We start from the raw sequence: 246,805 nt of genomic DNA, 5'->3' as shown, positions 1-246,805 counted from the left end.
ATGGCAAGCGAGGCAAATAAATGGTTGGAGTGACTTTTGCAGAGAGAATTGCCTCACGACATCTGTTTCTGAGGTTTCTACTAAGACTGTACCATCTTTTCTCTCTGAATTTTCAGATGTCTTCTCTGAGAGTGGAGTTCAGGATTTGCCCCCGCACAGGGAGTACGATTGCCCTATTAATCTCATCCCAGGCGCCAAGCTGCCTAAATCTCGTTTATACAATATTTCCCAACCTGAGAGGATCGCTATGCGTGCTTATATCTCTGAGAGTCTGAGAAAAGGACACATATGACCCTCGAAGTCACCTATTGCCGCTGTTTTTTTCTTTGTTAAGAAAAAAAGATGGTTCTTTAAGACCTTGTCTGGATTTCAGGGAGCTGAACAGTATCACTATTCGTGACCCTTAGCCGCTTCCTCTGATCCCGGACCTGTTTAACCAGATTGTTGGGGCTAAAGTTTTTTCCAAATTAGATCTAAGAAGGGCATACAACCTGGTCAGGGTCAGAGAAGGAGACGAATGGAAGACGGCCTTCAATACCCCTGAGGGCCATTTTGAGAATTTGGTTATGCCTTTTGGTTTGATGAATGCCCCAGCCGTTTTTCAGCATTTCGTGAACAGCATTTTTTATCATTTGATGGGAAAATTTGTATTGGTGTATTTGGATGACATTTAGATTTTTTCTCCTGATTTCAAAACTCATAAGAAACACTTACGTCAGGTCTTGCTCACCCTGCGGGAGAATAAATTATACGCAAAACTGGAAAAATGTGTGTTTGCGGTTCCAGAAATTCAATTTCTGGGGTTTCTTTTCTCCGCTTCTGGTTTTTGCATGGACCCCGAGAAGGTCCGCGCTGTGCTTGAGTGGGAGCTTCCTGAGAATCAGAAGGCGCTAAAGCGTTTTTTGGGCTTTGCCAATTATTACAGGAAGTTTATTTTGAATTATTCCTCTGTTGTTAAACCACTCACTGATATGACCAGAAAGGGGGTAGATTTTTCTTCCTGGTCGGTAGGGGCGCGTAAGGCCTTTTGTAATATCAAGGAGAGTTTTGCTTCCGCTCCCATCTTGGTACAACCTGATATTTCTCTACCCTTCATAGTTGAGGTTGATGCTTCTGAGGTGGGTGTGGGTGCGGTCTTGTCTCAGGGTTCCTCTCCTGCCAAATGGCGACCGTGTGCCTTTTTCTCGAAGAAACTCTCCTCTGCAGAGAGAAATTACGATGTGGGAGATAGGGAGTTGTTGGCCATAAAGTTGGCTTTTGAGGAATGGTGCCATTGGCTAGAGGGAGCCAGACACCCTATTACCGTGTTTACTGACCATAAAAATCTGGCCTACTTGGAGTCAGCCAAGCGTCTGAACCCGAGACAGGCCAGATGGTCTTTGTTCTTTTCAAGGTTTAAATTTGTGGTCACGTTCCGCCCTGGGGTTAAGAATGTGAAGGCAGATGCCCTGTCACTTTGTTTTCCGGGAGGTGGGAATTTTGAAGACCCGGGTCCCATTTTGGCTGAAGGTGTGGTGGGCTCTTTATCCTGAATTGGAGGCAGAGGTGCAGGCAGCCCAGTCAGAGGCTCCTGATCTTTGTCCTCCTGGGAGGTTGTTTGTGCCTCTCGCTTTAAGACACAAGATTTTTAAGGAACACCACGATACGGTCCTTGCTGGGCACCCGGGGGCAAGAGCCACAGTGGATCTCATCGCTCGGAGATTATGGTGGCCGGCGCTTCATAAGTCGGTTGAGGGTTTTGTGGCAGCCAGCTAAACTTGCGCTAGTGCCAAAGTCCCTCATTCACGGCCATCAGGTCCTCTCCTTCCCTTACCCATTCCTTCCCGTCCTTGGACACATCTGTCCATGGACTTCGTAACGGACCTGCCTCGTTCCTCGGGGAAGACTCTGGTGGTGGTTGACCGTTTAAGCAAAATGGTGCATTTCATCCATTTTCCTGGCTTGCCCAATGCTAAGACACTGGCGCAGGCATTTATTGATCACATTGTCAACATGCATGGTATTCCGTAGAGGGAGGGGTACTGTCACCACCAGACATCTGAGAAGCTCTGACAGATGCCTTTCAGAACCTCCTCCTTGAGCTTCCTTTGTTTTGCTTTCAGTTCCTTATCTTGTTGGCCTCTCTCAGCTGTCATGTAGTTGGACTTATTGCATCCCTTTAAATTCCTCCCTATAGTGCATTAGTGTGCGGTTTATACAACTTCCTGGAGTGTGTGTGCATGCTGATCCTATTTCCCAGTCTTCTACAAGATAAGTATTGTGCATTCTTTTGTGTTTTTCTGTTTGCTGGATCCCAGGTGACCCTGACTCCCTCCGTGTCTAGTGTAGGGAGCCGGTGGTCGTGTCCCCTCACTATTATAGGGTGTTCAGGTGTTATACAGTCGAGGTACGAGGATATGCGATCATCTACCATTGGGATTTTCGCATAGGCTGAGCAGTCAGGGAAAGTGCCAGTTCTGATGCAGGGGTCTCCCTTTTTGTTCCTTAGTTTTGGATCCAGTGAGTCATATATTCATTTTGCGTTGTCTTGTTTCCTGTACACCTTCCGTGACATACAGGTTCCCAATAAAAAACCAATGGTCTTTATTAAGCAAGCGATAAAAACTCCCATAGAAAAAAACACTTTTATCCTTAAATAAATAGATAAAAGTGTTTTTTCGATGCAACTTTTTATTGTTTAATAAAGACCATATTTTTATTGGGAAGTAGTGTTGAGCGTGAATATTCGTATTACAAATTTTTATCGCAAATATCGGCACTTCGAAAATTTGCGAATATTTAGAATATAGTGCTATATATTTGTAATGACGAATGTTTTTTTTTTTTAACACCGTACACATCAGGTGATCATCCCTCCCTTCTTCTATCTTGTGGGCCAATGAGAAGGCTTTGTCACAGCTTAGCAACATTCCTAGTAGTGTTGAGAACGAATATTCGAAAAGCAAATTTTTTGCTCGAATATCGCCACTTTGAGAATTTGCGAATATTTAGAATATAGTGCTATATATTCGTTATATCGAATATTCAGCATTTTTTTCCATCTGAACACATGATTACTCTCTGCTTCTTGCTTGTGGACCAATGAGAAGGAAGCAATGTCAAGTTCACAACAATACTCAGTGCACCAATCAGTAATCTGTAGTCAGACCTGCTAAAATGTGAAGTTGCGCGTAGTGCGAAAAAATATTCTAATCACTGCCGATTAGCGCAATCGCGAAAATATTGGAGCACTCTATGTGCATATAAAGCTATTGTAATGTTCTGCCATGCCAACCATTTTCTCCAGTCTCAGGAAAAACTCATGAAACTTTTAGCAGCTTGAAAAACTGTAACCAAAGTGATGCGATTGTTACATTGCCGATTTTTCGCATTCAATAAAATAATTTCGAATTTGCAAATACATGACGAATATTCTACAAAATATTAGTGAAATATCGCAAATTCGAATATAGCCCATGCCGCTCATCACTAATCCCTAGCAACTAGGGATGAGCGAACTCGAACTGTATAGTTCGGGTTCGTACCGAATTTTGGGGTGTCCGTGACACGGACCCGAACCCGGACATTTTCGTAAAAGTCCGGGTTCGGGTTCGGTGTTCGTCGCTTTCTTGGCGCTTTTGTGACGCTTTCTTGGCGCTTTTTGAAAGGCTGCAAAGCAGCCAATCAACAAGCGTCATACTACTTGCCCCAAGAGGCCATCACAGCCATGCCTACTATTGGCATGGCTGTGATTGGCCAGAGCACCATGTGACCCAGCCTCTATTTAAGCTGGAGTCACATAGCGCCGCCCGTCACTCTGCTCTGATTAGCGTAGGGAGAGGTTGCGGCTGCGACAGTAGGGCGAGATTAGGCAGATTAACTCCTCCAAAGGACTTGATTAACTGATCGATCTGCAGCTGTGGATCATTGAGCTGCTGATCCTCAATTGCTCACTGTTTTTAGGCTGCACAGACCGTTTGTCAGTCTCATTTTTCTGGGGTGATCGGCGGCCATTTTGTGTCTTGTGGTGCGCCAGCACAAGCTGCGACCAAGTGCATTTAACCCTCAATGGTGTGGTTGTTTTTTGGCTAAAGCCTACATCAGGGTGAAGCTGTCACACCAAGTGCATTTAACCAGCAATAGTCTGTTCATTTTTTGGCCATATACAAAATCAGGGGCAAGCTGCGCCTGTCACCAAGTGCATTTAACCCTCAATGGTGTGGTTGTTTTTTGGCTAAAGCCTACATCAGGGTGAAGCTGTCACACCAAGTGCATTTAACCAGCAATAGTCTGTTCATTTTTTGGCCATATACAAAATCAGGGGCAAGCTGCGCCTGTCACCAAGTGCATTTAACCCTCAATGGTGTGGTTGTTTTTTGGCTAAAGCCTACATCAGGGTGAAGCTGTCACACCAAGTGCATTTAACCAGCAATAGTCTGTTCATTTTTTGGCCATATCCCAGTCTAATTCTGTCACTAAATCCATACCGGTCACCCAGCGCCTAAATACTAGGCCTCAAATTTATATCCAGCTAAATCTGTCCCTAGTGCTGTAGCTGGGCGAGTTATTTAGTGTCCGTTCAAGCACATTTCTTGTTCTGGGTTGAAATACAATTCCCAATTTAGCAATTTCATAATTTAGTGGTTCCTGCTATATCAGAGCTCTTTGAAATCTATCCCAAAAAGGGTATATAATATTGAAGGTGCACATAGGGTCATTCAGAGTAACTTCACACACACCCGCTACTGTGTATTTCCAAGTCTAATTCTGTCACTAAATCCATACCGGTGACCCAGCGCCTAAATACTAGGCCTCAAATTTAATTCCCTCTAAATCTCTCGTTACCCACCGCTGTACTGTTGTTGCTGGGCAAGATATTTAGTGTCCGTCAAAGCACATTTTTTGTTCTGGGTTGAAGTACAATTCCCAATTTAGCAATTTCATAATTTAGTGGTTTCTGCTATATCAGAGCTATTTGAAATCTATCCCAAAAAGGGTATATAATATTGAAGGTGCACATAGGGTCATTCAGAATAACTTCACACACACCCGCTACTGTGTATTTCCAAGTCTAATTCTGTCACTAAACCCATACCTGTCACCCAGCGCCTAAATACTAGGCCTCAAATTTAAATCCCTCTAAATCTCTCGTTACCGTTGTCCTGTTGTAGCTGGGAAAGTTATTTAGTGCCCGTCAAAGCACATTTTTTGTTCTGGGTTGAAGTACAATTCCCAATTTAGCAATTTCATAATTTAGTGGTTCCTGCTATATCAGAGCTATTTGAAATCTATCCCAAAAAGGGTATATAATATTGAAGGTGCACATAGGGTCATTCAGAATAACTTCACACACACCCGCTACTGTGTATTTCCAAGTCTAATTCTGTCACTAAATCCATACCGGTGACCCAGCGCCTAAATACTAGGCCTCAAATTTAATTCCCTCTAAATCTCTCGTTACCCACCGCTGTACTGTTGTTGCTGGGCAAGATATTTAGTGTCCGTCAAAGCACATTTTTTGTTCTGGGTTGAAGTACAATTCCCAATTTAGCAATTTCATAATTTAGTGGTTTCTGCTATATCAGAGCTATTTGAAATCTATCCCTAAAAGGGTATATAATATTGAAGGTGCACATAGGGTCATTCAGAATAACTTCACACACACCCGCTACTGTGTATTTCCAAGTCTAATTCTGTCACTAAATCCATACCGGTGACCCAGCGCCTAAATACTAGGCCTCAAATTTAAATCCCTCTAAATCTCTCGTTACCCACCGCTGTACTGTTGTTGCTGGGCAAGATATTTAGTGTCCGTCAAAGCACATTTTTTGTTCTGGGTTGAAGTACAATTCGCAATTTAGCAATTTCATAATTTAGTGGTTTCTGCTATATCAGAGCTATTTGAAATCTATCCCTAAAAGGGTATATAATATTGAAGGTGCACATAGGGTCATTCAGAATAACTTCACACACACGCTTCTGTGCATTTCCAAGTCTAATTCTGTCACTAAATCCATACCGGTGACCCAGCGCCTAAATACTAGGCCTCAAATTTAATTCCCTCTAAATCTCTCGTTACCCACCGGTGTACTGTTGTTGCTGGGCAAGATATTTAGTGTCCGTCAAAGCACATTTTTTGTTCTGGGTTGAAGTACAATTCGCAATTTAGCAATTTCATAATTTAGTGGTTTCTGCTATATCAGAGCTATTTGAAATCTATCCCTAAAAGGGTATATAATATTGAAGGTGCACATAGGGTCATTCAGAATAACTTCACACACACGCTTCTGTGCATTTCCAAGTCTAATTCTGTCACTAAATCCATACCGGTGACCCAGCGCCTAAATACTAGGCCTCAAATTTAATTCCCTCTAAATCTCTCGTTACCCACCGGTGTACTGTTGTTGCTGGGCAAGATATTTAGTGTCCGTCAAAGCACATTTTTTGTTCTGGGTTGAAGTACAATTCCCAATTTAGCAATTTCATAATTTAGTGGTTTCTGCTATATCAGAGCTATTTGAAATCTATCCCTAAAAGGGTATATAATATTGAAGGTGCACATAGGGTCATTCAGAATAACTTCACACACACGCTTCTGTGCATTTCCAAGTCTAATTCTGTCACTAAATCCATACCGGTGACCCAGCGCCTAAATACTAGGCCTCAAATTTAAATCCCTCTAAATCTCTCGTTACCCACCACTGTACTGTTGTTGCTGGGCAAGATATTTAGTGTCCGTCAAAGCACATTTTTTGTTCTGGGTTGAAGTACAATTCCCAATTTAGCAATTTCATAATTTAGTGGTTTCTGCTATATCAGAGCTATTTGAAATCTATCCCTAAAAGGGTATATAATATTGAAGGTGCACATAGGGTCATTCAGAATAACTTCACACACACGCTTCTGTGCATTTCCAAGTCTAATTCTGTCACTAAATCCATACCGGTGACCCAGCGCCTAAATACTAGGCCTCAAATTTAAATACCTCTAAATCTCTCGTTACCCACCGCTGTACTGTTGTTGCTGGGCAAGATATTTAGTGTCCGTCAAAGCACATTTTTTGTTCCGGGTTGAAGTACAATTCCCAATTTAGCAATTTCATAATTTAGTGGTTTCTGCTATATCAGAGCTATTTGAAATCTATCCCTAAAAGGGTATATAATATTGAAGGTGCACATAGGGTCATTCAGAATAACTTCACACACACGCTTCTGTGCATTTCCAAGTCTAATTCTGTCACTAAATCCATACCGGTGACCCAGCGCCTAAATACTAGGCCTCAAATTTAATTCCCTCTAAATCTCTCGTTACCCACCGGTGTACTGTTGTTGCTGGGCAAGATATTTAGTGTCCGTCAAAGCACATTTTTTGTTCTGGGTTGAAGTACAATTCCCAATTTAGCAATTTCATAATTTAGTGGTTTCTGCTATATCAGAGCTATTTGAAATCTATCCCTAAAAGGGTATATAATATTGAAGGTGCACATAGGGTCATTCAGAATAACTTCACACACACGCTTCTGTGCATTTCCAAGTCTAATTCTGTCACTAAATCCATACCGGTCACCCAGCGCCTAAATACTAGGCCTCAAATTTATATCCCGCTGAATTTGAATACAATACATTGGGCCAAATAATATATTTGTTGTTGTGGTGAACCATAACAATGAGAAAAACATCTAGTAAGGGACGCGGACGTGGACATGGTCGTGGTGGTGTTAGTGGACCCTCTGGTGCTGGGAGAGGACGTGGCCGTTCTGCCACATCCACACGTCCTAGTGTACCAACTACCTCAGGTCCCAGTAGCCGCCAGAATTTACAGCGATATATGGTGGGGCCCAATGCCGTTCTAAGGATGGTAAGGCCTGAGCAGGTACAGGCATTAGTCAATTGGGTGGCCGACAGTGGATCCAGCACGTTCACATTATCTCCCACCCAGTCTTCTGCAGAAAGCGCACAGATGGCGCCTGAAAACCAACCCCATCAGTCTGTCACATCACCCCCATGCATACCAGGGAAACTGTCTCAGCCTCAAGTTATGCAGCAGTCTCTTATGCTGTTTGAAGACTCCGCTGGCAGGGTTTCCCAAGGGCATCCACCTAGCCCTTCCCCAGCGGTGAAAGACATAGAATGCACTGACGCACAACCACTTATGTTTCCTGATGATGAGGACATGGGAATACCACCTCAGCATGTCTCTGATGATGACGAAACACAGGTGCCAACTGCTGCGTCTTTCTGCAGTGTGCAGACTGAACAGGAGGTCAGGGATCAAGACTGGGTGGAAGACGATGCAGGGGACGATGAGGTCCTAGACCCCACATGGAATGAAGGTCGTGCCACTGACTTTCACAGTTCGGAGGAAGAGGCAGTGGTGAGACCGAGCCAACAGCGTAGCAAAAGAGGGAGCAGTGGGCAAAAGCAGAACACCCGCCGCCAAGAGACTCCGCCTGCTACTGACCGCCGCCATCTGGGACCGAGCACCCCAAAGGCAGCTTCAAGGAGTTCCCTGGCATGGCACTTCTTCAAACAATGTGCTGACGACAAGACCCGAGTGGTTTGCACGCTGTGCCATCAGAGCCTGAAGCGAGGCATTAACGTTCTGAACCTGAGCACAACCTGCATGACCAGGCACCTGCATGCAAAGCATGAACTGCAGTGGAGTAAACACCTTAAAACCAAGGAAGTCACTCAGGCTCCCCCTGCTACCTCTTCTGCTGCTGCCGCCTCGGCCTATTCTGCTGCTGCCGCCTCGGCCTCTTCCTCCGCCTCTGGAGGAACGTTGGCACCTGCCGCCCAGCAAACAGGGGATGTACCACCAACACCACCACCACCACCTCCGTCACCAAGCGTCTCAACCATGTCACACGCCAGCGTTCAGCTCTCCATCTCACAAACATTTGATAGAAAGCGTAAATTCCCACCTAGCCACCCTCGATCCCTGGCCCTGAATGCCAGCATTTCTAAACTACTGGCCTATGAAATGCTGTCATTTAGGCTGGTGGACACAGACAGCTTCAAACAGCTCATGTCGCTTGCTGTCCCACAGTATGTTGTTCCCAGCCGGCACTACTTCTCCAAGAGAGCCGTGCCTTCCCTGCACAACCAAGTATCCGATAAAATCAAGTGTGCACTGCGCAACGCCATCTGTAGCAAGGTCCACCTAACCACAGATACGTGGACCAGTAAGCACGGCCAGGGACGCTATATCTCCCTAACTGCACACTGGGTAAATGTAGTGGCAGCTGGGCCCCAGGCGGAGAGCTGTTTGGCGCACGTCCTGCCGCCGCCAAGGATCGCAGGGCAACATTCTTTGCCTCCTGTTGCCACCTCCTCCTTCTCGGCTTCCTCCTCCTCTTCTTCCACCTGCTCATCCAGTCAGCCACACACCTTCACCACCAACTTCAGCACAGCCCGGGGTAAACGTCAGCAGGCCATTCTGAAACTCATATGTTTGGGGGACAGGCCCCACACCGCACAGGAGTTGTGGCGGGGTATTGAACAACAGACCGACGAGTGGTTGCTGCCGGTGAGCCTCAAGCCCGGCCTGGTGGTGTGTGATAATGGGCGAAATCTCGTTGCAGCTCTGGGACTAGCCAATTTGACGCACATCCCTTGCTTGGCGCATGTGCTGAATTTGGTGGTGCAGAAGTTCATTCACAACTACCCCGACATGTCAGAGCTGCTGCATAAAGTGCGGGCCGTCTGTTCGCGCTTCCGGCGTTCACATCCTGCCGCTGCTCGCCTGTCTGCGCTACAGCGTAACTTCGGCCTTCCCGCTCACCGCCTCATATGCGACGTGCCCACCAGGTGGAACTCCACCTTGCACATGCTGGACAGACTGTGCGAGCAGCAGCAGGCCATAGTGGAGTTTCAGCTGCAGCACGCACGGGTCAGTCGCACTACAGAACAGCACCACTTCACCACCAATGACTGGGCCTCCATGCGAGACCTGTGTGCCCTGTTGCGCTGTTTCGAGTACTCCACCAACATGGCCAGTGGCGATGACACCGTTATCAGCGTTACAATACCACTTCTATGTCTCCTTGAGAAAACACTTAGGGCGATGATGGAACAGGAGGTGGCCCAGGAGGAGGAGGAGGAGGATGAGGAAGAGGGGTCATTTTTAGCACTTTCAGGCCAGTCTCTTCGAAGTGACTCAGAGGGAGGTTTTTTGCAACAGCAGAGGCCAGGTACAAATGTGGCCAGCCAGGGCCCACTACTGGAGGACGAGGAGGACGAGGATGAGGAGGAGGTGGAGGAGGATGAGGATGAAGCATGGTCACAGCGGGGTGGCACCCAACGCAGCTCGGGTCCATCACTGGTGCGTGGCTGGGGGGAAAGGCAGGACGATGACGATACGCCTCCCACAGAGGACAGCTTGTCCTTACCCCTGGGCAGCCTGGCACACATGAGCGACTACATGCTGCAGTGCCTGCGCAACGACAGCAGAGTTGCCCACATTTTAACCTGTGCAGACTACTGGGTTGCCACCCTGCTGGATCCACGCTACAAAGACAATGTGCCCACCTTACTTCCTGCACTGGAGCGTGATAGGAAGATGCGCGAGTACAAGCGCACGTTGGTAGACGCGCTACTGAGAGCATTCCCAAATGTCACAGGGGAACAAGTGGAAGCCCAAGGCCAAGGCAGAGGAGGAGCAAGAGGTCGCCAAGGCAGCTGTGTCACGGCCAGCTCCTCTGAGGGCAGGGTTAGCATGGCAGAGATGTGGAAAACTTTTGTCAACACGCCACAGCTAACTGCACCACCACCTGATACGCAACGTGTTAGCAGGAGGCAACATTTCACTAACATGGTGGAACAGTACGTGTGCACACCCCTCCACGTACTGACTGATGGTTCGGCCCCATTCAACTTCTGGGTCTCTAAATTGTCCACGTGGCCAGAGCTAGCCTTTTATGCCTTGGAGGTGCTGGCCTGCCCGGCAGCCAGCGTTTTGTCTGAACGTGTATTCAGCACGGCAGGGGGCGTCATTACAGACAAACGCAGCCGCCTGTCTACAGCCAATGTGGACAAGCTGACGTTCATAAAAATGAACCAGGCATGGATCCCACAGGACCTGTCCGTCCCTTGTCCAGATTAGACATTAACTACCTCCCCATAACCATATATTATTGGACTCCAGGGCACTTCCTCATTCAATCCTATTTTTATTTTCATTTTACCATTATATTGCGAGGCTACCCAAAGTTGAATGAACCTCTCCTCTGCCTGTGTGCTAGGCCTAAATATATGCCAATGGACTGTTGCAGTGGTGGGTGACGTGAAGCCTCATTCTCTGCTATGACATGCAGACTGATTCTCTGCTGACATGAAGCCAGATCCTCTGTTACGGGAGCTCTCTCCTCTGCCTGGGTGCTGGGCCTAAATTTATGACAATTGACTGTTGCAGTGGTGGGTGACGTGAAGCCTGATTCTCTGCTATGACATGCAGACTGATTCTCTGCTGACATGAAGCCAGATCCTCTGTTACGGGACCTCTCTCCTCTGCCTGGGTGCTGGGCCTAAATTTATGAAAATTGACTGTTGCAGTGGTGGGTGACGTGAAGCCTGATTCTCTGCTATGATATGAAGACTGATTCTCTGCTGACATGAAGCCAGATTGTCTGTTACGGGACCTTTCTCCTCTGCCTGGGTTCTGGGCCTAAATTTATGAAAATTGACTGTTGCAGTGGTGGGTGACGTGAAGCCTGATTCTCTGCTATGATATGAAGACTGATTCTCTGCTGACATGAAGCCAGATTGTCTGTTACGGGACCTTTCTCCTCTGCCTGGGTTCTGGGCCTAAATTTATGAAAATTGACTGTTGCAGTGGTGGGTGACGTGAAGCCTGATTCTCTGCTATGATATGAAGACTGATTCTCTGCTGACATGAAGCCAGATTGTCTGTTACGGGACCTTTCTCCTCTGCCTGGGTTCTGGGCCTAAATTTATGAAAATTGACTCTTACAGTGGTGGGTGACGTGAAGCCTGATTCTCTGCTATGATATGAAGACTGATTCTCTGCTGACATGAAGCCAGATTCTCTGTTACGGGACCTCTCTCCTCTGCCTGGGTGCTGGGCCTAAATTTATGACAATGGACTGTTGCAGTGGTGGCTGACGTGAAGCCTGATTCTCTGCTATGACATGCAGACTGATTCTCTGCTGTCATGAAGCCAGATTGTCTGTTACGGGACCTCTCTGCTCTGCCTGTGTGCTAGGCCTAAATATATGCCAATGGACTGTTGCAGTGGTGGCTGACGTGAAGCCTCATTCTCTGCTATGACATGCAGACTAATTCTCTGCTGACATGAAGCCAGATTGTCTGTTACGGGACCTCTCTCCTCTGCCTGGGTGCTGGGCCTAAATTTATGACAATGGACTGTTGCAGTGGTGGCTGACGTGAAGCCTGATTCTCTGCTATGACATGCAGACTGATTCTCTGCTGTCATGAAGCCAGATTGTCTGTTACGGGACCTCTCTGCTCTGCCTGTGTGCTAGGCCTAAATATATGCCAATGGACTGTTGCAGTGGTGGCTGACGTGAAGCCTCATTCTCTGCTATGACATGCAGACTAATTCTCTGCTGACATGAAGCCAGATTGTCTGTTACGGGACCTCTCTCCTCTGCCTGGGTGCTGGGCCTAAATTTATGACAATGGACTGTTGCAGTGGTGGCTGACGTGAAGCCTGATTCTCTGCTATGACATGCAGACTAATTCTCTGCTGACATGAAGCCAGATTGTCTGTTACGGGACCTCTCTCCTCTGCCTGGGTGCTGGGCCTAAATATATGCCAATGGACTGTTGCAGTGGTGGCTGACGTGAAGCCTCATTCTCTGCTATGACATGCAGACTAATTCTCTGCTGTCATGAAGCCAGATTGTCTGTTACGGGACCTCTCTGCTCTGCCTGTGTGCTAGGCCTAAATATATGCCAATGGACTGTTGCAGTGGTGGGTGACGTGAAGCCTCATTCTCTGCTATGACATGCAGACTGATTCTCTGCTGACATGAAGCCAGATTGTCTGTTACGGGACCTCTCTGCTCTGCCTGTGTGCTAGGCCTAAATATATGCCAATGGACTGTTGCAGTGGTGGGTGACGTGAAGCCTCATTCTCTGCTATGACATGCAGACTGATTCTCTGCTGACATGAAGCCAGATTGTCTGTTACGGGACCTCTCTGCTCTGCCTGTGTGCTAGGCCTAAATATATGCCAATGGACTGTTGCAGTGGTGGGTGACGTGAAGCCTCATTCTCTGCTATGACATGCAGACTAATTCTCTGCTGACATGAAGCCAGATTGTCTGTTACGGGACCTCTCTGCTCTGCCTGTGTGCTAGGCCTAAATATATGCCAATGGACTGTTGCAGTGGTGGGTGACGTGAAGCCTCATTCTCTGCTATGACATGCAGACTGATTCTCTGCTGACATGAAGCCAGATCCTCTGTTACGGGAGCTCTCTCCTCTGCCTGGGTGCTGGGCCTAAATTTATGACAATTGACTGTTGCAGTGGTGGGTGACGTGAAGCCTCATTCTCTGCTATGACATGCAGACTGATTCTCTGCTGACATGAAGCCAGATCCTCTGTTACGGGAGCTCTCTCCTCTGCCTGGGTGCTGGGCCTAAATTTATGACAATTGACTGTTGCAGTGGTGGGTGACGTGAAGCCTGATTCTCTGCTATGATATGAAGACTGATTCTCTGCTGACATGAAGCCAGATTGTCTGTTACGGGACCTTTCTCCTCTGCCTGGGTTCTGGGCCTAAATTTATGAAAATTGACTCTTACAGTGGTGGGTGACGTGAAGCCTGATTCTCTGCTATGATATGAAGACTGATTCTCTGCTGACATGAAGCCAGATTCTCTGTTACGGGACCTCTCTCCTCTGCCTGGGTGCTGGGTAGTGTTGAGCGCGAATATTCGAAAAGCAAATTTTTTTCGCGAATATCGCAACTTCGCGATTTCGCGAATATTTCGAATATAGTGCTATATATTCGTAAAAACGAATATTCGTTTTTTGTTTCCCCCCCCCCCCCCCACAAAATTACAGTACACATATAATTGATTGTTTCCCAAAGGTCCAACAGCTCAGATCTTACTCACATTGCCTAGAAAGTGATTGAGGCGCGAATCTTCGTAAGGCGATTTTATTAGCGCACATGCGAATATCGGCACGTCCCAGAACAGAGGCAAAGGGCTTTGCATTCATACATTAGTGAATTGAGTTGCGAATCTTCGTAAGGCGATTTTATTAGCGCACATGCGAATATCTACACTTGTCCCAGAACAGAGGCAAAGGGCATTGCATTCATACATTAGTGATTGAATTGAGTTGCGAATCTTCGTAAGGCGATTTCATTAGCGCACATGTGAATTTTGCATAGCATATGTATTATGCGATAATTCGAATTATCGCATATGCGAAATAATAACGAATTTGAATAATCGCGAATATTTTACGAATATTCTTTCGAATATTCACAAAATTTCGCGAATTCGAATATGGGACATGCCGCTCAACACTAGTGCTGGGCCTAAATTTATGACAATGGACTGTTGCAGTGGTGGGTGACGTGAAGCCTGATTCTCTGCTATGACATGCAGACTGATTCTCTGCTGACATGAAGCCAGATTGTCTGTTACGGGACCTCTCTCCTCTGCCTGGGTGCCGGGGCCTAAATATCTGAGAATGGACTGTTCCAGTGGTGGGTGACGGGAAGCCAGATTCTCTGCTATGGAACCTCTCTCCAATTGATTTTGGTTAATTTTTATTTATTTAATTTTTATTTTAATTCATTTCCCTATCCACATTTGTTTGCAGGGGATTTACCTACATGTTGCTGCCTTTTGCAGCCCTCTAGCTCTTTCCTGGGCTGTTTTACAGCCTTTTTAGTGCCGAAAAGTTCGGGTCCCCATTGACTTCAATGGGGTTCGGGTTCGGGACGAAGTTCGGATCGGGTTCGGATCCCGAACCCGAACATTTCCGGGATGTTCGGCCGAACTTCTCGAACCCGAACATCCAGGTGTTCGCTCAACTCTACTAGCAACCAGTCAAAAAGTTACCTACCCCTTCACTATATAAATTGCGACACTCCCCAGCAGGCATTTTGTGGAGTTTCATGGAGAGAGAGAGGAGCTGGAATACTGTGCTGTGCTTTTTCAAATTAAATTCCAAATTGCATATAAATAATCCAGATAGTTAGTGTTAGATAGTAATAGGGAATTGTGTAGCTGAATAGCTGACAGGGTCCAGTGCAGGGTGTAGTGTAGGTTATAGAGATAGTTAGCCGAAATATATAATCCATATAGTTAGTGTTAGATAGTGTAGGTTATAGTGTGTGGCAGGAAAATAAATGTGCCATGTGCATGTGGGAGAGATTTCTCTGCTGTCCATATATTCATGCTACAGACATAGTGCTGTGATGTCACAACAATACTAAGTGCACCAATCAGTAATATGTTGTCAGACCTGATTAAAGGTGAAGATGTATGTATTGCGCTAAAATATTCAAATCAATAGTGGCAACTTGCGCAATCTCGAATACTTTGAAAAACTCTATCTGCTTATAAAGCTATTGTTATGACATGCATGGAATTTTGATCTATAACAGTGCTGTAATGTACACAATTACTCACCGTGATCAGAAGTTCTTCCTCACTACCTCGAAAGTTGCTGCCAACCATTTTCATCACTTATGTAGCTGATAGTGCATGTGTGCGTATGTGCGAGTGCACGCATAATAGTGCAATTGAAAAAAATATCACGAATATAACAAAATCACGAATATTTGGTGAATATTTGCCTAAATATTCATGATATATCGCAAATTTGAATAGTGCCCCTGTCGCTCATCACTATTGGGAAGCTGGAATTTATTCCTCTTTTTTGTTTGTATCAAATACTTATTTCATGCAATACAATGTTCATTTATTATTTAAAAATCATACAATGCGATTTTCTGGATTTTATTTAGATTCTGTCTCTCACAGTTGAAGTGTACCTACGATAACAAGTGGGCAGAGTCTGATGTAAGGCAGGATCCTGTATGCTACATGTGTTATGCAGAGGTCAGAGTCTGATATAAGGCAGGATCCTGTATGCTACCTCTGTTATGCAGAGGTCAGAGTCTGATGTAAGGCAGGATCCTGTATGCTACCTGTGTTAAGCAGTGGGCAGAGTCTGATATAAGGCAGGATCCTGTATGCTACCTGTGTTAAGCAGTGGGCAGAGTCTGATATAAGGCAGGATCCTGTATGCTACCTGTGTTATGCAGAGGTCAGAGTCTGATGTAAGGCAGGATCCTGTATGCTACCTGTGTTAAGCAGTGGGAGGAGTCTGATGTAAGGCAGGATCCTGTATGCTACCTGTGTTAAGCAGTGGGCAGAGTCTGATGTAAGGCAGGATCCTGTATGCTACCTGTGTTAAGCAGTGGGCAGAGTCTGATGTAAGGCAGGATCCTGTATGCTACATGTGTTAAGCAGTGGGCAGAGTCTGATGTAAGGCAGGATCCTGTATGCTACCTGTGTTAAGCAGTGGGCAGAGTCTGATGTAAGGCAGGATCCTGTATGCTACATGTGTTAAGCAGTGGGCAGAGTCTGATGTAAGGCAGGATCCTGTATGCTACCTGTGTTAAGCAGTGGGCAGAGTCTGATGTAAGGCAGGATCCTGTATGCTACCTGTGTTAAGCAGTGGGCAGAGTCTGATGTAAGGCAGGATCCTGTATGCTACCTGTGTTAAGCAGTGGGCAGAGTCTGATGTAAGGCAGGATCCTGTATGCTACCTGTGTTATTCAGTGGGCAGAGTAGAGTGTGGTATAGGGCACAAGCCAAATTGTGAGAAATAGTGTAAATGGTGCAGGACCGGTAAAAAGAGTTGCAGCTAGTATTAGACGAATCGGGTACGGACTGCTATATCCACCCCGATTGGTTTGAAAACTTCATTAACAATACAGCTTCCGTACTAGCGTAAAATGAATAGGAGCCATCTTGCTGCAAATATTGCGAGACTGCTACGTGACACTTCAGTTATGTGCATAAATTACAGTGTCAAAATCCAAAGCTGAACTCGACTTCATTAATGAGGCACACAGCCAAGTTCAGTTTTGGATTTTGTTGCTGCAGAGGAGTTCAGCAATAAGCAGGAGGCACCTGGTGCACAGAGATATTTTCTTCCAGCCAATTAAAGCACTTCAGATTCAGGTAGAATTGATTCATACCCAAATCAATTTTCATGGCCGATTCAGACGAATTCGACCCAAAACAAATGATAGAAAATGTAATGTTAACTCTTTGAGGGAGCTTGCCAGCTAGTGTGGAGCCTGGTCAACCGTTCAACCCACGGTACCAAAAAAATGCAAATAATTCACTAATGAGACGGGCTCTCAACACATCCCCTGTATTTTATTAATCTATATTACGTATAAACATACAATAAAATATTAAAAGTACGTTATTTAATGATCCAGGGCTATAATATGTGGAGCTCACGCATAAAACAAAATTAAAAATCAAAAAATGGCCGAACTGGTATATTAAGACTGTGCTTTTTGGACTGTAATTCAGCAGATATTAATGCCCATATGTTGTTGTTCACATTGATTGGGCTGCAGCTAGTCCCATATGAAGATTACACGTATAAGTTGATATTCAGATGTTGCATATATTCGTGCGTTAGTATGTTCATTCACATGGATAATAGCAACGTGGGATTTAATAACTGGCAATTTTGCGGCACTAGTTTAGAGAGGGTGCTGATTGAAGAAAGCATAGTCTATGGTATACAGTCATGTGAAAAAATTAGGACACCCTTTGAAAGCATGTGGTTTTTTTGTAACCTTTTTTAATAAAAGGTTATTTCATCTCCGTTTCAACAATACAGAGAGATTAAAGTAATCCAACTAAACAAAGAAAACTGAAGAAAAGTCTTTTCAAGATCTTCTGTAAATGTCATTCTACAAAAATGCCTATTCTAACTGAGGAAAAAGATAGGACACCCTCACATGTATTCCCTCTTAAATTGGCTCAGATCTCACACAGGTATATCACACCAGGTGCACATAATTAGTAGATCGTTACTCTGCATGTTGAATGAGGCTTGCCCTATTTAAACCTCAGACATTTAGTTTGGTGTGCTCCTGACTGTTGAAGTGAGAGTGAGCACCATGGTGAGAGCAAAAGAGCTGTCAGAGGACTTCAGAAAAAAGATTGTAGCAGCCTATGAGTCTGGGAAGGGATTTAAAAAGATCTCAAAAGATTTTGAAATCAGCTATTCCACTGTCCGGAAGATAGTCTACAAGTGGAGGGCTTTCAAAACAACTGCCAACATGCCCAGGACTGGTCGCCCCAGCAAGTTCACCCCAAGAGCAGACCGCAAGATGCTAAAAGAGGTCTCCAAAAACCCTAAAGTGTCATCTCGAGAACTACAGCAGGCTCTGGCTACTGTTGATGTAGAAGTACATGCCTCTACAATCAGAAAGAGACTGTACAAGTTTAACTTGCATGGGAGGTGTGCAAGGAGGAAACCTTTGCTTTCCAAGAGAAACATCGAGGCCAGACTGACATTTGCCAGAGATAAAGTTGACAAAGACCAGGACTTCTGGAATAATGTTCTTTGGACAGATGAGTCCAAAATTGAATTATTTGGACACAACAGCAGAGGACATGTTTGGCGTAAACCAAACACAGCATTCCAAGAAAAGAACCTCATACCAACTGTGAAGCATGGAGGTGGAAGTGTCATGGTTTGGGGCTGCTTTGCTGCAGCAGGACCTGGTCAGCTCACCATCATAGAATCCACGATGAATTCTACTGTGTATCAGAAGGTGCTTGAAGAACATGTGAGACCATCAGTTAGAAAATTAAAGCTGAAGCGGAACTGGACCATGCAACATGACAATGACCCAAAACATACTAGTAAATCAACCAAAGATTGGCTGAAAAAGAAGAAATGGAGAGTCCTGGAATGGCCAAGTCAAAGTCCAGATTTGAATCCCATTGAGATGCTGTGGGGTGACTTGAAAAGGGCTGTACGTGCAAGAAACCCCTCAAACATCTCACAGCTGAAAAAGTTCTGCATTGAGGAGTGGGGTAAAATTTCCTCAGACCGATGTCGAAGACTGGTAGATGGCTACAAGAACCGTCTCACTGCAGTTATTTCAGCCAAAGGAGGTAACACTCGCTATTAGGGGCAAGGGTGTCCTATCTTTTTCCTCAGTTAGAATAGGCATTTTTGTAGAATGACATTTACAGAAGATCTTGAAAAGACTTTTCTTCAGTTTTCTTTGTTTAGTCGGATTACTTTAATCTCTCTGTATTGTTGAAACGGAGATGAAATAACCTTTTATTAAAAATGTTACAAAAAACCACATGCTTTCAAAGGGTGTCCTAATTTTTTCACATGACTGTATGTGCGCTGTGTTACCTAATAGTTTGTAATCTGTTCATACTTAAGCCAGGTGATTTTTGCAGGTCATCTATATTCAAACTAGTGCCGCAAAACTGCCAGCTATTAAATCCCACGTTGCTATTATCCATGTGAATGAACATCTGAATATCAACTTAAGGCCTCATGCACACGGCCGTTGGGGCGTCCGTGGCCGTATTGCGGCTCGCAAATGGCGGGTCAGCAATCCACAGCCGCCGGCCGTGTGCACCGCGCATCACGGATGCGGTCTCATTCACTTAAATGGGTCCACAATCCCGGAGATGCGGAACGGAGTCCCAGAAAGGAAAACCGGAAGCGCTATAGAGTGTTTCCTTGGTGTTTCTTTCCGTTGTTCCGCACCGCAAAAAAAATGACATGTCATATTTTTTGTGGTGTGGACTGACCATGAACCCATTCAAGTTGAATGGGTCCCGCCTGCTGCATGGATGTTGCCCGTGCATTGGGGACCTTAATTGCGGTCCCCAATGCATGGAACGGCCGCACTACGGCCGTGTGCATGAGGTCTAAACGTGTAATCTTCATATGGGACTAGCCGCAGCCCAATCAATGTGAACAACAACATACGGTATGGGCATTAATATCTGCTGGATCACTAATTAATGTGAACAACAACATATGGGTATTAACCTCTGATGAATTACCGTCCAAAAAGCACAGTCTTAATATACCAGTTCGGCCATTTCTTTATTTTGCTTTATGCGTGAGCTCCGCATATTATATGTACTTTTAATATTTGAATGTATGTTTATATGTAATATGGATAAATAAAATACAGGGGATGTGTTTAGAGCCCGTCTCATTAGTGGATTAAATGATAGAAAATGTAATGTCCACTCCCAACCAAGGCATGCACCCCCCCCCCTCCCTCCCTCCCTCCTCATGTGTACTCACAGAAGAAAGGGGAACAAGAGAACACTGATGATGACTTATTACTTTAGCAAACGAAATGGTCGGGCTTTCCGTGACATCGAGGGAGAGTCCATAACCCCCCTACACATAAGATGGTGACCCAGTCCTGTTGGCAGGATCAGCTGGTACTTGTGGTAACTAATTTGCATGGCTGCCTTTAGTTATCATGATACCAAGGGATGGTTTCCAAGGAATGGAAATAGTGCATTGCTCATATAGCAGAAAAATCGGAACTATAACTTAAATATTTGTATATATGCTGTACGTAGAGTACCTGATAAGTAGACTCTGTTCCTTGTTCTCTCTGTTCACCACCATTGGGTTTATTCCCTAGAAAACATGGTAGATTCAGATGTTTTTTTTTTAAAGATTTGTATCTATATTTGAACTCAGGCTTTTAATTCACTTAAGGTTTACATATAGAGAAAATGTTGTTTCAATTTGTAAATACAGTAACTTTTTCGATCTTCTACTCATCCAGACTTCTAGGCTTTGTTATACTCCAGAGAGGCACTCACTATTCTGCTGGGGTAGTCAATGTGCACATACATTACTTATCCTGTACTGATCCTGAGTTACATCCTGTATTATACTCCAGAGAGGCACTCACTATTCTGCTGGTGCAGTCACTGTGTACATACATTACTTATCCTGTACTGATCCTGAGTTACATCCTATATTATACTCCAGAGCTGCACTCACTATCCTGCTGGTGCAGTCACTGTGTACATACATTACTTATCCTGTACTGATCCTGAGTTACATCCTATATTATACTCCAGAGCTGCACTCACTATCCTGCTGGTGCAGTCACTGTGTACATACATTACTTATCCTGTACTGATCCTGAGTAACATCATGTATTATACTCCAGAGCTGCACTCACTATTCTGCTGGTGCAGTCACTTTGTACATACATTACTTATCCTGTACTGATCCTGAGTTACATCCTGTATTATACTCCAGAGCTGCACTCACTATTCTGCTGGTGCAGTCACTGTGTACATATATTACATTACTTATCCTGTACTGACCCTGAGTTACATCCTGTATTATACTCCAGAGCTGCACTCACTATTCTGCTGCTGCAGTCACTGTGTACATACATTACTTATCCTGCACTGATCCTGAGTTACATCCTGTATTATACTCCAGAGCTGCATTCACTATTCTGCTGGTGCAGTCACTGTGTACATACATTACTTATCCTGTACTGATCCTGAGTTACATCCTGTATTCTACACCAGAGCTGCACTCACTATTCTGGTGGTTCAGTCACTGTGCACATACATTACTTATCCTGTACTGATCCTGAGTTACATCCTGTATTATACTCCAGAGCTGCACTCACTATTCTGGTGGTTCAGTCACTGTGCACATACATTACTTATCCTGTACTGATCCTGGGTTACATCCTGTATTATACTCCAGAGCTGCTCTCACTATTCTGCTGGTGCAGTCACTGTGTACATACATTACTTATCCTGTACTGATCCTGAGTTACACCCTGTATTATACTCCAGAGCTGCACTCACTATTCTGCTGGTGCAGTCACTGTGTACATACATTACTTATCCTGTACTGATCCTGAGTTACATCCTGTATTATACTCCAGAGCTGCACTCACTATTCTGCTGGTGCAGTCACTGTGCACATACATTACATTACTTATCCTGTACTGATCCTGAGTTACATCCTGTATTATACTCCAGAGCTGCACTCACTATTCTTCTGGTGCAGTCACTGTGTACATACATTACTTATCCTGTACTGACCCTGAGTTACATCCTGTATTATACTCCAGAGCTGCACTCACTATTTTGCTGGTGCAGTCACTGTGCACATACATTACTTATCCTGTACTGATCCTGAGTTACATCCAGTATTATACTCCAGAGCTGCACTCACTATTCTGCTGGTGCAGTCACTGTGTACATACATTACATTACTCTCTCTGTACTGTTTCTGAGTTACATCCTGTATTATACTCCAGAGCTGCACTCACTATTCTGCTGGTGGAGTCACTGTGTACATACATTACATTACTTATCCTGTACTGATCCTGAGTTACATCCTGTATTATACTCCAGAGCTGCACTCACTATTCTTCTGGTGCAGTCACTGTGTACATACATTACTTATCCTGTACTGACCCTGAGTTACATCCTGTATTATACTCCAGAGCTGCACTCACTATTTTGCTGGTGCAGTCACTGTGCACATACATTACTTATCCTGTACTGATCCTGAGTTACATCCAGTATTATACTCCAGAGCTGCACTCACTATTCTGCTGTTGGTTCACTGTGTACATGAATTTGTTGAGCTGGCATCCTGTGCTCACCATTGCGCCACTCCTTCCTATAGGCATGGGCACCATGGCCATGGTGTCCTGGCCTGCCCCCTTCTCCCTGGTCTCCAGAGTCATCTGTAGTCTGCATGTCTGCGTCGTTAAACTCCTGGCCTGCATTTTTAGGGAGTACATGCTCACTCTCGGCCTCATAAAGGGTCAGCGCACATGTTCAAATCCTTCCCCAGCCAAAGGCTGATAGTTTCTGGTTATTTAAGGCATCCTCCCCAGTAGGAGTGTGTCTGAGCTTTAGTCTAGTTTAGTCTACTCCTGTTTGACTACTGACTTTTACTTTTACTTTTAGCCACTTGCCCTGACCTTAGTCTGTTTCTCGGATTGGCCTAATGCTGCTTGCCCTGACTTTGGACCTGTCTCTCGGATACAATAGTACACTCCCTGCCCTTTCTTGGCCTATCTCCAGGCTATGCATATTGCTTGATGTCTCAGTGCTTTATACAGGTGTCTCTAATGCCATGGGCCAACCACCAACCACACCAGGACTGTATCAAGAGATAGTGGTCTGCTGACTCCTCTGAAAGCAGGTCAATATGTTATCCAGTTTCAAAACCTTGCCTCAGAGCTGGCTTAGAATAATAAAGCACTAGTTCAAGAATTCTAGGAGGGACTTTTGGCATGAATCAAGGATGGATAAGTTGGTTGCTACATTCCCTCTACTCTGGATGTTCTGATCTCCTTTAGCATTCCAAAAAGGCAGCCTGTGAAAGAAGACCCTTTTGATTGGCACTCAAGTTACAGAGACCACTTTCTCCACAGCTACTAGACTAGAGCCTATGCATGTGGACACTGAGGGGCAGCATAACCAAGGAGAAGCACATGCCCAGAATTACTAATAATCTCTGTATGTATTGTGAAGACAAGTGGCACTATGACTACACCTGCTCACTCAAGTCGGGAAACTCCAGAACCTAAGGTCAGTGGCAGAGTCTACTCTAGGTGAAGACAAGTCTTCACCAAGATTGAATTTCCAGTGACCCCCGTCTTTCCTGTTCATTATTTATGCCCTCCTATATTTTATAGATTGGCAGGAAACGTCCTGCATCAAACCGTGGTGAGTCAGTATCAGATAACCATGCAGTGACTTGAGAAACCTTTGGTGGTGACATCTGTTAATAGGAGGGCTCTCTCTCTAAATCCATTCAGTTTGTCACCATGCCTATAAATCTGCAATTGGGTGCACTCCTTTCTAAAATATCTCTCTGCTGCTTCTTCCAATGTCCTTTAGTACCCTGCTGGGACTACTCTAGCTCTATCTGCATCATCCTGTCCAAGCCTGGCAAGATTCTACATTGAGGATCTACCTGCCATTCCAAATGCTTGACCTCTGTACAACCTATCTGACATCCACCTGTACATCACAATCTGCAAGGCTTACAGTAGCTTACCACAGTTTTCAGCAAAAAGGAGGCTAAGTCTTTGCCAACCTATCATCCTTATGAATTAATATCAACTACCATTAATCCCTGTGATTCTTGACAGATTGTGTGGCCCCAAGGTTTTCACTAAACTAGATCTGAGTAGAGACTACAACCTAATTTGTATCTGTACCGGCGATGAATGGAAAACTGTTTCAATACCCAGGATGGCCACTACAAGTATTTACTTATGTCTTTTGAACTTAGTAATGCTCCAGCAGTCTTTGAATAGTTTGTAAATCTTTGTGATTTTTCTATATTTTGGATGTGTGGTATATCTTGAGGATATCTTGATCTTCTCACCTCACTTAAAGGGGTTGTTCGGGTTCAGAGCTAAACCCGTAAATATCACCATTTTCACCCAGGCAGCCCCCCTGACTTCAGCATCAGAGCAGTTCATGCTTGATGCTCTCCTTTGCTCTGTGCTGAATCACGCAGAGCAAAGGCATTTTCTAGAGTTCCGGTGATGAACCGGGCTCTCCATGGGGATGCTAGGCGGAGGCTTCCGCCCAGCAGTGAGCCCAGTGAAGTCACTGGGACTGATGGGCAGGTTTTAGTGCTTCCCTAGCCTATAATATGGCTAGGGCAGCGCTAAAGCCCACCCATCTGAGCCAGTGAAGCCACCGAACACACTGCTGGGCAGAAGCCTCCGCATGGCAGTGTGTTATTGTAAAAAAAAAAAGAGCCCTTGCCCTGTGCTATCCAGCGCAGGGCAAAGGAGAGCATCGGAGCATGAAATGCTCCGATGCTAACATCAGGGGGGCTGCGCGGGTGAAATTATGGGTTTTTCCCATAGGCTTTTTCCTCTGTACCTGTACTACATTGTCCAGATATTATTAAACAAACAGTTCTTTCTAGATGTGGACACATTGTTCACAGGAGAGTAGATGTTCATACTTAGAAATCTTCTTCTGGCAGAATGATGACAGTTTTTTTTCTAAGGTTTTCTCAGCTTCTGAATGTTATTTCAGGATACATGGATCTATTAAACATCAAGCTGGCCTTGGAGGAGATGTGCTATGTTCTAGAGGGAAAGAGTCACTTTGTCTAATTTGCTCAGTGACTCAATCCTTGCCAGGCCCGATGGTCTTTAGTCTTTGACCTGGTCTACTTCTTGCTACTTTTCCTCTCCACAGACAAAACGCTTAATGCAATCTCTGCTCCCAGTCATTTCACCCACTACTTACAAAGAAATTCTCTTTGTGACAAAGTAATTTGTCACAAAGCGAATGTTTTTGTTAAATTTGTCGAAGCAGCCGAATCAAATTTTTGAATACTTCACTTATCTCTATCTATTACCTAATTTATTTTTCTCGGTATGTTTCTTGAGAAAGAAATATGATCCCGCAGTGATAAGGGTCAGGATTATGATGTTACCAGCGACCATCCCAGCGATGAAGATAGAATCCATACATCTGCAGACTATGAAAAATATTTGTAAATTACACTATTTTTTCTTTTTTTTTCTTTAATTAGTATATCAAAACATTACAAAATAGAAAAACAGAATACAGTTCCCCCCCCCACCCCCCCCCCCCTCCCCCCCTGCCTGTGGTGCGTCAAAATAGAACCCCTATAAATAAAACAGTTTGACCTCAACTAATCAATCCTCCAACCACCCCATATCTTAATCCACTGATCCTCAGCTTCCCTCTGTTTGTACAAAATTTTCTCATAATTTTTTACCTTAACAATTAAGTTTATCCATGTATTTATATCTGGAGTGAATCGAGCAAACCAGGTCCGACTGACCAAGACTCTAGTCAACATCAATATTCTGCTCAGGAAGATCTTTTGATACTTGTGGTTATTTAATTTGGAAAGATCATTAAGCACAAATATTTGTGGTTCAAAAGGGATTCGAACATTTAGTTTATACATAATACGATTATTAATATTATTCCAGTAGTTTATAAGTTCTGGACAAGTCCATATCATATGAAGAAAGTCCGCTCCTACAGTGTCGCATTTAGGGCAGTTAGACGTGTCTCTTAATCCACATTTATTCATCCATAAAGGAGTGATATATAATCTATGGCAAATATAAAATTGTATTAGAACATGGTTGAAGTTCTGGGATAGTGAAACTAAGTTCCCAAAAATATTCTCCCACCCTTCTATTTGTAAGTTCGGACAATCCACCTCCCACGCTTTTTGTCCTGGTGACTGTGTATCACTAAACCGTGCCTTAAGTAGTAACTTATATATATTTGATATTTTTATTCTAGACAGTGTACCCCCTACCCAATCATTCAAAAAAGATGAATTATCTATATCCAACACCCGTTTATCATCCAAACTGGATAATACTGAGCGCAATTGAAAATACCTAAACCATGAAAGGTTTCTTATATTATGTGTCATCTCTATAAATGGTTTAATTTCTCTATCCTTAACTACCTGTGAGATATACAGAATTTTATTCTTCTGCCAAAATGTGTTGGCTGCAATATCACCTAGGCTTTGTAAATACAAATGTAAATTACACTATAATGAGCTACAAAGAGAGGAGATAAGTTAAGAAGTTGTAACAATATAATGATTTATCATATATACATTATATCAATGACATAATCATCTACATATATATATGTGTCCCCTCGCCTGCTGATGATAATCATTAGTGTTGAGCAAATCGAAGCATCCGAAGTGGAATTCAATCCAAAGTTTAGTAAAAATTAGATTCCCCACAAATCCGAATTTCGTGGTAATGAATCTTTTTATTTGTATATATTCTTTATTAAATGGCTGCTGCACGTGGTGCAAAGTGAAAGTAAGAAGCCCGGGAACACAATATATGACCCATAATGCTGCGCAGCTAACCAATACGCAGGTAGCCAGCCCCATTGATGTCACAGCCCTATAGAACCCTCATCCTGTACGGTCTCCACCAGTTCACTGTGAGCTGAGCTTAGGAAGAGACATGACAAGAGCTCATGCACTGGGGCAGTGTTGCTGAAAACTATTAATAGAAGAATATTGGAGAAGTACAGTGCAGGGAGATTGTAGGGAGAGTGTTTAGAGACTGTAGGGAGAGCATAGGCACACAGCAAGAACAGTGCAGGTTGAGCAGGTTTTTTTTTCACTGGTATTGACTGTTAGATTTTAGGGATAGTTTAGGCCCCTTGGTTAGGTAGTTAGCGATCGTTTAGCACCCAGTCCACCGCACCGCAGTCACTTATTCGCTGATTAGGCGTATCGCTAATCAGCTTTTGTACTTTTATAGTATCTGTAAGTGATCAAAACTGATTACAGTCAGATCTATAATAGTATTAGTGTCACCTTAGTTCGCCCTCCACCCAAAACGCAGTGTTTGCCCGATCAGGCCTGATCGGTCGCCCACACGTGCGTTCACCCACGCCCGCCCCGCCGCAGTGACAAAAATATATATTTTTTGATCACTGCACAATCACTTTACAAGCGCTGCGGCGATAAAAAAAATCAGTTTTTATATTTTTTATCAACAGTAGCGGCCTCCGGTATATCGCTAGCCTCCCATTTGTAAGACAGGCTTGCTTTTTTTCTTGGGTAGTCTCAGGGAATACCCCTAAATTTAGTAGCCCAAATGTCAAACAGGGGGTATTCTTCTGAAGAGGCCTACAGGCTTCTGACCCAGTCGAATGAGGAATGGGAACCCTCATCTGATGAATCTAGTGGGTCAGAATATGAACCTGTAGAAAGCAGTGGCAGTCTGACTCAAAGTTCGGACGAGGAGGTTGAGGTCCCTGATACCACCAGGCGTACCCGGCCCCGTGTCGCTAGACCACAGGTTGCGCAGGATCCGCTTCAAGGGCAGCAGAGTGGGGCTGGCGCTGTCGGATTACGTGGTGAGGCATACACCAGCAGCGCAGCCCATTCTGGACCTAGTACCAGCACTGCCGTACAACATGGTGAAGTGGCGAGCACCAGAAGGGCAGTTAAAGCTGGTACGGTGGCAAGTGCAGTAGTTACCCCATCGCAGCCACCGCACAGACAGCCCCGTAGAGCGCCTAGAATCCCTGAGGTGCTGGCAAACCCTGATTGGCAGTCCCCAACTTCAGCCGCACCTGTAGTTCCCCCCTTCACCGCCCAGACTGGAGTTCGGGTTGAGACAGCTCAGATCGGTTCGGCCCTGGGATTTTTTGAGCTGTTCTTGACTGCGGAGCTCTTGGACTTAGTTGTGGCAGAAACAAATCGGTATGCCACTCAATTTATATCCGCCAACCTGGAAGCTTTTATGCCCAGCCTTTCCGGTGGAAACCAGTCCAAGTTTCCGAAATTAAAAATTTTCTGGGCCTTCTCCTCAACATGGGTCTAACCAAAAAGCATGAATTGCGGTCATATTGGTCCACAAACCCAATTCATCACATGCCCATGTTCTCTGCTGTCATGTCCAGGACACAATTTGAGACCATCCTGCGTTTCCTGCACTTTAGCGACAACACCACCTCCCGTCCCAGAGGCCACCCAGCTTTTGACCGGCTCCACAAAATTCGGCCCCTCATAGACCACTTCAACCAGAAATTTGCAGATTTGTATACCCCTGAGCAAAACATCTGCGTAGATGAGTCCCTAATACATTTTACCGGGCGCCTTGGCTTCAAACAATACATCCCAAGCAAGCGCGCCTGGTATTGGGTCAAATTGTATAAGCTCTGTGAAAGGGCCACAGGCTATACCCACAAATTTCAGATCTACAGTACAGACCAAAAGTTTGGACACACCTTCTCATTCAATGAGTTTTCTCTATTTTCATGACTATGAAAATTGTAGATTCACACTGAAGGCATCAAAACTATGAATTAACACATGTGGAATTATATACATAACAAAAACGTGTAAAACAACTGAAAATATGTAATATTCTAGGTTCTTCAAAGTAGCCACCTTTTGCTTTGATTACTGCTTTGTATACTCTTGGCATTCTCTTGATGAGCTTCAAGAGGTAGTCACCTGAAATGGTCTTCCAACAGTCTTGAAGGAGTTCCCAGAGATGCTTAGCACTTGTTGGCCCTTTTGCCTTCACTCTGAGGTTCAGCTCACCCCAAACCATCTCGATTGGGTTCAGGTCCAGTGACTGTAGAGGCCAGGTCATCTGGCGCAGCACCCCATCAGTCTCCTTCATGGTCAAATAGCCCTTACACAGCCCGGAGGTGTTTTTGGGGTCATTGTCCTGTTGAAAAATAAATGATGGTCCAACTAAACGCAAACCGGATGGAATAGCATGCCGCTGCAAGATGCTGTGGTAGCCATGCTGGTTCAGTATGCCTTCAATTTTGAATAAATCCCCAACAGTGTCACCAGCAAAGCACCCCCACACCATCACACCTCCTCCATGCTTCACGGTGGGAACCAGGCATGTAGAGTCCATCCGTTCACCTTTTCTGGGTTGCACAAAGACACGGTGGTTGGAACCAAAGATCTCAAATTTGGACTCATCAGACGAAAGCACAGATTTCCACTGGTCTAATGTTCATTCCTTGTGTTCTTTAGCCCAAACAAGTCTCTTCTGCTTGTTGCCTGTCCTTAGCAGTGGTTTCCTAGCAGATATTCTACCATGAAGGCCTGATTCACACAGTCTCCTCTTAACAGTTGTTCTAGAGATGTGTCTGCTGCTAGAACTCTGTGTGGCCTTAACCTGGCCTCTAATCTGAGCTGCTGTTAACCTTCGACTTCTGAGGCTGGTGACTCGGATGAACTTATCCTTCGCAGCAGAGGTGACTCTTGGTCTTCCTTTCTTGGGGCGGTCCGCATGTGAGCCAGTTTCTTTGTAGCGCTTGATGGTTTTTGTGACTGCGCTTGGGGACACTTTCAAAGTTTTCCCAATTTTTCGGACTGACTGACCTTCATTTCTTAAAGTAATGATTGCCACTCGTTTTTCTTTACTTAGCTGCTTTTTTCTTGCCATAATACAAATTCTAACAGTCTATTCAGTAGGACTATCAGCTGTGTATCCACCTGACTTCTCCACAACGCAACTGATGGTCCCAACCCCATTTATAAGGCAAGAAATCCCACTTATTAAACCTGACAGGGCACACCTGTGAAGTGAAAACCATTTCAGGTGACTACCTCTTGAAGCTCATCAAGAAAATGCCAAGAGTGTGCAAAGCAGTAATCAAAGCAAAAGGTGGCTACTTTAAAGAACCTAGAATATGACATATTTTCAGTTGTTTCACACTTTTTTGTTATGTATATAATTCCACATGTGTTTATTCATAGTTTAGATGCCTTCAGTGTGAATCTACAATTTTCATAGTCAATAAAACAAAGAAAACTCATTGATTGAGAAGGTGTGTCCAAACTTTTGGTCTGTACTGTATGAGGGTAAAGATCAGACCCTGGAGCCGGTCGGTTGCCCTGACTACCTGGGGAGCAGTGGAAAGACAGTCTGGGACTTGGTGTCACCCTTATTTGGCAAGGGGTACCATCTTTATGTGGACAATTTCTACACAAGTGTGGCCCTCTTCAGGCATTTGTTCCTAGAACAGATTGGTTGCTGTGGCACCGCGCGAACTAGTCACGCGGGCTTCCCCCAACGGCTCGTTACCACCCGTCTTGCAAGGGGGGAGAGGGCTGCCTTGTGTAACCAAGAACTGCTCGCGGTGAAACGGAGAGACAAGCGCATCTAGGCTGCAAAAAAGTGTCACACATGTGGTATCGCCGTACTCAGGAGAAGTTGGGGAATGTGTTTTGGGTGTCATTTTACATATACCCATGCTGGGTGAGATAAATATCTTGGTCAAATGCCAACTTTGTATAAAAAAAATGGGAAAAGTTGTCTTTTGCCAAGATATTTCTCTCACCCAGCATGGGTATATGTAAAATAACACCCCAAAACATATTCCCCAACTTCTCCTGAGTATGGCGATACTGCATATATGACACTTTTTTGCAGCCTAGGTGGGCAAATGGGCCCACATGCCAAAGAGCACCTTTCGGATTTCACAGGGCATTTTTTACAGATTTTGATTTCAAACTACTTCTCACACATCTGGGCCCCTAAAATGCCAGGGCAGTATAACTACCCCACAAGTGACCCCATTTTGGAAATAAGACACCCCAAGGTATTCCGTGAGGGGTATGGCGAGTTCCTAGAATTTTATATTTTTTGTCACAAGTTAGCGGAAAATGATGATTCTTTTTTTTTTTCATACAAAGTCTCATATTCCACTAACTTGTGACAAAAAATTTAAACTTCCATGAACTCACTATGCCCATCATGAAATACCTTGGGGTGTCTTCTTTCCAAAATGGGGTCACTTGTGGGGTAGTTATACTGCCCTGGCATTTTAGGGGCCCAAATGCGTGCGAAGTAGTTTGAAATCAAAATCTGTAAAAAATGACCTGTGAAATCCGAAAGGTGCTCTTTGGAATGTGGGCCCCTTTGCCCACCTAGGCTGCAAAAAAGTGTCACACATGTGGTATCGCCGTACTCAGGAGAAGTTGGGGAATGTGTTTTGGGGTGTCATTTTACATATACCCATGCTGGGTGAGAGAAATATCTTGGTCAAATGCCAACTTTGTATAAAAAAAAATTGAAAAGTTGTCTTTTGATTTCAAACTACTTCTCACGCATTTGGGCCCCTAAAATGCCAGGGCAGTATAACTTCCCCACAAGTGACCCCATTTTGGAAAGAAGACACTCCAAGGTTTTTCATGATGGGCATAGTGAGTTCATGGAAGTTTTTATTTTTTGTCACAAGTTAGTGGAATATGAGACTTTGTAAGAAATAAATAAATAAATAAATAAAAATCATCATTTTCCGCTAACTTGTGACAAAAAATAAAAAGTTCTATTAACTCACTATGCCCTTCAGTGAATACCTTAGGGTGTCTACTTTCCGAAATGGGGTCATTTGTGGGGTTTTTATAATGTCTGGGCATTGTAGAACCTCAGGAAACATGACAGGTGCTCAGAAAGTCAGAGCTGCTTCAAAAAGCGGAAATTCACATTTCTGTACCATAGTTTGTAAATGCTATAACTTTTACCCAAACCATTTTTTTTTTTACCCAAACATTTTTTTTTTTATCAAAGACATGTAGAACAATAAATTTAGAGAAAAATGTATATATGGATGTCGTTTTAAAAAAAAAAAAATTACAACTGAAAGTGAAAAATGTCATTTTTTTGCAAACATTTCGTTTAATTTCGATTAATAACAAAAAAAGGAAAAAATGTCAGCAGCAATAAAATACCACCAAATTAAAGCTCTATTAGTGAGAAGAAAAGGAGGTAAAATTCATTTGGGTGGTAAGTTGCATGACCGAGCAATAAACGGTGAAAGTAGTGTAGTGCAGAAGTGTAAAAAGTGGCCTGGTCTTTAAGGGTGTTTAACCACCTCCCGACCGCCGTACGCGTATATGCGTCCGGGAGGTGGTTGCTTTATTCCTCCTGGACGCATATACGCGTCTTCTCGCGAGACGCGAGATTTCCTGTGAACGCGCGCGCACAGGCGCGCGCGCTCACAGGAACAGAAGGTAAGCGAGTGGATCTCCAGCCTGCCAGCGGCGATCGCTCGCTGGCAGGCTGGAGATCCGAATTTTTTAACCCCTAACAGGTATATTAGACGCTGTTTTCATAACAGCGTCTAATATACCTCCTACCTGGTCCTCTGGTGGTCCCTTTTGTTAGGATCGACCACCAGAGGACTCAGGTAGGTCAGTACAGTCCCACCAAACACCACACTACACTACACTACACCCCCCCCGTCACTTATTAACCCCTTATAAACCCCTGATCACCCCATATAAACTCCCTGATCACCCCATATAAACTCCCTGATCACCCCCCTGTCATTGATCACCGCCCTGTCATTGATCACCCCCCTGTCAGGCTCCGTTCAGACGTCCGCATGATTTTTACGGATCCGATCCATGTATCCATGGATCCGTAAAAATCATGCGGACGTCTGAATGGAGCCTTACAGGGGGGTGATCAATGACAGGCGGGTGATCACCCATATACACTCCCTGATCACCCCCTGTCATTGATCACCGCCCTGTCAGGCTCCATTCAGACGTCCGCATGATTTTTACGGATCCGATCCATGTATCCATGGATCCGTAAAAATCATGCGGACGTCTGAATGGAGCCTTACAGGAGGGTGATCAATGACAGGCGGGTGATCACCCATATACACTCCCTGATCACCCCCTGTCATTGATCACCCCCCTGTCATTGATCACCCCCCTGTCAGGCTCCATTCAGACGTCCGCATGATTTTTACGGATCCGATCCATGTATCCGTAAAAATCATGCGGACGTCTGAATGGAGCCTTACAGGGGGGTGATCAATGACAGGCGGGTGATCACCCATATACACTCCCTGATCACCCCCTGTCATTGATCACCCCCCTGTCATTGATCACCCCCCTGTAAGGCTCCATTCAGACGTCCACATGATTTTTACGGATCCGATCCATGTATCCATGTATCCGTAAAAATCATGCGGACGTCTGAATGGAGCCTTACAGGGGGGTGATCAATGACAGGTGGGTGATCACCCATATACACTCCCTGATCACCCCCTGTCATTGATCACCCCCCTGTCATTGATCACCCCCCTGTCAGGCTCCATTCAGACGTCCGCATGATTTTTACGGATCCGATCCATGTATCCATGGATCCGTAAAAATCATGCGGACGTCTGAATGGAGCCTTACAGGGGGGGGTGATCAGTGACAGGGGGGTGATCACCCTGATTACCCTGATAAGGCTCCATTCAGACGTCCGCATGCGTTCTGTGGATCCGATCCATGTATCCATGGATCCGTAAAAAATCATGCGGATGTCTGAATGGAGCCTTACAGGGGGGATGATCAGTGACAGGGGGGTGATCACCCTGATTACCCTGATCACCCCCTGTCATTGATAACCCCCCTGTAAGGCTCCATTCAGACGTCCGCATGCGTTCTGTGGATCCGATCCATGTATCCATGGATCCGTAAAAAATCATGCGGATGTCTGAATGGAGCCTTACAGGGGGGGTGATCAGTGACAGGGGGGTGATCACCCTGATTACCCTGATCACCCCCTGTCATTGATAACCCCCCTGTAAGGCTCCATTCAGACGTCCACATGCGTTTTGTGGATCCGATCCATGTATCCATGGATCCGTAAAAAATCATGCGGATGTCTGAATGGAGCCTTACAGGGGGGGTGATCAGTGACAGGGGGGTGATCACCCTGATTACCCTGATCACCCCCTGTCATTGATAACCCCCCTGTAAGGCTCCATTCAGACGTCCGCATGCGTTCTGTGGATCCGATCCATGTATCCATGGATCCGTAAAAATCATGCGGATGTCTGAATGGAGCCTTACAGGGGGGGTGATCAATGACAGGGGGGTGATCAGGGAGTCTATATGGGTGATCACCCCCCTGTCATTGATCACCCCCCTGTCATTGATCACCCCCCTGTCATTGATCACCCCCCCCTGTAAGGCTCCATTCAGCCATTTTTTTTGGCACAAGTTAGTGGACATTTTTTGTTTGTTTTTGTTTTTTCTTACAAAGTCTCATATTCCACTAACTTGTGTCAAAAAATAAAATCTCACATGGACGCACCATACCCCTCACGGAATCCAAATGCGTAAACATTTTTAGACATTTATATTCCAGACTTCTCACGCTTTAGGGCCCCTAAAAAGCCAGGGCAGTATAAATACCCCATATGTGACCCCATTTCGGAAAGAAGACACCCCAAGGTATTCCGTGAGGGGCATATTGAGTCCATGAAAGATTGAAATTTTTGTCCTAAGTTAGCGGAAAGTGAGACTTTGTGAGAAAAAAAACAAAAAAAATCAATATCCGCTAACTTATGCAAAAAAAAAATAATTCTAGGAACTCGCCATGCCCCTCATTGAATACCTCGGGGTGTCTTCTTTCCAAAGTGGGGTCACATGTGTGGTATTTATACTGCCCTGGCTTTTTAGGGGCCCGAAAGTGTGAGAAGAAGTCTGGGATCCAAATGTCTAAAAATGCCCTCCTAAAAGGAATTTGGGCCCCTTTGCGCATCTAGGCTGCAAAAAAGTGTCACACATGTGGTATCGCCGTACTCAGGAGAAGTTGGGGAATGTGTTTTGGGGTGTCATTTTACATATACCCATGCTGGGTGAGAAAAATATCTTGGTCAAATGCCAACTTTGTATAAAAAAATGGGAAAAGTTGTCTTTTGCCAAGATATTTCTCTCACCCAGCATGGGTATATGTAAAATGACCCCCCAAAACACATTGCCCAACTTCTCCTGAGTACGGCGATACCACATGTGTGACACTTTTTTGCAGCCAAGGTGGGCAAAGGGGCACCTTTCGGATTTCGCAGGCCATTTTTTACACATTTTGATTTCAAGGTACTTCTTACACATTTGGGCCCCTAAATTGCCAGGGCAGTATAACTACGCCACAAGTGACCCCATTTTGGAAAGAAGACACCCCAAGGTATTCCGTGGGGGGCACGGCGAGTTCCTAGAATTTTTTATTTTTTGTCACAATTTAGCGGAAAATGATGATTTTTCTTTTTTTTTCTTTTTTCCTTACAAAGTCTCATATTCCACTAACTTGCGACAAAAAATAAAAAATTCTAGGAACTCGCCATGCCCCTCACGGAATACCTTGGGGTGTCTTCTTTCCAAAATGGGGTCACTTGTGGCGTAGTTATACTGCCCTGGCAATTTAGGGGCCCAAATGTGTGAGAAGAACTTTGCAATCAAAATGTGTAAAAAATGCCCTGCAAAATCCGAAAGGTGCACTTTGGAATATGTGCCCCTTTGCCCACCTTGGCAGCAAAAAAGTGTGACACATCTGGTATCGCCGTACTCAGGAGAAGTTGGGCAATGTGTTTTGGGGTGTCATTTTACATATACCCATGATGGGTGAGAAAAATATCTTGGTCAAATGCCAACTTTGTATAAAAAAATTGGAAAAGTTGTCTTTTGCCAAGATATTTCTCTCACCCAGCATGGGTATATGTAAAATGACACCCCAAAACACATTCCCCAACTTCTCCTGAGTACGGCGATACCAGATGTGTGACACTTTTTTGATGCCAAGGTGGGCAAAGGGGCACATATTCCAAAGTGCACCTTTCGGATTTCACCGGTCATTTTTTACAGATTTTGATTGCAAAGTACTTCTCACACATTTGGGCCCCTAAATTGCCAGGGCAGTATAACTACGCCACAAGTGACCCCATTTTGGAAAGAAGACACCCCAAGGTATTCCGTGAGGGGCATGGCGAGTTCCTAGAATTTTTTATTTTTTGTCGCAAGTTAGTGGAATATGAGACTTTGTAAGGAAAAAAGAGAAAAAAAAAAAATCATCATTTTCCGCTAACTTGTGACAAAAAAAAAAAAATTCTAGGAACTCGCAGTGCCCCTCACGGAATACCTTAGGGTGTCTTCTTTCCAAAATGGGGTCACTTGTGGCGTAGTTATACTGCCCTGGCAATTTAGGGGCCCAAATGTGTGAGAAGAACTTTGCAATCAAAATGTGTAAAAAATGCCCTGCAAAATCCGAAAGGTGCACTTTGGAATATGTGCCCCTTTGCCCACCTTGGCAGCAAAAAAGTGTGACACATCTGGTATCGCCGTACTCAGGAGAAGTTGGGGAATGTGTTTTGGGGTGTCATTTTACATATACCCATGCTGGGTGAGAAAAATATCTTGGTCAAATGCCAACTTTGTATAAAAAAATGGGAAAAGTTGTCTTTTGCCAAGATATTTCTCTCACCCTGCATGGGTATATGTAAAATGACACCCCAAAACACATTCCCCAACTTCTCCTGAGTACGGCGATACCACATGTGTGACACTTTTTTGCTGCCAAGGTGGGCAAAGGGGCACATATTCCAAAGTGCACCTTTCGGATTTCACCGGTCATTTCTTACACATTTTGATTGCAAAGTTCTTCTCACACATTTGGGCCCCTAAATTGCCAGGGCAGTATAACTACGCCACAAGTGACCCCATTTTGGAAAGAAGACACCCCAAGGTATTCTGTGAGGGGCATGGCGAGTTCCTAGAATTTTTTATTTTTTGTCGCAAGTTAGTGGAATATGAGACTTTGTAAGAAAAAAAATTAAAATAAAAATCATCATCATTTTCCGCTAACTTGTGACAAAAAATAAAAAGTTCTATGAACTCACTATGCCCATCAGCGAATACCTTAGGGTGTCTACTTTCCGAAATGGGGTCATTTGTGGGGTTTTTCTACTGTTTGGGCATTGTAGAACCTCAGGAAACATGACAGGTGCTCAGAATATCAGAGCCATTTCAAAAAGCGGAAATTCACATTTTTGTACCATAGTTTGTAAATGCTATAACTTTTACCCAAACCATTTTTTTTTTTTGCCCAAACATTTTTTTTTAATCAAAGACATGTAGAACTATAAATTTAGCGAAAAGTTTATATATGGATGTCTTTTTTTTTGCAAAATTTCACAGCTGAAAGTGAAAAATGTCATTTTTTTGCAAAAAAATCGTTACATTTTGATTAATAACAAAAAAAGTAAAAATGTCAGCAGCAATAAAATACCACCAAATGAAAGCTCCATTAGTGAGAAGAAAAGGAGGTAAAATTCATTTGGGTGGTAAGTTGCATGACCGAGCGATAAACGGTGAAAGTAGTGTAGTGCCGAAGTGTAAAAAGTGGCCTGGTCATGAAGGGGGTTTCACCTAGCGGGGCTGAAGTGGTTAAGCTAGGGGGGCTGAATTGGTTAATATAACTGCCTATTCTTGTCCGCATAGCGCGGACAAGAATAGGGCAGGTTATATATTATTTTGGCGGGGCCACGGAACGGAGTAACAGATGCGGACAGCACGCGTAGTGCTGTCCGCATCTTTTGCGGCCCCATTGAAGTGAATGGGTCCGCATTCGAGCCACCAAAACTGCAGCTCGGATGCGGACCAAAACAACGGCCATGTGCATAAGGCCTAATTATAGAAATACCACACTTGTATAATTGTTTTTGCATTTTAATACTAAAAAAAAATACTTTTTTTTTCTTGTCATCGCCATATTCTGACCCCCATAGATGTGTGAACGCTCATTATGTTGCCTGAAGATAGTTTTTTTATAATATAATTTTGGGGTGTGAACTACTTTTTCAATTTTTACATTTTTGGGGGGAAGTGATAAAAAACAGTGAGACATTTTTATTTTTTTCTGTTATGTCATTGTATAAAATAAAATAAAAACATATTCTTAACATAACAAGGCTATAGCTTTTTATTATGGGTTAAATGATAGAAAAAAAAAACTGAAGAAAAAATCTAGAAGACTCTTCTAGGATTTGAACGTGAGACATGTACATGCAAGGCTGACCACTTGCCTCCAGAGTACAGCCTTATCATATTGAGAAGAGTGGTTTTCTTTAAAATTTTATGTTGTGCCCGTGAATAAACCAGTAATATGCATTAGCTTTCTGAGCATAGAAAACGTCTATTCTCAGCATGGTAAGGTTGTAGTATAGTATATGATGTGCATATGCTAGGACACAGCTTTGCCCTCATCATGCTGATGTCTAGCACTGTCAATCAAGGGGAGCAAGAGTGTGCAGACCACAGAGGTGTTGCAAAAGTAGTGCTCCAAGGATTCAGCCCAGCCCCCCCGGTCCTCCAATGTTCTAATTTGCATTTGCAACTGTTTAACATACAAAAAAAAAATGGTTTGCTTTAATCAGCATTATCAACCCTAGCGTTTAATAAAGTTAATCATGCTGACAGAGACTCTTCGGGACATAACATTTATTGTTTGTGTCTTTGAAAGGGTTATCCAGGAATTTGATAGTGATGACCTATCCTCAGGATAGATTATTAATATCAGATTGTGGGTGGCCCGGCTCCTGGAATTTTTGACAATTAGTTGTTTGAAGAGGTTGTTTCTCTCACTGAGCCTCCAATGAGAGCTGTGATCCTTTCATAACTTACACAGAATTGTATCATTTTATAACTGAACTGCGTCTAGGCCACATGACCGATGTACGGTGACGTCACTGGCCTAGGAAGAGGTCTGAGTGCTCAAAGAGCGCTGCAACCGCCTCCAACAGCTGGTGGACGTGAGTCCTGGGAGACAAACCCCTACTGGTCTGATAATGATGACCTATCCTGAGGATAGATTACCAATGTTCTACTCCCGGAAAACCTCTTTAGCAAAAAATACATACTTTTTGTGTTACAATTATGGAATAGCTTTTAAAAAACAGTTGAATGAGCACTTGGCAACTTAAGGCATCTGTGTTGGTCAAATGTGTCCTCATTCCTGAGAAAAATGATGTTTGAATATATGCAAATGAGCCTATAGGAGCAACGGGGACATTGCCATTGCACCTAGAGGCTCTGCTGTCTCTGCAACTGCTGTGCCTTCACACTTCGATTTACATAGCCAGACATGATCATGCTTACACTGCCTGGGCATATCAATGAAAGTGGAGAGGGCATGGCAGTTGCAGAAAGAGCAGAGCCTCTAGGTGTAGTGGCAACACCCCCGTGGTACCATATTGTGGCACATTATATCACCCAACAGAGCCAAACACCACAGTCCCTCACAAAATACTGCCCCCATCAGCACAAAATACATCCCCAAAAAAGTCCACTGGCCGGACATGAGGAGAGCTCAGGTGGCCCCCTGGGCATCGGCCCACCGGGAAATTTTCCTGTAAGGTGTATGGCCAATCTGCCACCCTGTAGAAGTCTTCTACACAGCTTAAAGGCCTCCATACACACTAGAGAATGGCAGGTTCAGCCAACAAGTGTGTGAAGAGCTACCAACTCTCTCTTGGGGGAGAGAAGGATCGAGCAAAGGGAATATTTTCATCAAATCCTTTTGCTCTCCAAGGAGATAAACTGGACACCAGAAGTGTCTGGCAGCTACTTTCTCCTCTCTCCCCATTGAATATGCTTCCACATTTAAACAAACTGAATGTGTATGGGGTAGTCTGCAGACAACTATTGAATGTGCATGTGTAGGGTTTTTCCTAGAGGTTTTAACTGATGACCTACTGTATCCTCTGGATAGGTCATCAGTAGAGTTGAGCGAACACCTGGATGTTCGGGTTCGAGAAGTTCGGCCGAACATCCCGGAAATGTTCGGGTTCGGGATCCGAACCCGATCCGAACTTCGTCCCGAACCCGAACCCCATTGAAGTCAATGGGGACCCGAACTTTTCGGCACTAAAAAGGCTGTAAAACAGCCCAGGAAAGAGCTAGAGGGCTGCAAAAGGCAGCAACATGTAGGTAAATCCCCTGCACACAAATGTGGATAGGGAAATGAATTAAAATAAAAATTAAATAAATAAAAATTAACCAAAATCAATTGGAGAGAGGTTCCATAGCAGAGAATCTGGCTTCCCGTCACCCACCACTGGAACAGTCCATTCTCAGATATTTAGGCCCCGGCACCCAGGCAGAGGAGAGAGGTCCTGTAACAGAGAATCTGTCTTCATGTCAGCAGAGAATTAGTCTGCATGTCATAGCAGAGAATCAGGCTTCACGTCAGCCACCACTGCAACAGTCCATTGGCATATATTTAGGCCCAGCACCCAGGCAGAGGAGGGAGGTCCCGTAACAGAGAATCTGTCTTCATGTCAGCAGAGAATTAGTCTGCATGTCATAGCAGAGAATGAGGCTTCACGTCAGCCACCACTGCAACAGTCCATTGGCATATATTTAGGCCCAGCACACACACAGGCAGAGGAGAGAGGTCCCGTAACAGAGAATCTGGCTTCATGTCAGCAGAGAATCAGTCTGCATGTCATAGCAGAGAATGAGGCTTCACGTCAGCCACCACTGCAACAGTCCATTGGCATATATTTAGGCCCAGCACACACACAGGCAGAGGAGAGAGGTCCCGTAACAGAGAATCTGGCTTCATGTCAGCAGAGAATCAGTCTGCATGTCATAGCAGAGAATGAGGCTTCACGTCAGCCACCACTGCAACAGTCCATTGGCATATATTTAGGCCCAGCACACACACAGGCAGAGGAGAGAGGTCCCGTAACAGACAATCTGGCTTCATGTCAGCAGAGAATTAGTCTGCATGTCATAGCAGAGAATGAGGCTTCACGTCACCCACCACTGCAACAGTCCATTGGCATATATTCAGGCCTAGCACCCAGTCAGAGGAGAGAGGTCCCGTAACAGAGGATCTGGCTTCAAGTCAGCAGAGAATCAGTCTGCATGTCATAGCAGAGAATCAGGCTTCACGTCAGCCACCACTGCAACAGTCCATTGTCATAAATTTAGGCCCAGCACCCAGGCAGAGGAGAGAGGTCCCGTAACAGAGGATCTGGCTTCATGTCAGCAGAGAATCAGTCTGCATGTCATAGCAGAGAATCAGGCTTCACGTCAGCCACCACTGCAACAGTCCATTGTCATAAATTTAGGCCCAGCACCCAGGCAGAGGAGAGAGGTCCCGTAACAGACAATCTGGCTTCATGTCAGCAGAGAATTAGTCTGCATGTCATAGCAGAGAATCAGGCTTCATGTCAGCCACCACTGCAACAGTCCATTGGCATATATTTAGGCCTAGCACACAGGCAGAGGAGAGGTTCATTCAACTTTGGGTAGCATCGCAATATAATGGTAAAATGAAAATAAAAATAGGATTGAATGAGGAAGTGCCCTGGAGTCCAATAATATATGGTTATGGGGAGGTAGTTAATGTCTAATCTGGACAAGGGACGGACAGGTCCTGTGGGATCCATGCCTGGTTCATTTTTATGAACGTCAGCTTGTCCACATTGGCTGTAGACAGGCGGCTGCGTTTGTCTGTAATGACGCCCCCTGCCGTGCTGAATACACGTTCAGACAAAACGCTGGCTGCCGGGCAGGCCAGCACCTCCAAGGCATAAAAGGCTAGCTCTGGCCACGTGGACAATTTAGAGACCCAGAAGTTGAATGGGGCCGAACCATCAGTCAGTACGTGGAGGGGTGTGCACACGTACTGTTCCACCATGTTAGTGAAATGTTGCCTCCTGCTAACACGTTGCGTATCAGGTGGTGGTGCAGTTAGCTGTGGCGTGTTGACAAAAGTTTTCCACATCTCTGCCATGCTAACCCTGCCCTCAGAGGAGCTGGCCGTGACACAGCTGCCTTGGCGACCTCTTGCTCCTCCTCTGCCTTGGCCTTGGGCTTCCACTTGTTCCCCTGTGACATTTGGGAATGCTCTCAGTAGCGCGTCTACCAACGTGCGCTTGTACTCGCGCATCTTCCTATCACGCTCCAGTGCAGGAAGTAAGGTGGGCACATTGTCTTTGTAGCGTGGATCCAGCAGGGTGGCAACCCAGTAGTCCGCACAGGTTAAAATGTGGGCAACTCTGCTGTCGTTGCGCAGGCACTGCAGCATGTAGTCGCTCATGTGTGCCAGGCTGCCCAGGGGTAAGGACAAGCTGTCCTCTGTGGGAGGCGTATCGTCATCGTCCTGCCTTTCCCCCCAGCCACGCACCAGTGATGGACCCGAGCTGCGTTGGGTGCCACCCCGCTGTGACCATGCTTCATCCTCATCCTCCTCCACCTCCTCCTCATCCTCGTCCTCCTCGTCCTCCAGTAGTGGGCCCTGGCTGGCCACATTTGTACCTGGCCTCTGCTGTTGCAAAAAACCTCCCTCTGAGTCACTTCGAAGAGACTGGCCTGAAAGTGCTAAAAATGACCCCTCTTCCTCATCCTCCTCCTCCTCCTCCTGGGCCACCTCCTGTTCCATCATCGCCCTAAGTGTTTTCTCAAGGAGACATAGAAGTGGTATTGTAACGCTGATAACGGTGTCATCGCCACTGGCCATGTTGGTGGAGTACTCGAAACAGCGCAACAGGGCACACAGGTCTCGCATGGAGGCCCAGTCATTGGTGGTGAAGTGGTGCTGTTCTGTAGTGCGACTGACCCGTGCGTGCTGCAGCTGAAACTCCACTATGGCCTGCTGCTGCTCGCACAGTCTGTCCAGCATGTGCAAGGTGGAGTTCCACCTGGTGGGCACGTCGCATATGAGGCGGTGAGCGGGAAGGCCGAAGTTACGCTGTAGCGCAGACAGGCGAGCAGCGGCAGGATGTGAACGCCGGAAGCGCGAACAGACGGCCCGCACTTTATGCAGCAGCTCTGACATGTCGGGGTAGTTGTGAATGAACTTCTGCACCACCAAATTCAGCACATGCGCCAAGCAAGGGATGTGCGTCAAATTGGCTAGTCCCAGAGCTGCAACGAGATTTCGCCCATTATCACACACCACCAGGCCGGGCTTGAGGCTCACCGGCAGCAACCACTCGTCGGTCTGTTGTTCAATACCCCGCCACAACTCCTGTGCGGTGTGGGGCCTGTCCCCCAAACATATGAGTTTCAGAATGGCCTGCTGACGTTTACCCCGGGCTGTGCTGAAGTTGGTGGTGAAGGTGTGTGGCTGACTGGATGAGCAGGTGGAAGAAGAGGAGGAGGAAGCCGAGAAGGAGGAGGTGGCAACAGGAGGCAAAGAATGTTGCCCTGCGATCCTTGGCGGCGGCAGGACGTGCGCCAAACAGCTCTCCGCCTGGGGCCCAGCTGCCACTACATTTACCCAGTGTGCAGTTAGGGAGATATAGCGTCCCTGGCCGTGCTTACTGGTCCACGTATCTGTGGTTAGGTGGACCTTGCTACAGATGGCGTTGCGCAGTGCACACTTGATTTTATGGGATACTTGGTTGTGCAGGGAAGGCACGGCTCTCTTGGAGAAGTAGTGGCGGCTGGGAACAACATACTGTGGGACAGCAAGCGACATGAGCTGTTTGAAGCTGTCTGTGTCCACCAGCCTAAATGACAGCATTTCATAGGCCAGTAGTTTAGAAATGCTGGCATTCAGGGCCAGGGATCGAGGGTGGCTAGGTGGGAATTTACGCTTTCTATCAAATGTTTGTGAGATGGAGAGCTGAACGCTGGCGTGTGACATGGTTGAGACGCTTGGTGACGGAGGTGGTGGTGGTGGTGTTGGTGGTACATCCCCTGTTTGCTGGGCGGCAGGTGCCAACGTTCCTCCAGAGGCGGAGGAAGAGGCCGAGGCGGCAGCAGCAGAATAGGCCGAGGCGGCAGCAGCAGAAGAGGTAGCAGGGGGAGCCTGAGTGACTTCCTTGGTTTTAAGGTGTTTACTCCACTGCAGTTCATGCTTTGCATGCAGGTGCCTGGTCATGCAGGTTGTGCTCAGGTTCAGAACGTTAATGCCTCGCTTCAGGCTCTGATGGCACAGCATGCAAACCACTCGGGTCTTGTCGTCAGCACATTGTTTGAAGAAGTGCCATGCCAGGGAACTCCTTGAAGCTGCCTTTGGGGTGCTCGGTCCCAGATGGCGGCGGTCAGTAGCAGGCGGAGTCTCTTGGCGGCGGGTGTTCTGCTTTTGCCCACTGCTCCCTCTTTTGCTACGCTGTTGGCTCGGTCTCACCACTGCCTCTTCCTCCGAACTGTGAAAGTCAGTGGCACGACCTTCATTCCATGTGGGGTCTAGGACCTCATCGTCCCCTGCATCGTCTTCCACCCAGTCTTGATCCCTGACCTCCTGTTCAGTCTGCACACTGCAGAAAGACGCAGCAGTTGGCACCTGTGTTTCGTCATCATCAGAGACATGCTGAGGTGGTATTCCCATGTCCTCATCATCAGGAAACATAAGTGGTTGTGCGTCAGTGCATTCTATGTCTTTCACCGCTGGGGAAGGGCTAGGTGGATGCCCTTGGGAAACCCTGCCAGCGGAGTCTTCAAACAGCATAAGAGACTGCTGCATAACTTGAGGCTGAGACAGTTTCCCTGGTATGCATGGGGGTGATGTGACAGACTGATGGGGTTGGTTTTCAGGCGCCATCTGTGCGCTTTCTGCAGAAGACTGGGTGGGAGATAATGTGAACGTGCTGGATCCACTGTCGGCCACCCAATTGACTAATGCCTGTACCTGCTCAGGCCTTACCATCCTTAGAACGGCATTGGGCCCCACCATATATCGCTGTAAATTCTGGCGGCTACTGGGACCTGAGGTAGTTGGTACACTAGGACGTGTGGATGTGGCAGAACGGCCACGTCCTCTCCCAGCACCAGAGGGTCCACTAACACCACCACGACCATGTCCACGTCCGCGTCCCTTACTAGATGTTTTTCTCATTGTTATGGTTCACCACAACAACAAATATATTATTTGGCCCAATGTATTGTATTCAAATTCAGCGGGATATAAATTTGAGGCCTAGTATTTAGGCGCTGGGTGACCGGTATGGATTTAGTGACAGAATTAGACTTGGAAATGCACAGAAGCGTGTGTGTGAAGTTATTCTGAATGACCCTATGTGCACCTTCAATATTATATACCCTTTTAGGGATAGATTTCAAATAGCTCTGATATAGCAGAAACCACTAAATTATGAAATTGCTAAATTGGGAATTGTACTTCAACCCAGAACAAAAAATGTGCTTTGACGGACACTAAATATCTTGCCCAGCAACAACAGTACAGCGGTGGGTAACGAGAGATTTAGAGGGATTTAAATTTGAGGCCTAGTATTTAGGCGCTGGGTCACCGGTATGGATTTAGTGACAGAATTAGACTTGGAAATGCACAGTAGCGTGTGTGTGAAGTTATTCTGAATGACCCAATGTGCACCTTCAATATTATATACCCTTTTAGGGATAGATTTCAAATAGCTCTGATATAGCAGAAACCACTAAATTATGAAATTGCTAAATTGGGAATTGTACTTCAACCCAGAACAAAAAATGTGCTTTGACGGACACTAAATATCTTGCCCAGCAACAACAGTACAGCGGTGGGTAACGAGAGATTTAGAGGGATTTAAATTTGAGGCCTAGTATTTAGGCGCTGGGTGACAGGTATGGATTTAGTGACAGAATTAGACTTGGAAATGCACAGAAGCGTGTGTGTGAAGTTATTCTGAATGACCCTATGTGCACCTTCAATATTATATACCCTTTTAGGGATAGATTTCAAATAGCTCTGATATAGCAGAAACCACTAAATTATGAAATTGCTAAATTGGGAATTGTACTTCAACCCAGAACAAAAAATGTGCTTTGACGGACACTAAATATCTTGCCCAGCAACAACAGTACAGCGGTGGGTAACGAGAGATTTAGAGGGATTTAAATTTGAGGCCTAGTATTTAGGCGCTGGGTCACCGGTATGGATTTAGTGACAGAATTAGACTTGGAAATGCACAGAAGCGTGTGTGTGAAGTTATTCTGAATGACCCTATGTGCACCTTCAATATTATATACCCTTTTAGGGATAGATTTCAAATAGCTCTGATATAGCAGAAACCACTAAATTATGAAATTGCTAAATTGGGAATTGTACTTCAACCCAGAACAAAAAATGTGCTTTGACGGACACTAAATATCTTGCCCAGCAACAACAGTACAGCGGTGGGTAACGAGAGATTTAGAAGGATTTAAATTTGAGGCCTAGTATTTAGGCGCTGGGTCACCGGTATGGATTTAGTGACAGAATTAGACTTGGAAATGCACAGAAGCGTGTGTGTGAAGTTATTCTGAATGACCCAATGTGCACCTTCAATATTATATACCCTTTTAGGGATAGATTTCAAATAGCTCTGATATAGCAGAAACCACTAAATTATGAAATTGCTAAATTGGGAATTGTACTTCAACCCAGAACAAAAAATGTGCTTTGACGGACACTAAATATCTTGCCCAGCAACAACAGTACAGCGGTGGGTAACGAGAGATTTAGAGGGATTTAAATTTGAGGCCTAGTATTTAGGCGCTGGGTCACCGGTATGGATTTAGTGACAGAATTAGACTTGGAAATGCACAGAAGCGTGTGTGTGAAGTTATTCTGAATGACCCAATGTGCACCTTCAATATTATATACCCTTTTAGGGATAGATTTCAAATAGCTCTGATATAGCAGAAACCACTAAATTATGAAATTGCTAAATTGGGAATTGTACTTCAACCCAGAACAAAAAATGTGCTTTGACGGACACTAAATATCTTGCCCAGCAACAACAGTACAGCGGTGGGTAACGAGAGATTTAGAGGGATTTAAATTTGAGGCCTAGTATTTAGGCGCTGGGTCACCGGTATGGATTTAGTGACAGAATTAGACTTGGAAATGCACAGAAGCGTGTGTGTGAAGTTATTCTGAATGACCCTATGTGCACCTTCAATATTATATACCCTTTTAGGGATAGATTTCAAATAGCTCTGATATAGCAGAAACCACTAAATTATGAAATTGCTAAATTGGGAATTGTACTTCAACCCAGAACAAAAAATGTGCTTTGACGGACACTAAATATCTTGCCCAGCAACAACAGTACAGCGGTGGGTAACGAGAGATTTAGAGGGATTTAAATTTGAGGCCTAGTATTTAGGCGCTGGGTCACCGGTATGGATTTAGTGACAGAATTAGACTTGGAAATGCACAGAAGCGTGTGTGTGAAGTTATTCTGAATGACCCAATGTGCACCTTCAATATTATATACCCTTTTAGGGATAGATTTCAAATAGCTCTGATATAGCAGAAACCACTAAATTATGAAATTGCTAAATTGGGAATTGTACTTCAACCCAGAACAAAAAATGTGCTTTGACGGACACTAAATATCTTGCCCAGCAACAACAGTACAGCGGTGGGTAACGAGAGATTTAGAGGGATTTAAATTTGAGGCCTAGTATTTAGGCGCTGGGTCACCGGTATGGATTTAGTGACAGAATTAGACTTGGAAATGCACAGAAGCGTGTGTGTGAAGTTATTCTGAATGACCCTATGTGCACCTTCAATATTATATACCCTTTTAGGGATAGATTTCAAATAGCTCTGATATAGCAGAAACCACTAAATTATGAAATTGCTAAATTGGGAATTGTACTTCAACCCAGAACAAAAAATGTGCTTTGACGGACACTAAATATCTTGCCCAGCAACAACAGTACAGCGGTGGGTAACGAGAGATTTAGAGGGATTTAAATTTGAGGCCTAGTATTTAGGCGCTGGGTCACCGGTATGGATTTAGTGACAGAATTAGACTTGGAAATGCACAGAAGCGTGTGTGTGAAGTTATTCTGAATGACCCAATGTGCACCTTCAATATTATATACCCTTTTAGGGATAGATTTCAAATAGCTCTGATATAGCAGAAACCACTAAATTATGAAATTGCTAAATTGGGAATTGTACTTCAACCCAGAACAAAAAATGTGCTTTGACGGACACTAAATATCTTGCCCAGCAACAACAGTACAGCGGTGGGTAACGAGAGATTTAGAGGGATTTAAATTTGAGGCCTAGTATTTAGGCGCTGGGTCACCGGTATGGATTTAGTGACAGAATTAGACTTGGAAATACACAGTAGCGGGTGTGTGTGAAGTTATTCTGAATGACCCTATGTGCACCTTCAATATTATATACCCTTTTAGGGATAGATTTCAAATAGCTCTGATATAGCAGAAACCACTAAATTATGAAATTGCTAAATTGGGAATTGTACTTCAACCCAGAACAAAAAATGTGCTTTGACGGACACTAAATATCTTGCCCAGCAACAACAGTACAGCGGTGGGTAACGAGAGATTTAGAGGGATTTAAATTTGAGGCCTAGTATTTAGGCGCTGGGTGACAGGTATGGGTTTAGTGACAGAATTAGACTTGGAAATACACAGTAGCGGGTGTGTGTGAAGTTATTCTGAATGACCCAATGTGCACCTTCAATTTTATATACCCTTTTTGGGATAGATTTCAAATAGCTCTGATATAGCAGGAACCACTAAATTATGAAATTGCTAAATTGGGAATTGTATTTCAACCCAGAACAAGAAATGTGCTTGAACGGACACTAAATAACTCGCCCAGCTACAGCACTAGGGACAGATTTAGCTGGATATAAATTTGAGGCCTAGTATTTAGGCGCTGGGTGACCGGTATGGATTTAGTGACAGAATTAGACTGGGATATGGCCAAAAAATAAACAGACTATTGCTGGTTAAATGCACTTGGTGTGACAGCTTCACCCTGATGTAGGCTTTAGCCAAAAAACAACCACACCATTGAGGGTTAAATGCACTTGGTGACAGGCGCAGCTTGCCCCTGATTTTGTATATGGACAAAAAATGAACAGACTATTGCTGGTTAAATGCACTTGGTGTGACAGCTTCACCCTGATGTAGGCTTTAGCCAAAAAACAACCACACCATTGAGGGTTAAATGCACTTGGTGACAGGCGCAGCTTGCCCCTGATTTTGTATATGGCCAAAAAATGAACAGACTATTGCTGGTTAAATGCACTTGGTGTCACAGCTTCACCCTGATGTAGGCTTTAGCCAAAAAACAACCACACCATTGAGGGTTAAATGCACTTGGTGACAGGCGCAGCTTGCCCCTGATTTTGTATATGGCCAAAAAATGAACAGACTATTGCTGGATAAATGCACTTGGTGTGACAGCTTCACCCTGATGTAGGCTTTAGCCAAAAAACAACCACACCATTGAGGGTTAAATGCACTTGGTCGCAGCTTGTGCTGGCGCACCACAAGACACAAAATGGCCGCCGATCACCCCAGAAAAATGAGACTGACAAACGGTCTGGGCAGCCTAAAAACAGTGAGCAATTGAGGATCAGCAGCTCAATGATCCACAGCTGCAGATCGATCAGTTAATCAAGTCCTTTGGAGGAGTTAATCTGCCTAATCTCGCCCTACTGTCGCAGCCGCAACCTCTCCCTACGCTAATCAGAGCAGAGTGACGGGCGGCGCTATGTGACTCCAGCTTAAATAGAGGCTGGGTCACATGGTGCTCTGGCCAATCACAGCCATGCCAATAGTAGGCATGGCTGTGATGGCCTCTTGGGGCAAGTAGTATGACGCTTGTTGATTGGCTGCTTTGCAGCCTTTCAAAAAGCGCCAAGAAAGCGTCACAAAAGCGCGAAGAAAGCGACGAACACCGAACCCGAACCCGGACTTTTACGAAAATGTCCGGGTTCGGGTCCGTGTCACGGACACCCCAAAATTCGGTACGAACCCGAACTATACAGTTCGAGTTCGCTCATCCCTAGTCATCAGTATCTGATCGGTGGGGTTCCAACACCTGGGATCTTCACCGATCATCTGTTTGAGAAGGCACAGGGGCCCTGTGGACTTCTCATAGCTTAGCCTAAGCCACTGACGTCCTGTTCATCAGTCATGTGGTCTAGGCACAGCACAGTCCTCCAGCAGTTGCATCACCAGTGAGCCCCTACAAAGTTGATTCTACATGCCCTGTGCAGCCATTTTGTCCAACACAACAGGCAAAAGTGTGTGTCTTTCACACAACAGTATTACCCCTTGTCTTCAGAGATACTACCTTAGGAAGCGCTGTGTCTTTTTTAGTGTGTCTACTGTTTTCCGGTTTTACAAAAATAAATGTAATTTTATAGTAATAAAAAGTGTTCCATCATTTTGTAATATACTTTGTGTCAATTTCTCACAGTATTTAAGATCTCTGCTTACAGATGCTAGCACAGGTACATGGCTCCAATTAGCAGGAACATTAGCTATGGAGCATTTTCAGCTGCACAGGGGCCCTGGGACCCAACACCTATCAGTAGTAAAGGCCCCCCTATGTATAATCATGTTAAAGAAGCTTATACCGAGGAGACACAAGCTTGTCCAGTCTTGGTCTGGAGAAGAAGAGGCTCACTCACAGCTGACTTCTGCTGTTTGTATCCACCCTGGTAGGCTCATTATAAAGGAGATCTCTGATTACTGTGACAAGCCATGTACCAATGTGACCACCTACTAACCAGGATGGATATTCATCCTAAGACAGTAAACTATTAAGGTTCCCAATTAAACTACAGAAAGGTTGAGGTTTTCAAAATCCTAGACTCCAGCTAAATCTCCATAGTTCGGTGCTGTACAAAGACAGAGAGCATCTATAGTTCAGTTCTAATGATACAACTAGTTTTACCAGGTTTTTCTCCAACTTGAATCCGTCGTTCTATCAACCCAATGGCATTCCACGCCAGGCATCTGTAGACGTCAGAGGTTGATAATGTCACGTTTATAATTGCTGATGATCCACTGTTATTCATTTTCGGTGATTCCATATCTACTTCCCCCTTTACCCAGACCACAGTAGCATTTGGGTTAGCATCAACATTGCAGACAAGGGTCAGCATCTCAGTTGGATCAATAACCACTGGTTGACCAGATGGACGTTCTCCACCTGCAAAAATTTTACATGTGACAAATTGATCGGTGGCTGCATTGGTGCGGTGTGCTTCCCATTAATTTCTATGGGACATCAGAAAAAAGCAGAGTGTGCTGCTTGCATGCATGCTCTTCTTTGCTGGCATCATTTTAGATATAAGTGGGGCTTCTATGGTGTATTGGCTACAAATACGACTCACCTGATTCTTCAATTGACAGCCCGAGGGAGTTCAATGTGACACAACATTGTAAAAACATGGCATAACCTAGACCCAATGAGGTAGATTTCTCAAAATTGACTACAGCTATCAGACATTAGTGGCATGTCTTAGTGATATGCCACCAATGTGTGAGATGACCCAACCTTTTTTTAAGGGGTTGTCCCGAGAAAAATCTATATCACCAAGTTACAGGATAATTGACAAATGTTGGATTGCTGAGGGTTCAACTGCTGGGACCCTCATTAATCTTAAAAATAGGGATCCCTGAGTTCCCTTCTTAGAATGCAGTAGTGATACCCATGTAGTTCCACCTCTCCATTCCCTTCTATGGGACTGACAATAGACAGTGCTCCACAAGTCCTACAGAAGTGAATGAAGTTCTGTATCAATATGCATGCCACCACTTCATTCGGAGAAGGGGAATCCTGTTCTCGGGATTATTGAGGGATCCAGCAGTTGGACCACAAAAAAATAAATCTATGGATACTTTTTCTACGATATTACCATTGTAAGTGCAAAACAAAATTAAAGACTGTGGACACCTTTGGGGTCTATTGTTTTTGATTATTATTGAGCTAAAATATTATTTTAATTGGCCTTTGTTAAAAATTGACATCACCTTTCTCTGATAAATCAAAATACCAGAGTTCCAAGATTTTCCTAAACAATGGTAGGGGGTGGCCTACTTCTATAAACCATGGCAATCAGTTGTAATCTGTAAACCCAGCTGCCAGAGGTCAATTCCCCTGCACACCCACCATAGGGGAACTGAAGCATTACACAGTTCTCATTGACATCAGTAAATGGGTATTATAAGGACATAATGGGTCCCCCTGATATGCTGTTAAATAGATTGATAAAGCAGAATGGCTAGAATGGGGCATACATTCAATACTTAGTTTAGAAGCCATTCTTATGGGTTTGTGGCCAGATTTTAGCCAGCAGTGTAGATTAAGTTGAAGATCCTGAAACAGAAACCATAGTGTGACAATGCTGGCTGTTCACAAGATAGAAAAACTGGTCCTTCGCCTATAGCGTTCACTTTTCCTGAATACAGTACTAACCGTATACCTCGTTACTTAGATATCTCCAGGACTTACAGTAGGGCCAAATTACAGTATATACCAACCAGATGGTTGCAGGAAAAATATATTAAGCACGTATGAACAATGGCAGGCAACAAAGTTACAGAAATAAACTCACTAATAGACAACAGGAGCCAAGTGACAATGGCAATGGATGAAGGAGATGGTAGTCTGTCAATAAAGCAGACGGGAGAAGACACTGACATTCAGGTAGACAGCAGTAAATTGCAGGGGACATGAAGACACTACTATACTGAGACTGCATTGCAATACCAGTTAGACAGCCAAGATGAATCAAAAACCAACTCAGCAAACAAATTACAGCATTTAGCTGTAGCAATGAACGGCAGGAGAACCACAGGTCATATGACACAATCACACAACACTAATAGAACATGATACTACAAATCTGCACAGAAGCTATGTTATCACCAGCACAGAAGAGCAGAAACATTTAAAGGAAGGATAACCAATCAAAAACGTATCTGTATATTAACCACACTAATCAAGGGGATAATCTGACCCAAATTCAGGTGTAAGGCAGTTGCTTAGCAATGTAAGGAATCTTAGTATACAAGAGAAGAAGAGGCAGCCCGGAATTCTCTGTTGCTCGTAGCACGGAGGTCATGTCTACCAAGGGTGTACCATACTGGAGCATTTTTAGAAACGATTAGGAGAGCATTCTGGGGCACTCTCTAGCTGCAGCCTCCTGTTCTAATAGTGGAAGAGTTTGGGTTGCAATCAACATCCTATCTGGAAGAGACAGCAAGGATTTTCTTTACAAAGACAGTAAATTGATGTTAATTAGAAGTGTGTAATGCTTCATGTCAGAGAACTGGAAGAGTGACCCTTCTAACACAGAGGGATTGTCTAAAAACTCATACTTTTACCTGCCCTCCAATAGGAAATCACATTTAAAGCAGATCTGTCCACACGCTACCCCACACTATGTGAGGGGAACATATTATGGGGGTGGCTATTTTTTTCCATTAGCCCAGACAGCTGCTTGGCTAATAGAGTCTAAGGCTACTTTCACACTAGCGTTTTGGTTTTCCGGTATTGACATCCGTCATAGAGGCTCAATACCGGAAAAAAAGCTTCAGTTTTGTCCCCATTCATTGTCAATGTGGACAAAACGGAACTGAACAGAACGGAGTGCTCCAAAATGCATTACGTTCTGTTTAGTTGCATTCCCATACCAGAGAGCAAAGCGCAACATGTTGTAATTTGCTTTCCGTCCTAGGATGCTAACACGGAATAAAGTCCACAGTCCGCACTATTCATGAGCCGCCCTTCATACAGCAAACTCAATTGTATAAGGCTCAGTCTGCTTCAGTACATATACATATATAACATACATATTAAAATATGTAACTGTACCTTTGGATGACATAATGGTGATTTTCATATTTCTAGATGAGTCTGTAAAAAAAAACAGTGTTTTAAAAAAATCACATTTTGCGTAAATTTGTTTTCAAGATATATGTTATTATTGGGTATAAACGTAATAAATCCGACATGTCAATGTTTTTCTCATGAAAACAATCCCTGTCCATGTGCCCGATACCAGATTGTAAGGAAATGGATTCCCCACATCTGCGCTTAGAATTATATTTTTCTACTTAATGATAGAAGCAGCAGAAACAAAAATACTGACAGTGCTGAATCCATGATATGAGAAGAAAGGGCTGCTAATGAGACATGACTTGGATATTAAATAAGCCAGCATCTCATCTGCAAACAGCTTCCCGGACTTCCAGAGGAACATGTTTGGCCTATAAGTCTTCTCACACTGATTAAGGCACTCTCTCCTCAACAAGAGATAGCACCCCCCCCCCCTTCCCCAAATCCTGACTTAGGCCTCTCACCCTGTTAGGCCAGTACTCTCTGTTCTGCACTGATGAGGGGCAATCACCCTGAGGCAGATGAGGTGCTGGCTTATGTAATATCTGAGGCATGTCTCAAGGCCTAGTTAATGGTTTGAACATTGACTTATCAGATAGCTGCCTTACATCTGTTGGCATTAGAGGTGGAGCTTGTTAAGAGTTCATTTGCATTCCTTTCTTCCCAGAGTTCCAGACACGCATATATGGCCTATCAGTCTTCTCATGCTGATTAAGGTGCTCTCTCCCCAAGCAAAGATTGTTCCCCCCAAATCCATCATATGAGTATCACCAGTAGCATCTGATAAACTCCATTGACTATAATGGAGTCCATTATTCTGTCAGGCAAAAATTTGCTATAGAGTGCGCTATGTATCCTGCATTTTTGAAGGGATCTGCAATGGAGGTCTCTATTAGACCCTCCAACACATTTATGAACGTAAGGTCATCTATAAGCAAAGATTTAAATCATCTTTATATCTTTACACAATATATAACAATAAAAACACATAAAAACCGTCTTACAAGGTGAGACACAGCAATCAAAGACCTGGACCCCTCCTCCAGAAAGTTATATAACTCTGGTTACATAAGCAATATCATAACATGTTCTAGAAAGATATTAATCAGACAAGTACAAACTGGATATCCATATTGTAAAACAAATAATTGCAATGAAAAGAACACATGTATACCCATTAACAAGCGCGTCCACCCTAATGTGCGTTTCGACTTCAACCTTCAAACATTATACAGTGTGTAATAGTGATACTTACATTGTACAGTTATGTTGATATTTGCACTTTTTTTCACATATTCATTCTCGGCTGTGCAAGTGTAGATACCGGCCTGGGTCATCATGATGTTTTCTAGTTTTAGCTCTAACTCCTTTCCAGTCCCACGCTTAAGAATGTTGTTCTTATTATCCGTCCAGGTCACATCAAGTGTTAGGATACTTTCCACTAAGCAGGTCAATGTCATTGATGAACCTTCATCCACTTCTATTGGATCTGGTTTATTTTTTTTCTTTCCTAGGAGAAAAAGTCAAACAACCGTTTATAAACTACAAATGGAGATGATCTACCACCACCTGATGTATTGGTGGTGATAAGCATTATAGAACTCAGAGTCCAAATCCAGGCTGTCCACAGACTTTTGCAAAGAAGTCAGTTAGGAATGTACCCAAGAATCATGGAAAGTTGATGAGGCGATAGTGGACATCAAAATGGGAGATTTCACTCATTACAGGTGGACTTACTGTTAAAATGGTACATTATTATGGCAAAGTTGACATACGAAGATGGAGATCCCACCTCTGGGACACATGCCTTTCTCTAGAATGAGGCTAATTCTACTCCATCCTGCAGACTGTTGCATCCAGACTGCAAGAGGCGCCTGGGGTATTCCCATCTTAATGATCACTGTTAAATCTTTTAATGATTTAACAGTGATCATTTTTCTAAATATATTTAATTAACTAATTCCCACCCCTTAGAAGAAAATAAACATATACGTACCTGACTGTTGTCTTCCGTCTCCCCTGGTTACGGCCACCGCTCTTCTCAGCAATCGCGGTGGCCACGCTTGCGCAGATGACTTCTTCTCTTCTCCCGGCCGGCCGCGCGCAGTCCCGAAAGCGCACGCCGAGGCCGCGCATGTGCTATGGTGATTTCTTTCTGGCAAGTATAGTATACTTGCCAGGAAGAAGTCACCAGGGCGCATGCACAACCTTGGTGTGCACGTTCAGTCAAGCGCACGGCCCGGCCAAGGAGAAGACTTCAATCTTGATGGAGCCTGTCCCCTGAGGAGTGCCAAAACCAGGAAGTGGACAGTGTGCCGGGAGCAGGTAAGTATGAAACTGCGTGTTGAGAATACCCCTTTAACCACTTCAGCCCCGCTAGGTGAAACCCCCTTCATGACCAGAGCACTTTTTACACTTCGGCACTACACTCCTTTCACCGTTTATCGCTCGGTCATGCAACTTACCACCCAAATGAATTTTACCTCCTTTTCTTCTCACTAATGGAGCTTTCATTTGGTGGTATTTTATTGCTGCTGACATTTTTACTTTTTTTGTTATTAATCGAAATGTAACGATTTCTTTGCAAAAAAATGACATTTTTCACTTTCAGCTGTAAAATTTTGCAAAAAAAACGACATCCATATATAAATTTTTCACCAAATTTATTGTTCTACATGTCTTTGATAAAAAAAAAATGTTTGGGCAAAAAAAAAATGGTTTGGGTAAAAGTTATAGCATTTACAAACTATGGTACAAAAATGTGAATTTCCGCTTTTTGAAACAGCTCTGACTTTCTGAGCACCTGTCATGATTCCTGAGGTTCTACAATGCCCAAACAGTATAACTACCCCACAAATGACCCCATTTCGGAAAGTAGACACCCTAAGGTATTCGCTGATGGGCATAGTGAGTTCATAGAACTTTTTATTTTTTGTCACAAGTTAGCGGAAAATGATGATTATTTTTATTTTTTTATTTTTTCTTACAAAGTCTCATATTCCACTAACTTGCGACAAAAAATAAAAATTTTAGGAACTCACCATGCCCCTCACAGAATACCTTGGGGTGTCTTCTTTCCAAAATGGGGTCACTTGTGGGGTAGTTATACTGCCCTGGCAATTTAGGGGCCCAAATGTGTGAGAAGAACTTTGCAATCAAAATGTGTAAAAAATCCCCTGCAAAATCCAAAAGGTGCACTTTGGAATATGTGCCCCTTTGCCCACCTTGGCAGCAAAAAAGTGTGACACATCTGGTATCGCCGTACTCAGGAGAAGTTGGGCAATGTGTTTTGGGGTGTAATTTTACATATACCAATGCTGGGTGAGAAAAATATCTTGGTCAAATGCCAACTTTGTATAAAAAAATGGGAAAAGTTGTCTTTTGCCAAGATATTTCTCTCACCCAGCATGGGTATATGTAAAATGACACCCCAAAACACATTCCCCAACTTCTCCTGAGTACGGCGATACCAGATGTGTCACACTTTTTTGATGCCAAGGTGGGCAAAGGGGCGCATATTCCAAAGTGCACCTTTCAGATTTTGCAGGCCATTTTTTACACATTTTGATTGCAAGGTACTTCTCACACATTTGGGCCCCTAAATTGCCAGGGCAGTATAACTACGCCACAAGTGACCCCATTTTGGAAAGAAGACACCCCAAGGTATTCCGTGAGGGGCATGGCGAGTTCCTAGAATTTTTTATTTTTTGTCACAAGTTAGCGGAAAATGATGATTTTTTTTTTTTCTCTTTTTTCCTTACAAAGTCTCATATTCCACTAACTTGCGACAAAAAATAAAAAATTCTAGGAACTCGCCATGCCCCTCACGGAATACCTTGGGGTGTCTTCTTTCCAAAATGGGGTCACTTGTGGCGTAGTTATACTGCCCTGGCAATTTAGGGGCCCATATGTGTGAGAAGTACTTTGCAATCAAAATCTGTAAAAAATGACCGGTGAAATCCGAAAGGTGCTCTTTGGAATATGTGCCCCTTTGCCCACCTTGGCATCAAAAAAGTGTCACACATCTGGTATCGCCGTACTCAGGAGAAGTTGGGGAATGTGTTTTGGGCTGTCATTTTACATATACCCATGCTGGGTGAGAGAAATATCTTGGCAAAAGACAACTTTTCCCATTTTTTTATACAAAGTTGGCATTTGACCAAGATATTTTTCTCACCCAGCATTGGTATATGTAAAATTACACCCCAAAACACATTGCCCAACTTCTCCTGAGTACGGCGATACCAGATGTGTCACACTTTTTTGCTGCCAAGGTGGGCAAAGGGGCACATATTCCAAAGTGCACCTTTTGGATTTTGCAGGGGATTTTTTACACATTTTGATTGCAAAGTTCTTCTCACACATTTGGGCCCCTAAATTGCCAGGGCAGTATAACTACCCCACAAGTGACCCCATTTTGGAAAGAAGACACCCCAAGGTATTCCGTGAGGGGCATGGCGAGTTCCTAGAATTTTTAATTTTTTGTCGCAAGTTAGTGGAATATGAGACTTTGTAAGGAAAAAAGAAAAAAAAAAGAAAAATCATAATTTTCCGCTAAATTGTGACAAAAAATAAAAAATTCTATGAACTCGCCGTGCCCCCCACGGAATACCTTGGGGTGTCTTCTTTCCAAAATGGGGTCACTTGTGGCGTAGTTATACTGCCCTGGCAATTTAGGGGCCCAAATGTGTAAGAAGTACCTTGCAATCAAAATGTGTAAAAAATGGCCTGCGAAATCCGAAAGGTGCCCCTTTGCCCACCTTGGCTGCAAAAAAGTGTCACACATGTGGTATCGCCGTACTCAGGAGAAGTTGGGCAATGTGTTTTGGGGGGTCATTTTACATATACCCATGCTGGGTGAGAGAAATATCTTGGCAAAAGACAACTTTTCCCATTTTTTTATACAAAGTTGGCATTTGACCAAGATATTTTTCTCACCCAGCATGGGTATATGTAAAATGACACCCCAAAACACATTCCCCAACTTCTCCTGAGTACGGCGATACCACATGTGTGACACTTTTTTGCAGCCTAGATGCGCAAAGGGGCCCAAATTCCTTTTAGGAGGGCATTTTTAGACATTTGGATCCCAGACTTCTTCTCATGCTTTAGGGCCCCTAAAAAGCCAGGGCAGTATAAATACCCCACATGTGACCCCACTTTGGAAAGAAGACACCCCAAGGTATTCAATGAGGGGCCTGGCGAGTTCCTAGAATTTTTTATTTTTTTGCATAAGTTAGCGGATATTGATTTTTTTTTTGTTTTTTTTCTCACAAAGTCTCACTTTCCGCTAACTTAGGACAAAAATTTCAATCTTTCATGGACTCAATATGCCCCTCAGCAAATACCTTGGGGTGTCTTCTTTCCGAAATGGGGTCACATGTGGGGTATTTATACTGCCCTGGCTTTTTAGGGGCCCTAAAGCGTGAGAAGAAGTCTGGAATATAAATGTCTAAAAATGTTTACGCATTTGGATTCCGTGAGGGGTATGGTGAGTTCATGTGAGATTTTATATTTTGACACAAGTTAGTGGAATATGAGACTTTGTAAGAAAAAACAAAAACAAAAACAAACAAAAAATTTCCGCTAACTTGGGCCAAAAAAAATGGCTGAATGGAGCCTTACCAGGGGGGGAGTGATCAATGACAGGGGGGTGATCAATGACAGGGGGGTGATCACCCATAATAGACTCCCTGATCACCCCCCTGTCATTGATCACCCCCCCTGTAAGGCTCCATTCAGACATCCGCATGATTTTTTACGGATCCATGGATACATGGATCGGATCCACAAAATGCATGCGGACGTCTGAATGGAGCCTTACAGGGGGGTTATCAATGACAGGGGGTGATCAGGGTAATCAGGGTGATCACCCCCCTGTCACTGATTACCCCCCCTGTAAGGCTCCATTCAGACATCCGCATGATTTTTTACGGATCCATGGATACATGGATCGGATCCACAAAACGCATGCGGACGTCTGAATGGAGCCTTACAGGGGGGTTATCAATGACAGGGGGTGATCAGGGTAATCAGGGTGATCACCCCCCTGTCACTGACCACCCCCCCTGTAAGGCTCCATTCAGACATCCGCATGATTTTTTACGGATCCATGGATACATGTATCGGATCCACAGAACGCATGCAGACGTCTAAATGGAGCCTTACAGGGGGGTTATCAATGACAGGGGGTGATCAGGGTAATCACCCCCCTGTCACTGATCACCCCCCCTGTAAGGCTCCATTCAGACATCCGCATGATTTTTTACGGATCCATAAAACGCATGCGGACGTCTGAATGGAGCCTTACAGGGGGGTTATCAATGACAGGGGGGTGATCAGGGAGTGTATATGGGTGATCACCCGCCTGTCATTGATCACACCCCTGTAAGGCTCCATTCAGACGTCCGCATGATTTTTACGGATCCATGGATACATGGATCGGATCCGTAAAAATCATGCGGACGTCTGAACGGAGCCTGACAGGGGGGTGATCAATGACAGGGCGGTGATCAATGACAGGGGGGTGATCAGGGGATTTATATGGGGTGATCAGGGGTTTATAAGGGGTTAATAAGTGACGGGGGGGGGTGTAGTGTAGTGTAGTGGGGTGTTTGGTGCGACTGTACTGACCTACCTGAGTCCTCTGGTGGTCGATCCTAACAAAAGGGACCACCAGAGGACCAGGTAGGAGGTATATTAGACGCTGTTATGAAAACAGCGTCTAATATACCTGTTAGGGGTTAAAAAATTCGGATCTCCAGCCTGCCAGCGAGCGATCGCCACTGGCAGGCTGGAGATCCACTCGCTTACCTTCCGTTCCTGTGAGCGCGCGCGCCTGTGTGCGCGCGTTCACAGGAAATCCCGGCCCTCGCGAGATGACGCGTATATGCGTGACTCTGCGCAGGGCCGCCACCTCCGGACCGCACATCTGCGTTAGGCGGTCCGGAGGTGGTTAAAGGAAACAGTCAAGCTTAATGTGCTAAACTCATTCCCGATTTATTTCTGTAGACATGGCCATCTATCACAGGCTTCATGAAGGAGCAAAGGAGCAGGGTGCGGCAGGACTTGGTTGGGGCCTGAAAGGAATCCATGTTCTTTTTAATGTCAAAAACAAATTCTGCATTTTGCTGAAGTTTTGTTTCTCTGTTAGGAAATAGCTCTGATTGCTGTCAAACTAATTGCTGTTAAGTTTCTATTCTCTGTAACCCTGAATTTTATCTCTTTGGCACTACTCCCGGACAATATTCCTAATATGGAAGTTCAGTTTTTGTTTCTCTTTCACTGTCTGTAGAATAGAGCGTGTTAATATGATAGGTTGAATACATAACTTACGATGATATGCTAATAAAGGGGGTAAAGCCCCCTCTATATAATCTGTGTGCATTAAAAATAAACCTCAGAGTGTTCATTCAGTACATCACTGTTGTGTCTTTTATTACCTACTGAGTGAAGCGCTCTCCTGACGTCAGAAAAGGACTCAAACCAAGCCGATACTAGAAGTTTGGTGCCAGGGGTACCAAGTGGGACGTTGAGATTCCTATCAGGGCCTACCTGTTCTATAGATATCCTCTGTATATGTCATAGTTTTCTGATACTAGAACACCCTGTTGACCCAGTTTTGTAATGACTCACAGAATTCCAAGTAAGTGTCACGAGGGTGTCAAGAGCCACGTCTGACTCCGTTATACCCGGGGTCAGGAAGTCGCAGCGGGTGGCTGCGCGCTCTATGTCTAAAGATCACGGTGTTTCTTAGTGTTTGTTTTCTGTGTTTGCCTTGCTATCCTTTTTGTCTCACTCAGGGATCCGTAGCTTCTCCTCCTCAGCTGTTTCTTGTCTGCCACTCCCAAACTCCTTATATTCTCCTCTCACACTTCTCTAGTTGCCAGTTATAGAGCTTCCTGCCTGGACATCTATACTGACCCACTGGAGCTGAGAATCTGGTTGTTGTTCCAGAGTGCTACCCTCCGGATCCCTGTTGGGCTTTTGTTGTCTCCTGTTGTTGCCCACCTGGGATTATATGTTTAGTTTGTATTGTCTGTCCTCCCCTTGGTGTTTTCCTTTAGAGCTAGTGGTGCGGACTAGTGTTCCCACCGCCCTGTTCACTATCTAGGGCTCATCCTAGGGAAAGCCAGGGTTTTAGGCACGTGATCGGCGTACGGGTGAGGAACCCGTCTAGGGACGACAGGGCAGCCAGGCGCCAGTCGCAAGGTGAGTCAGGGGTCACCACCTTCCCTCTCACTAGGGCAGGGCCTTCCTCTTTTCCTCCCTCCGTGTCACGTATGTGACAGTTACGCCGATCGTGATATTATAACTGGCCCTTATTTTTTATTGAGGAAAAAAAATATATATATATAATTTTTTATTTTTTTTTCTCTACTTAGAATCCAATATGGATCCTATTGCTGCTTTGGCAAAACAGCTTCAAGGCCTGTCTTTGGAGGTGGCAGGATTGAAGGCGTCTGTCCTCCAACAGCAGCAGCAAATGCAGCAGACCGTAAGCCCAGCGGTTGCTATGGGTAACCAGGTTGTTACAGAACCCAAGGTTGTTCTTCCTGACAGATTCTCTGGGGGAAGGGACAAATTTGTGTTGTTCCGTGAGGCCTGCAAATTATATTTTAAGCTGCGCCCTTACTCCTCAGGTAATGAAGAACAGCGGGTGGGGATTGTTATTTCCCTGCTTCAGGGGGACCCGCAATCCTGGGCGTTCTCGTTACCCCCTGGTTCCCAGGCTCTCCGGTCAGTGGAGGGATTTTTTGGGGCTTTGGGTCTCATATATGATGACCCTGACCGTGTCGCCCTGGCTGAGTCGAAGTTACGGAGACTCCTACAGGGAGATCGGCCAGCAGAGGAATATTGCTCAGAGTTCCGCAGGTGGGCTACGGATACTCAGTGGAACGACCCGGCTCTCAGGAGTCAGTTCTGCTCTGGGTTATCTGAAAGGGTTAAGGATGCGCTGGCGCTGTATGAGACCCCCCTTTCCCTTGATGCTGTTATGTCCCTCTCTATCAGGATAGATAGACGTCTTAGGGAGAGATCGAAAATTCCTGAGCAATCGGTAACCTCTCCCAAGCAGCAGTTAGTCTGTACTGACTTGGATGAGCCTATGCAGCTAGGAGGAACTTCTCGTCAGGTCCGTCCTCCTGAGGTTCGCCGTAGGTGGGGGGCTTGTTTTTTCTGTGGGGGGAAGGGTCATTTCATTAATGTCTGTCCCTCCTTTTCCCAAAAACAAAAGACCGTCGGAAAACTACTAACCCCAGGCTGTGCGGAGGATGTCAGCCGGGGGGTATACGTTTCCTCCATACGAACATCTCAATTTGTGTTGCCAGCGTTTATTGTTTTTGGTGTTAAGACGGAGTCTATTTCTTTTTTTCTAGACAGTGGTGCAGGGGTAAATTTGATAGATGCCCATTTTGCCCGCACTATGGGTTTGTCTCTCTGTACGCTGCAGAGACCCATTCCCATATTCGCTATTGACTCTGCTCCCCTGTCTCAGAGAAACCTCACTCACGTTGTCCATAACTTACATCTTCGGGTAGGGGACCACCATAAGGAGCGTCTTTCATGTTACGTTCTGGAGGGCCTTCCCTCTCCTGTGGTATTGGGTCTTCCCTGGTTGGTAGCGCACAATCCAGTGGTGGATTGGCAGGCCAGGGAGATATTGGAGTGGCGTGAGCATTGCAGAGAGAATTGCTTAAATAACAATTGCTTAATCGCCTCCATAGCTTCCCTACCTACATTTATTTCGGACTTTGAGGACGTTTTTTCTGAAAAGGGTTGTCAGAAGCTACCACCTCATCGTCCTTATGATTGCCCGGTTAACCTGATTCCCGGTGCAAAATTACCCAAGTCCAGGTTGTATAATCTTTCGGGTCCCGAGAGACAAGCCATGAAAGATTATATCTCCGAGAGTCTGGCCAAGGGACACATCAGACCCTCTTCTTCACCCGTGGCTGCAGGGTTTTTCTTTGTTAAAAAGAAAGATGGGGGCCTGCGTCCTTGCCTAGATTTCCGTGAGCTAAACCGGATAACCGTCCGAGACCCATACCCTCTTCCTCTCATTTCTGACCTTTTTAATCAGATTGCGGGTGCTAGGTGGTTCTCCAAACTTGATCTTAGGGGGGCCTACAATCTGATTCGTATCAAGGAAGGGGATGAGTGGAAGACAGCTTTTAACACCCCTGAGGGGCATTACGAAAATTTAGTCATGCCTTTCGGTCTGACCAATGCCCCTGCTGTCTTCCAACATTTCGTTAATGATATTTTTAGTCATCTCATCGGCAGGTTTGTAGTCATATACCTAGATGATATCTTAATTTATTCGGCTGATCTGAAAACACATGAAGTACATGTCAGGCAAGTACTGCAGGTCCTACGGACGAATAAATTATATGCGAAAATTGAAAAATGTGTCTTCGCCGTTCAGGAAATACAATTCCTGGGATATCTATTATCTGCTTCAGGTTTCCGTATGGATCCTGGGAAGGTCCAGGCAATTTTAGATTGGGATCTTCCTGAGAACCTTAAAGCTCTACAACGGTTTTTGGGTTTCGCAAATTTCTACAGAAAGTTTATTAAAAATTATTCAGTGATCGTTAAACCCCTTACTGACATGACTAGGAAGGGGACTGATTTTTCTAAATGGTCTGACGCCGCTAAAATTGCATTTTCCTCTCTAAAAGAGAGATTTACCTCGGCACCTGTCCTAATTCAACCTGATGTCTCCCAGCCTTTTATTGTTGAAGTTGATGCGTCGGAGGTGGGAGTGGGGGCTGTATTGTCTCAGGGTCCGTCTCCTGGCAAATGGCGTCCTTGCGCTTTCTTTTCCAAAAAATTATCTGCAGCAGAAAAGAACTATGATATTGGAAATAGGGAACTGTTGGCGATTAAACTGGCGTTTGAAGAGTGGCGTCACTTCTTAGAGGGAGCAATCCACCCCGTCACGGTAATTACGGATCACAAAAACCTTCTGTACCTAGAATCGGCTAAGTGTCTCACCCCTAGACAAGCTAGGTGGTCGCTATTCTTTACCAGATTTAACTTTGTAATCACCTATCGTCCTGGGGCAAAAAATACCAAGGCAGACGCATTGTCTCGTAGTTTCCCTGGAGGGGGTAATGTTAGTGATCCGGTACCTATTTTACAAAGAGGAGTGGTTGTCTCTGCTGTACACTCTGTTCTAGAGGGAAAGGTGTTAGAGGCCCAGGGGGACGCCCCGGCCTCTTGCCCCTCAGAGAAATTGTTTGTACCGTTAAACCTGCGTCTTGAGTTATTGAAGGAACATCATAATTCGGCACTTGCTGGGCACCCGGGTAGTAAAGCAACCTTGGAGCTATTGTCTCGTCGTTTTTGGTGGCCAAGGTTGCGTCAGGATGTAATAGATTTCGTGTCTACTTGTTCTACTTGTGCACGCGCGACAGTCTCTCATACATGTCCAGCAGGGTCTTTATTGCCACTTTTCATCCCCAATAGACCATGGACACATCTATCAATGGATTTCATCACTGACTTACCTTTGTCTGCGGGTAAAACAGTTATCTTGGTAGTAGTAGACAGGTTTAGCAAAATGGTACACTTTATTGCGCTACCCGCACTTCCTAATGCTAAGACTCTTGCTCAGGTGTTTATCAGTGAAATCGTGAAGCTTCACGGGGTCCCTTCCGATGTGGTTTCGGATCGGGGAACCCAGTTTATTTCTAAGTTTTGGAAAGCTTTTTGTACCCGTTTAGGGGTACACTTATCCTTTTCCTCAGCTTTCCATCCTCAGTCGAATGGACAGACTGAGCGTACCAACCAAAACCTAGAAACATATTTAAGGTGTTTTGTGTCTGAAAACCAAGAGGTGTGGTCATCATATTTACCGTTAGCCGAGTTTGCCATAAATAATCGCCGTCAGGAATCCACTGGCAAGTCACCATTTCTTGGTGCATACGGTTTTCATCCCCAATTTTGTACTTTCAAAGAGGGGGGGTCTTCTGGGGTTCCCGAAGAGGAACGGTTTTCTTCATCTCTTTCATCGGTATGGCAGAAGGTGCAAGCTAACTTGAAAAATATGAGTGGTAAATACAAATGCATGGCCGATAAGAAACGGTCGCCAGGTCCGGACCTAGGAGTGAATGACTATGTGTGGTTGTCTACTAGGAATATTAAGTTGAAGGTTCCCTCTTGGAAACTGGGTCCTAGGTTCATTGGTCCTTATAAAATTGTAGCCGTCATTAACCCTGTGGCTTTTCGCCTGGAGCTACCTCAGACTTTTAAGATCCATAACGTCTTCCATAAGTCGCTGCTCAAGAAGTATGTTCCACCTCTAGAACCATCACCGCTGCCACCTCCTCCTGTTGTTGTGGATGGTAATCTGGAGTTTCAAATATCCAGAATTGTTGATTCTCGTCGGGTCCGCCGCTCTCTTCAGTATCTGGTGCATTGGAGGGGTTACGGTCCCGAGGAAAGAATGTGGGTTCCAGCGTCAGAGGTAAACGCCAACAGGTTGATTCAGGCTTTCCATGTCTCTCATCCGGAGAGACCTGGTCCTGAGTGTCCGGAGGCCCCTCGTGAAAGGGGGGGTACTGTCACGAGGGTGTCAAGAGCCACGTCTGACTCCGTTATACCCGGGGTCAGGAAGTCGCAGCGGGTGGCTGCGCGCTCTATGTCTAAAGATCACGGTGTTTCTTAGTGTTTGTTTTCTGTGTTTGCCTTGCTATCCTTTTTGTCTCACTCAGGGATCCGTAGCTTCTCCTCCTCAGCTGTTTCTTGTCTGCCACTCCCAAACTCCTTATATTCTCCTCTCACACTTCTCTTGTTGCCAGTTATAGAGCTTCCTGCCTGGACATCTATGCTGACCCACTGGAGCTGAGAATCTGGTTGTTGTTCCAGAGTGCTACCCCCCGGATCCCTGTTGGGCTTTTGTTGTCTCCTGTTGTTGCCCTCCTGGGATTATATGTTTAGTTTGTATTGTCTGTCCTCCCCTTGGTGTTTTCCTTTAGAGCTAGTGGTGCGGACTAGTGTTCCCACCGCCCTGTTCACTATCTAGGGCTCATCCTAGGGAAAGCCAGGGTTTTAGGCACGTGATCGGCGTACGGGTGAGGAACCCGTCTAGGGACGACAGGGCAGCCAGGCGCCAGTCGCAAGGTGAGTCAGGGGTCACCACCTTCCCTCTCACTAGGGCAGGGCCTCCCTCTTTTCCTCCCTCCGTGTCACGTATGTGACAGTTACGCCGATCGTGATATTAAGCCACTGCTTATTGCAATATCAAATATTATGTAGTGATTGCAGCAAAGCAAACTATGGTTGAAGCTAGGAGATGCATAAATAATGAAAACGTTCCTTCAATAAAGCCCCTATACCTTTAGATGAAGAACCTGTGACCTAAATGTGTCAAGCTTTATCAAGCCTTCTCTCAGATCATCTTGCTTGCTATCTAGAATGAATCCCCTGAAAGAATACATGTCATCATGATATAAACTGTGGCTTCATTCCCCACCCATCTGTTTACCCTGCTTTTCTCTTCTCAACTTTCTTTTTCTTTCTTATTTTATCTTCTTGTTCTCTTGTCTTGGTCGACAGCAGTTGTGCTTCATAAATAAATCATTTGTGTTGGATTCCCTTCTTGGTGGCTGACCTCATGATATCTACTAGTTTGTTAAACATTCTCGTCATCTTTATAAAGGCTCTAAGAATTTGTCTGGTATTTTGAAAGCTCCTTGAGATGAGCAACTTCAACAGCAATTCAAATAGGAGTGACAAATTCTCAAGGGAGTTTATGCATGTTGGCCTCCAAGACTGCCAGAGAGGACAAGGCACAGTAAAAATAATTAAAAAGTTTGTCTGCTTTGGTCTGCATACACACTGTATGTTCTGTTTGGGCACATGGCCATTAAAGAAGATAATCCCTAATGGAGGGGAAAACCAAAATTGGGAGTCACTGTCAGGATGACCCATCTTGCCCATGCATTAATTAGGCAACCAACTGATTTCCATTGGTCACATATAATAGTTCATTTTTTATACATTGTTTCAAAAGAACACGTGAACACTTCCTGCCACTTTTACTTAGAAAAAGGCACTTGTGGATATTGGAGTCCATGATGTGATATAGGCTGTGCCCGCCCCTGTCTTGCTGTCCTGGTCATGCGCAAACGTGGCCCGACTCTCCCTGTGTGAATTGGGACAAGTACTCTGTGAACTTTTCTTCAGCACTGCAAAAGTGAATCCTTTCCTCCTGCCCCTGCCCAGGTGTTGGTTAATTTGACCTTCTGTCCCCCTATTTTGCTGGGCTGTGATTCCACCTCCTCACTGCAGCTTTGAGGTTGTCTAGACTCTTGTAAATAACAAAGGTGTGTTCTCCTGTCTGACTAATAGCGATGAGCGGCATAGGCAATATTCATTTTCGTGATATTTTGCAAATTTTTTGCATAATATTCGTAATAATCTAGAATTTGTGATCTCCAGTCATTATTTTCGCAATTGCGCAAATCAGCACTAATGAGGCGCATATTTTTTGCGCAATACATGCAACTTCACATGTTATCAGTTCTGAGTAGATATTACTGATTGGTGCACTAAGTATTGTTGTGACATCACAGCACTATGTCTGTAGCATGTATGTATGGACAGCAGAGAAACAGTAATCCCTATCACACTACCCAACACCCTGCACTGGAACCAGGAACCAGCTACACTATATCAGGATATAACCTACACTGACTATCTCCCACTCACTATCTGTATTATATATATGAACTAACTAACTAATGTAATTGGATAAGGAATAGGATCCAGAACTGCAAAAAAACTGCAGAAAATGGCTGCTGGGGAGGTTCTTATATAGTAAGGGGTCGGCAACTTTCCTATTGGTTGCTGGGGATGTTGCTAAGCTCTGACATAGACATTGCAGCCTTCTCATTGGCCCACAAGCATGAAGAAGAGAGGTTACTGATGAAAAAAAATCTAGAATATTCACGATTACGAATATATAGCACTATATTTTAGATTTTCCACGAATTCTCGAAGTGCCGATATTCGCGATAAAAATTCACGATTATAATATTCGAGATCAACACTACTGACTAACCGTGTACCAAACATTGCTTACCTTTTGATTTTGCTCCAAAGTTGCCGCTTTCCCCAAACTTGGAAGTGCTATCTGGAATACACATGTACTCAGCCTGCCCCACCTTGGAATAAGCACATACTCAGCTTGCTCAGGCCGTGGACTGTATTCAGACTATGTCTTCTACCTGATTCCATACTGCCCCGCACCTTTGTCTCTGACCCCTGTGCGTCAGCACCCACTAGACCAGGACTACTCCAGGAGATAGTGGCCTGGTTGGTTTTCTGTGTCAAAGTCCATATCCCTGTACAGGGTTTAGAGGGTGAAGACCAAGGAACTGCCAGAACAACATTTTTAAGGTCCATTCACACGTCCGTATGTGTTTTGCGGATCTGAAAATCGCGGATCCGCAAAACACGGACACCGGCAATGTGCGTTCCGCATTTTGCGGACCGCACATTGCCGGCACTCTCATAGAAAATGCCTTTTCTTGTCGGCAATTGCGTACAAGAATAGGACATGGGCTATTTTTATGTGGAACGGAAGTGCGGATCCGCAAATGTGGTCAGCACATTCCGGCCCTATTGAAAATGAATGGGTCCGCACCTGTTCCGCAAAATTGCGGAATGGATGCGGACCCATTTTTCGGACGTGTGAATGGACCCTTAGGTGTAGCCCAAAGTCAAACTGGTTAGTTGGCACAGTGGGTCAACATCGACTGTCTGTTCCAAGGTCTAGGCAATGGTTGTCTAAGCCGTAGTCCCTCACTTGCAGCAGAGTCTTTAAAGAGGTGATTTTGCTGATCACCCTGTTGTCTAGACACACTAAGGCTTTTTGGAAGCTGTGTTCTTGATTTTGTCTACAGTATTTTCCTGGAGTGAAAGTCTCACAGGAGAACTGTTGTGTAGGAGCTCTGATGTGCTTCCTACCTCTGCTCTGTCTTGATTCACACTCCCCCACCTGGCAGGAAGTGGGACCAGCTCACTTCTACCAAGAGGGGAGTAACAGGGTGGTTAGCCCTGCTCCTGCCAACTATTGCCAACCATACCTCCAGTGCTGATATACATTGCAAAAACATATGATAAATACACAATATTGATACTAAATATAACCATACAATGAGTAACAACAGTTCAGATACCTCCAAGTCTGGGGTACAGCAAACCATATAAAAAAAGGCATACTGCTTGGTACCTTGATACCTGTCTTGTGAAAGTCAGTTGTTGCGCTCCTGAGAAGAATATACTTTTTTTTATTATTTATGCAACTGAGGACATCAATGCATTGAGGGGTGGGGCCTAACCCCCGGTGCACCTCAGCGTCCCAGCTTTCCAGTGCTGGGCCTGCCCCTCAGGGCACTAAACTCCCACACAAAAATTGAAAATCTTTTTTCTTATAAATGCCACATGTCTGACATCAGCAGGATAAACCCTATCAGGCAGTAAGTCTTAGGGCGGATCCTGCTGGCAGGTACTATTTAAAAGTAATGTCTCACTTCAGCAAATTACATTTATCATATACAAAGCTCATGGGCCCTGGTGCCAGATTCAGCTTGGGGCCCCCCTTCCCTCTGTGCTTTGTGGTCAGGGGCAGGGAAGCACACAGCCTTTGTGCTGTCTGATGCAAAAATTTAAACGGCAACACCTACCCCCCATGCCAAATTCTTGCCCTAACCCCTAACTTTACCAGCATGCACTTTATATAATACTGGTGTCTTATGCACCACAAGGGTCTCCCCCCCCCCCCCCTCAGACTCCTGGGCCCAGTAGCGACTGCTATCTCTGCACCCACTATAGCTACGCCCCTGCACTTACTAATGTATTGCTATTGTCTGTATTGCTTCCTTTGTTTGCTGGATTCATTTTTTAATCACATTATACACTGCTTGTTTCCATGGTTACGACCACCCTGTAATCCATCGTCAGTGCTCGTGCTTGCACAATATAGGAAAAAGCACCAGCCTCTTTGGTGGCCGGGACCATGGGAGCTCACATGAGCTGGTGCTTCTTCCTATAGCGTTCAAGCAGGGCCACTGTTGATGGATTACAGGGTGGTCGTAACCATGGAAATGAGCAGTGCATAATGTGATGGAAAAATGAATCAAAACAGCAAAGGAAGCAATATGGATAATAACAATACATTAGTGGGTCGCTTGTATTAGCATCCTCTGCATGATAAATGCCATTTGCTGAAGTGACACAACCCCTTTAAGTTTTACAGAGGTAGCAGCGCTACCTCATTCATTTTACATTGTCTGCTCTCGTAGTCTTGGAGGCCAACACACATACATTCTAAAGTTGAGTTTTAACACAGCTGGTTCAGCATGAGGTGTCAGTTATGGATTTAGTAAGGACAGAAGGAAAATCACCAACATCATGACATTTTGAAAATAAGGAAATAGCAGGCACACTCATAAATGGGATAAAATATGGTAGTTTTATTTAAAATACTTAATTAAAATTAGGTAGGGATTTTTGGAGCATAAGGTGAGTAGGTGAGGAAATCTGGGCACTTGTTGTGGGTGCCAGATAAGGGGTGGCTGGTACCAGGTATTTATAGAATAGATCCGTGGAAAAAAGGGGAAAAGGGGAAAAATAGGTAGTGTTTAGTCCATTGGGGTAAGTGGTATATAGTGTGGTGGGGAAAAAAGGTGATGGAAAAGAAGATCAGTCTTTTCTGGTGGGCTCTTGTGGATGGGATATCCTTTCCCAGCAGTTAGTGGATAGATGTAAAAGTTGTGCTAAAAAGAAAAAAGTGTTGTACAGTCCTATACAATAAAATCATGCACCATATGGTCCCATGTGGGACTTTTTTATGTGGATATATAGGTAGCGCTTAAAGGAAAAATAAAGAAGATGGGAAAAAAGGCACTGTCCTGTGCAATGTACAATGTGGAACTTATGCTTGTGGAAAAAAGCGACTACCTGTGGGGGAATTGGTGCTCTGAGCCTCGGTACGGCGTCCCGTACTGTCTTAGGTTCAGAGATCACTTACCCACCACGTGGGGATGTCTTCCGTCAGTGCTCCAACCAGTTGTTGCTTGCGGCTCTGTTCTCCGGCTATCGGCGTCCCTCGTGGTATCCAGGCGCGTGCGCTTGTTGTTAGGTATATAATGTGCACGTGACCTAGTGTTGGTCACGTGATCGGGATCTGCCGGGCCGGTTTGAGGGTAGCAATAAAATTGCAATTTTATTGCTACCCACAAGCATAAGTTGCACATTTTGCATTGCACAGGACAGTGCCTTTTTTCCCATCTTCTTCATTTTTACTTTTAGCGCTACCTATATATCCACATACCAAAGTCCCACATGGGACCATATGGTGCATGATTTTATTGTATAGGACTGTACAACACTTTTTTCTTTTTAGCGCAACTTATACATCTATCCACTAACTGCTGGGAAAGGATATCTCATCCACAAGAGCCCACCAGAAAAGACTGAACTTCTTTTCCATCACCTTTTTTCCCCACCACACTATATACCACTTACCCCAATGGACTAAACACTACCTATTTTTTCCCTTTTCCCTTTTTTTCCACGGATCTATTCTATAAATACCTGGTACCAGCCACCCCTTATCTGGCACCCACAACAAGTGCCCAGATTTCCTCACCTACTCACCTTATGCTCCAAAAATCCCTACCTAATTTTAATTAAGTATTTTAAATAAAACTACCATATTTTATCCCATTTACGAGTGTGCCTGCTATTTCCTTATTTTCAACTCTCTTTTTTTGACTGGGTGAGTCAAACCAGCAGCTCAGCACCTCAGCAATTCTATTGAGCAGTTGAGCCGCCTTATTTCTCTTTTATCATGACATTTCAGTGAGCTATCCAAGTGTAGAAAACAGTAATACAGCAAATTCTGTTCTTACCAGAAAAGTTCCATGTGATTGTAATGTTTAAGGGACCTGTAATAGAAAATATATAAATGAAAATCTACATTATTATCCCATTGGTTTAATGATACAGTGACACATTCTCTGATTTGCTATATGGGATCTCTTTATTATGTTCATTGTCTCTGTCCATCTTATTATGTGCTGTTTTCCTCCACACTCACCACCCTTTTACTCATTCATTGCTTTCTATACACATCAGCCCCTCTCACTTTCCTTCCCCCATGTACAGCTCACATGCTTTATTCACCTTCCTAAATCATTCTCAACCCGATATGTCCCAGGGTGAAGCTCAATAAACACTCTTACAAATTACAGAACCATTTGCCCTTTCTCTTTACACGTTTCCTTCTACCTTCAGGTGACATCTCACCTAACCCCGGCCCACGCTTTTCCAATTCAACTCCCATCCCATATCACATAGAAACCCTGATAATCTCATTAACATTTGTTGTGTTTCCTCTCTTCCCTCTTTTAATTGTGCGCTCTGGAACCCAAGGTCAGTGTGCAATAAACTCCCCTACATTTACGACTTCTTTCTTACTAATTCACTTAATTTGCTGGCTCTCACCCAAACTTGGATTCAGCATTGACAATGCTTCTCCTGCTGCTCTTTCTAATGGTGGCTTACATTTTTATCATACCACCAGACCTGGCAACAGACATCAGTGGTCGTAGAGACTGCATACTTCTCTCCCCACAATCCACTTTCTTAGTCATTCCCCCAGTACCATCACTCTCATTCTCATTTTTTGACATCCACACCATCAGAGTCTTCCATTCTCTCTCCCTTACAGTGGTGGTTATTTACCGATCTGCTGGCTCACCCACCTAGTTCCCAAATCACTTTCCTGCCTGGAAGTGACACTTACTGTCCTTAGAATTAACAACTTTGATAAATAGAGGTCTTCCTTGTAGTCTCTTATATCTATGTATAATTGTATCTACACTTAGCAAAAATATAAACGCAACACTTTCAGTTATGCTCTCAATTTGCATGAGCTGAACTCAAAGATCTGAAACATTTTCCACATATACAAAAGACCCATTACTCTCAAATATTGTTCACAAATCTGTCTAAATCTTTGTTAGTGAGCACTTCTCCTTTGCCGAGATAATCCATCCCACCTCACAGGTGTGGCATATCAAGGTGCTGATTAGACAGCATGAATATTGCACAGGCGTGCCTTAGACTGCCCACAATAAAAGGCCACTCTGAAATGTGCAGTTTGATCACACAGCACAATGCCACAGATGTTGCAAGGTTTGAGGGAGCGTGCAATTGGCATGCTAATTGCAGGAATGTCTACCAGAGCTGTTGAATGTTCATTTATCTACTGTAAGCCGTCTCCAAAGGCGTTTCAGAGAATTTGGCAGTACATACAACCGGCATGACAACCGCAGACCAAGTGTAACCACACCAGCCCAGGACCTCCACATCCAGCATGTTCACCTCCATGATCGTCTGAGACCAGCCACCCGGACAGCTGCAGCAACAATCGGTTTGCACAACCAAAGAATTTCTGCATAAACTTTTAGAAACTGTCTCAGGGGAGCTCACCTGCATGATCGTCGTTCTCATTGGGGTCTGGACCTGTCTGTAGTTCGTCATCGTAACCGACTTGAGTGGGCAAAGGCTTACATTCGATGGCGTCTGGCATGTTGGAGAGTTGTTTTGTTTACAGATGAGTCCCAGTTTTCACTGTCAAGGCAGATGGCAGACAACATGTGTGGCGTCGTGTGGGTGAGCGGTTTGCTAACATTAACGTTGTGGATCGAGTGGCCCATGGTGGCGGTGGGGTTATGGTATGGGCAGGCATATGTTATGGACAAAGAGCACAGGTGCTTTTTTTTTATATTGGCAGAATGGGGTGGCTATACTAATCAGTGGGGATGGAAATGGTGCTCAATATCTCATTGTGAACTCCACACACCAAAAATGATTGCAAAAAAATATTCAAGGAAGATATGGCACTCATATATCCGGAGGACTACTTAAACACTTGATTTTATCATATTCAGATATTTTGTAGGTCACAAATGTTAAAAAATCATTAATATAAAAACACCATACAAGGTACGTAAATTGTACAATAATTAAAGCACACAATTAAACATACAATTAAACTATTAAAACATCACTATAATGACGGTTGGATGTATAAAACTGAGTTATAAGGTAATTGATTCTACCTACAGTATATGTCTAGCAGCAAATGTAATCGGGTCATCGAATAATATGATCGTTCGAGCAGGGTGTCGATCAGACCATTATCATATATTCGATAACCATAATAAATTCGATAAACGCAATTGGTATGTCTACCACAGTGTACTCTGGTTAACAAATATAATGATCGTTCAGGCCAGATTTTCGATCAGATAATCACCAGATTTTTAACATTAGCGATCGCCGTTTAACATGTTGAAATGTATTTGTGTATTTTCACAGAAAGCAAAACGTGGTTTCAGTTTGATTATTGGCTGTGAGTTAGAGGTGTTTATATCGATCCAACACCATATATTGGATCAGCTCACAAAGTCAATATAGAAACACTGTGCAATAATTTACAAGTTAGCTTGAACAATTCGAGATTCCAGCTCTCTGGTGGCGTCCCACCGCTTTATGAGCTGTACTTCTCCCTTACCTCCAAAGCAAGTTATAGCTTTTTCCTCTGCTCTCCGCTGCTTCAGCGTCTCTCGTGCTCAGATCCTGGGTTGCTCCAATCAAGGTGGAATGGAATAATATGGCTCCAGGGAATTTTTAGCAGGCACGGGACAATCTGTTCTCAGCCAGCAGATAAAAAGAAGAGTTGCGAGTCCTGGCAGTCTGTAGCGTACGCAGAGATGGTGGTATTTAGAGGGTCCAAATTACTACCAGACGCGTTTCGAAGTCTTATGAGTTCTGACTTCTTCCTCAGTGGTGATCTGTAACCCACCTTACCACCTATTTATATCCCATTTCCTGATTAGGATCCAGTAGGAACAAAAACCTGTCTTGGACCATGGGCAAATGCTCACATTCGATGTCGTCTGGCATGTTGGAGAGGCGTTTTGTTTACGGATGAGTCTCAGTTTTCACTGTTCAGGACAGATGGCAGACAACATGTGTGGCGTTGTGTGGGTGAGCGGTTTGCTAACATCAATGTTTTGGATCGAGTGGCCCATGGTGGCGGTGGGGTTATGGTATGGGCAGGCATATGTTATGGACAAAGAGCACAGGTGCATTTTTTTATGGCATTTTCAATGCACAGAGATACCATGATGAGATCCTGAAGCCCATTGTTGTGCCATTCATACACGACCATCACCTCATGTTGCAGCATGAAAATGCACAACCTCTTATTGCAAGGATCTGTACACAATTCCTTGAAGCTGAAAACATTCCAGTTCTTGCATGGCCAGCATACTCACTAGACATGTCACCCATTGAGCATGTTTGAGATGCTCTGGATCGGCGTATACGACAGCGTGTTCCAGTTCCTGCCAATATTCAACAACTTCGCACAGCTATTGAAGAGGAGTGGACCAACATTCCACAGGCCACAATCAACAACCTGATCAACTCTATGCCACAGAGATGTGTTTCACTGCATGAGGCAAATGGTGGCCACACCAGATACCCTCCCCCAGTAAGGCAAAACTGTGCACATTTCAGAGTGGGCTTTTATTGTGGGCAGTCTAAGGCACACCTGTGCAATATTCATGCTGTCTAATTAGCACCTTGATATGCCACACCTGTGAGGTGGGATGGATTATCTCAGCAAAGGAGAAGTACTCACTAACACAGATTTAGACAGATTTGTGAACAATATTGGAGAGTACTGGGTCTTTTGTGTATGTAGAAAATGTTTCAGATCTTTGAGTTCAGCTCATGCAAAATGGGAGCAAAACCGAAAGTGTTGCATTTATATTTTTGTTCAGTGTATATGTTGTGTGATTCTGTGTACTTTAATTCTTTCCATACTAAGCCACTTTTCACCTTAAATCCCTGGCCGATTTTTGAAAATCCGACATGTGTCACTTTATGTGGTAATAACTTTGGAACGCTTTTACTTATCCTTAGACTTTTAGAATACATTTTTTTATATTTTCAACAAAATTTCCCAAACCATTTTTTTTAGCACCAATTCAGTTATAAAGTGATTTTGAGGGGCTTATGTAATGGAAACACCCATAAATGATCCAATTTTAGAAAGTACACCCCATAAAATTATTCAAAACTGATTTTACAAACTCTGTTGAGGTGTTCCACAAGTATTAAAGGAAAATCAAGGTGATATTTCAAAATTTCATTTTTTTGGTAGTTTTTTTTTATGTTAATCAATTTTTTCTAAAAACACAGCAAGGGTTAAGAGCAACATAAACCTCAATATAAATTGCTCTGATTGTGCAGTTTACAGAAATACCCCATATGTGGTGGTAAACTGCTCTATGGGCACCTGGCAGTGGTCAGAAGGAAAGGAGTGCCATATGGATTTTGGAGGCAGATTTTGCTAGAATGGTTTTTAGGCACCATTTGAAGAGACCCTGGCGTACCCCTACAGTAGAAACCCTCAAAAAGTGACTGCAGTGGCCAGGTTTGATGTGGCCCCAATGCTACGCTGGGTCCCCCGGACACCGTCGAGGTTTCACCACATGTTGCTGCTCTATAGAAGGGATGGTAAGGCATGGTGCACCCTAATGGGAAAAAAGTCCAAAGAGTCAGGGTCTGAATTAAACCAAGGTGCTTCTTTATTCGAGGAATTCAGGTACAAAACAATGCAGGTAAGGCATTGGGCAGGTCATTTTGGAAACTACACCTCTTAAAGAATATATTAAAGGGGTACTGAGTAGTGTTGATTAGCTAAAATTGCTCTATAGTCGTTTTTTTTCGAATATTTGCTATATTTCTATATATTCTTGTTTTTGAATATTACGAATATTCTAAAAAAATTATGTATTCGTTTTCTAGAATATTAGTTTTTTTTAATCTGTACAGTTGCTTCACTTTGGCAAACTCCTCCCCGACAAGCGTCCCTGTCACCATGGGAATGCCATACCATCTGATCTAAGTTTTCACAATCTCATTGATTCTCATGAAAATTCTCATCACAAAAATTCTCATTACGAAAATTTGTATTACGAAAATTTGCAATCAACACTACTAACGAATATTCAAATTTGCAAATATTCGACGAATTTTCAACAAATATTCTACAAAATACAAAAAAATCACTAGAACTGAGCACTTTGACCCCCTAAGCGTTTTATGAAATTTGGAAACACTTGGCTCTGAAAATGAAAAGTTTCATTTCTTCCAATAAAATATTTCTTTAACCCCAAATTTTTCATTTTCACAAGGGGTAACAGGAGAAAAAGCATCCCATAATTTGTTACCCACTTTCTCCTGAATACGGCAACACTACATGCATTTGTGTTCAAAATTATTCAACCCCCAATGATGTAAAGGGTTTTAGGGAATTTAGTGTACATTTGTAATTGTGTTCAGAATGAAATCTTACAAGGACTTTTTAATGAACCAAATGCAACTAAAATGACATCAATTGTTTTTGTGATACAGTATTAAATGTTTTTTTTTGTGATTTCTTCATTAACACAATTATTCAACCCCTTAAAGACTACCACTCTTAAGAACAGAGGTTCATTCAAGTGTTTTCGATCAGGTATTGAAAACACCTGTGGATGTCAAGGAGCAGCAATCAAGCATAATAAGCACCAATTAGGCAGATTTAAAAGGACTGTGATACTCAGCTCCTTCTAGACATTTACTGGTGTGTTTACAAACATGGTGAAGTCAAGAGAATGGTCCAGGAAGACAAGAGAAGAGGTGATTTCTCTTCAGAGGAAGGGCAATGGCTATAAGAAGATTGCAAAGATGTTAAACATACCAAGAGACACCATAGGAAGCATCATTCGCAAATTTAAGGCAAAGGGCACTGTTGAAAAGCTACCTGGTCGTGGCAGAAAGAAGATGCTGACTTTGACTGCTGTGCGCTACCTGAAGCGCAAAGTGGAGAAAAGACCCCGTGTGACTGGTGAGGAACTGAAAAAAGATTTGTCAGATGGGGATACTGAAGTTTCAGCTCAGACAATAAGGCGCACACTGCGTAATGAAGGCCTCCATGCCAGAACTCCCAGGTGCACCCCCTTGCTGTCTCCAAAGAATAAAAAGAGTCAACTGCAGTATGCCAAAAGTCATGTGGACAAACCACAAAAGTTTTGGGATAGTGTTCTGTGGATTGATGAAACAAAATTTGAACTGTTTGGGCCCATGGATCAACGTTATGTTTGGAGGAGTAAGAACAAGGCCTATGAAGAAAAGAACCCCTTGCCTACTGTGAAGCATGGCGGGGGGTCAATCATGCTTTGGGGCTGTTTTGCTTCTACAGGAACAGGGAAGCTTCAGCGGGTGCAAGGTACCATGAATTCTCTTCAGTACCAGGAGATATTGGATGAAAATGTGATGCAGTCCGTTACAAACCTGAGGCTTAGGAGACGTTGGACCTTTCAACAGGACAATGATCCCAAGCATACCTCCAAGTCCACTAGAGCATGGTTGCAGATTAAAGGCTGGAACATTTTGAAGTGGCCATTGCAGTCACCAGACTTAAATCCAATTGAGAACCTCTGGTGGGACTTAAAGAAAGCAGTTGCAGGCCGCAAGCCTAAGAATGTGACTGAACTGGAGGCTTTTGCCCATGAAGAATGGACGAAGATACCCGTAGATCGCTGCAAGACACTTGTGTCAAGCTATGCCTCACGTTTAAAAGCTGTTATAACTGGAAAAGGATGTTGTACTAAGTACTAAGATTGAATTTCACTTGGGGGTTGAATAAAACTGATAATGATGTGAGCACAGAAAAGACATTTGTGGATATTTCATTGTAAATGTTATGTTATATTTGTCTGACTTACAAGTGCCTCTTTGATTTAATTGTAAACAAGATGACTGAAATGATCAAAATCAATGTCAAACTGGCCAAAACATTCAAGTTCAGTGGGGGTTGAATAATTTTGAACACAACTGTATGTAGTGGTAAACTTAGAAAGGAAGGAGCGCCATATGGCTTTTGCAGAGCAGATTTTGATGGACTGGTTTACGGGTGCCATTGTTTTTTTATTTTTTGAGTGATTGTCTAATGTGGGCGTTCATTTTTTTGCGGGATGAGGTGATGTTTTACTTGTACTATTTTGGAGTACATATGACTTTTTGATCGCTTAATTCATCCTTAATGAATGTATTAACCACCTCAGCTCCCCTAGCTTAAACACCCTTAATGACCAGACCACTTTTTACAATTCTGCACTACACTACTTTCACCATTTATTGCTCGGTCATGCAACTTACCACCCAAATGAATTTGACCTCCTTTTCACTTTCAGTTGTAATCTTTTTTTTTTAAAAACGACATCTATATATAAATTTTTCTCAAAATTTATTGTTCTACATGTCTTTGATAAAAAAAAAAATGTTTGGGTAAAAGTTATAGCGTTTACAAACTATGGTACAAAAATGTGAATTTCCTCTTTTTGACGCAGCTCTGACTTTCTGAGCACCTGTCATGTTTCCTGAGGTTCTAAAATGCCCAGACAGTAGAGAAAACCCACAAATAACCCCATTTCGGAAAGTAGACACCCTAAGGTATTCGCTGATGGGCATAGTGAGTTCATAGAACTTTTTATTTTTTGTCACAAGTTAGCGGAAAATGATGATTTTTTTTTCTTACAAAGTCTCATATTCCACTAACTTGTGACAAAAAATAAAAACTTCCATGAACTCACTATGCCCATCACGAAATACCTTGGGGTGTCTTCTTTCCAAAATGGGGTCACTTGTGGGGTAGTTATACTTCCCTGGCATTTTAGGGGCCCTGATGTGTGAGAAGTAGTTTGAAATCAAAATGTGTAAAAAAATGCCCTGTGAAATCCTAAAGGTGCTCTTTGGAATGTGGGCCCCTTTGCCCACCTAGGCTGCAAAAAAATGTCACACATGTGGTATCGCGGTACTCAGGAGAATTTTGGCAATATGTTTTGGGGTGTAATTTTACATATACCCATGCTGGGTGAGATAAATATCTCGGTCAAATGCCAACTTTGTATAAAAAAATGGGAAAAGTTGTCTTTTGCCAAGATATTTCTCTCACCTAGCATGGGTAGGCCCCTTTGCCCACCTAGGCTGCAAAAAAGTGTCACACATGTGGTATCGCCATACTCAGAAGAAGTTAGGCAACGTGTTTTGGGGTGTCTTTTTACATATACCCAAGTCGGGTGAGAGAAATATCTTGGCAAAAGACAACTTTTCACATTTTTTTATGCAAAGTTGCCATTTGACCGAGATATTTTTCTCACCCAGCATGGGTATATGTAAAATGACACCTCAAAACACATTGCCCAACTTCTCCTGAGTACGGCGATACCACATGTGTGACTTTTTTTGCAGCCTAGGTGAGCAAAGAAGCCCACATTCCAAAGAGCACCTTTAGGATTTCACAGGGCATTTTTTACACATTTTGATTTCAAACTACTACTTTAGGGCCCCTAAAATGCCAGGGCAGTATAACTAACCCACAAGTGACCCCATTTTGGAAAGAAGACACCCCAAGGTATTTTGTGATGGGCATAGTGAGTTCATGGAAGTTTTTATTTTTGGTCACAATTTAGTGGAATATGAGACTTTGTAAGAAAAAAAAAATCATCATTTTCTGCTAACTTGTGTAAAAATTTCAATCATTCATGGACTCAATATGCCCCTCAGCGAATACCTTGGGGTGTCTTCTTTCCAAAATGGGGTCATTTGTGGGGTGTTTGTACTGCCCTGGCATTTGAGGATCTCTGCAATCAATACATGTATGGCCAGCATTAGGAGTTTCTGCTATTCTCCTTATATTGAGCATACAGGTAATGAGATATTTTTTTTTTTTTCCGTTCAGCCTATGGGCTGAAAGAAAAAATGAACGGCACAGATTTCTTCATTCGCATCGATCAATGTGGATGAAAAAATCTCTGCCCAAAAAAAAAAAGGAGGGGAAAAGGCGTCTGCCAGGACATAGGAGCTCCGCCCAACATCCATACCCACTCAGCTCGTATGCCCTGGCAAACCCGATTTCTCCATTCACATCAATCAATCAATAAATAAATCATTGCCGGGATTTTTATTTTTTATTTTTTATATACAAAGTGTTTGCCAAAGCATATGAACACCGCCGCCCCCTCAGCTCATATGCCTCGGCCAACGTATCTTTTACTGCAGAAGAGAAATCTCGTCTTGCAGCGCCGCATACACCGACTTGTGTGTAATCGGACAGCAGCGCAATGCTTCTGTCAGAATGCACATCAGTGCTGCAGCTAGTCGATCGGTTGGTCCACCTGGAAGGTAAAAAAATAAATAAATAACAAGGCCGCAACGCAATAAATTTATTAACTTTATAATAACATTTGAACGGAACATATAAACTTTATTAAACTTTTTGAACAGAACGTTAACTTTTTTGCTTACCAGTGATTTTTTTTTTTTTACCTTTATAGGACAAACCTCTCCTTCCCCATGGGACAATGTGCAAAGCGCAAATCACCCAAAGATGTGGTGAAGTACATTATGCACTTTGTCCCAGGTGAAAGGAGAGGTTTGCAGCAGCTGTGTGTGAATGGGCCCTAATAGCCCTGTGTGCCTGTCCTGTGAGATGCAAACCCTATGCTAAGTGTACCTGTGTGTGGTACTTCCGGAAACACTCCCCTAAGCATAGGGCAGGGTGGTCAGGGCAGTCAGGGCAGAAATAGCAGGTGTCACGCCATATTCCACTCCTGCTACAGACACAACATCTGTTTCGGGTCGACGGTTGGGTTGAGGTACCAGCAACGACATTGGGGAAATGTTGCTCGTGTAGACGGCTCACTACACTGGTGGTTGGGGCCACGGAACCTCCTGCATACAGGAGGTTCTTGATGATCTCTTCCTGAAATTTCAGGAAGGATCCTGTTCTCCCAGCCTTACTGTAGGGAACAAAACTATTATACAGAGCCAATTGATTCAAATATACAGACACCTTCTTATACCAGCATCTGGTGCGTCGGGAAACTAAATAAGGAGCCAACATCTGGTCATTGAAGTCCACCCCTCCCCATGAGCGAATTATAGTCGTGGACACAGAGGGGCTTTTCAATGACACTGGTTGCTCGTTCTATTTGTATTGTCGTGTCTGCGTGAATGGAGGAGAGCATGTAAACGTCACGCTTGTCTCTCCATTTCACTGCGAGCAGTTCTTCATTACACAAGGCAGCCCTCTCCCCCCTTGCAAGGCGGGTGGTAACGAGCTGTTGGGGGAAGCAAATTTGTTGTTGAAGTGGTCTATGAGGGGCCGAATTTTGTGGAGCCGGTCAAAAGCTGGGTGGCCTCTGGGACGGGAGGTGGTGTTGTCGCTAAAGTGCAGGAAACGCAGAATGGCCTCAAATCATGCCCTGGACATGGCAGCAGAGAACATGGGCATGTGATGAATTGAGTTCGTGGACCAATATGACTGCAATTCATGCTGTTTGGTTAGACCCATGTTGAGGAGAAGGCCCAGAAAAATTTTTAATTCGGAAACTTGGACGGGTTTCCACTGGGCATATTAGCTTCCCGGGTTGGCGGCTATAAATTGAGTGGCATACCGATTTGTTTCTGCCACGACTATGTCCAAGAGCTCCGCAGTCAAGAACAGCTAAAAAAATCCCAGTGCCGAACCGATTTGAGCTGTCTCAACCCGAACTCCAGACTGGGCTGTGGAAGGGGGAACTAATGGTGCGGCTGAAGTTGGGGACTGCCAATCAGGGTTTGCCAGCACCTCAAGGACTCTAGGGGCTCTACGGGCCTGTTTGTGCGGTGGCTGCGACGGGGTAACTACTGCACGTGCCACCGTACCAGCTTCAACTGCCTTTCTGGTGCTCGCCACTTCACCATGTCGTACAGCAGTGCTGGTACTAGGTCCAGGGTGGGCTGGGCTGCGCTGCTGGTGTATGCCTCACCACGTAATCCGACAGCGCCAGCCCCACTCTGCTGCCCTTGAAGCGGATCCTGCGCAACCTGTGGTGTAGCAACACGGGGCCGGGTGCGCCTGGTGGTATCAGGGACCTCAACCTCTTCGTCCGAACTTTGTGTCAGACTGCCACTGCATTCTACAGGTTCATATTCTGACCCGCTGGATTCGTCAGATGAGGGTTCCCATTCCTCATCCGACTGGGTCAGAAGCCTGTAGGCCTCTTCAGAAGAATACCCCTTATTTGACATTTGGACTACTAAATTTAGGGGGTATTCTCTGAGACTACCAAGAAAAAAAGCAAGCCTGTCTTACAAATGAGAGGCTAGCGAAGTACCGGAAGCCGCTGCGATTGATAAAAAAATATCAAAACTGATTTTTTATCGCCGCAGCGCTTTTAAAGTGATTATGCAGTGATCAAAAAAATAATAATTTTTGTCACTGCGGCGGGGCGGGTGTGGGTGAACGCACGTGTGGGCGACCGATCAGGCCTGATCGGGCAAACACTGCATTTTGGGTGGAGGGCGAACTAAGGTGACACTAATACTATTATAGATCTGACTGTGATCAGTTTTGATCACTTACAGATACTATAAAAGTACAAATGCTGATTAGCGATACGCTAATCAGCGATTCAGTGACTACGGTGCGGTGGGCTGGGCGCTAACCGATCGCTAACTACCTAACCAAGGGGCCTAAACTATCCTAAAACCTAACAGTCAATACCAGTGAAAAAAAAAAGTGACAGTTTACACTGATCACTTTTTTCCCTTTCACTAGGTGATTGACAGGGGCGATCGAGGAGTGATCAAGGGGTTAATTGGGGTGATGGGGGGTGATCTGGGGCTATGTGTGGTGTTTGGTGCTACTCACTGTGATGTCTGCTCCTCTGCTGGAACCAACCGACCAAAAGGACCGGCAGAGGAGCAGAGAAGCCATTTAACACCTTATATTTATAAATATAAGGTGTTATATGGCTTGTGATTTGTTTTTTTGAAAATCATCAGCCTGCAAGCGACGATCATTGGCTGGCAGGCTGATGATGTAATACTCCTCTAACTTTTGCCGGTCCACGATGCGCATGTGGGGGCCGGCTGTGAGCGTCATCTCGCGTCTCGCGAGATGACGCGTTAATGTGTGACTCTGCCTGAGACAGCCGCCTCCGGACAGCGATCCTGCGTTAGACGGTCCGGAGGCGGTTAAGGATGCATCGTTTGGCCTACAATACTGTGTACCCGGTGTACCGTGGGCTCTTTATAATGAGAAAGAGTACCACTTAGACAAAGGATATATATTTTCGGGAACTACACATTTTAGTACTAGTCTCTCTTTCTCTCACGCTGTGTGTATGACTCTCATATATTTGTTTGCCTGAAACGAATCACAAAAAGTTCATCCTTAATGAATGTATTTGTGTGTATACAGGTCCTTCTAAAAAAATTAGCATATTGTGATAAAGTTCATTATTTTCTGTAATGTACTGATAAACATTAGACTTTCATATATTTTAGATTCATTACACACAACTGAAGTAGTTCAAGCCTTTTATTGTTTTAATATTGATGATTTTGGCATACAGCTCATGAAAATCCAAAATTCCTATCTAAAAAAATTAGCATATCATGAAAAGGTTCTCTAAACGAGCTATTAACCTAATCATCTGAATCAACTAATTAACTCTAAACACCTGCAAAAGATTCCTGAGTAGGGATGAGCGAACCCGAACTGTATAGTTCGGGTTCGTACCGAATTTTGGGGTGTCTGTGACACGGACCCGAACCCGGACATTTTCGTAAAAGTCTGAGTTCGGGTTCGGTGTTCGTAGCTTTCTTGGCGCTTTTTGAAAGGCTGCAAAGTAGCCAATCAACAAGCGTCATACTACTTGCCCCAAGAGGCCATCACAGCCATGCCTACTATTGGCATGGCTGTGATTGGCCAGAGCACCATGTGACCCAGCCTTTATTTAAGCTGGAGTCACATAGCGCCGCCCGTCACTCTGCTCTGATTAGCGTAGGGAGAGGTTGCGGATGCGATAGTAGGGCGAGATTAGGCAGTGATTAACTCCTCCAAAGAACTTGATTAATTGATCGATCTGCAGCTGTGGATCATTGAGCTGCTGATACTCAATTGCTCACTGTTTTTAGGCTGCCCAGACCGTTTGTCAGTCACTTTTTTCTGGGGTGATCGGCGGCCAAGTGCATTTAACCCTCAATGGTGTGGTTGTTTTTTGGCTAATTCCTACATTAGTGTGAAGCTGTCACACCAAGTGCATTTAACCAACAATAGTCTGGTTATTTTTTGGCCATATACTACATCTGGGGCAAGCTGCGCCTGTCACCAAGTGCATTTAACCCTCAATGGTGTGGTTGTTTTTTGGCTAAATCCTACATCAGGGTGAAGCTGTCACACCAAGTGCATTTAACCAGCAATAGTCTGTTTATTTTTTGGCCATATACTACATCAGGGGCAAGCTGTCACCAAGTGCATTTAACCCTCAATGGTGTGGTTGTTTTTTGGCTAAATCCTACATCAGGGTGAAGCTGTCACACCAAGTGCATTTAACCAGCAATAGTCTGTTTATTTTTTTGCCATATACTACATCAGGGGCAAGCTGTCACCAAGTGCATTTAACCCTCAATGGTGTGGTTGTTTTTTGGCTAAATCCTACATCAGGGTGAAGCTGTCACACCAAGTGCATTTAACCAGCAATAGTCTGTTTATTTTTTGGCCATATACTACATCAGGGCAAGCTGCGCCTGTCACCAAGTGCATTTAACCCTCAGTAGTGTGGTTGGTCAAGCTGTCACACCAAGTGCATTTAACCATCAATAGTGTGGTTATTTTTTGGCCATATCCCAGTCTAATTCTGTCTGTAAAACGTATACCTGTCACCCAGCGCCTAAATACTAGGCCTCAAATTCATAGTCAGCTAAATCGGTGGTTAATGCTGTGCCTGTATTAGTGTAATACGGTACCTAAATAAATAGCCAGATAGTGTTAGGCGTCTGTAAAAAAAGGCCTGAATTTGAATTCAATACATTGGGCCAAATAATATTTTTGTTGTTGTGGTGAACGATAACAATGAGGAAAACATCTAGTAAGGGACGCGGACGTGGACATGGTCGTGGTGGTGTTAGTGGACCCTCTGGTGCTGGGAGAGGACGTGGCCGTTCTGCCACAGCCACACGTCCTAGTGTACCAACTACCTCAGGTCCCAGTAGCCGCCAGAATTTACAGCGATATTTGGTGGGGCCCAATGCCGTTCTAAGGATGGTAAGGCCTGAGCAGGTACAGGCATTAGTCAATTGGGTGGCCGACAGTGGATCCAGCACGTTCACATTATCTCCCACCCAGTCTTCTGCAGAAAGCGCACAGATGGCGCCTGAAAACCAACCCCATCAGTCTGTCACATCACCCCCATGCATATCAGGGAAACTGTCTGAGCCTCATGTTATGCAGCACTCTCTTATGCTGTTTGAAGACTCCGCTGGCAGGGTTTCCCAAGGGCATCCACCTAGCCCTTCCCCAGCGGTGGAAGACATAGAATGCACTGACGCACAACCACTTATGTTTCCTGATCATGAGGACATGGGAATACCACCTCAGCAAGTCTCTGATGATGACGAAACACAGGTGCCAACTGCTGCGTCTTTCTGCAGTGTGCAGACTGAACAGGAGGTCAGGGATCAAGACTGGGTGGAAGACGATGCAGGGGACGATGAGGTCCTAGACCCCACATGGAATGAAGGTCGTGCCACTGACTTTCACAGTTCGGAGGAAGAGGCAGTGGTGAGACCGAGCCAACAGCGTAGCAAAAGAGGGAGCAGTGGGCAAAAGCAGAACACCCGCCGCCAAGAGAATCCGCCTGCTACTGACCGCCGCCATCTGGGACCGAGCACCCCAAAGGCAGCTTCAAGGAGTTCCCTGGCATGGCACTTCTTCAAACAATGTGCTGACGACAAGACCCGAGTGGTTTGCACGCTGTGCCATCAGAACCTGAAGCGAGGCATTAACGTTCTGAACCTTAGCACAACCTGCATGACCAGGCACCTGCATGCAAAGCATGAACTGCAGTGGAGTAAACACCTTAAAACCAAGGAAGTCACTCAGGCTCCCCCTGCTACCTCTTCTGCTGCTGCCGCCTCGGCCTCTTCTGCTGTTGCCGCCTCGGCCTCTTCTGCTGCTGCCGCCTCGGCCTCTTCCTCTACCTCTGGAGGAACGTTGGCACCTGCCGCCCAGCAAACAGGGGATGTACCACCAACACCACCACCACCTCCGTCACCAAGCATCTCAACCATGTCACATGGCAGCGTTCAGCTCTCCATCTCACAAACATTTGAGAGAAAGTGTAAATTCCCACCTAGCCACCCTCGATCCCTGGCCCTGAATGCCAGCATTTCTAAACTACTGGCCTATGAAATGCTGTCATTAAGGCTGGTGGACACAGACAGCTTCAAACAGCTCATGTCGCTTGCTGTCCCACAGTATGTTGTTCCCAGCCGCCACTACTAGAGTTGAGCGAACACCTGGATGTTCGGGTTCGAGAAGTTCGGCCGAACATCCCGGAAATGTTCGGGTTCGGGATCCGAACCCGATCCGAACTTCGTCCCGAACCCGAACCCCATTGAAGTCAATGGGGACCCGAACTTTTCGGCACTAAAAAGGCTGTAAAACAGCCCAGGAAAGAGCTAGAGGGCTGCAAAAGGCAGCAACATGTAGGTAAATCCCCTGCAAACAAATGTGGATAGGGAAATGAATTAAAATAAAAATTAAATAAATAAAAATTAACCAAAATCAATTGGAGAGAGGTTCCATAGCAGAGAATCTGGCTTCCCGTCACCCACCACTGGAACAGTCCATTCTCAGATATTTAGGCCCCGGCACCCAGGCAGAGGAGAGAGGTCCCGTAACAGAGAATCTGTCTTCATGTCAGCAGAGAATTAGTCTGCATGTCATAGCAGAGAATGAGGCTTCACGTCAGCCACCACTGCAACAGTCCATTGGCATATATTTAGGCCCAGCACACACACAGGCAGAGGAGAGAGGTCCCGTAACAGAGAATCTGGCTTCATGTCAGCAGAGAATTAGTCTGCATGTCATAGCAGAGAATCAGGCTTCACGTCAGCCACCACTGCAACAGTCCATTGGCATATATTTAGGCCCAGCACACACACAGGCAGAGGAGAGAGGTCCCGTAACAGAGAATCTGTCTTCATGTCAGCAGAGAATTAGTCTGCATGTCATAGCAGAGAATCAGGCTTCACGTCAGCCACCACTGCAACAGTCCATTGGCATATATTTAGGCCCAGCACACACACAGGCAGAGGAGAGAGGTCCCGTAACAGAGAATCTGTCTTCATGTCAGCAGAGAATCAGTCTGCATGTCATAGCAGAGAATGAGGCTTCACGTCAGCCACCACTGCAACAGTCCATTGGCATATATTTAGGCCCAGCACCCAGGCAGAGGAGGGAGGTCCCGTAACAGAGAATCTGTCTTCATGTCAGCAGAGAATTAGTCTGCATGTCATAGCAGAGAATCAGGCTTCACGTCAGCCACCACTGCAACAGTCCATTGGCATATATTTAGGCCCAGCACCCAGGCAGAGGAGGGAGGTCCCGTAACAGAGAATCTGTCTTCATGTCAGCAGAGAATTAGTCTGCATGTCATAGCAGAGAATCAGGCTTCACGTCAGCCACCACTGCAACAGTCCATTGGCATATATTTAGGCCCAGCACACACACAGGCAGAGGAGAGAGGTCCCGTAACAGAGAATCTGTCTTCATGTCAGCAGAGAATTAGTCTGCATGTCATAGCAGAGAATCAGGCTTCACGTCAGCCACCACTGCAACAGTCCATTGGCATATATTTAGGCCCAGCACACACACAGGCAGAGGAGAGAGGTCCCGTAACAGAGAATCTGTCTTCATGTCAGCAGAGAATTAGTCTGCATGTCATAGCAGAGAATCAGGCTTCACGTCAGCCACCACTGCAACAGTCCATTGGCATATATTTAGGCCCAGCACACACACAGGCAGAGGAGAGAGGTCCCGTAACAGAGAATCTGTCTTCATGTCAGCAGAGAATCAGTCTGCATGTCATAGCAGAGAATGAGGCTTCACGTCAGCCACCACTGCAACAGTCCATTGGCATATATTTAGGCCCAGCACCCAGGCAGAGGAGGGAGGTCCCGTAACAGAGAATCTGTCTTCATGTCAGCAGAGAATTAGTCTGCATGTCATAGCAGAGAATCAGGCTTCACGTCAGCCACCACTGCAACAGTCCATTGGCATATATTTAGGCCCAGCACCCAGGCAGAGGAGGGAGGTCCCGTAACAGAGAATCTGTCTTCATGTCAGCAGAGAATTAGTCTGCATGTCATAGCAGAGAATGAGGCTTCACGTCACCCACCACTGCAACAGTCCATTGGCATATATTTAGTCCTAGCACACAGGCAGAGGAGAGGTTCATTCAACTTTGGGTAGCCTCGCAATATAATGGTAAAATGAAAATAAAAATAGGATTGAATGAGGAAGTGCCCTGGAGTCCAATAATATATGGTTATGGGGAGGTAGTTAATGTCTAATCTGGACAAGGGACGGACAGGTCCTGTGGGATCCATGCCTGGTTCATTTTTATGAACGTCAGCTTGTCCACATTGGCTGTAGACAGGCGGCTGCGTTTGTCTGTAATGACGCCCCCTGCCGTGCTGAATACACGTTCAGACAAAACGCTGGCTGCCGGGCAGGCCAGCACCTCCAAGGCATAAAAGGCTAGCTCTGGCCACGTGGACAATTTAGAGACCCAGAAGTTGAATGGGGCCGAACCATCAGTCAGTACGTGGAGGGGTGTGCACACGTACTGTTCCACCATGTTAGTGAAATGTTGCCTCCTGCTAACACGTTGCGTATCAGGTGGTGGTGCAGTTAGCTGTGGCGTGTTGACAAAAGTTTTCCACATCTCTGCCATGCTAACCCTGCCCTCAGAGGAGCTGGCCGTGACACAGCTGCCTTGGCGACCTCTTGCTCCTCCTCTGCCTTGGCCTTGGGCTTCCACTTGTTCCCCTGTGACATTTGGGAATGCTCTCAGTAGCGCGTCTACCAACGTGCGCTTGTACTCGCGCATCTTCCTATCACGCTCCAGTGCAGGAAGTAAGGTGGGCACATTGTCTTTGTAGCGTGGATCCAGCAGGGTGGCAACCCAGTAGTCCGCACAGGTTAAAATGTGGGCAACTCTGCTGTCGTTGCGCAGGCACTGCAGCATGTAGTCGCTCATGTGTGCCAGGCTGCCCAGGGGTAAGGACAAGCTGTCCTCTGTGGGAGGCGTATCGTCATCGTCCTGCCTTTCCCCCCAGCCACGCACCAGTGATGGACCCGAGCTGCGTTGGGTGCCACCCCGCTGTGACCATGCTTCATCCTCATCCTCCTCCACCTCCTCCTCATCCTCGTCCTCCTCGTCCTCCAGTAGTGGGCCCTGGCTGGCCACATTTGTACCTGGCCTCTGCTGTTGCAAAAAACCTCCCTCTGAGTCACTTCGAAGAGACTGGCCTGAAAGTGCTAAAAATGACCCCTCTTCCTCATCCTCCTCCTCCTCCTCCTGGGCCACCTCCTGTTCCATCATCGCCCTAAGTGTTTTCTCAAGGAGACATAGAAGTGGTATTGTAACGCTGATAACGGTGTCATCGCCACTGGCCATGTTGGTGGAGTACTCGAAACAGCGCAACAGGGCACACAGGTCTCGCATGGAGGCCCAGTCATTGGTGGTGAAGTGGTGCTGTTCTGTAGTGCGACTGACCCGTGCGTGCTGCAGCTGAAACTCCACTATGGCCTGCTGCTGCTCGCACAGTCTGTCCAGCATGTGCAAGGTGGAGTTCCACCTGGTCGGCACGTCGCATATGAGGCGGTGAGCGGGAAGGCCGAAGTTACGCTGTAGCGCAGACAGGCGAGCAGCGGCAGGATGTGAACGCCGGAAGCGCGAACAGACGGCCCGCACTTTATGCAGCAGCTCTGACATGTCGGGGTAGTTGTGAATGAACTTCTGCACCACCAAATTCAGCACATGCGCCAAGCAAGGGATGTGCGTCAAATTGGCTAGTCCCAGAGCTGCAACGAGATTTCGCCCATTATCACACACCACCAGGCCGGGCTTGAGGCTCACCGGCAGCAACCACTCGTCGGTCTGTTGTTCAATACCCCGCCACAACTCCTGTGCGGTGTGGGGCCTGTCCCCCAAACATATGAGTTTCAGAATGGCCTGCTGACGTTTACCCCGGGCTGTGCTGAAGTTGGTGGTGAAGGTGTGTGGCTGACTGGATGAGCAGGTGGAAGAAGAGGAGGAGGAAGCCGAGAAGGAGGAGGTGGCAACAGGAGGCAAAGAATGTTGCCCTGCGATCCTTGGCGGCGGCAGGACGTGCGCCAAACAGCTCTCCGCCTGGGGCCCAGCTGCCACTACATTTACCCAGTGTGCAGTTAGGGAGATATAGCGTCCCTGGCCGTGCTTACTGGTCCACGTATCTGTGGTTAGGTGGACCTTGCCACAGATGGCGTTGCGCAGTGCACACTTGATTTTATCGGATACTTGGTTGTGCAGGGAAGGCACGGCTCTCTTGGAGAAGTAGTGGCGGCTGGGAACAACATACTGTGGGACAGCAAGCGACATGAGCTGTTTGAAGCTGTCTGTGTCCACCAGCCTAAATGACAGCATTTCATAGGCCAGTAGTTTAGAAATGCTGGCATTCAGGGCCAGGGATCGAGGGTGGCTAGGTGGGAATTTACGCTTTCTATCAAATGTTTGTGAGATGGAGAGCTGAACGCTGGCGTGTGACATGGTTGAGACGCTTGGTGACGGAGGTGGTGGTGGTGGTGTTGGTGGTACATCCCCTGTTTGCTGTGCGGCAGGTGCCAACGTTCCTCCAGAGGCGGAGGAAGAGGCCGAGGCGGCAGCAGCAGAATAGGCCGAGGCGGCAGCAGCAGAAGAGGTAGCAGGGGGAGCCTGAGTGACTTCCTTGGTTTTAAGGTGTTTACTCCACTGCAGTTCATGCTTTGCATGCAGGTGCCTGGTCATGCAGGTTGTGCTCAGGTTCAGAACGTTAATGCCTCGCTTCAGGCTCTGATGGCACAGCGTGCAAACCACTCGGGTCTTGTCGTCAGCACATTGTTTGAAGAAGTGCCATGCCAGGGAACTCCTTGAAGCTGCCTTTGGGGTGCTCGGTCCCAGATGGCGGCGGTCAGTAGCAGGCGGAGTCTCTTGGCGGCGGGTGTTCTGCTTTTGCCCACTGCTCCCTCTTTTGCTACGCTGTTGGCTCGGTCTCACCACTGCCTCTTCCTCCGAACTGTGAAAGTCAGTGGCACGATCTTCATTCCATGTGGGGTCTAGGACCTCATCGTCCCCTGCATCGTCTTCCACCCAGTCTTGATCCCTGACCTCCTGTTCAGTCTGCACACTGCAGAAAGACGCAGCAGTTGGCACCTGTGTTTCGTCATCATCAGAGACATGCTGAGGTGGTATTCCCATGTCCTCATGATCAGGAAACATAAGTGGTTGTGCGTCAGTGCATTCTATGTCTTTCACCGCTGGGGAAGGGCTAGGTGGATGCCCTTGGGAAACCCTGCCAGCGGAGTCTTCAAACAGCATAAGAGACTGCTGCATAACTTGAGGCTGAGACAGTTTCCCTGGTATGCATGGGGGTGATGTGACAGACTGATGGGGTTGGTTTTCAGGCGCCATCTGTGCGCTTTCTGCAGAAGACTGGGTGGGAGATAATGTGAACGTGCTGGATCCACTGTCGGCCACCCAATTGACTAATGCCTGTACCTGCTCAGGCCTTACCATCCTTAGAACGGCATTGGGCCCCACCATATATCGCTGTAAATTCTGGCGGCTACTGGGACCTGAGGTAGTTGGTACACTAGGACGTGTGGATGTGGCAGAACGGCCACGTCCTCTCCCAGCACCAGAGGGTCCACTAACACCACCACGACCATGTCCACGTCCGCGTCCCTTACTAGATGTTTTTCTCATTGTTATGGTTCACCACAACAACAAATATATTATTTGGCCCAATGTATTGTATTCAAATTCAGCGGGATATAAATTTGAGGCCTAGTATTTAGGCGCTGGGTGACCGGTATGGATTTAGTGACAGAATTAGACTTGGAAATGCACAGAAGCGTGTGTGTGAAGTTATTCTGAATGACCCAATGTGCACCTTGAATATTATATACCCTTTTTGGGATAGATTTCAAATAGCTCTGATATAGCAGGAACCACTAAATTATGAAATTGCTAAATTGGGAATTGTACTTCAACCCAGAACAAAAAATGTGCTTTGACGGGCACTAAATAACTTTCCCAGCTACAACAGGACAGCGGTAACGAGAGATTTAGAGGGATTTAAATTTGAGGCCTAGTATTTAGGCGCTGGGTGACAGGTATGGGTTTAGTGACAGAATTAGACTTGGAAATACACAGTAGCGGGTGTGTGTGAAGTTATTCTGAATGACCCAATGTGCACCTTCAATATTATATACCCTTTTTGGGATAGATTTCAAATAGCTCTGATATAGCAGGAACCACTAAATTATGAAATTGCTAAATTGGGAATTGTACTTCAACCCAGAACAAAAAATGTGCTTTGACGGACACTAAATATCTTGCCCAGCAACAACAGTACAGCGGTAACGAGAGATTTAGCGGGATATAAATTTGAGGCCTAGTATTTAGGCGCTGGGTCACCGGTATGGATTTAGTGACAGAATTAGACTTGGAAATGCACAGAAGCGTGTGTGTGAAGTTATTCTGAATGACCCTATGTGCACCTTCAATATTATATACCCTTTTAGGGATAGATTTCAAATAGCTCTGATATAGCAGAAACCACTAAATTATGAAATTGCTAAATTGGGAATTGTACTTCAACCCAGAACAAAAAATGTGCTTTGACGGACACTAAATATCTTGCCCAGCAACAACAGTACAGCGGTGGGTAACGAGAGATTTAGAGGGATTTAAATTTGAGGCCTAGTATTTAGGCGCTGGGTCACCGGTATGGATTTAGTGACAGAATTAGACTTGGAAATGCACAGAAGCGTGTGTGTGAAGTTATTCTGAATGACCCTATGTGCACCTTCAATATTATATACCCTTTTAGGGATAGATTTCAAATAGCTCTGATATAGCAGAAACCACTAAATTATGAAATTGCTAAATTGGGAATTGTACTTCAACCCAGAACAAAAAATGTGCTTTGACGGACACTAAATATCTTGCCCAGCAACAACAGTACAGCGGTGGGTAACGAGAGATTTAGAGGGATTTAAATTTGAGGCCTAGTATTTAGGCGCTGGGTCACCGGTATGGATTTAGTGACAGAATTAGACTTGGAAATGCACAGAAGCGTGTGTGTGAAGTTATTCTGAATGACCCTATGTGCACCTTCAATATTATATACCCTTTTAGGGATAGATTTCAAATAGCTCTGATATAGCAGAAACCACTAAATTATGAAATTGCTAAATTGGGAATTGTACTTCAACCCAGAACAAAAAATGTGCTTTGACGGACACTAAATATCTTGCCCCGCAACAACAGTACAGCGGTAACGAGAGATTTAGAGGGATTTAAATTTGAGGCCTAGTATTTAGGCGCTGGGTGACAGGTATGGGTTTAGTGACAGAATTAGACTTGGAAATACACAGTAGCGGGTGTGTGTGAAGTTATTCTGAATGACCCAATGTGCACCTTCAATATTATATACCCTTTTTGGGATAGATTTCAAATAGCTCTGATATAGCAGGAACCACTAAATTATGAAATTGCTAAATTGGGAATTGTATTTCAACCCAGAACAAGAAATGTGCTTGAACGGACACTAAATAACTCGCCCAGCTACAGCACTAGGGACAGATTTAGCTGGATATAAATTTGAGGCCTAGTATTTAGGCGCTGGGTGACCGGTATGGATTTAGTGACAGAATTAGACTGGGATATGGCCAAAAAATAAACAGACTATTGCTGGTTAAATGCACTTGGTGTGACAGCTTCACCCTGATGTAGGCTTTAGCCAAAAAACAACCACACCATTGAGGGTTAAATGCACTTGGTGACAGGCGCAGCTTGCCCCTGATTTTGTATATGGCCAAAAAATGAACAGACTATTGCTGGTTAAATGCACTTGGTGTGACAGCTTCACCCTGATGTAGGCTTTAGCCAAAAAACAACCACACCATTGAGGGTTAAATGCACTTGGTGACAGGCGCAGCTTGCCCCTGATTTTGTATATGGCCAAAAAATGAACAGACTATTGCTGGTTAAATGCACTTGGTGTGACAGCTTCACCCTGATGTAGGCTTTAGCCAAAAAACAACCACACCATTGAGGGTTAAATGCACTTGGTGACAGGCGCAGCTTGCCCCTGATTTTGTATATGGCCAAAAAATGAACAGACTATTGCTGGTTAAATGCACTTGGTGTGACAGCTTCACCCTGATGTAGGCTTTAGCCAAAAAACAACCACACCATTGAGGGTTAAATGCACTTGGTCGCAGCTTGTGCTGGCGCACCACAAGACACAAAATGGCCGCCGATCACCCCAGAAAAATGAGACTGACAAACGGTCTGTGCAGCCTAAAAACAGTGAGCAATTGAGGATCAGCAGCTCAATGATCCACAGCTGCAGATCGATCAGTTAATCAAGTCCTTTGGAGGAGTTAATCTGCCTAATCTCGCCCTACTGTCGCAGCCGCAACCTCTCCCTACGCTAATCAGAGCAGAGTGACGGGCGGCGCTATGTGACTCCAGCTTAAATAGAGGCTGGGTCACATGGTGCTCTGGCCAATCACAGCCATGCCAATAGTAGGCATGGCTGTGATGGCCTCTTGGGGCAAGTAGTATGACGCTTGTTGATTGGCTGCTTTGCAGCCTTTCAAAAAGCGCCAAGAAAGCGTCACAAAAGCGCCAAGAAAGCGACGAACACCGAACCCGAACCCGGACTTTTACGAAAATGTCCGGGTTCGGGTCCGTGTCACGGACACCCCAAAATTCGGTACGAACCCGAACTATACAGTTCGAGTTCGCTCATCCCTAGCCACTACTTCTCCAAGAGAGCCGTGTCTTCCCTGCACAACCAAGTATCCGATAAAATCAAGTGTGCACTGCGCAACGCCATCTGTGGCAAGGTCCACCTAACCACAGATACGTGGACCAGTAAGCACGGCCAGGGACGCTATATCTCCCTAACTGCACACTGGGTAAATGTAGTGGCAGCTGGGCCCCAGGCGGAGAGCTGTTTGGCGCACGTCCTTTCGCCGCCAAGGATCGCAGGGCAACATTCTTTGCCTCCTGTTTCCACCTCCTCCTTCTCGGCTTCCTCCTCCTCTTCTTCCACCTGCTCATCCAGTCAGCCACACACCTTCACCACCAACTTCAGCACAGCCCGGGGTAAACGTCAGCAGGCCATTCTGAAACTCATATGTTTGGGGGACAGGCCCCACACCGCACAGGAGTTGTGGCGTGGTATAGAACAACAGACCGATGAGTGGTTGCTGCCGGTGAGCCTCAAGCCCGGCCTGGTGGTGTGCGATAATGGGCGAAATCTCGTTGCAGCTCTGGGACTAGCCGGTTTGACGCACATCCCTTGCCTGGCGCATGTGCTGAATTTGGTGGTGCAGAAGTTCATTCACAACTACCCCGACATGTCAGAGCTGCTGCATAAAGTGCGGGCCGTCTGTTCGCGCTTCCGGCGTTCACATCCTGTCTGCGCTACAGCGTAACTTCGGCCTTCCCGCTCACCGCCTCATATGCGACGTGCCCACCAGGTGGAACTCCACCTTGCACATGCTGGACAGACTGTGCGAGCAGCAGCAGGCCATAGTGGAGTTTCAGCTGCAGCACGCACGGGTCAGTCGCACTGCGGAACAGCACCACTTCACCACCAATGACTGGGCCTCCATGCGAGACCTGTGTGCCCTGTTGTGCTGTTTCGAGTACTCCACCAACATGGCCAGTGGCGATGATGCCGTTATCAGCGTTACAATACCACTTCTATGTCTCCTTGAGAAAACACTTAGGGCGATGATGGAAGAGGAGGTGGCCCAGGAGGAGGAGGAGGAGGAGGAGGAGGAGGAGGTGGAGGAGGAGGAGGAAGAGGGGTCATTTTTAGCACTTTCAGGCCAGTCTCTTCGAAGTGACTCAGAGGGAGGTTTTTTGCAACAGCAGAGGCCAGGTACAAATGTGGCCAGCCAGGGCCCACTACTGGAGGACGAGGAGGACGAGGATGAGGAGGAGGTGGAGGAGGATGAGGATGAAGCATTGTCACAGCGGGGTGGCACCCAACGCAGCTCGGGCCCCTCACTGGTGCGTGGCTGGGGGGAAAGGCAGGACGATGACGATACGCCTCCCACAGAGGACAGCTTGTCCTTACCCCTGGGCAGCCTGGCACACATGAGCGACTACATGCTGCAGTGCCTGCGCAACGACAGCAGAGTTGCCCACATTTTAACGTGTGCGGACTACTGGGTTGCCACCCTGCTGGATCCACGCTACAAAGACAATGTGCCCACCTTACTTCCTGCACTGGAGCGTGATAGGAAGATGCGCGAGTACAAGCGCACGTTGGTAGACGCGCTACTGAGAGCATTTCCAAATGTCACAGGGGAACAAGTGGAAGCCCAAGGCCAAGGCAGAGGAGGAGCAAGAGGTCGCCAAGGCAGCTGTGTCACGGCCAGCTCCTCTGAGGGCAGTGTTAGCATGGCAGAGATGTGGAAAAGTTTTGTCAACAAGCCACAGCTAACTGCACCACCACCTGATACGCAACGTGTTAGCAGGAGGCAACATTTCACTAACATGGTGGAACAGTACGTGTGCACACCCCTCCACGTACTGACTGATGGTTTGGCCCCATTCAACTTCTGGGTTTCTAAATTGTCCACGTGGCCAGAGCTAGCCTTTTATGCCTTAGAGGTGCTGGCCTGCCTGGCGGCCAGCGTTTTGTCTGAACGTGTATTCAGCACAGCAGGGGGCGTCATTACAGACAAACGCAGCCGCCTGTCTACAGCCGATTTGGACAAGCTGACGTTCATAAAAATGAACCAGGCATGGATCCCACAGGACCTGTCCATCCCTTGTGCAGATTAGACATTAACTACCTCCCCTTAACCATATATTATTGTACTCCAGGGCACTGTTTCCTATTTTTATTTTCATTTTACCATTATATTGCGAGGCTACCCAAAGTTGAATGAACCTCTCCTCTGTCTGGGTGCCGGGGCCTAAATATATGCCAATGGACTGTTGCAGTGGTGGCTGACGTGAAGCCTGATTCTCTGCTATGACATGCAGACTAATTCTCTTCTGACATGAAGCCAGATTCTCTGTTACGGGACCTCTCTCCTCTGCCTGGGTGCTGGGCCTAAATATCTGATAATGGACTGTTCCAATGTTGGGGGACGTGAAGCCTGATTCTCTGCTATGACATGCAGACTAATTCTCTGCTGACATGAAGACAGATTCTCTGTTACGGGACCTCTCTCCTCTGGCTGGGTGCTGGGCCTAAATATATGCCAATGGACTGTTGCAGTGGTGGCTGACGTGAAGCCTCATTCTCTGCTATGACATGCAGACTGATTCTCTGCTGACATGAAGCCAGATCCTCTGTTACGGGACCTCTCTCCTCTGCCTGGGTGCTGGGCCTAAATATATGACAATGGACTGTTGCACTGGTGGCTGACGTGAAGCCTGATTCTCTGCTATGACATGCAGACTGATTCTCTGCTGACATGAAGCCAGATTCTCTGTTACGGGACCTCTCTCCTCTGCCTGGGTGCTGGGCCTAAATATATGACAATGGACTGTTGCACTGGTGGCAGACGTGAAGCCTGATTTTATTTCAAGACACGGAGGCTCATATTGCTTAACCCTTTCTTTACTGGCACAAAACAGCAGCAAAGAATCCAATAACAAAATCAACCAATGGGCACACAGCCCTCCCCTTAGCCCCAGTATAAAGGGACCACCCCTCCAGTTCCTCTTCCTCTTTCTTTGCTGCTGCACTCAAGTTAAGTATTCCACCCTCCTGCTTGCAGGGGTTGTTGGTTGTTATATTTGTATAAGATATTGTTTTTCCCGTTTGTTTTTCTCTCCCCATCTATTTAGTGGATATTATATATAGGGATTTTTATTAGTTTTTTTCCCTACTGGTCGTTTTGGCCGTTTCTTGCGGCCCTCACCTTGTTATCTTCCCCCTTTGTTTCCACCCCCTTCTTTGGCTCTGCTCGATTCCCCGTTCTTTGCCCGGTCCTGCTTGGGACAGTTAGTTGTTTGGCTGCGCTGCGTTCTTACCCTGAGGTCTCCCGCCGTCTCTGCGCTTCTCTCCGCTCCTCCGTGCGTCCGAGATCTCGCGATTTTTCGCGGGATCTCGGGCGGCTTCGCTAACCTGTTCCTGCCGCCGGCTCCCGCCGTCTCTGCTGGTGCGCCCGAGATCTCGCGAGATTTCGGGCGCCATCTTATTTTCGCCTTACCGCTCCGTGCATTAGGGAGACGATTTCTCTCCAGCGGCAGCTGCTAGCAACGGATCGGCGGCTCCTACTGTAGGGTGACTAACCCTGCATAGTTATTCTTGCTTAGGGACAGTACTGCAGCATAGGGGGTTATATTACTACCAGGTTTTTTCACTGTCATATTTTACCCTCAGTTATGTCCGCCCAGAAGGCTCCAACTTCAGCCCAGGGGGCCCCTCCTCAGCGTGAGCTTCCCCTTTCCCCTCAGAATTTGGGGATTATGCCTTCTACCGGAGGGATTACTCCCGCGCCATCGGACTCTCAGGCCATGACCCTGCAAAGGTCTATATCTGAGGCCATTATGTCTGCCATGGGTTCTATGTCGTCAGCCTTGACGCAGTCTATATCCCAGGTGCTCATTGCTAATACGTCATCTTCTGCTGCGATTCCTAGCCCCGCCCCCATGCCAGCCCCAAATGCCTCCAGAAACACTATGAATGATGGCCTTGTCCCATCCAATGACAGCGCGCCTCGGCCGCGCAAAAGAGCCTGTCCGCGCCAGGCAGAAAGAGCACGGCACTGGAAGTCGGCCCGGTCCCAGCCGGAGCTAGAGTCCGATTCTAATGTGGAATCTGAGGAGGAGGCTTGGTTAGAATCTTATAATGATTCTGAGGATCTAGACATTGATGGGTCGCCTGTCCAAGGCACCTCGGTTTCTTTTTCGACCTTGCCCCAACGACCGGTAGAGGTCGACCCGACGGACCCTGGCCAGTCCGTTTCCCTTGTAGATCCGACGGGGGTCCCGCTCTTTGACCCGGATTCCCTGCATCACCCCAGGTCTGCCACGTTGCCAGTTATCTGGAGTCCATGGTCCGCAAGCCGCTTAGCAAAGAGGCACGGAACAAACTCTGGGCTGAATGCCCTCGGCCGGCGATACCTAATAAGGTATGCGAAACCCCGGTCGTGGACCCGAAAATGGTCCAGTTCCTGTCTAAGACGGGATTTAGCCCAAAGAGAGGCCTAGACTCGGCTCTCAAAGCTTGCCAGGACAAGCTATTGGATATTATGGGGCCCCTGGCAAAGATCTTTGATTTGGCGGAATCAGCCTTGGCGGAAGGGCATCTGGTCGACCCGGAGGAACTCCGTGGTTGGGCCCAAAGAGCCATTTGCATGGCAGGAAATGCAAACACCTCCCTGAGTATAGAACGGCGCAAGGCCATCCTCCTGAAAATCGAGCCTAAGCTGACCAATATGGCTCTGTCAGAATCAGGTAAAGAGGCCCAAGGTTTCCTCTTTGGGGATCCCTTCGTTAAGGAGCTGGGGAAGTTTGTGGGGACCTTTACCGCCCTTGATAAAGCCCAGACATCTATGCGTAGGGTATTTAGCGGTAGGGTTTCCGCTAGGGCCGGCAGTACAAGGGGCCGTCTGTCCGGCCGCTCCTCGTTCCAGACCCGAGGTTCGGGTCGAGGCTCCTTCGCTTCCTACCGTCCGCCTGTCCATGACCAGAGACACCAGCCGTCCTTCTTCCCCTCCCGTGGTGCTCAGGGACGGGGACGACCTTACAGAGGAAATCCAAACCTCAGACGCCCATTTGGTAAGTCTACCTCCTGTTCTCCCTTTTTCGGAACGTTATGTCGGGGGCAGACTCCAACATTTTATGCATGTTTGGGCATTCATTACCAGCGACCCGTGGGTGCTGTCCACGGTTCAGGGCTTCCGCATAGAGCTTGTCGCCCCTCCCGTGGTCCCGCCCCCTCTTCCTTCCACGTTCCGGTCGCAAGTATCGCAGAACCTGGTGGACGTGGAGCTGCGGGCCCTTTATCTCAAAGGGGCGGTGGAACCGGCCCCGCTCGATCAAGACGGGGTGATCAGCAGTATTTTCCTGGTGGAAAAGAAGGGAGGCCAGTTCCGTCCCGTCATCAATCTAAAGGCACTGAATGCATTCGTCAGGTACAGACATTTCAAAATGGAGGGTATTCACCTCCTAAGGGACATGCTGCTTCCCGGAGACTGGATGGCCAAGTTGGACCTCCAGGATGCATACTTGACGGTTCCGATAGCACTTCCCTCCAGGGACCTTCTTCGTTTCCACTGGCAGGGGTCGATATGGCGCTTCACGTGTCTCCCCTTCGGACTATCGTCCGCCCCCTGGTGCTTCACCAAACTGTTACGCCCGGTGGTGGCGTGGCTTCGTTCTCGGGGGGTGGGACTTATAATCTATCTGGACGATATCCTGATCATGGCCGTGGACCGGACCTCCCTCCTGTCCCACCTTCAGTTGGCGATACGCCTTCTCTCCTCCCTGGGTTTCATAGTCAACCGGGAGAAGTCTTGTCTGATTCCTGCTCAGACCATGGAGTTTCTCGGTTTCCAAGTGGACTCCCTCTCTTTGACTCTGAGTCTTCCTTCTTTGAAAGTTCGGTCGATCCGCAAGGAGTTGCGTCGCACCCTCTCTCTCCCGCAGGTCTCACTGCGTCATTTGGCCAGGGTGATAGGTCTCTTATCATCGTCCATTCAGGCTATCTTTCCGGCTCCCCTTCATTATCGGGCCCTCCAGCGTCTCAAAATCGCACACCTACAGGCTGGTGCGTCTTATGCGGATCTAATCGCTTTGGATCCGGAGACGAGGGACGAATTGGAGTGGTGGATTGCCAACCTCTCTGCCTGGAATGGCAGGGCTCTGTTTGGTCCCCACCCGGATGTGGTGATCGAGTCGGACGCCAGCCTTCACGGTTGGGGCACCCATTGCGAGGGGGTTTCCACGGGAGGCCCTTGGTCCACGGAGGAGTCTCACTTACACATCAATGCCCTGGAACTTCTGGCGGGCTCCTTTGCCATTCGCAGCTTCACCTGCGGGAGGGCCAGGGCATGTATTCGCCTTCGCATGGACAACATCTCAGCTGTCCGTTACATCAATTCCATGGGTGGTACCCGATCTTCGATGTTGACTCACCTAGCCAAGGACTTTTGGGATTATTGCCTGGACCGCAACGTCTCGGTGGTGGCGGAATACCTTCCGGGCTTACACAACACGCTGGCCGATTGGAACTCACGCTACATCTCGGACGCCAGCGACTGGAGATTGGATGTGGAGGTCTTCTCTGTCATCGTATCTCGTTGGGGTCCGTTTTCGATCGACCTTTTCGCTTCGCGCTGGAACGCACAACTTCCCAGATACTTCAGCTGGAGACCGGACCCGGCCGCGGAGGCAGTGGATGCCCTTCTTCAACAGTGGTCGGAGGGGGTGATGTATGCCTTCCCGCCGTTTTCGCTGATCCCGCGGATTTTGACCAAGATACGTCTACATGCCTCGGAGCTGGTGTTGATACTTCCTTTTTGGGGCACTCAGTCGTGGTTCCCGCAGCTCTTGGAGCTTCTGTGTCATGGTCTTACCTTCTCACTGTTCTCCTTCGTTTGACATGTGCTGGCGGCCATCTTGGTTTCTGGGTTTCTTGTAGCCTCCCACCCTGCGGCTCCTCCTTCCCACTGGGAGGAGCTGGATGCCTAGCTCATATATATAGAAGGTCTGTGGCTTCAGTTCCTTGCTTGGTCCTCCTGTGTTCACATGCTTCTAAGACTGCTGCTGCTTCTGGTTCCTGATCCTGGCCTCGTCTGACTACCCCGTTGGTTCCTGATCCTGGCTTCGTCTGACTACCCCGTTGGTTCCTGATCCTGGCTTCGTCTGACTACCCCGTTGGTTCCTGATCCTGGCTTCGTCTGACCACCCTCCTGGTTCCTGACCTCTGTCTACGCAAGACCCTGCTTCGGTTTAGCCATCCGTTTGGACTTTTGCTACGGCTTGATTTCCAATAAAGCCTTCTTATTTCCACTCATCTCTGTTGTACGTCTGGTTCATGGTTCCATGACATTAGGACCAAGCCATGAATTCTGACGGTACAGGGCCATCCTCGCTACCTACGCTGGTTGCCAGACTTGATCAGCAGGATCACCTGTTGGGTCGGTTCGCTGTGGCGTTGCAAACCCTGCTTGAACGCACGGCTCATTTCGCTTCCGTTGCCGATGGGTCGGTTGTCGCTCCTGGGCCCGCTCCTACTGCCGCTCCGGTTGTTGCGCCAGAGTCTACCCCGACACCTGTTGCTGCGCCTGCGGTGTCTCGGGGTATGACCGGTTCTGCCCCCCTTCCACAGCGCTTTGGGGGAGAGCCAACTCAGTGCCGAGGTTTCCTTAACCAGGTGGGCTTCTTGATCTCGCTGCTCTCGGACAAGGCCTTGGCCTGGGCCAGCCCTTTATGGGAGAACAACAATCCGGTGGTTGCCGAGTTTTCCGGTTTTGTTGCTTCTCTTCGGAAGGTATTCGATGTGCCGGCTCGTGCTGCCTCTGCTGCGAAGCTCCTTATGTCCATCAGACAGGGTTCACGATCCGTAGCTGAATACGCCATTGAGTTTCGTACCCTGGCAGCAGAGGTGGGCTGGAATAATGAGGCTCTGGTCGCTGCTTTCTCTCATGGTCTCTCGGATGCCTTGAAGGATGAGGTTGCAGCTAAGGACCTACCAGTGGAGCTCGAGTCTCTTATTTCTTTCCTGATTTTGATTGACACCAGACTCAGGGAGAGACCTTCCTTTAAGGAGAGCCTGCGGAGGTCTCCTAACAGATTGGCGCCTACGTTTGCTGTCCCACCCGTGCCTCCCTCTCCTCCCACGCCTCCTGGGGATGACTTGTCTGGGGGTGAACCCATGCAGCGGGGGTTTGCTCGCCTGTCTGAGGGGGAGAGGGTACTCCGGAGACGCGAGGGCCGATGCATGTACTGTGGTCTCGGTGGGCATTTTCGGTTGGCATGTCCGAACCGTCCGGGAGAACGCTCGCGCCTGAGGTCCTGTCGGGGGCAGATCTTGGGTGGAGTCTCCTCGTCCCCGGTTTCCCGTGTTGACAAACCACTGATCACGGTTGTCCTCTCCTGGGTCGGGGGCTCGGTGACGACCCAGGCGTTGGTGGACTCTGGTGCTGGTGGTTTGTTCATTGATAGAGTGTTCGTTGCCGCCAATTCCATTCCTCTGCAGCCTCGAGGTTCCCCACTGGCTCTTGAGGCGATAGACGGCAGACCCCTTCTGCCGCCACACGTGACTCATGAGACCCTTCCAGTGGGGATAGCCATTGGTGCCGTTCACAGAGAGTCGGTCTGTCTCCAGGTTATTTCGTCTCCACACTACTCGGTGGTCTTGGGGTACCCCTGGCTCCAGAAGCATAATCCGACTTTCGATTGGAGATCGGTCGAGATCCTCTCGTGGTCACCGCAGTGTGGGGTTAGTTGCATCCATGGGCCTGTCAAGTTGCTGTGTACTTCCTCGGACTCTCTGTTGCCTCCTGAATACGAAGAGTACCGGGATGTATTCGATAAGGTGCGCGCGGTTGCCCTACCTCCGCACCGCCCATACGATTGTGCCATAGAGTTACAATCCGGTGCCGTTCCTCCTCGTGGCAAAGTCTATCCACTGTCGGTAGCGGAGAATGAGGCCATGGAGGAGTACGTGAGGGAGGCGCTTTCACGCGGACACATTCGCAAATCCTCGTCCCCGGCAGGGGCTGGATTTTTCTTTGTGAAAAAGAAGGGCGGCGAGTTGAGGCCTTGCATCGATTACAGGGGTCTCAATCGCATCACGATCAAGAATGCTTACCCGATACCCTTGATTTCCGAGCTGTTCGATCGCCTCAAAGGGGCCACGGTCTTTACCAAACTCGACCTGAGGGCGGCATATAACCTGGTAAGGATCAAGGCGGGCGATGAGTGGAAGACCGCGTTTAACACCAGGACCGGTCATTATGAATCCTTGGTTATGCCCTGTGGGTTGTGCAATGCGCCCGCAGTCTTCCAGGAATTCATCAACGATGTTTTCCGTGACCTGTTGCAGCAGTGTGTGGTGGTCTATTTGGATGACATCTTGGTATATTCTGCATCCATGGAGGCCCACATTCTGGATGTCAGACGAGTGTTGCAACGCTTACGAGAGAACAAGCTGTTCGGTAAACTTGAGAAATGCGAATTTCACCGATCCCAGGTAACCTTCTTAGGTTACATCATTTCCGCTGAGGGGTTCTCCATGGATCCTGAGAAGGTTTCGGCTGTCTTACAGTGGCCCCAGCCCAGTGGGCTTCGTGCCCTGCAGCGCTTTTTGGGCTTCGCCAATTATTATCGGAAGTTCATCAGGGACTTTTCCATGCTAGCCAAGCCTCTCACGGATCTGACCAGGAAGGGCAGTAATCCTCAGGTCTGGCCGCTCGAGGCCATCCGAGCTTTTGAGGCTCTAAAGTCCGCCTTTGTGTCGGCTCCGATTCTGTCGCATCCCAACCCTGGGTTGCCTTTTGTCCTCGAGGTGGACGCGTCTGAGACGGGAGTAGGCGCCCTCCTGTCTCAGCGTAGAACACCAGAGGGTCCTCTGCTTCCTTGTGGGTTTTACTCCCGGAAACTGTCTTCCGCGGAGTGCAACTATCAGATTGGTGACAGGGAGTTATTGGCCATCGTGCAGGCCCTTAAAGAATGGAGGCACTTGCTCGAGGGCTCGGTGGTTCCGGTTCTCATCCTGACGGACCACAAGAATCTGACCTACCTCTCTGAGGCCAAGAGATTGACACCACGTCAGGCCAGATGGGCTCTGTTCTTGTCACGTTTTAATTACGTGGTCTCCTACCTACCCGGCTCCAAGAACATCAGAGCGGATGCCTTATCACGGCAGTACTCCGAGCTGTCCGGGGAGGAGTCGATTCCGACTACGGTCATACCCCCGAATCAGATCCTGGCCGCTATTCGCACCAGCCTGACCTCTCCTCTGGGTGAGCAGATTTTGGCGGCTCAATCTGGTGCTCCCTCTGGGAGACCCAACGGCAGGTGTTTTGTGCCTGAGGAGTTGCGCACTCGGTTGTTGCGAACCTACCATAACTCCAAGGCCGCGGGGCACCCTGGAAAGAATCAGCTGTCCTGGGCGGTTTCACGTCTGTTCTGGTGGCCTTCTCTACGTTCCGACATCGCCGCATATGTAGCGGCATGCTCCGTTTGTGCCCAGAGTAAGTCCCCTCGGCACCTTCCGTTGGGCCTTTTGCAACCCATAGCCACCGGGGAGCGTCCATGGTCACACCTGGGGATGGATTTCATTGTGGACCTCCCTGCATCCCGAGGCCATACGGTCATTCTCATGATTGTGGATCGGTTTTCCAAAATGTGCCACTGTGTTCCTCTCAAGAAGTTACCCTCTGCACAAGAGTTGGCCTCGATTTTTGCCAGGGAGGTCTTCCGGTTGCACGGTTTGCCCAAGGAGATTGTGTCGGATCGGGGGAGTCAGTTTGTGTCCAGGTTCTGGCGCGCCTTTTGCTCCCAGTTGGGGATTCATCTCTCTTTCTCCTCGGCCTACCACCCTCAGTCCAATGGGGCCGCAGAACGATCCAATCAGGCCTTGGAGCAATTCCTTCGTTGCTATGTCTCCGATCACCAAGACAATTGGGTTGACCTCCTGCCTTGGGCTGAGTTTGCCAGGAACACGGCGGTGAACTCTTCCTCTGGGACGTCTCCCTTCATGGCCAATTATGGGTTCCAACCTGCCGTGTTACCGGAGGTATTCTCTCCCCAGGATACTCCGGCTGTGGAGGATCACCTTTCCGTCCTACGTACTTCTTGGGTACAGATCCAGAGGTCCCTTGAGGTCTCTGCGCAACGCCAGAGACTCCAGGCTAATCGCAGACGAGCGCCCGCTCCTTCCTACCAGGTCGGAGACCGTGTATGGTTGTCCACCCGCAACCTCAACCTTCGAGTGCCCACTCCCAAGCTGGCGCCTCGCTTTGTTGGTCCCTTCCGAGTGCTTCACAGGGTAAACCCGGTAGCCTATGCCCTTGCGCTTCCTCCTGGCATGCGGATCTCCAACGTGTTTCATGTCTCCCTGTTGAAGCCATTGGTGTGTAATCGTTTCACTTCCTCGGTTCCTCGGCCCCGTCCGGTCCAAGTGGGCAATCGTGAGGAATATGAGGTGAGCAATATCCTGGACTCACGCCTGGTCCGCGGTCGGTTGCAGTTTTTGGTCCATTGGCGTGGTTATGGTCCAGAGGAGCGTTCCTGGGTTCCCTCCGCAGATGTCCATGCTCCTGCGTTGCTCCGAGCCTTCCACGCACGCTTCCCTCTGAAACCGTTCCTTACTCCGCGGAGGAGGGGCCCTTGAGGGGGAGGTACTGTCATGGTCTTACCTTCTCACTGTTCTCCTTCGTTTGACATGTGCTGGCGGCCATCTTGGTTTCTGGGTTTCTTGTAGCCTCCCACCCTGCGGCTCCTCCTTCCCACTGGGAGGAGCTGGATGCCTAGCTCATATATATAGAAGGTCTGTGGCTTCAGTTCCTTGCTTGGTCCTCCTGTGTTCACATGCTTCTAAGACTGCTGCTGCTTCTGGTTCCTGATCCTGGCCTCGTCTGACTACCCCGTTGGTTCCTGATCCTGGCTTCGTCTGACTACCCCGTTGGTTCCTGATCCTGGCTTCGTCTGACCACCCTCCTGGTTCCTGACCTCTGTCTACGCAAGACCCTGCTTCGGTTTAGCCATCCGTTTGGACTTTTGCTACGGCTTGATTTCCAATAAAGCCTTCTTATTTCCACTCATCTCTGTTGTACGTCTGGTTCATGGTTCCATGACATTCTGGTGGAGATCCCCCTGCTGCTTCCTCTCCGGACGTCACTGCTGCTGGATCCTCTGAACCATCCTCATCCTCTAGTGCTGGACGGATCCCTGCGTCTTCTGGCATGCAGGGTGTCGGGTTGTCTTGGCAGACCGAGGGACTTTCGGAGACGGCTTTTTTCCTATTGGAAAGTGCGTGGGCCCCGGGTACCAGAAGAGCCTATAGGGCAGCTTGGCGATCTTGGGCTGGTTGGTGCCTCCTTTGGAACGTGGATCCCTCTACGGCTGCTGGAGGTGAGTTGGTTCAATTCCTCAGTTCCCTTTATGATGACGGGAAGGCCTATCGCACTCTGAATGTGTTTAGGTCGGCTATTTCCTCCGGCCATAGGGGTTTCGATGGTTGTCCGGCTGGACGCCATCCGCTGGTGTGCCGGTTGCTCAAGGGCTCCCGGTTCGCACGGCCCCCCAGGCCTCGTTTTTCTAGTTCTTGGGATGTTTCTTCCGTTCTCTCTTTTCTTTCCTCCTGGCACGCCAATGAGGACTTATCCCTACGCCAACTTTCGGCCAAGTTGGTTACCCTCTTTTGCCTCATTTCTTGCAAGAGGGTTTCGGATGTCCGGGCCTTGGATCATGACGCCCGGTCTTTCTCTCCGGAGGGAGTGACGTTTAACATTTCCCGGCGTACCAAGACTCATATCAGGTCGGTTTCTTACCCTGCATTTCCTTCCTCGGTGGCGCTTTGTCCGGTCACTTGTCTGAGGGAGTACGAGTCTAGGACTCGGTCTTTGCGGTCCTCTTCCACTCCTCAGTTGTTCATATCTTTCCGGAGACCCTTTGCTCCGGTGACCACTGTGACGCTCTCGCGTTGGGTGAAATGGATATTGTCCCTGTCTGGCATTGACACTACCATTTTTACGACGCATTCCGTTCGTGGTGCCTCAGCGACCTCCTTGACTCTCTCCGGGGCTCGTCTGGAAGATGTCATGAGGTTGGCGGATTGGTCCAGTGCCTCCACGTTTAGGGAGTTTTACTTTAGGCCGGATCCTCATCTTTTCACCCCTATTGTAGGAAGGCTTTAAACTAGCAATATGAGCCTCCGTGTCTTGAAATAAAAGTTTTATGATTTTCCTAAAATATGACGTAAAGTCATGATTTTATGAAAGACACGGAGGCGAGTATTGCCCCGCCCATTGTTGTCCCTCCCTTGGGTTTGTGTGATCGTTGATACGTTTATGGTTTTTTTTCCGTTGTTGTTTATAGTTGTTATTTATGATTACCAAATGTTAATTTATTGCTGCTTTATTGCCGCGTCTGGTGTTCCGGTTATGTGTGTACGATATGCGCGTCTTCGACGCCCTTGCTGTCGTTATTATTATTATTCTTTATTTCTTTAAGGTTGATTCGTCGCTGCTGCGGACCTACTGTGGATGTCTTCTGGGGTTTCTGTTGACACCGTGCCTCCAAGTCGTTCGTTCGAGGATGTGGTGATCTTTTCGTTGGAGTTTCTCCTGGTTCCGGTTGTTCCAGTTTTTTCCGTTGGTGGACTTGTGGAGACAAAGAAAGAGGAAGAGGAACTGGAGAGGTGGTCCCTTTATACTGGGGCTAAGGGGAGGGCTGTGTGCCCATTGGTTGATTTTGTTATTGGATTCTTTGCTGCTGTTTTGTGCCAGTAAAGAAAGGGTTAAGCAATACTCGCCTCCGTGTCTTTCATAAAATCATGACTTTACGTCATATTTTAGGAAAATCATACAATTCTCTGCTATGACATGCAGACTGATTCTCTGCTGACATGAAGACAGATTCTCTGTTACAGGACCTCTCTCCTCTGCCTGGGTGCCGGGCCTAAATATCTGACAATGGACTGTTGCAGTGGTGGCTGAAGTGAAGCCTGATTCTCTGCTATGACATGCAGACTGATTCTCTGCTGACATGAAGCCAAATCCTCTGTTACGGGACCTCTCTCCTCTGCCTGGGTGCTGGGCCTAAATATCTGACAATGGACTGTTGCAGTGGTGGCTGATGTGAAGCCTGATTCTCTGCTATGACATGCAGACTAATTCTCTGCTGACATGAAGACAGATTCTCTTTTACGGGACCTCTCTCCTCTGCCTTTGTGCTGGGCCTAAATATATGCCAATGGACTGTTGCAGTGGTGGCTGACGTGAAGCCTGATTCTCTGCTATGACATGCAAACTAGAGTTGAGCGAACACCTGGATGTTCGGGTTCGAGAAGTTCGGCCGAACTTCCCGAAAATGTTCGGGTTCGGGATCCGAACCCGATCCGAACTTCATCCCGAACCCGAACCCCATTGAAGTCAATGGGGACCCGAACTTTTCGGCACTAAAAGGGCTGCAAAAGGCAGCAACATGTAGGTAAATCCCCTGCAAACAAATGTGGATAGGGAAATGAATTAAAATAAAAATTAAATAAATAAAAATTAACCAAAATCAATTGGAGAGAGGTCCCATAGCAGAGAATCTGGCTTCCCGTCACCCACCACTGGAACAGTCCATTCTCAGATATTTAGGCCCCGGAACCCAGGCAGAGGAGAGAGGTCCCGTAACAGAGAATCTGGCTTCATGTCAGCAGAGAATTAGTCTGCATGTCATAGCAGAGAATGAGGCTTCACGTCAGCCACCACTGCAACAGTCCATTGGCATATATTTAGGCCCAGCACCCAGGCAGAGGAGAGAGGTCCCGTAACAGACAATCTGGCTTCATGTCAGCAGAGAATCAGTCTGCATGTCATAGCAGAGAATGAGGCTTCACGTCAGCCACCACTGCAACAGTCCATTGGCATATATTTAGGCCCAGCACACAGGCAGAGGAGAGAGGTCCCGTAACAGACAATCTGGCTTCATGTCAGCAGAGAATTAGTCTGCATGTCATAGCAGAGAATGAGGCTTCACGTCAGCCACCACTGCAACAGTCCATTGGCATATATTTAGGCCCAGCACCCAGGCAGAGGAGAGAGGTCCCGTAACAGAGGATCTGGCTTCATGTCAGCAGAGAATCAGTCTGCATGTCATAGCAGAGAATCAGGCTTCACGTCACCCAACATTGGAACAGTCCATTGGCATATATTTAGGCCCCGGCACCCAGACAGAGGAGAGGTTCATTCAACTTTGGGTAGCCTCGCAATATAATGGTAAAATGAAAATAAAAATAGGATTGAATGAGGAAGTGCCCTGGAGTCCAATAATATATGGTTAAGGGGAGGTAGTTAATGTCTAATCTGGACAAGGGACGGACAGATCCTGTGGGATCCATGCCTGGTTCATTTTTATGAACGTCAGCTTGTCCACATTGGCTGTAGACAGGCGGCTGCGTTTGTCTGTAATGACGCCCCCTGCCGTGCTGAATACACGTTCAGACAAAACGCTGGCCGCCGGGCAGGCCAGCACCTCCAAGGCATAAAAGGCTAGCTCTGGCCACGAGGACAATTTAGAGACCCAGAAGTTGAATGGGGCCGAACCATCAGTCAGTACGTGGAGGGGTGTGCACGTGTACTGTTCCACCATGTTAGTGAAATGTTGCCTCCTGCTAACACGTTGCGTATCAGGTGGTGGTGCAGTTAGCTGTGGCGTGTTGACAAAACTTTTCCACATCTCTGCCATGCTAACCCTGCCCTCAGAGGAGCTGGCATTGACACAGCTGCCTTGGCGACCTCTTGCTCCTCCTCTGCCTTGGGCTTCCACTTGTTCCCCTGTGACATTTGGGAATGCTCTCAGTAGCGCGTCTACCAACGTGCGCTTGTACTCGCGCATCTTCCTATCACGCTCCAGTGCAGGAAGTAAGGTGGGCACATTGTCTTTGTAGCGTGGATCCAGCAGGGTGGCAACCCAGTAGTCCGCACAGGTTAAAATGTGGGCAACTCTGCTGTCGTTGCGCAGGCACTGCAGCATGTAAACGCTCATGTGTGCAAGGCTGCCCAGGGGTAAGGACAAGCTGTCCTCTGTGGGAGGCGTATCGTCATCGTCCTGCCTTTTCCCCCAGCCACGCACCAGTGATGGACCCGAGCTGCGTTGGGTGCCACCCCGCTGTGACCATGCTTCATCCTCATCCTCCTCCACCTCCTCCTCGTCCTCGTCCTCCTCGTCCTCCAGTAGTGGGCCCTGGCTGGCCACATTTGTAACTGGCCTCTGCTGTTGCCAAAAACCTCCCTCTGAGTCACTTCGAAGAGACTGGCCTGAAAGTGCTAAAAATGACCCCTCTTCCTCCTCCTCCTCCTCCTGGGCCACCTCCTCTTGCATCATCGCCCTAAGTGTTTTCTCAAGGAGACATAGAAGTGGTATTGTAACGCTGATAATGGCGTCATCGCCACTGGCCATGTTGGTGGAGTACTCGAAACAGCGCAACAGGGCACACAGGTCTCGCATGGAGGCCCAGTCATTGGTGGTGAAGTGGTGCGGTTGTGTAGTGCGACTGACCCGTGCGTGCTGCAGCTGAAACTCCACTATGGCCTGCTGCTGCTCGCACAGTCTGTCCAGCATGTGCAAGGTGGAGTTCCACCTGGTGGGCACGTCGCATATGAGGCGGTGAGCGGGAAGGCCGAAGTTACGCTGTAGCGCAGACAGGCGAGCAGCAGCAGGATGTGAACGCCGGAAGCGCGAACAGACGGCCCGCACTTTATGCAGCAGCTCTGACATGTCGGGGTAGTTGTGTATGAACTTCTGCACCACCAAATTCAGCACATGCGCCAAGCAAGGGATGTGCGTCAAATTGGCTAGTCCCAAAACTGCAACGAGATTTCGCCCATTATCACACACCACCAGGCCGGGCTTGAGGCTCACCGGCAGCAACCACTCGTCGGTCTGTTGTTCTATACCCCGCCACAACTCCTGTGCGGTGTGGGGCCTGTCCCCCAAACATATGAGTTTCAGAATGGCCTGCTGACGTTTACCCCGGGCTGTGCTGAAGTTGGTGGTGAAGGTGTGTTGCTGAATGGATGAGCAGGTGGAAGAAGAGGAGGAGGAAGCCGAGAAGGAGGAGGTGGCAACAGGAGGCAAAGAATGTTGCCCTGCGATCCTTGGCGGCGGAAGGACGTGCGCCAAACAGCTCTTCGCCTGGGGCCCAGCTGCCACTACATTTACCCAGTGTGCAGTTAGGGAGATATAGCGTCCCTGGCCGTGCTTACTGGTCCACGTATCTGTGGTTAGGTGGACCTTGCTACAGATGGCGTTGCGCAGTGCACACTTGATTTTATCGGATACTTGGTTGTGCAGGGAAGGCACGGCTCTCTTGGAGAAGTAGTGGCGGCTGGGACAGCAAGCGACATGAGCTGTTTGAAGCTGTCTGTGTCCACCAGCCTAAATGACAGCATTTCATAGGCCAGTAGTTTAGAAATGCTGGCATTCAGGGCCAGGGATCGAGGGTGGCTAGGTGGGAATTTACGCTTTCTCTCAAATGTTTGTGAGATGGAGAGCTGAACGCTGCCGTGTGACATGGTTGAGACGCTTGGTGACGGAGGTGGTGGTGGTGGTGTTGGTGGTACATCCCCTGTTTGCTGGGCGGCAGGTGCCAACGTTCCTCCAGTGGCGGAGGAAGAGGCCGAGGCGGCAGCAGCAGAAGAGGCCGAGGCGGCAGCAGCAGAAGAGGTAGCAGGGGGAGCCTGAGTGACTTCCTTGTTTTTAAGGTGTTTACTCCACTGCAGTTCATGCTTTGCATGCAGGTGCCTGGTCATGCAGGTTGTGCTCAGGTTCAGAACGTTAATGCCTCGCTTCAGGCTCTGATGGCACAGCATGCAAACCACTCGGGTCTTGTCGTCAGCACATTGTTTGAAGAAGTGCCATGCCAGGGAACTCCTTGGAGCTGCCTTTGGGGTGCTCAGTCCCAGATGGCGGCGGTCAGTAGCAGGCGGAGTCTCTTGGCGGCGGGTGTTCTGCTTTTGCCCACTGCTCCCTCTTTTGCTACGCTGTTGGCTCGGTCTCACCACTGCCTCTTCCTCCGAACTGTGAAAGTCAGTGGCACGACCTTCATTCCATGTGGGGTCTAGGACCTCATCGTCCCCTGCATCGTCTTCCACCCAGTCTTGATCCCTGACCTCCTGTTCAGTCTGCACACTGCAGAAAGACGCAGCAGTTGGCACCTGTATTTCGTCATCATCAGAGACATGCTGAGGTGGTATTCCCATGTCCTCATCATCAGGAAACATAAGTGGTTGTGCGTCAGTGTATTCTATGTCTTTCACCGCTGGGGAAGGGCTAGGTGGATGCCCTTGGGAAACCCTGCCAGCGGAGTCTTCAAACAGCATAAGAGACTGCTGCATAACTTGAGGCTGAGACAGTTTCCCTGGTATGCATGGGGGTGATGTGACAGACTGATGGGGTTGGTTTTCAGGCGCCATCTGTGCGCTTTCTGCAGAAGACTGGGTGGGAGATAATGTGAACGTGCTGGATCCACTGTCGGCCACCCAATTGACTAATGCCTGTACCTGCTCAGGCCTTACCATCCTTAGAACGGCATTGGGCCCCACCATATATCGCTGTAAATTATGGCGGCTACTGGGACCTGAGGTAGTTGGTACACTAGGACGTGTGGATGTGGCAGAACGGCCACGTCCTCTCCCAGCACCAGAGGGTCCACTAACACCACCACGACCATGTCCGCGTCCCTTACTAGATGTTTTCCTCATTGTTATGGTTCACCACAACAACAAAAATATTATTTGGCCCAATGTATTGTATTCAAATTCAGCGGGATATAAATTTGAGGCCTAGTATTTAGGCGCTGGGTGACCGGTATGGATTTACTGACAGAATTAGACTTGGAAATGCACAGTAACGTGTGTGTGAAGTTATTCTGAATGACCCTATGTGCACCTTGAATATTATATACCCTTTTAGGGATAGATTTCAAATAGCTCTGATATAGCAGAAACCACTAAATTATGAAATTGCTAAATTGGGAATTGTATTTCAACCCTGAACAAAAAATGTGCTTTGACGGACACTAAATAACTTGTCCATCCACAACAGTACAGCGGTAACGACAGATTTAGCGGGATATAAATTTGAGGCCTAGTATTTAGGCGCTGGGTGACCGGTATGGATTTAGTGACAGAATTAGACTGGGATATGGCCAAAAAATAACCACACTATTGCTGGTTAAATGCACATGGTGACGGGCGCAGCTTGCCCCTGATTTAGTATATGGCCAAAAAATGAACAGACTATTGCTGGTTAAATGCACTTGGTGTCACAGCTTGACCAACCACACTACTGAGGGTTAAATGCACTTGGTGACGGGCGCAGCTTGCCCCTGATGTAGTATATGGCCAAAAAATGAACAGACTATCGCTGGTTAAATGCACTTGGTGACGGGCGCAGCTTGCCCCTGATTTAGTATATGGCCAAAAAATGAACAGACTATTGCTGGTTAAATGCACTTGGTGTGATAGCTTGACCAACCACACTACTGAGGGTTAAATGCACTTGGTGTGACAGCTTCACCCTGATGTAGTATATGGCCAAAAAATGAACAGACTGTTGCTGGTTAAATGCACTTGGTGACGGGCGCAGCTTGCCCCTGATTTAGTATATGGCCAAAAAATGAACAGACTATTGCTGGTTAAATGCACTTGGTGTGACAGCTTCACCCTGATGTAGGCTTTAGCCAAAAAACAACCACACCATTGAGGGTTAAATGCACTTGGTGGCAGCTTGTGCTGGCGCACCACAAGACACAAAATGGCCGCCGATCACCCCAGAAAAATGTGACTGACAAACGGTCTGGGCAGCCTAAAAACAGTGAGCAATTGAGTATCAGCAGCTCAATGACCCACAGCTGCAGATCGATCAATAATCAAGTCCTTTGGAGGAGTTAATCTGCCTAATCTCGCCCTACTGTCGCAGCCGCAACCTCTCCCTACGCTAATCAGAGCAGAGTGACGGGCGGCGCTATGTGACTCCAGCTTAAATAGAGGCTGGGTCACATGGTGCTCTGGCCAATCACAGCCATGCCAATAGTAGGCATGGCTGTGATGGCCTCTTGGGGCAAGTAGTATGACGCTTGTTGATTGGCTTCTTTGCAGCCTTTCAAAAAGCGCCAAGAAAGCGACGAACACCGAACCCGAACCCGGACTTTTACGAAAATGTCCGGGTTCGGGTCCGTGTCACGGACACCCCAAAATTCGGTACGAACCCGAACTATACAGTTCGAGTTCGCTCATCCCTAATGCAGACTGATTCTCTGCTGACATGAAGCCAGATTCTGTGTTATGGGACCTCTCTCCTCTGCCTGGGTGCTGGGGCCTAAATTTATGACAATGGACTGTTACAGTGGTGGGTGACGTGAAGCCTGATTCTCTGCTATGATATGAAGACTAATTATCTGCTGACATGAAGCCAGATTCTGTGTTATGGGACCTCTCTCCTCTGCCTGGGTGCCAGGGCCTAAATTTATGACAATGGACTGTTACAGTGGTGGCTGACGTGAAGCCTGATTCTCTGCTATGACATGCAGACTGATTCTCTGCTGACATGAAGACAGATTCTCTGTTACGGGACCTCTCTCCTCTGCCTGGGTGCCGGGGCCTAAATATCTGAGAATGGACTGTTCCAGTGGTGGGTGACGTGAAGCCAGATTCTCTGCTATGGGACCACTCTCCAATTGATATTGGTTAATTCTTATTTATTTTATTTTTATTTTTATTCATTTCCCTATCCACATTTGTTTGCAGGGGATTTACCTACATGTTGCTGCCTTTTGCAGCCCTCTAGCCCTTTCCTGGGCTGTTTTACAGCCCTTTTAGTGCCAAAAAGTTTGGGTCCCCATTGACTTCAATAGGGTTCGGGTTCGGGACGAAGTTCGGATCGGGTTCGGATCCCGAACCCGAACATTTCCGGGAAGTTCGGCCGAACTTCTCGAACCCGAACATCCAGGTGTCCGCTTCACTCTATTCCTGAAGCTTTTAAAAACTCCCAGCCTGGTTCATTACTCAAAACCGCAATCATGGGTAAGACTGCCGACCTGACTGCTTTCCAGAAGGCCATAATTGACACCCTCAAGCAAGAGGGTAAGACACAGAAAGAAGTTTCTGAACAAATAGGCTGTTCCCAGAGTGCTGTATCAAGGCACCTCAGTGGGAAGTCTGTGGGAAGGAAAAAGTGTGGCAGAAAACGCTGCACAACGAGAAGAGGTGACCGGATCCTGAGGAAGATTGTGGAGAAGGACCAATTCCAGACCTTGGGGGACCTGCGGAAGCAGTGGACTGAGTCTGGAGTAGAAACATCCAGAGCCACTGTGTACAGGCGTGTGCAGGAAATGAGCTACAGGTGCCGCATTCCCCGGGTCAAGCCACTTTTGAACCAGAAACAGCGGCAGAAGCGCCTGACCTGGGCTACAGAGAAGCAGCACTGAACTGTTGCTCAGTGGTCCAAAGTACTTTTTTCGGATGAAAGCAAATTTTGCATGTCATTCGGAAATCAAGGTGCCAGAGTCTGGAGGAAGACTGGGGAGAGGGAAATGACAAAATGCCTGAAGTCCAGTGTCAAGTACCCACAGTCAGTGATGGTCTGGGGTGCCATGTCAGCTGCTGGTGTTGGTCCACTGTGTTTATCAAGTGCAGGGTCAATGCAGCTAGCTATCAGGAGATTTTGGAGCACTTCATGCTTCCATCTGCTGAAAAGCTTTATGGAGATGAAGATTTCATTTTTCAGCACGACCTGGCACCTGCTCACAGTGCCAACACCACTGGTAAATGGTTTACTGACCATGGTATTACTGTGCTCAATTGGCCTGCCAACTCTCCTGACCTGAACCCCATAGAGAATCTGTTGGATATTGGGAAGAGAAAGTTGAGAGACGCAAGACCCAACACTCTGGATGAGCTTAAGGCCGCTATCGAAGCATCCTGGGCCTCCATAACACCTCAGCAGTGCCACAGGCTGATTGCCTCCATGCCACGCCGCATTGAAGCCTCCTGGGCCTCCATAACACCTCAGCAGTGCCACCGGCTGATTGCCTCCATGCCACGCCGCATTGAAGCCTCCTGGGCCTCCATAACACCTCAGCAGTGCCACAGGCTGATTGCCTCCATGCCACGCCGCACTGAAGCATCCCGGGCCTCCATAACACCTCAGCAGTGCCCAAGGCTGATTGCCTCCATGCCACGCCGCATTGAAGCCTCCTGGGCCTCCATAACACCTCAGCAGTGCCACAGGCTGATTGCCTCCATGCCACGCCGCAGTGAAGCAGTCATTTCTGTAAAAGGATTCCTGACCAAGTATTGAGTGCAGAACTGAACATAATTGTTTGAAGGTTGACTTTTTTTTTAAATTAAAAACACTTTTCTTTTATTGGTCGGATGAAATATGCTAATTTTTTGAGATAGGAAATTTGGGTTTTCATGAGCTGTATGCCAAAATCATCAATATTAAAACAATAAAAGGCTTGAACTACTTCAGTTGTGTGTAATGAATCTAAAATATATGCAAGTCTAATGTTTATCAGTACATTACAGAAAATAATGAACTTCATCACAATATGCTAATTTTTTTAGAAGGACCTGTATATGATATGTATATATTGGTGGATCATGTGAAATTTTTTTGAGCCAGTCTATACGAATGCGGCAATACCTTTTTTTTCCCTATTTTTTACAAAAATTTTTAAATACATTTTGGGAAAAGGACACTTTTTTTTTACTTGAAACTTAAAAATGTTTAATATGTAAAACTTTTTTTTTACTTTTTTTTTGTCCCACTCTGGGAATTCAACTTTTGGGGGTCTAATCCCCTCTACAATGCATTACAATGCTTCTGTATTGTAATGCATTGGCTCTAAGTGTATTACACTGAGTAATAAACTTCAGCCTGCTTGCCTGTGAGATTCAGGGGACTGGATCTCACAGGGATGGCAGCCATGATGCCTAAGAAAGGCATTGGGCTGCCTTCCCAGCCATCAGACTCCGTCACAGAGTGGGGACCAGATAGACATCGCGACCCGACATGATACCGCATATGCCGTGGTCAGCGGTGACCACGGCATTGCAAGGGTTAATGCGCTGGCATCAGTGTTTTTACTGATGCCGGCACATAGAGCAGGGGTCTCGCTATCAGTGACTGCCAGACCCCTGCAGCTGATCAGGCGGGGGCAGCTCCTCCGCCCACCCAATCGGCACGCTGTAGCTCGGATTTAAGACACAGTTCCCAGCACTGTACATATACGGCGCTGGTATCCTAAAGGTTAATTCCACCATTCTGTAATATTATCTCTACGTTGTTGCTCAGGATCAACCTGTTTGGGGAATACTTATCCACCGTGGAGGAAATACAATTAGTACTAGCCTGCTAAAAACTGCTAAACACTCCACTCATTACAGCTGACATCCCATATAATTTGGGATCCCTACAACGGTCATATTTGGTATTAATCTTTTGGTGACCTCTGCCATACATGTACGGAGGAAGTCGACACTTTAAGGATGACTCCCACTCACGCGTGCAACTGGCATGATAACCACCTGGTATCTGCTGTTTCAATCAGCAGAGACCCGCATTGGATGTATGCAATCAGCCCTAAGGCTAATCGCAAACATTTAATTCCTCAGATGCCTTGATCAAATGTGACCACAGCATCTGAGCGGTCTGTATGTAGGAGTTGCTCGCTCCTGCACCTGTAACAGCACTCCCTGGCTGAGATCGGAGAAGCTGTTACAGTATAGTAATAGCCAGCAGCCTCCAGCAGGCTTCGGTAGCTATAACTAAAATATACCAATACAGGCCAGCAGGTGACAGCACTGTATTGGTATATTGTAAATGAAGTGCCAGTTATAGTCACTAGAGATGAGCAAATTTCGTATTTTGAAATTTGTTCACACTTCATTTACTGGTAAAAGGTGAATCTCTCTCTGAGGCCTCATGCACACGACAGTATATTTTCACAGTCCGCAAAACGGGGTTCCGTTGTTCCGTGATCCGTGTCCGTTTTTGTTTCCGTGTGTCCTCCTTGATTTTTGGAGGATCACCAGACATGAAGGAAATAGAAAAAAAATCTAAGTCGTTTGCCTTGCAAATGATAGAAAAAAAAACGTACACGGATCACGGACGACAATTTTGTGTGCCTCCGTGTTTTTTCACGGACCCAATGACTTGAATGGGTCCGCAAACCGTTATCCGTGAAAAAAATAGGACAGGTCCTATTTTTTTCACGGACTGGAAACACGGATCACGGACGCGGATGACAAGCGGTGCATTTTCCGAATTTTCCACTGACCCATTGAGAGTCAATGGGTCTGCAGAAAATCACGGAAAACAGAACAACGGACACGGGACACAACAACGGTCGTGAGCATGAGGCCTTACTCTGTGTGTCTGTCTCTCATATATTGGTTTGCCTGAAACGAATCACAAAAAGTTAAATTAAATCACGTCAAGCCAGCTCTTTAATGCAAGCGCTGCAAAACGCTTGGATTAAAGCTTCTGCCCCAGGCACTGCTGCTGTCACGGACAGCATATAGTGCAGTAATGCCGGCAAGGACCAATCAGAGTGGACCCTTGCCGGCATTCGATCCGATTGGTTAGTCTGTGCAGACTAACCAATCGGATCGCGGCAGTGAAAAAATACCTGTTCCAGGCTCTGATCTACGCTCTGCAGATCAGAGCCTGAAATCAGGTAGTGTTCTCATGCCCCCCGATCTGTGCCCCCTGATCTGTGCGCCTCCAACCCCCCCTGTCCACGCCTGCCCCTGATGCAGTTCCCCCGCCCCATTCATATTCATGTATCCTGCCCCTGATGCGGTCCGCCCCCTCCAGGCCCCATACATTCATCCTGCCCCATTTGTGCCGGCCCAATGCTGGCCGTACCTTCCCCCTCCTCCTTTCCAGCGCTGCCCCCTGCCCTCTGCCCCAGATGCAGTGCGGTCCCCCTGCTATGTTTGATGGCGGCAGCTCCATTCCTGAGCCGCCGCCATCAGCAGCGAGTGTCAGCTCTATGCTGACACTTTGCTGTAACCCCTTAGATCCCTCTCTCAACCATTGGGGCTGCCGCGCTGTGATGGCAGCGCCCGATGGTTGCCATGGCAACCGGACGCTTTGCAAAAGCGTCTGCTGTTGCCACCTACAGGACATGTGATAGTATTATACTTTGCAATGCAAGAGCATTGCAAAGTATAGTACAGCCATCAACCCCACTGAATCTTCAAGATCCAAGAGGGACTTGATAAAAAAAGAAAGTGAAAATAATAAAAGTAAAAAGTAAAGGAAAAAAATGTAAATTAAAAGAATAAATTGCCTTTTCCTTTAAAAAATGAAAAAAATAAAAATAAAATACACATATTAGGTGTCACCGCGTCCGTAACGACCGTCTCTATAAATATATCACATGATAGACCCCGTCTGATAAACACCATAAAAACTTGGTCACCTTACATCACAAAAAGTGCAACACCAAGCGATCAAAAAGGTGTATATCAAATAAAATGGTACCAATAAAACCGTCACCGCAAAAAATGAGACCCTACATAAGAAAATCTCTCAAAAAAAAATAACTATAGTGCTTAAAGCATTGAGACACTAAAACATATTTTTTTTCAAATATGCTATTATTGTGTTAAAGTGAAATAAATATAAAAAAGTATACATATTAGGTATCGCCGCATCCATAATAAGCTGCTCAATAAAAATATCACATGACCTAACCCCTCAGGTAAACACTGTATAAAAAAAATCACATAAAGTGCAACAGCAAGCGATAAAAAAGGCTTATGACTAGGGATGAGCGAACTCGAACTGTATAGTTCGGGTTCGTACCGAATTTTGGGGTGTCCGTGACACGGACCCGAACCCGGACATTTTCGTAAAAGTCCGGGTTCGGGTTCGGTGTTCGTCGCTTTCTTGGCGCTTTTGTGACGCTTTCTTGGCGCTTTTTGAAAGGCTGCAAAGCAGCCAATCAACAAGCGTCATACTACTTGCCCCAAGAGGCCATCACAGCCATGCCTACTATTGGCATGGCTGTGATTGGCCAGAGCACCATGTGACCCAGCCTCTATTTAAGCTGGAGTCACATAGCGCCGCCCGTCACTCTGCTCTGATTAGCGTAGGGAGAGGTTGCGGCTGCGACAGTAGGGCGAGATTAGGCAGATTAACTCCTCCAAAGGACTTGATTAACTGATCGATCTGCAGCTGTGGATCATTGAGCTGCTGATCCTCAATTGCTCACTGTTTTTAGGCTGCACAGACCGTTTGTCAGTCTCATTTTTCTGGGGTGATCGGCGGCCATTTTGTGTCTTGTGGTGCGCCAGCACAAGCTGCGACCAAGTGCATTTAACCCTCAATGGTGTGGTTGTTTTTTGGCTAAAGCCTACATCAGGGTGAAGCTGTCACACCAAGTGCATTTAACCAGCAATAGTCTGTTCATTTTTTGGCCATATACAAAATCAGGGGCAAGCTGCGCCTGTCACCAAGTGCATTTAACCCTCAATGGTGTGGTTGTTTTTTGGCTAAAGCCTACATCAGGGTGAAGCTGTGACACCAAGTGCATTTAACCAGCAATAGTCTGTTCATTTTTTGGCCATATACAAAATCAGGGGCAAGCTGCGCCTGTCACCAAGTGCATTTAACCCTCAATGGTGTGGTTGTTTTTTGGCTAAAGCCTACATCAGGGTGAAGCTGTCACACCAAGTGCATTTAACCAGCAATAGTCTGTTCATTTTTTGGCCATATACAAAATCAGGGGCAAGCTGCGCCTGTCACCAAGTGCATTTAACCCTCAATGGTGTGGTTGTTTTTTGGCTAAAGCCTACATCAGGGTGAAGCTGTCACACCAAGTGCATTTAACCAGCAATAGTCTGTTTATTTTTTGGCCATATCCCAGTCTAATTCTGTCACTAAATCCATACCGGTCACCCAGCGCCTAAATACTAGGCCTCAAATTTATATCCAGCTAAATCTGTCCCTAGTGCTGTAGCTGGGCGAGTTATTTAGTGTCCGTTCAAGCACATTTCTTGTTCTGGGTTGAAATACAATTCCCAATTTAGCAATTTCATAATTTAGTGGTTTCTGCTATATCAGAGCTATTTGAAATCTATCCCAAAAAGGGTATATAATATTCAAGGTGCACATTGGGTCATTCAGAATAACTTCACACACACGCTTCTGTGCATTTCCAAGTCTAATTCTGTCACTAAATCCATACCGGTCACCCAGCGCCTAAATACTAGGCCTCAAATTTATATCCCGCTGAATTTGAATACAATACATTGGGCCAAATAATATATTTGTTGTTGTGGTGAACCATAACAATGAGAAAAACATCTAGTAAGGGACGCGGACGTGGACATGGTCGTGGTGGTGTTAGTGGACCCTCTGGTGCTGGGAGAGGACGTGGCCGTTCTGCCACATCCACACGTCCTAGTGTACCAACTACCTCAGGTCCCAGTAGCCGCCAGAATTTACAGCGATATATGGTGGGGCCCAATGCCGTTCTAAGGATGGTAAGGCCTGAGCAGGTACAGGCATTAGTCAATTGGGTGGCCGACAGTGGATCCAGCACGTTCACATTATCTCCCACCCAGTCTTCTGCAGAAAGCGCACAGATGGCGCCTGAAAACCAACCCCATCAGTCTGTCACATCACCCCCATGCATACCAGGGAAACTGTCTCAGCCTCAAGTTATGCAGCAGTCTCTTATGCTGTTTGAAGACTCCGCTGGCAGGGTTTCCCAAGGGCATCCACCTAGCCCTTCCCCAGCGGTGAAAGACATAGAATGCACTGACGCACAACCACTTATGTTTCCTGATGATGAGGACATGGGAATACCACCTCAGCATGTCTCTGATGATGACGAAACACAGGTGCCAACTGCTGCGTCTTTCTGCAGTGTGCAGACTGAACAGGAGGTCAGGGATCAAGACTGGGTGGAAGACGATGCAGGGGACGATGAGGTCCTAGACCCCACATGGAATGAAGGTCGTGCCACTGACTTTCACAGTTCGGAGGAAGAGGCAGTGGTGAGACCGAGCCAACAGCGTAGCAAAAGAGGGAGCAGTGGGCAAAAGCAGAACACCCGCCGCCAAGAGACTCCGCCTGCTACTGACCGCCGCCATCTGGGACCGAGCACCCCAAAGGCAGCTTCAAGGAGTTCCCTGGCATGGCACTTCTTCAAACAATGTGCTGACGACAAGACCCGAGTGGTTTGCACGCTGTGCCATCAGAGCCTGAAGCGAGGCATTAACGTTCTGAACCTGAGCACAACCTGCATGACCAGGCACCTGCATGCAAAGCATGAACTGCAGTGGAGTAAACACCTTAAAACCAAGGAAGTCACTCAGGCTCCCCCTGCTACCTCTTCTGCTGCTGCCGCCTCGGCCTATTCTGCTGCTGCCGCCTCGGCCTCTTCCTCCGCCTCTGGAGGAACGTTGGCACCTGCCGCCCAGCAAACAGGGGATGTACCACCAACACCACCACCACCACCTCCGTCACCAAGCGTCTCAACCATGTCACACGCCAGCGTTCAGCTCTCCATCTCACAAACATTTGATAGAAAGCGTAAATTCCCACCTAGCCACCCTCGATCCCTGGCCCTGAATGCCAGCATTTCTAAACTACTGGCCTATGAAATGCTGTCATTTAGGCTGGTGGACACAGACAGCTTCAAACAGCTCATGTCGCTTGCTGTCCCACAGTATGTTGTTCCCAGCCGGCACTACTTCTCCAAGAGAGCCGTGCCTTCCCTGCACAACCAAGTATCCGATAAAATCAAGTGTGCACTGCGCAACGCCATCTGTAGCAAGGTCCACCTAACCACAGATACGTGGACCAGTAAGCACGGCCAGGGACGCTATATCTCCCTAACTGCACACTGGGTAAATGTAGTGGCAGCTGGGCCCCAGGCGGAGAGCTGTTTGGCGCACGTCCTGCCGCCGCCAAGGATCGCAGGGCAACATTCTTTGCCTCCTGTTGCCACCTCCTCCTTCTCGGCTTCCTCCTCCTCTTCTTCCACCTGCTCATCCAGTCAGCCACACACCTTCACCACCAACTTCAGCACAGCCCGGGGTAAACGTCAGCAGGCCATTCTGAAACTCATATGTTTGGGGGACAGGCCCCACACCGCACAGGAGTTGTGGCGGGGTATTGAACAACAGACCGACGAGTGGTTGCTGCCGGTGAGCCTCAAGCCCGGCCTGGTGGTGTGTGATAATGGGCGAAATCTCGTTGCAGCTCTGGGACTAGCCAATTTGACGCACATCCCTTGCTTGGCGCATGTGCTGAATTTGGTGGTGCAGAAGTTCATTCACAACTACCCCGACATGTCAGAGCTGCTGCATAAAGTGCGGGCCGTCTGTTCGCGCTTCCGGCGTTCACATCCTGCCGCTGCTCGCCTGTCTGCGCTACAGCGTAACTTCGGCCTTCCCGCTCACCGCCTCATATGCGACGTGCCCACCAGGTGGAACTCCACCTTGCACATGCTGGACAGACTGTGCGAGCAGCAGCAGGCCATAGTGGAGTTTCAGCTGCAGCACGCACGGGTCAGTCGCACTACAGAACAGCACCACTTCACCACCAATGACTGGGCCTCCATGCGAGACCTGTGTGCCCTGTTGCGCTGTTTCGAGTACTCCACCAACATGGCCAGTGGCGATGACACCGTTATCAGCGTTACAATACCACTTCTATGTCTCCTTGAGAAAACACTTAGGGCGATGATGGAAGAGGAGGTGGCCCAGGAGGAGGAGGAGGAGGAGGAGGAAGAGGGGTCATTTTTAGCACTTTCAGGCCAGTCTCTTCGAAGTGACTCAGAGGGAGGTTTTTGGCAACAGCAGAGGCCAGGTACAAATGTGGCCAGCCAGGGCCCACTACTGGAGGACGAGGAGGACGAGGATGAGGAGGAGGTGGAGGAGGATGAGGATGAAGCATGGTCACAGCGGGGTGGCACCCAACGCAGCTCGGGTCCATCACTGGTGCGTGGCTGGGGGGAAAGGCAGGACGATGACGATACGCCTCCCACAGAGGACAGCTTGTCCTTACCCCTGGGCAGCCTGGCACACATGAGCGACTACATGCTGCAGTGCCTGCGCAACGACAGCAGAGTTGCCCACATTTTAACCTGTGCGGACTACTGGGTTGCCACCCTGCTGGATCCACGCTACAAAGACAATGTGCCCACCTTACTTCCTGCACTGGAGCGTGATAGGAAGATGCGCGAGTACAAGCGCACGTTGGTAGACGCGCTACTGAGAGCATTCCCAAATGTCACAGGGGAACAAGTGGAAGCCCAAGGCCAAGGCAGAGGAGGAGCAAGAGGTCGCCAAGGCAGCTGTGTCACGGCCAGCTCCTCTGAGGGCAGGGTTAGCATGGCAGAGATGTGGAAAACTTTTGTCAACACGCCACAGCTAACTGCACCACCACCTGATACGCAACGTGTTAGCAGGAGGCAACATTTCACTAACATGGTGGAACAGTACGTGTGCACACCCCTCCACGTACTGACTGATGGTTCGGCCCCATTCAACTTCTGGGTCTCTAAATTGTCCACGTGGCCAGAGCTAGCCTTTTATGCCTTGGAGGTGCTGGCCTGCCCGGCAGCCAGCGTTTTGTCTGAACGTGTATTCAGCACGGCAGGGGGCGTCATTACAGACAAACGCAGCCGCCTGTCTACAGCCAATGTGGACAAGCTGACGTTCATAAAAATGAACCAGGCATGGATCCCACAGGACCTGTCCGTCCCTTGTCCAGATTAGACATTAACTACCTCCCCATAACCATATATTATTGGACTCCAGGGCACTTCCTCATTCAATCCTATTTTTATTTTCATTTTACCATTATATTGCGATGCTACCCAAAGTTGAATGAACCTCTCCTCTGCCTGTGTGCTAGGCCTAAATATATGCCAATGGACTGTTGCAGTGGTGGCTGACATGAAGCCTGATTCTCTGCTATGACATGCAGACTAATTCTCTGCTGACATGAAGCCAGATTGTCTGTTACGGGACCTCTCTCCTCTGCCTGGGTGCTGGGCCTAAATTTATGACAATGGACTGTTGCAGTGGTGGCTGACGTGAAGCCTCATTCTCTGCTATGACATGCAGACTGATTCTCTGCTGACATGAAGCCAGATTGTCTGTTACGGGACCTCTCTGCTCTGCCTGTGTGCTAGGCCTAAATATATGCCAATGGACTGTTGCAGTGGTGGCTGACATGAAGCCTGATTCTCTGCTATGACATGCAGACTAATTCTCTGCTGACATGAAGCCAGATTGTCTGTTACGGGACCTCTCTCCTCTGCCTGGGTGCTGGGCCTAAATTTATGACAATGGACTGTTGCAGTGGTGGCTGACGTGAAGCCTGATTCTCTGCTATGACATGCAGACTGATTCTCTGCTGTCATGAAGCCAGATTGTCTGTTACGGGACCTCTCTGCTCTGCCTGTGTGCTAGGCCTAAATATATGCCAATGGACTGTTGCAGTGGTGGGTGACGTGAAGCCTGATTCTCTGCTATGATATGAAGACTGATTCTCTGCTGACATGAAGCCAGATTGTCTGTTACGGGACCTTTCTCCTCTGCCTGGGTTCTGGGCCTAAATTTATGAAAATTGACTCTTACAGTGGTGGGTGACGTGAAGCCTGATTCTCTGCTATGATATGAAGACTGATTCTCTGCTGACATGAAGCCAGATTGTCTGTTACGGGACCTTTCTCCTCTGCCTGGGTTCTGGGCCTAAATTTATGAAAATTGACTCTTACAGTGGTGGGTGACGTGAAGCCTGATTCTCTGCTATGATATGAAGACTGATTCTCTGCTGACATGAAGCCAGATTCTCTGTTACGGGACCTCTCTCCTCTGCCTGTGTGTGTGCTGGGCCTAAATATATGCCAATGGACTGTTACAGTGGTGGCTGACGTGAAGCCTCATTCTCTGCTATGACATGCAGACTGATTCTCTGCTGACATGAAGCCAGATTCTCTGTTACGGGACCTCTCTCCTCTGCCTGTGTGTGTGCTGGGCCTAAATATATGCCAATGGACTGTTGCAGTGGTGGCTGACGTGAAGCCTCATTCTCTGCTATGACATGCAGACTGATTCTCTGCTGACATGAAGCCAGATTCTCTGTTACGGGACCTCTCTCCTCTGCCTGTGTGTGTGCTGGGCCGAAATATATGCCAATGGACTGTTGCAGTGGTGGCTGACGTGAAGCCTCATTCTCTGCTATGACATGCAGACTAATTCTCTGCTGACATGAAGACAGATTCTCTGTTACGGGACCTCCCTCCTCTGCCTGGGTGCTGGGCCTAAATATATGCCAATGGACTGTTGCAGTGGTGGCTGACGTGAAGCCTCATTCTCTGCTATGACATGCAGACTAATTCTCTGCTGACATGAAGACAGATTCTCTGTTACGGGACCTCTCTCCTCTGCCTGGGTGCCGGGGCCTAAATATCTGAGAATGGACTGTTCCAGTGGTGGGTGACGGGAAGCCAGATTCTCTGCTATGGAACCTCTCTCCAATTGATTTTGGTTAATTTTTATTTATTTAATTTTTATTTTAATTCATTTCCCTATCCACATTTGTTTGCAGGGGATTTACCTACATGTTGCTGCCTTTTGCAGCCCTCTAGCTCTTTCCTGGGCTGTTTTACAGCCTTTTTAGTGCCGAAAAGTTCGGGTCCCCATTGACTTCAATGGGGTTCGGGTTCGGGGCGAAGTTCGGATCGGGTTCGGATCCCGAACCCGAACATTTCCGGGATGTTCGGCCGAACTTCTCGAACCCGAACATCCAGGTGTTCGCTCAACTCTACTTATGACCCCCAAAATAGTACCAATCAAATAATCACCTCATCCCGCAAAAAATGATACCCTATTTAAGAAAATCGCCCCAAAAATAAAAAAGCTATGGCTCTCAGACTTTGGAGACACTAAAACATCATTTTTTTGGGTTTCAGAAATGCTGTTCTTGTGTAAAACTTAAATAAATAAGAAAAAGTATACATATTAGGTATTTCCACGTCAGTAATGATCTTCTCTTTAAAACTGTCAAATGACCTAACTCCTCAGATGAACGCTGTAAAAATAAATAAATGAAAACTGTTCCAAAACAGACAATTTTTTTGTCACCTTGCCCCATAAAGTGTAATAATGAATGATCAAAAAAATCCTATGTACCCAAAAATGGTACAAATAAAAACCTCAACATTTTCTGCAAAAAACTAGCCCCTGCACAAGACGATCGGCAGAAAAAAAAAGGCGTTTAGAAAATGGACACACAAAAACAATTTATTTTTCAAAAATGCTATATTATGTAAAACTGAAACAAACAAAGAAAGTAGACATATTTGATATCATTACGTCCGGAACAACCTGCTCTATAAAAATAACACATGATCTATAGTGATGTCCAGAGTAGTTCGCTGGCGAATAGTTCCCGGTGAACATTGCTTGTTCGCGTTCACCGCTGCGGGCGAACATATGTGATGTTCGTTCCGCCCCCTATACATCATCATTGAGTAAACTTTGACCCTGTACCTCACAGTCAGCAGACACATTCCAGCCAATCAGCAGCAGACCCTCCCTCCCAGACCCTTCCACCTCCAGGACAGCATCCATTTTAGATTTATTCGAAAGCTGCATTCTCAGTGAGAGGAGGGACAGTGCTGCTGCTGCTGATTCAATAGGGAAAACGTTAGCTAGGGCAGTGTTCTGTGTCCACAGACTCATCTGCTGTAAGGACAGCGTCCTGACAGCACCCCAAAAATCCCTTTTTAGGGCTGGTACATCAGTGTGCTTTTTTTTTATATATATATATATATATTGCAGTTGCCTGGCTGCCCGTGTGTGAGAGGTTGCAGGCTCAGTCACAGACAGCACTGTGTGCACCATTCATACAGGGTGTGACAGAAAATTCCTCGCAGATAAAAAAAAAAATCTATTTAATATTTTTCTCTGACATAATCACATTTGCAAGCCCGTGTGTGTCAGGCCCCCACACATACTGTATTGTGGCCACTGGCTAGTGGCTAGGCCTGCACTCATACCGTTACAGGGTGTCATTCACTCAAATACCTTGCAGATAAAAAAAATATATATTTAACATTTTTCTGTGATATAATCACATTTGCAAGCCTGTGTGTGTCAGGCCACACAGACTGTATTGTGGCCACTGGCTAGGCCTCCACTCATACCGTTACAGGGTGTCATTCACTCAAATACCTTGCAGATAAAAAAAATTATATTAAAACATTTTCTGTGATATATTCACATTTGCAAATTGCAAGGCCGTGTGTGTCAGGCCCACACAGACTGTATTGTGGCCACTGGCTAGGCCTCCACTCATACCGTTACAGGGTGTCATTCACTCAAATACCTTGCAGATAAAAAAAATCTATTAAAAAATTTCTGTGATATAATCACATTTGCAAATTGCAAGCCTGTGTGTGTCAGGTCCACACAGACTGTACTGTGCCCACTGCCCACCACTTATATAGAGTGGCACAGTACCTTGCAGGCATAAACCACTTATCTAAAAAAATATAATCAGGCCGAGGCAGGCAACCCCGCTGGGGCCTTTGTGGTCATGGTGCTGTGATTTCCACTGGCCCTGGAATAATGCCCAGTGTTCAGAGGCCACGTACCCTGAACCCAATAAATTCTGAGAAAATAGTTGACTGGCTTACAGGACACCCACTCTTCAACAGCTTCCGCTAAGAATCTTGACGCACTATACTCCTCCATCTCAGCTTTGGTCACCACTTTCCTGCCTGCCGCCTCCACCACCACTACCACCACAGCCACCACAGCCGCCTCACTTGATCCCTCAGAGGAGTTATTTACACATCAGTTGGATGAAATTAGTGATGCACAACCATTATTGCCAGGGGATGTAGATAACAGGGATATGTCTCAGTCAGGCAGCATTACACACATGGACGTACAGTGTGATGATGATGATGATGTTGTACCCGCTGCTGCTTCCTTTGCTGAGGTGTCAGATACAAGTGAAGTGGTTGATGATGACGATGTGTCCGTGGATGCCACGTGGGTGCCTGCTCGAAGAGAAGAAGAAGAGGGGGAAAGTTCAGAAGGGGAGACAGAGAGAAGCTAGAGACGAGTTGGAAACAGGGGGAGGTCGTCGCAAGGAGCTAGTGGCACAGTCAGACAGCATGTATGGGCACCCGGGGTCAGCCAGACAGCACACCAATCAACGCATGCTGTTGCCACCACCAGAATGCCGTCATTGCATAGCTCAGCAGTGTGGCATTTTTTTTGTGTGTCTGCCTCTGACAACAGCGATGCCATTTGCAACCTGTGCCAAAAGAAAAAGGGTTTCGTTGGAAATCCAACACCCAACTAGGTACAACTGCTTTGCGAAGGCACATGATCGCACATCACAAACGCCTATGGGATCAACACATAATGACGAGTAGAAGCAGCACACAAGCTCAAATCCACCATCCTCCACCTGGTCCAGCATCTTCAGCCACGTCAACCACTGCTGTCTTGGGGTGGACTTGCCTGAAAGCAGAGAGCCACACCGGACCAGCACTCCTGTCCGCCCTGAACGCACAGGTGGATCAGTGGCTGACCCCGCACCAACTGGAGATCGGCAAAGTGGTGTGTGACAATGGAAGCAATTTGTTGGCGGCATTGAATTTGGGCAAGTTGTCACATGTGCCATGCATGGCACATGTGTTGAATCTCATCGTACAACGCTTTGTGTCTAAGTACCCAGGCTTACAGGACGTCCTCAAGCAGGCCAGGAAGGTGTGTGGCCATTTCAGGCGTTCCTACACGGCCATGGCACACTTTTCAGACATTCAGCGCCGAAACAACATGCCAGTGTGAGGCGCTTGATTTGCGACAGCCCGACACGTTGGAATTCAACACTCCTAAAGTTCGACCGCCTGCTCCAACAAGAAAAAGCCGTCAACGAGTATTTGTATGACCGGGGTGCTAGGACAGCCTCTGCGGAGCTGGGAATTTTTGGGCCACGTTACTGGACGCTCATGCGCAATGCCTGTAGGCTCCTGCGTACTTTTGAGGAGGTGACAAATCTAGTCAGTCGCACCGAAGGCACCATCAGCGACCTCATCCCATTTGTTTTCTTCCTGGAGCGTGCCCTGCGAATAGTGCTGGATCAGGCTGTAGATGAGCGTGAAGAAGAAGAGTTGTGGTCACCATCACCACCAGAAACAGCCTTGACATCATTGCTTGCCGGAACTGCTGCAACGCTGCAAGAGGAGTATGAGGAAGAGGAGTCAGAGGAGGAATGTGGCTTTGAGAAGGAGGAAGACCAACCACAGCAGGAATTCCAGGGTGCTCGTTGTTGTCACCTATCTGGGACCCGTGGTGTTGTACGTGGCTGGGGGGAAGAACAGACCGTCAATGACATCAGTGAGGAGGGGGAACGGGAAATGAGTAGCTCGGTATCCAACCTTGTGAAAATAGGGTCTTTCATGCTGTCATGTCTGTTGAGGGACCCTCGTATAAAAAGGATGAAGGAGAATGACCTGTACTGGGTGGCCACACTACTAGACCCCTGGTATAAGCAGAAAGTGGTGGAAATGTTACCAAATTACCGGAAGTCAGAAAGGATGCAGCAGTTCAAAACCAAACTAAAAAATATGCTTTACACAGCTTATAAGGGGGATGTCACAGCACAATGGGAATCTAACAGGGGAAGAGGGGAAAGTAATCCTCCTCCTACCACGACCACGGCGGCAAGGACAGGACGCTTTACAGATGTGTTGTTGATGGAGGACATGCAGAGCTTTTTCAGTCCTACACATCGCCACAGCCCTTCGGGATCCAGCCTTAGAGAACGACTCGACCGACAGGTAGCAGACTACCTCGCCTTAACTGCAGATATCGACACTCTGAGGAGCGATGAACCCCTTGACTACTGGGTGTGCAGGCTTGACCTGTGGCCTGAACTATTCCAGTTTGCGATAGAACTTCTGGCCTGCCCCGCTTCAAGTGTCCTGTCAGAAAGGACCTTCAGTGCAGCAGGAGGCATTGTCACTGACAAAAGAAGTCGCCTCGGTCAAAAAAGTGTTGATTACCTCACCTTCATTAAGATGAATGAGGCATGGATCCCGAAGGGACTGACAGTGGGGGATTCGTTTGACTAACAAAAGGCCTGATGACATGCCTTGGCCTCAAAATGGTCCCCACGCTGCTGAATTTAATGTCTGCATTCCGGATGACTTTCGTGAATTCTCCGCCACCAACTAGGGTTCAAGCCGCAATGTTTTAGTCACCTTTCTGCCTGGAAAACATAAATTTTTCCGGCCGCTGCTTCAGCAGCGGCTGCAACAATACCTTACATTACCTTACAATACAATTTTTCTGGCCTCTAGTGCTGCACTGTGGCTGCAAAAACAAAACAAAAAAAAGGCACATACATGTGTCAATTCCCCTTCGTGATCGGTACCTTGTTGTGGTGAAGGGGCTTGCGTATCACAATGAAGCGATCATCACCTCTATGAGTGTGTTGGCAATGTTGCCACACTCCAGATAAGGCCGTTGCTTCATTATGATCAGACTAAAAGCGATCGGCTGGATAATTTTTCATAGAAAAAACATTCTTTTTCATTTTTTTTAAGTTGTATGAGTTTGAAATACATAAAATAAACTATTAAGAGACTTTATTATGATTTTTTATTAGAAATAATGCAGACAATTTAAAAAATCCCCATCAAGTCCAATACTAAGCAAGTACAGAGCTCAGAACAAAATTATTTCAGGATGTCGTTAATTTGACAATGATTAATCAATTTGACACACGTCCCCGGATAGGGGACGTAACAGGGATTAAACTGATGAGAATAGTACTACAGAAAATTCCACTCATATCGGGTGTGACAGTAAATTGCATGGCGCAGACGCAGTGACCGTGGCGTGGATTCAAACAAAGGGGAAGGAGCCAGCGTTTTTTTACCCATCTCCCCGTTCAAAAAATCTATTTAATAAATGGACCCCAGATTGGAGACGTTACGTAACAGGGATTAAACTGATGAGAATAGTACTATAGAAAATACCGCTCATATCTGGTGTGACAGTAAATTGCACGGCGCAGACGCAGTGACCGTGGCGTGGATTCAAACAAAGGGGAGGGAGCCAGCGTTTTTTTAACCATCTCCCCATTCGAAAAATCAATTCAATTCACCTGTCGGGGACCCTTGGTGTTGTACGTAGCTGGGTGGAGGAAGAGACCTTCAATGACATCAACGGGACATGGCTAGCTTGGTATCCAACCTTGTGCAAATGGGAAGTTTGCTGTTGGGCAAATGGACTGTTTGCGGTTGTTTGCGGTGCATTAAAAGGGGAGTTTGGTCTGTCAATGTCTGTGAAGCGGGCGTAACCCTTACACTACCTGATCGATACAACATCATACCTGATCGTATACACACACTGGATGTTTTAAACCACGTTCAAAACATTTTAGGATTATTAGGTGATTTATGCCCTTTAGGGATTAAAATCCAACTCTGCGTCAACTATGTAATTTTCCATGGGAAACGTAATATAGAGCAATTAAAAATCATATGTACACCAAAATAGTACCAATAAAACTGGCACCTTATCCCCTAGTTTCCAAAATAGGGTCACTTTTTGGGAGTTTCTACTGTATGGGTGGATCAGGGGGGCTTTAAATGGGACATGGCATCTAAAACCAGTTATGCAAAATTTGCCTTCCAAAAACCGTATGGCATTCCTTTTCTTCTGCGCCCTGCCGTGCGCCCTTTACATCAGTTTACGACCACATGTGGCGTGTTTCTGCAAACCGCGGAATCAGAGTAATAAATATTTAGTATTGTTTAGTATTGTTTGGCTCTTAACCCTCAATGTGTTAAAGAAAAATTTTTAATAAAATGGAAAATCTGCCCAAAAAATTAAATTTTGAAATTTCATCTCTATTTTCCTTTAATTATTGTGGAACACCTAAAGGGTTAACAAAGTTTGTAAAATCAGTTTTGAGTAACTTGAGGGGTTTAGTTTTTACAATGGGGTCATGTATGGGGGGTTTCCACTATGTAAGCCCCACAAAGTGACTTCAGACCTGAACTGGTCCTTAAAAAGTGGGTTTTAGAAATTTTCTTAACATTTTTAAGAATTTTTTCTAAACTTCTAAGCCTTCTAACGTCCTAAAAAAATAAAATGACATTTCCAAAATGATGCGAACATAAAGTAGACATATGGGGAATGTTAAGCAATAAATATTTTATTAGTTCTCACTTTCTGTTTACCACAATTATGCAAAAACATTACCTACGTCCTCCTTACCCATGACTCTGACCTGACGCTGGGGATGATCATATGGGTAATGTCAGGCGTCAAGTCCAGATCCCAGGTCACAATATGTCATCTATGGGCTGTGCAGCAGTGTCATAGACAAGTGCCATAAACAGTGTTGCCATAAGAAATTTCTTGGCTCCATACAACAAAGTTTACCAGTACCATTTTGTACTTTCTGATATTAGCAGACCTTATATTAACACAAAAGGTGGTTCATGTGTGTATAAGGCATATTCAATTAAGAAAATGTTAAAATCAGTGCCAGAATATTATTATTAACCCCTTCTCGACCACATTTACATTGGAGGTCAAGACTTTAACCCCTTAAGGGGTACATGTACATCATATCTGGCCGTGACTTAAGGACCAGTGACATACATGTACTGCATTGTTATCGGGCAGGTGCAAATAAAAGAAAAAAAATAGGGACAAAAAAAAGAAAAGTAGACATATTAGGTAGCGCCACGTCCGTATCAACCGGCTCTATAAAACTATCACATGAACTAATGCCTCAGGTGAACACCGTCCAAAAAATAAAATTAAAACTGCTAAAAAAACCATAAATAGTTTCACCTTACTTTACAAAAAGTATAATATCAAGCGATCAAAAAGCCATACACACCGCAAAATCATAACAATCAAAACGTTTTCTCATCCCGCAAAAAATGAGACCCTACCTAAGACAATCGCCCAAAATATAAAAAAAACTATGGCTCTCAGACCATGGAGACACTAAAACCTGAATTTTTTTTGTTTCAAAAATGCTTTTATTGTGTTAAATGTAAAAACAATAAAAAAGTAGAAATATTAGGTATTGCCGCGTCCGTAACAACCTACTCTATGAAAATACCACATGACCTATCCCCTCTGGTGAAAACCACCCCAAAAAAAAAAAAAGGTGTGAAAAAAGCAATTTTTTGTCACCTTACATCAGAAAAAGTGCAATACTAAGCGATCACAAAGTCATATGCACATCATAATCATACCAATCAAACCATCATCTCATCCTTCAAAAAATCTGACTATACCTAAGACAATAACATAAAAATAAAATAAAATATGGCTCTCAGACTATGGAGACACTAAAACATAATTTTTTTTGTTAAATTTTTTTGTTATTGTGTAAAACTTAAATAAATAAAAAAGTATACATATTAGGTATCACAGTGTCCATAAGAACCTGCTGTATAAAAATACCACATGACCTAACCCCTCAGATGAACACCGTAAAAAATAAAAAATAAAAAGTGTGTCAAAAATACAATTTTTTGTCACCTTACATCACAAAAAGTGTGATATCAAGCGATCAAAAAGTCATATGCACCCTAAAATAGTACCAATCAAACCATCATCTCATACCTAAAAAAAATGAGCCCCTACATAAGACAGTCGCCCCAAAAAATAAAAATAATTACAGCTTTCAAAAAATGAGACGCTAAAATAAATATTTTTTTAAATGCTTTATTATGTAAAACTCAAACAAATATTTGGTATTGTCGCGTTCGAAATAACTTGCTCTATATAAATACCACATGATCTAAACTGTCAGATGAAAATTGTAAATAACAGAAAATAAAAACTGTGCCAAAACAGCTATTTTTTGTTACCTTCCCTCACAAAAAGTGTAATATAGAGCAACCAAAAATCATAAGTACCCTAAAATAGTACCAACAAAACTGCCACCTTTCCCGTAGTTTTGAAAATGGGGTAATTTTTTGGGAGTTTCCACTCTAGGGGTGCATCATTATGACCACATATGGGGTGTTTCTTTAAACTACAGAATCAGGGCAATAAATATTGAGTTTGGTTTGGCTGTTAACCCTTGCTTTGTTACTGGAAAAATGGATTAAAATGGAAAATCTGCCATCTACATTTTCCTTTAATTCTTGTGGAACAACTAAAGGGTTAAGAAAGTTTGTAAAATCAGTTTTGAATATCTTGAGAGGTGTAGTTTCTAAAATGGGGCCATTTATGGGTGGTTTCTATTATGAAAACCTCAGAAAGTGACTTCAGACCTGAACTGGTCCTTAAAAAGTGGGTTTTGGAAATTTTCTGAAAAAATTTAAAGATTTGCTTCTAAACTTCTAAGCCTTCTAACGTTCCAAAAAAGAAAATATAATTTACAAAATGATCCAAACATGAAGTAGACATATGGTAAATGTAAAGTAATAACTATTTTAGGAGGTATCACTATCTGTTTTAAAAGCAGAGAAATTAAAATTTAGAAAATTTAGAATGTTTCCACATTTTTGTTAAATTTGGTATTTTTTTATAAATAAAAATGAAATATTTTGACTCCAATTTACCACTGTCATGAAGTAAAATATGTGATGAGAAAACAATCTCAGAATGGCCTGGATAAGTAAAAGCGTTTCAAAGTTATCACAACATAAAGTGACACATGTCAGATTTGCAAAAACATGGCCTGGTCCTTAACCACTTCAGCCCCGCTAGCTGAAACCCCCTTCATGACCAGAGCACTTTTTACACTTCGGCACTACACTACTTTCACCGTTTATCGCTCCGTCATGCAACTTACCACCCAAATGAATTTTACCTCCTTTTCTTCTCACTAATAGAGCTTTCATTTGGTGGTATTTTATTGCTGCTGACATTTTTACTTTTTTTGTTATTAATCGAAATGTAACGATTTTTTTGCAAAAAAATGACATTTTTCACTTTCAGCTGTAAAATTTTGCAAAACATCCATATATAAATTTTTCGCTAAATTTATAGTTCTACATGTCTTTGATAAAAAAAAAAATGTTTGGGCAAAAAAAAAAATGGTTTGGGTAAAAGCTATAGCGTTTACAAACTATGGTACAAAAATGTGAATTTCCGCTTTTTGAAGCAGCTCTGACTTTCTGAGCACCTGTCATGATTCCTGAGGTTCTACAATGCCCAGACAGTAGAAAAACCCCACAAATGACCCCATTTCGGAAAGTAGACACCCTAAGGTATTCGTTGATGGGCATAGTTTATTTTTTTCTTACAAAGTCTCATATTCCACTAACTTGCGACAAAAAATAAAAAATTCTAGGAACTCGCCATGCCCCTCACGGAATACCTTGGGGTGTCTTCTTTCCAGAATGGGGTCACTTGTGGGGTAGTTAAACTGCCCTGGCAATTTAGGGGCCCAAATGTGTGAGAAGAACTTTGCAATCGAAATGTGTAAAAAATGACCGGTGAAATCCGAAAGGTGCACTTTGGAATATGTGCCCCTTTGCCCACCTTGGCTGCAAAAAAGTGTCACACATCTGGTATCGCCGTACTCAGGAGAAGTTGGGGAATGTGTTTTGGGGTGTCATTTTACATATAACCATGCTGGGTGAGAGAAATATCTTGGCAAAAGATAACTTTTCCCATTTTTTTATACAAAGTTGGCATTTGACCAAGATATTTTTCTCACCCAGCATGGGTATATGTAAAATGACACCCCAAAACACATTGCCCAGCTTCTCCTGAGTACGGCGATACCAGATGTGTCACACTTTTTCGCAGCCTAGATGCGCAAAGGGGCCCAAATTCCTTTTAGGAGGGCATTTTTAGACATTTGGATCCCAGACTTCTTCTCACACTTTCGGGCCCCTAAAAAGCCAGGGCAGTATAAATACCCCACATGTGACCCCACTTTGGAAAGAAGACACCCCAAGGTATTCAATGAGGGGCCTGGCGAGTTCCTAGAAATTTATATTTTTTTGCATAAGTTAGCGGATATTGATTTTTTTTGTTTTTTTCTCACAAAGTCTCACTTTCCGCTAACTTAGGACAAAAATTTCAATCTTTCATGGACTCAATATGCCCCTCACGGAATACCTTGGGGTGTCTTCTTTCCGAAATGGGGTCACATGTGGGGTATTTATACTGCCCTGGCTTTTTAGGGGCCCTAAAGCGTGAGAAGAAGTCTGGAATATAAATGTCTAAAAATGTTTACGCATTTGGATTCCGTGAGGGGTATGGTGAGTTCATGTGAGATTTTATTTTTTGACACAAGTTAGTGGAATATGAGACTTAGTAAGAAAAAACAAAAACAAAAACAAACAAAAAATTTCCGCTAACTTGTGCCAAAAAAATGTCTGAATGGAGCCTTACAGGCGGGGGTGATCAATGACAGCAGGGTGATCAATGACAGGGGGGTGATCAATGACAGGGGGGTGATCACCCATATAGACTCCCGGATCACCCCCCTGTCATTGATCACCCCCCTGGTAAGGCTCCATTCAGACGTCCGTATAATTTTTACGGATCCATGGATCGGATCCGCAAAACACATGCGGACGTCTGAATGTAGCCTTACAGGGGGGTGATCAATGACAGGGGGGTGATCAATGACAGGGGGGTGATCACCCATATAGACTCCCTGATCACCCCCCTGTCACTGGTCACCCCCCTGTAAGGCTCCATTCAGACGTCCGTATGATTTTTACGGATCCATGGATACATGGATCGGATCCGCAAAACAGATGCGGACGTCTGAATGGAGCCTTACAGGGGGGTTATCAATGACAGGGGGTGATCAGGGTGATCACCCCCCTGTCACTGATCACCCCCCCTGTAAGGCTCCATTCAGACGTCCGTATGATTTTTACGGATCCATGGATACATGGATCGGATCCGCAAAACAGATGCGGACGTCTGAATGGAGCCTTACAGGGGGGTTATCAATGACAGGGGGTGATCAGGGTGATCACCCCCCTGTCACTGATCACCCCCCCTGTAAGGCTCCATTCAGACGTCCGTATGATTTTTACGGATCCATGGATACATGGATCGGATCCGCAAAACAGATGCGGACGTCTGAATGGAGCCTTACAGGGGGGTTATCAATGACAGGGGGTGATCAGGGTGATCACCCCCCTGTCACTGATCACCCCCCCTGTAAGGCTCCATTCAGACGTCCGTATGATTTTTACGGATCCATGGATACATGGATCGGATCCGCAAAACACATGCGGACGTCTGAATGGAGCCTTACAGGGGGGTGATCAATGACAGGGGGGTGATCAGGGAGTGTATATGGGTGATCACCCGCCTGTCATTGATCACCCCCCTGTAAGGCTCCATTCAGACGTCCGCATGTGTTTTGCGGATCCGATCCATGTATCCATGGATCCGTAAAAATCATGCGGACGTCTGAATGGAGCCTTACAGGGGGGTTATCAATGACAGGGGGGTGATCAATGACAGGGGGTGATCAGGGAGTGTATATTGGTGATCACCCGCCTGTCATTGATCACCCCCCTGTAAGGCTCCATTCAGACGTCCAGATGTGTTTTGCGGATCCGATCCATGTATCCATGGATCCGTAAAAATCATGCGGACGTCTGAATGGAGCCTTACAGGGGGGTGATCAATGACAGGGGGTGATCAGGGAGTGTATATGGGTGATCACCCGCCTGTCATTGATCACCCCCCTGTAAGGCTCCATTCAGACGTCCGCATGTGTTTTGCGGATCCGATCCATGTATCCATGGATCCGTAAAAATCATGCGGACGTCTGAATGGAGCCTTACAGGGGGGTGATCAATGACAGGGGGGTGATCAATGACAGGGGGTGATCAGGGAGTGTATATGGGTGATCACCCGCCTGTCATTGATCACCCCCCTGTTAGGCTCCATTCAGACGTCCGCATGTGTTTTGCGGATCCGATCCATGTATCCGTGGATCCGTAAAAATCATACGGACGTCTGAACGGAGCCTGACAGGGGGGTGATCAATGACAGGGGGGTGATCAGGGAGTTTATATGGGGTGATCATGGGTGATCAGGGGTTCATAAAGGGTTAATAAGTGACGGGGGGGGGGTGTAGTGTAGTGTAGTGTTTGGTGCGACTTTACTGACCTACCTGTGTCCTCTGGTGGTCGATCCTAACAAAAGGGACCACCAGAGGACCAGGTAGGAGGTATATTAGACGCTGTTATCAAAACAGCGTCTAATATACCTGTTAGGGGTTAAAAAATTCGGATCTCCAGCCTGCCAGCGAGCGATCGCCGCTGGCAGGCTGGAGATCCACTCGCTTACCTTCCGTTCCTGTGAGCGCGCGCGCCTGTATGCGCGCGTTCACAGGAAATCCCGGCCCTCGCGAGATGACGCATATATGCGTGACTCTGCGCAGGGCTGCCACCTCCGGACCGCAGATCTGCGTTAGGCGGTCCGGAGGTGGTTAAAGGGAGTCTTTCACCTAAAATGACCATTATACACCACAAACATGATGATATCCATTACATTCCCTATATTATAATCTTACCTTTCATATTGCTGTCCGTCGCCTATTCTCTCTTAAAAACACTTTTATTCCATATGCTAATCAGGTTCTGAAGGTGCCCAGGGGCGGCGTTTATGCGGCCGGTGCCCAGGCTCCACGGCGCTGTTCAAATCAAACCCCTCCCATTTCACCCCTCTGGCCCGCCCTCGGTTCTTCAGATACCATCCTCCAGTCAATGACAAATCCGGCGCCTGCGCACTCCATTACTCACTAGGGCAGAGGCAGCAGAGCGTTTAATGCGCATGCGCCGGCCCGTACATCCCGATCTAGCCGGCGGAAGTAAACTGCCAAAATATCGGGATGTACGGGCCGGCGCATGCGCATTAAACGCTCTGCTGCCTCTGCCCTAGTGAGTAATTGAGTGCGCAGGCGCAGGCGCCCTATGAAAGATAAGATTATAATATAGGGAATGTAATGGATATCATCATGTTTGTGGTGTATAATGGTCATTTTAGGTGAAAGACTCCCTTTAAGGTGAAAAATGGCAGGGGCCTGAAGGGGTTAAAGATGGTGCCCGTTCCTAAGCGGAGTGTGTGCCATAGCTGTGGGGTGCCTGCTGTTTCATACAGCTGCCTCAGTAGTCACATCCCATATACTGTTGAGGCCAGCGATTGGCTGCACACTAACCTGTGTTCACAGTGTGCCACCCCTGCAGCCAGAAGCATGACATCAATGCTGCAGGATTGGAGCACGACGCTTGAAGTCACAGGAGGGAAAAGTGTCAACCGGCTCTAGTTTTGTTTATGTTTTTTGCTGCCAGAGTTTTATTTAATGTGGACAATACCTTTAAGGATGTAGGGAATCTGTGCAAGCATCATATGGAGGTGGGGACAGACAGGCACCCAGTACTCTAAGATCAGTACTCCAAGATCAGTCGGTAAGTGAGTAACCAGCACCAGAAGAAACCAGATTTTAAGGATTACATTTTGTCATGGAACCATGAACCAGACGTACAACAAGAGATAAGTGGAAATAAGAAGGCTTTATTGAAAATCAAGCTGTAAGCAAAAAGTCCAAACGGATGGCTAAACCGAAGCGGGGTCTTGCGTAGACAGAGGTCAGGAACCAGAAGGGTAGTCAGACGAAGCCTGGATCAGGAACCAGCAGGGTAGTCAGACGAAGCCAGGATCAGGAACCAACGGGGTAGTCAGACGAGGCCAGGATCAGGAACCAGAAGCAGCAGCAGTCTTAGTAGCATGTGAACACAGGAGGACCAAGCAAGGAACTGAAGCCACAGACCTCCTATATATATGAGCTAGGCATCCAGCTCCTCCCAGTGGGAAGGAGAAGCCGCAGGGTGGGAGGCTACAAGAAACCCAGAAACCAAGATGGCCGCCAGCACATGTCAAACGAAGGAGAACAGTAAGAAGGTAAGACCATGACAGTACCTCCCCCTCAAGGGCCCCTCCTCCGCGGAGTAAGGAACGGTTTCAGAGGGAAGCGTGCGTGGAAGGCTCGGAGCAAAGCAGGAGCATGGACATCTGCGGAGGGAACCAAGGAACGCTCCTCTGGACCATAACCACGCCAATGGACTAAAAACTGCAACCGACCGCGGACCAGGCGTGAGTCCAGGATATTGCTCACCTCATATTCCTCACGATGGCCCACTTGGACCGGACGGGGCCGAGGAACCGAGGAAGTGAAACGATTACACACCAATGGCTTCAACAGGGAGACATGAAACACGTTGGAGATCCGCATGCCAGGAGGAAGCGCAAGGGCATAGGCTACCGGGTTTACCCTGCGAAGCACTCGGAAGGGACCAACAAAGCGAGGCGCCAGCTTGGGAGTGGGCACTCGAAGGTTGAGGTTGCGGGTGGACAACCATACACGGTCTCCGACCTGGTAGGAAGGAGCGGGCGCTCGTCTGCGATCAGCCTGGAGTCTCTGGCGCTGCGCAGAGACCTCAAGGGACCTCTGGATCTGTACCCAAGAAGCACGTAGGACGGAAAGGTGATCCTCCACAGCCGGAATATCCTGGGGAGAGAATACCTCCGGTAACACGGCAGGTTGGAACCCATAATTGGCCATGAAGGGAGACGTCCCAGAGGAAGAGTTCACCGCCGTGTTCCTGGCAAACTCAGCCCAAGGCAGGAGGTCAACCCAATTGTCTTGGTGATCGGAGACATAGCAACGAAGGAATTGCTCCAAGGCCTGATTGGATCGTTCTGCGGCCCCATTGGACTGAGGGTGGTAGGCCGAGGAGAAAGAGAGATGAATCCCCAACTGGGAGCAAAAGGCGCGCCAGAACCTGGACACAAACTGACTCCCCCGATCCGACACAATCTCCTTGGGCAAACCGTGCAACCGGAAGACCTCCCTGGCGAAAATCGTGGCCAACTCTTGTGCAGAGGGTAACTTCTTGAGAGGAACACAGTGGCACATTTTGGAAAACCGATCCACAATCATGAGAATGACCGTATGGCCTCGGGATGCAGGGAGGTCCACAATGAAATCCATCCCCAGGTGTGACCATGGGCGCTCCCCGGGGGCTATGGGTTGCAAAAGGCCCAACAGAAGGTGCCGAGGGGACTTACTCTGGGCACAAACGGAGCATGCCGCTACATATGCGGCGATGTCGGAACGTAGAGAAGGCCACCAGAACAGACGTGAAACAGCCCAGGACAGCTGATTCTTTCCAGGATGCCCCGCGGCCTTGGAGTTATGGTAGGTTCGTCACAACCGAGTGCGCAACTCCTCAGGCACAAAACACCTGCCGTTGGGTCTCCCAGAGGGAGCACCAGATTGAGCCGCCAAAATCTGCTCACCCAGGGGAGAGGTCAGGCTGGTGCGAATGGCGGCCAGGATCTGATTCGGAGGTATGACCGAAGTCGGAATCGACTCCTCCCCGGACAGCTCGGAGTACTGCCGTAATAAGGCATCCGCTCTGATGTTCTTGGAACCGGGTAGGTAGGAGACCACGTAATTAAAACGTGACAAGAACAGAGCCCATCTGGCCTGACGTGGTGTCAATCTCTTGGCCTCAGAAAGGTAGGTCAGATTCTTGTGGTCCGTCAGGATGAGAACCGGAACCACCGAACCCTTGAGCAAGTGCCTCCATTCTTTAAGGGCCTGCACGATGGCCAATAACTCCCTGTCACCAATCTGATAGTTGCATTCCGCGGAAGACAGTTTCCGGGAGTAAAACCCACAAGGAAGCAGAGGACCCTCTGGTGTTCTACGCTGAGACAGAAGGGCGCCTACTCCCGTCTCAGACGCGTCCACCTCGAGGACAAAGGGCAACCCAGGGTTGGGATGCGACAGAATCGGAGCCGACACAAAGGCGGACTTTAGAGCCTCAAAAGCTCGGATGGCCTCGAGCGGCCAGACCTGGAAATTACTGCCCTTCCTGGTCAGATCCGTGAGAGGCTTGGCTAGCATAGAAAAGTCCCTGATGAACTTCCGATAATAATTGGCGAAGCCCAAAAAGCGCTGCAGGGCACGGAGACCACTGGGCTGGGGCCACTGTAAGACAGCCGAAACCTTCTCAGGATCCATGGAGAACCCCTCAGCGGAAATGATGTAACCTAAGAATTTTACCTGGGATCGGTGAAATTCGCATTTCTCAAGCTTACCGAACAGCCTGTTCTCTCGTAACCGTTGCAACACTCGTCTGACATCCATAATGTGGGCCTCCATGGATTCAGAATATACCAAGATGTCATCCAAATAGACCACCACACACTGCTGCAACAGGTCACGGAAAACATCGTTGATGAATTCTTGGAAGACTGCGGGCGCATTGCACAACCCAAAGGGCAAAACCAAGGATTCATAATGACCGGTCCTGGTGTTAAACGCGGTCTTCCACTCATCGCCCGCCTTGATCCTTACCAGGTTATATGCCGCCCTCAGGTCGAGTTTGGTAAAACCGTGGCCCCTTTGAGGCGATCGAACAGCTCGGAAATCAAGGGTATCGGGTAAGCGTTCTTGATCGTGATGCGATTGAGACTCCTGTAATCCATGCAAGGCCTCACCTCACCGCCCTTCTTTTTCACAAAGAAAAATCCAGCCCCTGCCGGGGACGAGGATTTGCGAATGTGTCCGCGTGAAAGCGCCTCCCTCACGTACTCCTCCATGGCCTCATTCTCCGCTACCGACAGTGGATAGACTTTGCCACGAGGAGGAACGGCACCAGATTGTAACTCTATGGCACAATCGTATGGGCGGTGCGGAGGTAGGGCAACCGCGCGCACCTTATCGAATACATCCCGGTACTCTTCGTATTCAGGAGGCAACAGAGAGTCCGAGGAAGTACACAGCAACTTGACAGGCCCATGGATGCAACTAGCCCCACACTGCGGTGACCACGAGAGGATCTCGGCCGATCTCCAATCGAAAGTCGGATTATGCTTCTGGAGCCAGGGGTACCCCAAGACCACCGAGTAGTGTGGAGACGAAATCACCTGGAGACAGACCGACTCTCTGTGAACGGCACCAATGGCTATCCCCACTGGAAGGGTCTCATGAGTCACGTGTGGCGGCAGAAGGGGTCTGCCGTCTATCGACTCAAGAGCCAGTGGGGAACCTCGAGGCTGCAGAGGAATGGAATTGGCGGCAGCGAACACACTATCAATGAACAAACCACCAGCACCAGAGTCCACCAACGCCTGGGTCGTCACCGAGCCCCCGACCCAGGAGAGGACAACAGTGATCAGTGGTTTGTCAACACGGGAAACCGGGGACGAGGAGACTCCACCCAAGATCTGCCCCCGACAGGATCTCAGGTGCGAGCGTTTCCCGGACGGTTCGGACATGCCAACCGAAAATGCCCACCGAGACCACAGTACATGCATCGGCCCTCGCGTCTCCGGAGTACCCTCTCCCCCTCGGACAGGCGAGCAAACCCCAGCTGCATGGGTTCACCCCCAGACAAGTCATCCCCAGGAGGCGTGGGAGGAGAGGGAGGCACGGGTGGGACAGCAAACGTAGGCGCCAATCTGTTAGAAGGCCTCCGCAGGCTCTCCTTAAAGGAAGGTCTCTCCCTGAGTCTGGTGTCAATCAAAATCAGGAAAGAAATAAGAGACTCGAGCTCCACTGGTAGGTCCTTAGCTGCAACCTCATCCTTCAAGGCATCCGAGAGACCATGAGAGAAAGCAGCGACCAGAGCCTCATTATTCCAGCCCATCTCTGCTGCCAGGGTACGAAACTCAATGGCGTATTCAGCTACGGATCGTGAACCCTGTCTGATGGACATAAGGAGCTTCGCAGCAGAGGCAGCACGAGCCGGCACATCGAATACCTTCCGAAGAGAAGCAACAAAACCGGAAAACTCGGCAACCACCGGATTGTTGTTCTCCCATAAAGGGCTGGCCCAGGCCAAGGCCTTGTCCGAGAGCAGCGAGATCAAGAAGCCCACCTTTGATCTCTCAGTAGGAAAGGCATGTGGCAGCAACTCGAAATAAATGCCCACCTGGTTAAGGAAACCTCGGCACTGAGTTGGCTCTCCCCCAAAGCGCTGTGGAAGGGGGGCAGAACCGGTCATACCCCGAGACACCGCAGGCGCAGCAACAGGTGTCGGGGTAGACTCTGGCGCAACAACCGGAGCGGCAGTAGGAGCGGGCCCAGGAGCGACAACCGACCCATCGGCAACAGAAGCGAAATGAGCCGTGCGTTCAAGCAGGGTTTGCAACACCACAGCGAACCGACCCAACAGGTGATCCTGCTGATCAAGTCTGGCAACCAGCGTAGGTAGCGAGGATGGCCCTGTACCGTCAAAATTCATGGCTTGGTCCTAATGTCATGGAACCATGAACCAGACGTACAACAAGAGATAAGTGGAAATAAGAAGGCTTTATTGAAAATCAAGCTGTAAGCAAAAAGTCCAAACGGATGGCTAAACCGAAGCGGGGTCTTGCGTAGACAGAGGTCAGGAACCAGAAGGGTAGTCAGACGAAGCCTGGATCAGGAACCAGCAGGGTAGTCAGACGAAGCCAGGATCAGGAACCAACGGGGTAGTCAGACGAGGCCAGGATCAGGAACCAGAAGCAGCAGCAGTCTTAGTAGCATGTGAACACAGGAGGACCAAGCAAGGAACTGAAGCCACAGACCTCCTATATATATGAGCTAGGCATCCAGCTCCTCCCAGTGGGAAGGAGAAGCCGCAGGGTGGGAGGCTACAAGAAACCCAGAAACCAAGATGGCCGCCAGCACATGTCAAACGAAGGAGAACAGTAAGAAGGTAAGACCATGAGACATTTATTAAGACTGGCGTTTTAGATGTCGGTCTTAATAAAGCCCCATAGCTGGTAGTAGATCCACCGGAGTTATGTGTAACACCCTAGAGTTGTGTTACTACACTCCTTTACCCTGCTACTATCTCCTAGGATAGTTACCAGTTAATTAGCATGGTTACCAGTAGGTGGCAGCAACTTATTGGCAAGTACAGCTTAGTATTTAGTGTATCTGAGCTGGAATGAATTATTCCAGCGTAGTTGCCCATCTGTTGAGAGGTGGGCTGGTCCTACATCCTGCAGCATGGGTGGAGAAGAAAGTTAGAGTGGAGTGTAGCCCAATCCTTGCTAGGGTCAGGGGGTGTGTGCTGAAGGTACTCAGACTGGGAATACGGCCAAGTCTCAGCCGAGACAAGGTCCTAGCTGTCTTCCCTATGCAGGGGAGCTCCACACACACACACCCTACCCCTAGCAAGGATTGGGCTACACTCCACTCTAACTTTCTTCTCCACCCATGCTGCAGGATGTAGGACCAGCCCACCTCTCAACAGATGGGGAACTAAGCTGGAATAATTCATTCCAGCTTTGACTTTTCCCACATTGTCTCCGGATTTGCAGCGCTAGAGAAGACAAGTATATCTAACAGAGACTTTACTTTATTTATTTTTCTGTACACACCCTGCCTGCGTTCCCAGAGGCAGCTGCAGCCTCTGCCTCATGCGCATGCCCCAGGCACTGTTCAAAGCAGCGCTTCAGAGCGCTGCTCACTCACATCTCCAAAGGGGTTAATGATAGTGCGGAGAGTTGTAGCCCCGCCCGGCGAAGTGAATATTTATGAGCTGGGCGGGGCTACAGAACGGCAGTTGGGAGCAGCTGGCTGGGTGCATTTTCAGATGAAACGCCGCCCCTTGGGCAGATTGGTGAGGAGACAGGCAAGTTATAAAACTTTATATTTCGGTATTTAGAAGGTGGACAGGGGGGATACTTACATGCTTTTAATAGACTGTATAAGACCTGTAATGTCAGATATATAACACAATATGCTGAATTTGCCTGTATTAGTCTCCCTTTAAGGTTTTTCTTATTTTTATTTCTATTTATTCACCAAAAGCAGGAACAAATGAAGAAAAGAAAAAAAAGAGAGAAAGGAAAGAAAGAAAGGAAGCAAGAAAAGAAAGAAAGAAAAAAAGAAAGAGAGATAGAGAGAAAGAAAGATAGAAAGAAAGAAAAAGAGTGAGAGAGAAAGAGAAAGAGAGAGAAACAGAGAAAAATAGAGAAAGAAAGAGAGATAGAGAAATAAATAAAGAGAGAGAGAAAGAAAGAAAGAAAGAAAGAAAGAAAGAAAGAAAGAAAGAAAGAAAAAGAGAGAGAGAGAGAGAAAGAAAGGACGAAACCCATAACAATTATGTTCTTATTTTACAGATGTTACCCCAGTCTCGTACTCTAGTAAGTGTCACCCTGTTTTCAGGCACCGCAGTCTCATCTGGCCATAAAGAGCTGCTGTCTTGAATAGTGATGAGCGGGAGGTGCCATATTCGATTTCGCAATATTTCGCGAATATTCGAATGAATATTCGTGTTATATTCGTCAAAATTGAATATTCGTAATTATTCCAATTATCGCGAATAATATACGATTTTTTTTTTCGCGTATTGCGATTATTTATCTTGATAGTATAAGGCAACGTTCCTATGCTAATTGACAATGGCTAGGCTAATATGTGTATTTTACGAAATTTCGTGATTTGCTCTAACTTCGTCTCTTAGAATATTACGAATATTCTAAAAGACGAAGTTAGAGCAATATTACGAAATTTCGTAAAATACACATATAGATTGTAATTTAGCTAATATACTGCTATAATCCCTTTTTTTTCCTCTAATTTTTTTTTGCCTCTTCTGAACTTAAGTTTTGTAAAATATGTACACTATTAAAAAATATTACTATAGCAGTATATTAGCTTAAATACAATCTATGTGTATTTTATGAAATTTCGTAATATTGCTCTAACTTCGTCTTTTAGAAATTTCGTAATATTGCTCTAACTTCGTCTTTTAGAATATTCGTAATATTCTAAAAGACGAAGTTAGAGCAATATTAAGAACATTTGCAAAAGCCGAAATTGCGATGCGAGTAATATAATACGAAATAATCGCATGAAGATTTCAACTTAGCACTGCTATATTCCATACTAGGCTAGAATATGGAATATAGCAGTGCTAAGTTGAAATCTTCATGCGATTATTTCGTGTTATATTACTCGCATCGCAATTTCGACTATTGCGAAATTTCGTAAAATACACATATAGATTAGATTGTAATTTAGTTAATATGGAATATAGCAGTAAGTTGAAAAGGCCACTGACTGGAGCAGCCAGGAAGCCAGGAATCCAAAGGACAGGTAAGAACAACTTTAGAGAAGTGGGAAAGAAAAAAATATAATAATCAAATTCGCAAATATATAGAACGATATTTTAAATATTCGCGAAAACTCGAAATTGCGATATTCGAGAAAAAAATTCGCAATTCGAATATTCGCGCTCAACACTAGTCTTGAAATGGGCACTAATCCAGGGTCATGTGAAGACACCTGTCTATTAGCTGTTGTCTTCTGCTGCACTACTCTGGCCCATGTTGTGTAGCAGTCTGGACCCACCAGAGGATCTTCTGGTACTGAACCCTGGAGAAGGCTATTTGCAAAGCTAACATGTACTTACTGTAGACATGAAGGAGAATGTTTTTTTGAGTTGTCGTTCCCTTGGCATTAGTCATCTGACATGTGATGGTTTTCTGGTCATCATCTGTAGATGGGGTAAATGTTATTGTAGATGAAGTCTTCCAGATACCAGCCACATTACTCTTCTCCCATTGAAAATGTAAGGATGTGGCAGAGCAGTTCCCAGGAGGAGCGCAGGTCAATGTCTTATTTACACCAGCAATCACTGTCCCGATATCTGAGATGACCGGTTCTTCTGTGAGACCTACATATGGAATAATCAACCAGTGATACAAGATGTATAATAATTCCTCTGATCTACTTGTATCCAGCAGGAATAATTGTGAATACACATAAAGTGTTTAATCACAGATCAGATCATAACTAAAACACAATTAAAAATGGAATTAAAAAAAACAAAAAACTGTTCTGGGTAAAACTAAAATACAGAAGCATCAGGAAGCTGCTGCCAAGCCAAATAACATTATGGTATGACCATGACCTAGGTGTGTATGATGGGAAACATTTTGTGAATCCACAAATTAATTATTATTTTTACTGTTTAGAGGGAAAACTGAAGAACTTATCAATATGTATATTCATATCATCATCAGAAATGGCCGCCTTATTTATGCTTCCATTTGATTCTATTAATAAATTGAGACATACATTTTTTTACCTATTTTAATATTTGAGGTTCCTAGTAGTAAAATTATCTAAGAAGTTTATATATTCTGAGGCATAAAACAAGTGGAACCAGGAACAAATGGACTATTAAATTGTTGTCTACGTATGCCTGTCATGGTTTTATTTTTTTATATTTTTGTATATTTAATTTTCAGAGTCCCAGCTTCACCTTGGCTTAACTTTGGTTAGAGATTTCAATTTCTCACAAAACCAGTTGAATACAGTATGACAACACGCTAACAAAACCCTTGGCGGGCTGCAATGGTCATCTCGTGCCACATGTCTCAGAATATGTCAAGCCAAAAGGAAAGGTAAGGATGAACATGGGTCCTTCATAGTTTAGGGAATTATTCCAATATGACCAAAATGAACATTTGGGGTTTCCATGAGGGGTTGGGATAGAAGATTGTGACATGGGGCCCCATAACCAGGGTTGCCAACTGTCCAGAAATTCCTGAACAGTCTGTAAAAACAGGGACTTTTTTTGCAGTGTCTGTGAAAAACAATTAGATGCGTCTGTAATTTTTTGGAGGTTGGTGGTACTTGATAGTAATTGTCAGGATTTTAGACTCCACAGTAAACTCTGGTAATGTGCTCAGTATTATTATCTGATTTATAGACAGGTATTACTTATAATCTTTATAATTCATTATAGTTTTCCAATTTGTCCATAAAAAATGTCCATGATTTTTGTATAAATTGTCCAGAAAAAAATAAAAATTTTGGTTGGCAACCCTGCCCGTAACCTACCTGAGAAAGGGACCCTCATTTTCAATATATGCAACATATGAGAGAACATTTTAGGGGCCATCCTTTTTTCCCCTCTGGCTGATTTTACAAAGTGACGTCCCCTCCTCACCTACCCCCCTCATACAGCTGATGGTCCTTATAAGAGGTACTGTGACTATTGTGCTGGTCTTTACACCCTCTCCTACTGTATGACCAGTGTGAGCTTATATAGGGTTTGTCTACAGTCTGAATCCACTGAGACATATAGATCTGCAGAGGAGCTGTAGACACAAAACTGTAGTATTTTTATTTTATTTTTGTCCCTAGAATTTTGGCAAGTCTGCTTCATTTTTGATTTTATTTGAGATGTTCTGGATCAATATGACCATAGCCTGTAAATGTCATTTGACATGTGAAATACATTAGACTGCATCATACATACTGCAGAGCGTTGCATCTACTTCATGAGGTGCAGAGTATTCTTCTTATAACACAATAATTTGTCATGAAATGTGCAGCAAGGTTACATAGGGTGGAGCAGATATAGATCCCGGCTGTATCAGGGGATATGATATAATCACTTACCTGTCACAGTGATAGTTGGTGTTTTCTCATAACTAAATCTCGGACCGTTGCCTTTGTTGCCTTCAAATCTAAAGTAATATGTCCCCGCATCGCCTTTTGCGGTATTAGATAACGTCAGGGTGCAGTCCCCAGAATCTGGGTTTCCCGTCAGATGGAAGTTTGTTTGCACAGTATCTGGATTATTATTAGTGGCTACGATAGCGTTTGAACCAGAACGTTTCCAGTAAACGAAGGGATCTGTGAATGTACTTTTACCGTCAGCTGTGAATTTACAAGGAATCGTGACGCAGAGACCCTCCTGTACACTGACACTGGAAGCCACTGTGATAGTATAGAGAGGAATCTGGCCTGTGATACCTGTAGAAGGAGAGAGGATGACATGACATATCAGCTACTACATGTATCACATCATCCACAGAGATACTGACTGAGCTTCTATTTCTTAATTAGTAAAACTGTAATTACAGGTAATAGAGATGAGCGAATCGAAGATGACGAAGTGGAATTTGATCCGAATTTCAGGAAAAATCTATTTGCAACTAATCCTAATCTCCTCAGGCTTCGTGGAAACAAATCGAATTTTTTTTCTTAAAATGGCCGCTGCACGTGTGAGGACATGGAGCAAGGAACTCTGGGAACGAGGGATCAACCACAATGCCACGCATGCAGCCAATCAGCAGCCAGCCAGCCCTGTGATGTCACGGCCCTATAAATAGCCTCAGCCATCTTGGATTCTGCCATTTTCCAGTGCACTTAGTGCAGGGAGAGTATAGAAGTTCAGAGAAAGGATAGGGAGGAATCATTCCACAGTATTGGAGCAGAACAGGGTTCAGTCGGGGAGGTTACAGCCTGGGTATTAGGAACAATCCTATTACACCTTGCTGCACTGTGATCCAAATTGCCATTATACAGCTCTGTAATTCCAGCAAACCATTCTTGTTATTGGGGTGCAAGTGCTGTTTGATAGTGTTGAGCGTTAATATTCGCGAATATCGCTTCTTCGAGAATTCGCGAATATTTAGAATATAGTGCTATATATTTGTATTCACAAATATTCTAATCACGATTTTTTTTGCGAATTTATTGCAAAAATCGTCACTTAGCAACATCCCTAGAACCAATAGGAAAGTTGCCTACAGTAGTGTTGATCGCAAATTTTCGTATTGCAAATTTTTAGATTGGAGATTTTCGCAATCAAGAAAATAATGACTAGAGATCAATGACTAGAAACAAATATTTGCAAAATATAGCAAATTCGAATATTGCGCTTGCCGCTCATCACTGCTGTGTGATACAGCCATTAACAGGGTTTTTTACAAGGGAATATTTCTTCGTCTTATTTGCCCTTGTGCGGTGCAGTTATATGTTCTAAAGCATTTTTTGGCGTGTATTAGTGGGAAAAAGGGCTTATTAGCCGTTGTGTGGTGAAGTGCTAAAATTACAGCCCTTTTTGACGTGTATTAGTGGCAAAAAAATATATATTTTCTGTTTAACGGTGCAGTTATATGTTCTAAAGGCATAGGCAGTAGGCAATATTCGTTCTCCCGATATTTCTCAAATTTTTCGCTTAATATTCGCAATAGATTAGCAAATTCTAGAATTCATGATCTTCAGTCATTAATTTTGCTATTGCGCAAAATGGCGAATATTTTGGCGCAATATGTGCAACTTCACATTTTATCAGGTCTGAGTAGATATTACTGATTGGTGCACTAAGTATTGTTGTGACATCACAGCACTATGTCTGTAGCATGTATGTATGGACAGCAGAGAAACAGTAATCCCTATCACACTACCTAACACCCTGCACTGGAACCTATCAGCTACATTATATCACGATCTAAGCTACACTGACTATCTCCCACTAACTATCTGTATTATATACAGTATATGAGCTAACTAACTAATTATCTAATGCAGGCATCCTCAAACTGCAACCCTCCAGCTGTTGTAAAACTACAAATCCCACAATGCCCTGCTGTAGGCTGATACCTGTAGGCTGTTCAGGCATGCTGGGAGTTGTAGTTTTGCAACAGCTGGAGGGCCGCAGTTTGAGGATGCCTGATCTAATGTAATTGGATAAGGAATAGGATCCAGATGAAAGCACAGAGCACAGCAATGACACTGCTTTCTCTCTCAGAACTGAAGAAAAAAAAAGAAGAATAAAATGGCTGCTGGGGACTTTTCTTATATACAATAGTAAAGGGGCAGGCAACTTTCCTATTGGTTGCTAGGTATGTTGCTAAGCTCTGACAGACATTGCAGCCTTCTCATTGGCCCACAAGCAAAAAGGGAGGTTACTGATGAAAAAAAAAATCTAGAATATTTGCGATTGCAAATATATAGCACTATATTCTACATCTTCGCAAATTCTCCAAGTGCCGATATTCACGATAAAAATTTGCAAATACAATATTCGCGATCAACACTAGTGTATTAGTGGCACAAAAATATATATTATTTGCCATTCAGTGGTGCAGTTATATGTTCTAAAGCCCTTTTTGGAATTTATTAGTGGAAAAAAAAGGGCCATTGTGTGGTAAAGTGAGAAAATTGCTGACTTTTTTGGGTTGTTTTACTTTCCTTTTTATTTATTTGTGACATCAGACACCCCCAGCCAAGAGTTATTGGGCTCGTCAGACACAACCCTTAGTTGGCATGGCCCGAGAGCAGGCCCTGCTCTCAAACTGTCTGTCCATTTCTGTTCCCTCAGCCAGAAAAGTATTATATGCTGTGGGTTCAGCTCCACTATTCAGCAACGACGAGCTACTAGAGGACAGTCAGCAGCTACTGGCCAGCCAAGATGTGGAGGAGACATCTGCCACTTCCTCCGGTAGGTGGGCAAGTAGTGATGAGGAGAGTGGTGTGGGAGCTGGTGTTGCGAGTGGTCAGGCTTCTGACCCAGAAACTGTTGAGGAAGACATCAGTAACGTGCAGACAGTACTCGATGATGATGATGTAGCTGATCGCACTTGGGAGCAGGGTGAATTAGGTGATTCATCATCATCGGGAGAAGAGGGTGACATATTGCCCGTGAGACAGCGGCGGAGCCAGAAAGTCGGTAGCATGTCCGGGAGTTAGCAGGGTGGCAATAGTGGTAGGTCGGGAGCCAAACGTGCCCAGGGCAGACCACCCGCTTCACAGGAGTCTACCTGCACGGAAAGTACAAACCGGATTCCAAAAAAGTTGGGACACTAAACAAATTGTGAATAAAAACTGAATGCAATGATGTGGAGATGGCAAATGTCAATATTTTATTTGTAATAGAACGTAGATGACAGATCAAACGTTTAATCCGAGTAAATGTATCATTTTAAAGAAAAAATACGTTGATTCAAATTTTCATGGTGTCAACAAATCCCCAAAAAGTTGGGACAAGTAGCAATAAGAGGCTGGAAAAAGTAAATTTGAGCATAACGAAGAGCTGGAAGACCAATTACCACTAATTAGGTCAATTGGCAACATGATTGGGTATAAAAAGAGCTTCTCAGAGTGGCAGTGTCTCTCAGAAGCCAAGATGGGTAGAGGATCACCAATTCCCACAATGTGGCGCAGAAAGATAGTGGAGCAATATCAGAAAGGTGTTACCCAGCGAAACATTGCAAAGACTTTGCATCTATCATCATCAACTGTGCATAACATCATCCGAAGATTCAGAGAATCTGGAACAATCTCTGTGCGTAAGGGTCAAGGCCGTAAAACCATACTGGATGCCCGTGATCTCCGGGCCCTTAAACGACACTGCACCACAAACAGGAATGCTACTGTAAAGGAAATCACAGAATGGGCTCAGGAATACTTCCAGAAACCATTGTCAGTGAACACAATCCACCGTGCCATCCGCCGTTGCCAGCTGAAACTCTACAGTGCAAAGAAGAAGCCATTTCTAAGCAAGATCCACAAGCTCAGGCGTTTTCACTGGGCCAGGGATCATTTAAAATGGAGTGTGGCAAAATGGAAGACTGTTCTGTGGTCAGACGAGTTACGATTCGAAGTTCTTTTTGGAAATCTGGGACGCCATGTCATCTGGACCAAAGAGGACAAGGACAACCCAAGTTGTTATCAACGCTCAGTTCAGAAGCCTGCATCTCTGATGGTATGGGGTTGCATGAGTGCGTGTGGCATGGGCAGCTTGCATGTCTGGAAAGGCACCATCAATGCAGAAAAATATATTCAGGTTCTAGAACAACATATGCTCCCATCCAGACGTCATCTCTTTCAGGGAAGACCCTGCATTTTTCAACAAGATGCCAGACCACATTCTGCATCAATCACAACATCATGGCTGCATAGAAGAAGGATCCGGGTACTAAAATGGCCAGTCTGCAGTCCAGATCTTTCGCCTATAGAGAACATTTGACGCATCATAAAGAGGAAGGTGCAACAAAGAAGCCCCAAGACGATGGAACAGTTAGAGGCCTGTATTAGACAAGAATGGGAGAGCATTCCTATTTCTAAACTTGAGAAACTGGTCCCCTCGGTCCCCAGACATCTGTTGAGTGTTGTAAGAAGAAGGGGAGATGCCACACAGTGGTGAAAATGGCCTTGTCCCAACTTTTTGGGGATTTGTTGACACCATGAAATTCTGATTCAACATATTTTTCCCTTAAAATTGTACATTTTCTCAGTTTAAACTTTTGTTCCGTGATTTATGTTCTATTCTGAATAAAATATTAGAAGTTGGCACCTCCACATCATTGCATTCAGTTTTTATTCACGATTTGTATAGTGTCCCAACTTTTTGGGAATCCGGTTTGTAGTTCTGCATGGGTTCACTGAAGCAGCGGTGGTAGCAGTCAGTCAGTGCGGAGTGTTGGGGGTAAAATCACCTACTTGGCGGTGTGGCAGTTTTTTGTTAAGCCGCCGGAGGAGGTGAACAAGGCCATTTGTAGAATCTGTTGGCATAAGGTGAAGCGTGGCCTGGGTGCCAATGTTGGCACCATGGCTCTGCGTCAACCATATGCAGTGTCACCATAAAGTGACCTGGGAGAACCATGGCTCCGATGTGGTGGTCAAGCCAGCCGCAGCAACCGCTGTATCACCCAGTGGCACACACCCGATGTCAGGAAGTCAAGGCTCCACCACCTCAGTCAAAGGGAGCTGTTTGTCCTTCCCTTCATCTGCTGGTCCTGATGCTCCTGCTCCTCCTCTTAATCCTCGTCAGTCATTCCATCAGCAATCGATCACTGAAGCGATTGCCAAGAGACAACAGTATGCATGCGTGCAGAAGCTAAATGTGCTCCTGGCCAAGTTGCTGGTGCTGCAGTCCCTCCCTTTCCAAGTGGTGGATTCTGCACCTTTTAGAGAACTGATGGCTTGTGCCTAGCCGAGGTGGAGAGTCCAAAGCCATCATTTCTTTGCCAAAAAGGCAGTTACAGCCCTGCACACACATGTAGAACAGAAGGTGGGCCAGTCCTTGAGCCTGTCGGTGTCTGCCAAAGTGCACGTCAAGGTCGACGTGTGGAGCTGTAACTACGGTCAGGGAAAAATATGTCTTTTACGGCCCACTGGGTAAATGTGTTTCCTGCACAGCCACACCAGCAACTTGGCCAGGTGACACCACTTCCGCCTCCACATTCTCACGCTGTTGGTCCTGCAACAATGTCTGCCTCTGCCTCCTCATCCTCCACCGTGTTCCCAGCCTCCACTGCAGGGACAAGTCACAGTGCCCCTCCAGAATACCACATGTGCAGGGCACGTCCGTGTCACGCTGTCCTGCACCTCGTTTGCCTGGACGAATTGAGTCACACAGGGGAGGAACTGCTCTGTGTCCTTCATTAAGAAATCGAATCCTGGCTTTCTCCATGACAACTAAAAATCGGAACCATGGTGACCCAAAATAGGAAGGACATGGTGTTGGCGCTGCATCAAGAAGGGCTGAGCCATGCGCCCTGCATGGCACACATGTTCAATCTGGTTGTAAGACATACTAAAAATGGCCAGGAAACTTGGCATGCACTTCAGTCACTTGTACACCGCAAAGCACACCCTTTTTGAGCTGCAGCGGGAGAACGGCATCCCCCAACATAGACTGATATGCAACGTTTCCACCGGTTGCAATTCCACCCTCCATATGTTAGACCGACTGTACAAAAAGAGAAAGGCAATAAACGATTTCTTAATGATCCAAGCGGACAGGAGTACTCTCCTATGTAACTTCGATGTCAGCTAGTGGCAGCTAATGCGTGACACCTGCCGTTTGCTCAGGTCCTTTGAGGAGGTCACGTTAGGACTACGGGATGAACAACGTCATTCCACTGCTTCATGTCCTGAAACAGATGCTGGTAAATCTGGCTGGTTAGGGGACTGGAGACATGGCGACTAGATCTCATGGCCACATGAGCCCTGTGGGGGCTGAACTGGAGGAGTAGGAAAACATTGCAGCATAAGCAATGTGTAGCAAAATGGGTGTTTTTCTACACATGTGACAGGAGAGGAGGAGCAGCCAGAGGAGCTACAGGGCGATGAGGAAGACGAGGCAGAGGACCTAGACACACCATGGCAGTATGCAGTGGATAGGGAGGCATGGAGTTCCTCAGAGTCACTTGCACAAATGGCCCGATGCATGCTCACTTGCTTGCGTAGTGACAGCCGAATTATTAGCATTCGGCAGAGGGATGACATCTGGCTCTCCACCTTGTTGGACCCTCGCTACCGGTCCAAAATGGGGGCCTTTTTTACACCTGCTGAGAGGACGGACAAACTGAACTACTATAGAGACATTCTATGTAGTCAGTTGGCCGCTGCCTATCCGCGCCATCGTCCATCCTCTCGCAGGTCTGACCGCGGGGGGCCCTCTGCGCTCACGTTCCTCTGCCATGGCTGCTGGGGAGGGGGGGGATAGAAGCAGTTCCAGCTCCATTAGCAGCAACTTGAGTCTAGAGTCCCTGATGAGCAGCTTTCTTCACCCGCCTAGTGAAGAAACTACTTACCAGCAGCAGCAGCTAAACCTGGAACAGGACCTTAACTAGCAGGTGGTGGCAAACTTGGACAGCACCCTGACACCTCACATTGAAGATCTGCTGGACTACTGGGCAGCCAAACTGGATTTGTGGCCACAACTGTCATCAGAGCGGGTGTTTAGTGCAGCGGGGGGCCATAGTTACCCAAGAAGAACTCACCTGATGTGGAGAGACTGACCTTTGTCAAGATGAATTAGGCGTGGATCAGCCAGGATTTCCACCCACAGATGCATTATGCATAAGACTAAATCATCCATGGTGCCACACCAACACTTTGACAAAAGAGACTGCTTTCTTCTGGCTACCTGCCTCAGCTACTATTCTGATGCTGCCACCCTCCTGATGCTACACATCTGATGCCAAGTGCTCCTTCTTTTACCCACCATCTTTAGCTCCTACTGGTATTGCCACCCACCTCCCCACTTTGTCACCGGGTCACTCTGTGGTCTCCTAATGCTGCTGCCACCACCACATAATGTCACTTTGCCACTTTGTGGTCTCCTGATGCTGCTCTGACCTCCACACTATGTCACCTTGCCACTCTTTAGTTTCCTGATGCTGCTGCCACCTCCACAGTATGTCACCTTGCCACTCTGTAGTCTCCTGATTCTGCTGCCACCTCCACAGTATGTCACCTTGCCACTTTGTGGTCTCCTGATGCTGATGCCACCTCCACACTATGTCACCTTGCCACTCTGTGGTCTCCTTATGCTGTTGCCACCTCCACACTATGTCACCTTGCCATTCTGTGGTCTCCTGATGCTACAGCAACACTATGTCACATTGCTACCCTGTGGCCTCCTGATGCTGCTGCCACTCCCACATTGTGATTGTGCCACCCTGTGGCCTCCTACTGATGCTTCTGCTGCCACCTCCACACTGTCATTGTGCCACTCTGTGGCCTCCTCCTGATGCTGCTGCTGTCAACTCCACACTCTGTCATTGTGCCACTGTGTTCTCCTCATGCTGCTGCTGCTTCCACCTCCATACTGTTATTGTGCAACCTTGTGGCCTCCTCCTTATGCCGCCACATCCACACTTTGTTATTGTGCCACGCTGTGGCCTCCTCATGCTGCTGTCACCTCCACACTGTCGTTGTGGCCTTCTCCTGATGCTTCTGCTGCCGTCACCTCCACACTGTCATTGTGTCACCCTGTGGCCTCTTTCTAATGCTGCTGCTGCCTCCGCCACCTCCACGCTCTGTCATTGTGCCACTATTTGGCCTCCTGATGCTTCTGCCACCTCCAAATTGTCATTGTGCCACCCTGTGGCCTCCTCCTGATGTTGCTGTTGCCGCCATCTGAACACTCTGTGATTGTGTCACTCTGTGGTCTCCTGATGCTGCTGCCACCTCCACACTATGTCACCTTGCCACTCTGTGGTCTCCTGATGCTGCTGCCACTTCCACACTATGTCACCTTTAGTGTTGGGTGCGAATATTCAAATCACGAACATTAATCGTGAATATCGGCACTTTGAGAATTTGCGAATATATTGATATATATTCATAATTTCGAATATTCTAGATTTTGTTTCATCAGTAACCTCCGTTTTTGCTTGTGGGCCAATGAGAAGGCTGCAATGTCTTTGTCTGAGCTTAGCAACATCCCTAGCAACCATTAGGAAAGTTGCCTACCCATTACTATATAAGAACCTCCCGAGAAGCCATTTTCTATAGTTTTTAAAGTTCTGAGAGAGACAGCAGTGTCATTGCTATGCTCTGTGCTTTCCACGCTACATTATATAAATAGTTAGATAGCTTATATATAATACAGATAGTTAGTGGGAGATGGTCAGTGTGGGTCATATCCTGATATTGTGTAGCTGTTGCAGTGCAGTGTGTTAGGTAGTGTTATAGGTTCTGCTGTCCATACATACATGCAGACCTGCTAAAATGTGAAGTTTCACATATTGCACCAAAATATTCACATCTTTTGTGCCGATTAGCCCAATCGTGAATATATTGGAGCACTCTAACTGCATATAAAGCCATTTTTAATGCTTTGCTGTGCCAACCATTTTCTCCAGTCTCAGGAAACTTCTAGCAGCTTGGAAAATGCAGCAAAAGTGACCAACACCTGTAATTCACGCGCATTACGCGAATATTACATTGCCAATTTTTCACAATCAAGAAAATAATCTTGAATTTGCGAATATATGTTGAATATTCGCCCAAATATATGTAAAATATTGCAAATTTGAATATAGCCCCTGCCTCTCATCACTAGTCACCTTGCCAATCTGTGTTCTCTTGATGCTGCCGACACCTCCACAATATGTCACCTTGCAACTCTGTGGTCTCCTGATGCTGCTGCCACCTCTACACATAGAAACATGGAAACATAGAATGTGTCTGTAGATAAGAACTATTTGGCCCATTTAGTCTGCCCAATATACTGAATACTATGAATAGCCCCGGCCCTATTTTATATGAAGGATGGCCTTATGCCTATCCCATGCATGCTTAAACTCCTTCACTGTATTTGCAGCTACTACTTCTGCAGGAAGGCTAATCCATGCATCCACTACTCTGTGCAAGGTCCTGATATCACCTTGCCACTCTGTGCTCTCCTGATGCTGCTGCTCCACACTATGTCACATTGCCACTCTGTGGCCTCCTGATGCTACTGCCACTCGCACACTGTCATTGTGCCACCCTGTGGCCTCCTCCTGATGCTGCTACTGCCACCTGCACACTCTGTCATTGTGCCACTCTGTGGTCTCCTCATGCTGCTGCTGCTGCCACCTCCACACTTTCATTGTTCCACTCTGTGGCCTCCTCTTTATGCTGCTGACGCCACCTCCACACTGTGTTATTGTGCCACTCTGTGGCCTCCTGATGCCGCTGCCACCTCCACACTGTCATTGTGCCACCTTGTGAGCTCCCCCTGATGCTGCTGCTGCCACCTCCACACTGTCATTGTACCACCCTGTGGCCTCCTACTGATGCTACTGCTGCCGCCAGCTCCACATTCTGTCATTGTGCCACTCTGTGGCCTACTGATGCTGCTGTCACCTCCACATTGTCATTGTACCACCCTGTGGCCTCCCGATGATGCTGCTACTGCCATCTCCACACTCTGTCATTGTGCCACTCTGTGATCTCCTTATGCTGCTGCCACCTCCACATTGTCATTGTGCCACTCTGTGGCCTCCTCCTGATGCTGCTGCCGCCATCTTCACACTCTGTCATTGTGCCATTCTGTGCCCTCATGATGCTGCTGCCACCTCTACACTGTCATTGTGCCACCCTGTGGCCTCCTCCTGATGATGCTGCTGCTGCTGCCGCCACCTCCACACTTTGTCATTGTGCCACTCTGTGGCCTTCTGATGCTGCCACATCAACACTGTCATTGTGCAACCCTGTGGCCTTGTCCTGATGCTGCTGCTACCGCCACCTCCACACTCTGTCATTGTGCCACTCTGTGGCCTCCTGATGCTGCCATATCAACACTGTCATTATGCCACCCTGTGGCCTCGTCCTGATGCTGCTGCTGCCACCTCCACAGTCTGTCATTGTGCCACTCTGTGGCCTCCTGATGCTGCAACTATCTCCACACTGTCATTGTGCCACTCTGTAGCCTCCTCCTGATGCTGTTCCCACCTCCAGACTCTGTCATTGGGCCACTCTGTGGCCTCCTCATGCTGCTTTCACCTCGCCACTATGTCATAGGAGCACTCTGTGTACTTCTCATGCTGTTTCCACCCTCCCCACTGGGCCATTATTTTGCCTGGTTGAAATCATAATTTATTTGACTCCTCTTCTGCTCTGTCACAGACGCACAACGGATCCTGTCTATGTAACAGCTGTAAGGCCTGCATGACATGGTGCCTATTTTGCATCAGAATTAGCTTATGATTGGGTAGCCAAAAGCAGGAGTGGGTACAATACACAGAAGACATGCAAATATTCCATTAACGTGTCATCTCTGTTTTGGATCTGCTCCTGTTTTTTTTTTGCTTTAGCAATACTGATGGATTACTGACCAAATGCTGACCAAAGGCGGATGCTCCACAAACAGAATCCGCTTTTGGGGGTTATTGTTCTGACGGATCAGAGAAAAGGCAAAATAAACAGTGAAGTCAACACAAACTTACTGCTGACACCCTCTGCACTCTACTTGTATAAGCGTTTAATAGAACAGGTTCTGTAGACATCTATGTGGAATCAGCTGACGACGGTGTAAATGGAGTGTGCTCTTTCACACTACAGTAGGATCTTGTCCCTCTGCACGGTCTTTATACCTGGTGCTAACATTGACCTGTAAGGCTGAGTTAACACTTGAGTTATTTGGTCAGTTTTAGCCCCATAACTGACCAAATAAGTGAAGTGTGCAGTAATTCTAAGAGCGACGCCTGTCATCTGTGTATCATACTGACTCACAGTATTGTTTCACTACCACAGCAGACTCCCTATGTGTGTTACTGCAAGGCACAGTGTTCTTCACCACTATACAGGCTCTCTGCAGCCAGGAAATAGCTGTTTTTCAACTTAATTCATCAGTAATAAATTCAAATCAAATCAAATATTTTTGGGAAATTTGGCGAACCCACCAAATAGAATTTTTGAAAAATGTGCTCATCCCTAGTCCTAGGAGAGAAGGGGCACTGTCATAAATGGTCCCATTCCTTTTGCTATTAAGTGGAGAAAACATGTTCTGGACTCTTCTATCCAAAAAAACTTTATGGTTGGAGAACTGACCCATAGAAAGGTGCTACATGGCGTGATAAAGGGGCTGTGCCAAAAGATCAGCGTAATTTCTATCCACAGTATGGGCTGCAGGAATATAGCTTAGTGCCGTACCCTGCCAGTTATATGGAGAATGGATGGAGAGGCAGTGCACATGCTCAACCTGCTGCTCTGTGTATTTGGGGACTCTTAGAGTGTTCTTATGATACTTGGGTGACACAGTGGTCTGACCCCCCACCAGTCAGATACTTTCATGTGGATGAAAGATACGTTTATTGTCACGGACTTACCGAGACATAAGGACGTCCCCGCGACAGTGAGTGGCAGGAGATCTTTGAGACTGGCAACACGTGGTTTGGTTTGACATGTTTACCTTGTGGATCAATAGGAGTCTCAGTGGTTTCTGGTACTGGCCATACCCTTAACCTCCAGGTGTTGCTATTGTGGTGATTTAACCATCCCTATTTATAGTTGTTTCTCCCACAATGCTGCTGTGCTTTTTATGTCTTCAATTGGACCTGTGGAAAGCTGGTGTTTGGATCTCGGCTGAGTTTCTGGTGCTGCCATAGCTTCATGGAAGTTAAGTATTTCCTTTCCCTTTGTATTTTGGCTTTTCTGTGTGTTGCATTTCTTGTTGTTTTGTATTAGGCCTTTGGGAGACTCCCATTCATCCTTCCTTTTGGAGGCACAGGATGTCTTATTCCTGTCATTAGTATCAGAGTCCATTAGGGTTAGATAGGACTTTAGGTATTCCTGTGTATAAACTCACCTACCTCTGGGGTCTGTTCATACTGGTAGTCAGTCAGGGCTTTGATTAGGGTTTTCACTAGGAGGTGTCCATCTTCCTTCCCTAGTTTTCAGACCTTATTTGCTTTTCCCTTTCCCTCCTATGTTTGGTGTGGGGGTTTCCCTCCCACACTACAGCATGACATAAAGAGGACCCTTTATCAGCAAATATCATCTTAGGGAATCTATTTTGGTCTATGAAACGACCTTTTCAATGTCTGGGATGAGACTGGAAAACTCCAATTTGATCACATCCTGAACAAGGTTAAACATGTTCTTAGGTTTTGCTGCTGACAGCAATTCACAGTCATCTCCATGTCCTCTTCTCATAGAGATCCAGGAAGCTATGATCTATGGTGCTGTTTGGCAGGAAGCTCAAATATATGACACATATCTGTAGTACAGCTACGTGCATGCCTTACTCCATAGAATTTCCTCTCCCGAGATCTCAGCTTCCTGCAATAAGACAACTGTATCTAATAATTAAAGTAGAACTCCTACAAAAAATGTTTGATTCTCTGACCTGCTAAATGGTGCATGTAATCTGTAGTGAGACCCCTCCTTTCTTATTTTAGCTGTGTCATGTGACCAACTCTCTGATCTCCAACAGACTCAGGACAGGAAGTCAGTTACTTCTCTATGTATTCCCATGAGACTGAGAGCGAGTCTTCCAGAGGAATACACAGGGAAACGGACTTCCTGTCCACACATAAGATGCTGTGTCAGTTGGAGAGTCTGATTGCTGGTCACATGACACAGATGAGAAGCAAAAGGGAGGAATATGGGAGGTTTTATTACCACTGGTAAAGCCTCATGCACACGGCCGTTGTTTGGGTCCGCATCCGAGCCGCCATTTTGGCGGCTCGGATGCGGACCCATTCATTTCAATGGAGCCGCAAAAGATGCGGACAGCACTCCGTGTGCTGTCCGCATCCGTGGCTCCGTTCCATGGCCCCGCCCAAAAAATATAACATATTCTATTCTTGTCCGCGATTTGCGGACAAGAATAGGCATTTATATTGCCGGCGCCCGTTCCGCAAATTGTGGAAGGCAACATGGGCGCCTTCCGTTTTTTGCGGATCCGCGGTTTGCGGACCGCATAAAAACGGCACGGTCGTGTGCATGAGGCCCTAGAATATTACATTCACTACAGATTGCAAACCTGTACCTTTCGAGCAGGTAAAAGAGGAGAGAATATTTAAAAGAAGAAAAACTGCTACAAGAGGACATAGTTTTAAATTAGAGGGGCAAAGGTTTAAAAGTAATATCAGGAAGTATTACTTTACTGAGAGAGTAGTGGATGCATGGAATAGCCATCCTGCAGAAGTGGTAGCTGCAAATACAGTGAAGGAGTTTAAGCATGCATGGGATAGGCATAAGGCCATCCTTCATATAAGATAGGGCCAGGGGCTATCCATAGTATTCAGTATATTGGGCAGACTAGATGGGCCAAATGGTTCTTATCTGCCGATACAGTCTATGTTTCTAGGTCAGGGAATACATTTTTTTGCGGGAGTTCTTCTTTAATCATGAACAGAACTGATTCTCGTCACCCAGATATCGGTGTGATACACTTACCTTTCCAGAAAAGAGGGAGGAGAACCACAAGACTGACCCACATGCTGCTGAGCTTTACCTGCCTCCTCTTGATACTGAGATGAACCTTTGGTTGTAAGGATTATAGCTTCTATGAAAGGAAATCAAAGAAATATAATGTCACTATTATTTCATCATCACGCTGGTTACTGGACAGTTTTTATTGTCACAATAATCTGCACGGACAGATCTCGATATTCTTATGCAGGGCTTTTTTTCTGGCGTTCCGCCACCTTTTGACATCGCAGCCTGCCATGCTCCAGCATCGCAGGCTCCGATGTATCAGTGGGGAGGGACTGGGAGGAGGAGCTGGGGGCCGGTGCGTTCACTGTGCTCCGGCCCCGCCGCTCCAGTACAGTTATAAAATGTGTAATTAAACTAATAATGATTCATGCTGCCCCCTCTGTAGTATAACATTCAATAAATCCTACTCACAGGGCTACTGTTATATTGTAATGCCGGCCGGCCGGGCAGACGAGCGGCAGCGTGACTGACTGACGCCAAGTGCCTGCGCCGCCTGCTTCATTCATAAAGTAGGCGGCACAGGCACGTGATGTCAGTCAGTGACGCTGCTGCTCGTCTGCCCGGCCGGCCTGCATTACAATAACAGTATCCCTGTGAGTACAATATATTGAATGTTATACTACAGAGGGGGCAGCATGAATCATTATTAATTTAATTACACATTTTATAACTGTACTGGAGCGGCAATGGGGGGTCTGTGGATGACACTGTTATGGGGTGGGGGGTCTGTGGGTGACACTGTTATGGGGTGGGGGGGTCTGTGGGTGACACTGTTATGGGGTGGGGGGGTCTGTGGATGGCACTGTTATGGGGTGGGGGGGTCTGTGGATGGCACTGTTATGGGGTGGGAGGGTCTGTGGATGGCACTGTTATGGGGTGGGGGGTCTGTGGATGGCACTGTTATGGGGTGGGGGGGGTCTGTGGATGGCACTGTTATAGGATGGGGGGGTCTGTGGATGGCACTGTTATGGGGTGGGGGGGTCTGTGGATGGCACTGTTATGGGGTGGGGGTCTGTGGATGGCACTGTTATAGGATGGGGGGTCTGTGGATGGCACTTTTATGGGGTGGGGGGGGTCTGTGGATGGCAATGTTATAGGATGGGGGGGTCTGTGGATGGCACTGTTATGGGGTGGGGGGGTCTGTGGGTGACACTGTTATGGGGTGGGGGGGTCTGCGGGTGACACTGTTATGGGGTGGGGGGGGTCTGTGGATGGCACTGTTATGGGGTGGGGGGGTCTGTGGATGGCACTGTTATGGGGTGGGGGGGGTCTGTGGATGGCACTGTTATGGGGTGGGGGGGTCTGTGGATGGCACTGTTATAGGATTGGGGGGTCTGTAGATGGCACTGTTATGGGGTGGGGGGTCTGTGGATGGCATTGTTATGGGGTGGGAGGTCTGTGGATAGCACTGTTATGGGGTGGGGGGGTCTGTGGATGGCACTGTTATGGGGTGGGGGGGTCTGTGGATGGCACTGTTATGGGGTGGGGGGGTCTGTGGATGGCACTGTTATGGGGTGGGGGGGTCTGTGGATGGCACTGTTATGGGGTGGGGGGAGTCTGTGGATGGCACTGTTATAGGATGGGGGGGTCTGTGGATGACACTGTTATAGGATGGGGGATCTGTGGATGCCATCCACAGATCCCCCATAACAGTGCAATTCACAGATCCTCCACCCCATAACAGTGCCATCCCCAGATCCCCCATTAACAGTGCCATCCCCAGATCCCCTATTAACACTGCCATCCCCATCTAGGGGGTTTCTTTGCTGGGCTGAACTTTTATAGCCCCCCCCCCAAATTTTACTTGCATCCCAGTTCTCTAAAGGGGCGGTTTTAGGGGGGGGGGTCCTATGGGTGGGTAGGGGGGCGGTCCTAGGAGTGGGTAGGGGCATGGCCAGGGGGGGGGGGGGGTGAGTTCCACCACCTTTTCTCTGAGAAAAAACAGATATAGGTTTCCCTACATTTTTCCCCTCATCTGCCATTAAACATTGCAAGCAAACACTTTTGACCCTCAATGTCCCCAAAAGGTTTCCTGATCAGCAATACTGACCCTATCAACAACAGAAGGGCATTAGAACCCAGAGATAGGCAACCCACAGTGAGAAAAGTGACCTGGAAACAAGGCTACATAAATTCAAACATAAAATAAGCCAACTGGAAGCAAGGGCTGAACTGGAGCACTTACAAGAGCAAACTATTGCATGACAAGAAGCAAACTAGGCAAGGGACAAAATACAAGAAATATAGAAGGATTACTGCACACCAATCTTGTGCTATAACCTGCACCACACTGCAGAAGCCAGAAACATTTAAACCCTCCCTATAGGATCAGCTTTGAGACAGTTGCATAGAAACCAATAACATAGAAACTAATAAACTAATAGAAGATGAAACAGCAGAAATAAACCTGAGGAACAAAACAAAAAGGGTTCTTTACCGTAGAATGAAGTAATGATGGTGAATAGAGATGAGCAAATCAAAGTTGACAAAGTTGAATTCGATCTGAATTTCAGGAAAAATTCGATTTGCAACAAATCTGAATTTCCTCACGCTTCGTGGTAACGAATTCCATTTTTTTCAATAACTTAAATGACTGCTGTATATGTTAGGACATGGCGCAAAGAACTCTGGGAACGAAAGATCACCCACAATGCCATGTATGCAGCCAATCAGCAGCCAGCCAGCCCCTGTTAAGTGAAAAGCCCTATAAATGGCCTCAGCCATTTTGGATTCTGCCATTTTTCAGTGTGCTTAGTGCAGGGAGAGACATCAGCAGGCGCTAGGGACAGTGCTAGGAAAAACTTAATTGTGCTAAAAAAAAGATTTACAAGTTCAGGGAAATATTAGTCGAGGTGTAGGGAAAGTATAGGGAGGAATTATTCTGCTGCTTTTAGGTTTGCAATAGATGATACCTCTGTAATTCCAGCAAACCTTGCTTGTTATCGAGATGCAAGTGCTGTGTGATACAGACATTAACAGGGTGTATTGCTAGGAAATATTTGTACATCTTATTAGCCCTTGTGCGGTGCAGTTGCATGTTCTAAAGCCCTTTTTGGCGTGTATTAGTGAACAAAGGGCTTATTAGCCATTGTGTGGTGAAGTGAAAAAATTACAGACTTTTTTGGGGTGTTTTAATTTCTTATTTATTTATCTGATCTAACAGTATGTTAGACAGAGAAATGTCAGGCCCTGCACAGGGGAGTGGCAGAGGCCTAAACGTTTCTGGTGCAGGCACAGGTCACAGCAGAGTAAGGGGGCATTGCAGCAGGAGTTGCAGCGAGAGGCCTGAGCTCCCAGTGTTATCTAGCAGTGGTGTCTTGACCACCAACCCAGGGGTTCTTGAATGGCTGACTCGGTCATCCACTTCGTCCCAAGTGACATCAGGCACCCCCAGCCAAGAGTCGGTTAGTTCTTTAGACACAAGCCTTAGTTGGCATGGCCTGGGAGCAGGCCCTGTGCCCTCACCTGTCCTCAACCTGCCTCTGTCCTCTTCTGTTCTCTCCGCCAGACAAGTAATATATGCTGTAGGCTCAGCTCCACTATACAGCGAGGACGAGCTACTAGAGGACAGTCAGCAGCTACTGGCCAGAAAAGATGTGGAAGAGACATCCGCTGCATTCTCCGGTTGGCAGGCAAGTTGTGATAAGGAGAGTGGCGTGGGAGCTAGTGTTGCGAGCGGTCAGGCTCCTGCCTCAGAGACCATTGAGGAGGACATCAGTGACATGCAGACAGTACTCAAAGATGATGTAGCCAATCGCATTTAGAGCCGGGTGACGAAGGGGCTTCTTCATCATCAGGAGAAGAGGTTGGAAGCTTTAGTTTGGGGCAGCAGCAGAGCCAGGAAGTTGGTAGCGTGGCTGGGGGTCAGCAGAGTGGCAGCAGTGCGAGGTCAGGAGAAAAAATGTGCCCGGGGTAGACCACCGACTTCACAGGGGCCTACCTGCCCAGAAAGTAGTGGTGAACGGGTTTACAGAGGCAGCAGCCATTGCAGTCAGTCAGTGCAAAGTTTTGGGGGTAAAATCACCCACTCAGCGGTGGTCCTTTTTTTGTTGTTAAGTCGCCGGAGGAGGTGAACATGGCCATTTGCCGAATCTGTGGGCAGAAGGTGAAGTGTGGCCACGGTGCCAATGTTGGCACTATGGCCCTGCGTGAACATATGCAGTGTCACCATAAAGTGGCCTGGGAGAACCTTGTATCCGATGTAGTGGTTCAGCCTGCCGCAGCAACCGCTGCATTACCCAGTGGCACACACCCGATTTCTTGCAGTCATGGCTTCACCACCTCAGTCGAAGGGAGCTGTCTGTCCTTCCAATCATCTACCGGTCCTAATGCTCCTGCTCCTCGTCCTCCTACTCCTCATCAGTCATTCCATCAGCATTCAATCACCTGCATGACACACGTATTCAATCTGGTTGTCAAGCGGTTCCTGAAGTCTTCCACCCATCTGCAAGACATCCTAAAAATGGCCAGGAAACTTTGCACGCAGTTCAGCCACTCGTACACCGCCAAGCACACCCTCCTTGAGCTGCAGCGGCAGAACAGCATCCCCCAACATAGGCTGACTGACTATACGAACAGAGAAAGGCCATAAACGATTTCTTTATGATACAGGTGGACAGAGGTACTCCCCTGTGTAACTTCGATGTTAGCCAGTGGTAGCTCATGCGTGACACCTGCCGTTTGCTCAGGCACTTTGAAGAGGCCACGTTATTTGTCAATTGCCATGACTACGGGATGAACAACGTAATTCCACTGCTTTATATCCTGGAACAGATGCTGGTAAATCTAGCTGGTCAGGGGACTGGAGACGTGGTGCCTATATCTCATGACCACATGAGATTTGTGGAGGCTGAACTGGAGGAGGAGGACATTGGAGCACAAGCAATTTGTAGCGAAATGGGTGGTTTTTCTACACAGGGGACAGGAGAGGAGGAGCAGGAGCAGCCGAAGGAGCAAGAGAGACATAAGGAAGATGAGGCAGATGACCCAGGCACACCATTGCAGTATGCAGTGGAGATGGAGGCAGGGAGTACCTCCAAGTCACTTGTGCAAATGGCCGGATGCATGCTCACTTGTTTGGGTAGTGACAGACGAATTCTCACCATTCGGCAGAGGGATAACTTTTGGCTCTCCACCTTGTTGGACCCTCGCTACCTGTCCAAAATTGGGGACTGTTTTACACCCGCTGAAAGGGAGGACAAACTGAACTACTATAGAGACATCCTATGAAGTCAGTTGGCGGCTGCCTATCTGTGCCATCGTCCATCCTCTTGCAGGTATGACCGTGGGGGGCCCTCTGCGCTCTCATTTTACTGCCAAGGCTGCTGTGACAGGGTGGGTGGGATGGAGCAGTACCAGCTCCATCAGCAGCAGCTTGAGTCTAGAGTCACTGATGAGCAGCTTTCTTAACCCGCCTAGTGAAGAAACTACTCACCAGCAGCAGCAGCAGCTAGACCTGGAACAGAACCTGAACTAGCAGGTGGTGGTATACTTGGACAGCACCCTGCCACCCCTCATTGAATATACGCTGGACTACTGGGCAGCCAAACTGGATTTGTGGCCGCAACTGGCTGAGTTTGCCCTGGAAAAGCTGTGGTGCCCAGCCAGTAGTGTGGCATCAGAGCTGGTGTTTAGTGCGGCGGGGCCATAGTTACCGCAAGGAGAACTCTCCCGTTCACCCAAAATGTGGAAAGACTGACCTTTGTCAAGATGAATCAGGCGTGGATCAGCCAGGATTTCCACCCACCAATGCCTGATGCATCAGATTAGATCATCCATGCTGCCTCACCCAAACCTCGACAAAAGAGACTGGTTTCTTCTGGCTACCTGCCTCAGCTTTTACTCTGATGCTGTCACCCGCCTGATGCCACACATCTGATGCCAAGTGCTCCTTCTTACACCCACCATCGTCAGCGGGTACTGTTATTGCCATCAACCTACCCACTCTGTCACCGGGTCACTCTTTGGTCTCCTGATGCTGCTGCCACCTCACCACTATGTCACTGGGCCACTCTGTGGACTTCTCATGCTGTTCCCACCCTCCCTACTTCATGACTGGGACACTATTTTGCCTTTTTGGTCTGGCTGACATCATCATTTATTTGACCCTTTATCTGATCTGTCAGAAGGAAGGAAAAATGATAAGCACAGCGGATCCTGTCTGTGTAGCATCTGTAAGGCCTGTATCGTCCCATCAGAACTGGTTTAAGATTTAGCAGCCAAAAGCAGGAGTGGGTACAAAACACAGAAGACATGCAAATATTCCATTCACTTGTCATCTCTGTTTTGGATCCTCTACTGATGGATTACTGACCAAATGCTGACCTAGTGAAGATGGATGCTCAACAGACAGGATTCTTTTTTGGGGGGGGTTATTGTTCTGACGGATCAGAGGATGGGCAAAATAATCAGTGACGTCAACACAAACTTACTCCTGACACCCTCTCCACTCTGTCGGGGGCTCTACTTGTATAAGCGTTTAATAGAACAGGCTTTGTAGACATCTATGTGGAATCAGCTAAATACGGTGTAAAAGGAGTGTGCTTCTTCTTGATGCTAACATTGACCTTTAAGCTGAGTTCACACTTGTGTTATTTGGTCAGTTTTGGCCCCATAACTGCCCAAATAAGTAAAGTGTGCATTGATTCTAAGAGCGACTCCTTTCATCTGCTTGTCATACTGACTCACAGTATTGTTTCACTGCCACAGCAGACTCCCTATGCATGTTACTGCAAGGCACAGTGTTCTACACCACTATAAAGGCTCTCTGCAGCCCGGAAATAGTTTTTTTAACACAATTTGCCACAAATGAATTTGTATCAAATCCTTTCGGAGAATTTGGCGAACCGGCCGCATCAAATTTTGGGGAAATTCGCTCATCTCTAATGATGAAATCACTAGAGAGATCAATACGGGGCCTGTATGTCTGAAGTGTAGTGATATTATAGTTTGTAGTTACTAGATGTTTACAGAATAGTCTTTCATAAAATAAGTTTCTCTGGAATATTCTGCCCCTAAGAAGGGGACAAATGGCTTCACCTTCAAGGGTTTTTTGCTTTTATCTGGAAAAACCTTGCAGATATATATATATTGTGGGGGATTAGCTTTTCTTCGGGGGTCATTCTCACAGGTTACTTCACCAGACACGGATATAATGTCCAAACAGTGCATTTATTGTGCAACACCAGCAACAACAAAATGACAAAATAATAAACACTCGTCCGTCCAGGCTCTAACTAAACAAATAGATCCCTGACTCACCTAAGACCCTGTTCACACCCTGTGAACACGTGCGGCTTTCTGAGCCAATGTCCCCCAGCCTCCTGGCTGTACAGAGCACAGTACACCCACTGTCTCCAGTCCAGTGTCTCTTGGGGAATTGTGGTCACTCAGCCCTCCTGGCTTGGACCACACTGACAGAGCCTCCAGGCCTCTGTCCACAGGCAACACACTCCCCCTTGCTAACACTCTGGGAGGTGCTTTGTGCCAGCCTGATTACTTCCAGCTGGTCTCGCCTGTGGTGGAATAGGGGTGTGGACCGAACTATCCACCCCTTCCTTGCCTATACCCTGCTTGAGACCTGTCACTGTCTCACAATATATACAGTACAGACCAAAAGTTTGGACACACCTTCTCATTCAAAGAGTTTTCTTTATTTTCATGACTATGAAAATTGTAGATTCATACTGAAGGCATCAAAACTATGAATTAACACATGTGGAATTATATACATAACAAAAAAGTGTGAAACAACTGAAAATATGACATATTCTAGGTTCTTCAAAGTAGCCACCTTTTGCTTTGATTACTGCTTTGCACACTCTTGGCATTCTCTTGATGAGCTTCAAGAGGAAGTCACCTGAAATGGTTTTCACTTCACAGGTGTGCCCTTGTCAGGTTTAATAAGTGGGATTTCTTGCCTTATAAATGGGGTTGGGACCATCAGTTGCGTTGTGGAGAAGTCAGGTGGATACACAGCTGATAGTCCTACTGAATAGACTGTTAGAATTTGTATTATGGCAAGAAAAAAGCAGCTAAGTAAAGAAAAACAATTACTTTAAGAAATGAAGGTCAGTCAGTCCGAAAAATTGGGAAAACGTTGAAAGTGTCCCCAAGTGCAGTCACAAAAACCATCAAGCGCTACAAAGAAACTGGCTCACATGCGGACCGCCCCAGGAAAGGAAGACCAAGAGTCACCTCTGCTGCGGAGGATAAGTTCATCCGAGTCACCAACCTCAGAAATCGCAGGTTAACAGCAGCTCAGATTAGAGACCAGGTCAATGCCACACAGAGTTCTAGCAGCAGACACATCTCTAGAACAACTGTTAAGAGGAGACTGTGTGAATCAGGTCTTCATGGTAGAATATCTGCTAGGAAACCACTGCTAAGGACAGGCAACAAGCAGAAGAGACTTGTTTGGGCTAAAGAACACAAGGAATGGACATTAGACCAGTGGAAATCTGTGCTTTGGTCTGATGAGTCCAAATTTGAGATCTTTGGTTCCAACCACCGTGTCTTTGTGGGACGCAGAAAAGGTGAACGGATGGACTCTACATGCCTGGTTCCCACCGTGAAGCATGGAGGAGGAGGTGTGATGGTGTGGGGGTGCTTTGCTGGTGACACTGTTGGGGATTTATTCAAAATTGAAGGCATACTGAACCAGCATGGCTACCACAGCATCTTGCAGCGGCATGCTATTCCATCCGGTTTGCGTTTAGTTGGACCAAAATTTATTTTTCAACAGGACAATGACCCCAAACACACCTCCAGGCTGTGTAAGGGCTATTTGACCATGAAGGAGAGTGATGGGGTGCTGCGCCAGATGACCTGGCCTCCACAGTCACCAGACCTGAGCCCAATCGAGATGGTTTGGGGTGAGCTGGACCGCAGAGTGAAGGCAAAAGGGCCAACAAGTGCTAAGCATCTCTGGGAACTCCTTCAAGACTGTTGGAAGACCATTTCAGGTAACTACCTCTTGAAGCTCATCAAGAGAATGCCAAGAGTGTGCAAAGCAGTAATCAAAGCAAAAGGTGGCTACTTTGAAGAACCTAGAATATGACATATTTTCAGTTGTTTCACACTTTTTTGTTATGTATATAATTCCACATGTGTTAATTCATAGTTTTGATGCCTTCAGTGTGAATCTACAATTTTCATAGTCATAAAAATAAAGAAAACTCTTTGAATGAGAAGGTGTGTCCAAACTTTTTGATCTGTACTGTATATATATATATATATATATATATATATACATATGGTTTTATATATATTGTTTTATATATATTGTTTTTCAAACTATGTTACTATGTAAAGAATAATCTGTATTCAATCTAAAATTTATTTCTCTCTTTTTCTTTCTTGCTTTTTTATCTTTCTTCCAAGTAATACCTATCTACAAGCATAAATAAATAAAAAGTTGGGGTGCTGTGTAAAATGTAAATTAATAGCTCCGTATGTTATTCACCATACATCCTACATCAGGTAATGAGTGAGACATTTCACTGCTTTTGTAAAAAATTTAACTCATTTAGATCTTGATGGCAGCATCTCGCAAAAATTTGGATGGGGCCCTGTTCACTATTGTGTAGCATCGCCTCTTCTAATAAAAGTCTGTAAATGTCTGGGAAGTGAGTAGACAATTGCTGGAGTTTCTTTTCTTCATTCTTACTTTCTTTCTTTTTTTCTTTCTTTCATTCTTTCTTTTTTTCCTTTCTTTTTCTTTCTTTCTTTTCTTTTTTTGTCCTGTCAGATCTCTTACTGAAGTTTCCCTCACACCACGTCTTACAGTTTTGGTTACCATCTACCTCTGCTCGCCCTCATTGCCTCACATCCCTCTGTATTGCAGTTTCCTCCCGCTCACTCGTCCTTCACTTCCTCTTTTTTTCATGTTATCTTCTTGTCATTTGTTTTATGAAGTGGGAGATTTCATTTTTGCATAGTGATATTAGTCATATTATAAATATATGATATTATTCTGCTTACGTAGATTATAATGCATGTAATCAGATCAGAGCACGGTCCTCGACCTACTCCGGGTCACTTCTACACACCAGTATGTACAACGCTTGTCATATGCACCAGAAAAACTGAAGTAGCAGGGTTAACTTTGTAAGCGTCTTCTTTGCTCTGCACTAGTTCTCACATATAAAATATCCTGACATCTTTACATACTGTTCCTAATGATTCTGAAAAGCTCGACCCTGCGGCATGTGTAATAATTGTAATAATTATTAACCTATATTGTTAATTACCTAAAGCTTTTATGTTTGTTAGATTTCTAAATAAATTAATGGACTAAAATGAATACAAACATGTATACATACACTGGATTGCCGAAATTTCAGCCCCCTTAAAAAATGTTGTTTTTTTTTTAAATTGCGCTTACAAACCAATTCACTCTCAAAGTCCCAATTCATCATTTGTCAAAGATTTTTGTAAAAATTTAAATTTATGCTGAAATTGTGTGACTAGTCAATTTAAGTCCTTGTATACAAAGCAATGGTAAAGCAAGAAGTAATACATGTTGTACTACATACAAATGGGTTTCCAGAAAAAGCTGGCAGGGGATTTCAGTAATTTACTTTCTGTCTTCTATTTTTTGTGTTATTTTTCTGTGTGGGAATGAAAAAATTATAATTTCTTTTTTCTATTTTTATCATTTTTATTTATTTATTTATTTTATTCAATTTAGTCAGTGGTATAATGTTCATTTTATGAATCCGGTGGACATGATGACAGAAATACTAATGATTGTATTTTATTTTATGTTAATGTTTTACTGCTTTTGCACAATAACTAGAGAGGAGAAAAAATTTTGAAAAAATTGTTTCGCCGGTTCGCCAAATTTTTTGGAAAAAATTTGGTTCGATACGAATATATTCGCGGCAAATCGTGTTAAAAAACTGCTATTTCCTGGCTGCAGAGAGCCTCTATAGTGGTGTACAACACTGCGCCTTTCAGTAGCACACAAAGGGAGTCTGCTTTGGTAGTGAAATAAAACTGTGAATCCGTATAACATGTAGATGACAGGCATCGCTCTTAGAATCACTGCACACTTCACTTATTTGGGCAGTCACAGGGCCAAAACTAACCAGATAACTCAAGTGTCGATGTTAGCACCAAGAAGAAGTGCACCTCCTTACACTGTTGTCAGCGGATTCAACCTAGATGTCTACAGAACCTGTTCTATTAAACGCTTATACAAGTAGAGACCCCTGACAGAATGGAGAGGGTGTCAGCAGTAAGTTTGTGTTGACATCAGATTGTTTTGCCCTTCCTCTGATCCGTCAGGACAATAACCCACAAAAAACAGATCCTGTCTGTGGTGCATCCGCCTTCACTCAGCATTGGTCAACATTTGGTCAGTAATCCATCAGTATTGACAATGCAAAAATTGTCAGTTGTGTGTCTCATTTTTCCTTCCTTCTTAAAGTTCATAAGAAGGGTCAAATAAATGATAACAGCCAGGCCGAAAGGCAAACTGGTGGCCCAGTCATGAAGTGGGGAGGGTAGGAACAGCATGAGAAGTCCACAGAGTGGCCTATGACATAGTGGTGAGGTGGAAGCAGCATGAGGAGACCACAGAGTGGCACAATGACAGTGCAGAGGTGGCAGCAGCATCAGGAGGCCGCTAAGTGGCACAAGGACAGAGTGTGGAGGTTGCAGCAGCATGAGGAGGCCACAGAGTGGCACAATGACAGAGTCTGGAGGTGGCAGCAGCATTAGGAGGCTGCAGAGTGGTACAATTACAGAGTGTGGAGGTGGCAGCCGCATGAGCAGACCACAGAGTGGCACAATAACAGAGTCTGGAGATGGCTGCAGTATGATGAGGCCACAGAGTGGCACAATGACAAAGTCTGGAGGTGGCGGCAGCATGAGGAGGCCGCAGAGTTTCAGAATTCCAGAGTGTGGAGGTGGCAGCAGCATTAGGAGACCACAGAGTGGTACAATTACAGAGTGTGGTGGTGAAAGCAGCAGGAGAAGACCAAAGAGTGGCACAATAACACAGGCCGGAGGTGGCTGCAGCATGAGGAGGCCACATAGTGGCACAATTACAGAGTGTGGAGGTGGCAGCAGCATTAAGAGGCCGCAGAGTGGCACAATTCTAGAGTGTGGAGATGGTAGCAGCAGAGGCAGACCACAGAGTGGCACAATAACACAGTCTGGAGGTGGCTGCATCATGAGGAGGCCATAGAGTGGCACAATAACACAATCTGGAGGTGGCAGCAGCATGAGGAGGCCACAGAGTGGTACAATGACAGATTCCGCAGATGGCACTAGCATTAGCAGGCCGCAGAGTGGTACAATTACAGAGTGTGGAGGTGGCAGCAGCATGAGCAGACCATAGAGTGGCACAATAGCACAGTCTGGAGGTGGCAGCAGCATGAGGAGGCCGCAGAGTGGCACAATGACAGTCTGGAAGTGGAGACAGCATTAGGATGCCATAGAGTGGCACAATAACAGAGTCTGGAGGTGGCAGCAGCATGAGTAGACAGCAGAGTGGCAAAATTACAGAGTGTGGTGGTGGCAGAAGCATGAGAAGACCATAGACTGGCACAATAACACAGTCTGGAGGTGGCAGCAGCATGAGGAGGCAGCAGAGTGGCACAATGACAGTCTGGAAGTGGAGACAGCATTAGGAGGCCACAGAGTGGCACAATTCCAGAGTGTGGAGGTGGCAGCAGCATGAGCAGACCACAGAGTGGCACAATAACACAGTCTGGAGGTGGCTGCAGCATTAGGATGCCAAAGAGTGGCACAATAACACAGTCTGGAGGTGGCAGCAGCATGAGTAGACAGCAGAGTGGCACAGTTACAGAGTGTGGTGGTGGCAGCAGCATGATAAGACCATAGAGTGGCACAATAACACAGTCTGGAGGTGGCTGCAGCATGAGGAGGTCGCAGAGTTGCACAATTAAAGAGTGTGGAGGTGGCAGCAGCATAAGCAGACCATAGTGTGGCACAATAGCACAGTCTGGAGGTGGCTGCAGCATAAGGAGGCTGCAGAGTGGCACAATGACAGTCTGGAAGTAATGACAGCATTAGGAGGTCACAGAGTGGCACAATTACAGAGTCTGGAGGAGGCTGCAGCATCAGGAGGCCTCAGAGTGCCACAATGACAGAGTCTGAAGGTGGAATCAGCATCAGGAGGCCACAGAGTGGCAAGGTGACATAGTGTGGAGGTGGTAGCAGAATGAGCAGACCACAGAGTGGCACAATGACAGAGTTTTCAGGTGGCTGCGGCATGAAGAGGATGCAGAGTGGCACAATGACAGAGTCTGGAGGTGGCACCAGCATTAGGAGGCCACAGAAAGGCACAATGACAGAGTCTGGAGGTGGCATCAGCATGAGGAGGCCACAGAGTGGCGAGGTGACATAGTGTGGAGGTGGCAGCAGCAATAGCAGACCACAGAGTGGCACAATGACAGAGTCTGGAGGTGAATGCAGCATGAGGAGGCCACAGAGTGGCACAATGACAGAGTCTGGAGGTGACAGCAGCATGAACAGACCACAGAGTGGCACAATGACAGAGTCTGGAGGTGGTGGCAGCATCAGGAGGACGCAGAGTGGCAAGGTGACATAGTGTGAGCGTAGCAGCAGCATTAGGAAGCCACAAAGTTGCAAGGTGACTTAGTGTAGAGGTGGCAGCAGCATGAGGAGGCTACAGAGTAGCAAGGGGACATAATGTGGAGGTGGCAGCAGCATGAGGAAGCCACAGAGTGGCAAGGTGATATAGTGTGGAGGTGTGTGGCAATACCAGTACCCTCTGAAGATGGTGGGTGACAGAGGGAGCACTTGGCATCAGATGTGTGGAATCAGGCGGGTGGCAGCATCAGAATAGTAGCTGAGTCATGTAGCCAGAGGAAACCGGTCTCTTTTGTCAAAATGTTGGTGTGGCACCATGGATGATCTAGTCTGATACATCAGGAATGGTGGATGGAAATCCCTGCTGATCCACGCCTGATTCATCTAGACAAAGGTCAGTCTCTCCACATTTTGGGTGGACAGGCAAGTTCTACTTGGGGTAACTATGGCCCCCGCCGCACTAAACACCCGCTCTGATGCCACATTACTGAACGGGCAGGACAGCTTTTCCCGGGCAAACTCAGCCAGTTGCGGCCACAAATCGAGTTTGGCTGCCCAGTAGTCCAGTGGACCTTCAATGACGGCTGTCGAAGCATGCCACCACCTGCTGGATCAGGCTCTGTTCAAGGTCTAGATGCTGTTGCTGGTGAGTAGTTTCTTCAGTAGGCGGGTGAAGAAAACTGCTCATCAGCGACTCTAGACTCAGGCTGCTGCTGATGGAGCTGGTACTGCTCCTTCCACCACAGCAGCCATTGCTGTGGAATGTGAGTGCAGAGGGCCACCCATGTCAGCCGTGGGAGAGGATGGACGATGGCCCAGATAGGCAACCGCCAACTTACTAGATGGGATGTCTCTATAGTAGTTCAGTTTGTCCTCCCTCTCAGCGGGTGTAAAAAGGGCCCCCATTTTGGTCCGGTTGCAAGGGCCCAACAAGGTGGAGAGCCAGAAGTCATCCCGCTGCCGAATGGTGACAATTCGGCTGTCACTTCCCAAACAAGTGAACATGCAGCAGGCCTTTTGTGCAAGTGACTCGGAGGGACTCCCTGCCGCCATCTTTAATGCATGCTGCCACGGTGTTTCTGGGTCCTCTGCCTCGTCTCCCTCATCGCCCTGTAGCATCTCTAGCTGCTCCTCCTCTCCTGTCCCCTGAGTAGAAAAACCACTCCATTGTCGTCATTCTCCTCCTGCTCCTCCAGTTCAGATCCCACAGGGCTCATGTGGCTGTGAGATCTAGGCGCCACATCTCCAGTCCCCTGAACAGCCAGATTTACCAGCATCTTTTCCAGGACATGAAGCAGTGGAATAAAATCGTTCATCCCGTAGTCCTGGCGACTGACAAATAACGTGGCTTCCTCAAAGGGCCTGAGCAAACGGCAGGTATCACGCATGAGCTGCCATTGGCAGACATCGAAGTTACACAGGGAAGTACACCTGTCCGCTTGGATCATCAGGAAATCGTTTGTGGCCTTTCTCTGTTAGTAGCCTGTGCAACATATGGGGGGTAGAATTCCAACGGGTGGAAACGTTGCATATCAGCCTATGTTGGGGGATGCCGTTCTGCAGTTGCAGCTCAAGGAGGGTGTGCTTTGCGGTGTACGAGTGGCTGAAGTGCATGCAAATTTTCCTGGCCATTTTTAGGATGTCTTGCAGATGGGTGGAATACTTCAGGAACCGCTAGACAACCAGATTGAACACGTGTGCCATGCAGGGCTCATGGCTCAGCCCTCCTTGATGCAGCACCGACACAATGTTCTTCCCGTTGTCAGTCACCATGTTTCCGATTTTCAAAAAGGAGTAAAATTATTACAAAGATTTTCACAGGAGTGAACACAGGACATTTGGCCTTGATTTTAGAACATTCTATTCTAGATATTATGAAAAACAATGCAAGCATCAGCATGAAAAATAATTAAGTATAAGAAATTAGGCTGGATAGAAATGTATGATGCCATTGATACTACCCTCCAAGATGGCACTGAGAGACCCTACCCCACCCCCCAGCAGCCATCTTAGCTGAGGTAACTTCCTCACCAGCGGACATCTTAACTAATCCAACTTCTGGCCTGGCTGCCATCTTAACTTCTGCAACTTACGGCTGGCCCGGTGGCCTTTTTAACTAAAGGAACTTTACTCCCAGCCCAGCGGCCATCTTAGTTACTGGTACTTTTCCTGATACGGCTACAAGCACGGAAACTATACACATAGATCCAAGTAGCACCACATAAAGTACTGAACTCAGTAAGGGAAGGATACACATATACCTATAATTAGTTATTACTCGTAGTTACTTAACTTTTATGTTTTTTTCCTTTACTAGGATTAAGTCAGCACTTGGAGGCAACTTCATCTCGATTCATAGCTTTAAGTCCAGACAGATTATGTTCTTTCTGTCTTTCATAGGATGTTGCTGAAGAATGCTAACCTTGAGATAAGATGCTTCAGAAGTAGTAAGGAAGAAAGAATGTAGAAAGGCAGTGAAGGACATCAGCAAGCTAATGAAAGGTGTAGACACGCCCCCCCCACCACCACCACTAAACAGCAAATATATTTTGGTTTTGCCACTAATACACAGCAAGAATGGCTTTAGAACAGATAATAGCACCTTTGACTGGCAAATATATTTTGGTTTTGCCACTAATACACGTCAAAAATTGCTTTAAATCAGATAACAGCACCGCTGAGCGCCAAATATAATTTTTCTTTTTATAGTAATACACACCACAAAAGGATTTAAAAGATATACGGTGACTGCACTGCTAAACGGCAAATTCAACGTTACTACAAAGTCCCGACTCCATTTATTCTAACTCCTACACCATCCAAGTTCAACATCCCCTTTTTGCACTGCTTCGGACTACACCCCATCTCAGATCCAAGGATATCCAGGTAGGAGAACCGTGACACGTGCATACAACATCTACAGAGATATTGTAGGCTACTCTACACCACTCTGGAATTCCTACCCTGGGTACCAACATTACCATCTACAAAGGGGACTCCATGTCCTCGTTGCTTAACTGCAACTGGTGTCAAGATTTATTGCTCTATAAGAAGACATATTTCGTAGAAAGCTCCTAAGGGGCAAGGGAAACCCCAGACTCTGGCAGTAGGCCTGTTGCATCAAAGTGGCGTCACGAACAGGATCCAGAACTGTACCCAAACTGTGTGCCATTAAGAACCCTTAAGAATAGGATACAAACAACCAAATTGTGGGCCTACCAGCCTATTGGATTTACAAATATACCTCTAAAAAGGACTTTGATTACTTTTTTGCGGAGCGACCGATGCAAAACGCAGCGTGTAGGCACCCAAAGAGATAAATCGCCATTTTTGCTTGTGATGGCGCAGCATCTTCTTCATGCCCAGAGGCCGAAATTGAAGAAACTCCCCTTGCTGAAGCGCGAAAACTTAGCCCAGCCTACAGGGAGCAAGACCATTGCATGATGAGGAAGCTCCGCCCCTATAGCCCCTCCTGTATTTCCTGTCAGTACTCACGCTGAGAAAGACAAGATGGCGTGCCCAAGACAACCCGATTGGGGTGGCATGGGCTGGGGTGCTGGGCAAAACTGCGGCCTATGATTCCCTCAAACCGGTTGCACCCCTAAGTGTCAAGGCCTACGCGGCCTTTACCTGGGACTATCAGAAGGCGGTAGAAAACTGGGTCATCCGATTGTTGGAGCGACCTCTGCCTGGTGACCCTGAATTAGAAAGGAGGATTGGGACTGTACTCTGGTTTAATGTGGAGCGGGGCAGCGGCTTCATTTAGGACGACAGATCCGGAACAGAACTCTTTATGAATAGGCGTTCTGTGAAGCGGCTGCACTTACCCCAAGCCCAGCACAGCTTATACCAAGGGGAGCAGGTGGTGTACACCCCCATGCGGTCCGCCAAAGACCCCTTTGCCACTGGGGTGAGCCTACTACCAAAACCCCTGGTGCCCAAGTCAGTACCAGAGCACTGGCAGGAGGACCCAACGGCCACCGGGAAGGTGCACTGCTTGCGGGAATTGCCAGATGGCGTCTTGCACTTTGGTGTCCAACCGGAGCCGGAGCCTCTATTGCCTGGACTACCTGCAGAGCCGACATGCCAGACGGGATGTGTGTTGACGACTATTATTTCGTCCCACCACAGTTTACCAGCTGCCCCAGAAGATCGTTTGCAGGAGCCTCTGCAGCCCGAGATCCTGGACCGTTTACTGATGACCGGAATGTCTGCCCCTGCGAGGCAAAAGGTCACCATGGCAAGCCGGAGCACCACCACCCGGACACTGTAAAGGTCCGACGTTATGTGTCGCCAGAGCACCACCATGGCAGCACACATGGACTTTACCTCTCATGTCCTTTTCCAGCTCCAGTAGTGAGGAGGACCTAAGGCCCCTCTTCTAAGGAGTCAGACCACCTCTGCCTTAAAGAAAAAACTACTGACTTTGGGAGTCACTCCGTGGACTACACCTGATGGGTGAAGGCCTGTTGGTATATATATGTTTCTTTTTCAGGTTGCCCCGTTTTTCCCTCACCCTGATGGTCACATTTTAGTTAGAACTCCCCCCAGTAACATCATTAATATCCAAGTTGCCCGGAATAGTGCAACATTTTCCTTTTCCCCCCCTTTTCAGGTTATTTGGGAGCCTGTTGCTGATTGTTCTCATGGCCTGTGCTTCTATATCCTACTGTTACCCATGTGGATTACAAATCACTTTGTGCCTTATATGGATTACAATTACTTCTTACCTTGGATTACAAGGTAAGTGACAGTGTCTTCAAGTACAGAAGAAAAAGACTCTAAAGTGACTCTATTACTTTATTGCACTATTTAATTGCATTAATAAAAATGTGCCTTATCTATTTTGCAGTAACGTTTTGCATTTTCAGAAACGTTCAAGTATATTGCCCATTGTGTGTTTCCTTTGCAGGTTCCACAATGTGATTTGTATGCACTATTGTATGGACTTTTGCACTTTATTTCTCGATCACTAGATAGTAAGCACTTTAGGTATTGATTGGACTGCTCTGAGTACAGCTGGTAGATTCCAAGCAGCACATTCTAACTTTTCATTGCTCATTATTGATTGCCTCTGAGTACAACTGGAACTAATGGTTCTAAACCAAGTGGTTATGTGCTAAGTCGAGTACATGTATAACTAATGGTTCTAGACCAAATGGCTATGTACCAAGTAAATCTAACACCATTAAGGGTGACCAGCTGCTATTATACGGTATGTGTCTGGAGTAGTAGGAGAAAGGATTCCTCCTCCTAATTTGCACCTTGTGTCTAGTCAAGGTTGAGTATGTCCTAAGGCCTTGCGTGCCGCCTTATGGAAATTTTGTAGCTACCTGTTTTAGTTATCAAGGTGACGTAGCGTAAAGCATAATTAGGCCTTGTTGTTGGAAGGGAATACAGGATAAAGCCACCCTTCTATTTGCAGGCGTTTTTTATTGCATAGTGGTGGGAATACAAAGTAAAGACACCCCCGCTCTTTCTTTGGTATTTGTGGCCCAATAATACTCAAAGTATAGTCAGTAGTGAGCACTCAGTGCACAATGTATGGTTCTCTGGTTATACCTGAGAGGGAAACTGTTAACGGACATCCTACTCGCAAGAGCAGAGAGACCTTTTGTTAGCCGTCTTATATTACAGTCTTTGTATTGCAGCACCATATATTTATTTGGTACCCTGAGAGCATATACTGTATACAGTATATGTCTGGTATTCATGTTTTTGCATATCCTAAGCACAAGCCAAGGGGAGCTTGCCTCTTAAGTGCAGGAGAATGTAATGTCCCGGAGTGCCACTACCACCTCCTTTTGTACCCCCCACTATCTGTATGGTGTGATCCAGTGTCATCTTGCGTAATTATTTATGTGTCCTGCAAAATGTGTATGATTTCTATGCAACTGTTTATATTAAGATGTAATGTGCCTGGTTCACCAGCAGGTGGCATCAAACTCGGCAGAGCTATTTTCTTGGAGAGGAACCATCTAGTTCAATTCCAGCCCTCTCTAGAGAGGGAGGAGTTTAGTTAGGCAGTAGATCAGTCTATTCCACCCTTTCTCTGGCAGAGGTTGTGTGTTGGATAGCAGAGCACTAGCCAGCCTCTGAAGTCTACATGGTTGCCTGTGCCCTCCTCGGCTGGCATTGCCTTCATCCAAGCTGAGGTAAGAGCTTGAGGTACAGCTGTAGCAGTGTTAACACTCAAACTCTTAACTCAAATTTTTTAACTCATCGTGTTATCTTGAAACAAAAGCCATTGAAAAGCAATTGAAGGTGTTTTCTTAACGCATTTAGTTTAGATAACACGTCTCATAAAGCATGATTGTTAACTCTACTACATCTGTACTCAAAGCCACGACAAGAAGTTCCAAGTATTCAAGTTAAAGTAAGAAGAGACAGCCTACAGCTAACCTAAGTTCCAGCAGAAGAGAAAGTTCCTAGCATAGCATAGCATAGCAGGCTGAGATTGTTGCAGAAGTGTTTGCCTGCCAAAGTAAAGCCAATACCTGCTGATGACCAAGAAACCATTTGGAAACTGTTTGGATTACCGTTTATGCCAAGTAAAGCTGTGTTCAACGTTACTACAAAGTCTGGACTGGTCTGGTCATGATTACTTGCTCTATAGGAGGGACATATTTCGTAGAAACCTCCTAAGGAGCAAGGGATACCCCAGACGCTGGCAGTAGGTCCGTTGCAGCAGTGAGGATGACACAAAGACAGGTGAGGGGGAAAAGTTAGACCAAGATTAGGAAACAGACAATCCAGTATTTGCTGTGCCCTAAAACATTTTAGCAAATTCAAGTCCGGCCCCAATGATATCCCTCACTCTGGGTGATAAAGAAGTAGTCCCGTTTTTGATTGAGCCAAGACAGTTGAGCATAGCAAATATATGTCCTCCCCTTATTTAATCTCCACGGACACCCGTCCTTGTGTAGGAGTGGATGGGAAAGTAGTATGCTCCCCTTTTAACAGAACCCATCCGTGCTAGCTTTGCACTTAACCAGGAAGTGCTTGCCCGGTTGCTGTTCAGTGATAATGCCCCCTGTTGCTTCCTGGGTGCAGACTTGCTTGCAAAAGTAGTACGTGCCAGCATCTCATACCTGGCGGACGGCACTGTGAAACTAACAGGCGCCCCACTTCCCAGGAAGATGCAGTATCTCTTGAGTATGGCACAGTCAGATGCCATATCTCAAACAATCCGAGACTTTTTGAAAAAGAAAAAAAAAAGGGGGGTTTATCAGGGAGATTGTATCCCTTCTAACACTCTTTTGTACCCTGTGAAAAAGAAAAGTGAGAAGGGAAAACCCACCCATTACCGGATGGTACATGACCTACGTACTGTCAATGAAGCCACAGTTTTTAACACCCCCATTGTGCCCAATCCACACACCTTGTTGGCTGAGGTTCCCACTACCTCTACCCACTCCACGGTGATTGATCTGGCAAATGTTTTCTTTTCAGTACCGCTACATCCAGAGGTTGCTCGGACATCCCTTTGCCCAGAAACATGAATGCACTGAGGACATTTTTGGGCCCTGTTGCTTATTGCAGATGCAGTTGTCGTAGAAATATTAATAGTTGTAATCTGCTCGCATCAAAGTTTGTGTAGAAAAATAGGTAAATCTCTGTTCCCTTAGCCGCAGTCAGAGACAGACCCCGGTGTTACCATATTGATTGAATTCTTGCTGAGCACTCCCCTCTGCCCTGCTCAGTATGTCTCTTTTATTTACTAACAAAAGGTGTAAAAGGGGCTGGACAAGACAAGGATACAGGAAGTGATGACATAGGAAGACAAGACACCATCATTTAGAATAACCTAGCTAGCTAACAAACACATGTATACTATAACCTACCATTACCACTGGAGCTAATTTTCTCCAGCCTCGCTCAGTGATCAATGCCAGATAAAATTACTATGATCCTCATGCATGTTTTTTTACAGGACAACGTCATTATCTCCAGCGGCTGATCAGGCGCACTAGAGACAACAAACGCACGTTCCTTTTATATGCACCAGTCAAAAACTGCTATGCGTGATTTAGCACATAGTGCATGTTATGCCCCAGGGTTCAGCACTGTCACAGCCAGATATACTCAAGGATGTATCATTTGTGCCCAGAACAACATGGACAAGGTGGTTAAGGTACCCTAGAAACACACGTCTTTGTACCTGTTTCAACGCTTGCAGACTACATTCAACTACCCAAGGTGGGCATGTATGAGTAAGTAATGTTGTGTGATGACTTGTTTTCAGGATGGCCAGAAGCATACCGTAAAGACTACAGTAAAGAAGATTATGGCCGAAGTTGAATGCAGGTATGGGGTACCTGAGACCATTGAAAGTGACGGAGGTGTTCATTTCATAGGTGAAGTGATGCAGGAGATGATGAAGGTTTTGGGTGTAGAACAGTCCCTAGAAGGTCCTTTTTGTGTCAGCCCCTAGGACAGGATTGTATTTTCCACAGCAGCTCCAAACGCAACATGGTTATCTGACAGATTATGTGATCAGTTTGCACAAGCATTTGACTAAAATACATTCTCAAGTTTTTGCTTCACTTCCAGATCTTGATAAAGCACCAGGAACCCACTTGTGTCTGGAGATTGGGTGTTGGTAAAAAGACACGTTAGAAAAGTCCTCAAACCCTGGTTTGATGGTCCATTTCAAGTGTTGTTGACCACAAGCACATCAGTGAGACTCCTAGGAAAGCCTAATTGGATCTGCGCCAGTCATTGCAAGAAAATGTTGAGTCTGGAGACTTGAAAGAATGTTGTTACTTGTTCTCCCTTATTTGACTGCTGTTCCTGACTCAAAGATTATATTCTAAATGAGATAGAAAAATTGGTTTCTGGGCCGTGAAAAAGTTTTGTAAAAGGAAGAACAAAGATGTTACTGTCCGATACTTCCAGCCCAATGACCCATTGATAGTATTGCCCAAAGATTCTCAGTATTAATAGTTTTTTATGTTCACAATCGAGAAGTTGAAGACTGAAACCCAACTAAGGCTACTTTCACACTGGCGTTTTGGCTTTCCGTTTGTGAGATCCGTTCAGGGCTCTCACAAGCAAAACGGATCAGTTTTGCCCTAATGAATTCTGAATGGAAAAGGATCCGCTTGCAGCGTTTTGGTGTCCGTCTGACGAAACTGAGCCAAACGGATCCGTTCTGACACACAATGTAAGTCAATGGGGCCGTTTTCTATGACACAATCTGGCACAATAGAAAACGGATCTGTCCTCCATTGACTTTCAACGGTGCTCAAGACAGATCCGTCTTGGCTATTTTAAAGATAATACAACCGGATCCGTTCTGAACGGATGCAGACGGTTGTATTATCTGAACGGATCCCGCACCGAACGCGAGTGTGAAAGTAGCCTAGGCAGCCACCACTCAACATCACCCCCGTATATTCAGTATTAGGGATAGGTGAGAATCTGACTTCCTATTGTATAAGTCCGTTACGAGGGAGCCTTTCCAATAGGGATTCTCTCTAAAGTGGTGAAACAACCAACAGGTACAATGGGACAGATTGTAGAACCTACTTAGATTAGGGAAAGAATGAGATCCAAGGTGGGACTGATAGAGATGTGGATATCATTCTTGATCAACTAAGATGACCTCCATATCCTCCAGCTCTCAGACAATGTCTTATGTACCCAACCCTCCTCCTTGATGTGTCATATATGACGTATGCTGTACTGCTGTTAGTATGAAGCCATTGCAAGATGGCGCTGGCACCTAGATATATAATGCACAATGCGCAGATGCCAAGTGTTATCTCTTTTCTTATTTTTGTATTCTAGCCAATGCCATGAGCCTCAGGGGGGGATGCCCCCCCCCCCCCTTCTCATGTCCTTATAAACTGCTTAACTTCCATGAATAAATGAGAACCGCTTTGACCCTTACCTGGTGATAGTGTTGATTCTCCCATGCATGTAAAATCCTATGATTAAGGGCTCTTTCACACCTGCGTTATTGTCTTCCGGCATAGAGTTCCGTCGTCGGGGCTCTATGCCGGAAGAATCCTGATCAGGATTATCCTAATGCATTCTGAATGGAGTGAAATCCGTTCAGGATGCATCAGGATGTCTTCAGTTCCGGAATGGAACGTTTTTTGGCCGGAGAAAATACCGCAGCATGCTGCGCTTTTTGCTCCGGCCAAAAAAACTGAAGACTTGCCGCAAGGCCGGATCCGGAATGAATGCCCATTGAAAGGCATTAATCCGGATCCGGCCTTAAGCTAAACGTCGTTTCGGCGCATTGCCGGATCCGACGTTTAGCTTTTTTAGAGTGGTTACCATGGCTGCCGGGACGCTAAAGTCCAGGCAGCCATGGTAAAGTGTAGTGGGGAGCGGGGGAGCAGCATACTTACCGTCCGTGCGGCTCCCGGGGCGCTTCAGAGTGACGTCAGGGCGCCCCAGGCGCATGGATCACGTGATCGCATGGCACGTCATCTATGCGCATGGGGCGCTCTGAAGTCACTCTGGAGCGCCCCGGGAGCCGCACGGACTGTAAGTATACCGCTCCCCCGCTCCCCGCTCCTACTATGGCAACCAGGACTTTAATAGCGTCCTGGCTGCCATAGTAACACTGAACACATTTTGAAGACGGATCCGTCTTCAAATGCTTTCAGTACACTTGCGTTTTTCCGGATCCGGCATGTAATTCCGGCAAGTGGAGTACACGCCGGATCCGGACAACGCAAGTGTGAAAGAGGCCTAAGACACTAATTTGGAGCAGCAGAGCAAACATCTTTGGCTCTGATTAGGAGCAGCTTTAACAAATACACAGCAAATTTGGCTTTACAACAGATAACCGCACAACTGACCTGCAAATATATTTTACTTTTGCCACTAATACACAACAAAAAGGGCTGTAATTTTAGCACTTCACCAACACAACAGCTAATAAGCCCCTTTTTTCCCACTAATACAAGCCAAAAAATGCTTTAGAACACATAACTGCACCGCACAAGGGCAAATAAGACATAGAAATATTTCCTTGTAACAAACCCTGTTAATGGCTGTATCAATCAGCACTTGCACCCCAATAATAAGAGCGGTTTGCTGGAATTACAGAGCTGTATGATGGCAATTTGGATCCGCAGTCAGTGCAGCAAGGTGTAATAGGATTGTTCCTATTACCCAGGCTGTAACCGCCCCTACTGAACCCTGTTCAGCTTCAATGCTGTGGAATGATGCCTCCCTATCCTTTCCCGACTCCTTGAACAATCTTTCCCTGCACTGGCAAATCTCTTTTTCTGCACAATTAAATAGTTTTTCCTAGCACTGTCCCTAGCGCCTGCAGACGTCTCTCCCTGCACTAAGTACACTGGTAAATGGCAGAATCCAAGATGGCTGAGGCTATGTATAGGTCTGTGACATCACAGGGCTGGCTGGCTGCTGATTGGCAGGTCAATCTGGGTGATCCCGCCATACCAGAGTTCCTTTTTCCATGTCCTCACACGCCCTCATTGAAAAAATGTGATTTGTTACCACGAAGCGCGAGGAAATTCGGCTTCAGTGCAAATAAAATTTTTCCTAAAATTCAGATCGAATTCCACTTCGTCAACTTCAATTCGCTCATCTCTAACAATAACTTCACATCCTTAAGAAAATTATGTGCATAAAATTGGTTTATTTTTTTTCTTAAATTTTTACCAATTTCTAGTTCAGGTCAATATGGACAAAGTGATGCCATTTTTTCCATTTGATATACAGTATGGGAACAAAGAGGGTTATTTGGTGTACTATGTACCGCTTTCCAAGTTCAATTCACGGGAAACACTGCTTTTCGCATCGCGATACGACGATATAATAGAATGCTGCGCACATTTACAAGTTAGTGCGATTTCTCTATATATAGACCGTGTAACCTTGTCCTTAGGTGGTGACTGCTTTTTTAACCAAATTGCGGCGGTTGTAGCATGACTTGTATATAAGGCTATCAATTGTTGGGATAGGAAGATTTTTAACAATTTTTATCTTTTATAACCTTTTTTTTATTATATATTGCACCTACTTTTTTAATTTTTATATTTTTATTTTTTATCTTCTATAAATAAAGTTTGGGGCTTTATAAAAATATTCCTCTGGTCGAGTTGATTAGCGCACCTCTTCCACAACAGAACCTAGGAGAGCCACCTTGCTACGATTTATTGATTCTCCATATTGCCTCCTTTGCTTTGATACATTTTTACATCACATTGTACACTGCTTGTTTCCAGGGGTTAAGGCCAACGCTGCTGCGCACATACAAGGTGGCCGGGATAGTAGCTGCTGCACACGCATGTCTATGCACGCTCCCACGGTCTGGACCACCAGAGAGGCTGGTGCTTTTTTCTAGAGCGCACAAGCATGTCCACAATTGCTGGATTGCAGGTTGGTCGGAACCCCCGGATACGAGCAGTGTATAATGTGATGGAAAAATGACTCCAGCCAGTGAAGGAAGCAATATGGATAATAACAATACATTGGGAAGTGCCTTGTATTAACTTTGTCTACATGAGAAATGCAAGACAACACTTTCAAAGTTGATCTCAATGTCATTTGGATGCAGAAGCTCTTAAGCTCCTTATATTGGTGGATGAGGGCAGCAAGAATGTTATCATTGGCAGAAGTAGGAGACTTGGCGCACTATTTTGGAAAAATGGGGCTCCAACCACTATTCAGTTATATCTAGCAATTAGCGAAGTATTGAAAAATTAGTTTTGGCCGCTTCACCAAATTTTACCAAAAAGTTTGCTTAGTAACGAATTACTTAGTCACAAAGCGCATTTCTTTTTAACTAGTGGGTGCAATGACAGGAAGCAGTGAAAGTGCCGCCCCCATCATTGTACCCCTCAGATGCCTCGCTCATATTACAGTGTAAATAAACAATAAATGTAAGAAGATAATACTTACCTCATCCATTTGATCGTGAAGAGTCGGCCACTGCCATCTTGATTGAATATCCAGAGCGAAATCTCGTGTGGTCTGTAGTGACATCATACGTTCCCGCGCATGGGATTTCGTGCGGGATCTTTACTTAAGATGGCGGGCTCTTCGTGCTCAAATGGATGAGTATGATTTTTTCAATTTTTTTTTACCCTATTTGAGGGAAAATCGATTCTTTACCACAAAATTCGGCTTTGCAGTGAATCAAATTTGCCCTGAAATTCTGATCGCTTTGTGGACTTCGATTGGCTTAACACTAATTATATCATGAAGAAAAACTGAATGATGTTCAGTGGTGGACATCAAGACATATTACACAAAATATCAAATGATCTATAAAGAAAGAGTAATATCCAAGTAATACACAACATATAGACATAGCTCCACTACTTCTTCTCCTTCATAACAAGCCATTCTAGGCTCCAGCTCTACCAATTCTATCTGATATTTCATTAGAACAAAAAAAACTTCCAGAATGAATTAATAAAGGACAGGAGACCGGCTCGGACTGGCCCACAGGGGTACAGGTGAAACCCCCTGAGCAAGGTGGGCCCCTAGTCTCCCACCCCCTGCACAAGTGGCACATAACACCGTAGACTTACTGCACTACATACATATATTCAATGTACAGCACCTCAACCAGCCCACGTTCATATAAAAAACTTGATAGATTATTAAAGAAACTCCCCACTTTATTATGATAGACCGGATCAGAGCTGAGATGACTTCTAGGTATAGAGGAAAGCTAGCCTATATCCTCTTTTCCCCAGGACCTTCCTTCTCAAAGTTGATGCACGGACCCCTATATTCAATCATCTGGTGGCATGTTGCTGCTGTGTGAGCAGGTAATATTTGAATGTATCCATAGGGTGGGCCCCCAAAATAAATTTTACTGGTGGGCCCTCGACACCCCAGTCCGACACTGACAGGAGATCAGTGTGGTGTCTAAGGGGCCAACATCAAAGAGGAGTCCAGCAGAGCTTCATCCTTCCATTCTTATTGAATTCTCCCCTGGATTCTGCTGCTGCCTGATCCCAATCGCCCCTACAGTATTGAGTGGTGTATCTACAGGAGCCGCAGACTTAGCCCAGGTTCTGGTGTCTTAGGGTAAGAGGTATAAGGAGCCCAGTATAATGTTTGCATTAAAGCTTCAATTTGGACCTCTGAAATTAAAAATGTATCATAAATACCTAAAGCTAGATGTCTCCTATGATCCAGCATGATACTCACCGGCTCTCTTCGCTTCTGTTTGTGTTCTTTAGTCGTCCAAATCATCTTATCTCATTATTAACTTCTCCTTTCCATCATTTCCCTATTCTTTATACAGAAAACTGTATTGTCACATAGCTTATCTGCTCATATCTGCAATGACTAAAATATAATTTCTCATAAGATTCTGCAGCAACGTATTTGTGAGAGAAAATATTATTATAATGTAGCAGTAAGACATTATGTTCTACAGATGTAGACGTTTTAGAGGAAATTTATGCAAAGAGTTGTCAGATTTTTAGAATAGTTTTTAGACTATGCTGAGTCAATGAGTCAACAGATGGCATTGCTACAGCGGTGGACTTGGGTGCTCACTGCTCAGCTTACATGTCGTGGTCTGAACCACTTCTCGTTCTCCTCCCCAGCCAGGAGGTTGCTCTGTTAGTCCATACAACCCTGCTTTTTACCAGCAAATCTTCTCCTCCTCCTCTGCCCATAGGGCACAAGCGCTCCCTCCAGCATTTATAAGGCCAGCATGTGCAACCTATTCTGCATCAGCCAAAAGCTTGCCACCTTGGTGTACATAAAGCACCTCCCCTGTGGGAGAGAAATACTATCCTGCTATAGTGTGCTGTATTCATTCTATGCCCATGTACCAACTTCTGTCTGTTTCTTTAGTTGTGACCCTCTGCTGCTTTAACTGACCTGTTCCTTATCTCTGTATTGAGTCTTGGCTGCTACTTCTGATTTTGGACTGTTTGCTGTATAGCATGAACTCTATCTGCCTTGACCTTGGCCTGTTCCTGACTACGGTTCTTGCCTGATTCTTCTGTGCTCTCTGCCAGTGTCTGTTGCCTCCCATCATTCAGATGTCAATCATACTAAGACTATCCCAAGAACCAGTGACCTGGTTCTTCCTCTGCATCAAAATCCACATCCCTGTATTGGGGTTAAAGGATGAGTAACAAAGGGCTGTCAGGATAACACGCTTAGGAGTAGCCAAAAGTGAAATCTATTAGTTGAAAAATTGGTACCACATCCACTGTCGTAAGAGAGCCTCTCATATGTGAGTTTAAGTAGAGATCACTTATTCATGGAGGACACAGCAAGTCCATGCATTACATAGATGGTCCATTGTTTTCAAAAGGCACTGTCTAATGCAGGGCTGGCCAACCTGTGGCTCTCCAGTTGTTGTAAAAGTACAATTCCCACCATTCCCTGCTGTAGGCTGATAGCTGTAAGCAGTCTAGGCATGCTGGGAGTTGTAGTTTTGCAACAGCTGGAGAGCCACAGGTTGGCCAGCCCTGGTCTAATGCTTCATTTTCCCTGTGGTGGTTCTGTAGGACAGTTCAACACTTACGAGGTTCTAAGTAGCTATGTTTTTTGCTTTGTACAACGGTCTGGCCATTATTTATATGGAAGTATGTATATAGCTGCATGAGCTAGTCATCGGTCAGCATCTGTATGTGCTCAGATACAGTGCGGAGTGTGGACAGTACTATTGGATGGAGGGAAGGTTCTGTGAAATAAGGTAATGGGTTCAACAGAGAGGAATCTGATTAGGGAATGTCGTAGACCTGCCATTATAGATGATTTCAGCCATGTTTTGAATTGATCTGATTGTCCAGGGTAGCTTACTCCAGAGAACTGGGGCAGCTCGAGAAAAGTCCTATAGTCAAGAATAGGAAGTTTGGATTGTGAAGGATAACTTAGTCATAGACCATTGATAACATTTTGAATATAAGTAGAGGAGAAGAGATGAGGGAGGATATGTATGAAAAAGTGATTGCCAAAAGTAGACATTGAGGCCAATTTACTAATTCTGACTAATAATTAGACAGTGGCTGATGCTGGCTAATAAATATACCTAGTCAAACTTTACACCACCAAATAGTTTTCTAACTTTGCAACAGAATTTCGTGACAGAAGAGTTCAGCCACCCCTTCCCCCTTTCCTGTGTAATCACGTCCCCTTGGTAGAGACAGAGAGCTGGATGAATTCCTTTGGCTTACTTGTGTCACGTCTAAAATGAGAAGCACTAAGATGCACCAAATCTGTGCCACCCTTTGTTCAAATTTACACCAGAGTTCAGCTTCACCTGATGGAAATGACCTGAGGAGAACAGCAGGCTGCAAAAGTGAATGTTTGCTGGTCCTTGTACCGTTTCTAAATGGAATAAATTTACAATATATTTGGAAGTTTTTTGTAGCATATCTTGACTGCTCACAACAGGATGCCCTCTGCAGTCTTGTGGTCCAGAGATAAGGCAAAACCACTGTGACGTTTTTCACTGTAAAAATCTGTTAAAATAGAAAGAAGCGGAAGATCCTTCCAGTCTCTGCACACCCAAAGAAAACTCTCATGTCCAGTGATGATAAAAATATCTCAGAAATCACAGCTCTAGGCAATACTGCTCTCCAAAAAAGCCAGAATACTGACCCATCTAATAACAGGAGGAGGGCACAGGTAGGGATAACATAGGAACACGAGGATAGAAACATTAGGCTGTGTATAGTGCTCACAACTAGTGATGAGCGGCAGGGGTCATATTCGATATTTTGTAGAATATTCATCGAATATTCACAAATTTGAATATTTATTATATTCTACATTCTTTTTTTTGTACTCGAAAATCGGCAAGGTAATGATATAAAAATCATCATAAAATTCATAAAAAATAAACGAAAAGAGAAAACAAGTTTTCCAAGTTTCCCATAACCAGAGTCCTTGGAGGCTAGAGGGTGTTATATACCAATTTTCAGGGCCCCTAAAGCAACTTCAGTTTGGTCCGAATCTATTTGGGTATGAACCGAACTTTTTCAGAAATATGGCGAACCTGAACTGAACCGAATCTTGAGTGGTTAACTCATCTCTAAAAACCTACTAAGGCTACTTTCACACCAGCGTTTCAGCAGGATCCATCAGGGATCAGCAAAATCTCTTCCGTTCTGATAATACAACTGTCTGCATCCGTTAAGAACGGATCCGGTTGTATTATCTCTAAAATGGCCAAGACGGATCTGTCATGAACTCATTTGGAAGTCAATGGGGGATAGATCCATTTTCTATAGTGTCAGAGAAAACGGATCCATCCCCATTGACTTACATTGTGTTTCAGGACGGATCCGTCTTGCTCCTCACCACATCGTGGACAGAAAACGCTGCTTGCAGCATTGTTCTGTCCGCGATGGGGACGCAACCAAACGGAACTGAATGCATTCTGGTGCACTCCGTTTCATTCAGTTCAGTTTTGTCCCCATTGACAATGAAAACGGAAGCAATTTTTCCCGCTATTGATATCCTATGACGGATCTCAATAGCAGAAAGGGAAAGCGCAAGTGTGAAAGTAGCCTAAGCCGTTTCAGAACACAATCTGTCTAGTTCATGGGGCAGTAAGCGAGGAGTAGCTTCACTGAGCTGTGAAGATGGATTATGAAAACTTCTGAAGCATTTTTGGTATGAAAAAGTGCAAAATCAGTAAATAAAGTATAATTCAAAAATGATCAGTATTTGTTAACACTTAACCAAAAAATGCCAGTTACACTTTAACTTTTAAAGCGGTTAGAATAACATATGCCCTCCATATGCCCAGGCCCCTCAGACTAATTGTACTTACCCGCTCCCTGCGCCGCTCCTGGTCTCTGCACCACCGTCGCTGCTTCTCCCTGTGCAATTAAGGTCGGGGGGGTCCAGACAATGGCAGGCGGTGATGGGGATGAGTCTCCCTAGCGTCACCTACGATGTACAATTAGTCTGAGAGTCTCGGGGCATATGGGGGGCATTTGTTACTCTTGGATAACGCCTTTAACATTAAGCTTTGTCTGCTAACCAGGGCAGGGACTCGCTCCTTGCTTGTGTGCCGCCAGCTGCAGTCTCAGTCTTTACAGCCACCACCATCACACCCTAGGGCTGAGCTCTTTGTAGCTGGAGGTGACTTGATGAAATTGTTCCAGTCCCACAGAGCAGTTGCGATGTTTATAGACCACAGGAAGTGTCTGGTGGCGGTCCTACCCTGTGCTAGTGTAGAGAGGACTAATCTCACATCGCCTTTATTGCACACAGGTCGCACACCCTGGACACATTTTATTTTATCAAAATATATTTGCTAAGCACATCATATTTGATTGTATATTAGATGTAGCATTAGCTTTTATATATAGACAATATACTGTTACTTAGTTACTTAGTTAATACTGTTGAAAAAAGACATAAGTCCATCAAGTTCAACCAAAGGTTAGGTGGGGACTCGAATCCCAGAAGGAAATGATACTAAGCTTTCTACACATTTTCATAAGCATTAATGTTGTTTACTTTTAATAATTCATCCAAACCCTTTTTAAACCCGTCCCCTGTTCCTGCTGTGACCGCGTCCTGAGGAAGTCCATTCCACAGATTCACCCTTCTTACAGTAAAGAAGCTTTGACGCTTCTGGAGACTGAATGTTTTCCTCCCCAGTTTGAGGCAGTGCCCCTGTTCTGCGAAATCTCTATACCTTGCCAAAAGTCTATACCGGAAGTGACGAGATCGCCAAGGAATCAGCTGGAGGAGGGTGTGACTGGCGCTGCGCAAGCGCACATCCACCAGCTCAGCAAATAATTATTGCAGTGCCGCGAGAGATGTACCTCGTACACCACTCGTGCGCACTTAGGGGTATAGAGATTTTGCAGCGCAAAATGTTTTATCAGATCTCCCTACCCCTGAGTGCGCACGCGCCCACAAATCATCAGTTGGCTTTGTACCAGTACCTAGAGAATCTTTAAAATGTACAATGTCTTAGCCAATGGGTTACTAATGCGGGACGCACTCTTACCGTGTCACTAGGATGATTTCAGTGACATCATCCAGGGTAATGCATCGCGCCTTCGCCAATACTTGCAAGGTGTTTAACTTTCCATCTCTCGTTTTTGCGCTTCCGCTACTCCCTTAAAACATCCATACGTTCAGTAAAGTTCTTATGCGCGTGCGCCAACACTTTGAGAATATTCCCATCGATCGATCTCCTTTCTTTGCGCATGCGCATACACTTACAAATGTTCTCATATGGGAATCCCATTTCAGTGCATGCGTCGGCACTTAACGATTCCAGCTTCTGCCTTGGTGCTATGCGCATGCGTCTTCACTTAGAATATTACTTTCAAATGAGACTTCCATCTATACGCATGCGCCGTCGCTTGGGGACTATTCTCACATCTCAACCTCTGTCTTTGCGCATAGCTGGTACTTTGAAACCACCAGTGTACTACATATCTTTGCGCATACATTATTACTTGGATAGTTTTTCCTTTCTTTTTGCTTTTTTTCTTCTTTTTCTCTTCTCTCCCCTCTTCTTCTATTATAGGTTTAAGTCTACGTTTATTAACCATAGTGATCGCTGTAAAGCGCCCTGTATGTTTAAATGCTATTATTATTTTAATTTTAATTTTATATTTTTATTTTCAGATGCCATTGGCTGAGATATTGTCCATCACTTGGAGAGACATAGTGATTGGACGGAATCATCCTACCCGCCGGAACCGAGGATTTAAAACTTGATCCCCGCCCCCACACCCAATACCCGCATGTCATCCCCTGAAGACGCCGAGTACACGACGAAACATGTAGGCATGTAGGAATAAAGATTTTAGTTCAGGGAAATCAGGCAGGGACCCCCCAGAGGGAAATTGTAATTAGACAGTGTGAGATTCAGAGACTCTTGCATAGATTGGAGACTCGAGGGGTGGTACAATCGCGCCCTGACAAGTCTAATGTGGACACATACAATGTATCAAGTATGAGATAGATCCCGAACCCTGATCTCCCTGAGGAATTTTAATTAGCGAGTTCCCAAGTGATAAGTGTATCCTAAAAGAGTTATTAATAAAGATAATATTTTATGTTTACTAGTCAGTGAGGATGCAATAGTTACACTAAGGTCCGAGTGACCATTTAACCTTTCAGGATCCGTTTTCATTGACACAATATGCAATGTGCAATTGAAAACGGATCCGTCCACCATTGACTTTCAATGTAAGTCAGGATGGATCCGTTTTGACTTAGACTTTTTTTTTAAAGAATAATGCAAACGGATTCTTTCTGAACGGATACAAGAGTTTGCTTTCTGTGCAGATCTATCTGTGCAGATACAAGATGGAACGAACGCAGGTGTGAAAGTAGCCTAACTCTGCTTTTTCCTTATCTTCAGTGACTAACCCCCCTTTACCATTTTTTATCTTTATATATTTAAATCATTTTTGGGGGATTTGTTTTGCTCTCTTTTGCCCCCTGCTGTTCGTTTTGTATTTTTGCTCCTTTTTACAGATTTTATTAAGCCCTTTGTAAACTTCAAACGCTCCAGCTGACCCCTCAGATTTGTATTCTTTAAATGCCCTTTTTTGTCTTTTATTGCCCTTTCTACAGTAGCTGTAAGCCATGGGGGGGGGGGGGGGGGGGTTAATTTTAGCCGTTTATACTTGTTACCTAAAGGAATAATTTTTTAGTGCAGTTACTCAATGTGGATTTGAAGCTCTCCCATTTATCCTCAGTATTATTATGTGACAGTAGGTGCTCTCAGTCTATGCTCTGAAATGCTGCCCTCAACCCGGGGAAATTAGCCTTTTTAAAATTCAGTGTCTATGCTCTGCCTGACAAAGTTTGCTTCTTATAGTTTAGGGGGAATTGAATTATATTGTGGTCACTATTACCTAGTGCTTCTCGAACAGTAACATTTCCAACAAGCTCTGCATCATTAGAAATTACCAGATCCAACAGGGCATCGCCCCTAGTGAGAGCTTCTACAAACTGGCCCATAAAGTGGTCCTGCAGCAAGTTGAGGAATCTTCTCCCCTTTGTACCTTTAGAGAATACTGCCATGCCTTGCATTCCCTTTAGACCTCTAATAGCAACTATTAAAGAACAGAATTACATGCATGGGGAATGCAAGTAGTTACTGAAGCAGACATGTCAGGAGAGGTGGCAAGCAGTGATGGCCAGTTCGCCGTGTTCGCCCGCGAACATATGCGGGCTACCATCTTTTATCACAAGTCCGGCAAGGCGTAGGTAAGCCCTTACCTGTGCCTGTGCCGCGAGCCCATCTAAAAACAAATGCGGTCACCGGGAGCAGGCAGTTCCGAGAACAGCCCGATGAAGGCCCCCGGCGGCTGTTCTCGGAACTGCCTGCTACCGCTGACCGCACTTGTCTCAGACCGGCTCCCGACACAGGCACAGGTAAGGGCTTACCTGTGCCTCGCCGGACTTGTGAGAAGAAGGTGGCAGCCGGCATATGTTCGCGGGTGAACACGGTGAACTGGCCATCACTGGTGGCAAGTACTCTGTAATATAGGAACAGACTGGACTCTACAGAGATGTTGCAGAGAAGGTCAGAGAGGAGCTTTCAGATCTCTGACACTAACATCTCTAGCATCACCATTTTATAAATTTTCCTTTTGCAACCTCGACTCCAGGGTGGAAATATTGCTGCTACTAATAGAGGAGCGGGTAAGAGGAAACTGCTGCTGTTATTGAAGCTGCCGCTAGTGTGGGAGGAGGGGGAAGTAGGAGAACGCTGCTGTCAATGGAGGAGGGGTGGAGAATTGGAGAAAGATGCTCTCAGTATGGTATGGGTAGCAAGCAGGATAATTCTACTGCCTTTTGGGGGAGGAGTAGCAATTGAGAGAATGCTGCTGTCAATGTGGAAGATGTGAGAAGAGATAGACTGCTGCTGTGAGTGGAGAGAGTGGTGAGAAGGGCAAAGGTGCTGTCAGTGTAAAGAGGAGGGGAGAGGAGTGAAGGATAACAATGCTGCTACAAGTTGAGGAGGAGTGGGAAAGGGGACAATGCTGCTGGCAGTACTGTAGAGGTGAAAAGGAGAGGAAGCATTGTAATTGTATGCACATGATGAATGGTAGTATTATATGTGCACTATATGATAATATTTGTGGGGTATTTTTAGAGCATCATTATGTGATACCAGAGTTAAAATTTCACACCGTGTTCACAGGCTCCTATCTTCTTCAGTGTCAGCAGATTACTGGAAAGAATTATGCACTGTTACTGTTCATCCATTGCTATCTGGACTCTACAATGCTGCCACACCCAGCTGTTTCTGCTATGTAAGCCCTCATCAGTGCTTTGATCAGTGTTTGCCATCAGTGATTTTGAGCCAAAACCAGGTGTGGCTTTAAACACAGAACAGGAGCAGATCTTCCCCTTATACCTAATCTGTGTGTACACTTCACGCCTGGTTTTGTCTCACAATCACTGATGGAAATCACTAATCAAAACACTGATGTGTGAATAAGGCCTAAGAGTTGATTTTCCTCCAGCTCTCTGAGCTGCTCTGAGCAGTAATTGTTGATTTAGTAATCCAAGCCTGGCTATTCGTGATAAGCGACTCAAATCTACACAAATTCAATTTTCCAAAAGATTTGGTTTGTCAGTGAATAAAAAAATGTGGTGATTTGACCCGCACAAATTGCTTGAAATAGTGTCCACTGTTTTACAGATCAGAGAAGATAAATAAGGATTACATTACACTCCTGCTTTTGGCTACCAAATCATAAGCCAATTCTGATGGGACCATACAGGCCTTACAGCTGCTACACATATAGGATATGTTGTGCATCTCATTTTTCCTTTCTTCTGACAGATCAGAAGAAGGATCAAATGAATGATGATGTCAACCATGCCAAAAAGGCAAAATAGTGGCCCATTCATGGAGTGTGAAGTGTAGGAAAACAGCTTGAGAAGTCCACAGAGTGGCCCAATGACATAGTGTTGAGGTAGCAGCAGCATGAGGAGACCACAGAGTGGCCCAGTGACATAGTGGGGAGGTGGCAGCAGCAACAGCATAAGGAGACCACAGAGTGGCCATTTGCATAGTGTTGGGGTGGCAGCAGCATGAGAAAGCCACAGAGTGGCACAGTGACATAGTGCTGAGTTAGCAGCAGCATGAGGAGGCCACAGAGTGGCAAGGTGACAAAGTGTGGAGGTGGCAGCTGCATGGGGATACCACAGAGTGGCCCAGAGACAGTTGTGAGTTGGCAGCAGCTTGAAGAGACCACAGAGTGGCAAGGTGACATAGTGTGGAGGTGGCAGCAGCATGAGGAGGCCACAGAGTGACCCAGTAACATAGTGTTGATTTAGCAGCGGAATGAGGAGGCCACATAGTGGCAAGGTGACATAGCGTGGTGGTGGCAGCGGCAGCAGCATGAGGAGGCAACAGAGTGGCAAGGTGACATAGTGTTGAGTTAGCAGCAGACTGCGGAGACCACAGAGTGGCAAAGTGACATAGTGTGGAGGTGGCAGCAGCAACAGCATGAGAAGGACACAGAGTGGCAAGGTCATATAGTGTGGAGGTGGCAGCAGCATGAGGAGGCCACCGAGTGGCCCAGTGACATAGTGTTGATTTAGCAGTAGCATGAGGAGACCACAGAGTGGCAAGGTGACATAGTGTAGAGGTGGCAGCAGCATCATGAGGAGGCCACAGAGTGGCAAGGTGACATTGTGTTGAGTTAGCAGCAGCATGAGGAGGCCACAGGATGGCAAGGTGACATAGTGTCGAGTTGGAAGCAGCAGCAACATGAGGAGGCCACAAAGTGGCACAATGACAGAGTGTTGATTTAGCAGCAGCTGTCACGGACGGTGTACAGGAAACAAGGCAAAGCAACATGCATAAATGACTGAGTGGATCCAAAGCTAAGGAACCAAGGGGAGACCCCTGCAGAAGACCTGGCACTTTCCCTGGCTGCTCAGCCTATGCAAAGATCCGAATGGTGGAAGTTTGCATATCCACGTACCTTGACTATATAACCCCTGAGCACCCTACAATAGTGAGGGGACACGACCACCGGCTCCCTACACAAGATACGGAGGGAGTCAGGGTCACCTGGGATCCAGCAAACAGAAAATAACAGATAAATGTTCAACACTTAGCTTTTGTAGCAGACAGGAGAACAAGATCAGCATGCACACACAGTCCAGGAAGAAGTATAAGCCGCCCAGAAAAGCATTCTGGGGAGGAATTTAAAGGGAAGCAATTAGTCCAACACATGACAGCTGAGAGAGGCTAACGAGATGAGGAACTGAATACCACAACAAAGAAAGTCAAGGAGGAGGTTCTGAAAGGCCTCTGTCAGAGCTTCTCAGCTGTCTGGTTGTGACAGCAGCATGATGAGACCACAGAGTGGCAAGGTGACATAGTGTGGGGGTGGCAGCAGCAGCAGCATGAGGAGGCCACAGAGTGGCACAATGACAGAGTGTGGAGGTGGCAGCAGCAGCATGAGGAGACCTGAGTGGTGAGGTGGCATCAGGAGACCACAGAGTGACCCGGTGACAGAGTGGGGAGGTGGGTAGCAATAATATTAACCGGTGATGATGGCGGATGTAAGAAGGATGTGTGGCATCAGGCTGGTGGCAGCATCAGAATAGTAGCTGTGGAAGGTAAGCAAAATAAACTGGTCTCTTTTGTCAAGTGACATAGTGTTGAGTTAGCAGCAGAATGCGGAGACCACAGAGTGGCAAAGTGACATAGTGTGGAGGTGGCAGCAGCAACAGCATGAGAAGGACACAGAGTGGCAAGGTGATATAGTGTGGAGGTGGCAGCAGCATGAGAAGGCCACCGAGTGGCCCAGTGACATAGTGTTGATTTAGCAGCAGCATGAGGAGACCACAGAGTGGCAAGGTGACATAGTGTAGATATGGCAGCAGCAGCATGAGGAGGCCACAGAGTGGCAAGGTGACATTGTGTTAAGTTAGCAGCAGCATGAGGAGGCCACAGGATGGCAAGGTGACATAGTGTCGAGTTGGAAGCAGCAGCAACATGAGGAGGCCACAAAGTGGCACAATGACAGAGTGTTGATTTAGCAGCAGCATGATGAGACCACAGAGTGGCAAGGTGACATAGTGTGGGGGTGGCAGCAGCATGAGGAGGCCACAGAGTGGCACAATGACAGAGTGTGGAGGTGGCAGCAGCAGCATGAGGAGACCTGAGTGGTGAGGTGGCATCAGGAGACCACAGAGTGACCCGGTGACAGAGTGGGGAGGTGGGTAGCAATAATATTAACAGGTGACAATAGTGGATGTAAGAAGGATGTGTGGCATCAGGCTGGTGGCAGCATCAGAATAGTAGCTGTGGAAGGTAGCCAAGGTTTGGGTGAAGCAGCATGGATGATCTAATATGATGCATCAGGCATTGGTGGGTGGAAATCCTGGCTGATCCACACCTGACTCATCTTGACAAAGGTCAGTCTCTCCACATTTTGGATGGACCGGCGAGTTTTCTTTGGGGCAACAATGGCCCCGCTGCACTAAACACTTGCTTTGATGCCACACTACTGGCTGGGCAGGATATCTTTTCCAGGGCACACTCGGCAAGTTGCGGCCACAATTCCAGTTTGGCTGGTCAGTAGTCCAGCGTATCTTCAGTGTGGGCTGACAGGGTGCTGTCCAAGTATGCCACCACCTGCTAGTTCAGGTTCTGCTCCCACCACAGCAGCCATGGCAGTGGAATGAGAGTGCAGAGGGCCCCCCCACCCCGGTCAGAGCTGCGAGAGGATGGGCGATGGCACAGATAGGCAGTGGCCAACTGACTACATAGGATGTCTCTATAGTAGTTCAGTTTGTCCTCCCCTTCAGCGGGTGTAAAAAAGGCCCCCATTTTGGACTAGTAGCGAGAGTCCAACAAGGTGGAGAGCCAGAAGTCATCCCTCTGCCAAATGATGAAAATTCTGCTGTCACTACCCAAGCAAGTAAGCATGCAGCGGGTCATTTGCACAAGTGACTCGGAGGTTCTCACTGTCTTCATCCCCACTGCATGCTGCCATGTTGTGCCTGGGTCATCTGCCTTGTCTTCCTCATCTCCCTCTTGCTCCTCCGGCAGCTCCTGCTCCTCCTCTCCTGTCACCTGTGTAGAAAAGCCACCCACATTGCTTGTGCTCCAATGTCCTCCTCCAGTTCAGCCCCCACAGGGCTCATGTGGCTGTGAGATGTAGTCGCCACGTCTCCAGTCCCCTGACAAGCCAGATTTACCAGCATCTGTTCCAGGATATGAAGCAGTGGAATGATGTTGTTCATCCCGTAGTCCTGGCGACTGACAAATAATTTTTACCTTCTCAATTCCTCCAAATGCTGAGCCTAAAAATTGTACTCCATGATGTTCTATGTAATGGCGTGATAGGGTATGGCCATCATTCTTTTTCTGTATATTTTTTATGTGTTCTCCAATTCTTACTTTAAGAGTCCTTTTAGTTCATCATACAGTATGTATTTTTCATCACAAGGGCATTTTATATAATAAATAACTCCTTTTGTGTTACATGTGATATGATCCTCACTTTTATACATGTTTGGACCATCCCTAATTTCTCCAATCATGTTTATATTTTTCACTAGTCTACAATTATAATACATTCCACAAGGGAAGAATTTTCTTATGATTAGGGTTTAGGATTTTTAAACCCCGAACCCAAACTTTTCAGTAAAAGTTTGGGTTCAAGTTCGGTGTTCGGTGATTTAATGGCGCTTTTTAAAAGGCTACAGGGCAGCCAATCAACAAGCGTTTAACTGTGTGCCCGTAGAAGCCATCACAGCCATGCCTACTAATGGCATGGCTGTGATTGGCCAGTGCAGCATGTGACCCAGCCTCTATATAAGCTGGAGTCACGTAGCGCCGCCCGTCACTCTGCTCTGATTAGTGTAGGGAGAGGTTGCGGCTGCTGTGAGGGAGAGAAAAGGAAAGAAATAATCTATCTGATATCACATCACAACTTGCTATTAACTCTGTGATCTACTGCTATTTTGTTTTGTGGGTGCAGTGCACCATTTTTGTACCCTGCCCTGAGCCCAGTGACACAGAAAAATAAATTTTATCCGTCTGTTAGTTAGGTGGGCGTTGGTGGCCATTTTGTGCAAGTTCAGTTGCCTTACAGCATATGTGCCAGGGACAATAATTTAACCCTGTTCTTTTAGTTCAGTGGGCAACATATACCCATTTTTTTAAGTGCACCTGCACTGCATATGTGCCAGGGGAAGGGAAAATAATATAGGAAATCCTTCTGTGAGTTCAGGGACCCAGGGGGTGAAATATTCCCTTTTTTTAATGTAAAGTACAATCCAAGTCAATCCATCTGTTAGATTCTGTGGGGACAAATACTAATTTACGGTATTTAATGCTTGCATTTTGTGACAGTCCAAAGCAAGCGTTAAATTCAGGTTTAAAAAAAAACACCCATTTTGTGCAAGATACTAGATTTGTGGCCTTTGCTGTATTTGTGACAGTCCAATACAAGCTTTAAATACTGCTGTTATATTCTGGTATTAAAAAAAACACCCATTTTGTGCAAGCCACTACATTTGGGGCCTTTGCTGCATTTGTGACAGACCAATACAAGCTTTAAATAGGCATAAGGCCATCCTTCATATAAGATAGGGCCAGGGGCTATCCATAGTATTCAGTATATTGGGCAGACTAGATGGGCCAAATGGTTCTTATCTGCCGACACATTCTATGTTTCTATGTTTCTATGTAAATATTGTTATATTCAGTTTTATTTTTTTAAACACCCATTTTGTGCAAGACACTAGATTTGCGGCCTGCGCTGCATTTGTGACAGTCCAATACAATCAGTCAATTCTGTAGTTACATTGTTGGTTGACAAATTAAAAAAATTTGTGGCCGTGAAGTAATTGTATAAAATTCACCTGTATAAAATTTTCCTCTTTGTGACACCGGCGCTGCCTTACTGTCAGTGAACTTAACTGTTGACTATTGGCGGTTACATTGTCGCCTGACATAAACCATCTGTTAGTTTCCTGGCTGAACGCAAAGAATGAGGAGAGCATCAAATAAGGGACATGGCCCAGGTCGTGGTGCTGCTGGTGGAGTTCCTGTTGCAGGGAGAGGACGTTGTCAATCTGTGCCAGCTACACGCACAAGTGAAACCCCTTCCTCAGGTGCGAGAAGGCGACAGAACCTTCAGCATTATTTGGTAGGGCCAAATGTGGCTCTACGAATGGTGAGGTCAGAACAAGTACAGGCGATAGTAGATTAGGTTGCTGACAGTGCGTTCAATTCCTTCACATTGTCTCCCACCCAGTCTTCTGCTGAAAGATCAGAGTTGGCACCTGCAGCCCATGTCCATAAGTCCTTCACCTCACCCCCTTGCAAATCAGCCAAGCAGTCTGAGCCCCAAGTCATGTAGCAGTCTCTTCTGCTTTTTGATGACTCTGTTAGCAGGGTTTCCCAGGGCCCTCCACATAGCCCTGCCCTAGAAGTGGAAGAGATTGACTGCACCGATGCCCAACCACTTATGTTTCCTGATGATGAGTACATGGGAGGACCACCGCAGCACGTCTCGGATGATGACGAAACACAGGTGCCAACGGCTGCGGCTTTCTGCAGTCTGCAGACTGGCAAGGAGGGCAGGGGTGAAGACTGGGTGGAAGATGATGTAGAGGATGATGAGGTCCTCGACCCCACATGGAATCAAGGTCATGCGAGTGACGTGTGCAGTTTGGAGGAAGAGGCGGTGGTCGCACAGAGGCACCAGCACAGCAGAAGAGGGAGCAGGGTGCAAGAGCGTCTGTTACATTCTCAGGTTACATTTTACCATTTTTGCCGTATACAAACCCCTGCTTTGCATAGGTGACAGGGAACAAATTTTTGTAAAATCGTCTGTTCAATTTGTGGGTGACATGAACCCAGTTTTGCCGTGAATAAACCCCTGCTCTGCATAGTTGACAGGGACCAAAATTTTTAAAAATCGTCTGTTTTATTGGTGGGTGACATTAACCCATTTTTGCCAATGAAAAACCCCTGCTCTGCACAGGTGACAGGGACTTAAATGTCTAAAATTCGTCTTTAATTGACGCATGCCCCCTCCTTTCATTCGATCCTTCCGCTTTAACAACTTGTCCCACATTTCCACTCAATCACATTTAATCCATTGACCTCCCTTGGATGTGATATCCCTTTCTCAGGCTCCCTCTCCGGCCTGGAACCCTGATTCACCGTTACCCGTGATCACCATGGTAGGCGCATAAAAGAACCTCATCACAGGGATGTGCGACATGGTTGAGCAGTATGTGTGCATACGCCTACACGTACTGACTGATTGGTCTGCCCCCTTCAACTTCTGGGTCTCCAAATTGGGCACATGGCCTGGACTTGCCCTTTACGCCTTGGAGGTGCTGGCCTGCCCTGCAGCCAGTGTATTTTCTGAACGTTTGTTTAGCACGGCAGGAGGGGGTTATCAAAGAGAAGCGCAGCCGCCTGTCCACTGCCAATGTGTACAAACTCACGTTCATTAAAATGAACCAGGCCGGGATCCCACAGGACTTGTCTGTACCTTGTGCAGAATAGACATGTACACCGGCCTTACCCAACCATTGTTGTACTCCAGTGCACTTTCTCTTTGTTTTATTTTTTATATTTTCCAATGTTTTGGGGTTCTACCCAAATTTGAACAAAATATATAAAATACTAAATTAAAATAAAAAACAAAAACCAGTGTTGGCTACCTCCTCCACCGCAGATTCCACCTACACCACCACATCCACCGCCTCCTCAACCTCCTACTCCATATGGACCTCCTCCTCCTAGATAAAGATTATTATTTTTTATTTTTATGTATCTTATGTTATTTAAAGTCATTTCCCTATCCACTTGTTTGCAGAACACTTGCTATGCCTTTAACCACATTTTGCTGCCTTTTGCAGCCCTCTAGCCCTTTCCATGACTTTTTTAGAGCATTTTAGTGCTCTAATGTTCGGTTCCCCATTGACTTCAATGAGGTTCGGGTTTGGGGTCAAGTTCAGGTCATTTTCGGTGTCACGGTGCGCTCTGTGCGGAGGCGGGGACGGCCGGGGCACACTAGTGTCATCAGCGCGCCCGGCAACGCCAGTTCCCATGGTAACCGCATAGGGACTCCACAGCGCCCTATTTAAACAGGCAATCTGCTGGCCACAGATTGCCTGTTATTAAGGTCCTTTCTGCGATTATACTTGCCTGGTTTGTTGGTCTCCTGCTCGTGTTGTTGCAGTGTCCCAGGGGGTCAGTAGTGTATGCTGGGCTTTGTAGTGCAGATTGACCACTAACCTGGGATCCACTGTCGTCTTCAAATCGGGGCGAATGCTGGAACAGGCAGGTAGTTAAAAGTTCGTGACGCCAGTGTCAATTAAACGGTGACACGCCGTGTATGATATTGTAGAAGAATGAAGCAAGCACAGGATAGCCAAAAAAAACTGGAACTTTACTGAATATCAGTTATAAACATACATGGACGCAGTTGGAAGCGCCGTTCCATGAAAGACAGTTGGTTTTCTATAAGAATACAGGTGGTTCTTGGAATTACAGAATGGCCGGTCTTAGCAATGTATAATACAGAGTGTTGATTGCAGGAGATGCAGTACAGGCGGCTTGCACACTATTCCTGACTGGTCCTGACACATGTGACTTTCTCTCCAAGGTCTAATGCCCTTTATCTGGCGTACCCTTGAAGCTGTCCTTATCTAGTACCTCCTCTGTTATCTTGAGTACCTCTTGCTTTATCTGATCGGCCTCTGTGGTATTCTGTGTCTTGGCTGATGGCTTACTTATGCTGTTTCATCTGAACGGATGATGACTCAGGAGGGGAACCTTCTCCTTGGATCCGGAACCTGGTTACAGGGCTTACTACCCTCTCCTAGTCGGCAGGCTTCAGGCCTGCTCTGCTCTCACAGGCCCATAGCCTGGCCTTCTCTCAGACACAGGATCATTTCTGACCTCTGCTCCCACTGTCTGTCTCCTGCTACTACTTCCTGACTGGGCCTTATATAACCTAGGGTTCCCTAGCTCCCTCTAGTGACTCAGAGCTGGAATGACACCCTAGCCGGCCTGCACATGCACGTTTCACAGTAACAGGAAAATATATAGCAGTACATTGACAAGATGTTCTATACCAACCTCCCCTTAAATACAGGGGGAACGACAATACCCAAGTGACCCTTCAGTAGTGACGGGGCATTACTCTCCCGTACACTACATACCCCGCTGCTTTAAGCTGAGTACGACCTCGTACTCCATCAGGGCCCGCCCAACTGGAATCATGACCTGAAATAGAGAAAGACACATGCATGCATACATATATGTCATTTACACTCTTATCAGACCCAATTGGCTAAGGTGAAGTCTGGTGACAAGGGGCGTCGTTCTCTTCTTCTCAGGATAGTGAGTGGAACGGGGGCACTGACCTGGCACAGCGGATGTTTAAAAGAACCAGGATAGTCCATGACAGTAAATAAGTCCATAGCAATATCAACATCTCAGAGGCTTGCACATAGGAAGTCCATCTCTGGGCACATAGACGTGAATAAAAACCGGTTATTAAATACTGTCAGCAGCACATATATAAAATGACAATACAGGACTCTGACAATACCAGGGCCATGTTATCCTGGCAAGTCCTGCTTACCCTTTAAAACAGTGCTGACATCAAAATGTCTTTTCAACCTGAAATGGGGGTAAAAAGGGAAAAACAGTGCAAAATAAGGCACAACTGGGATAATAGCAGCAAACCGGATGTCCCAAACATAACAAGGGCAGCTGGAAGCAGTGGTATACAGTGGCACATTATGCAGTTAGGATGCCACCGGCCGTGTGTAACTGGCAGCAAGCTTGACCAGCTCTGCCAACCGGAGGGACAAAACGGTCATTAGGGAGATGGACATGAGGAAAAGCGTACTCACAGGCGAGTGTCATATTCTTCCTCGGATGACGAGTCGATGTACGGAACCTGCAGCAACTGTTCTGGCAAGGCCGGCCACATCTGGAAACCATCTCCTCTGACAATCTTTAGAGGGGGAGGCTTGTCCTTCATTGCCTCCATTTCGGCCTCCGTCCTAGGAAACGGGAACCACTGCACGCCTCCTGCGCACCCAAGGTCCGCCACCCAATACACTCTCTTGCGTAGGGCCTCTAGGTCAGCCTTGGTGCAGGTCGTCGGAGCTACCGGAGGTCCGGTAATAGTAGCCGCTTGGGTAACTGTGGCAGCCGCTGCTAGACGTCGGGCCTCAGCGCATTCTTCCGCCCGCTGGCAGCTGTCTAGCCGCTCTCTCTCCTCTTCTCTCCCTGGGTGCAGAGTCGTCGCTGACTCCTCCCACACACTGGGCCGGTCTACCTCCATCTGAGGCCCGCCTCCCAGGCGTAACTCACCAAGGAACTCAGCCACGTCATCACTCCTCAAGGTGGGTGGCGCTCCAGGGCAATCTCCTCCTTCTTCTTGGGGGATGTTGGCGCCAAATATTCGCGCCTCTGCACATCCTGATGGCGCAGTAAAAAGCCTCATGGCGTCGGCGGCCATTTTAGATGTCCTGATGCTGCAATTCACTGACAGCAAGCAGGATGATGAAAAGTCCAATAAAACACAGTCCACAAATGCGATTTTCTCTCTGGGGGTAGCGCAACACAGCACAGCGTCTCTGATTCCTCCCAGGCACAATTTCAATCCACCGGATTGGAAATAAAGGGTAAAGTCCTCGCAATACGGTGGTGGAACAGTTAAAGCACACAGTTCACACTTCTCTGCACTTCAGAAGTATGCGGATCCTGTTCGTGACGCCAAAAAGAGCGATGCAGTGTCCCAGGGGGTCAGTAGTGTATGCTGGGCTTTGTAGTGCAGATTGACCACTAACCTGGGATCCACTGTCGTCTTCAAATCGGGGCGAATGCTGGAACAGGCAGGTAGTTAAAAGTTCGTGACGCCAGTGTCAATTAAACGGTGACACGCCGTGTATGATATTGTAGAAGAATGAAGCAAGCACAGGATAGCCAACAAAAACTGGAACTTTACTGAATATCAGTTATAAACATACATGGACGCAGTTGGAAGCGCCGTTCCATGAAAGACAGTTGGTTTTCTATAAGAATACAGGTGGTTCTTGGAATTACAGAATGGCCGGTCTTAGCAATGTATAATACAGAGTGTTGATTGCAGGAGATGCAGTACAGGCGGCTTGCACACTATTCCTGACTGGTCCTGACACATGTGACTTTCTCTCCAAGGTCTAATGCCCTTTATCTGGCGTACCCTTGAAGCTGTCCTTATCTAGTACCTCCTCTGTTATTTTGAGTACCTCTTGCTTTATCTGATCGGCCTCTGTGGTATTCTGTGTCTTGGCTGATGGCTTACTTATGCTGTTTCATCTGAACGGATGATGACTCAGGAGGGGAACCTTCTCCTTGGATCCGGAACCTGGTTACAGGGCTTACTACCCTCTCCTAGTCGGCAGGCTTCAGGCCTGCTCTGCTCTCACAGGCCCATAGCCTGGCCTTCTCTCAGACACAGGATCATTTCTGACCTCTGCTCCCACTGTCTGTCTCCTGCTACTACTTCCTGACTGGGCCTTATATAACCTAGGGTTCCCTAGCTCCCTCTAGTGACTCAGAGCTGGAATGACACCCTAGCCGGCCTGCACATGCACGTTTCACAGTAACAGGAAAATATATAGCAGTACATTGACAAGATGTTCTATACCAACCTCCCCTTAAATACAGGGGGAACGACAATACCCAAGTGACCCTTCAGTAGTGACGGGGCATTACTCTCCCGTACACTACATTGTGACTTACCGTCTGTCTCATCCCTTGGTCTTGGCGTTCCATCTTGGTTTTGACTTTGGCTTCTTCCTGATGATCCTCTGGTAATTTGCTGCTCTCTTGGTTACTGACTCGGCTTGTTTGACTACTCTTTTGTATGTCTTGTCCATCTTCACTGCACTTATCCTAGTTGAGGGTTTGTCGACCAGTTGTCCCTTGACACTAGGACTTGCCAGGCAAGTAGGCAGGGACAGGGGTGCGGGTTGAGCTCAGTGGTCACTTTCCCACTTCCTGTGTGTGTGACAGAATAGCAGGCCCAATTTTCCACTTTTACCATGAATCCTTTGGTTACCCTGACGGAGCATGTTTCTAATTTGACAGATGGTTCAGGAATTTGGGGAGAAACTCAGTTTACATGAGTCAGGACAGAGTGCCTCTACTCCGCATTCACCTAGTCATCATATGGAGCCCCAGATTAAGCTTCCTGAACCATTTTCTGGTGACCATAAAAAGTTTATTTCTTTCAAAGAGAACTGTAAGCTTTACTTTAGGTTATGCCCCTTGTCATCCGACTCTGAGAGTCAATGAGAAGACATAGTTATCTCCCGACTACAGGGGGATCCCCAGGATTGGGCTTTTTCCTTGCCTTCCGATGCTAGTTGTCTCAGTTCCGTCGAAGTGTTCTTTCAGACCCTGGGAATTTTGTATGATGAACCTGACAGGGCCATGGTAGCAGAAACCGCTCTTAAAGCTTTGGTTCAGGGAGATCAATCTGCAGAAGAGTATTGCACCCAGTTCAGAAGATGGTGTGTTCCCTCTGGCTGGAATGAGCCAGCCCTTAAAAGCCAGTTCAGGTCAGACTTGTCCGAGAATCTTAAAGACCTATTAGTAAACTATCAGCTTCCTGAGACATTGGGGGAGACTATGACACTCGCTGTTTGACTTGACAGATGTGTTAAAGAGAGACGGCAGGAACGTTTGCTTTTTCCCCAGGAGGCGGTCCAGCCAGAGGTCTGTACTATGAGCAGAGACAATATTTTTTCTGAGGAACCCATGCAGGTCAGGATGACTCGTAGAGATCAGCGACGCCGACGTGGGGCTTGTTTCTATTGTGGAGACTCAGACCATTGGATTAATAAGTGCTCCAAGAAGCCTTCCTCCGTTTAATCGACCAAGACGGGGGAGCCTAAGAACCAGGTATATCCAAACGTGGTCAAGAATAAGGTATTAGTACCTATTACTATCTCCATGGGTAATAACAAATGTTCTGGTAATGCTTTTCTCGATTCTGGTTCTGCTGCCAACTTTATTGATCATAAATATACACTAAGGTTGGGCATTCCGATTTTGACACTACCCACTCCCATCCACATCGTGGCTATCGATTCCACCCCCCTGGTGGGTGGTACCGTGAAGTATTTCACCTCTGAGATATCCTTGAGTGTGGGGGGGGTGTCACTCCGAAATATGGTCCCTGTTAGTTCTTGAAAACTTACCAGTAGAGGTAGTACTGGGGTTGCTATGGCTCCAGTTACATAATTCCATTATTGACTGGACCAAGGGAGAACTGGTGAAATGTGACTTGTGCTTGTCTGTGGTGCAAGAGGGGGTCTCAGAAGAATCCGATATATTGCCTCTAGTCATAAAGGAATATATGGATGTGTTCTCCTCATCTGACCCCGAGTCTCTACCCCCCCATAGGTCTTACGGTTGGGCCATTGAATTGGTAGAGGATGCCAGGTTCCCTAAGGGACGCATCTATAATATTTCTAGGCCTGAACGCAAGGCCATAGAGGCTTATGTCAAGGAGAGTCTCAGTAAGGGGCACATTAGGCCTTCGGTATCTCCTATGGTGGCTGGATTTTTCTTTGTCAAAAAGAAGGATGGAGGCTTCAGACCTTGTATCGATTATCGGGAATTAAATAAGATTACGATTAAGAATCGATACTCTCTCCAGTTGATTCTCGATTTGTTTAAATAAGAACTGGGGGCTTCCTGGTTCTCTAAAGTTGATTTGAAGGGGGTATATAACTTAATTCAAATTAAGGAGGGAGACGAGTGGAAGACAGCCTTCAATACTCCAGCTGGACACTTCGATTATCTTGTAATCTCTTTTGGACTCAGCAATGCGCCAGCGGTGTTCCAAAATTTTATGGATGATATTTTCCGAGAATTCTTGGGTAAGTTTGTGATTGTTTACCCTGATGATGTTTTTTTTTTTTTTTTTGCCCTGATCTTAAGAGTCATGTGTTTTATGTTAAACAAGTGTTGGAGATTTTGAGGAAGAATCAATTAGCTGCCAAACAGGAGAAATGTATTTTTGGGGTACAAGAGATATAATATCTTGGGTATGTTCTCACTCCTCACGCTTTTAAAATGGACCCTAGCAAGGTATTAGCTATTATGGATTTGGTAAGGCCCCTGTCCTTAAAGGCCTTACAACTTTTTTTGGGTTCGCTAATTATTACCGCAGATTTATAAAGAATTTTTCGGTAATTGCTAGACCCTTGACTGACCTCACCAAAAAAGGGGCGGACCTGGATAACTGGTCTGTTGAAGCTGAAGCATTTGAAACTCTTAAAAAAGCCTTCAGTAGCGCTCCTGTTTTGATTCAGCTGGATCAAGAGAGACCTTTCATTGTGGAGGTGGATGCCTCCGAGGAAGGAGTAGGGGTGGTCCTCTCTCAAGGCCCCTCTACTCTTACTAATTTAAGACCTTGCGCCTTCTTTTTCTGAAAATATTCTCCCACCGAGAGAAATTATGATGTGGAGAATCGGGAATTTCTAGCCATTAAATGGGCGTTTGAGGAGTGGAGGCATTTTCTTGAAGGGGCTAAACATTGTGTCACCGTTGTCACTGATCACAAAAATCTAATGTTTCTTGAGTCTGCTAAGAGGTTGAATCCCCTTCAAGCCAGATGGGCATTGTTTTTTACACGTTTTAATTTATCCATCACTTTCAGTCCAGGAAGTAAGAACGTGAGTTTTTGTGTATTTCAGCCTACGGATGCACCGTCTGAAACCATACAGCCAGCTAATGTCATTTTAGCATCCTTGTCCCAAGATCTTATGGCTCTTATTAAGACAGAACAAAATCTGTCCCCGGCACTCACACCAACAAATAAGGTGTTTGTCCCCAAACAATTCCATCTCCGGCTGTTGGGTGAGTGTCATGACTCTGTTTTGTGTGGACATCCTGGTATCGAGAGTACTAAAGAGCTGGTATCAAGGTCTTACTGGTGGCCCACCCTATTCAAGGATGTCAAGTCCTATGTGTCGGCCTGCGAGGTTTGTGCCAAGACCCCTAGAACTCGCCCTGCTGGTGAATTGCGACCCCTACCCATTCCCAGTAGACCCTAGTCTCATAATTCTATGGATTTCATCACGGACTTGCCATCTGCGGAGGGTAAAATTGTGGTGTGGGTAGTAGTCGATAGGTTCAGAAAGATGGTACATTTTGTTCCTCTTTCTAAGCTTCCTAATTCTAAGACTCTGGCCTCTGTATTTGTAGAACAAATTGTATGTTTGCACGGTATTCCAGAGAATATTGTATCTGATAGGGGGGTACAGTTTGTGTCTAGATTTTGGAGAGCCTTCTGTCAGAGGTGCCAAATTTCATTGTCTTTCTTGTCTGCCTATCATCCTTAGAGTAACGGGCAGACTGAACGATTTAATCAGTCTGTGGAACAGTTTCTCAGGTCATATGTCTCCGATGATCAACGTTTATGGGTTAAGTACCTTCCTTTGGCAGAATTTGCGATAAACAACTGTGTTAATTCCAACTCTGGTTACTCCCCATTCTTTTGTAATTACGGTTTTCATCCTCGTTTTCATTCTGGGTAATCCGTCTCCTCGTCTAACCCCGAGGCGCATAAGTACTTGTCAGAACTGTGCACAGTTTGGGATTGGGTACAGTTGAACCTAGAAAAAGCGAATTATAATCAAAGCAAATAAGTAATGTTCTATGGTGATGGATTTTCAGTTTGGGGATAAGGTATGGCTATCTTCTAAAAATGTATCTCTTAAGGTGGCCTCCAAAAAGTTTGCACCTTACTTTATAGGTCCTTACAAGATTACGGACGTAATTAACCCAATATCTTTTAGGTTGAACCTGCCTGAGTCTTTCCACATCCATGACGTCTTCCACAAATCTCTGCATAAGAGACATGTTGCACCTGTTGTTCCTTAAAGGTCGGCTCCGCCACCGGTACTGGTTAATGATTCCGTGGAGTTTGTGGTTTCCAAGATATTGGATGTTAGAAGAGTCCGTAACTCTTTACAGTACCTGGTGCACTGGAAAGGCTATGGACTAGAGGAAAGGTCCTGGGTAGCAGCTAAGGATTTTCTTGCCTCTAGACTTGTCAAAAAATTTCATGTTGAACATCCTGAGAAGCTGTCACCTGGGGCCTTGGGTCCTGTGGCCCCGCGTAAAAGGGGGGGTACTGTCACGGTGCGCTCTGTGCAGAGGCAGGGACGGCTGGGGCGTGCTCGCGTCATCAGCGCGCCCGGCGTTGCCCGTTCCCATGGTAACCGCAATGGGGCTGAGCGCCGAGCTGCTCACTCGGCGCTCAGCTGCATTGGAACTCAGAGGTCATGTGACGCTGGCCATGTCACATGACTCCACCAGCGCCCTATTTAAACAGGCCGAGGTTGTGAAGCCTTGACTGCCTGAAATCGGCAAGTCAATCAGTCGGCACTCCGTAGTATTAACTGGCAGTGCACGTGTCCAGGGCCGGCGTCCCACACGTATCCATATAGAAAGGACCGGCACTCGCTGATGTCAATGCAATATTATTTTATTGTTTCACATGGAGGAACAATAATCGATCAGGTGACGTGTTTCGAATCTACATGAGTCCTTGTCAAACCAATAAATGTGTATATAGAATTAATACATTTAAATAGACCTCCAGTTACCATGTCAGCCGAAGTGATGTTCCGTAACCTCGGAAACATAAAATGAAAGTTCATACAAAAGAAATCAAAAATTCATATAAAAATTCATACACAAAATCGACAAGGAACATAAAGAAGACAAAAATAAAGAATATAAGATTAATTATTATGGCGAGATCATATACAGAACAGAGGGTCAAAATGCATAAGTGACAAAAATAAGCAATATACAATAAGTGCAAACTATCTCAATATGTGGTATACCAAATGACACCTTAATAGGCAATGTTAATATTATTGATATTGTAATAAATAAAAATAAAAATTAGTGTAATAAATGGAAATGAAAAATAAAGAGGGACCTGTTGGAGTAATCTCTTTTCACATCAGGTTTTCAGTAAGCAAAACAAAAGTTTATAGGTTAAACCTATATAAAAACATTTAATTCATATTCACGATTTAAGCCGCCTGGCTCCAAGGTTCGTAACCTATGGATCCAGAACTCCTCACGTTTTTTTAAAACCTGGACTCTGTCTCCTCCCCTGCGGAGAGGTTGTACTTGCTCAATGATTTGAAACCGTAATTGAGAGATGTTATATTCCCCCTTGTATTACTCTTGAGCAATGTATACATTGTAGGCAGGGAGATGTGCCTTTTTTGGGTGTAGCAAGTGTCATTTGGCGTGATATGGTCTTATTGCTGCCTACATCAGCCCTAATGATAATGTCCCTAATGTTCTTTGATCTTTTGTAACAAATCATCGGTAACTGTTTGAATCCTGTTACTGAAATTGGGTGGGTGCCACTGGGAGATGCAGCGGTTGCTTTGGCAGGCTGGACCACCACATTGTAGCCACGGTTCTCCCAGGCCACTTTATATTGCATATGTTGACGCAGGGCCGTAGTGCCAACATGGGCACCCTGGCCACACTTCACCTTCTGTCCATAGATTTGGCAAATGGACATGTTCACCTCCTCCGGTGGCTTAACAAAAAACTGCCGCACCACCGAGTGGGTGATGTTACCCTCAACACTCCGCACTGACTGACTGCTACCGCCTCTGCCTCTATGAACCCCTGCACCACTATCTTCTGGGCAGGTAGGCTCCTGCGAAGCGGGTGGTCTACCTTGGGCACGTTTGGATCTCAACCTCCCACTGCTGCCACCCTGCTGACTCCCGGCCACGCTAGCGACTTGCTGGCTCTGCTGCTGCTTCACGGGTAAGGTGCCACCCTCTTCTCCCGATGATGATTAAGGCCGTAATTTGCCCAGCTCCCAAGTGCGATCAGCTACAACATCATCATTGAGTACTGTCTGCAAGTCACTGATGTCCTCCTCAACGGTCTCTGGAAACACCAGCTCCCACGCCATTCTCCTCATCACTACTTGCCCGCTACCAGAGGAAGTGGCAGATGTCTCCTCCACATCTTGGCTGGCCAGTAGCTGCTGACTGACTTCTAGTAGCTCGCCCTCGCTGTATAGCGGAGCTGAGCCCACAGCATATAATACTTGTCTTGCTGAGGGAACAGAAAAGGACAGAGGCAGGTTGAGGACAGGTGAGGGCACAGGGCCTTCTCCCAGGCCTTGCCAACTAAGGGTTGTGTCTTACGAAGCCACCGACTCTTGGCTGGGGGTGTTTGGATGACCAATTCAACCATTCAATAACCTCTGGATTGCTGATCAAGACACGACCGCTAGCTGACACTGGAGCTCAGGCTTCTCGAGGTGACCCCTGCTGCCATGCCCCCTTACTCTGCTGCGACCTGTGCCTGCGCCATAAACATTTAGGCCTCTGCCCCTCCCCTGTGCAGGGCCTGTTGTAACACCCCAGAGTTGTGTTACCACTTCTGCACTTTGCTACTGTCTTTATTGGTCTAACCTTATGTCATCTTGAGTATTTATTCCAGGTACACCACAATGTGCATTCCTAATAATGTTTGTAACTGTTATGTTTATTACATGTAATATGCCTGGTTCACCAGCAGGTGGCAGCAAACACGGCAGAGCTGTACTCAGGTAGAATGGAGCTTTCCATTCCATTTTAACACCCCTCTGGAGACGAGTGGGCAAGTCCCACTTCCTGCAGGAAGGTTGGGGATGAGTGAGAGTTAGTCTATCTTATCCCCTTCTTGGGGAAAGGTGTGCAGGGCACGTCTCTGCTGGACGTGCCCAAGCAAGCAAGAGAACCCTCAGCTCTGCTGGCCATGGAGGCCAAAGCTTAAAGCCTCAGGAGCCACGAGGACAGTTCCCTGGCCTAATCTAGAGACAGACCATACAAAAGAGAAGTGCAGCATACAAGAAGAAGCAAAGTCATACAGTCAGCCTGTCAGTACAGCAGAGGCAGAGAGAAACAGATGTAGCAAAGTCGGGTTTGCCTGACAGTTTTAATACTAAAGCCTTTTGGGACCAAGATAAAGTTTGAAGACTGTTCCTGATGAACGTTTATTCAAGTAAAGCTAATGTACAACCACATACAAGGTTTGGACTCAATTTTTATTTTAAATCCCTAAATTATTCCCCCTATTTATTGCATTGGAGCCAAAGCCTGGGGTCCAGCCGTATCCAGGTAGGAGCACCGTGACACACATAAAGGGATATTTTAGGCGGCACTATACCTCTAGGCATTCCTACACCTGGGACACGTTAAATATATAGAGGGCCCTAGGGGGAGATGCCCATTGCAATTTTAGCATCACAAACAGGATTTCCGTGCATGCCTTTATGTTAGAAGGCCTACAGGTTTGACAGAAATTTCTCAAAAAATTACTTTACTACATTTACTGCAGAGTGACAGGCGCAGGAAAGTGCACGCTGGCATCCAAGGGGTTAATCCGCCACCTTTGCCTGTGATGGTGTATGTTCTTCTTGTACCTCAAGAGTGGGAAAACAGGGAAATGCCCAGCCCAAGAGCGGGAAACAACAGCCCTGCCCACAGGGAACAGCCCAGTTCAAAATAAGGAAGTGAAGACTCCACCCCTGAAACTCCTCCTCCCTAACCAGTTTGTATTGGCCACTGAGAGATCAACATGGCTCCCAGTAAGAGCGGCAAGTTCATTAGCCTGAACCCGGTGGTCTCGGCAGAGACTACAGCCAGCGCCAGGACCATGTGGGAAAATAAAAAAGCCATCGAGGACTAGGTAGTCCACGTCTTAGACCATCCACGGCCGGGGAACCTGAAATTTGGACGGCGCCGTTATCTGGTTCTCGGTGGAGAGAGGGAGCGGCTTCCTTGCGGCGACGAGACCGGTGAGGAATTGTTTGTGGATGCGTCAAGTGCCCCTACTTACCCCAAGTCCGTCACAGTCTATATGCAGGGGATCATGTAGAGTATACCCCCATAGAATTTCTCAAGGGGCCCTTCACCACAGGGTGACCCTCCTACCTAAAACCCTGTTCCCAGCGCCAACACCTAAATGCTGGCAGGAAGATCCAGCTGCCGTAGGCCATGTGCTCTGCCTACAGAAAACCGCAGAGGGATTCCTCCGCTTCAAGGAGAAGCCGCAGCCTAAGCCAGAGCTTCTTATCCTGGGTCTGCCCCCGCCACCAACTTACTAGCTGGGATGTGTGTCTACCACCATGCTTACCTACAGCCCAATGGTGGTAAATTATCAACTCCTGTGGAAAATGGCATCTGCTGTCACGAGAGCTTTCCAAGCTCCATTGCCATTGTCTACCATGGCCCCTACAGCTGGAGATTCTCAGCCAATCTGTCCCATCAGGAGGGGATGGCTAGTGTGACCACCAGGTCATTACCAAGATCGTCCACCAGAGGTCAGCAAAGCACCATCACTGCAGCCAGCCTAGCTCACAAGAGGCAGGAGCTCCCTCTCATGTCATCTAGCAGCAGCAGCATCAGCGAGGAGGACTGCAGGAACCTCCTCTAAGGAGCTGCTTTTCAGCCAAGGAAAAAAAAAAAAAAGAAATAAAATAAATTTTGAACTAATGGGAGCCACAGCATGGACTACTCTTGACGGGTGAGGACATGTTGGCCCGTATTCTGTTGTTGTTGCCCTCGTTTGTTCCTCACCTAGATAGACATGTTCGTTAGGACTCCCCACATCTAAAAAAAAAAAAAAAATAAAGCTCCAAGTTGCGCACGTCTGCGACAAAATTCCTTTTTCCCCCTCTTCAGGTTAAGTGGGAGCCCCCTTTCCTTTTGCTAAAAAGGTTCTCATTTGCCATTGCTGCTATTTTATCCTATACCTCACAAATGACATTATTACCTCATGTGCATTATAAATAATGACATTGCTATTTCCTGTGGATGCGTTTTATATATAGAGGGCCCTAGGGGAAGACACCCGTTGCAATGTGACTTCTCTGTCTGACATACTATTAGATCAAATAAGTAAATAAAAAGGACATTAATACACCCCAAAAAAGGCTATAATTTTCTTACTTTACCACACAACGACAAATAATCCTTTTTTTTTTTTGCAACTAATACTGTCACGAAAGTGTGGTAGTTTACAACCTGTGCCGAACCAAAATGAGTCGGGGCGTGAACACTAGCAATCTCACTACCACCAGCATGATCTGCCACATGGCATCCAAGCACCCTAACAAGTGGGCCAAACACCTGGGTCCACAATCTGGGTCTGCCTCCTCTTTCCCTTTGTTACGCACCACTGGCCAATCCCATGTCGAAGGCGCAGGCCCGGATGCCCCTCACCCTGCACCTGAACCTTTGCATGAATCATCAGCAACAACATCCACTTCCCTGTCCCAGCGCAGTGTCCAAATGTCCATAACACAGTCATTTGAACGCAAGGCCATAGCACTAAATGCGGAACTTTCAAAACTACTGGCCCTTGAAATGTTGCCATTTAGGCTTGTGGACACTGAGGCTTTCCGGAGCCTGATGTCGTTGGCCATCCCTCGGTATGCAGTCCCCAGCTGCCACTATTTTTCACGGTGTGCCGTGCCTGCCTTACACCAGCATGTGTCCCAGAACATCACCCGTGCCCTGACAAATGCAGTTACTGGGAAGGTCCACTTAACCACGGAAACAAGGATAAGTGCTGGTGGCCAGGGAAGCTACATTTCCCTGACCGCACACTGGGTGAATGTTGTGGAGGCCAGGAGTGAGTCGTAACTGGGATGGCACAGGTGCTATCCACGCCCAGGATTGCGGGCCCTACGTCCATCAGGGACTACGCCAGAAGCTATGTTAGGGTACTTTCACACTTGCGTTGCTTGATTCCGGCAGGCAGTTCCGTTGCCTGAACTGACTGCCTGATCAGGCAAATTGTATGCAAACGGATGTCATTTTTTCTGACTGATCAGGCATTTTTCAGACTGATCAGGATCCTGATCAGTCAGAAAAATGCCTGATCAGTCAGAAAAATGCATTGCAATACCGGATCCGTTTTTCCGGTGTCATCAGGCAAAACGGATCCGTTTTTTTTTTTTTTTTCATTTTTAAAGGTCTGCGCATGCGCAGACCGGAAGGACGGATCCGGCATTCCGGTATTTTGAATGCCGGATCCGGCACTAATACATTCCTATGGAAAAAAAATGCCGGATCCGGCATTCAGGCAAGTCTTCAGTTTTTTTCGCCGGAGATAAAACCGTAGCATGCTACGGTTTTCTCTTTTGCCTGATCAGTCAAAACGACTGAACTGAAGACATCCTGATGCAAACTGAACGGATTACTCTCCATTCAGAATGCATGGGGATATGCCTGATCAGTTATTTTCCGGTATAGAGCCCCTGTGACGGAACTCTATGCCGGAAAAGAAAAACGCAAGTGTGAAAGTACCCTTACTGGCTCCAACCCCCACTTCTCCTCCTCTGCCGCCTCCTCCTCCACTTCCACCTCCAGCAGCAGTCAGCCATCATTAGCTAGCTGGAAGCAGTGTAGCACTGCTGTGGGTAAGCATCAACAGGCCATGCTGAACTTGATCTGTTTAGGTGACAAACAGCACACCGCCGCAGAGCTGTGGCAGGGTATAAGGCACCAGACCAGGCTGTGGCTCTCACCACTCAACCTACAACCAGGCATGGTTGTGTCTGACAATGGCCGTAACTTGGTGGCGGCTTTGGAGCTCAGCAACCTGACACACAACCCATGCCTAGCCCACGTCTTAAACTTAGTGGTTCAGCGGTTTCTGAAAACCTACCCCAATTTGCCAGAAGGAGCGCCGCGTGTGTGCCCATTTCCACAAGTCGACAGCTTCAGCCGGTCTGTCAATGCTGTAGCAGCGCTTGTGGCTTCCAGCTCACAGACTGTTGTGCGACATGAGCACGCACTGGAACTCTTTGTTTCACATGTTTGCCAGGCTTTGTGAGCAGCAGAGGGCAGTTGTGCGAGGAGTGGGCATTGATTTCAGACCTCTGTGAGGTTTTAAAAAACTTTGATGAATCCACACAGAATTACATCAGAGTAACCATCCATCTGCTGTGTCTACTCAAACGATCACTGCTCACAATTAAGGACAACGCTCTGAATGTGGCAGACGGGTCAATTGGGGAGGACATTGCACAGGGTTATAGCCATCCCACCCTCAGTTCATCTTCTTCTTTGACCATGAAGAGGAGGAGGAGGAGCTGGAGACAGTTGCCTCTGCTACAGAGGGTAGTACCCATGGAACTTTAATTCCATCTGTTCAGCGTGGATAGGCAGAAGAAGAGGAGGAGAATGAGGAGATGGAGAGTCAACCTGATGTCGACATTGACGTCTTGCCTGTTGGTACTCTGCAACACATGCCTGACTTCATGTTAGGCTTCCTTTCCCGCGACCCTCGCCTTATACGCATTTTAGATAACATAGATTACTGGGTATTCACCCTTCTCGACCCCCGCTACAAAGAGAACTTATCATCTCTCATTTGTGTGGTGGAGAGGACGAGTAAAATGGTTGAATACCAGAAAGTACTTGTTGAGAGATTGCTCCCAAATTTTCCATCTGACAATGCTGGCGGCACAGTCCGTACTTCCTGGATTGCTCCTGACTTCTCAACTCCACCAGAGGAGGGCTGAGCTGATGATGAACATAAAGGCAATTTCAATCTATCATTTATAATGTACTCAATCTACTGTAGTGTATTCCCATGCACCAAAAGAGTATAGGGTTGAATCTTGTTTTCTCCTCCTCCCCATCCAGATTGTATATTTTCGCTCCACTCAAATGTTTTTTAATAGGGTCTGCTCAACTGCAGGCCCTCAACTTACAATTTTTTAATAGGGTCAGCTCAACTGCAGTCCCTTAACTAAATTTTTTTATAGGGTCAGCTGAACAGCATGCACTCGCATATAATGTTTTAGAGCGTCAGCTCACCTACAGGCACTTGCATATAATGTTTTATAGCGTCAGCTCACCAGCAGGCACTTGCATATAAAGTTTTAGAGCGTCAGCTCACCAGCAGGCACTTGCATATGATGTTTTAGAGATTCAAATCACCAGCAGGCACTTGCATGTAATGTTTTAGAGCATCAGCTAACCAGCAGGCCCTCGCGCCTAATGTTTTAGAGTGTCAGCTCACCAGTAGGCACTCGGATATAATGTTTTAGAGCGTCAGGTCACCAGCAGGCACTCGCATATAGTGTTTTAGAGCATCAGTTCAACAGCAGGCCCTCACCCCTAATGTTTTAGAGCATCAGCTCACCAGCAGGCACTCGCATATAATGTTTTAGAGCGTCAGCTCACCAGCAGGCACTCGCATATAATGTTTTAGAGTGTCAGCTCACCAGCAGGCACTCGCATATAATGTTTTAGAGCGTCAGCTCACCAGCAGGCACTCGCATATAATGTTTTAGAGTGTCAGCTCACCAGCAGGCACTCGCATATAATGTTTTAGAGCGTCAGCTCACCAGCAGGCACTCGCATATAATGTTTTAGAACATCAGCTCACCAGCAGGCCCTCACTCCTAATGTTTTAGAGGGTCAGCCCAGCAGCAGGCACTCGCATATAATGTTTCACAGGGTCAGCCCAACTGCAGGCCCTCGGATATAATGTTTTACAGGGTCAGCTCACCAGCAGGCCCGCACCTAAAATATTTTACTGGGTCAGCTCACCTGCAAGCCCGCAACTCAAATTTTTGACAGGTTCTGCTCACCTACAGGCCCGCAACTCATGCTGCTGTGCTTTGAAGTAGTAGACATAGCCATTTATCAGGCTCCCTCTCTGAAATCGAACATTGATTCCCCGTTACCGGTGGTCACCATGTTAGGCGCATTAAAGAACATCGAAAGTTGATAGGGAAGATATCAAAATGGATTGTGGACGTCACAGAGACATGTGATCAGGCAGAAGTTTCCTAGAGTCAACAAAGCGGCAGCAGGGCCTCTCCTTTATAACCTTAACTTATCCAAAATAACACAGTGACTTTCCCTGTAATTATTTATTGCTCATTCCAATAACAGGACATCTTAAGAATCCTGTATTGTTATTTATAGTCACTATCTCCCCGAGTTGGGAGTGGGTAATTGCCACACGCCTTCTGCCTTCCTGCGATTTTTCTGCTTTAATAACTGGACCCACCCACTCCACCCAATCAGATTTCAGCTAATGACCTCCCTTGGATGTGGTATCCCTTTCTCAAGCTCCCTCTCCAGCATCAACCCCTGATTCCCCGTTACCTGTGATCACCATGGTAGGTGCAGAAAAGAACATCGAAAGTTTATAGGGCAGACATCCAAATGGATCATCGCCATCACAGGGACATGCGATCACCTAGAAGCTATCTAGAGTCAATAAAGTGGCAGTAGGCCCTCACCTACAAGTCCAATCCCAGTAGCCAAGAGTCTGGTCAACACAATCCTCACCATGATGGCACACTAGGTGAACGTTGTGGAGGCCAGAAGAAAGTTGGCTGCTGGCACCAGACTTGCCCTCCAATAGATCCTCGTTAACGGAAAGTGTACTTAGTCTAATAACAGGGCTGCTTAGGGGTGCTGTATTGTTATTTATCGTCACTAGCTCCCCGAGTCAGGAGTGGGTAATTATGCATGCCTGCTGGCTTCCTTGGATGCTTCTGGTTCAATTACTTGACCCACCCTCTCTGGGTGGTTCACAATTAGGAAAAAAAAAGTAGCAATGCAACAACAGCCAATCAGATTTCAGCCATTTACCTCCCTTGGATGTGGTATCCCTTTCTGAAGCTCCCTCTCCGGCATCGAACCCTGATTCCCCGTTACCCGTGATCACCATGGTAAGCGCAGAAAAGAACATTGAAAGCTGATAGGGCAGACATCCAAATGGATCCTCGCAATCACAGGAACGTGCAATCGCCCAGAGGTTATCTAGATTCACCAATGCGGCAGCAGGCCCTCACCCCTAAGGTTTTAGATGGTCAGATCAGCAGGCCCTTGCTCCAAATGTTTTTGAGGGTCACCAGCAGGCCATCAATCATAATTGTTCAAGGGTGTGTATGATGCCCTCCTTTATGTATAGCAAAGGGTGTTTTGGAGTGCCGGTTCCTTGTAATTTTTGGCAGCCCTTTCACTTAGTGCATATTCTTTATGAGTGTAGGAGTCCCACTACCTGAACAGTTGTACCACAATGTGAATGAGGCCCTCCTTTATGTAATATACAGACTGTATCAGAGTATCTCTTCCTTGTAATTTTTTGTAGCACTTGCACTTTATATGCAATTGAATATACAGGAAATAATGCTTCCAAACAATTGTTCATGTAAAATTGATTTTTTGGGATTTTTAATTTTTTTTTTTTATAAATTCTTTATTTATCAATTTTCTTTGTATAATCACATAACAAAGAAGCATTAGGATGATACATAAATGAGAGCGAAAGGTAACAATACATGGGAATATCAGCATTCAAGTACAAACAGTACTAGTCAGTACTAAGTAAGTGCGAAGTGGAGCTACCTCCATCATTCTCTAGACTGGTCTCAAATACTTTACGGTATCATTGTAATACTAAATAGAAGAAGAAGGAGAAAGAGAGGTAAAGAAAACAAATAAAAGAAGAAGGTAGAAAGAGAGATAAGTAGAGGGGGGGGAAGGATAGAGGGGGAGGGGGGAGGGGGGGTGTTACTAGGCAGCTAAGTCATAAATATAGGCGACATTGTCACCGTTTGGCTAGGATCCATCTACGTCAGATCTCTCCAAGGGCTCCAGACCTTAATGAATTGGTCATGCGTTCTGTCGATCCAGCTGGTCATTTCCTCAAACCTGCAAATTTGAGTCATCTTTGCTTTCATCTCCTGTACAGTTGGAGGGTGGACATCTAGCCAATGCAGGGGGATTAATGCTTTGGCCGAAGCTATGATGTGCGAGATAAGATTCTTTTTTGAGGGTGAATACTGGGGTGTTGGCAGTGCCAGTACCACAGTTTCTAGAGTGAGCTTGAAGTTTGTAGTTGTTAGTTTTTGGATTAACGCTTCAATCTCCTGCCAGTAGAGTTTGATCTTAGGGCAGTGCCACCAGATGTGTGATAAAGAATCCACATCAGTTCCGCATCTCCAGCATTCCCTTATGGGTGTCAGTCCTCTCTTGTAGAGGAAATCTGGAGTTTTGTACCACCTCGTCAGGAGCTTATAATGACTCTCCTGCAGGCGAATGCAGCGAGAAAAACCATGAGAGCATCTCAATATTTGCCTCGATTCAGTGTCAGTTATAGTCCTATCTAACTCTTTCTCCCATTCTCTGATATAAATTGGCCTCCGAAGTTCACCCTCGCCTCCCACCACCTGGTAGAGTTTTGAAACTTTTCTAGTAGCGATAAGTGGTGATTGTATTAGCTTCTTAAAATCAGTCAAGGGCCTCTGGAGAGGGTACTGCTTCTTCATCTCCCCACACACAGCTCTAATATGTGGTTTTATAAGGAAGAACCCTAGTGCTTCCGTAATTGAGGATGAAAGTGCCTCTAGAATGTAGGACTCTATATTAGGGGTGGTTTCCCCTAATTTTATATAGTTTAGAGAGTTCCATATATGTTGATTAGTACTAGCATCACAGTCTAGGAGATCAGGCAGTAGGCTAACCGGCAATAGGGGGGATGGGTCAGGTGCTAATGTTTTCCGTGTTTCCCTCCAGACCTCTCCTATACCGCGTACCAGTGGGTCTACAGTTACTTCTTTCTGGATATGTCTGTCAGGTAGCCATAGGTGTTTCTGGAAGTGTGTTCCCAAGCAGTGGCGACAAATGGCCTGTACGTCCGGGCGCCTGTTTGGGTTCACCATTTCCAACCACCTGTTAAGCTGGATTGCTTTATAGTACCGAGTTACGTCTGGTAAGCCTAAACCTCCCTTCTCTTTGTGTCTTGTCAAGGTTTCATGGGATATCCTGGGTTTTCTGCCATTCCATAAGTATTTAGAGAACATACTCTGCACACTCCTGAAAAACGATTTAGGGAGCCATATCGGGACTAGTTGCATCACATATAGAACTTTTGGCATCACATAGGCCTTCAAAATATTTTTACGTCCCATCCAGGACAAGTAGGGGAGATTGTAAGTTTGTAGTATGCGTTGTAATTCTCCTAAAAGGGGGGTGTAGTTATGCTGGTATAGATCATTAGTGTCGCTAGGAATCAATTTTCCCAGGTATTTAATGTGTCCTTTGGCCCAATTGAATGGGAATCGTGCTTGCAAGGGGGCGATTTTGGATTTTGGTATAGAGATGTTCAGTATCTCTGATTTGGTATGGTTGACTTTAAAGTCCGATAGAGAGCTATAGCGGTCTATGCTTTTCACTAGTGGGTCTAGCCCTTTCTCCGGGTTCGCCACCAAAAATAGTAAATCGTCTGCAAACGCAGTACATTTTAATTCCTTTCCTTCGTATTGAACTCTGGGTATATCAGGGGATTGCCTAACTAGCTGAAGTAGCGTTTCTATCACTAAAATAAAAAGTGAGGGGGACAGAGGGCATCCCTGTCTGGTTCTGTTTGTTATAGCGAAAGATGGTAACAGTGTACCGTTGACTTTTAATCTAGCATACGGATTTTGGAAAAGGGTAAATATCGCTTTCGTGAAAGTGTCTGGGAAGGCAAAGCGTTGCAGAGTCAACTTCATGAATAACCAGTTGACTCTGTCAAACGCCTTTTCAGCGTCTATACTTAATAGAGCCAGGGGTATCTTTTTCCTGTGGGCTATGTTTATAGCGTGAAATATCCTGTGGGAATTGTCTTTTCCCTCTCGACCTTGGACAAATCCTGATTGTTCATGACCTATCAAGCCTGGTAGGAGCTTGCCCAATCTACATGCTAAAATTTTAGCTCACCATTTTAGGTCCAAGTTCAAGAGGGAAATCGGACGGTAGCTTCCACAGCTCAGGGGGTCCTTCCCTTCTTTAGGGATCAAGGTGACGTGGGATTCGAGAGTCTGTTTGGGCATAGAGCCTCCTTGCATAAGTGGGTTACAGACTTCTGTGAACCTGGGAACTAGAATGTCTTGCAGTTTTTTGTAGTATAATAAAGGCAGGCACTCGGGGCCTGGGCTTTTCCCAGGTGGGAAAGTGTTGAGGATGTTAAGCGCTTCTTCAGGCGATATCGGCTTAATAAGGCTATTTTAATTTTCTGGTGTTAGCTTTGGGAGATGCAGAGAATTCAGGAAGTTCCTAATATGGTGCTCCCTTTGAAGCTCTTTCTCAGGGGAACCTATCTGGCGTAGGTTATATAGTTCCGAGTAGAACTCTTTAAAGGCCCTAGCTATTTCTGGGGTGTCGCTGTTCACATTGCCATTTGGCTGTTTTATAGAGGAGATATGAGTAGGGATGAGCGAACTCGAACTGTATAGTTCGGGTTCGTACCGAATTTTGGGGTGTCCGTGACACGGACCCGAACCCGGACATTTTCGTAAAAGTCCAGGTTCGGGTTCGGTGTTCGTCGCTTTCTTGGCGCTTTTGTGACTCTTTCTTGGCGCTTTTTGAAAGGCTGCAAAACAGCCAATCAACAAGCGTCATACTACTTGCCCCAAGAGGCCGTCACAGCCATGCCTACTATTGGCATGGCTGTGATTGGCCAGAGCACCATGTGACCCAGCCTCTATTTAAGCTGGAGTCACATAGCGCCGCCCGTCACTCTGCTCTGATTAGCGTAGGGAGAGGTTGCGGCTGCGACAGTAGGGCGAGATTAGGCAGATTAACTCCTCCAAAGGACTTGATTAATCGATCGATCTGCAGCTGTGCATCATTGAGCTGCTGAAATTCAATTGCTCACTGTTTTTAGGCTGCCCAGACCGTTTGTCAGTCACTTTTTTCTGGGGTGATCGGCGGCCATTTTGTGTCTTGTGCGGTGCTGCGACCAAGTGCATCCAAGCTGCGACCAAGTGCATTTAACCCTCAATGGTGTGGTTGTTTTTTGGCTAAAGCCTACATCAGGGTGAAGCTGTCACACCAAGTGCATTTAACCAGCAATAGTCTGTTTATTTTTTGGCCATATACTAAATCAGGGGCAAGCTGCGCCCGTCACCAAGTGCATTTAACCAGCAATAGTCTGTTCATTTTTTGGCCATATACTACATCAGGGGCAAGCTGCGCCCGTCACCAAGTGCATTTAACCCTCAGTAGTGTGGTTGGTCAAGCTGTCACACCAAGTGCATTTAACCAGCAATAGTGTGGTTATTTTTTGGCCATATCCCAGTCTAATTCTGTCACTAAATCCATACCGGTCACCCAGCGCCTAAATACTAGGCCTCAAATTTATATCCCGCTAAATCTGTTGTTACCGCTGTCCTGTTGTGGATGGGCAAGTTATTTAGTGTCCGTCAAAGCACATTTTTTGTTCTGGGTTGAAATACAATTCCCAATTTAGCAATTTCATAATTTAGTGGTTTCTGCTATATCAGAGCTATTTGAAATCTATCCCTAAAAGGGTATATAATATTAAAGGTGCACATAGGGTCATTCAGAATAACTTCACACACACGCTACTGTGCATTTCCAAGTCTAATTCTGTCAGTAAATCTATACCTGTCACCCAGCGCCTAAATACTAGGCCTCAAATTTATATCCCGCTGAATTTGAATACAATACATTGGGCCAAATAATATTTTTGTTGTTGTGGTGAACCATAACAATGAGGAAAACATCTAGTAAGGGACACGGACGTGGACATGGTCGTGGTGGTGTTAGTGGACCCTCTGGTGCTGGGAGAGGACGTGGCCGTTCTGCCACATCCACACGTCCTAGTGTACCAACTACCTCAGGTCCCAGTAGCCGCCAGAATTTACAGCGATATATGGTGGGGCCCAATGCCGTTCTAAGGATGGTAAGGCCTGAGCAGGTACAGGCATTAGTCAATTGGGTGGCCGACAGTGGATCCAGCACGTTCACATTATCTCCCACCCAGTCTTCTGCAGAAAGCGCACAGATGGCGCCTGAAAACCAACCCCATCAGTCTGTCACATCACCCCCATGCATACCAGGGAAACTGTCTCAGCCTCAAGTTATGCAGCAGTCTCTTATGCTGTTTGAAGACTCCGCTGGCAGGGTTTCCCAAGGGCATCCACCTAGCCCTTCCCCAGCGGTGAAAGACATAGAATGCACTGACGCACAACCACTTATGTTTCCTGATGATGAGGACATGGGAATACCACCTCAGCATGTCTCTGATGATGACGAAACACAGGTGCCAACTGCTGCGTCTTTCTGCAGTGTGCAGACTGAACGGGAGGTCAGGGATCAAGACTGGGTGGAAGACGATGCAGGGGACGATGAGGTCCTAGACCCCACATGGAATGAAGGTCGTGCCACTGACTTTCACAGTTCGGAGGAAGAGACAGTGGTGAGACCGAGCCAACAGCGTAGCAAAAGAGGGAGCAGTGGGCAAAAGCAGAACACCCGCCGCCAAGAGACTCCGCCTGCTACTGACCGCCGCCATCTGGGACCGAGCACCCCAAAGGCAGCTTCAAGGAGTTCCCTGGCATGGCACTTCTTCAAACAATGTGCTAACGACAAGACCCGAGTGGTTTGCACGCTGTGCCATCAGAGCCTGAAGCGAGGCATTAACGTTCTGAACCTGAGCACAACCTGCATGACCAGGCACCTGCATGCAAAGCATGAACTGCAGTGGAGTAAACACCTTAAAACCAAGGAAGTCACTCAGGCTCCCCCTGCTACCTCTTCTGCTGCTGCCGCCTCGGCCTCTTCCTCCGCTTCTGGAGGAACGTTGGCACCTGCCGCCCAGCAAACAGGGGATGTACCACCAACACCACCACCACCTCCGTCACCAAGCGTCTCAACCATGTCACACGGCAGCGTTCAGCTCTCCATCTCACAAACATTTGAGAGAAAGCGTAAATTCCCACCTAGCCACCCTCGATCCCTGGCCCTGAATGCCAGCATTTCTAAACTACTGGCCTATGAAATGCTGTCATTTAGGCTGGTGGACACAGACAGCTTCAAACAGCTCATGTCGCTTGCTGTCCCACAGTATGTTGTTCCTAGCCGGCACTACTTCTCCAAGAGAGCCGTGCCTTCCCTGCACAACCAAGTATCCGATAAAATCAAGTGTGCACTGCGCAACGCCATCTGTAGCAAGGTCCACCTAACCACAGATACGTGGACCAGTAAGCACGGCCAGGGACGCTATATCTCCCTAACTGCACACTGGGTAAATGTAGTGGCAGCTGGGCCCCAGGCCGAGAGCTGTTTAGCGCACGTCCTTCTGCCGCCAAGGATCGCAGGGCAACATTCTTTGCCTCCTGTTGCCACCTCCTCCTTCTCGGCTTCCTCCTCCTCTTCTTCCACCTGCTCATCCAGTCAGCCACACACCTTCACCACCAACTTCAGCACAGCCCGGGGTAAATGTCAGCAGGCTATTCTGAAACTCATATGTTTGGGGGACAGGCCCCACACCGCACAGGAGTTGTGGCGGGGTATAGAACAACAGACCGACGAGTGGTTGCTGCCGGTGAGCCTCAAGCCCGGCCTGGTGGTGTGTGATAATGGGCGAAATCTCGTTGCAGCTCTGGGACTAGCCAATTTGACGCACATCCCTTGCTTGGCGCATGTGCTGAATTTGGTGGTGCAGAAGTTCATTCACAACTACCCCGACATGTCAGAGCTGCTGCATAAAGTGCGGGCCGTCTGTTCGCGCTTCCGGCGTTCACATCCTGCCGCTGCTCGCCTGTCTGCGCTACAGCGTAACTTCGGCCTTCCCGCTCACCGCCTCATATGCGACGTGCCCACCAGGTGGAACTCCACCTTGCACATGCTGGACAGACTGTGCGAGCAGCAGCAGGCCATAGTGGAGTTTCAGCTGCAGCACGCACGGGTCAGTCGCACTACAGAACAGCACCACTTCACCACCAATGACTGGGCCTCCATGCGAGACCTGTGTGCCCTGTTGCGCTGTTTCGAGTACTCCACCAACATGGCCAGTGGCGATGACGCCGTTATCAGCGTTACAATACCACTTCTATGTCTCCTTGAGAAAACACTTAGGGCGATGATGGAAGAGGAGGTGGCCCAGGAGGAGGAGGGAGGTTTTTGGCAACAGCAGAGGCCAGGTACAAATGTGGCCAGACAGGGCCCACTACTGGAGGACGAGGAGGACGAGGAGGAGGTGGAGGAGGATGAGGATGAAGCATGGTCACAGCGGGGTGGCACCCAACGCAGCTCGGGTCCATCACTGGTGCGTGGCTGGGGGGAAAGGCAGGACGATGACGATACGCCTCCCACAGAGGACAGCTTGTCCTTACCCCTGGGCAGCCTGGCACACATGAGCGACTACATGCTGCAGTGCCTGCGCAACGACAGCAGAGTTGCCCACATTTTAACCTGTGCGGACTACTGGGTTGTCACCCTGCTGGATCCACGCTACAAAGACAATGTGCCCACCTTACTTCCTGCACTGGAGCGTGATAGGAGGATGCGCGAGTACAAGCGCACGTTGGTAGACGCGCTACTGAGAGCATTCCCAAATGTCACAGGGGAACAAGTGGAAGCCCAAGGCCAAGGCAGAGGAGGAGCAAGAGGTCGCCAAGGCAGCTGTGTCACGGCCAGCTCCTCTGAGGGCAGGGTTAGCATGGCAGAGATGTGGAAAACTTTTGTCAACACGCCACAGCTAACTGCACCACCACCTGATACGCAACGTGTTAGCAGGAGGCAACATTTCACGTACTGACTGATGGTTCGGCCCCAATCAACTTCTGGGTCTCTAAATTGTCCACGTGGCCAGAGCTAGCCTTTTATGCCTTGGAGGTGCTGGCCTGCCCGGCGGCCAGCGTTTTGTCTGAACGTGTATTCAGAACGGCAGGGGGCGTCATTACAGACAAACGCAGCCGCCTGTCTACAGCCAATGTGGACAAGCTGACGTTCATAAAAATGAACCAGGCATGGATCCCACAGGACCTGTCCATCCCTTGTGCAGATTAGACATTAACTACCTCCCCTTAACCATATATTATTGGACTCCAGGGCACTTCCTCATTCAATCCTATTTTTATTTTCATTTTACCATTATATTGCGAGGCTACCCAAAGTTGAATGAACCTCTCCTCTGTCTGGGTGCCGGGGCCTAAATATATGCCAATGGACTGTTCCAATGATGGGTGACGTGAAGCATGATTCTCTGCTATGACATGCAGACTAATTCTCTGTTGACATGAAGACAGATTCTCTGTTACGGGACCTCTCTCCTCTGCCTGGGTGCTGGGCCTAAATATATGCCAATGGACTGTTGCAGTGGTGGCTGACGTGAAGCCTGATTTTCTGCTATGACATGCAGACTGATTCTCTGCTGACATGAAGCCAGATCCTCTGTTACGGGACCTCTCTCCTCTGCCTGGGTGCTGGGCCTAAATATCTGACAATGGACTGTTGCAGTGGTGGCTGACGTGAAGCCTGATTTTCTGCTATGACATGCAGACTGATTCTCTGCTGACATGAAGCCAGATCCTCTGTTACGGGACCTCTCTCCTCTGCCTGTGTGCTGGGCCTAAATATATGCCAATGGACTGTTGCAGTGGTGGCTGACGTGAAGCCTCATTCTCTGCTATGACATGCAGACTAATTCTCTGCTGACATGAAGCCAGATTGTCTGTTACGGGACCTCTCTCCTCTGCCTGGGTGCTGGGCCTAAATTTATGAAAATGGACTCTTACAGTGGTGGGTGACGTGAAGCCTGATTCTCTGCTATGACATGAAGACTGATTCTCTGCTGACATGAAGCCAGGTTGTCTGTTACAGGACCTCTCTCCTCTGCCTGTGTGCTGGGCCTAAATTTATAAAAATGGACTGTTGCAGTGGTGGGTAACGTGAAGCCTGATTCTCTGCTATGACATGCAGACTGATTCTCTGCTGACATGAAGCCAGATCCTCTGTTACGGGACCTCTCTCCTCTGCCTGGGTGCTGGGCCTAAATATCTGACAATGGACTGTTGCATTGGTGGCTGACGTGAAGCCTGATTCTCTGCTATGACATGCAGACTAATTCTCTGCTGACATGAAGCCAGATTGTCTGTTACGGGACCTCTCTCCTCTGCCTGGGTGCTGGGCCTAAATTTATGAAAATGGACTGTTGCAGTGGTGGGTGACGTGAAGCCTGATTCTCTGCTATGACATTAAGACTGATTCTCTGCTGACATGAAGCCAGATTCTCTGTTACGGGACCTCTCTCCTCTGCCTGGGTGCTTGGCCTAAATATATGAAAATGGACTGTTGCAGTGGTGGGTGACGTGAAGCCTGATTCTCTGCTATGACATGAAGACTGATTCTCTGCTGACATGAAGCCAGATTGTCTGTTACGGGACCTCTCTCCTCTGCCTGGGTGCTGGGCCTAAATTTATGAAAATGGACTCTTACAGTGGTGGGTGACGTGAAGCCTGATTCTCTGCTATGATATGAAGACTGATTCTCTGCTGACATGAAGTCAGAACCTCTGTTACGGGACCTCTCTCTTCTGCCTGGGTGCTGGGCCTAAATATCTGACAATGGACTGTTGCATTGGTGGCTGATGTGAAGCCTGATTCTCTGCTATGACATGCAGACTAATTCTCTGCTGACATGAAGCCAGATTGTCTGTTACGGGACCTCTCTCCTCTGCCTGGGTGCTGGGCCTAAATTTATGAAAATTGACTCTTACAGTGGTGGGTGACGTGAAGCCTGATTCTCTGCTATGACATGAAGACTGATTCTCTGCTGACATGAAGCCAGATTGTCTGTTACGGGACCTCTCTCCTCTGCCTGGGTGCTGGGCCTAAATTTATGAAAATGGACTCTTACAGTGGTGGTTGACGTAAGCCTGATTCTCTGCTATGACATGAAGACTGATTCTCTGCTGACATGAAGACAGATTGTCTGTTACGGGACCTCTCTCCTCTGCCTGGGTGCTGGGCCTAAATTTATGACAATGGACTGTTGCATTGGTGGCTGACGTGAAGCCTGATTCTTTGCTATGACATGCAGACTGATTCTCTGCTGACATGAAGCCAGATCCTCTGTTACGGGACCTCTCTCCTCTGCCTTGGTGCTGGGCCTAAATTTATAACAATGGACTGTTGCAGTGGTGGCTGACGTGAAGCCTGATTCTCTGCTATGACATGCAGACTGATTCTCTGCTGACATGAAGCCAGATCCTCTGTTACGGGACCTCTCTCCTCTGCCTGGGTGCTGGGCCTAAATTTATGAAAATGGACTCTTACAGTGGTGGGTGACGTGAAGCCTGATTCTCTGCTATGACATGAAGACTGATTCTCTGCTATGACATGAAGACTGATTCTCTTCTGACATGAAGCCAGATTGTCTGTTACGGGACCTCTCTCCTCTGCCTGGGTGCTGGGCCTAAATTTATGAAAATGGACTGTTGCAGTGGTGGGTGACGTGAAGCCTGATTCTCTGCGATGATATGAAGACTGATTCTCTGCTGACATGAAGCCAGATCCTTTGTTATGGGACCTCTCTCCTCTGCCTGTGTGCTGGGCCTAAATATCTGACAATGGACTGTTGCAGTGGTGGCTGACGTGAAGCCTGATTCTCTGCTATGACATGCAGACTGATTCTCTGCTGACATGAAGCCAGATCCTCTGTTACGGGACCTCTCTCCTCTGCCTGGGTGCTGGGCCTAAATTTATGAAAATGGACTGTTGCAGTGGTGGGTGACGTGAAGCCTGATTCTCTGCTATGATATGAAGACTGATTCTCTGCTGACATGAAGACAGATCCTCTGTTACGGGACCTCTCTCCTCTGCCTGGGTGCTGGGCCTAAATATCTGACAATGGACTGTTGCATTGGTGGCTGACGTGAAGCCTGATTCTCTGCTATGACTTGTAGACTAATTCTCTGCTGACATGAAGCCAGATTGTCTGTTACGGGACCTCTCTCCTCTGCCTGGGTGCTGGGCCTAAATTTATGACAATGGACTGTTGCAGTGGTGGCTGACGTGAAGCCTGATTCTCTGCTATGATATGAAGACTGATTCTCTGCTGACATGAAGCCAGATTGTCTGTTACGGGACCTCTCTCCTCTGCCGGGGCCTAAATATCTGAGAATGGACTGTTCCAGTGGTGGGTGACGGGAAGCCAGATTCTCTGCTATGGGACCTCTCTCCAATTGATTTTGGTTAATTTTTATTTATTAAATTTTTATTTTTATTCATTTCCCTATCCACATTTGTTTGCAGGGGATTTACCTACATGTTGCTGCCTTTTGCAGCCCTCTAGCCCTTTCCTTGGCTGTTTTACAGCCGTTTTAGTGCCGAAAAGTTCGTGTCCCCATTGACTTCAATGGGGTTCGGGACGAACTTCTCGAACCCGAACATCCAGGTGTTCGCTCAACTCTAGATATGAGTAATGTTTTTAGTTTTCTTAAGCAAGGATGACATCAGTTTTCCCCCCTTATCTCCATGAGCATATACCTTATGCTGAAAATTCATCAGTTGCTTCGCTACTCTGTGGCTAAGTAGGTCCCGTAGCTTAAGTCTGAGCTCTGTCAATTTGATGCTCATTACGCTGTGTGACCTTATGCTTTCTCTCAATTGTCGCTATGTCAGCTAACAGTGTATCTACTGCTCGTTGCTGCTCCCTTTTGACTCTGGTACCCAGGGAAATGAAGCAACCTCTAATAAATGCCTTGTGGGCTTCCCAGACAATAGGTTGAGAGCTGTGTGTGGGTGAGTTAAGCGCGAAGTACTCCATCAACTGAGTCCTGACCTGATTCAGATGCAGCTGATTATTCAAGAGGGATTTGTTTAGCTTCCAACTCCAGTTCCTTTTTGGTAGAGAGGCTAGGGTGAAGGTCGCCGAGCAAGGAGCATGGTCAGATAAAGTGATGGTTCCTATCTCTGCTGACCTAAAAGAGGGAAGAAGAGATGCAGACGTCAATATATGATCAAGTCGCTGGTACGTTCCGTGCGGAACTGAATAGAAAGAGAAGTCCTTGGTCGTGGGATGAAGGCTACGCCATACATCTACTAAACGTAATTCGTGCAGTTTCTTGTGTAGTTTGCTAAGAAGTTTTTGTGATACACGGGGTTTGGCCGAAGATGAGTCGATGACAGGGTCCATTACCAAGTTCAAGTCGGCACCTAAGATTATCTGCCCCATAGCAAAGACTTTTAGCGTGTCTAAGGCTTTCAAAAGCCAGTGTACAGGAGATTTATTCGGTACATATAGATTTGCTAAAGTGAATTTGTGTGTTGCTATTAAACCCTTGACTAGCAAGAGGCGACCCTCCGCATCTGAGTGTTGCTGTAGTAGAGTGAATGGAATGGATTGGTGAACTGCTATGGCTACTCCTTTGGAAGCCGATGCAGGTTGCACACTATGAAACCAGTGGGCAAATGGACGCTTCGGTAGCCTTGGCATTTTCCTCTGACGTAGGTGGGTTTCCTGCAGAAACACTATCTGAGACCCCATTTTCCTAAGTGCCATCATAACTTGTCCTCGCTTCTGTGGTGTATTTAATCCTTTTACATTGAATGTCGAAACCTTCATGTCAGCCATCTCAGCAGCTGGGTAGATTACCTCTCAGGTAGGACTAGGGCCTAGGTTTTCGACTGGTAGGGTTTCAATGAATTTAGGAGGGTTATCAGTAGGGTGGGGGAGAGAGGAAAAAAAAAAGGGCGGGGAGAAGAGCCCGAAAGAAAAGAGGTAGAGAAAAGAGAATAAAAAGGAAAAGTGTGAGCAACAGAGGAAAAAAAAAAAAGAAAAACAACAGTCAGTGAATTAAACAGTTACTGAATTAAATCCAGTAAATGGGCTATCACAGTAGAAGTAACAGTTATATGTATAAACAGCAGGGGGTGGTAGAACACACATATATTTCTAGCCTGGATGAGTTACCTAAACATCACAACTAGAGAAGATAACTCTACAGTTGGTGACCTATAGTTTTTACCTAACTACTAGACCATGTAAGCAGAGAAATAGCGATGGGGGAGAAAGGGAGGGGAGAAGGGGGGGGGGGTTTCCCTATATACATGCATCAAATCTTCCTATAGTCGGCCGTAGATATGAACTACTGCCCAGAAGGTAAGTATATTCGCATATGCGGGCAATTAAACCGAGCAATGGCTTAAAGTGGAGAGGGGGGGGGGACTTGTTTCTAATCTGCGCAAGAGTGTTTAGCGCACTAAGTAGGGAGAGATCGAATTAAATAACAATTAGTCGCATCTATAACAGTTAATCGCATATTGAGTATTTTATATGCATGCTTCCATCCGCAATTCTCTGGGCCTCTCAATAATCGCGTCGGAAAGATACTAAATAGGCGCTTACTACTAATGGTCTTCTAGGTCTTTTTCGCAGACGAAGTTAGAAAATTGGCATTAAGATCTATTAATGACCTAACTTGCAAATTGTTTTTGCACTCCATTTCCGTTATGCAGACCTCATGGATCAGGTGAATGCAGTGAAGTCTGTACTTACTATAAGTGAGTCGGAAACATGGAGCCTGGGCACGCTAAGCAACCTGACCCGGTTCTCACCCGTGATCAGCAAAAGGGATTATTAATCCGCATACGTGTTCCAGACTTCACGCCTGCGACTTTTCAGGACAACACGCAGTAAAGATAATATAGATATTCGCATCTAAACTTTAAACTGAAAGTTATAGTTAAACGAGGTACAAGGGTACCAGAACATTTAAGTAAGATAATGATTATCATGAGCCCATGATAAGTGTTGCGACTTAATCGCATAGCCTATTACTATAGAGAGGAGGAATATTCCACTATACATATAATGCAGGCTAAGGTAAGTGCGCATGCGAACATAACTGAACAAGATCGGGATAATCAAGAATCATCTTGTGTCCCGAAAAAAAAACATACTGGACCCGCGTTCAGCATGGAAGTCCTCAGGTTGGGAGTTCAGCGGATCCCGACAGATGCTTGGCCAATTTCCCAGGCTTGGGATGGTGAACTTTTCTCCAAGGTTCCAGTTGCGGCAGTTTCTGCAGCGACGTCGGATAGCTCACCGGCAGCCATGTTGGTATGTCCATGGGCTGTATTTCAATATGTTCCCATGCTTTATCCAAGTCTTCGGGTGTGTGAACTACGATGCGTTTTCCATTTTTGTTTATGCAGAGTCCGAACGGGTACATCCAGCTATATGGGATCTTTTTCTTTCGGAGCGAATCAAGTAAAGGTTTAAGTATGCGCCTTTTTGCTAGTGTCGAGGGCGCGATATCTTGATATAGAGCGATGTCTGAGTCTCCATATGTGATCTGTCCTTTAGCACGAGCCGCTTCCATGATGCGCGCCGTGTCCACAAAGGACAGCAGACCACAGACCACATCTTTTGGTCTCTCGTTGGGTCTCGGCTGAGGTCTCAGCGCCCTGTGAATGCGCTCGATGACTATTGATGTAGCAGAGTCGGAGTCTAAGATGCTCGCGAATATCTCCATAGCCACCGTACGCAGAGATTCAGTCGCCCAAGTTTCGGGAAGACCTTTTATGCGGATATTTCGCTGTCTACTTCGGTTCTCTTGGTCTTCTAACAACAAGAAGGCTCTGTTAAGTTCCTCTGCGTGACCATTAAGGCACTCTGTCACTCCGTTTGCATGCGATCTGAGCTCTTGTGTCGCTTGCTCTAGGGCCTCGACCCTGTATCCAACTTGGGAGATTTCGGTTTTAATATCGGCCAGTTCCGTTAGGACCGGTCTTAACGCTTTATCCAGCGCTTGGCTGAGCACTTTGGCGAGGCAGGATTTAGACACTGGTGTCGGATCTTGTTCCTCTGCTGTGCCACCACGTTCACTTTCTTCTCCGGAGTCCTCTACTTCCGTCTCCTTCATGCGCGCCGACGCCATCTTGGCGCCAGGTCCCGGCGAGTGAGAACTTCTTTTTTTCAAGAATTTCTGCATGTCTTGCTGCCCCTTGTGGGATCGAGGTGTGTCTGGGGGGTCTAGTCCCCTATCTCTGCCATATTTGACCATTTTTGGTCCGGTCACCGCTACTTATTAAGCTGTAGATGTTAGGACGTGGAGGAGCAGTTCTCTCACACAGCCATCCACGCCAGAAGCCAGGCTCCGTCCCCCCGGGAGGGGGGGTTTTGTGCGCATTTTTGTCAATCTGTAAAAGTGGCGTACAACTCGGACAACATGGTTCCCAGCAGCGACCTGGGAGTCTAAGATGCATCGAGAAATCGTCCCCATGGTGTTCCCGATCCATTTCGGTGGTGTTTCTGTCACTTTCTGACCTTTTCCAATGGACCAGGCACCCTCCCCTCTGGGGGTGCCTGTTGTCTCCCATTGACTTCCATTATACTCGGGTGCTCGGCCGAGCACATGAATATAGCAATGTGTTCGGGCCGAACACCAGAACATCCAAATACTTTGGTGCTCGATCATCACTAATGGTAGGGTTATGTTTGCTTAAACATGGTAAGCCCAAAACCATCGGAGCAGGCAGACCCTCCAAGACGAGACAGATTCCTGATGGAAATCACCCACTCTTAAATGGATGTCATTTACCACCTGAGACAGGCATTTATGGGTACAGACTGCATATATTTCCATTTTCATGAGAGGTTGGGTTACACAGACCCTGGAGAGGAAGAGAAAGAGAACAGCTATCTTAGAGGGAGCTGAGACTGAGGAACTGTGTGAGCAGAGGATCCGACGGCATCCAGGTGTGAGAGCCTACCTCAGTGACCAGAGTGGCAGCTAAGTGAAGCTGATCGTATCCAAGACCCAGATCCCTCAGGTGACCACCGTAAAAAAAAAAAAAAAAAAAGTGTAAAAAAAGCAATTTTTTGCCATCTTACGTCACAAAAAGTGTAATAGCAAGCGATCAAAAAGTCATATGCACCCCAAAATAGTGCCAATCAAACCGTCATCTCATCCCGCAAAAAATTAGACCCTACTCAAGATAATCGCCCAAAAACTGTAAAAACTATGGCTCTTAGACTATGGAGACACTAAACAATTTTTTGGTTTTAAAAATGAAGTTATTGTATAAAACTTACATAAATAAAAAAAATTGTATACATATTAGGTATCGCCGCGTCCGTGACAACCTGCTCTATAAAATTACCACATGATCTAACCTGTCAGATGAATGTTGTAAATAACAAAAAAAAAACGTGCCAAAAAAGCTATTTCTTGTTACCTTGCCGCACAAAAAAGTGTAATATAGAGCAACCAAAAATCATATGTAAAAACACAAAATGCAATCGCACACTGCAACCAGCACTCTGCCCTGCCTTTATGCTGGATGTTGAATATGTACCCTAAACTAGTACCAACAATACTGCCACCCTATTCCGTACTTTCTAAAATGGGGTCACTTTTTTGGAGTTTCTACTCTAGGGGTGCATCAGGGGGGCTTCAAATGGGACATGGTGTCAAAAAAACCATCCAGCAAAATCTGCCTTCCAAAAACCGTATGGCGTTCCTTTCCTTCTGCGCCCTGCCGTGTGCCCGTACAGCAGTTTACGACCACATATGGGGTGTTTCTGTAAACTACAGAATCAGGGCCATAAATAATGAGTTTTGTTTGGCTGTTAACCCTTGCTTTGTAACTGGAAAAAAATATTAAAATGGAAAATCTGGCAAAAAAGTGAAATTTTGAAATTGTATCTCTATTTTCCATTAAATCTTGTGCAACACCTAAAGGGTTGACAAAGTTTGTAAAATCTGTTTTGAATACCTTGAGGGGTGTAGTTTCTTAGATGGGGTCACTTTTTTGGAGTTTCTACTCTAGGGGTGCATCAGGGGGCTTCAAATGGGACATGGTGTCAAAAAAACTGTCCAGCAAAATCTGGCTTCCAAAAACCATACGGCGCACCTTTCACTCTACGCCCCGCTGTGTGGCCGTACAGTAGTTTCCGGCCACATTTGGGGTGTTTCTGTAAACAGCAGAGTCAGGGCAATAAAGATACAGTCTTGTTTGGCTGTTAACCCTTGCTTTGTTAGCGGAAAAAATGGGTTAAAATGGAAAATTAGGCAAAAAAATGAAATTCTCAAATTTCATCCCAATTTGCCAATAACTCTTGTGCAACACCTAAAGGGTTATCGAAGTTTGTAAAATCAGTTTTGAATACCTTAAGGGGTGTAGTTTCTTAGATGGGGTCACTTTATGGAGTTTCTACTCTAGGGGTGCATCAGGGGGCTTCAAATGGGACATGGTGTCAAAAAAACTGTCCAGCAAAATCTGGCTTCCAAAAACCATACGGCGCACCTTTCACTCTACGCCCCGCTGTCTGGCCGTACAGTAGTTTATGGACACATATTGGGTGTTTCTGTAAACAGCAGAGTCAGGGCAATAAAGATACAGTCTTGTTTGGCTGTTAACCCTTGCTTTGTTAGTGGAAAAAATTGGTTAATATGGAAAGTTAGGCAAAAAAATGAAATTCTCAAATTTCATCCCCATTTGCCAATAACTCTTGTGCAACACCTAAAGGGTTAACAGAGTTTGTAAAATCAGTTTTGAATACCTTGAGGGGTGTAGTTTATAGAATGGGGTCATTTTTGGGCGGTTTCTATTATGTAAGCCTCGCAAAGTGACTTCAGAGCTGTAGTTGTCCCTAAAAATTGGGTTTTTGTAAATTTCTGAAAAATTTCAAGATTTGCTTCTAAACTTCTAAGCCTTGTAACATCCCCAAAAAATAAAATATCATTCCCAAAATAATTCAAACATGAAGTAGACATATGGGGAATGTTAAGTCATCACAATTTTTGGGGGTATTACTATGTATTACAGAAGTAGAGAAACTGAAACTTTGAAATTTGCTAATTTTTCCAAATTTTTGGTAAATTAGGTATTTTATTATGCAAAAATTTTTATTTTTTTGACTTTATTTTACCAGTGTCATGAAGTACAAT

General features: G+C 46.3%; 1 protein-coding gene across 1 annotated transcript; it reads right to left on the bottom strand.

Annotated features, from left to right (window-relative positions):
* Nucleotides 1-20,545: 20,545 nt before the first annotated feature.
* Nucleotides 20,546-194,129, bottom strand: LOC122927693 (sialic acid-binding Ig-like lectin 14). The gene is made up of 10 exons (XM_044279788.1): nt 193,951-194,129; nt 167,434-167,542; nt 153,418-153,774; nt 151,418-151,681; nt 72,895-72,930; nt 55,224-55,478; nt 53,945-53,986; nt 51,017-51,274; nt 25,417-25,539; nt 20,546-20,664 (listed from the first exon to the last, which is right to left on the bottom strand). The coding sequence occupies exons 2-10, from the start codon at nt 167,474-167,476 to the stop codon at nt 20,546-20,548; spliced, it is 1,497 nt and encodes a 498-aa protein (XP_044135723.1). The 5' UTR covers nt 167,477-167,542; nt 193,951-194,129.
* Nucleotides 194,130-246,805: the final 52,676 nt, after the last annotated feature.

The sequence above is a fragment of the Bufo gargarizans genome, chromosome 1 (genome assembly GCF_014858855.1).
Source record: "Bufo gargarizans isolate SCDJY-AF-19 chromosome 1, ASM1485885v1, whole genome shotgun sequence".
Taxonomy (NCBI): Eukaryota; Metazoa; Chordata; class Amphibia; order Anura; family Bufonidae; genus Bufo; species Bufo gargarizans.
The sequence above is the reverse complement of the archived record's forward strand: the minus strand, read 5'-3'. Positions and strand labels throughout refer to the sequence as shown.

Excerpts from the sequence above, each read along its gene's own strand:
- LOC122927693 (XM_044279788.1), bottom strand. The coding sequence starts at position 167,476 with ATGTGGGTCAGTCTTGTGGTTCTCCTCCCTCTTTTCTGGAAAG. Across the intron at positions 153,775-167,433 it reads CCTCCCTCTTTTCTGGAAAG|GTATCACAGGCCAGATTCCT; the intron begins GTAAGTGTATCA and ends CTCCTTCTACAG. Across the intron at positions 151,682-153,417 it reads ACCAACTATCACTGTGACAG|GTCTCACAGAAGAACCGGTC; the intron begins GTAAGTGATTAT and ends TTCCATATGTAG.